General features: G+C 46.6%; 6 protein-coding genes across 11 annotated transcripts; 4 read left to right on the top strand and 2 right to left on the bottom strand.

The window, feature by feature from the left end:
* The first annotated feature begins 1,117 nt into the window (after nt 1-1,117).
* On the top strand, nt 1,118-27,185 carry TM9SF4 (transmembrane 9 superfamily member 4). Its single transcript, XM_077832510.1, has 18 exons — nt 1,118-1,175; nt 11,688-11,801; nt 14,030-14,129; nt 14,735-14,903; nt 14,995-15,121; nt 16,951-17,074; nt 18,068-18,186; nt 18,399-18,510; nt 19,141-19,211; nt 19,706-19,838; nt 20,491-20,572; nt 20,662-20,737; nt 21,257-21,340; nt 22,226-22,401; nt 22,804-22,867; nt 23,648-23,767; nt 24,369-24,458; nt 24,992-27,185. Exons 1-18 carry the CDS (start codon nt 1,155-1,157, stop codon nt 25,139-25,141), a joined length of 1,932 nt encoding a protein of 643 aa, XP_077688636.1. The 5' UTR covers nt 1,118-1,154; the 3' UTR covers nt 25,142-27,185.
* Nucleotides 16,629-42,726, bottom strand: PLAGL2 (PLAG1 like zinc finger 2). 2 transcript variants are annotated; one of them, XM_077832512.1, is made up of 5 exons: nt 42,655-42,726; nt 38,861-39,248; nt 37,294-37,889; nt 21,742-21,818; nt 16,629-16,712 (listed from the first exon to the last, which is right to left on the bottom strand). In XM_077832512.1, exons 2-5 carry the CDS (start codon nt 39,121-39,123, stop codon nt 16,689-16,691), a joined length of 960 nt encoding a protein of 319 aa, XP_077688638.1. In that variant the 5' UTR covers nt 39,124-39,248; nt 42,655-42,726; the 3' UTR covers nt 16,629-16,688. The 2 variants fall into 2 exon arrangements, with proteins under 2 accessions (XP_077688638.1, XP_077688637.1); XM_077832511.1 differs by lacking the exons at nt 16,629-16,712; nt 21,742-21,818 and having other exon boundaries at nt 29,333-37,889.
* Nucleotides 42,727-42,832: 106 nt separating this feature from the next.
* POFUT1 (protein O-fucosyltransferase 1) lies at nt 42,833-57,275 on the top strand. Of its 2 annotated transcripts, XM_077832105.1 has the most exons (7): nt 42,833-42,961; nt 45,272-45,393; nt 49,249-49,431; nt 50,190-50,302; nt 51,763-51,955; nt 52,234-52,476; nt 55,392-57,275. In XM_077832105.1, the coding sequence occupies exons 1-7, from the start codon at nt 42,859-42,861 to the stop codon at nt 55,578-55,580; spliced, it is 1,146 nt and encodes a 381-aa protein (XP_077688231.1). In that variant the 5' UTR covers nt 42,833-42,858; the 3' UTR covers nt 55,581-57,275. The 2 variants fall into 2 exon arrangements, with proteins under 2 accessions (XP_077688231.1, XP_077688232.1); XM_077832106.1 differs by lacking the exon at nt 50,190-50,302 and having other exon boundaries at nt 51,763-51,849.
* Nucleotides 57,276-66,004: 8,729 nt separating this feature from the next.
* Nucleotides 66,005-82,366, top strand: KIF3B (kinesin family member 3B). Of its 3 annotated transcripts, XR_013347758.1 has the most exons (10): nt 66,005-66,057; nt 72,981-74,431; nt 75,067-75,168; nt 75,888-76,010; nt 76,122-76,240; nt 76,446-76,559; nt 77,320-77,425; nt 77,913-78,091; nt 78,364-80,203; nt 81,415-82,366. XR_013347758.1 is itself a non-coding variant. In XM_077831990.1 (9 exons), the coding sequence occupies exons 2-9, from the start codon at nt 73,049-73,051 to the stop codon at nt 78,455-78,457; spliced, it is 2,220 nt and encodes a 739-aa protein (XP_077688116.1). In that variant the 5' UTR covers nt 66,005-66,057; nt 72,981-73,048; the 3' UTR covers nt 78,458-82,366. The 3 variants fall into 3 exon arrangements, 1 of the variants encoding a protein (XP_077688116.1); XM_077831990.1 differs by having other exon boundaries at nt 78,364-82,366; XR_013347759.1 differs by lacking the exons at nt 77,913-78,091; nt 78,364-80,203; nt 81,415-82,366 and having other exon boundaries at nt 76,367-76,559.
* A 1,771-nt stretch (nt 82,367-84,137) lies between these two features.
* ASXL1 (ASXL transcriptional regulator 1) lies at nt 84,138-114,149 on the top strand. Of its 2 annotated transcripts, XM_077832093.1 has the most exons (12): nt 84,138-84,401; nt 92,694-92,776; nt 95,849-95,957; nt 101,115-101,226; nt 101,646-101,743; nt 102,183-102,276; nt 102,633-102,785; nt 103,834-103,997; nt 104,111-104,207; nt 106,322-106,427; nt 107,804-108,428; nt 109,236-114,149. In XM_077832093.1, the coding sequence occupies exons 1-12, from the start codon at nt 84,342-84,344 to the stop codon at nt 112,200-112,202; spliced, it is 4,668 nt and encodes a 1,555-aa protein (XP_077688219.1). In that variant the 5' UTR covers nt 84,138-84,341; the 3' UTR covers nt 112,203-114,149. The 2 variants fall into 2 exon arrangements, with proteins under 2 accessions (XP_077688219.1, XP_077688220.1); XM_077832094.1 differs by lacking the exons at nt 84,138-84,401; nt 92,694-92,776 and adding an exon at nt 93,699-93,728.
* A 4,008-nt stretch (nt 114,150-118,157) lies between these two features.
* Nucleotides 118,158-221,309, bottom strand: NOL4L (nucleolar protein 4 like). The gene is given in 12 exon segments (XM_077832103.1): nt 118,158-123,261; nt 127,795-127,996; nt 128,777-128,899; nt 129,379-129,570; nt 129,661-129,846; nt 132,078-132,346; nt 149,585-149,726; nt 183,436-183,545; nt 195,281-195,392; nt 199,115-199,270; nt 221,003-221,122; nt 221,124-221,309. Coding segments are annotated over 12 exon segments (1,998 nt in total). The 3' UTR covers nt 118,158-123,061.
* Nucleotides 221,310-235,642: the final 14,333 nt, after the last annotated feature.

Below are 235,642 nucleotides of genomic sequence, written 5' to 3'. Positions count from 1 at the left end.
ACGTCCAGTGGAGGGCAACAAAAATGATTAGGGGACTGGAATGCATGACTTATGAGGAGAGGCTGAGGGAACTGGGATTATTTTGTCTGCGGAAGAGAAGAATGAGGGGGGATTTGATATCTGCTTTCAACTACCTGAAAGGGGTCTCCAAAGAGGATGGCTCTAGACTGTTCTCAGTGGTAGCAGATGGCAGAACAAGGAGCAATGGTCTCAAGTTGCAATGGGGGAGGTTTAGGTTGGATATTAGAAAAAACTTTTTCACAAGGAGGGTGGTGAACCACTGGAATGCGTTACCTAGGGAGGTGGTGGAATCTCCTTCCGTAGAGGTTTTTAAGGCCGGGCTTGACAAAGCCCTGGCTGGGATGATTTAGTTGGGGATTGGTCCTGCTTTGAGCAGGGGGTTGGACTAGATGGCCTCCTGAGGTCCCTTCCAACCCTACTATTCAATGAAAGAAGGCCTGGTATTACCTGTTTCTAGCTACTGGTACGTACCCTGTCCTCCCTTGGCTAATAGAGGGAGAGACCTCGGGTTTCAGGGCACGGTCTCTTCCTTCTAGGATTTACCCCAACAGAGGTATCCAGTATTGCCAATGCCCACTGGTGCGGCTACCACCTCTCTGTCCAGCTGGGGGCCCATCAACCAGTGTAACAAGGGTGACAGATTGCTATCATTACGCTCCAGGGTTAACCACACAGGGCCGCGAACGGGAATATGTCACACTGGGCTCCCTGTACCCTCTGCTGCCCTCAGTATAGATGGCGCCGAGTGTTACAGACCCGCTCGCCGGGCCTGAGGCTGAGCCCTGCTGCCCTCAGTAAAGATGGCGCCGAGTGTTACACACCCGCTCGCCGGGCCTGAGGCCGAGCCCTGGTGCCCTCAGTAAAGATGGCGCCGCAGGCAGTCCTGTCCCCGGAGCTGGGCCCGCTGTCGGTAGCTAGGGCATGGGGCGAGGGAGCGTAGCCCCGCGGAGGCAGTGCCTATGCTCGGCCGGGGCCCGGCCTCGGTCTTTCTTCGCTCCGCCTGGAGGGTCCGGCCCAGATCCCGGCTGCCCGGAACCGGCTTCCTCCGCCCGTCGCCGTCTCCATGGTGATAAACTTTCCCAACCAACCACTAACTACTTCCGCTTACGTCTATCCCGACACGTGGATCCAAGATGGCGGCATCGGGGGCCACGGTAAGCGGAGCGGCGCGGACGGTGCCTGTCAGGGCTCGGTACCAGCCTCCCCGGGGCGTCAGCGGCCCCCGGCGGGCCCGAGCTCCGGGCCCGACCGCCCTGCCCCGCCCCGCGGCTTGTCCCGGCCTCTCCCTCCGGGGCCTGAGCTGGGCGGGGGCCGGGGCCCCGGGACAGCTGTGGCGGGGCGAGGGGGGAGTTTCGAGCCCTGGCTGGGGGGCAGGTGGGCGCCGGAGGCTCGGCGGGGGCGGGTCTTTCGCCGCCCGGGTGGGGCCTGAGGCTGCGGGGAGCCTGGGACCGGGCTGGCTGCTGGGCTCGGTACTGCCGGGGGCGGGGGGCCCATTGAGGCCCCGAGCTGAGTGGTGGTCGCGGGGGGGGGAGTATGCTGAGTTTCGAGACTTTGGGGGTTGCTTTGAGGGCCCGGGCAGGGCGTTGCTGAAGGAGAGAAGGTGCGGGCGCTGGGGCCCCGGGCTTGATCGGGGCACTGCTTTAATTCTGCGGCGCAACCCGGCTGCTTGCTGGGGAGTCACCGCTTCAGCAGCTCCCAGAACACTCCTCTCTCACAAGCGTCTCCTGAAATGAACCTAGCTGTCCGTGGGATTTGTCCCCTGAGTTGATCACACAGAGCAAGAGGCTCTAGCCCGAAATAACTGTTTTCCCTTGAATTCTGCTTCCTCTGAACTGTGGGGAAATAAACACCCTTCGCATGTGACACTGACTTGACCGATGCAAACTCTGCACAGGCCAGGCTTTAACTCAGGAAAGCCTGAAAAGCGTTAGGCCTTTTATGCTAGTTGGTAGCAGCACTTTCTCTAGCCCTCTTAGCTCTGTGGTTCCTGTTACAAGGAATAATCCTGAGTTTAGTAGAATCACAGAAGTTGTAGGTGGGATCAAACTCGTTACTTTGACTTGACTAGGAACAGTGGTCGTGTTCAGGTTGAGCTTAGTTAATAAGTGTTAGAGCCCAGCCTTGGGTCGGGCATTTGACTGGTCCAAAAATAATGACCAAGTATTGTCAAAAACAATCAAATATTTTAAAGCACTAAGTTATTAGAACAATAAAACAGAAAAAATAAGATTGTATGGTCTCCAACAGGCTTAGCCTTCATTAAATACTTATGACTAATTACAAAAAACAAGTTAGTTAACTGAATTATTTTAACTCAAAAATGCAGAACACAGTGAAATGAAGTCCTAAACAAAATGAAGGAATGGCATTGTAGTGCAATCAAAGAGGTAGGTAGGCCGGCAGGCAGGCTGCTGCCTGCATCCAGGCATTCTTTTTGGAATAGTTGACAGTATTTGATTATGGTCAAATAGGCGGTCAGTTGATCTATGACCAGTCAGTTGATTGGCTTGCTAAGCCTAACCCAACCTAAACTTTTCCTAGTCAGGACAAACCTTAAAGTTTAAGAGTAGCAGCCATGTTAGCCACAAGTCCTCCTTTTCTTAAAGTTTAAATCATCCTATCTTCCTACCCCTGCATGAGAGGGAGATGGGTGTGTTATGTTAAACAGGAAAGTTAGCATGGCTGTTGATGTCCTTATCACCTCCATTCACTAGCAGACTGCTTTGTGGAATGATTTCTCTGCTGCCCTGTTATTTTACATTTTATGCAAAAAGATTAGATTGTTGCTGTAAACATATTTCACAAAGGTGGCTTGTAGTTAAGAATTTTTGACCAAACATCCTTTTGTGTTTGTTTTTTCCCCGTTCTAAGACAGTGGTTCTCATATTTACTCTGCGGAGCTGCTTCTTTCTTAGTGATGAACTGTCACAGTCTTCAAGGAGTCTTCCTGCTTTTGTAATCCAGTCTGAGACCTTGTTTATTCTTTATGCATTAGACATGCATCTGATGAAGTGGGCTTTAGCCCATGAAAGCGTATGCTCTAAGGTGCCACAAGTACTCCTTGTTCTTCTGGTTTATTCTGCACTTCAAAAAATACATAAACCTCCCACTGTTCCACCACTACCAGCAGAGCTCCACAATTGATAGGAACAATTACAGAGCTAATGTAGGCAAGGCTCCTGTGTCTCTTTCCACTGTGGTGTCTAAACCTGCCCAGTGCAGATCTAGATGGCATAGTGGTAAAATGCTGATGCCCTGTCTACACGAGCATTACCACTGGCAGTAGTGAATTGGAGATTTCCCCCCAAAAGCTAATACAGATACAGGTTTCTAGTTATGGTTTCTAGAGCGGTTTTTGACCAATACATCTTTTTTTGAAGCCCCTCTTTGCCTTTCCTACTTTGTGTCGTAAGTGGTGCAGGCTGACACGAACATTGGAGGGGGTAATAAATACACTGGAGAACAAATCAAAAACACAAAGTAACTTGGAGACAATAGAGCAGTGTGGACAATTCCTAATTATTAGCTGTATAACTAACTTCCAGAGCTTCTAATCAGGTCAGGGTCCCATTGTACTGGGTGTTGTGCAAATATAAGACAGTCCCTGCCCAAAAGAACTTGCAAGCTAAAGCCCTGTACCTATGGACAGGAAATAAACAGATCAGCAATAAGACAGGAGGTGTGAGGATTGAGCCAACCAGCTATATGCATCACAAAGCAAAACTATTTTCATGTGTCCTCTAATACTCTTAATATTTTGTATGGAACCAAACATTTTAGCCGACTCAGGTCGGATTGGGAGGGAAGTGTCCATCAGACCAGGTGGTCCACAATATGAAAAGGTTGAACTGTTCTCGGTAATGGCAAAATTGAGAGTAGGACTCTTTTATGTAATCCACTTAACAGGAACATGAACTTAGGCCAAACACTTAGTGCCAGGTTTAATGGGGGATTATATTTGTGTGTCAAATATTAGTGCAAGTTGTAGTAATAAAACTAGATATGTATAGCCACCTTCCCTCCTTGGTTCCTGGAGGTCTTCATGAGCATTAGTTTATTACACCTCACAAAACATCCCAGGGATGTAGGCAGGTATGACAGATGTGGGAAAAGAAGTCCTTGAGAAATCCGGTGACCTGCCTGAGGTGTCACCGTCAGTCAGTGGCGGTGCTTTTTTCTATCACTTAGCGTCCTTTTGTGGAAGGATGCTCATACCGGTTCGGAGATATATATATATATATTGTGTGTGTGTGTGGCTTATACATGAACGACATCAACATACTTTGTGGATACAAGTGTTGGGGCAGTGATAGCTGGGAAGGGATGTGTGACGTGTTCTATGTCATGTTAGGGCCAGAGGATGCTATGGGAGATTGTTTAAAGATTCTTTGCATGGAAGTACTGGAATTTTCATCTATTTTGCTTCAGAAATCTATATTACCCTGTTTGTTCTTTCGCTGTGGAATTGTTCCTTTGCCCATTTAGAAGGCTGAGGCCTCTGGGCTCTTTCTTCGGTGTAACTTAAGTTGCTCAGAGGTGTGGAAAAGCCACCCCCCGGAGCGATATAAGTTACACCGGCCTAAGCACCTGTGTGGACAGCGCTGTGTTGGCGGGAGGAGCTCTTCTTCTACCGCAGCTCAGGGAGGTGGAGTAATTATGCCGACGACGGGAGAGTGCATAGAGCGTCTGCCCTAGCAGCAGAGCAGCTGTGTCACTGTAGCTATTCTAGTGTAGACTAGCCCTCTGTTTTGTGTAGAGGTGAGAGCACAGGAGGCTGTTCACAGCTCCCCAAGTGTCAAAGGGACAGTCTGCAAGCAGCGTGAATACAGCATTTGTCTCCTTGCCAAAGGCTTTCAGTGGCTCTACTGAGTGCATGTGAAAGCTGGTCAGAAATGTAATAAAGATGAGCTTGTCCACACAATTGCCAAGAATATCTAACAAGACTGCTTTAAAAACACTGGGACACACTACATAGGTTTCTCTTCTCTATTTTGCTGGCTTTTCTTCCAAACGTGGCTTTATGTGAGTTAAAAGGGGCCTGGCACTGCCCCTAGCATAGAGGCCGGAAAGATGCACACTAACTGAAAGAGCAGATCACACTGATGTTTTTCCCTTTTGTTGTGTATATGGTGTCAGTCACCACTGAGCTCCCCTCCCCCTCCATTTCCACCCTTTGAGTACACCTGTAATATTGTCACTGGGTTTGCAAGTGAACTTCGAAACTGTGGTCAGAAGGAAGTCCCAAAGCAAGCCCTGTGTAGAGCCTGTGATACGACTAATGTTACTGCCGTCTGAGGTTAGCCTGTGTGAATTATGGTCCTGGTCTTGGTGCTGTCCCCAGTAGACGCTGCTTGCTGGCAGTCTTGGCAGAGAGGCCACTGCTTTGAATGGGCTTTGAGACTGGCTTTTTCACCCCCCTGGAGATAGTCCCTCCAGATTAGGTTTGAGGCATGTTGGCAGACAGGCATGGAGAGAAGTTTGCAGTGTATTTGTTCTGTAGATAAACTGTGGAACTCAGTCTCTTGTGCTGGCATCTTCAGTGGCTGTAAATTCTCTCACACTGTGTGCATGCACTTTTTAAAATATAATAAAGACATCTAGTAAGCCCCTGTCTAGCCAAGACACAGGCGGGGGGCTCAGCTATAGACAAGTGTCTGTTTTGGAAAGCACTAACAGATTCACAGATTAACTGGTGGCTGTTCTTAATGACTTCATAAATTAGATTCATAACCGTCAGTGGAACTTCCTGCTGGAATTGTTTGCTCCATGTTAAGTTTGGTGATTATTCAGAAGGAACTTCTTGGAGAGAATTTGGTATGTGACTCTGCCTGATGCCGTTCAGTGCTGAGTTTCACACCTGGAAGAACGTCACTTGTCTGGTGGTATATTATTACATTGTGTAGTTGGGAGGACCTTGTTGACACACATCAGGAATTCCTGGTGGTGATGGGTTCACTTAGCCTCACAGCAATAAGGGAGTTCTCTCTCTGGTCTCTCTCAGTGAGATTTAACTTCCAGGTCTGCAGAAAAGCATAGAATTCCTGTGCAGCTCTCTGCTTGTGGAGAGATCTTAGAAGTAGCCTTGTTTGAAAGAAAGTGCTGTTGCTTTTTCTGTGCTTTCCTCTCCTCCAGATTTTGTTGTGCCTGTCCCTTTGATGGGTTTATCACAATGGAACGGGGACAGTCGTTCTTGTCTGGCTATCCAACTTCAGAGTGAATACTGCTGCTCTAGCTGCTTGTTTTCTCTCTCATTTGCGGCTTAGTGGTTTTGTGAGAAACTAAATAATGAAACTTAGGGCTTGTTTATACTACCACCCAGGATCGATCTAAGAGATGCAACTTCAGCTACATGAATAGTGTAGATGAAGTCATCGTGCTTAGATATACGTACCGCGGTGTCTTCACTGTGGTAAGTCAACAGCTGACACTCTCCCGTCGACTCTGCTTGCGCTTCTTGTTCTGGTGGAGTACCAGAGTTGACGGGAGAGTGCTCAATGGTTGATTTATCGTGTCTATACCAGATACAATAAATCGACCTCCGCTGGATCGATCGCTGCCCGCCAATCCACCGGGTAGGGTAGACAAGCCCTTCGTCAATTATGACTCTCGTGCTTAAAGGTTTTCTGTTGGGATCTGGAATTATGTAACTCCCTGGTACCACTTGTTGCCACATGGTGCAACTTCCCAGTACACCAATGGGATTTTCCATCACTAGAGTGATTTTTCTTTTTGAAATATACAATGGAGGTCTACTTTGATGTATCAATCAGAATGTCATGCAGATGTTTTAAGGCTCCTTTACATTGCCAAATTGGTGTAAAGGACAGTATGGCCTTATAAATGCTTACAGTGCTTTAATGATTAGAACTGGTCTAAATTTCCTATCAAAGTGCGCTCCATGAACTGTTTGCTACTGACTTTTCTGGTCAGTAGCCAATATAAATCGTGAGTTTGATTCCCCAGCCCTCGCTTGCTTTTCTGTTGCCTGTGATGTAACACTGAGCATATGGCTGCATATATTTGTTGACTAATAACTAGAAATAAAGAGTCAAACCTAGCTACATTACTATAATGCAAGGTGGTTTGGGGATTTCCTCCAATGCTCTCTACTCCCATTGTATTGTAGTTTAAATAAATTACCAAAATAATTGAAACCAGAGTGATTATATTGCATTATTTTTACAAAATATGCAGAATTTTAAAATATCGTGTACAGAATTTTAATTTTTTTTAGTGCAGAATTCCCCCAGGAGTAAAGTAAGCAGAGTTGTTTTTTTAAGGAGGCAGGACACAGTCCTACAACCTTTTACTCATTTAGCTTCCGAAGAAACCTAAAGGAGTCTCACATGTGGAGGAACTGCTGGGCTAGGCCTTGGAGTTGAGCAAATCGGTTGGCACATGTCCATATTGTTGCAGCTATGTTTCTTTTTTGTCTCAAAACAAGGAAGCAGACCTGCAAATGTGAAAGCAAAGGTCCTGATACCAGCATTAACTCCTTCCATTGTACATGCTGCATGTTGTTGTTCATTGGACAGCTATGCCAGGAATCTAAACTGGAGAATTCCGTAAAACCCCACCTGTCTCCCTCCTCCTCTTTGTCCTCTCGGCTTTACCTTCAAGGCCTTGCACAATCTCATCTCTGCCTGTTCTGTACCTTTGCTCTTGTTCTCGCCTCCCAATCCTCTCTCCTTAAGGTTCTCTGTATCTGCAGCTCTCAGCTTCACACCACCTTTCTGGCTGGCCCTTGCACCTGGAACAGTCTCCTTCTGTCAAATGTCCACTGAAGACCTGCTGCTTCCTCAAATCCTTTCTGTCATGCCTCCAGGCCTGCTCATTTCCTGAGCCACACCCTTGTTTTATCCAATTGCATTGTAAGCTCCTCAGGGCAAGGTTTGCACCTTACTCTGTTTTGTAAAGTGCAGGGTACGTTTCTGACACTATATAAACGTTAAGTGCAGTGGCTGTGACAGAGCTGGCAGCTGTGTGATGTAGAGCAAGGGTGATTTCTCCTCTTAGCGTTTTATCCACCTATGAGACCTTTTTCATCTTAATGGCACCAAACCAGGGTTCATGCAGAGGCTTACATTATAAAGCGTTTATACTCTAGATTATTGGATTTGGGGAATATTAGTAAAGCTGTAATCTTGTGTTGCAGTTGAATGAATATGGGAAATCGGAGAACACCCCTGTATTTATTTGTTGTTGTGACAGGGTGTCTGTCCATTGCTTTGCTGTGCATCTCTGTTCAAGGTCCTTTCTGTTGACTCATGCTGGCAGCCAGAGCAGGTGGGGCCTATTAGCTCCAAGGGTACAGAAGGCAGAGGGGAAATAGAGCCAGGTACAGAGGGGCTCTGTAGTGGAACATAGGAATAGCTAATTTCAGGAGGAAGCTTAGCCTGAGGTTTGTTACTTAAACTAATTATAAAGAAAACTCTGGGAAGGGGTAAGTATTTAGAGTGTGCTTACAGATATTGTAGTGCTTTATCATAGACTCACAGTTTGGGATAGATGTCCTCACTCGTCCTCCTTGTTGTGGGACTGTGCTTTGTCATGGTTGATGGGCAGTTGTGAATTTCCAGAGGCGAGCATCTTCTCCTCACTGCTCTGCACTGTGTCCACTGCCTCTGGCCAAAGAGGTCTGACTTGCATTAGTTTCCTCGAGCCTGCCAATACAGCTTTTGTTGGACAGAGGCGGTGCGTAGCCTCTACAAGATACTCCATCTTCAGAAGCAGGCGTGTCCTTCCTCCACATACTCCCAGACCCTACTCACCCACCCCAGCAGCTAAACTCTGTCCCAGACTGTGATCCACCAGTGCAGCTTCTTCCCCTTTTCCTCGTCTAGCCCCATGTCATTTGGCCAGCCTGTTCCCTCTTTTTTCTATTTTCTCCGCTCTCTTCCTGTTCTCTCTTGTGCTTCCTTTCACCACTTTCCCCTAGCCTCTGCCTATAGACATCGTGACCCCAGCAGAGTGACATGGACTTTGCTGCTTCTATAGGGAAACTGCACAGGAAAGTGTTGACCATAGATTTGTCTTCACTGCACTGTTAGCTCGAGGTATAACTTGAATGTTGCCCCAAACCTGACCCCATCCCTACACAAATCTCTAGCTTGAGTTAAGTGGTGCTTTAAACTCCAGGTAGTGGACCCATTAAGAGGCATGGGTTGATGCTTGAGTTTGCAATGTAGGGGAGGATGCAGCTACAGGTTATTCTCCTGAGGGCATTCTGTGAAGAAGAAAAAATTCTGCACCAAAAAAATAAAAATTTTGCGCACAGTATTTTAAAATTCTGCAAAATTTTATTTGCCAAACAGCATGGCATTGGGGAGCACAAGCCATGGGCTGCACAGAGGTGGGAGATCACTGTGTAGCTCCTCCCCGGGACACGGACTCAGTGGTGAGGCTGCACCCAACCCAGACATCGCGCAAGGACCGGGCTGCCCCAGAAATACTTCAGGGCCATGCCAGGTGCACCAGGTGTGAGCAGGCAGGCTCAGCAAGGCAGGATCCATGTGTGGAGGGACGTAGTGTGGGGGTGATCCAGGTGCGGGATGAGACTGTCCTGTGTGTGGGGCAGTCTGGGTGCAGGCAGCTTAATGGGGGATCTGGGTATAGGGGGGATCTGGATGCACAGGGGCTTGATGGGGGGGGTTCTGGGTGCAACAGTAATAGGACTCTGCAGGGGGGTCCAGGTGAAGATGGTTGGGGCTCAGTGCGGAGGAGGTCTGGGTGTGTGGGGATAGAGCTTGGCAGGGGGGTCGGGGTATGGAGGGTTCAGTGGGGGGGGTCCAGGTGCTGGGTTAGTGGGCTCAGTGGGGTGGGGATCCAGGTGCAGCTGGTTGGGGCTCAGTGGGGGTGGGGATCCAAGCACAGGTGACTCATTGGGGTGGTCTAGGTGCAGGGGGATTGGGGCTCATCGAGGGGTTCTGAGTGCGGGGGCGGGAACTGAAGCTTGGTGGGAGGGTCTGTGTAGAGGGGGTCTGGATGCACAGGAGTTGGGCAGATGGGGGAGCAGCTCCCTGTACAGCGATTTTTTTCCCCCTCCCCTGCAGCTGAGGAGCAATGGGTAAAGGAAGCTTGGGGGGAGGGAGTTTGCAGAACTTCCTGCAGCTGGGGGAGAAATCTGTGGGTGGATCTGACCTGGCCCTGGATGCTGTGCAGGAGAAGAGGAAGTCCAATCAGACTAGCAGCTGAGCCCAGCTCTGGGTAGGAGCCACCCCCCGGGTTTTACCCTGTCCTGCCCCATAGCAATTTACCTCTCTGCCAACTGCCCTGGGCACCTGAAACTGTAGGCGCTGACTTCCCTTCTGCCCGATGGGTGCTCGACCCCCACCTCTTCCTGCCCATGCACTGCCCTCGCCCCACCCCCATTCCACCCCTTCCCCAAAGTCCCTGCCCCACCCCGCCTTTTCCCACCCCAGTCCCGCCCCTGCCCTGCCTCTTTGCCTCCTTCCCTGAGTGTGCCACGTCCCCGCTCCTCCCTCTCCCTCCTGGAAAGTCCTAAGCGCTGCCAAACAGCTGTTAGGCGCCGGGGAGGCAGGCAGTGCTGGGAGGAGCGGGGACGCGGCATGCTCGGGGCGGGGGGGTGGAGAAGGAGGTGAGAAAGGGGGAGCTTGGCTGCCGGTCGGTGCAGAGCACCCGCTAATTTTTCCCTGTGGGTGCCCCAGCCCCAGAGCACCCACAGAGTCAGTGCCTATGCCTGAAACATACTGCTGGGGAGGGTCACATGACCACTGTTGTGGCTTCCCTTTGCTTCCCCATCAGAAAGTCATTTTTCTGCGGGGAAGCAAAGAAATCTGCAGGGGACATGCATTCTGTGCATGCGCAGTGGTGCAGAATTCTCCCAGGAGTAAGGTTACAGCTGGAGTTAGCACCATTCATGAGCTGCTAATCAAATTGCTGTGTGCAATTCTCACGTGTTGAGTGAGAATGATGTTTTGGAGTGTGGCTGCTCTTATTTGAGCTAATTGTTGCAGGGAAGATAAGTCCTGTGAACAGCAGCCCAGAGGTTGCTGCTGGAGAATTACTGAAGTGCAGTCCTGGCTAGTGCCGGGTCTAATATCCTGCTCTATAGCGAAACATGGAGTTACCAGGGTGAAGAATAATGTGTATTGTACTTGTATCAGCCTGGGGATTGTTACACACCTATCAGATTATGTAGTGTGCAGCAAGAATGTAAAAGTGGGGGGAGGTTTCAGATACAGCATGCCATGGAAAGACGTCTTTGTTGGGAGTGGAATGAGAAAAATGGTGATGAGATCATCAAGTGTCCATGGTCAACTGCTTCAGAGTTCTTGTTATCCTAGATCTGTAGCACTTTGCAGTTCTGGTCTATAGTGTATTCCACCTAAGAAATTTGAAGCACTTCATGAATATTAATTGAGCTTCACAACATGCGCCTGAGGTAGGTAGACAGGCAAATATTATCCCTATTTTAAAGATGGAAAAACAGAGGTGGAAAGTGATTTGCCAAGAGTCACAAAGTCAGGAATAGAACCCAGTTCTTCTGACTTGGTTGTACTTGAATTGCTAGACCATGCAGCCTTTATAAATGTCATTAGCGGACTGGGGATTTCTTGTCCACTATGTCACCTTTCTTCCATCGGGTTTTGCTCTGATCTGTGTCCCCCAGGTGGTGCAGCCGTGATATCTCTTTTCCTTTTCAGGAAAGGCCGATATGTTTGCTGATGCTGCTTGCACTCTTTCATGAGACAAGCTCCTTCTATGTACCAGGTGTAGCTCCAATCAACTTCCACCAGAAGGATCCCGTAGAAATCAAGGTAGGATGGATTTCACAGGAACAAAAATGGCAAGAGGGAACACATTTATTTATAGCACAGTAGCCAAGTTGGACTACCAAAGTCAAGCTTTGGAATCTTGCCTCTAAAATTCAGTGCTCATGTAAAATGTCAGTAAAAAGGGGCTTCTGGACCATACCTGTCGTCGTCCTCCTCCTCCTCCTCATCCCCCCCTCAAAGTCCCAACTTATTTTTTTATTCTCTTCAGTTTCTCTCTTGGCCACCCATTTCTTCTCTCAGGTATTTCTTTGAACCATGCAAACAGCTGCACCAGAAACCCTGCAGACGTCGCTCTGCTTGGCACAAGAGATTTCCCAGCAGCATTGGTTACAAAGTGAAAGTAATCAAAACTTCTCTGTCTCCAATATTGTGCATGATATATTCATGAGGTAACTGAGTGAAACTGTCTTCAGGGCAGTACTTGGGCTATAAGCAAAGCGTGAAGTGGCTGTGTCCTGAAGATGATGGGATAAAGCCAAGGATAGAACGAAACACTTTCAAGTTGTTGGTTCAAGTCAGTTCTCACGAGCTCTCTCCCCATGCCAGGAATAAACTGAAATCCACAATATGCCCCCACATCCTTCCTCCAGACTTCAAACGCCCACGAAGATGGCAAAGGTTGCCGACACTCCCACACAATGTTATTAATATCCAACTCTGGAACTGCGTCTATCCTGCTGGGAGAGAGTTCAGACTTGCTTTCTAGACAGAAACAGTCCTAAAGCCATTTATTTATTTATTCTAAAGCTGTGGGCTAAATTGCTTACAAGGCATCCAGAAAAGTAGATGTCTGTGGGGATGTTGGGGTTGTCTAATCATATACCAAGCACAGTGCAACTCACTTTCTGGTCACAAATCCCCTGACCCAAGCTATTTTAAGCGAACAAGGCTAGCTCGGGGCTACAGTAAAATCACAAAGTAGCCTCAGGAGGAATTGGATTGGAATAGCAACTCTCAAAAGGATTTCAAAAGCTACATGTGTCCTCCAGCAGTGAGACCGGTTGGCAAATCCTCCTGTACGTTTCCATAAGTGAGGTTGGCTTCAGTTACAAACAGCTCCTGTTTGTCAGAACAGATGTGCCCTTTATACTGGATCTCTGCACCTCAGTTGTGCCCTACATTTTTGTGGATGCCTACCAGCAGTATTCAGTTTTGTCAGTATCTGTTGTCTTCAGAAGCAGCTTCTGCTCAACTCTTCATATAGGATTGAGGACGTGACTAGGGCCTGGTCTATATTACAAACTTTTGTCAGCACAACTGTGTTGGTCAGGTGCACAGAGGGTGATCTCTGACCACAACTGTGAGTAAAAGCATCCACTGTAGAAACAGTTATTCCCGCAAAAGTGCAATTTTGCTTGGATGAGCTTCCTCCACCCTGGGAGTGCTCTGCCAGGATAGTTATACTGGCAAAGCGCACCTTGTGTAGAGCTGGCCTAGGATTTTTCCAAAGGCAACGACAGTGGTCACACCAAACCATTTTCACAAACTTGTGACCCATTCATGTGCTTCAGAAAATAGGCATGGGAGAGATTCAAGAGGACTGTAGTTATAGGGGAGTGACATATTGGGCACATCTGCGTCAGGTATTTCTTTGCTACTTAAAGATGGGGCTGCTGCAGCAGGTACGGCACATAGAACTATTAATAGGCTGCAGAGGTGAAGAAGTCTGGACTTAACCATAACTTCCATTTCCCCTTTCCTAGAACAGGGCTCCAAATAAAGACTTGGAACTAATGTATCTGGGTATCTGCGTGTCTTGTGAAGAAGACAGTTGCATGGTAAAATTTGAGAGGGATACCTTTCTATTATACACAGTGGAGTTCACTCCCCCACTGCTGCCCAACCAGCCCCTTACAAAATTTCATACTCAGTTCTGGCTCTCTGGTGCCCTAGTTAACTTTGTGATCGTTCCTATGCTTAAGAGAATTGCTCCACTAAGCCTGATGTAGCTGGTGGAGTTGGTAACCTTACAGACTTCAGTTACTGGAGCAGGTTTTTCCTACGCTTAGTGGATTAGTTGTGTGGTGGTGGTGGGAAGGGCAGTTCAGATTGGCTTTCCCCCCACTGAGACTATCTTAGAAAGTGTGTTTCCCTTTGAAATTGGTCTTCTGAATGAGACTTCAACTTCCAACTGATGTAGGGAGCATAGGAAATGGTCTGAGTTTTTAGCGGGTCACAGAGGGGAAGATAACAGCTGCTTCTTTCTTCAGGCTGTGAAGCTCACCAGTTCACGAACCCAGCTGCCATATGAGTACTATTCATTGCCTTTCTGCCAACCCAACAAGATAACGTACAAGGCTGAGAATCTGGGTACGTACCCATCACACAGCATGCTCTCTGTATGTAAATATGTTGCTGTCTAGGCCCGTGCAATCTCATAGGTTGAGCAATAGCAGCACCTGTACTTGGAACGCAGTAATATTTGCAGCCCTACCTCTTGCATGGTCTGGGTGTGAGTGACTCCAATGTGTGCATTTTAAGTGGGAGAAATAATTGCAAATGCAGCCTGTGATAACCTGTGAATTAAAAGAGGGGAGGCGCTCTCCAGTGTACCATGCTCTTCTTGCTAGTTGATTAGAGGCAGCAGCAGGAAGCTGGAATTCCCAGTTAGCCAAGAAGTGATGGGAAACGCTTCTTTGATGGACCTACAGAAATAAGAACCCGCCAATGTACTTGGTGCTTCAGACAAACAAGACAAGATCCTTGCTCCAAACTGTTCTTTCGCATCTCTTTCCATACAGTTGGCATCTGCTGTAACCTCTCCAGCTTCCATAAGACTCTGCTGTTCACACTGTAACTCACTGAAGTTGCCCTCATTGCTCCATGATAAACAGCATGCTAGAAACCCGATGGCAGAATCAGTGTTGCTTGATAATGGTATCCCTCACTCCTCCCATTGTGTCTCTGTTTCCCAGGTGAGGTTCTGCGGGGGGACCGGATAGTAAACACGCCATTCCAGGTCTTCATGAACATAGAGAAGAAATGTGAGGTTCTGTGCAACTTTCCCAACAAGCCAGTCACCCTGACAATGGAACAGAGCAAGCTGATTGCAGAGCGTATCCGGGAGGATTACTATATCCATCTGTGAGTTGCCACCGAATCTCGCTATGACAGGGTTGGGTTGGAATCGCTGCGCTGTGGGCTGGTTTGATTTGAAAATGTTGTGTATTTTCAGTATTGCTGATAACTTGCCTGTGGCCACACGGCTGGAGTTCTATTCGAATCGTGAGGAGGAGGAGAAGAAGGAAAAAGATGTGCAGTTTGAGCATGGATACAGGCTTGGTTTCATGGACAGTAATAAGGTAACCTATGCTTGAAGCTTCCTGTATAAAGCCTCTGTGGGATCCCTGAAAAAGCCTGTTCTGGAGAACCTTGTGGGCCTCCTTCAAAAAGTATAAAGTGCACCATGATGTTAGATGCTGCCACCAGCTGCGAGGTCTGGAACTGCTGCTGAATGGCCGTATGCAGGACGGAAATATGGTATTTTAGATCCTCAGGCCTAGGCGATGTCTTCACTTAAACCACTACAGCAGCATAGTTGCCATGCCGCTGGAGCGCTTCAAGGTAGACACTCACCACAGGGATGGGAGGGTTTCTCCTGTCGCTGGAGTTAATCCACCTCCCAAAGAGGCAGTAGCTAGGTCGATGGAAGAATTGTTCTGTCAACCTAGCGCTGTCTACACTGTCAGCTTCGGTACATCCCTCGGGGATGTGGATTTTTCACACCCCAGAGCAAAGTAGCTGAATCAGTCTAATTTTCTAGTGTAGACCGGCCCTGAGGGAATGGAAAAAGGAGTTAGAGAAATGGTGTGGCCTATTGATTAGGGGACTGGGAGCCAGGGCTCCTGGGATTCATACGTAGCTCTGCCACTGATTCACCAGATGACTGTGAGAATGCTTTGGGTGTCAGTGTCCCCCTCTGTAAAGTGGTGGTAGTTACTTCCCAGGAGTGCTGTGAGGATTATCTAACGCTTGTAACTTGCTTTGAGCTCCTTGTATAAATGCCACTGAGTATTTCTCACAGTATTTTTATTAACAAAAGGAACTGGCTGGAATACAATCATGGAGAGTGTATTAATTCAGTTTAGAGAGCAAAAATCAGAATTCACTTGAGTAAAATCCAGTGTGACGCAAACAAATATGCTTAAGGAGGTGGGTAAAGGGCATATAATAGTAGGGAAAATAAAAAGACATTGGTCAAGTTATAAGAACAGCCACCTGGCTACTTTGTGGAGATTTCAGACTTGTGTGCGGTTGTAGGTGTAGTTTGCAAGCACAGTTACCATTATTGCATTGCATTTGCAGTGATTGCATGTGCCAATAGCCAGCTATGTGCCTGACTCGTCGTTTGTTCGTGCGCATGCTGTAATTGTGTGTGCAGTTGCACATGCGCTTCTGATCACTGGGAACCTTTAAGCTCTTGTGGATGAGGGAAGCCTTCTGTGCTTTTATGGAGCTGCTGTGCTTTGCCCATATACGATCGGGGATGCAGTTGCCTTGAAGAAGCATGTGACAGCCAGGACCCCTTGCAGTATATGTATTTGGTGTACTACAGAAACATTTCAGAGTAACAGCCGTGTTAGTCTGTATTCGCAAAAAGAAAAGGAGTACTTGAGGCACCTTAGAGACTAACCAATATTCTCTGTGTATATATAAAGTCTGCTGCAGTTTCCACGGTATGTATCTGATGAAGTGAGCTGTAGCTCACGAAAGCTCATGCTCAAATAAATTGGTTAGTCTCTAAGGTGCCACAAGTACTCCTTTTCTTTTTACAGAAACATTGTAGAGCAGTAAGTTCAAAGGAGCACCTCTTGCTAGTGGAGTCGTACCATGCAAAATGCTGTTGAATGGTTGGCTGGGTTCTGCCCCTTAGAAGATCGCTGGTCGCCTGATCTGAAATGGAGTGAAACATGGTCGTTCTTATTCTGATCAAAAGCCTGAGATAGTTACTGAGAAGAGAGATCCTGTTCCTTCTCTCTGAGAGTGCAGCCTTGCTGCGTAGCCCAGATTATCTGAAGCTGTTGGAGTCCTTAACCTTCTGGGGAATGTGCAGCTGTTGCCCCAGGTGTTGTCCATTTCTCCCTTGGGCCACTAACACTTCTTTTTTTTTTTTAATGTCAATCTGTTTTAGTTCTACCTGCACAACCACCTCTCCTTCATCCTTTACTACCACAGAGAGGAGGTGGAGGAGAATCAGGAGCCCACCTACAGGGTTGTGCGGTTTGAAGTGATTCCCCAGAGCATTAAACTTGAAGGTAAATTATGTAGTCTACCCTGGCCTGTAAGGATGGCAGCAGAGCTCCCTACAGTCACTGCCACCTGCATTGCAGGTCCAAAAAGGAACCTAAATCCCAGGTGGCAAGTTCCAGTTGAAAAGCAGACTTGGACATTGGACTGAGGGATTTTGAAATATGCCCCAGTAAATAAAAGCACCTGCTCTGATACAAAAGCAGTGGGACATGTGCTTGAAACTGAAATGAACCACATGAGAAAACTGATCAAAGGAAATATAATTTTGCATAATTAACCTGTGCAACTCATTGCCATCAGCTTTCACTGAGGCTAACAAGGTTCAAAAAGACAGCAGACATAGACATTTATATGGATAAGGAGAACGTCCATGGCTACACTGGATGGAATTTTAAAAAATTTCTTAGATGGTATATAAGTCCACCTTTTTCAGGGCACGAGCAACCTCTTGCTGTTGGGGGTTGGAATGAAACTCTATGGGTTCTGTTATCCTATGCACCTTCCGAAGCAGCGTCAGATATCAGACCCTGTTGGAGACAGGGGATGGAAGTAAATGGACCTTGGTCTGATCTAGTATGCTAATTCTTATGATCCTGCTACCTCCCTGGGCATGGGAGGAGGTGGGGGGTTGATGGGTCTTCAGTGTTTCTGGTGGAGCTGAGGATCCACCTGCTTATTTCTCTTCCAAATGCCTGTCTTATGAGGCTCTGTCTCTATAGCCTCCATCCCTCCAGCTAAGGAGGGGCCTAGCCAGGGTTCCTTTCAGGGTGTATGAATGCTGGTCATTTATTGGGTGAAAGGATAGCTTTTGAACAATGCAGAGCTGCGCTCAGCCACCAAGGAAGGGAACTTGCTGTCCCCTCAGTGCATTCTGCTCTCTTTGGTAAGAACAAGACTGTGCCTTAGATGTCTGGGGGAAGCTTGATTGCCCTTCCCTTTGTGTTGCGGAGGGAAATGCTAATGTGGTACATACAATGTGTGGATGTTTTCTCCTGTAGATCTGAAGGCAGATGAGAAGGGCACTTGTATACTGCCTGAAGCTGCAGGCTCAGCCCCTCAGGAGATAGATCCCACTAAGAAGAACCAGCTGCTCTTCACCTACTCTGTCCACTGGGAGGTGAGGGAGTAAGGAGGGACGTGGCTGACCTGTACCCTGGGATGAGGGAGGACCATGTGCTGGGCTCCAGAAAGAAAAGTGCCATGGGTGTCCGTGTTGCAGACAGGGGAGTAATGAATGGTGCGCGGGTACAGTGTGATGAGTGAGTAGGGGGAGCTGATGGCTTTTGGGGTGTCTTATCAGTTTCCGAACATGCTGTTCTGTTCCTCCAGGAGAGTGACATTAAATGGGCTTCTCGCTGGGACACCTACCTGACCATGAGTGATGTGCAGATCCACTGGTTTTCCATCATTAATTCAGTCGTGGTTGTCTTTTTCCTTTCAGGTGAGTGAGACCTTGGGGTGGGGGGTTAATCTCCCCATTGCTAGCCACTGGGGGTCAGGAACTTGTTTTAAACATCAGGGCAGGTCTGAATTCCCAAATAGGAGCAGTAAATAAAAAGTATTGCCAAGGGTCAGTTTGTGTAAAACTCCCACCCCAGGCAGCTCCTTTTGGAGTCAGCCCTTGGCTCTTGTTTCTTGTATGGTCCAACTGGACTTTGTGGTGGAGGAGTCCATTCACGCTTTGACTTCTGCCACGCACCGTGCTCACGAGTATTGGTGTGCAACTTTCTCTGCCCCTTTGAGTTCCACAGCTTAGTAGGGAGACTGGGAACAAACCTGGAAAGACAACATGGCCTTGTTTGTGCATCAATACTATTCTTTGCCCTGAGGGCTTGATCCTGTGCTCACTAAAGGGCAATGGCAAAGCTCCAGTTGACAGTGGTGCAGGAGTAGGCTCTGGGAGAGCAGCTGCGTTGCCTAAGTCATGTCGCTTGGGACCACGCATAGAAGGAATGAGCCAAGGAACTATGAGTCTGAGTTGTGCTTCTGTAGCATCTGGGAGAGTAGCAAGGCAGGGTTACTTGGGAGCCTTATAACAATGTCTCATTCACTCTGGGTTTGTGTGTTTTAGGTATTCTCAGCATGATCATTATCCGCACTCTCAGGAAGGACATTGCCAACTACAACAAGGAAGATGACATTGTATGAAATGTATCTGTTCTCCTGGGGGGGGAGCTGTGTAAAACCAGAACATGTGGGAAGGGGCCCTTCTCTGAAGACTCGATGCATTTCCCCCACCCCCACTTTGTTAGAAGCACTATTGAAGGTGGGAGGGGCCTCTCTGTAATAAACTGATGGGGAGGATCGGATGGTTAGGTGAGCTACTGGTGCATTCAGCAGCTGAGCTGCTCAGCCAAGCTGCTGGGGGATCACTACCACTGACTTGATTAAACTCTTCCAGACTTACTGAGTAAGTAATTAGCTCAGTAAACACATGTCCTGGTATGTGACAGTCCAGATCTAAAGCTGTGTTTAGAGACCTTCAGTTTAAAACCCAAAAAGAATGCAGGATCTCTTGTCAGAATGATGGACTTCCTGAAAGGGAATTGGTGTTGGGAGAGTGTGACATCCCGAAGGAGCCTGTGTTTCCATTTGGGTGATAAAATCTTAATGCCCCTTTTCTGGTTTTGCTACAGGAAGATACAATGGAGGAATCTGGTTGGAAACTTGTGCATGGAGATGTCTTCAGGCCTCCACAATATCCCATGATTCTCAGCTCGCTACTGGGCTCTGGAATTCAACTCTTTTGCATGATCTTGATAGTTATCTGTGAGTATCACCACTGGGTTTGAGCAGCCTTAACAGGAGGGGAAAGAGAATTATCTGACTTATATAGGCCTGATCACCGGCAGAGTTTCAGCAGCTGGTGGTACTTGCCCTTGTCTTGGTTTGAGCCTCTTCATTTGCTGGCGCTGTCCTGTTTCAGGACAGATTCAGACTACAGAGCCATACTCAGTAGTTCCAGGTTTCTAGGTGCCTTTCCCTAAGGAAAGAACCCATATTTTTCTATGTAGTGTCAGCTGGTTTTGAGTGGTTTGGACACTGGGGTCCACCTGTGATCTGAGAGCTCTGTGTTGGGCTGGCTGGTGGGGTTGTGGGCAGACTCTAAAAGGTAAAGCACACACTGTCTTCCTGAGCTGCACCTGTTAACGTAGTTAGAAACACTAAGAGGTTTGACATGTATTGCTCCTATTTGAGACCAAAGCCTTGGTGCTGCTTGGAAGGGTCTTAACTCCCTCCTTGTCTCTGGTCACCAGAGGCTGTTGGTCTCAGGTATGACCTGAGAAAACAAGTTCTGTGTGGGAGGTGAAGCGATCCCAGGCTGCTGGATTCTCCATGGTGCGAACCGGGGCTCCTCTAGTTAGTGTTCGCTAGAGCACGTCCATCGGTTGCCACCTTTCTCTTGTGTTTTGCTTTGCAGTTGTTGCCATGTTGGGGATGCTGTCACCTTCTAGCCGGGGCGCCCTGATGACTACAGCCTGCTTTCTCTTCATGTTCATGGGGTAGGTGTGTCTCCTGCCCTTATGCTGGGATGCTGTTGCCTGTCAGGTAATGGGAGATAAACTGGCTTCTCTCCTGTTTTCCATCCCAGGGTTTTTGGTGGGTTCTCCGCTGGCCGTCTTTATCGGACGCTGAAAGGCCACAGATGGAAGAAAGGGGCCTTCTGTGTAAGTGACTCTTGGAGTCTCTTTGCCATGTTTTCCTAAGGCAGAATACACTTGTTGCTTTTGGTAGCTGTTAAGAATCCTGCTGTAGGCATTGCTGGGCAGGTGGGCATTGGCCAGCTGTATCATATAGAGAGAAGCTGGGTATGGGGCTGGGGTCCTGGCAGCTCTGTGCGGGTAAATCCTGGCAAGAAAGAGGTCTTTTGGGTATGGATCACAATAAAGCAGAAGGGCATGGGGGTAGGATCTCAGGCATGCGTGAAGCAGAGGGGTGTTTTTTCTGCACCTAATTTACCCCAGTGATGGGCGCATTAAGATCACCTGGGGCAGTGATGACCAAACTTTTTGTCTTGTGCTCATGCCCCCGCCCCCTTTTATTGGTAATGGAATGTGTCCACACACACCCAGGCCAGGAGGGGTAGGAGGATGCCTCCGGGAGGGCATGCCCCACAGTTTGGGGACCAGTGACCTGGGGGATAATGAGCTCCGACTCTCTCTTTTAACATGTGCTCTTTCCCACAGACGGCAACCCTGTACCCTGGTGTAGTCTTCGGTATCTGCTTTGTCCTGAACTGTTTCATATGGGGGAAGCACTCCTCTGGAGCGGTATGTACCCACTTCTCCTTGCAAACCTGGCTGGGTAGGGTGCTCATAGGGTTCCTGGGAGGGCACTTAATCTCTGGGTTCCTCTAGTTTATGGAGGTGTCTGCAGTCAAGAGCTGGGCCTGTAATGGTGAGTGTTTAAAGCAGGTTTAGGCTGGTGGGGTCTGGAATGCTGTTTAAGGGAAGTGTTCCAGCTGCAAATGCCCTGGTGAAGGGACTCCCCTTGGCTGTGCCCGTTGGGAGAGCGACAGTCTGACAAGCAAACACACAAAGGCAGGAACAGTTTAAAAAAGCAAATAAGTGCATGTTGAAAAGGACCTTCCTGCACACCCTGAGGTGTTTTGAAGCTGTCCCTGGACACAGGTGGGATGTGAAGAGGACTCCAGGGAGAGGTAAAAGAATACCTGAACCTCAGGCAGGGTGGAGCCCAGACCAGCTGCATTTCCAGCTGTAGCTAAGATGCTGCAGGGGAGGTTGTTACCTGTGGGAAGATGAGAGAATGAGAGATTAGATAAAACTGGCTGCTGTGGGACACAGCCTCTTGGATTTAGGTTCTAATTGCTCTGTCCTGTATGGTCAGTACTGAGTTGCTGTCTAAAAATGGCCAGAGCCTGAGTTCCTCCAGGATTCAGAGGGACTGGGGGTATCAGGATCTTCAGTTGTGGGGGAATCCATGCTCCCAGAAACAGAGCTAATTTAAAGCCAGAGTGAATGGTGGAACCTAAAGCATTCCCAGGATGTGACAAGGAGCCACCTCTGGTCCCTCACTGACATCCTGTGGTTGGTTGGTGAGCTGGACTTTGAAAAGCCTCATCTGATTGTTGGCACTGGTGAATTTAGTGGGTAGAATTGCTAGGACCCTAGTGGTGATGCTTGCTATGGTTCCAGGTTCCTTTCCCCACCATGCTGGCCCTGCTCTGCATGTGGTTCGGTATCTCCTTGCCCTTGGTCTACCTGGGATACTATTTTGGATTTCGCAAACAGCCATATGATAATCCTGTGCGGACCAATCAGATTCCAAGGCAGATCCCGGAGCAGAGGTGGTACATGAACAGATTCGTTGGGTGAGTTGCAAATGTGTAGTAAATCTGGTAGTTTATTAGACTCCAAGTCCCTCTGCCCACTGTACAAGGCAGCCATCTGGTGGTCTCTGGACATCACAGGTGAATTGTAGGTGTGTGGGCTGCCCCTCCCACTGCACCCCACTTTACTCATTGAAACATTGTGCTGCTTAGAGAAATAGTAAATGTACCCTGGTCTGTAGCTTAGTACCTCCTAACCACCTACCTAATGAGATTTATGAAGGCCAAGAAAGCAGGGATTGCTCATTTTAATTAATTGTGAGAGACTTATTCCAGCAGTATCCTTTGACCCTAAGTGTATCTGGGTTTGGGTGGTGGTTTTTTTAATCTTTGAGTAAAGACAGTCATGTTTTGGTGGTAACAGAATTTCTCCCTCACTCATAGGATTCTTATGGCTGGCATTCTCCCTTTTGGAGCCATGTTCATTGAACTGTTCTTCATCTTCAGTGTAAGCACCAAATCCACCTCTTTTTGAAATAAGAATCTTACCACTGCTGCATTGTGCCTTTAAGGAGAGAGGGGTTATCCACCTGGAGTAGACCTATCTTGGTGTGTGCATGCAGGGAGTGGGTAACTGCTTTGCTGCCCCTCTGGGGCCCTGTGAATGGGAAGCACTGGAGCGTAGATCTTCAGGCTGTTTTCTTGCTGGGACTCTTGGAAGATGTCGTGGGTTAGATTTGATCCTACAGAATCTTCTTGGTTATTCTTGGCTAAGGACAGCCAGGGTGAAGGGATGCCTCACAGTTGCTACAAAAATTAGAAACCACAGGTGTGAAGCTTTTCAGAGGAGACCATTGTAGTTCCTTCCCATTTCTCACCTTCACATGGAAGTGACCAGAAGAAACTACAGGGGTCTTGTTACTGTGGAGAACAAAGACCTGCCCCATGAGCAAGAACCCTTATCTTGGGAAGGAAGGTGTCACCATGGTGGCTCTTCCCACCTCATACTGTGTCCCTGCGATTGTTTGGCCCCTTTCCCTCGACTTTTCAGAGTCCAGGCAGCTATTTTTTGCCTAGCTTTGTGAATTTGCTCTTCTAGCCTAACGCCTTTCAAGGCATGTTGTAAAGTATACCAGGCTTCGTGTATCTGCTAGACCCACCCTAGCAGTGAGCAAACCACTTACTGTTGCTTGGGTCAGCTGCTGTGAAAAGTTAGATTGTCTATTGATTTGCACCAGCGTCTTCTGGTGCAGTGTTGTGTGAGGAACTTATGCTGTCTTTGTTTCAGGCGATCTGGGAGAACCAGTTCTATTACCTCTTTGGCTTTCTCTTCCTGGTTTTTATAATCCTGGTGGTATCCTGCTCCCAAATCAGCATTGTCATGGTATATTTCCAGCTCTGTGCTGAGGTGAGACATACCCCGTTGCAGTTTCAGTAGCGATCTGTGAACAGACCTTGTGTCTTTCAAGAAGCGCTATTACTTGATTGTTACATCAGCGCAGAAGTCTAGTCTGCTGATGTGAGGCCCAAGCTTATAAGGTGCTGAATGCCCTCAACTCCCACAGACTTCAGGGGGTGTGAGGTTGCTGAGCACCTTGCAGGATGGGGCCCAGACTCTTCCTCAAAGGAAGCTGCAAAGGAGAGGTTCAGGGAGACTCGTTTCAAGTAAAATTTGTTTCTGGAGAAATACCTCCAATCTGCAGATATTTGTGGGAGAACTCTGTCTTGTTTCCCATGGCATATGCCACAACAGGGGCCTGGCAAGGGGCTGGATTTCTGTTTCATTGTTCATTATTTGTTCTTTGATATACTTAAGACAATTTGGGAATGATTCATAGTAGTTTCTTCTTTGTAAGATGAATCCCCAAATGGTGGTAACCTGCCTGCCTCGGGGGATAATCCCTACCCCATCTGGACCAAGGAGGCACTGTGGGTCATGTGTACCTAGGAGCCCAAGAGGGAAATGAAGTCCTTGAAATAATGCAGTCTCTCTCTTCTATCTGTGTCAGGATTATCGCTGGTGGTGGAGGACCTTCTTGGTGTCTGGAGGATCTGCCTTCTATGTACTGATTTATGCCATCTTTTACTTCGTGAATAAGGTATTGTCAGTCCCCGCTGTGTAAAAGCTCTATCTTCCCTGAGGGCATAGTAGAATTTGAAGAGAGAATACTTATTTGGTCATCTGGTTCTAGTCCATCCCACCTGCCAGTGCATGGCTGTTCTCTGCAGTATCATTTTTCGTTCATTGTCTAGTGCTCTTTTTTGTGTCTCCTAGAGATGATTCTGTTAATTACACTATTCAAGTTCAAGAAGGTTTAGGTACTTGGAGACTCCGGTCTGTCCTCCATCCACCTGTGGGGAATAACATTTGCTTAATGTTCTCAAACCCTGCCTTTGGGGGATCATCCCCAGCTGGAGTGAAAATCCCAGCTATGACTTGGAGGGAGCTCCATCTTCTAAGGGGGGAGGAATTTAGCTTCCATGTCCAACTTATCCAGTGCTTTCTTTTCTCACTCTGCTTCCCCCGACCATCCTCTTTTGGAAAAGGAATAGGCCATTGACTGAGCTGGGGAGTTGACTCTTAACATCACTTTGTATTAAGGCTCACTTTGCTTTTTCTCATCTATTCTAGCTGGATATCGTTGAGTTCATTCCCTCCTTACTCTATTTTGGCTACACTGCTCTCATGGTCCTGTCTTTCTGGCTCCTCACTGGCACCATTGGCTTCTACGCAGCCTACATGTTTGTCCGTAAGATCTATGCTGCGGTGAAAATAGACTGAAGATGCACAGACTCAGCACAAAGCAGACATCTCTGTGTGCATTTCCTCCTGGAAAGGAAGAGGGGATCCTTTCCCAGTTCTTTAAGGAAACAAAACCCAATGGAGGAGTGACAAGAGAAATAAATAACTCCTACTCATTTTGGAATGTAACTTTTGGCACAGCGTACATGGATTCTGGGGCTACTTCTGGGGGGAGGGGTGTGTAGATACCTTGCATTTTAACTTTATTATTTTATTCCAGTTTTGAGGGATTTTTAGCAGAAAAATACCCCTCTATGTAAGTAAGCCCCTTTTTTGCTCATTCATTCTTTTGTTTGTTGAATAACGAATGGACTTGAGACAGCAATGGAAACATTTGTGAAACTTTTTTTTTTCAGCCCTTATGGCACTTGGGTTCAGGGAGAGTCTTCAGACCAATAACACACAGGGTTTGTCTCCTGCTTTGGTTCTGCTTGGAAGAGGTGGAGGGTGCTTCAGTCCATAGTGAGCTAGGAGGATCTCAAAAGCTTCCCCTGCATGAATGCGTCTGGCATGCTTTGACTACAGTGATTTCAGTTCCAACTGGTTTACAGTTCCATGGAGGTGCCATTCAGAATCCGGCAAGTGCAATTTCACTCTGAGAGGGCTTGGGAACCGTAACCCTCTGCATCATTTCTCCCTCCCCCTACTTTTGGACAGCGTATAACATCCCAGATGCATAAACTGGAGGGGCTCAGAGGAGGGCAGGAGTGCTTCTCTTCTGGAATAGCTGAGTCACCTTTCCTGGCAGCATGAAGAAGCAGAACATGGGAGTTGTACCAGAGCAGCGTAAATAATTGTTGATTCTAGAGCACAAGGCCCTGTACCCTGGAGAACATTTATGAGATTGCCACATGGTTTTGTTCCATTAATTTCTTTGGCCATCTGAGGAAATGGGACAGCCCTACTAATTAGGAGAGGCCTCTGAGGTTAGATAAAGCCCTGTGTAGAGAAACTCATTACTGTGTTGCTTTAGTGCCAAGAAATCTCTGCTTCATTTTGGGGACGTCTACTACAAAGTGCATAATGGCCAGAAGGAGATGGAGTGAGTGGTTCCTGAGGATTTCCTCCCACTTCTATTTCTTAAAGGGGAGGTATACATCCCACTTACTCTGTCTCTTGGCTGGTCCCGCTCTCCATTCCTGTCTCCTGTTCTCAGACACTGCCTCCTGGGAGCAGGGAAGATTCACACCTCAGTAACCTGTATTCCGCTCTTCGCTACCAAATGTGATGAGCCCTCAGGAATAGCCCAGGAGTGCTATCTTATAGGGGGTTCCTCCTTTCCCATATCTGGATGCCTGGCTCTGGCCATGGGAGGCGCTTTTAAAAATACATTTGAATTTTTATTTGACTCATTTAAAACAAAACTATGGCCGCTGGCAAATCTAGGCCCAAATTGCAGTGAAGCCTTCCTCCATCCCCAGATCTATGGGGTGACTTTAATCAGAGCTATAAGAATTCTTTTTATTTCTTCAACAGGACAGGGTAAAAAAATCTCCAAATATTCTGCTCTGTCACAGGCGACAGTGATACGATTTAGACAGAACAGACATGACTCCAAACAAAACCTCTCTCTGTTGCTAAGTGAGTCTCACACATTTGAGGCTTTCTATACCGTGGGTATCACCTTAACAGTCTGCATTGGGGCTGTGTAAATGGTTCTTACTTTTAATGGTGACCTTTTGTTCCGCAAGCAGGAAGAATGGAGAACTAGAATCCCAAACCATTCAACTTCTTCTCTGCATTGCTTCTCACCTAATAATCTTCAGTTACCCAGCCCGGAATCAAGGATGAAAAGGGGGCAGGGGGTATGGGATACACTAGTTGTGTGGGATCCTTAGTAATCTCTAATTTGAAATATCTCTCTCTCTCAGATTCTGGTTGATTTCCTAGTGGAGAGTTTCAGCCTGCATTAATTTCTCTCCCCTCCTTCCCTCCCTCCTGTTTTTTTCTGTATTCTACTTTGTATTTTTAATTAATGTATGTATTCTGTGTCCTATTGTAAATAAATATTCCATCGTCCTGTTGTCCTAGTGTCCTGTGTAAGCAGCCTTTCATGGTCTTCTCTCCCATAACATCTGTTTTGACCCAATCTTTTGTTCTTAAAAGACAATAAAGCTTGTTGTGTAATTGCAATAGGAAGTACAATGTAAATCTACTTAGGGAGAAAACCTCACTTTATTACTCCAGCAAACTTCACGGTAATGTTTAGGCTCTTCCCAGTGCAGCATGTTCTTCGTACTGAGGGGAACTGAGGCACAATCCTGTGTCTAAAACGTGAGTTGGGGTTCTGTTCTTGGCTATAGTACTGACTTCCTGTGTGATGTTAGTCATATCACTTAACCTCTCTCTGCCAGTTTTGTCAGCTGTACAATGGAGAGGATACTCCTCTGCCTCCTATGGTTGGGGTTAAGGAATTAGGCATCGCATTTGTAAAGTGAATGAAGATTTGATGGAAGAGCTGTTTGAGTTCAGAAATATTGTGGCAGCATGGTGCAGGCATGTGAATTTATTAAAGCAGCAATTTCACCCTAAATCTCAGTGCCTGGCTAGGCAGGGGCTGTCTTTTCACTCTTTGGCCAAGTCTCCCAAAAGTATCCGTTCCCAAAAGAGGAGAGCTGGATCTCCATCTTTAGCTCTGATTACTATGGTGGTGATGTACAGACCCTACAGGGCTCACCACAGACTGACTTGTGGTTAGGAAGTGACAATTTGTTGTTGTCTATACAATGAACCTGGGCTGGGCTGAGCTGTACAACATAAGACATGAAACTTTGTTAGGGAGAAAGGAATGTCAAGCTAAGAAATTAGATCTGCACCTGCCTTCCTGCATAGATCAATTAATGGTTTGCTTCGATGGTAGTGTGTAAATAAGTGGCAATCTGACTCTTCTGTTGGGGTTTCGGCAACATTGTTTAGCCTGGAAAACAGCAATTTGAAGTCTAGGAAGTGACTAACCCAGGTTTTAGGTTCATGAAGAGAAATTTCTGAGAGGATGCATGGTTCCTCCCACCATTCCCAGTTATTTTGTCTGGATCTAGGCACAGTTGTTGGGCTAGTGAAGCTTTTAAGAAATGCAGACTACTTTAGAAGTCTCTGGAGAGGAAAGGTGCTGGATTCTTCACTTCCATGGAAATCATGGTTCATTTGTAGAGCTCTTAGCTTCTGCTGAGGGAGGACTGTGTAGGGTTTAAAGCAGAACTAGTTCCAGGCTTGTAGGATCTATTCCTGGCTCTACCAATGAGTTGCTGTGTGTGGCTGTGCAAGTTACTTAGGTGAGACCAGTGACCCAGGGAAGCTGTGTAAAATGGAGATGACACCCAACATGGGTACTGTGAAATGTTCGTGTTTGAAGTGCTCTTAATAGTGCCTTACATGTAAAGTATTATTTATGATACCATAGCTGTTTAACTTGGTGCTTAAGGGATTGCCCTCTGGTAACTTCTGATTCCTGATTTAAAAGCTTCAGCAGAACCTATCCGTTTCTGTTGCCATATCAGTTTATTGCGTTACCAACAAACTGTCAAAACGAGGTTGTCGCTAGTACTTTTAACAGGGATTTTTTTTGAGAAGCGTTACAGGTTCTATCTACACTACAAAGTCAAGCAGGCTGTGGACACCAATGTGAAAATTGCCTGCTGTGGTTTAGTGTTGCAGTGTGGCTGTATGACCTAAGCGTATTTTAATCTCATTCAGTACTTGAGTACAATTCCAGCCTACACTACAAGTTGATACTGCATTGATAACAGTGTTATAAACAGGTTCCTGCTCTGACTGATTTTGTATAGTATAGATGGGGGAATTAGCTAGCCTGCTTCCTTGAAAGTAAACAAAAGTTTTGTTCACTCTGGTCACGAAAATGGTGCTAAAACCTTAATAGCAGCAACAGTCATGTTTCAACACTGCTGGTAGCTATAGCTTTAATCAAGTGGCCAGGGTGTTTAAATGTAAGCCTCCAAAATACTGTATTCTTGTCCCTTCATTGATACGAGATAAACAGAACCAGCCCCATAAAGACACACACAAGAGAACGGCCTTTTTATCCATTTGCTCAGACATACTCCATATATGTGAAGGCAGAAATTAAAAGTACATTCAGATCCATGTTGAGAATTGGAGCTTTGTGATCTACTGGGCTTCAGCCTCTGAGGGAAAAAGTGCAAGTTCAAGGCAGACAGTTCAAACGTTTTTAATAAACTTCATTATAAAAAAGCCCTTTCATCTTGGACTTAATTCTGTAAGACAGTGGAAAAGCTAATTTAACAGAGATGAGCTGTACATTTCCTAATGGCACTTGATATTTTACAATTTAAAACCTTGTTTTATATAAAGCACAAAAATACTCCTATAAAAAGAGGTTATTCACTGTGTGTAAAAAAAAAAAAAAAAAAAGTGCTAGAAAGTTTCTTTAAAAAAATAATCCAGCTGTAAGGAGGGGAAGCTGCTGGCCTTGACAGCTGTGGCTGTAGGAATGGAAGTTGGGAACTTGTGCTCTAAAAGTGCAGCATGGAAAAGGTTGAGTTGCATCCCTGGAAAAAGAAAAAAGATGCTGACTCCCTTCCACCCCAGCTACAGTAGAAGAGAAATTCCAAGTTGCTGCTTTCGGAAAGGGGTGCTCCCAGCCTTTGGACCAAATACTGCCCTCGGAGGTCCCACTCCTGTGTACTGGAACCTGAGGGCAGAATTTGTTCCACTGGTGACAAAGTTCACCCTGTCTTGAAGAGGATCCTCAGCCTGACTTTGCCATAGCTGTGAAGGCTACTGTAGCTTTTCCTCCAGCTGCAGGTTCAGAGCTTGAATACTTCGAGGGGTGAATCTGGGTGGCTTCCAGAAGTTCCCTGCACTCTCCCTCTTGTCACCACCCAGTTTTTGAACCTACACTAAGGCAAATTTCATTTTTTTTTAGTTAAATATCCTTGTTAAAGTAAAATATTGATACAAATGTTACAAAAACTTTCTAAAACAGCTCCTAGTTATTAGGGAAAACTACAAAAAAAAATCAAGAACTTAATGAGGCACTAAAAAGGGGGTGGGGAGAACTCATAAGCTCAAGACATGAGGCTTCCAGCATAAGCAATCGAATCTGCTATGCAGACTTCAACATTCAGAAAGAACCTGAATTTCAACTCTTTCTCCAAACTTGCCAAAGGCTACATCTCTCAGCAGGATGTGCTGGTGAAATCCACAAGTGGAAACCTTAATGGTACATTACCTTGAAAAGGAACAACAAAATGCAGAAAGAAACTGGGTTTGCTGGTGCAGATGCCAAATGTGAACTGGTCTTTTCAACTGGATATTTAATTTAACTGGGACCCATTCTCTGAGTGACATGTTGTGGTATTCCTGTACTGCAGAAATTGTTTCACACAGAGCTTTTTCCCTTTATCATCTCAGCATATCCTATGCAATAGACCTGTTCTGATTTTATAGCATTTTCAGAATAAGATGCAGTGCCTGTGCTAATCATTAAGAATACAGCAATGGAGTGGAAGAATTTGTTAAAATATGCTTGTCTTAAAAAATAAGGAAGTTCAGATGCTTTCACTTTGAGGGTTGTGCAACTGCCCTGTTTAATAAATGAAAATAAAATCCCAAATTCTCTTAAGTTTTCTTCTGTCAGGCTTTATGTTTCCTGCTCACTTCCACTGGTTTCTCCTGCTGCATGTTGTGAGAACATAATTTAAAATGATTTCCATGTTTTCCAAGTTTTGTGTTCACTCTGTAAATGTGGCTGGTGGGAAGCAAGATTGCATGGGTGGGAGAGGGACATATACAGCATACAAAAGAACTGAGCACCTGCTGTCATGTATGAGGAGATACGGCTCAGATTTTTTTCTTAAGACTGTACATATAGTTTCAAGTACCCTATTAGTAACATAGGAAGCAAAATGTACTTTCAGTTAGAAAACTAAAAAAATCCCAAGTAGTAAATTCTTGTGTGTTCTCCATTTTGAAGGTCTAATATCCTTGGTGATCAACTCAAAGGGTTTTGCTGAACCTGCCTTTATAGAGAGGAGAGGAAGTGTATAGTAAGAAGCAGTCTATGCAAGTGTGGGGAAGAGATGGCTCTGGGTATTTAGATCGGATGGTTGTACATTAACAAACTGCTGTGGTAGGTAAGAGCTCTCGCCTTTGCTGAGGCTGATGGAATGAGAATCGTGCCAAAACAGTGTGACTCAGAGCACAGCTGGATTCTAAACAAAAGTTCTGGTTTGCAATCTGTTGGCATCCTCAAAGAATAAAGCAAGCCCAAAACAAGATGAGGAAATGAAAGTCACTCTACAGATTTAAGGTAGACAAACACAAACTCATTATTGGGCAGTATAGTGAGAACCTGGGACAGATCCAATAACATTGGAAAAACAGGTCCAGGACTGGAAACAAGGGTGTCCTGTGAAAGGAAAGAACGCTTAGGTATTATTACTGACATATGTCTTACCTAGTGCTTTTTCAGCTATTGATTTCAAAGCACTTTACAAAGGAGGGAAGTATCCTCATTATACCCATTTTACAGATAAGGAAACTAAGAAAAAGAGAGAAGTGATTTGCTTGTGGTCACCCAGCAGGCCAGTGGTAGATCTGCAAACAACTCAGGTCTCCAGAGTCCTAATTCAGTGCTCTATCCACTAGGCAACACTGCCTCTCAGCACAGTATAAAAATCAAGTGAGCCGTATTCAGAATCCCAGGTATCAGCCTTCTCAGTGCAGAGATTAAAATATACATCAGAGGGGATTAAAATGATGCAAGTGGCTGTAGGAGCAGAGATGAAGAAATATTGACCAGCTAGGATGGAAAGACCTTTTTAATGAAACAGTCCTGTGCAAACCATTTCACTATAAGCAGGTTCCACTCTGTTTTGTGGGAGAAGTGCATTTATAGTGTGTTAGGGAGATTAATCAATTTGTACAGTAATCTGTTTCCAGGATAGAGCATTCTGGATACTAGGCGCCTGATTGGTGCAGGATTTGTGTATGCAAGCCCAGTAAGTCTAATAACTGTTGTAATTTAAAGAGACTTGGGGTGACAATGTTGGACTATGGGCATAATTACTGAGATCATTACGGAGAAGAAAACCACCTACAATCTGGGTCAACTGAAAATTATTATCAAAATGTGGTTAAGGGGGAACCTGAAGAGCAATTAACTACCAAGAGTCAGCCCATAAGAGAATCAGTGGGTCTGGAAGGGAGTAAAAGGGATGACCAGAGTGTAGGAAGACTGGGAAAGCATCTTAAATGATTTTTTTGCACCAGTCTTCATCACAGAAAACAATGGGAAATGCCTTCTGCAGGATTTTATTTTTCCAGGAAGTGAAGGTGAAGAAGCAATGTCAGAAAGGAGTGATGGGGAAACTCCAGAATGAATTACAGTAAGTCACCTAGAGAGCTGCTGTTCACCTGTCAGTGCTGAAGGAATTAAAAGAACAAAGAGCTGTTTCCAAACAGAAGTAATCAAATCTATCATCTACTTAACCTGGAAAAAAGGATGAACAGGGAGGTGATTTTCCAACATTATTCAGGTTAAAGAGCAGGCCCTATTATGAGGCACTCAAGAAAGACCTAGCAAAACTAGGTAAGTCACTAACATAGTGGGAGATGAAATTCAGCATAGACAAATGCAAAGTAATGGACATTTTCTTCCTATTTACACTTCCTGCACACAGAAGGGTTCTTGAACCAGCTGTAACCCCTCAGGAAAAAGATCTAGGTGAGTGACATTCTCCCAGTTCTAGAAATCTGAGCCTGGGGAAGATTAGGAAGCCCACCTCCCTGGCAGTGCAGGGTTATTCCTTACTGTATGTGTACTAAAATTGAGCCAGTTTGGTCTGAAACATCTTAACTTCCATTGGGAGACTGACGTCCTTCCTGCTATTCAACCAAAACTTTCCCTTTTATTTATTTAACCTTATTTTCCCCTGTGTACTATCCTCAGTAATTCCTCTCTCTCTCTCCTAGGTCTTTTAAATTTGAGGGTCATTACATGGTGTCTATTTCTATTAATTTCTTTTTTAAAATGAACCCCTCCAGCCACTTTCCCATTTTAATTGCTTTCCTCTGAAACTCAATTTGTCTATGCCCTTCTGGTATACAGTGGTGTCCATAAACATACAGTATTCTAGGACACAGCATGATCAGACATGGTGCAGGGCTGAAGTCAAGAAGTTCATTCATGGGTTCTATCACTGAGCAAGCCCAATGTAGATTCTTAAAAAGCACTTCTGAACTTTTGATGTTGACTTTAACCTCTGTCTCATTATCCCTATTTTATATACGGAGCAAATGATATTCAGTTGTAAGTGGCAGGAGACATACAGATGTAAACTACTACATACATGCCAGTATAATTATTACAGATGAGGTCTTCCCAGTTATAGATATTTATTCCTCTTATGAACTGATGCTTTGCTTTATCCAGTCTAAAATCCCACAGTTTTTTTGTTGTCACATTTCTTTGTAAACATACATCTAACTTGCTGTCCTCTATCACCCCTTTAGTCTTTCACAATATTGCTTTCCAAATATCTCCTCTCCAATTTATTTCCCCCAAGATGTTTTAACTTGCATTTGTCCTGCATGAATCTCATTTAGCTATTTCCCATCTCTTTAGATCTTTTGCATTATTTCTGTGTCTGCAATGGTATTTGCAACACTTGGCATTTTAATCTTATCTGCATACTTAGTGTCTGATCCTATATCCATTGAACTCAATAGGACCTGTTATGGGTCAGGATGAATCTTTGCATCAAGTTCCCAATGTAAACCGTTGGTTTGAGTTCCAGACTTGCTTTTCCATTAATATATTCCCTAATGTTGGTTAATCATTTTATATATGAACATGCTTGTAAACCTGCTTGCTAGAATAGCCATGGAAAGCAAACCAAGTGGTGCAAAAACTAGTTAAATGAATTCCATTGATTCTTTGAGAGAGTATTTGTAGAAAATGGAGGCATTTGCCTGGCTGTAAACTTGGCTACCCCTGAAGATATTTCAGTGAAAACCTCTTCTCAAAGTACAATGAAGGCAAAAAAACCCCAAAAGAGAATCAGATGTTAAAAATATAGAGATGAGGAAAAATTATGGCGGCACTGCATAAATCCAAATAACGCTTTCCGTTTTGATCACCTCTCAAGTTTTTTCCCATTTTTGCTTTTGTTTTAAAAAATATATATATATAAAAAAAGACAGGAATCGGACTTAAAGTGAAATTGTGAAACTAATTTGGAAAGAGAAAAATAGGAGACATGACTGAGGTATTTAAAAATAATGAATGGTTAAGAGAAGACCAGCTGAGATCCCCCTATTTACTGTTTCAAATTAAAAGAAGGCACTTGCTGAAATTTGAAAGGCAACATTTGAAAATGGATAAAAGAAAGTACTACTTTTAATCCATGGAAACTCATTTTCACAGGATATTGCTGAGGTAAAAACTTACACTGATATGAACGAAAGTAGCATTTGCAGTTTCACTGGCTAAACTTTAAATGACAAGGTCTATCACTCCTTATGTTTCAAGGTTTAGCTGGTTCACCAGCTGGGGTTAGGAAGACATTACTAAAAACTTATAGGAAATCCTTGAGTAAAGTGGAGGAAGAGCCAGGCCTATGAGCAATTAAAACAGAACTAATTGTGCGCTTTGGGTTTGAGACAAATGGCTGAAGATAAAAGCAAAAACTGTGTCAGCTGAAGTGAAGAGGGAAAGAAGAGAATGCAGGGGGACAGTAACTGACTTCATTTATGGAGTTACGATAACAGGACAGAGGTAGGTCTCTATTTTGGGGGGTTTGTAAAGAGAGATGTTGGTAAACTCCCTTGGTTATCTTAGCCTGTTATGCTCCTACATGCTGAGGTACGAAAAGCTGCATGTCTGTGTTCATAGATGTGCATTAAAATATAGCTGGATTTAACATACCCAAGATTATGGGCTACTGAGCATGATGTGAACAGGAGACTATGCGGAGCTGATCAGACTAGGAGTCCACTGACCCTTAAAAGTTTAACCTTTTTGCTATCAGTAGGTGGAGATCCCACAAAGGAGAACTCAAAGGCTGTAGATGATGGGTAGCAAGGGAAGTGGAACCCAGGGTTCAGGGGGTATGGCAGGAGAAAGGAGGAATAAAAAAGGCCCACAACTCCAGGCTGGAGGAGAGGAAGGGGGACTGTAATCCCAGAGACCTCAGCTATTGTTAGGACAATTAGTGTTGGGGAAACAGTTCAAATACAGTGACTAAGTGTAAACAAAACTAGGGCCAGTTTTGTTTTCTCCTGACTCCTGCATGCTATCACCCCACTGTGGAGGTCAAAATATGTCTCCTGATGCCGTTTTGTGGATCAGCCAGGAGGGCACTGACCCTGGCAAATGGTGGCAGAAAAGATGTCAGCTCATACACTGTCCTTCATCTCCATGCCTAACCTATGGAGCAGAAGCCCAGAGATCACTCCTAAACCTGGGTCTCCTGTATGACAGCACTTGATGCTGCCAGCTACTAGCTCTAAACCTTGCTTTTTTGCGTGCTTTGGTTTCCAATATAGAGGCAAGATCTGTGTGGTTGTGGTGTTTTTAAAAGGGCTCACTTCATACACCATGAAAGTGAGCCAGATGTCTAAGTTGCTCCATCCCCCTCTGACACATATGGGAAGTCAAAGGGAATGTGCAAAGAACTACCATTTAAAATGGCAGAGACTGAAGTAGTCCAAGTCAGTTTATTTTCCCCATGGGGGAAAAAGGTGACAAGTGAAGAGAAATCAGTGCAACCTGACTTCATTGTGTAAACAGTATTCTAGCTACACCAGATACAAAACCGATGTACACTGGTGTGTCCTATGTTTGTAATGACTGAAAGAGACTCATGTGTTTTTAAAAAAAAATTCACTGGAATGAGTCTAATCTGATGGCTCTGCAAAAAGAAATGAGGTGCTCTGCATCCATCGTGTTGATGCTATCATTATCGCTTAACACTGATGCAAAATGGCATGAGCTGTGTAGGTGATGGGATGGGGGTAACGGGGAAGGACAGCTCTTCTCCTGTCTGTTCCAAATGGGATAGGTCTCTGGACTTGCCCCTCCTCTTGATTCACTTGCAGGTACTGGCTGTAATGCCAGGATTGCAATGTGGTAACACAAAATGGAAGTTGGACTCTTCAAAAGGTTAGTCCAAGTCTGCCCAAGCTGAAACAGCCCCAACTCCTCAGATTCAATCCCTTCCCAAAGAGGAACAAGGCTCCAAAACCTCAGGGAAGGTCAGTGCTAAGTGTGGCTCCCGATTCACAGATTAAAAATTAGAAAAAAAAAAATACAGCTGAAACCTTTTCACTCTAGAGGACTGGGACATGCACAGGGATATCTGCTGTTCCAGTCTACAAGTGCTCCCTCCAGACACCAGAATCGTTCTGTCTGGAACAGCTTTCAAAAGCTTTCACATCCCAGCAGAGAAGTACAAGAGTTGTGCATTTTTAGGGCTCTCCGAGCAAGTATTAGCGGAAGACCCGCTAACCAGTGCCACAGTCACCTTATTGGAATGCCTGGTGGAAACGTGGCAGGGTGGTTGTGCTCAAGCTGGAGGTGAAGACAGGGGGTAATGAATGAAGGGGACCAAAGTTCAGGGAGCCTCCAGCTCCAGGAGATTCTTGAGGTTGAGGTTGCAAAGTGGTAAGCAATGGCTGGGTTTCCCCCTGTGAGTAGCCCATGACCAGCCCCCCTGATGACACAGGTGGGTTACATGGAGGAAGATTCAGGGGGAGGAAGCCCAGAAGATGAGAAAAATCCATGTTAGCAGCACAGAGAGCCTCTGAAAGGTTAGCAGGGCTCTTGGAAAGCAGAGTCTCGTCCAGAGTTACTGGCTGAGGTGAGGAGGACTGAGGCTCACCAGATGAGAGAGACAGACTGCCAGGAAGCTCTGACAGAAAGCTCTCCACCTCTGCTTTGGGTAGTTTCTCAGGTAAATATGAGGTAGATCCGAGCTGGTACTTCGGAGGAGGTTGTGGTGGGGAGGAGATAGGAGAAGAAGATTCCAGAGGATAACTCATTCCCATTGGAAGAGAGTTGGGAACCAAAGAATGGGGCATCCCTGAACTTGGCATAGCTTGGAGGTGTGTACTGTACATGCCCATAGGCAGCATGCCAGGAAAGCTCTTACCACTCATCATGTCTCTGGATGCCATACATAAAACTGGACTCAACTCTTCTTTCACTGCTACAGCTGAGCTGCAGCTTAGGAGACCCAACATGTCAACTGGCTCGGTCTTGATCTTCAGCAATTCTTGGGAGTGGCTCTTCTTCATGTGCCTGGTCAGGTGGTCCTTCCGCCCAAACCTCTGAGCACAATACTGGCACAGGAAGTCCTTCCGCCCTGTGTGCACCACAAGGTGTCTCCGCACATCTTTACGTGTGTAGAAGCGTCTGTCACAGTGATCACACGAGTGCTTCTTTTCCTTTGCTCCACCAGATGCCCTCCTGGAATGAGCCTTGAGGTGTTCCAGGAGGACCTGAGTGTTCTCAAAGGTCTGCAGGCACACTTTGCAGCTCAGATCACCACTGGCAGCTGCATGCATAGCCAGGTGTCGCCTGAAGCCTAGTTTGGTGTTGTAGTTCTTCCCACACTCAGGGCAGTGGAGGGCTTCCTTGTTGGGGTCATGAGTCTGCAGGTGATTGCGGAGATGGTCCTTCCGGTGGAACATTTTCTCGCAGTACATACACTGGTGAGGTTTCTGGGCAGAGTGTGTGGCCATGTGCCTTGTGTGAGGAAAACAGAGAAGGAAAGTTAGGATAGTGTTCAACCCACAGCACAGTAAGTGCTGCTTTTGCAAGCTCTCCCCCTGCTCCCTCCAAAATTTCTTTGTTTAAAATCTCATGTGAAATTTTAGCTTTTTAAAGGGGTTGCATTGACAGCACTAGAAGCACAAGTCCTCCATCCACAAAACCAGTAAAGGATCATGGGCAATAGCATTTCAAACTTCCCTCACAATGCCCTTTAAGTTGTTTCAGTCCTAACTGAAGGCATCACATCTACACAAGTATACTTTAGTCTTCCATTCAGTTCTTGCCTTCTCTACTAAGCCTGCCAACCAGGGTAACTAGCTAGGGCCAACTTTGGTAGTTTTTGTGTTGGACACTTGTCTACTGGGGACTGGAGTGAGACCAGCAGTGCATTTCAGAAGCAGCCAGCAGAGAGTGGTAACCTGTTGTCACTACCAATTTGGGTTGAATTCTTACTTGAAGCTCAGATGGATTTTCTTTACCGTCTCAAACCTTGATCCATCCAGCCTATCTTCACAGTGAACTTATTTAGCAAATTTAATGATCCCATCCCATTCTTCAGCACCAAAGTCTGGCTCTTCATGGCTGACTACTAAGTGGGAGAGAAATGGTCTTTGTGATTAAAGCACTAGACAAGGATTTGAGACCTGAATGCTATTCTTGGCCTTCCACTGTTTGCTTTGTAAGATTAACTTGTGTGCCTCAATATCCTCATCAATAAAACAGAAGATACTTATCCTGGGCCTTAAATTTTAAAGTAATGTGAGGTCTTCAGATGGAAGGGGCTAAAGAAATTCTGTAACACCTGCACTTTACTTGCAAGGTAACAAAGATTTTCCCTCCTCCACCCTGTCACTAGATATGACAAATCCCCAGTGTAGTGGGATTCTCCCTGTCCTATGAGGGGAGAGAACTGTTAATTAGAGGCACTGAGCATAGTCACCTACCTATAGAGCTTGTACTTGGATGCAAAGGCCTTCCCACAGTGCAGCTGAGGGCAGTTGTAAGGTCTCTGCTCCGTATGAGTGAACGTGTGAGTTCTCAGCTTGTCCACATTGGTAAAGGAGGTCCCAGAAATTTCACACTGGCACTTGCCTTGAGTTTCAGCCTCTCGACCCCTTTGCCTGGGGACTAATTTCCAGCCTGTCTCCTCCTCCTCCTGCTTTGCATCTTGAATCCAGGTAGGAACACTGGTAAAAAATGCCGTCATGGCAGGCCTAGTAGAACAGGGCCATGTTAAGCAGAACTCGTACCTGTTGGTGACTTGCTGTTACACTGTCCCAGTATAGCTGGAACCTTTGCAATGATATGACTTTAACAGCAAGAAATCTTCATCTGAAACAACAGAACAGGCGGGGTGAGGGTATTGCATCGTTCTAGCTGCGCACCCAAATGAGTACAAATATGCCTTAGCAACAGCCTGCATGAAGCCACTCATATTATGCTGGTCCACTGACATAAGAAATTCTCCTCTGTTTCTCTTGATTACATTTTGTTCTGAATAAACACAATACAACATGGCCTGGTACAAGGGATTGGTTTGAGAGTGCTTCCACTCTGGTAAAATCTGGATGGAAGATTCACCCTGCTAGCCAATCATCCACTCTGTGAGGAGAAATGTTCCTAACAGGCTCGAGCATTCTTAGCACAGAGGGCTACCAAGGAGAGAGAGAAAGTTATTCTCCAGTCTCAGGTCACCTTCTCACCAGTCCTCTTCCTCCCTTAATCTCATGGGGGTCCTAAAGGCACTTGTACTAATCTTTTATGAATAAAATGAGGTGAGGGTTAGAACTTTCCCACGTAACAACCATTATCTGATCACATAACTTAAACTACTGTATTAAAAGTCATCATTGCTGCCTGGTGAATTCATTTCCTCTGAACATAGTGGCTGGTCATGCCTCTACAGCTGTAAGCTTGTCATCTTTTTCTCATCTGCTTCTTCAAGCTAACATCGCCTCATCATCCTAGTCCCTTTCTTCATACATTTCACTCTTTTGATTTGCTCTTGGGCTTTGCTGGGCTTCCCTTCTTGCATCATCTGTTGCAGAAATTCCACAATTCAATTATTTATTATTTTTGGTATTCTACAGCTCCCTAGCAGTTGGGTGAGCTGACAAAAGCAGCTCCCGTGGAGCAAATATGTGTTTCTCTAAGTGGGTCAATAAGACAAGCACATATGACTCTCTGAGGGAGGCTGATATAGGCTGCCTCTGTTTCAGAGTTTGACTAGTCTTAGAATTTTCTTTCTACCATACATGGAATTGTTCCCGGCTATCTGGATCAACAAGCCTGCTGTAATGACAGACAGCCCCCCTTTTATAGTCTGACCTGATCTTATACATCATCATGGGCAGTCAAAACATCTGCTTTTCAGCAAAACTACACATTTGACAGTATTCTTATGGATTTTCTGATTCCTCTTGGAGGGTTTCTGCTAGTAGATTAAAACTCTCATGGATTTCTCACTACAGCTCTAATAGGAGATTTGTCTTCAATCTGTCCCCTCTTTTGCCTTCACACTGTTGCCTGTACATCTCCACAACCTCATGTGGCAGGGAAGGGTTAACTTGAATGGCTGTTTTTACCAAAGTCACAGTGGAGTATATCCTCCTCCTTTAAATTTAGCAACATGAGAAACTCTTCTTAAAATAGCATCAAACTCTCTAACCCCTTCTCAATGATTGCATATGAGGGAGGAACTTTGTACCCACACATCAACAGCAGTGCCAGATGTGGGCCAGATCTGCAGCCAGGAAGGGAAAGATCCAGTCCTTCTGTTAAGACAGAGCCCCAGTGAACATTATAAATAGATGAGACAAGAATTGGCCCTGGATACAGGATGAAACCATGACACTACAAATAGTTCCCTCAGACAGGATGGAAAATAGTAGGGATGGGAGGACTCCAGGAGAATTAGTATCTATAAGCATGTTTTGAAGTCATACTAAGAAAGAAAATTTGTTTTTATATAGCTTGAAAACTTTACCAGACACCTATTAGACAGACAGAATACAAAAGAAGCTAAGGTACCCCAATTCTAAAATCCAGTAGCAATGTGCTGGTCCCCCCTCCTCTTTCCCAGTGTGTTCAGGAATCCCACATTTCAGGTCAGCTACTGGTTGGCAGGTGTCCCATTATTTTATCTTCATGAAGATATTTATACACTATAATTGTCATCTTTCAACCTTCTTTTTCACAAACTAAACAGACTGAGCTCTTTAAATCCCTCACAAAAGCATTTTCTCCAGCTCTTGAATAATTTTGTGCTCTTTTCTGCACCCTCTCATTCTTAAACATCCTTTTTAAAATATGCACAACAGAATTGCCTGCAGTGTTCTAGTATCTGTCTCACTAATGCTGTATACAGAGGTAAAATAGCATCCCCTTACTCCTAGTCATTATACCTTGTTTATACATCAAAAGAATGCATTAGCCCTTTTTACCACAGTATCACAGCAGGGCTAATGTTGTTTGCTTGTCCACTCTCGACCCTGAATCCTTTTCAGAGTCACTGCTTTCCAGGACACAGTTCCCCACCATTCTGTAGGTATGACCTGCATTCCTCGTTCTTAAATGTACACTTTACTCTGGCTGTATTAAAAAACACAGTTTATTGAAATGGGGCCAGTTTACCAACCAATCCATACTGCATTGTGTAGCAGCCGTGTCTTCCTCCGGATCTACCACTCCACCAATTTGGGTGTCATTAGAAAATTTTATCAGTAATTTAGAAGTCACTTCCACATCATAGATGAAAATGTTGAACAGCATCGGACCTAGAACCGATTGCTACAGAACCCCATTTAAAACACCTCCAGCTGATGATGATTCCTCACCAACAAATACCATGAAGCTATCAGTTCTTAATCTATTCAACATGTGATTTACTGATCTTGTATAGTGCTTTATTTTAAAAATGAAATGCCACGCAGTTATAAGTTAAATACCTCACAAAACTGCATATATTACATCTTTATTAATAACTACTACCTCCCTCACCATGCCTATCTAGTTACCTTCATCAACTCAACTCCTTCCTCCCTTCTCCCAAAGAATGGAATCAAATCTGACAAGGCCCATGTCCCATAAAACCATGTTGAACGTTGGCTGGCGTTTAATTATATTCCTGTTCTTCATCATTTACACCGCCGACCCCATGACCAGTGTCCCGGACTGGTGGCCGGCTAACCAGCCCCTCCGTTACCACCTGCTCCTTTTGCACAGCGGGCACAACGTTTGGGAGAGGCCAAAGGGCAGAACTGAAGCGCGGGCTGCGGGGCCGGAGATCCGACAGGCAGCCGGCGCTGGCGCGGAAGAACGGACCCAGGGGCGAGCGGGCCGTGAAGGCCGGCCATGGGGGCGGGGGGCCGAGGCCGTCCGCCGAGCCGCGGGGCTGGGGCCAAGGTCGGGCTCCGGCGAGCCACGAGCTCTCTGCGCCCCCCGCAACCCCGGAGTCCAGGCCCACCCCGGGCGGAGCGGGACCAGGGCAGCGGCGTGGAGGCGGATTCCCGGGCCCGGGCTCGCCGCAGGCCGGCGGGGCTCTCGCGCCGCCCAGGGAAGGGCTCGGGGCTCCACGGCCCGGGCTCGGGGGCAGGAGGCGGCACCGGCTCCGCGCGCGGGGCTCCCCGTCCGCCACAGCCCCGCGCGGGGGGGGTCCGGGCTGGCCCCGGCGGCGCGGAGAGACGCCCGCTGGCGGGGGGCGTGGCTTGGCAGGCTCCTCCCCGGTCCCCGCACTCACCCCGTTCCCCCGGGCCCCGCCAGGCTCGGCTCCGGCTCAGGCCCCGGCGGCCCCATTGTGCGGGGCATTGTGGGAGTGACGCCGCGCTCGCTCGCGCTCCTTCCGCCTCTATGGTGCCCTCCCCTCCCCCGGCCTAGAGCGCCCCTTCCGTCCCGGAGCCCGGTGCATGCCGGGATAGGCCTCCCGCCCCGCTGGTTCCGCGCGATGGTGGGGGCTCTCGGGCTCCGGCTCCTGCTGCTGCTGGCGAGCGCCGCGGCGGCGCCCGCCTGGGACCCCGCCGGTTACCTGCTCTATTGCCCCTGCATGGGTGAGACCTTCTCTGCGGGGCCCCCCGTGCGTCCCCCTCCCCGGGCCCCTGCCCCCAGAGCCGCCGCCGCCGCCCTCCCCCGTGCGTCCCCCTCCCCGGGCCCCTGCCCCCAGAGCCGCCGCCCTCCCCCGTGCGTCCCCCTCCCCGGGCCCCTGCCCCCAGAGCCGCCGCCCTCCCCCGTGCGTCCCCCTCCCCGGGCCCCTGCCCCCAGAGCCGCCGCCGCCGCCCTCCCCCGTGCGTCCCCCTCCCCGGGCCCCTGCCCCCAGAGGAGCCGCCGCCGCCCTCCCCCGTGCGTCCCCCTCCCCGGGCCCCTGCCCCCAGAGCCGCCGCCGCCCTCCCCCGTGCGTCCCCCTCCCCGGGCCCCTGCCCCCAGAGCCGCCGCCTGCCCCCAGAGCCGCCGCCCTCCCCCGTGCGTCCCCCTCCCCGGGCCCCTGCCCCCAGAGCCGCCGCCGCCGCCCTCCCCCGTGCGTCCCCCTCCCCGGGCCCCTGCCCCCAGAGGAGCCGCCGCCGCCCTCCCCCGTGCGTCCCCCTCCCCGGGCCCCTGCCCCCAGAGCCGCCGCCCCGCCCCCCCCCGTGCGTCCCCCTCCCCGGGCCCCTGCCCCCAGAGCCGCCGCCGCCCCCCCCCGTGCGTCCCCCTCCCCGGGCCCCTGCCCCCAGAGCCGCCGCCGCCCCCCCCCGTGCGTCCCCCTCCCCGGGCCCCTGCCCCCAGAGCCGCCGCCCCCCCCCTCGTGCGTCCCCCTCTCCGGACCCCTCCCCCCGGAGCCGCCGCCGGGCCCCTGCCCCCAGAGCCGCCGCCCCCCCCCCGTGCGTCCCCCTCCCCGGGCCCCTGCCCCCAGAGCCGCCGCCGCCCCCCCCCGTGCGTCCCCCTCCCCAGGCCCCTGCCCCTAGAGCCGCCGCCGCCCCCCCCGTGCGTCCCCCTCCCCAGGCCCCTGCCCCCAGAGCCGCCGCCGCCGCCCCCCCCCGTGCGTCCCCCTCCCCGGGCCCCTGCCCCCAGAGCCGCTGCGTCCCCCTCCCCGGGCCCCTGCCCCCAGAGCCGCTGCGTCCCCCTCCCCGGGCCCCTGCCCCCAGAGCCGCCGCCGCCCCCCCCCCCGTGCGTCCCCCTCTCCGGACCCCTCCCCCCGGAGCCGCCGCCGGGCCCCTGCCCCCAGAGCCGCCGCCCCCCCCCCGTGCGTCCCCCTCCCCGGGCCCCTGCCCCCAGAGCCGCCGCCGCCCCCCCCCGTGCGTCCCCCTCCCCAGGCCCCTGCCCCTAGAGCCGCCGCCGCCCCCCCCCGTGCGTCCCCCTCCCCAGGCCCCTGCCCCCAGAGCCGCCGCCGCCGCCCCCCCCCGTGCGTCCCCCTCCCCGGGCCCCTGCCCCCAGAGCCGCTGCGTCCCCCTCCCCGGGCCCCTGCCCCCAGAGCCGCTGCGTCCCCCTCCCCGGGCCCCTGCCCCCAGAGCCGCCGCCGCCCCCCCCCCCCCCCGTGCGTCCCCCTCTCCGGACCCCTCCCCCCGGAGCCGCCGCCGGGCCCCTGCCCCCAGAGCCGCCGCCCCCCCCCCCCCGTGCGTCCCCCTCCACGGGCCCCTGCCCCCAGAGCCGCCGCCGCCCCCCCCCGTGCGTCCCCCTCCCCAGGCCCCTGCCCCTAGAGCCGCCGCCGCCCCCCCCGTGCGTCCCCCTCTCCAGGCCCCTGCCCCCAGAGCCGCCGCCGCCGCCCCCCCCCGTGCGTCCCCCTCCCCGGGCCCCTGCCCCCAGAGCCGCTGCGTCCCCCTCCCCGGGCCCCTGCCCCCAGAGCCGCCGCCGCCCCCCCCCCCCCCGTGCGTCCCCCTCCCCAGGCCCCTGCCCCCAGAGCCGCCGCGCCCCCCCCCCCCTCGGGCCCCTGCCCCCCTGGGCCCCTGCCCCCCCAGACCCCTCTTGTGTCCCCACTCCTGGATCCTGCCCCCCACCCCCTCCGCGATTTCCCCCTTTCCAGGTTCCAGCCCCTTCGGAGCTCCCCCAGTGTCCGTCTCCCACTGGGGGCATTCTTTTCTCTTGCAATCAGACTTTCAGCCCCAGGGACTCAACTCCCCACATCCACTCTTCCTTCCTCCCTTCTCCCACCCCAACAGCCCCTCCTTGCATCACCCTTCACCCCTGCCCCTTTCCCACCTGGGCCTTCCCTCATCCCATCCTCAGCCTGCCGTGGGTCCCAGATCTCCCCCAGATCCCTGTAATTCCTGAAAACCGTCACTTTTTTGATGACCCAGAGATGGGGGAGGGCATGGAGTTGTAGTGAGTCTTTGTGGCAACATGGGCATCTCTGATTTGGCCAATAAATCCAGATCTTGACACTTTTTTAGGGAGATTTGGGAATCAGGCGGATCATTTCCTGGGCTCCTTGGCGTTTGCCAAGACTCTGAATCGTACCCTGGCTGTGCCTCCCTGGATTGAGTACCGACACCACAGGCCTCCCTATACTAATGTAAGTCCTGATCAGCCCATCAATACTTTGATGTTGAAACCATGAAAACGTGTCCCTCTCGCTGCTGGTGTGGTGCCATGTACGTTTGTAGTGCTACATGCATGTTCCTGATAAATACATTCAGCACAACTTAATATAACAACTGGGGCCAAACATGCTGAATGCTATACAGGCATAGAGGAAAAAATACCCTCTGCTCCAAATAATCTAATATGCTAGGGAGACAGGCTTCTACATAGCTATTTGTATATTTACATAATGGCTCTGGTTCTTGGCTTTGAACTGTGTGCTCCATGATGTACAAGACACAAAATAAAGACAGTCTCTGCTGCAGAGAGCTTGTGTTCTGGAAGAGAGAGGATGTGCTGGTGCACAATATATAAAGGGACTCCTGAGTTTGGTGATCTCAGACTAGCTCCCATTCCACAGATGTTGCATGACTCCGCTGGCACTAACTGACCCCATTATCGCCCGATTCAGCAGAGGGGCCAAGATTTGAATGGACTGTGGGGACTGAATTTCCATCATGCTGGTAGAAATGGTCCCTCCAGCTAAGGCACATTGCCAGGGCAATGTGGGGATTCTTGCCCTGTTGTTTGCATGCACCGAACCTGTTCTATGGATACCCGGAGGATTTTAGACTTTGGGGCTATTAAGTTAGCTCCTTTCACCACCAGTACGCTCTCTTGCACCAAAGATACTGAATGTGAATAAAAACATGGCATCTCACGGGTTGTTTTTTTAAAAGTCCCACGTGTCCTAGTTAACATAGGCAGTGTTCTCATGGGAAAACGTTATTAATGAGGGGTTTGTATCAGCTGCTGAACTCTGCATCCTTGTAACAGGGACCCAGTGCTACTTTTTATATAAGTATCACCCTGTTGTAAATGGGGTATAAAAGTCAAGATCATAACTAGTGATCACAGGGGTGCCTCTCACAAACCAACCTGGATGTTGATGCTGCATTTGATGATTCCATTAGTTGATGTTAAGGATACACACTGGTTATTTTCTCTTTATAGTAGCTTTGCCTTTATATAGTCCATTTCATCTGAACATGTCAAAGCACATTATAAACATTGAGCCACATAAATTACATAATAACTTTACACAGCTTTCCTATCTGTAAAATAGGGATAATACTGACGTGCTATACAAGGTTTAATCAGATACTGTTTGTAAGGGGCATTGGGGAAAAATGTAAGTGCCTATTCTTTATGTCTCTAGGTCTCAGCATGCCAGTGGTGGAGCTGGGAACCCAGGAGTCCTGACTTAAAGTCCCCTCTTCTAATCTCTAGATTAAAACTTTTTAAAACATAGTAAGAAAACTCAAAAAGTGCCTTAAAAACAGAGAACCAAAAAAGTGTCACTGTGGTTAATCAACAAAGTAGAAGAAGTGGAGAGAGGCAAAAAGGCACCCTTTAAAAAGTAGAAGTTAAATCCTAGCGAGGAAAATAGAAAGGAGCGTAAACTCTGGCAAGTGAAGTGTAAAAATACAATGAGGAGGCCAAAAAAGAATTTGAGGAACAGCTGGCCAAAGACTCAAAAAGTAATAGCAACATTTTTTTAAAGTATATCAGAAGCGGGAAGCCTGGTAAGCCACCCGTGGGGCCACTGGACGATCAAGATGCTAAAGGAGCCCTCAAGGATGATCGGGCCATTGCGGAGAAACTAAATGAATTCTTTGCATCAGTCTTCATGGCTGAGGATATGAGGGAAATTTCCAAACCTGAGTCATTTTTTTTAGGTGACAAATCTGAGGAACTGTCCCAGATTGAGATATCATTAGAGGAGGTTTCAGAACAAATTGATAAACTAAATGGTAATAAGTCACCAGGACCAGAGGGTATTTACCCAAGAGTTCTGAAGGAACTCAAAGGTGAAATTGCAGAGCCACTAACTGTCGTCTGTAACCTATCATTTAAATCAGCTTCTGTACCCAATGACTGGAGCATAGCTAATGTGATGCCAATTTTTAAAAAGGGCTCCAGAGGTGATCCCGGCAATTACAGGCCAGTAAGCCTGACTTCAGTACCAGGCAAACTGGTTGAAACTACAGTAAAGAACAAAATTGTCAGACACATAGATGAACATAATTTGTTGGGGAAGAGTCAACTTGGTTTTTGTAAAGGGAAATCATGCCTCACCAATCTACTAGAATCTACTAGTAGAATCTGCTCTTTTTTTGAGGGGGGTTAACAAGCATGTGGACAAGGTGGATCCAGTGGATATAGTGTACTTAAATTTTCAGAAAGCCTTTGACAAGGTCCCTCACCAAAGGCTCTTAAGCAAAGTAAGCTGTCATGGGATAAGAGGGAAGGTCCTCTCATGGATTGGTAACTCGTTAAAAGATAGGAAACAAAGGGTAGGAATAAATGGTCAGTTTTCAGAATGGAGAGAGGTAAATAGTGATGTCCCCCAGGAGTCTCCACTGGGACCAGTCCTATTCAACATATTCATAAATGATCTTGAAAAAGGGGTAAACAGTGAGGTGGCAAAATTTGCAGATGATACAAAACTACTCAAGATAGTTAAGTCCCAAACAGACTGCGAAGAGCTACAAAAGGATCTCACAAAACTGGGTGACTGGGCAACAAAATGGCAGATGAAACTCACCGTTGATAAATGCAAAGTAATACACATTGGAAAACATAATCCCAACTATACATATAAAATGATGGGGTCTAAAGTAGCTGTTACTAATCAAGAAAGAGATCTTGCAGTCATTGTGGATAGTTCTCTGAAAACGTCTACTCAATGTGCAGTGGCAGTCAAAAAAGTGAACAGAATGTTGGGAATCATTAAGAAAGGGATAGATAAAAAGACAGAAAATGATGTTGCCTCTCTATAAATCCATGGGACGCTCACATCTTGAATACTGTGTGCAGACGTGGTCGCACCATCTCAAAAAATATGTATTGGAATTGGACAAGGTTCAGAAAAGGGCAACAAAAACGATTAGGGGTATGGAATGGCTTCCATATGAGGAGAGATTAATAAGACTTGGACTTTTCAGCTTGGAGAAGAGATGACTAAGGGGGGCTATGACAGAGGTCTATAAATTCATGACTGGTGTGGAGAAAGTAAATAAGGAAGTGTTATTTACTCCTTGTAACACAAGAACTAGGGGCCACCCAATGAAATTAATAGGCAGCAGGTTTAAAACAAACAAAAGGAGATATGTCTTCACACAACGCATTCTCAACATGTGGAACTTGTTACCAGAGAATTTTGTGAAGGCCAAGACTATAACAGAGTTCAAAAAAGAACTAGATAAGTTCATGAAGGATAGGTCCATCAATGGCTATTACCCAGGATGGAGAGGGATGGTGTGCCTAGCCTCTGTTTGCTAGAAGCTGGGAATGGGCGACAAGGGATGGATCACTTGATGATTACCTGTTCTGTTCATTCCCTCTGGGGCATCTGGCATTGGCCACTGTTGGAAGACAGGATACTGGGCTAGATGGACCTTTGGTCTGACCCAGTATGGCCGTTCTTATGTAGGTAGCCATGTTTCCCCCCATCAAATTCTATAGAGTTGTGGATTCTAAAGCATTTGTTTACTTGGATCATAAGATGTCCTGAAAAAAGAAAAGGAGTACTTGTGGCACCTTAGAGACTAACCAATTTATTTGAGCATGAGCTTTCGTGAGCTACAGCTCACTTCATCAGATGCATACCGTGGAAACTGCAGCAGACTTTATATATACACAGAGAATATGAGCTATTCATCCTGCCATTACTGAATGAGTAAAAGCATACAGACGGCAGTGTTTTCTATTGATTTGAGTAGAGATTTAGCTGGAACTGACTTCCAATTGCACTATGAGTAGATCTAATTTCTCTCATTCACAGATGCATGTTTCCTACAAGGAATACTTCAAGCTGGAACCTCTCTTAGAATATCACCGGGTTATCAGCTTGGAGGACTTCATGAAGCAATTAGCACCCATTCACTGGCCCCCTGACAAGCGAGTGGCTTACTGCTTTGAAGTAGCAGCTCAGAGAAGCAGTGACAAAAGGACTTGTCCCATGAAGGTAATTGTCTCACTCCTGTTTTGCTAGCTTAGGTCAGAGGAATGATTGAGTCTGAGACTGGTATTTATTTGCTATTCTGGGACCTTCCTAAGGCTTGGTGTCCTAGATCACTGTACAGGGCACTTCTTCCCCTGCCTATCCCTTTGGGCATTGCATTCCAGATTATTCACTCTCCCGAGCATTTCAGGCACTCCATCCATGTGCTGCTTTTCCACTAGAACCCATCTGTGAGGTACTTACATTCAGGTCTGGTGGTGACAGTGAAGGGTTGGGAGTCAATAGGATTGTATGTTTAAGTGTGTATTTATCATATTCACAGTAACTATAATTTTAGGTAAAAACAAGACCTTAACCAAAAAAAGCAGGTATTCCACTGGCCTTTTACCCAGATATCACATCCACACAGCAATTATCCCCAACTGATTTTAAAAGTCCGGCTCCTTCAGGACAAACGGTCACTGGGCACCAGACCCCTGTTACTTGATATATTTTAGGACAGCTTTTGGAATAGTCTTTTATTTTAATACAGGGGTCTCCTCAGTTTATCTGCTCCTTCCCAGCAAGTTGTTAGATGGTAAGCATACCAGACTGCCATCAACCCCCTGGTAAGCTTGTCTTTCTGTTGCAGAATTCTGGCTGCAGACCTCTCCAGGTCCTCCACTTTTTAGATTCCAGCTCTAAGGGCAGGTATCCTGTTAACTGCACGTGCCCAGGGCTCCATGTGCTGTGGTGAATGAGCAGCTATCTTTGTTTTGCAGGATGGAAATCCCTTTGGTCCATTTTGGGATCAATTCAACGTGGACTTCAATAGGTCTGAGCTCTTCGGGGGCATTTCCTTCAGTCTGTCTTACAAGGACCACTGGATCCAAAGGTAGCAAGAGCCTGGGGAAGCCGTGCACCATGGTGGAGTAGCGATGCCAATAGCTGAACTTGTGTAGGCACTTGGAGTGGCTCTCTCAGGGACACGCTCGCTCTGGTCACACCATAGAGCCCTGATGTCATTTGGGACGGCTTGAAGTGATAGTTTAACATTTCAGTTAGGAGTGTGTAACCTTGAGACAAAAACCTTGAAGCCGTTGCCATGGTCAGTTGGCCCAACGCTGTGTTCCTATTCACAGTATTAGGTGTGAAGTATGTAAGGCTGAGCGACTTGCCAGCCTGTAAGTGATAACGTTTAACTACCGTGTTTATTGGCTGAGTCTTTAGTTGCTCTTCAGAAGTAAATCAGAAATAATTCAGGTCTCAGCTGATGAACAAAGATCACACTACACTAAACTTCTGTCCAATGTCTTCCTGTTATCAGAGCCACAAGTGGCCTAATATTTATTACTGCAGTGGGCCTGTGCATCAGAACTACTTTAACTTGGAGTGAGAAACACTAAAGAGTACTTATAACTGATCCACTGCCATGAATGTCAAGGCTGTCTTATCATTGTTCTGTCCCTCAAATTGCATTAATTCACTTCTGATTTACTGTTGAGTCTGAGGTAAAAAGCAGTGTCTTGACACTATGAGTTGTGAAAAATTCATATGCTGAAATGGTGAAGATTCATTTTTTCTGACAGCAAGAGTGATAGGCACTGTTATATTTCAGTTTGCATGATGATTTCCATTCTAATCCACTGTATAAAAAAGTACTTTTTATACCAAGCTCATAAAGTGCACAGCTAAGGATGGCTACACTGTCGATGTAGGGCTAACTAGCTATGCACTGAAACTTGTAGTGCAGGAGTGGAGGCTAGGGTTCAGTTCCTACATCTCTCATGTGGTTGTTCTAAGGTGCACACAGGCTAGACTCCTCCTTGCACCTCTGAAGCCCACAAGATGGGAAGAGTAGGAATTTCTCTAGGGAGAGCTGGCCAGAGCTTGCAAGGGCAATGAATGGGGATGAGGTATGGAGAGACCCAAGGACAAGTGAGAGAACTGCAAGGATGGTGAGGGTGAGAAGGCATTTTGTTCTTGAGAATGTCAGTGATCATGTAATTAACAACTGAATCCTAATGCATGTACCCAAAGGGGTGGAGTTAAAATCATTCAGGCAGCTCTAATTTTGGAAATTCTTGATTATGAGTGGCTATCCATGTAATCTCTTCATAGTTTTTAGTCTGGAATTACACCTACTGCTTGAACAACTTGTTTGGTTGTTGGTTCACTGGACTTCTATAATGCAGGATTGCTCAGTTCTTTCCATTCCATGGAGTAACTGTCTTTTCTGATTTACCCTGGCACTCTGACAAGGCCAAAAGATTTCCTGCATACCTGTTTCTTTTTCCTTCTCTTTCCCAGATATGCTGAAAACATATGGAGCTCCTGTCTTGTTTCTCCTTCCAGGTTTCCACCATCAGAGCACCCTGTTCTTGCCCTACCTGGAGCTCCAGCCCAGTTTCCAGTCTTAGAGGAGCATCGGCCTCTGCACAAGTATGTTGTGTGGTCTGATGAGATGGTGCAGAAGGGAGAGGCCTATATTCATTCTCTCCTGGTTAGACCCTATGTAGGAATTCATCTGCGGATCGGCTCTGACTGGGTATGACTCTTATGCTCTTACATAGATTTCAGTGGGTCTGGTGCAGGCAGCCAGTGTCATCACCACACAACTGGACTGGCAGCCACCATCCCTATAGAAAGTATACTAAAAGAGAAACAGAGGAGCACTGATGTGGTCAGTCATTCTGAGATGAGTCTAAACCTAGTTTGCACTCAATAACTGGCTGTGTTTATATACTAGAAATGCTGGCTGTGTTGGAGTCAGTTCTTAGCTGTTGTCGTTCACATATGGCATTCTCTCTTTTTGTCCCCTAATAGAAGAATGCATGTAAAATGCTGAAGGATGGGACAGCTGGATCACACTTCATGGCTTCGCCACAGTGCGTGGGCTATGACCGAAACAATGCTGTGCCTCTCACAATGGACATGTGCCTGCCAGACCTGAAGGAGATCAAGCGTGCACTCAAGCTCTGGGTGAAGACTGTGGAAGCTATGTCTGTCTACATTGCCACTGATTCTGAGCCCTACACTACAGAAATACAGCAGCTTTTCAAAGGAAAGGTAAGTCTTTCAGACTCTCAGACTGACAGGACTGCTCTATCACAGAATCATAGAATATCAGGGTTGGAAGGGACCTCAGGAGGTCATCTAGTCCAACCCCCCACTCAAAGCAGGACCAATCCCTAATTTTTTCTCCAGATCCCTAAATGGCCCCCTCAAGGATTGAACTCACAACCCTGGGGTTAGCAGGCCAGTGCTCAAACCACTGAGCTATCCTTCCTCCCCTCCCCCCGATACCAGGGTTGGAAGGGACCTGAGGAGGTCATCTAGCCTAACCCCCTGCTCAGAGCAGGACCAATCCCCAATTTTTGCCCCAGATCCCAAATGGCCCTCTCAAGGATTGAACTCACAACCCTGGGTTTATCAGGCCAATGCTCAAACCACTGAGCTATCCCCTCTGGCTAGTGCAACACCTGCTGCTGCTGCAGCATGCTCTGGACATTTGATTGTCTCGTGTGTGTTCAGTGAAATTAAGACTGACTGATTAACAGATGTCAGGAAATACTTTGTGCCCTGGTGCTGCACTAAAATTGAGGTAGATAGTTTAGTGAGTGTCAAAGGATTGGATGTTTATTGGCTTGATCCTTTGAGGTTCTGAGTGTCATAAGAATTTGAACGCTCAGAACCTTGCAGACTTGGGTCCTATATAAATAACCCTAACATTTTAACAATCCCAGCACTCTCCCCTTTCCCATCAGTTGGGGTGGGGTACATCAGTTTTCACCCAGGCATTGTCCCTGGGCAGTGGAGCCCTAGCCCACATCTTAATGTAGTGGGAGAAATTGATGAGATATATTAGAAAAAAGACGTTTGGGAGGAACAGAAAATATGGTAGCACAGATATTTTCCACCCTGGCTAGTAGGTTTACTACTTGGGCTAATAAGTGTCAGGTAAAATTTCCAAGTCCTTCTAGTTTAGATCAGTGTGAACTTCAGGGACTGCTAACCTTCATATTAGGAAAGTTAATTACTGGTACATGGAATGAGAAGTGGGCTTTACCCACAGCAACAATATTAAAGTACTAAGGGTCCTTTGAAGAATTCAGCTTCCTCCAGAACTAAAAGATCCAGTCCTGTGTGTTGGCAAGGACTTGAGCTGAATTGAGATGCCTATGTAATAACAAAAAGAATGAGGAGTACTTGTGGCACCTTAGAGACTAACAAATTTATTTGAGCATAAGCTTTCATGGGCTAAAACCCACTTCATCGGATGCACGCAGTGGAAAATACAGTAGGGAGATATATATTGTGACAGGGTCGGGCCAGATGGCTACAAGAGAGTAATAGAAGACAGATATATTAGCCCCAGGTTAAGTAGGTCCCTTTTCCCTGGGTAAGGTAACAGGGAAGGTTTTTTTGAACAATCAGGAACCTTCTGGAGACAATTAAGACAGAGAGGCTGATTAGAACACCTGCAGCCAATCAAGAAGCTGTTAGAATCAATTAAGGCAGGCTAATCAGGGCACCTGGGTTTAAAAAGGAGCTCACTTCAGTTTGTGGTGCACATGTGAGGGGCTGGGAGCGAGAACACGGACTGTTGGAAGACTGAGGAGTACAAGCATTATCAGACACCAGGAGGAAGGACCTATGGTGAGAATAAAGAAGGTGTTGGAAGGAGGCCATGGGGAAGTAGCCCAGGGAGTTGTAGCTGTCGCACAGCTGTTCCAGGAGGCACTCTAGATAGCTGCATTCCACAGGGCCCAGGGCTGGAACCCGGAGTAGAGGGCGGGCCCGGGTTCCCCCCAAACCTCCCAACTCCTGGTCAGACACAGGAGGAGTCGACCTGGACTGTGGGTTCAGAAAAACGGCCAAGCTGAGGGCTGCTGTGAAGCTCCAAGGCGAGCAAATCCGCCAGTAAGCGCAAGACCCACCAAGGTAGAGGAGGAACTTTGTCACAACACACACACACACACACACACCCCCGAAGCAAATACTCACCAGCAACCACACACCAAAAACACTAACCCAGGAACCTGTCCTTGCAACAAAGCCCGTTGCCAACTCTGTCCACATATCTATACAGGGGACACCATCATAGGACCTAATCACATCAGCCACACTATCAGAGGCTCGTTCACCTGCACATCTACCAATGTGATATATGGCATCATGTGCCAGCAATGCCCCTCTGCCATGTACATTGGCCAAACTGGACAGTCTCTATGTAAAAGAATAAATGGACGCAAATCAGACGTCAAGAATTATAACATTCAAAAACCAGTCGGAGAACACTTCGATCTCTCTGGTCACTCGATTACAGACCGAAAAGTGGTAATACCACAACAAAAAGACTTCAAAAACAGACTCTGAGAGACTGCTGAATTGGAATTAATTTGCAAACTGGACACCATTAAATTAGGCTTGAATAAAGACTGGGAGTTGATGGGTCATTACACAAAGTTAAAATTATTTCCCCATGCTTATTTTTCCCCCGACTGTTACTCACACCTTCTTGTCAACTGTTGGAAACGGGCCATCCTGATTATCACTACAAAAGGTTTTTTTCTCCTGCTGATAATAGCCCACCTTAACTGATCACTCTTGTTATAGTGGGTATGGCAATATCCATTTTTTCATGTTCACTCGTGTGTATATCTTCCTACTGTATTTTCCACTGCATGCATCCAATGAAGTGGGTTTCAGCCCACAAAAGCTTGTGCTCAGATAAATGTGTTAGTCTCTAAGGTGCCACAAGTCCCCCTGTTCTTTTTGCGGATACAGACCAACGCGGCTCCCACTCTGAAACCTGTCACTATGTAATACTAGTACTTGCTGGAGCCTTTGAAAGGGGAAGTTTAGATTGATTCCAGTTTGTATCCATTTGCTATGTTACGGCCAGGACTCTTCTGCTCTGGGACTATCTATTCTGTACAGTGATGTCTGGATTAACTTGTTCTTCCCCTTTCACTTTGCAGATCAAAGTGGTGAATTTGCAGCCCGAAGTGGCCCAGTTAGACTTGTATGTCCTTGGCCAATCTGACCATTTTATTGGGAACTGTGTCTCTTCATTTACTGCCTTTGTGAAACGAGAACGTGATGTGCATGGGCAGTCCTCCTCATTTTTTGGCATGGACCACCCTCCAAGGCTGCGGGATGAATTCTGATCAGGAGAGGAAGAGGCAGATTTTGATTGTTCTTGTAGCTCTGAACACTAGTGCACTGTCAGCAGACGCACCATGATAAAAATGTCATCTTAGGACATTTAGTTCCACTATGACAGGCCTGTCCCCAGTAATTCCATGATGCCAGCATAAGATTAGAAATAGAAAGTGAATTTTAAACCATGGGGTGACCTCTTGTAGGAAACCTTCCATTTTCATTATTTGGGATTTATCAGCCATCACAATCTGATCACGGCTCATATTCCCCTCTCTTCATTTCCCATATCTTATTGTTTCTCCTGCAAGTGCTGGGAAGCATCTTGTGATGCACCTTGGATGACAGTTGCTCAAGAAGTGCGAACTAGTATTACAAGGGAGCATGGTCCATGAAAAGGAATGTTGCCTAAAGCTGAGAACTGAGCATCAGAAGATCTGAGTTTTATTTCGAGGACTGCTGCTGTCTGATATGGGCAAGTCACCTCTGTGCCTCAGTTTCCCATCTGTAAAATGGGTTTAATACTTCTACCTCCCCAGAGTGTTGAGACCAAATTTAATAATGTCTGTAAATTACTTTGAGATCTCCAAAGGGTGCTGCAGAAGTATGGCGATGTTATATTATAATGACGCAGTTGTCTGTTTAGTACCTGCACTGACCAGGGCACACAGAACACTGATGGAGGCAATCTCCTTTAGCTTGTCATGGGCTGGTGTTTTATGATTTCATAGCTGTTCTCTCTTGCTCTGAGAGGGGGATTATGATATTCAGTCACAGGGACCTGTGGAGATCAGTAAATATTAGAAGCTAATATTTTTAAATGAAACTGAAATTTTAAAATAACCTCAATAAAGCATTAGGAGGCGGTATGGTGGGCTTTTATGCCATGTAGGTTTGTGATAAGGGTTTTTCTGCATTTTCTCACAAAGGGCCCTCTCCATTGACAGCAAAATCTGGTCCACAGTGATTGTTCCCATTAAATTGATTAGGGACATTGTTCCTTTGCAGTGAGATGCTAACAGAAACCTGGATTAAGACTTTTGACCAGTTCAGTTTAATTTTGCATGGGTGACTGTGATGATCCACATCACTATGTCTGCATGTAACAGCCTTGATTGGACTAAGGCCTCTTGTTACTCCTGTGGCTGTTTGTAAATGATTGAGTTTTGGCACTCACTCCCTTTTCGATACTGATTAGTTGTATAGCTAGGGCTTGCATCTGGGGAACTCTCTCATATCTGAGCATTTTTCTTTGGTTTAATACTCTGTCTCCCCTTATTTGTGTTCCTGTGGCTTATAGTGAATGTCAGAGGAGTTGAGGCCCATGTTAAATTGGCTAACGAAGGTGTTGTGTCAATATACACTAGCCTCGTGCTTTTCAGTGCTAACTTTCAAAAATGTGTCCGATTTGGTCACTTCAGTGGTGCTAACTGTGAGCAGGTTTTAGGCTAGCTGGGGATTTATGTAACTTTGGAAGCTCATAAACCTAAGCAGTTTAGATCCATCAGTATTTTCCTCCAATTTATGGTGGTATTGAAAGATGCAATAAAAGGCTGCATTGATTAGGAATGGCGAATGATTGAGACTGATTACTGAGATTTGAAAAATATCATGGTTTAGAAGATGTATTTTGACTTAAGGAGCATTGAAAAGAAAATATTTTTTTGTATTTTTTTTCATAATAAAAAACACTATGAAATTTATCTTTGTCTTGAGTGTTTCAAAGCTTACCGATTCCCCTTCTCCACAGTTCGGATTAACATTTGGCTGTAGTTCTGCCCAGATCAATTTACTCTAAGGCTGTCAAATCTTTTTTAAAAATATAAATACAAATCGCTACAAAGGTCAATCAGTACTGTCATCTCACTTCAGTTAGGAATATCCAAAAATATAAGAACAGCCTTATTGGGTCAGACCATGGTCCATCTAGCCCAGTATCCTGTGCCTGACAGTGGTCCATATCTGAGCTTCAGGGGGAGTGTACAGAACAGGGCAATTCTGGAGTTATCTACCCCTGGCTTCTGGCATTCAGAGGTTTAGGGTTGCCCCAAGCTTGGGGTTGTCCCCCTGACCATCTTGGCTAATAGCCAGTGATGGACCTATCCTCCATGAACTTATCCAGTTATTTTTTGAACCCAGTTATGCTTTTGGCTATCAGAACATCCTATGGCACTGAGTTCCATGGGAGTTGTGCTTTGTGTGAAAAAGTACGTCCTCTTGTTTGTATTAAACCTGATGCCTATTCATTTAAGAGTGTTACCCGTTTTTTGTATTGGGTGAAAGGGTAAATAACACTTCTCTATTCACTTTTTCCACACCATTCATGATTTTATAGCCCTTAATCAGATTCTCCCTTAGTCATCTCTTTTCTAAAATGAACAGCCCTAATCTTCTGTTGTAGCTGCACTTTAGGGGGTCAGATGTTAATATAACAGTGCTACCCCCGTCACTTGGTATAATGGTTCAGTCCAGTCAGAAGGACGATGCTACACTGCTTTTGGAGTTTCAGAGTAGCAGCCGTGTTAGTCTGTATCCACAAAAGAACAGGAGGACTTGTGGCACCTTAGAGACTAACAAATTTAATTGAGCATAAGCTTTTGTGAGCTACAGCTCACTTCATCGGATGCGTTCAGTGGAAAATACAGTGGGGAGACTTATATACACAGAGAACTTGAAACAATGGGTGTTACCCTCCACACTGTAACCAGAGTGATCAGATAAGGTGAGCTATTACCATCGGGGGGCGGGGGACCTTTTCTAGTGATAATCAAGGTGGGCCATTTCCAGCAGTTGACAAGAACATGTGAGGAATGGGGGTGGGGGGAATAAGTATGGGGCAGTCGTTTTACTTTGTGTAATGACACATCCACTCTCAGTCTTTATTCAAGCCTAATTTAAATGTATCCAGTTTGCAAATTAATTCCAATTCAGCAGTCTCTCGGAGTCTGTTTTTGAAGTTTTTTTGTTGAAGAATTGGCACTTTTAGGTCTGTAATTGATGACCAGAGAGATTGAAGTGTTCTCCGACTGGTTTTTGAATGTTATAATTCTTGACGTTTGATTTGTGTCCATTTATTCTTTTACGTAGAGACTGTCCGGTTTGGCCAATGTACATGGCCGAGGGGCAGTGCTGGCACATGATGCCATGTATCACATTGGTAGATGTGCAGGTGAACAAGCCTCTGATAGTGTGGCTGATGTGATTAGGTCCTATGATGGTGTCCCCTGAATAGATATGTGGACACAGTTAACAACGGGCTTTGTTGCAAGGATAGGTTCCTGGGTTAGTGGTTCTGTTGTGTGGTGTGTGGTTGCCGGTGAGTATTTGCATCAGGTTGGGGAGCTGTCTGTAAGCAAGGACTGGCCTGTCTCCCAAGATCTGTGAGAGTGATGGATCGTCCTTCAGGATAGGTTGTAGATCCTTGATGATGCATTGGAGAGGTTTTAGTTGGGGGCTGAAGGTGATGGCTAGTGGCGTTTTGTTACTTTCTTTGTTGGGCCTGTCCTGGAGTAGGTGACTTCTGGGTACTCTTCTGGCTCTGTCAATCCGTTTCTTCACTTCAGCAGGTGGGTACTGTAGTTGTAAGAACTCTTGATAGAGATCTTGTAGGTGTCTGTCTCTGTCTGAGGGGTTGGAGCAAATGCAGTTGTATTGTAGAGCTTGGCTGTAGACAGTGGATTGTGTGGTGTGGTCTGGATGAAAGCTGGAGGCATGTAGGTAGGCATAGTGGGGAGTGATCATTAGTTAAAACACACAAGTTGATGGAACCTTATAAATTAACTTCAGTCAAATATCTTATAATTCCAAACCGCAACCTTTACATTATTTTTTTGAGAATAGTACCGGGGGTAGCCGTGTTAGTCTGTGGACTTCTTGTTGTTTTTTTGAGAATGAATACTTCTGCCCATATTTGTATTTCCATAACTGCCTACAATGCAGAGGGGTTTTTTAAATTATTTTTCTATAGTATGTGGTACTGTCCATATTTGGATAGAGCACACTGGACCAAATGGACTTCTGGTCTGATCTAGTATGGTAATTCTGGTGTCTACTCCAGAATTTGTTCTGGTATTTGTTTGGTATTTGTTCTGCAGCAGACTGCAACAGAGAACAATTTGCTTCTCAAATATAAATTACAAAACAAAAATGAAAAAAATAGTATCTGGCTAGCAAATTTGATTTGTAGGGAAGATTTTACAAAATAAAAAATGGCCTGCTGTACTACTAATATACACAACTGGGGCTTGATTTGTCTGGATAGTAATAAACTCACATTTGTTCTAAAACACGGGTTAATTTGCACAAATTCAGAACTCTCTCCTTCCTCACATACATGCTCACTATTTCTCCTATAGAAACTAAGCTGGAAAATTATAGAAGAGCTGAAGTTAAAAGAATGTATTTCTCTTCTTGGGACCAGGAAACTATCCTTTACCCTTGAAACTCTCAACTAGACAAATCTGTATTGTGTACACACACAGATACTGCTGCCCAACATTTATCACACAACCATCTAAGGAATGCAAAAACAGTAACATAAGAAAATAAAGAGAATCTAAACCAAATTTTCTAGAGCCATTACACAGCAATAAAAGACATTTGGCTAGTCAACCAGTGAGCCCTTAAACCAGGGGTGGGCAAACTTTTTGGCCCGAGGGCCACATCTGGAAATAGAAGTTGTATGGTGGGCTATGAATGCTCAGAAAATTGGGGTTGGGGTGCAGGAGGGGGTGAGGCCTGTTAGGATATAGATATTCAGGCCTGTCGGTAAAGGCCTGTACTCAAAGAATTTAGGTGTATTCTTATCACTTGGCTAGTTATAGAGGTATAAAAGAAAGAATCAAAATCACTGTCTGCCGGTGTAAGGTCCTTCTCTTACTGTGACAGTCTGAGGCCCTGTTCTTAGGCTAAGGCCTTTGGCTAAGCAGCAGAGACAGCCATAAACTGGGAAGCCAAGGGTCACATCCTTACATTCCAAACTAGTCACATTGAAAGAAGGTGCTATTGGGCTGTTAGGAATACAATCCTGTCCTGATAATGCCTATCGCCTCCAGAGAAAGGGAAGTGCCTAGAAGATGTAAAAGGAAACTTAATTTGATAGCATCCTGTCTGGCAAGAACTCACTTATCAATAGCTGGGATGTGAAATCCTCACTTCTGTATTGTTTTGTCATTATAGTTCCCACTTTGCTATTGTTTGTCTGTATAATCTCTGTCTGGTTCTGTGATTGTTCCTGTCTGCTGTATAATTAATTTTGCTGGGTGTAAACTAATTAAGGTGGTGGGATATAATTGTTACATAATCATGTTACAATATGTTAGGATTGGTTAGTTAAATTTCAGGAAAATGATTGGTTAAGGTATAGCTAAGCAGAACTCAAGTTTTATTATATAGTCTGCAGTCAATCAGGAAGTGAGAGGGTGGGGGGGGAAATGGGAACAGGGAATGGGGGTAAGGAAATTGGAATCATGTTTTGCTAAAGGGGGAAATGGGAACAGGGAATGGGAGTGGGGAAATTGGAATCATGTTTTGCTAAGGGCAGGAATGGGAACAGGGACACAGGTGTAAGGCTCTGTGGTGTCAGAGCTGGGAAGGAGGATACTAAGGAAGGAAACTGGAATCATGCTTCGTGGAAGTTCACCCCAATAAACATCAAATTGTTTGCACCTTTGGACTTCGGGTATTGTTGCTCTCTGTTCATGCAAGAAGGACCAGGGAAGTAAGTGGGTGAAGGAATAAGCCCCCTAACAAGGCCTTCAGGGTGGGGCCAGAAATTATGAGTTCAGGATGAGGGAGGGGCTCCAGGCTGGGACGCGGGAGTAGGGTGCAGGCTCTGGATTGGGGATGAGGACTTTAGGGTATAGGAGGGTGCTCTGGGCTGGGACCAAGGGGTTCGGCGTGTGGGAGGGGGATCAGGGCTGAAGCAGGGTGTTGGAGCGTGGGGAGAGGCTCAGGGGTGCAGGCTCCGGGCGGCACTTACCTCAAGCAGCTCCTGGAAGCAGCGGCCATGTCCACACTCCAGCTCCTACATGGAGCCACGCCGAGGTGGCTCTGCATGCTGCCCTGTCCGCAGGCGCCACCCCTGCAGCTCCCATTGGCCGCAGTTCCCAGCCAATGGGAGCTGTGGGGGCGGCGCTTGGGGTGGGGGAAGCATGCAGAGCAGCACCCCCTGGCTGCCCCTACACGTAGAAGTTGGAGTGGGGCCATGCTGCTGCTTCCGGAAGCAGCACGGAGCAGCCCCCGACCCTACTTCCCGGCTAGAGCGCAGCAAGCCCCAGACCCTGCTCCCCAGCGGGAGCTCGAGGGCCAGATTAAAATGGCAGGTGGGCCAGATCCAGCCCATGGGCCATAGTTTACCTACCCCTGCCTTAAACTAAGGATGTATCTTCATTTTAAAAAGAGCGTGACCTGCTGATCAAGAAAAGATTGAAAGGATAAGCTGGAATTTCCTGTCATCATTTCTTAAAAAATCATCAGACACTTGAGAATGGAAACCATTAACATCTTAAAACACACTGGAGTGTAAATTAGAGCTGCCACCTTTCTGAAAATGGAATGCTGAACAGTTACAGAAAACTTGCAAAGGGCTGTGGGTAGCAGCCCAAGCTCCAGAAACCTGAGGGGTTTAGAGCCTGAGATGCAATTTCCTTTATCTCTTACAAAATCCTTTAAAATGTCAACAACCCCCAAGGCTGAGATATGCCCCAATTTAAGTTTATACAGTCTTTCAGCTCGATTCTGTGTTCTGCTATATGCAGCTTGTGTCAAAACTCAAGAAGCATGGCAAATGGAATATAAAGTTCAGAGGGCAAGCTGCCTATGCATGGATTTATTCCTGTGAAATTCCAGAGCTCAGGAATGTATATGCTACTGGGCATGCAGTATGGGAGGTAGACACACTGCTCCAACCATAAGACTCTCTCTTTCCTGCCTCTAAGCATGTAGTAATTACCTAACTAAGGACAATGGTTGTCCCCTCATCTCCACCAAAGACCTGTGGGCTTGGCCCCAAATTCTTCAGTGATCTTTGCGACAGGCTGCTACCCCTACACATACCCGTGACCAGTGCTCCCCATCCCCAGACATCTTGCATTCCCCCTCCACCACACATCCATTCCCTCCCACCTTCATCCTGCATTCCATCCTCTGCAACCCCATACAGATCCATAGCAATGCATGGCTGGAAAGGACCTCAAAAGGTCATCAAATCCACCCCTCTGTGCTGGGTCAGGATCAAGTAAACCTAGACCATCCCTGACAGGTGCTTGTTCAACATGTTCTTAAAAACCTCCAACAATGAGGATTTAACAACCTCCCTTGGAAGCCTAGTCCAGAACTACCCTTAAAATTAGGACATTTTTCCTAACATCTAACCTAAATTTCACTTGCTGCAGATTAAGCCAATTACTTCTTGTCCTACCTTCATAGAATCATAGAATACCAGGGTTGGAAGGGACCTCAGGAGGTCATCTAGTCCAATCCCCTGCTCAAAGCAGGACCGATCCCTAATTTTGCCCCAGATCCCAAACGGCCCCCTCAAGGATTGAACTCACAACCCTGGATTTAGCAGGCCAATGCTCAAACCACTGAGCTATCACTCCCCCAGTGGACATGGAGAACAATGATCACCATCCTCTTTATAACAGCCCTTAACATATAGTCAGACTTATCAGATCCCCCCTCAGTTGTCTTTTCTGAACACTAAACATGCCCATTGTTTTTTTTTAACTTTTCCTCATAGGTCAGGTTTTCTAAACTTTTTATCATTTTTGTCAGGTTTCAGAGTAGCAACCGTGTTAGTCTGTATCCACAAAAAGAACAGGAGGACTTGTGGCACCTTAGAGACTAACAAATTTATTAGAGCATAAGCTTTCGTGGGCTACAGCCCACTTCATCAGATGCATAGAATGGAACATATAGTAAGTATTATATATATATATATATATATATATATATATATATATGTATACACACACAGATAAGTTGGAAGTTGCCATACAAACTGTGAGAGGCTAATTAGTTAAGATGAGCTATTATCAGCAGGAGAAAAAACTATTGTTGTGATACTCAAGATGGCCCATTTAGACAGTTGACACGAAGGCGTGAGGATACTTAACTTTATGGAAATGGATTCAATATGTGTAATGACCCAGGCACTCCCAGTCTCTATTCAAACCCAAGTTAATGGTATCTAGTTTGCATATTAATTCAAGCTCAGTTTCTATTTCCCTAAAGTTAAGTAATTTCATTTTATTTCAGACCAATTCTCTAATTTGTCAAGGTAATTTTGAATTCTAATCCTGTCCTCCAAAGTGCTTGTAAGCCCACCCAGCATAGTGTCATCTGCAAATTTTATAAGCATATTTTCCATTCACTTATCCAAGTCATTAATGAAAATATTGCATAGTACCGGACCCAGGGGTGACCTTAGTGGAACCCTACTAGAGAAACCCTCCCAATTTGACAGCGAACCATTGGTACCTACTTTTTGAGTAAGTCTTTCAACCAGCTGTGTACCCACCTTATAGTAATTTGCTCTAAACCACATTTCCCTGTGAGACTGTCAAAAGCCTTACTAAAATCAAGATATAGCACATCTCCTATTTCCCCCTATCCACTAGTATCTTAACAGGAATCAAAGTTAGGCTGATTGGTCTAGAATTCCCCGAGTCATCTTTGTTCCCTTTTTTAAACATAGGTACTATGTTTGCCCTTTTCCAGTCTTCTGGGACCTCACCTGTTGTTCATGAGTTCTTGAAAATACTTGCTAACGATTCTGAGATTGCTTCAGCTATTTCCTAAAGTACCCTATGATGAATTTCATCCAGCTCTGCCAAATTGAATACATCTAACTTAACTAAATATTCTTTAGCCGTTCTTCCCCTATTTTGGCTTGTGTTCCTTCCCCCTTGTTAATATTAATTGTGTTGAGTCTCTGGTCACCATTAACCTTTTTAGTAAGATTGAAGCAAAACTGGCATTAAACGTCTCAGCCTTCTTGATGTCACCCATTATTAGCTCTCCTTCCAGAGGACCTAGGGTTTCCTTTGTCTTTCTGTAGCTCCTAATGTATTTTAAAACCTCTTATTTCCTTTTATGTCCCTTGCTAGGTGCAACTCATTTCGTGCTTTAGCTTTTCTGATTTTGTCCCTGCATGCTTGTGGTATTCTTTTGTACTCTTCCTTATCAATTCATCCATGTTTCCACATTCCATAGAATTCCTTTTTGATTTTAAAGATTGCCTGATGGAGCCATATTGACCTCATGCTATTCTTCCAATATTTTCTTCACATTGGGATAGTTTGTGTTGCACCTTGAAGACTGAAACTTCCAGCTCTCCTGAACTCCTTTTTCCCTTAGATTTTCTTCTTACTTGTGATTTTTTTTAATTGGTTAAAGTCTGTGGGTTTTTTGTTTTGTTTTTTAAATTCCATTGTTTTTATTCTGATACTCTCACTCCTTCCCTTCATTAGAATCATGAACTCTATCATTTTTTGTTTCAGAGTAGCAGCCATGTTAGTCTTTCTATCATTTCTTGACCACTTTCACCCAAATTGCCCTCAACCTTCAGATTTGCATCTTCCTGTTGGTCAGAATCAAGTCAAGAATGGCTGCCCCCAGTTACATCCTTGACTTTCTGAAATAAAAAGTTGTCCCTAATATGTTCCAAGAACTTATCGGAAATATGGTTTTGCCATCTTACTTTTCCAACAGCTGTCTGTCTAGTTAAAGTCCCCCATTACTACCACTCCCTCCCACCCCCGTCCTGCATGTCTCCCCCTGGCCCCACACGTCCACTCCCTCCCACCCCTGTCCTGCATGTCTCCCCCTGGCCCCACACGTCCACTCCCTCCCACCCCGTCCTGCATGTCTCCCCCTGGCCCCACACGTCCAATCCCTCCCACCCCCCTCCTGCATGTCTCCCCCTGGCCCCACACGTCCACTCCCTCCCACCCCCGTCCTGCATGTCTCCCCCTGGCCCCACACGTCCAATCCCTCCCACCCCCGTCCTGTATGTCTCCCCCTGGCCCCACACGTCCACTCCCTCCCACCCCCGTCCTGCATGTCTCCCCCTGGCCCCACACGTCCACTCCCTCCCACCCCAGCCCTGCACTCCTCCCCTATTGTCTATGGTCCCCACCCTGCATGTCTCCCCCGACATCCGCTCCCAAGCCACTTCCTTTCCTCCCCCCCGGGGCTCCTTTATCTGCCCTTCGGTTCCCCCCTCCCGCCAGGTGCACCCAGGTGCCCGGATGGAGCTCGCCGTGGTCGGGCGGGGCTCGTTGCTAGGGAAGCGAAGGCGCCTCGTCTCTGTCCGGTCGCCAAGGAAGTGAGACCGGTTGCCAAGGCGGCCTGTGGGGCCGGTTGCTAAGGAAGTGATGGCGTGGGGGCGGGCGCGCGGGTTGCCAAGGAAGTGAGCGGCGGTCGATCCCCCCGTTTCCGGTGCAGCGGGAGTGGCGGCGGGGCTCCATGGTGACAGCGCAGGTGAGTCCCGCACTGACCCCCCCCCCTCCGCCTCCCATTCACAGGGTCCGAACCGGGCCTGAAAGGGCCCCAGCGGGGGGATGCGCTGCGGGGGTGGGGGGCTTCGTAGCGACCGGCAGGGAGCCCCCTCCCCATCAGAGGGGCGAGCAAAGGAGGGGCGGCAGTGCTGTTGCACACGCCTATCCGCGTCGGGGCGTGAAAAGGAGAGATGGCAGCCGTGTCGTGCACGTGTGTGCGCAAAGGAGGACCGGCAGTCCCTGTTGCACATGCGTGTGTGCACCTGGGTGTGCAAAGGTGGGACGCCACCCCGTTGCACGCGCGTGTGCGTGCCTGGGTGTGCCAAGGTAGGACGGCACCCCCTGTTGCACGCGTGTGGGCGCACCTGGACATACAAAGGTGGGACGGCAGTCCCTGTCACATATGCGTGTGCATATCTGGGCGTGCAAAGCAGGGACGGCAGCCCCTGTCATGCATGGGTGTGTGTATCTGTATGCAAAGGGGGCATGGCAGCCCCTGTCATGCATGCATGTATACACCTGGGCATGCAAAGGAGGGAGTGTTTCCACCCAGATGAGCATGTGAAGGAGGAACCAATTCCATGAGTATAGAAAGGAAGAAATCTCTCCTGTGGACATGTAAACGGGTACTTTTCTTTCCCCCATCCCTTTCCTATGCATGTGTCAACCTCTTAATCGGATTGCTGTGTATTTTCAGAATGATTTCTGTGGAGTTACAGGCTGTTGGTGATCTCATAACCCACTGCAATAGCTTTGAGTTCTCTCCACCACAAAGTTCACTATTGCTCAGCTGCATTTATTGTGTGTTATCATGACATTTAATGTCATATCTGAGATCTAATGTGTCACAGTACCTACAGTATAGGATTGTTAGTCTGTATAGTGTGGTTCTCGTGTTGGTTTGAAGCTGAAAGCGGACACTCAGAAACTTTGTGATCTCATAACCAGAGATGAAGTTACAGCCTTAAATGTTCATGTAGCTTGGGGTTTACATAGCTCTCTGTAAGCTCTGGTGGGAGGAAGGTATCTGGGAAGTAATAATGCCCAAACAGTGTTGGGATTGTAATGGGCAGCAGATTAAACATGGGTTTGCATTATCATATGGCAACAAAAAAGGAGCAAAGGGGTGATGGTCCCTTTCTGTGGTATGATCACACCTGGGATAATCTGTTCAATTCTGGGCACTTCTTTAGCAGAGAGTGAGAGAGAAAAAATTAGTGGGAAAGACCAACAGAGTGGGGGTAGAAGGTATTGGGTTCTGAGAAAATATTAAAAGAACTAAATGCAGTTAAGTGAGTACATAAGTCTACAAATATCTGAAGACCGTACACAGCAAGAAGGGAATGTAGTTATTTAGGATGATGCTTGGCGGTATAACCAAAGTACGGAGATGCGATTTTGAAAAGTAAGAATTAGGCTGCATATTAACAAAGTCTTCCTGACAGAAAGACCTGTTAAGTTTTTCAGATATAGCTGCTCCTTTGCTTGGGAGTATTAAAAATAGAGAGGTTAAAGCACACTAGCATATGTTCAGTATGGTATCAGTCCTGTATTGGCCCATGGACTGTTCACTACCATCTCTGATTTCTAAAATTCTAATGATTAAATGTGACAATTTGTGAGATCACTTATTTTTTTTCCGGGTATGACTTCATAGTGTAGTAAAAGAGAATAGGGCTTAAAATTCTTCCTGCAATCATTCAGGGCAAAATTTAAAATACACTAATCTCAGTCTTGAAGTCTAATGGATTAGAGGCCATTTGGGATTTTATCCAGATCTCTTTAGATTTACTGGTTTCATGACGAACAACTGTTAATCATAGCATACAAATAAATGGTGCTGTGACGCAAAGCAAGTGATAGTTTACAAGCCCCTCTATCTCCAGCTGTTTCTTGTAATGCAAATTTTGCAATATAATTTTTGGTGACTATAAAATATGCAGTATAAATTGTCCTTTAATTTTTAGGTGAGACAAATTTCTGTTCAGATTCCCTAGAATAATTTATAATGCTTTCACGGGGAAGAAGAGTTCAACGAATTAATACACAAGTAACTGTTAACAACAGCAACCAGCAGCAATGGAAATGAATCATGATGAGTTAGCATGACAATAGTGCAAATCAGGGATGAGATGAGATGAAGGAACTGACTTGTTTGTGGCAAAAGTAGATCTGAGATGTGCATTTGAGCAAAGGCAGTCCTAGGTGACTGACAAATAGACAACATAATTCTCACTAAATATATATAGGATACCAAACTGAGAGAGTGAGTGGTTGATTCCTCTGCTGTTATGTGTATTTTCTCTTACATTCAAGATGGCCACATGTGAATAGCAATATGCCCTCGTACTGAAAAAAAATCTACCAGAAGATTAAATGAACCTAGGATCACATAATCCTAGTCAATATCTCTTGCGGAAGGTGCCAGAGATAGAGGCAAGAGGATAACATTAAAAATAAAACACACCTCTGGTTCTGCTGCTGAATGAATTTCACTTGTGAATAAAAAGTTAGTCTGTTGTTGATAAGGTACATCCCCAGCAGTATTAATTATTGTGTTGTTTTTGTTTTTCATAAACTTTTTGGCCCAAGAAGAATCTGGAGAATATGTCTTGTATATAGTTTTGATTAACAGAGTCTGCTTCAAAGAATCCTATACGACAGTTTGCTGCTACAAACGTTAGTTTAATTTGTTTGACAGAAGAGTGTTACCGAAGCAGTCGGAGATGGTCTTATTCAAAGATTATCCACATTGATTAGAGGTGGCATTTCTGTAACAGATCATAGCCCATGCTTTCAGAATCTCATGAACATTTCCATGCCTAATTTGAACGTACGTATGGTGGTAAAGGTGCAAACAGATGCACATTCATTTTTGTCCATGCGGTTCTGAGATATTTTCAGTTGCAGGAATTCTGCATGCCAGGGCAGAGGTGGAGGGAGAATCATATGTGTAGGTGACATTCACAAGTTTATCAGCAAAGAAGGAGGGTATGCTTTGTGTGCTTTTACAAGTCTTCAATCTGACTTTCATATTTTCTCTAGACTGGCATTTTAAAATATGTATTCCTTTCTGTCCAGGTAGTGAGCCTATCCTTATTGGAGTTGTGAATCAGGAGGGAAAAGATCACTGTATTTTAGTCAGTAGCATCTGGAGACTCATTGGCTATACACTGTATTGAATCCTTTGTGCAAGTCTATAAAGCACTGCAGATACTTAGCCACTTTGGTTAACTCGATGCACGGTCCGGATCATCTACTTTGAGTTCTAAGTGTCTTCATATGGCATACCTTCTCCATGCAGGGAGGCAAGCAGTTTCCATTAAGGCATTGAGATAATTTTAAAGGTCTTACTGAAATTTCAGTAAATATTATTACATGTGTTTCTTCGGTGCTCTAAGATTACCTCCTGTTCTTATAAATGCCTTGTTCCCAGCATGGGCATTGGGATAGAAAATGTTGCTGGTCCTTTAGGTCTACACCTGAACTTCTCAGGAGGTACCCTCAAGGACAGAGACAAGATGCAATTACAGAATCAAAAATGTAGTCCTCAAGTGTGGTATTTTTGCTACAGATCCAGCTAGCATTAGAATAGAGGGAAAGCCCTGAGGGACCCAAACAAATTGACTTTGAAATGTTTCCAACAGCTGGACCTAAGTATAAAGCAAGTTCAGAAAAGCCCATCTAGGATTTAAACAGGCATCCTTCTTAGAGGGTTCATTTTTTAAAAATTGGTTTGTCTGAAACCTTTCAGTTGCGTTCTATGAGCTATGCAGTCACATACTTTTGGTGGCAGCCCATTGATGAATGGCTGCACATTTTCTTTTAAAGGGAAGCTCAATGTGCTAATGACTGGGGATGGATGAGCATGTTTCACCATCTCCAGGTGTCTCCTCATTACAGAACCCATAAACTGCGGGGCTTTGTGAATCAAATTGTTATGTAGCATGAGTTTTGTCTAATGCAGAACCTTGTAAAACTAGATGGCATTCGATCACTTAGTACTTTAGATCTTGGTTGTGGAATATATTCCATCATTTCTGGGTTCTGGAGCAGAGCTGGCCTAGACAAAGAATCCAAATAAAGGTATATTGGGACGAGAATAATTATGCCATAGATCTGTTGACCCCGTGACATCTAGAGTACGTATGGCTATCTTCAGCTTAAGATGTATGAGTTGAAGCTGGGGGAAACTGGTGTTACTTTGCAAGCCCCAACCCTAAAGTAGTAGTTACACTAGAAGAAGGTGGAGTATGATCAAAGACCCATGTACTTTTTGCTCGTGTTATTTATTTTGATATTAAGTTTAATTTATTTTATTCTTTTCTCTAATTTTTAAGGACAGGGTCCTCGGCCTCTCATAACAAGTGGTGCAAACGGGCCTTAAACCAGCCTTAGGAGGGAGGAATGTCAGGCTGATGTAAATCTGGTATCCTGAGTCTCCCATTCTCCATCTCTCAGCTCCATGCAGAATATGTATTGGGGCTGGCTACGAGGGGATAGGGGCATGATGGGAGTTGGAGGATGAAGATCCAGGACCAGACTCAGTGCACTTCGCTGATCCCTTGTCAGCTTAGTTGTCCCAGGTCATATAAGTTATAATAGCCTATGGCTGCTCTAACTTGCACTAGGGGCTGGTTCAGGACCAGAGAGTTATAAACATAACCTAGAGCCATCTTTATGGCTTCTTCCTACCCACTCCCCTATGCTAATTGTGAATTGGGACCTGCGTCCTCTATTTTTAACATGCTACAGATGTTTGTATTGCAAATGCATAACTGCACCATAGATGTTGGTAGGGAGGAACCTGAAGGCTTTGGCAACGATCGGGAAGGGAAGCTGAGTTTTACAGCTTTTAATACTGTATGGGAATACTCCTTCCACCCACCTTATGAGCATAGTTGGTGGTGACTTGAAAGTTTGTCATAACCAGCAATGCAATCCTTAACAGCAAAAAGCTGTCTGATTGCGCCTGCCTCAGCATCATCCACTATCTCTAACATCCACAACAAGCACAGTAGTTAAATTAAGTGTTGATATTTAATTGCCATTTGGTTTCAGAGTTAACACACCATTAAGATGAATAGGGATGGTTTACTCTGCTTTCCTAAGTGTGCAGACAACTCTGCCTTGGTTTGTGCCAATTCACATTGAAGGTTTTCTTTGCAATGTTAAGGACTACAAATACATTTGTGTGTGTGTGAGAGAGAGAGAGAGACTGTTTAGCCCTGGTACACACTACAAATTTCTATCAGTATAACTACATCTCTCAGGGGTGTGGAAAAACCACACTCCTGAGTGATGTAGTTATACAAACCGAACTCCTGGTGTAGACAGTGTTATGTCAACGGGAGGGCTTCTGTCGACATAGCTACAGCCTCTTGGGGAGGTGGAGTTACCTATGCCAATGGGAGAAGATTTCCTGTTGTTGTAGGCAGCATCTTCATGAAGCGCTACAGTGGCAGAGCTGCACCAGTGCAACTGCGGCACTGCAGTGCTGTAAGTGGGGACAAGCCCTTCGATTCTGCCACATGTTTATATCACAGACAGTCGATTCTGCATCAAATTCCAGGGCTCTGGAAACACAGACCACGCTAGGTATAATAGTTGAAAGGTGAAAATAAAGCTTTATGGGTTTCTCTTGAATCCTGGCAGCTACGGCAGTTCCATTAAAGATTTATTATGCTGTAATTAGACCTACAAAAGGTGACTTAAAATGTAGCAAAGAAAAGGAAAAAGCATCCATGGTACTTTTCCAGGCAATATCTTTCCTTTAAGAGATCCTAGAGATGAGTTTTAAACTTGTGGCCAGAAACTGAAGCACTGCATCTTTCTGATGACATAACATGTAAATAACATAGGACTAATTAAATCTGAATCCTGACCCTGAAGTGCCAGAACCCAAATGTGACTCCCTCCAGAATCCAGTGTATTTATATAGAATCTCACAGTCTGTCAGGTGCTGCTGCAGTAAAAACAATCAAGGACAATTTTTAGGCAACTAAAAATGCAGGCAGTTAAAGCTGGTAGTGTATAAGAGGCTGCACAAAGGCTGCTGTTCACCAGTTCCTTTTTGTCCTGTGATGGTGCTCTGTGACCTTCCATTTCTCTGCAGTATAAGGGCAGCTGAAGAGGGGGAGGCAGCAGCATTAGGTTAATGTAACTGTTTGATGCCCTTTCCCTGAAATTAAATGTGCTGTGCCAGGAAGGGTTTTGGCAGGGGAGTGGCTGCTCTAAGCTCTTCATTATGAAATGAAAATGTTTAGTAACAGCAGGTAGTTTTAATAAGAGGCATCTTTCTAAATTTATGTATAAGTTCTTCAGATGTGTCCTGAATTTATAATTTTGCTGGATGAGTTGAGGCTCTTGATCTAAACACTGATATGGTTCCTCGCAAGAACCTCTAAACAGCATCTTTAATGCAGTAGGCAGCAGCATAAGCACCAGATAAAGTGACTCAAAAGTCATGTGTATGTTAGATTGATAAGGGCTGTGGTTTGAACCTGAAGCTAATGCTTTTAATTGACTATTCCAAACCAGAATGTAGAAGAAGTTGATTGCAATGGGTTTAACTAATAAAAAAAAGTGTTAAACAGCATTTCTAATTTTTTTTAAAGGGAAGGGAAAGGGGTAAATTGACCAACTATAGTGATTTTATTTCATGAAGATTCTTTGCAACGTTTCTTTATGTAACAAAATATTAATCCATATGTAAGATTTTGAGAGATTGTTTCAAATAGATGAAGGCTTTTAAAAATGTTTACCTGAACTGTTATTTTTGTGCTTCAGAATCCATCACAGGTCAGGTGACCCAAAGCCTGCAGAATTAAATGAGTTGAATCTGTGCCTTTGCCCAAAAAATGACTGAAAGCTGTAGTCACACGCCCTTCCTTTGTTTATTTCTAGGTTTTCAGCGCTCCTGGCCTTCCTGGATCACCTGTCTGTCAAATCTCCCCTGCCACCGTCCTGTCATCATGTCAAAGTTAAAGAGTTCTGAATCCGTCAGAGTGGTGGTGCGGTGCCGGCCAATGAATGGGAAAGAAAAGGCAGCTTCATATGACAAAGTTGTTGATGTGGATGTCCAGTTAGGGCAGGTATCAGTGAAGAATCCCAGGGGAACATCTCATGAGCTGCCTAAAACTTTCACCTTTGATGCTGTCTATGACTGGAATTCCAAGCAGTTTGAACTTTATGATGAGACCTTTAGACCTCTGGTGGATTCTGTCCTGCAAGGGTTCAATGGGACTATCTTTGCCTATGGGCAGACTGGGACAGGGAAAACATATACAATGGAAGGAGTGCGTGGTGACCCTGAAAAAAGAGGGGTCATCCCCAATTCGTTTGACCACATCTTCACCCACATCTCTCGATCTCAGAACCAGCAGTATTTGGTTAGAGCTTCTTATCTGGAAATATACCAAGAAGAAATCAGAGATTTGCTATCAAAGGATCAGTCCAAGAGGCTGGAGCTGAAAGAGAGACCAGACACTGGTGTGTATGTGAAGGACTTGTCATCTTTTGTCACAAAGAGTGTCAAAGAGATCGAGCATGTCATGAATGTGGGGAACCAAAACCGCTCAGTTGGTGCTACCAACATGAATGAGCATAGCTCCCGTTCCCATGCCATTTTTGTGATCACCATTGAGTGCAGCCAGGTGGGACTTGATGGGGAGAATCACATCCGTGTAGGAAAACTCAACCTAGTGGACCTTGCAGGCAGTGAACGCCAGGCCAAGACTGGAGCACAGGGGGAAAGGCTGAAGGAAGCTACCAAGATTAACCTCTCCCTTTCAGCTTTGGGCAATGTTATATCTGCCCTAGTAGATGGTAAAAGCACTCACATTCCATACCGGGACTCAAAACTAACTAGGCTACTTCAGGACTCACTAGGTGGCAATGCTAAGACTGTGATGGTGGCCAATATAGGCCCTGCCTCTTACAATGTAGAAGAAACTCTTACTACCCTGCGATATGCCAACCGTGCCAAAAACATCAAGAACAAACCAAGAGTTAATGAGGATCCTAAGGATGCGCTGCTACGAGAATTCCAGGAAGAAATCGCTCGGCTCAAGGCACAATTGGAAAAACGGTCTGTTGGTAAAAGAAAGAGGAGAGAAAGGAGAAGAGATGGTGGGGAAGAGGAAGAGGAGGATGGAGAAGAGGGTGACGAAGGGGATGACAAAGATGACTACTGGAAGGAGCAGCAGGAAAAGCTGGAAATTGAGAAGAAAGCTATTGTAGAGGATCACAGCTTAGTGGCAGAAGAAAAGATGAGGCTGCTAAAGGAGAAGGAGAAGAAGATGGAGGATCTCAAGCGAGAGAAGGAAGCAGCAGAAATGCTGGGTGCCAAAATCAAGGTAGAGTGCTTGTTGGACTCCTTGAAGGGAATGTTCTCTGCGTTTAAGGAAGGATGGCAGTTCATCAAATTGGGACAATAACCTTGTAGAGAAAGTTTCAGAGTAATGGTGAGAGGAGGTGCCTGGGTCAGAAGTTTTAAAAATCAACTTTATGTAGACAGAGGTGGGAATTCCTTTAAAAATTGAATTTAGAATTAGTGGTTCACATTTGTAAGATGTTTTATATAATTTATAAACTGTGGTTGTAGAACCTACTTGTAGGACCTTGGGAAGTCAATACAAGAGATTAAATGTGATATACACACTTCTTATAGTGCTGTAACTTCTAAGTAACAAGCTTCATTCTGTTACTGATTATTATGTGTGAAAGCCTCCATCTCAACCTCTCAAAATGTGGGACAGATTGCCACAATGGAGAACACAAGACAAATTACTAGTGCATTAACCTTACAATTATGTAGGATTTGACCGAGAGAACAATTTCCATAACAACAGGTTTAAATTTGGCTGTTCAGTCAGTGACACCCGTTATAAAGGAGAGTTCAGTGGTAAGTATGTAAGGAATTGTTTTTTTTAAAAGGATGGGTTACATGGCTGCTTGAGAGGTTAACCTCTCGGTATATTTTTTCTTTCAGGCAATGGAAAGTAAGCTCCTTGTTGGAGGGAAAAACATTGTGGATCACACAAATGAACAGCAGAAAATCTTGGAGCAGAAACGTCAGGAAATTGCAGAACAGGTAAGAGGTGGGAAACAGTTTGTTATTTTGTGGCAAAGAGCTGCTATTCTAGACCTTTCAGAAAACATGAAGGTAAGAGAAACTATAAACTAGTGTTCTTGAGATTAATGATTGATCCCTAGCCCTAGTTTAATGATTACTGGCAAAAGAGAGATAAAAAGGGCTTGTGTCCTTCTTACTGCTTTATGATGTATAGAGAAGGCCTGTAATCTTTTTTTTTTCCTCATTGTTTTTTACATTAGAGACTCTGGTCCTGTCTTGGTTAGAAATTTCTGTGGTGGAGGACTAATGAAATGATATCCTCATAAGACGCTAGAGGGTGAAAGCTGCAGCAGTTAAATGAGGGGAGGGATATTTAGTCAGACTATTTACAACTTTTTCTATTTTGTGTTTTTGTTGGTGCATATTTAACTACAATGACTAATTAAGATTTTGGAGAAAGAAAGTCCTTGCTACGGTTTCAACACTCCCACTCCTTTAACTGAGTTTATTCATAATAAATATCCTATGCGGCGCCCAACAAACCCTTCAAAGTCAAATAAACACAGGGTTGATGTTCCTGATATTTCTAAGGTAAAAAACAACTTGAAATTGGAATCTAAATCAAGAATCCTGGATCCCAGGCAAAAGGGATGCCTTGGATGTGGCTTTCATGTATGCAGGCACCGAAAGCAGCAATATGACAGTGTTGATCTAATCTTGTTTGTGGTATTCCTTAGAAACGTCGGGAGCGAGAAATCCAGCAACAGATGGAAAGTCGGGATGAGGAAACACTGGAGCTAAAAGAGACCTATAGTTCCCTACAGCAAGAGGTGGACATTAAAACCAAAAAACTCAAAAAGGTAAAAAGTAAATAATGCTAGATCGGATGGATTAGAAACTGAATGGCACTGCATGTGAAGGTGATAACAACATTGCACAGTCATTGCTCTGGTTCTTCTCACCTGTTCCAGCTTTTTTCCAAGCTGCAAGCTGTGAAGGCAGAGATCCATGATCTCCAGGAGGAGCACATCAAGGAGCGGCAAGAACTGGAACAGACCCAGAATGAGCTTACCAGGGAGTTAAAGCTAAAGTAGGTCCCATTGCTCCATATGCTGCCCTTAACTCTTGCTAAAGGTATTTTATTCTTGGGAGTGGATTGCAAACCAACTGCTTACAGAACAAGAGACAGAACTAGAAATTCCTTCTCTTTTTCTAGGGCTGTGTTGGAGAGATGGTGGGATGTTAATTCTCCTATTTGCATATGTCCCATTTTTGTTCTTGCCTGTTATCTACAGGCACCTGATTATTGAAAACTTTATTCCACTGGAGGAAAAGAACAAGATCATGAACAGATCTTTCTTTGATGAAGAGGAAGACCAGTGGAAACTGCATCCCATAACTCGGCTGGAGTGAGTTTACCCCCTAACCTTTCTTTAAAACTGGGTCACATGAAGACTTCAAGCTGGCCAAAGCAAGATTCTCCATATAGTTTTAGCCTCATCCAGTAAGAGTTCTTAAAGTCAGAATGAAGTTCTAGCCAAACTGTAACCTGAGTATAATAAAGGTGAAAGCAAAGTTAGGAAAACTCTAACCTGTGAGGAGAGGAAGGAAGTTCTACTGATAGTCTTACATATATATATATATATATATATATATATATAGCATCTTTCTTCCAAAGGATTGTGAATTGCTTTGCAAACTACATATAGTACTGTGTTCGTGATTTAAAAAGTCAACAGATTCAACATATCTACTACCATAGTTATTTCCTATTTTAAATATAAGCTATCTCAGAGGCCAGTGTATAGGAACTGTTGACAAATCCTGACTCTATATATATGAGGTTCCAAAGAGCAAATGTAGAATGAAAGGGCCAGAGGAATGTACATCATCCTATGGTTTGTACTATAGGAATGTGTAGGAATCCCACAGTAAGCACAAAACAACAAATTGTAGAGGCTAACTTGTGAAGGACTGTATCTAATACCACTTGCTTGGGTTTTTACTGTTCAGTTGGAGCACATTCCCAGGTGCCTGTAGCAATCTTCTTTTTCCAAATAGATACACTGGATTGCCTCAGGGCATTGCAGATATTTTGATTTATTCAAATAATGAGAAATCTTTTTAGTTTTTGGCATGTGAAAGATTCCGTACTCATCTCCTTTTCAGTAACCAGCAGATGATGAAAAGGCCAGTGTCAGCAGTGGGATACAAGAGGCCTTTGAGTCAGCATGCCAGGATGTCCATGATGATTCGTCCAGAGGCCCGGTACAGGGTAAGCCCAAACATGGATGCAGCCTGCATCTGTTTACCTCTTGTATTCAGAGGAGTATGAATTTCTGAGAATATATAGTTGTCCTACATAAACTGTGTGACAGATGCAGAAGACTGTGGAGAGGAAGCTTCCCTCCTGACATATTAAAAATGTGTCTTAAACCCAGCGGTCTGGTGTTGCTCAAGAAGAGTTTTTGACCTTCATGCTGCTGCTAAGTTACCTTCACCTAGTGTTGATCAGAAGTGATAAAGTAAAAGCTTAAGCAGGGTGATAGGAAAGTCACAAGCCAGAGAGAATGCAGTGGCCCGAGAACAGTCTTTGTGACAAGGGTAATGTGACCACGAGCACAAGGGAAATATATGCTTCCAATAAATCTAGGAGTTCTGGTAACAATCCTTATCAAAGTGTGGAATACGTCAGTACAGTGAGTGGAAAGTATGAGTATGTGTGGACATTGATGGTTCCGGTTCTGCTTCCACTTTCTCAGGCAGAAAATATTGTGTTACTGGAGCTAGATATGCCTAGCCGAACAACCAGAGACTACGAGGGCCCAGCCATTGCTCCTAAAGTGCAGGCTGCTCTAGAAGCAGCTCTGCAGGATGAAGATGAGATACAGGTGGATGCCTCCACTTTTGAGAGCATGTCAAATAAAAAATCGAAATCCAGGTGAGTCAAGTTGTAGAAAGTAGGTTATATCCACCTCTGTCCATTGGACCCCAGTCAGCAATGTATGCATGCATAGGGTCACTGTCCGTCTGCAGGACTGGTCAGTGAGATGAAAACTAAATTAGCCCTGAGGTAGGTGGAGAGAGATGGGTAAACAGGGCAGAGGAGCAAGCTGAGATTGTTAGAGAATTATATCCAGTCAAACTCATTCAGCTTTTGGGAGATTCGTTTTGATGTGTAACAGGCAACTTTCTTTGTTTTTACTTCTTCAGGCCTAAAACTGGAAGGAAATCGGGGGGATCCTCTTCCTCAGGCACCTCTGGGTCTCAGCTCTACCCACAGTCCCGGGGGCTGGTTCCTAAGTAAAAACAACAATTCCTCTCCAGGGCGTGAACAGCATTTACCTTCTGAGAGCAAAGACAAGTAAAAATCTGCAGAGAGGACTCTCAGCCAGACTCCAAGCCCTTTCCTTTGGGGAATAGCAATTGGCTTTTTGCAGTTTAACTGACTTGTGTCAAAATGTGCCAGTCCCAGGTGTGCTGAACCTTGCAGGAAAAGATTTGCTCACAATCTAGCAATCAGCCCCTATTGGGAACAGATTTTAGTTAGGAAATCAGAAATGCATGAGGTACGTTAAAGTGTGTTAGAAGCAATGGGAAGCATGAGGATCACCTCACAGCATCGCCCTCTCTCCTTCTGTTCCAGCCCCCCTGTACTGGGCTCTCTTGCTGTTGGGCAACAGGAAAGAGTTGAAAGTCATCTCAACAGAATCAACTCTCCAGAACCTCAGAATGAAAACTTAGGGAGGTTAAAAAGTGGAGGGTATATCCAAGCTTGACTAGGTGCACTGTTTTCCTCTTTCTGTTGAAAGAATGGCATCTTCATTTGGGGTTAGAGTTGGGTTGAACAATCCTGAGAAGGGCAGGATTGGAGATCTGTTTCCATGCACTTCACAGCTAGACCTTTCCACTTCCCTTTAGAAAAGTAGAACAAGGGAGGATCTTGGAAGTATATTTTGCTCCTATAGAATGGAAGCAATAGAAACTGAAGTTCTCTATCTGTTTACAGACATCAGTAAGAGCTCTTCTAAACTGACCTGCTAAAGACTCAACCCCTACTGGCAGGAACCACCTTGTCAAAGAATAAGTCTGCATACCAGTGCCAGATCCATACTAGCTCTCTTCCTCTCTCTTCTCCATCCCACACCTGGCTTTTTAGACCAGTTTCCATACTGAATATCTAAACCCCAGAGCTTGTATGGCCATTTTCTCAGATCTTCCACCATTTGTAGGAAATGTAGATCTAGCTTGGTGCTAGGTCTCTGCCAGGAGGCACACGTGGCCGGTTCTGCCATTCCCTATGACGTGGATGGAATCTGGAGCACTATGAGGCAAAGCCATATTAGACTTCACTTTTCTGATAAGTATGCAACCTTTCCCTTGATGTTATGAGGAGCTTCACTGCAGGAGCTTCCTTTTGTGTCTCATCCTGCTCCAAGTTAAGAACATTCCCTTTTCAGTCTTAAGCTTCCCTGAATATAGTGAGGCTAGGTGGGAATGAGGGCCATGTGTAATCACCAGTCTGGGGGTGCAAGGAAATCCGATATAAATCCCAAGGATGGTACACTGAAATTGAAAGGGGAAGAACTCCTGCTTTAAATGGTCTCTTTTGAAAGTTTGCCCTATGACTAATATCACAGGCCTGCATGGTCCAGTGGGGAGAGGGGAGCTGCTGTATTGGATGGGCTCAGAAGGCAGAGTAAGGTGTTCCTGTCTTGCGTCTCACTGTTCAGCTTGTAACTTTTAGTTCCTTGTATATTGAGAGTTGAGCTATTTTTTTCTTGATTGTTGTCAACTGTTGTCCTGTGATTGTTTTTTACCCATTACCTCTCCCTCGCAGATGACCTCTCACTAGACCGACCAGTGTATGAGAACTTGCCTGTTTTTAGAAATACTCTAATGTAGGGACTCTACTTTGTGTTCTTGTTAAGTATCCATTGACTGACTCTGTCCAGTCTGGAACAACTCCATTGTATCTGACCGCCATGAGCAGAAGGAACACAACACTTCTGGCATAAAGCTCTCCTCTGCATCTTGCTGGCATGGTGCCTTGGTGAGTCAGCTGCTCAGGCCTTTTGTCCTTTCTGCTTAACTTGGGTTAAGTTCTAACTCAGCTGCTTTGATTCAAGGAGTATATTTCTGGATGAGAACCAGATTAATATTTTTTTAAATTTTGATGGGCGGGGGGAGGAGAGTTTTGCCTATGGGTGAGGGAGGAGCCATCTGCTCATTTTCTGCTAACCTAATAATGGAAGCCTAACATAACTTTCTTTTTTGTAAACCACTGTTTCTGTACAAAAAGCCTTGTGATGGTCTCTTGTGGTATAAAACAGAGTGTCAACGTCCCATCCCCCCCCCCCCCCGGGTATATAATCTTGTTTACTTCATAATTGAAAAAGAGGATTGTATGGTTTAAGTATTCAGAGAATTGAAATGAGACAAAGTGACTGTACAGACTGCGATGGTACTATATACATCTATGCCTCTTCACTCACTACTATTCCATTGGGTTTCTGTATGAAATTTTGTAGTATTTCCCATGTGGCAGGAATAAGTGCATTGGAAATCACAGCCCAAACCCAGACTGTTCTGCTTTTACTCTTAATATGCTAGAACGGCTGATACCTCAGAAAGCCCTGTTTATAAATGCATATAAGTGAGGGTGAGAGAAAGAGAATGGGGTAAGCAAAGTATAAAATTGACTTTTAGTTAGCTTTACCCACAGCTCCATTTTAAACAGTATGTCCAGTGAATAAGAGATAATAAGCAAATCTCAGGGCAACAGCAGCTTTCAGCTTCTCACTCTGATTACCTACCCCTTGAGTAGATCCATAGGGTACGTCTACGCTGCAATTAAAAAATTGTGGCTGGCCTGGGACAACCAACCTGGGCTTGTGGGGCTCAGGCTAAGGGGCTATTTAATTGCAGGGTAGACAATCGGGCTCAGGCTGGAGTCTGGGCTCCAGGACCCTGCAAGGTCCCAGAGCTCAAGCTGGAGTCCAAGCCCGAACATCTACACCACAATTAAACAGCGCCTGAGCCCTGTGGGCCCAAGTCAGCTGGCACAGGCCAGCCACGAGTATCTAATTGCAGTGAGGACATACATTTTGTGGGGCAGCGATATTGGGATGAAGTGAATGCATGTGTCTTAAATTGTACAATGTTAGTGAAGTTCTGGATTGACATGTCTAAAAAGTTATCCTGCCAGGCTTGTCTCTCTCTGCTGCATGTGGGTATGATCTGAACCATCTGGGCTTCCTGCAGGTTAACAGCCAAAGAAGACAGGAAATCCACCAAGTTCCTGGAAGAGACCCTGGGAGAGTGTACACAATCAGTCTCTTCAGAGGACTGTTTAAAATCCTCCTCCTCTTTGCTCTGCTCTGTATAATTGGATACAATTTTATTTTTCAAGTTACATGCAGTAAAGGTAGCTTTTCTGTTCCAGAGTCAATTCCCACATGAAACCGAACACATAGGAATTACAGCACTTAACATTCTTAATATAGGTCTGATAGCCCCTTGTTGAAAGGTTTGCATGCTGCTTGAATCTTATAGAACATATACCTCTGTGATGACCTTTTGAACTGTAATGATGCAATATACAGACTTTTGGTTTGATACAGAACTCTCTAGCTGTAGTACTTCCTCACTGTGTCTAGATTCATTGCCAAGTTTCAGAGAAGCACTGATTCCTGTAAATCTGGATATTTTATCTGACCTGTCTTTTAATTTCTGATATCTGACCATACAACCAGGCCTTAAAAGGGGAAGAAGTGATTCTTGTGGCTTTCTTTCTACAGTGTTAAACACATAGACAAATGAGAAGAACATATGTGCACAATGCAAAAGCCATAATCAGATGCTCAGCTGGAACTGAACAAGAACAGTGGTGCCTGGCTGCTTTGCACCGTGCAGTGGTCATTTAGCTCCCTATGATCTAGGCACTTAATACCTTACCCTCCTCAACCCAATTTCTCTAGTTTCTGGAATGAAATGCCCAAGGATACTTGTGGGCACAACTGTCTTTGTGAGATTTCACTCCTTGGTCTTACACTGATCTTGACCTTTTCTTTGGCGACCTGTAGACAATGAACGTCCCTAGTTCTGTCAATAGGTTTTACAACTTATATTTATTTGTATCATCTCTTTTGGCTAGGAATGTAAAAGTGATCCTAAAGTAAGATATGTAATAAAATCAATCAGATTTATTGTATCTACCAAAACGTGTCCTTTCTTCATTCTTAAATGAATTTATAAATCATTGCAATGTTCACAAATCCTTAGGTGGCTGTAAAACACCAGGCCCTCATTCTATTAGAAAGTGTCTGCAGAAGCTAGCCTGTTATAACAATGGAATGTAAATGTCATTGTGACAGGTAGCCCCAGAGAATAGCATACTCTTGTTATTAACAGAATATGTATAGTTCAAGCCATAGCAGCACAAACGTCCTCGTTCCCCTCCCCGCAAATGTGGCTCACCTCTACCTTGGAGAGACCACTTGTGGGGCTGAAAGGGTAGGTTAGTCCTTTTGTCCTTTCTGCTGAATGACAAAAAGGGATCCAGTTAGTGGTAATTATGGTGGAGGTTTTTGTGATGTAAACATCTGGAAAATGGAGTGAGACCAGTAAGCTCATTTCATATAAGTCACTATATGGTCTCTAATGAAAGTTGAGTATTTTGGTTGGGAAAAAACCACTGTCTTTCTATTTTTTTAATTTATTACATGAAGCCTGGTGTTCTGTTCCTCAGGTATTTTATGACATGGCATGGTGAGGGACCTGTGTCCAAAAAAAAAAAAAAAAAAGCTCCAACGGAAAAACCCTAAGCATTCATTCTCTTCGAGCCTCTCTCACTACACACGCTCAGCAGTAAGACCCAGCTCTACAAAGGTATTTAGGCTCCTAACTTATATTGATATAAACAGAAGTTAGAAGCATAAAAAGGGGGAAGGTGTTCATACGGGGGTTTATGGCCCTGGGTCGGGGGGGGGGTTCACACAGGGGTGAATGGCTCTGAGTGGGGGGAGGTGTATGGCTCCAGGGGGGGTGGTCACACGGGGGTGAATGGCTCTGAGTGGGGGGAGGTGTATGGCTCCAGGGGGGGTGGTCACACGGGGGTGAATGGCTCTGAGTGGGGGGGGTCTATGGCTCTGGGGGGGTGGTCACACGGGGGTGAATGGCTCTGAGTGGGGGGGGTGGTCACACGGGGGTCAATGGCTCTGAGTGGGGGGGTCTATGGCTCTGGGGGGGTGGTCACACGGGGGTGAATGGCTCTGAGGGGGGGGGGTCACACGGGGGTGAATGGCTCTGAGTGGGGGGGGTCTATGGCTCTGGGGGGGTGGTCACACGGGGGTGAATGGCTCTGAGTGGGGGGGGTGGTCACACGGGGGTCAATGGCTCTGAGTGGGGGGGTCTATGGCTCTGGGGGGGTGGTCACACGGGGGTGAATGGCTCTGAGGGGGGGGGGTCACACGGGGGTCAATGGCTCTGAGTGGGGGGAGGGTGTCGGTAATGAGGCCTGGGGTGGCTCCTACGAGATCCCGGGGTCAGGGCAGGGAGCGGCTGGAGAAGGGGCCTGCGGGGCTGCCGGAGCCCCCCACCGGCGTGTGGGGACAATGGCCGCCTCCGGGCAGGGAAGCCGGGCCCGGCGGGGCCCTGTCAGCTAACGTGGGCAGGGCAATCACGGCTCAAGCCCAGCGTGCTTCCGTCACCGGCACGCCGGCCCTCGGCGGCCTGGTGCCGGAGAGCCTGCTGGGAGGTGTAGTCTCGGGGCTGGAGCGGCCCGTTTGCCGTTCGCGCCGGGCAGCGGTGGGACTACAATTCCCATCAGACCCTGCGGGTTGTTTTCCTTCAAACGGAAAAGCTCCCCGCCTCTTCCCCCCGCCAGAGCCGAGCGCGGGGGTTGGATTGTCCTGCCGAGGCCACCGTTGAGGAGGTCCCTCCCCCTCCACCTCGGAGCCCTTTGACCCCGTTGTTATGTCGGGCCTGAGCCGCCACTGCTGCTGCATTCCATAGCGCCCGGGAGCTACCCCTCCCCTTGCCTCGCGCCCTCCCTGCCCGCCGGCCGCGCCAGCCCCGCCCCCCGGCTAACGGTCCGCACCCGCAGCGCGCGCTCCCGCCTCCGAACCCCGGCCCGCGTGCCCGCGCCCCGGCCCCCCACACCTCTCCCCTCACCCCGGAGCAGGAGGAAGATGAAGGAGATGAAGCAGCGGAGGAAGAAGGAGCGCACGTGGGCTGAGGCCGCCCGCCTGGTGAGGGGGAGATCCCCCCAGGAAGCGGGGCGGGGAGGCCCCGCGGTGGCAGGGGCTGGGGAAACACCCTGCCCCCGTGACTAGTGGGGCCCGTGCTGGGCAGGGAGGGGCCCTGCGGGAAGGGTTGTGAGGAGACGGACCCCGGTGTACAATGGGGAGAGGGCGGAGATCGCCTTCCCTCGGGGCGAGGTGAACCCCCTCCCCCCGGAGGGAAGATGGGATGTCTCCCAGAGAGGGGCCCGGGCACGCTGGGGGGCTCCCCAGTGCAGCCAGGGCAGTGGTCGCTCCAGGGGGGTTGGGCGCAGGGGGGGACACCCCACCCTGTGAGTAGAAGGGGCCTGGCTCCCAGGGAGCTGAGAGACACCTCCTGAGGCTGCTTAGCATTATCTGTGTTGCTGTCGTGCCTAGGAGTCCCCATCCTGGACCAGGACCCCTTTGTGCATGCTAGGTGCTGTGCAAACAAAATAAAGAGCTGGTCCCTGCGCCAAGGATCCTGCAGAGAGGCCAACATCCCCCTCCCACCCAATCTGGACATTACTTTTCCCATACAAGAAAAGAGAGAGAGAGAGAGCAACCTCCTCCCCCCCACATCCAGCCCAACATAATCACAGCATGACTTCTTCTGTAGAAAGGTGGAGAGTCACAGCTCCCACCATTACAACTCTGCCCGCTCCTTTTTTCACCTCCATCCCTCAAGAGAAAGAGATAAATTACTAGCCTCTTTTCTCTGTATATTACTGGTAGGAAGAAAGGGAATGGTTCTAGTCCTAACACATGCACACTCTGTACTGCCAGCAGGGTCTTCATTGCAAACTACAGGAGTGCTTCCAGAAACACTACCTCTATAGTTGCAAAGAGTCCTGTGGCACCTTCTAGACTAACAAATGTATTGGAGCATAAGCTTTTGTGGGCAAATACCCACTTCGTCGGATGCATGCATGACTACATGCATCCGACAAAGTGGGTATTCACCCACGAAAGCTTATGCTCCAGTACGTCTGTTAGTCTATAAGGTGCCACTCTTAGTCTGGATCTGTAAAAGTGGCAAACATGTCTACCTCTCTGATACTTTACCTCGACAGTATCCTCTTGAGAGACTGTCATATTACATGGGGGAAGGGTCTACTGTCAGATATTTCTCCCTTCCAGATTGCCAGGTTTGTGGGGGCTTCTCTCAGAGAGGGTGAGAAACAGGTCCTTTCACATGCTCTCACACATATTACCAAGGGGAGGGAATGGGTCTTCTAGAAAGAGATTCTCCTTTAACCATGGAAAGAGGAGGATTTTCTCTTTTAGAAAGGTGTGACCACACACCCCATTTATGGTGGTTGGATAAGGCATTTTTCTGGAGAGGCCTTCAGCAGTTTGTAAGCATTGCTTAGATTTCTCAGTATCTGTCTTACAGTATCTTCTCAAATGGTATGAATAGATAGTCTGACGAGGCATTGACAAGGTCTGAGGTGATTTCTTCACCGTAGAAAATGGTACTGTTTGTTAGAGAGCCTTTAATTTTTCTGCTTGGTTCAATTTTACTTACAGGTCAGCAAAGTCCGGGCGGTAGTATAGTAACCATTCTCAGTTTTGTCAGGTCCTACTTCTTATTCTGCTTTCCCTTCTTAGATTTATTTAAACCTCCTTGGAAGGGATCATAGCTTGAGGTCCAGAAAATATTACTGTCAGGAATTTCCTTCATGGCAACAAGCTTCTCCCTGACACCACTAGTATGGGGAAACTAGGTATTGTAAAGGCTATGGTGTTCAAGCGTACATGAAAACATAAATATCCCTCCTGTCTACCAAAGGGCTTTACTTGTTTAGTGTCTTCATGGTCAACATTTTCATTTGGTCATAAGCATGTTCTTGGTAACAAATCTGGTATGTGTGTGGTTAATTTTGTGGCATGTATTTTCATCAGTTTTTTAAAAATTCCATTCATTCAAGCGGCAGATTTCTAGAATAAATACCTGCTTTGGTTATAAGAACATAACGGCCATACTGGGTCAGATCAAAGGTCCATCTAGCCCAGTATCCTGTCTTCCTACAGTGACCAATGCTGGGTGCCACAGAGGGAATGAACAGAACAGGTAATCATCAAGCAATCCATCCCGTCACCCATTCCCAGCTTCTGATAAACAGAGGCTAGGAACACCATTAATTATGTCCATTAATACCATCCTATTGGAGCCTTGCTGTACAGGCAAGTCTCATCTTAAGCTGGGGTTACGTTCCACAGTCAGTGTGTAAAGCGAAAATTGCGTATAGTCAAAATTACATTGAATGTAAGGGTGGGCGGAATCGCCCACACTACAGGTACAGTATTTAAATTGTTATTTTTCTCTTTTTTGTTTGTTTATTTTTGCCAACCGTGCAAAGCTGAATTCATGTGTGTTAAATGAACGTAAGATGAGACTCACCTGTATTCTGTTGCCTATCACCATGTGGGACAAACCTGTCTTTTATAAAAGAACTAAAGCCAGATCTTAATCTGGAATCCAGAGGTCAACTGTAAAATCTAAAATGGAAACAAATTTTTAAAAAGTCTGTAGCAAATAAGAAAATATAAACCCACCAAGAAACTAGAATCAAACTAAAATTTTTAAAAGAGGAGGAAAAGACGGGAATATGGGCCAGTTGATCCAAGTGGAAATTGAACTCCTCAACTGTTGTCTGAACAGTTGGTGCCTTTAATACCCAGCCCCTTAATTCAGTTCATAACGCTCTCCATTTCAACTCTGTTGGAGTGGGAGAATAGTCACGTTGCAAATGGCACACTCAGCTTTTTGCATGCTTTATTGTGCTGATTGTTGCTGCTATCTACTTTTAATGCTGATTGGAAAAAGTTTGCTTTGTTTTGTTTTTTCCTCCAGGAACCAAAATGTCTTCACAATAAACTTTTAAAAAATAAAATCCATGAATGTAAGTGACTAGGGGAGGCACAGTGATCCTGCTATCTCCATGTGGATACTAGTGGATTAGATAGTTTTTCTTCTAAGCTCTGTTTGGGCCAAAGGCACTTGATCATTGATTTACTGGCACAAGATACTTTGTGTGTAGTATGTTGGCATCTATATAAATAATAATAAATGCGTCTTGGGGTTTTTTGTTATGTATTTTATGTATCAAGGTTATGTACCAGATCATGTAGACATTTAATAAGAGCTGGACAATTGTCTTGGGTCCATCCGATTTGGCTTTGCATCCAGTGGATTCTAGTAGTTATTCTAGCTTTTTCTGAATAGGACTTGCTTGCACGCAAGAGGAGATTCCCAGGGCTGACCAACAAAGAAAACATAAGAATGTTCTGACGCAGTATGGCCAGTGGTCCATTTAGCCCTATATCCTGGCTTTTGATAGTGGCCAATGCCATATGCTTCAGAGGGAAAGAACAGGACAGGGCAGTTATTGCGTGATCTATCCCCTGTTGTCCAGTCCCAGCCTCTGGCCGTCGGAGTCTTAGGGACACTCAGAGCATGGGGTTGTATCCATGACCATCTTGGCTAATAGGCATTGATGGATCTTTCCTCCATGAATTTACCTAAATCTTTTTGGAACCCAGTTATAATTTTGGCCTTCATAACGTCCCTTTGCAACGAATTCCACAGGTTAGCTGTGTGTAGTGTGAAGAAGTACTTCGCTATATAACCTATTCAGACTAGAATGTCTGCCTTCTGGTAGCTTGTATTGTCCTTTGTGTGAAGATTATTATTTTTGAGCTCACTTGACTTTGACTTTCGCTCTTCTCCTGCTCTTCAAGCTAAAAGTTGCAGCTGGAAAAAAACTAGTGCCAGGTTCATGCTCAGAAGTGCTTCAGCCCGCAGCTCCTGTGTGGGTCCTAGTCTTGTGGGTGGAATACTTGAATGTAGGCACTTGGGGTCACCTGCCAGCAGAGCAGCCCCAGTGTGGGGAAAAGACTAAGGTTATATGTTCACTAGAAATGCTACAGCTGTGCCACTGTAGTGTAGACACTTATTATAGTGAAGGAAGGGGTTCTTCCATCACTGTAGTAAATCCACCTCTCTGAGAGGAGGTATCTAGGTTGAAGGAAAAATTCTTCCATTGACCTAGCACTGTCTACATTGGGGCTTAGGTCAGCTTAATTTACATTTCTTGGGGGAGTGTGTGAATTTTTCACACCCTCTGAGTAATGTAGCTAGATCAACTTAACTTTCTAGTGTAGACCAGTGCTAAGTCTGCTTGCATAATTTTTCTTGCCACCCAACACACTAAACTCTGTGGTAACTCACTGCTTATTGGCTGTCCAAAAAGTAAGTCTGCAACTCATCTACTTTGGCAACTCATCAGTAGTAATATAATGGCATAGCACCCATGTTAGTTAATCCTCACTGGTATCTGGTCTACCAGTGAATCTCTTCATGGATGTCATTTGTTACCTTCCTCATGGTTGGGGCCTCTCCCTATGTGCATTAAGTGTATGAGGTCTCTAAACCCCAGCTTCATCTTTGTTCTATTTCTGGTTTGTCATTGGCTCAACCTCATACCAGATTATCCTCTTAGGGAGACCAAGCCTTTCCTAGCTGTTCTGGGTTGTGGGGCTCCTTTCAAGCTGATCTTAAATCCATTAAAAATAGATGTTTGTTTAGTACTAGGCTTTACCATACCCCTGTCAAAGTGTTTTTAATTTGACTCTGTTACATTTTTTATTCTGTTAGATGCCTCCATGGATGGGAAGGAAAAGAACTTTTTGCAGCTTCTAGTCCTGTGGAGTGAATTCTTTGCACATACTTTTTTTTTTTTTTAAACAGAATTTTGAGATTCAGTGTAGTACATATAGCCACAGGGAATATTGAACAGGTGTGTTCAGGTATATATACCTGTTCATAGAATCATAGATATATGTTCATATATATACAGGTATATATACCTGTTCATTATAAACCTGAGGATTATATTGCTAGTCTAGTAGCAGGGTAATTGGAAGAGTACCATAAAGGTTCACAGTTAGGGTCTTTGGGAAGGCAGGAAATGGAAATATTACAAACAACACATTCAGTTTCTGTGGTAAGTGTTGTCTTATCCCAGTGGTACTCAAACTTTTGTGCTGGTGACCCCTTTCACATAGGAAGCCTCTGAGTGCGACCCCCTTTATAAATTAAAAACACTTTAAAATATATTTAACACCATTATAAATGCTGGAGGCAAAGTGGGTTTGGGGTGGAGCCTGACACCTCGCGATCCCCCATGTAATAACCTTGTGACCCCCTGAGGGGTGCTGCCCCCCAGTTTGAGAACCCCCAAGATATTCCTTCTGGCCAGTGCTCAATACTGCATTAATAGGTTCCTAATGGAGCCACGATATCCTGCCATAATCAGCCAGAGGAGGCCTTGCTTCAGTGCATGCAGGGCCTTTCAGGGTAGGTGAAGGAATGAGAGAGAATCTTGTTGGATGCTTTCTCTTCCAGCTCTAACACTTAAAAGTAGTCATACATCTGATACAGTTCGGGGTAGGAGCTGTTCTGAGCAGGGCTTTTTGTTTCTGGCAGTAAGTATTCACTCATTCTCCATTGTGGGCTGTGTTTTATTTGGTTGTCATTGAGTTCAGTGTTTTCCAGATGCATTATGGGCCGTGAAGGTTTTTCTTGATTTGGGAAACATGAATGTTCCATTTCGTGCCTCTCACATTTGACTGTTGAGTGATGTGTTGTCCACATCAGATGCCCATTTCATTTGGGTGATGAAGGGTGACAGTGTCTGATGATGGCACTGAATTATTGTACCCCAAAGAAAACTTGATCAGTGCAGGAGACTGTAGTAGAGCTGTACTGCCTCCAAATAAAAATGGTTTATTCCATTTAAATATAGGTTATCATACTGCTTGCAGTTCTGGCCGTCCCATCTCAAAAATATATTAGAATTGGAAAAGGTGCAGAGAAGGGCAACAAAACTGTTTAAGGGTATGGAACGACTTCCATACGAAGAGAGATTAAAAAGACTGGGACTGTTGCGCTTAGAGTAGAGACAGCTAAGGGGGGATATGACAGAGGTCTACAAAGTGATGAATAGTGTGGAGAAAGTGAATAAGGAAGTGTTGTTTGCCCCTTCATATAACACAAAACCTAGGGTCACTCAATGAAATTCATAGGCAACAGGTTTAGAACAAACATAAGGAAGTACTTTTTCACACAGCACACATTCAACCTGTGGAACTCATTGCCAGGGAATTTGGGAAGGCAAAAATTAGAACTGAGTTCAAAAAAGAAGTAGAAAAATTCATGGGGGATAGGTACATCAATGGCTGTTAGCCAAAAAGGCCAAGGATACAACCCCATACCCTGGGTGTCCCTAAACCTGTAACTGCCCCAAGCTGAGACTGGATGACCAGGGGTGGATCGCTTGAAAATTGCCTTGTTTTCCCTCTGAAGCTTCTGACACTGGCCACTGTCGGAAGACAGGATACTGGGCTATAGGTGGACCATTGGTCTGACCCAGTATGGCCATTCTTATGTTCTTATTTCTTGGGCTTTCATTGCATTTAACCATGGCTTTCACAATTCCAAACTTCCAGTCCCCTGGCAGGCTAATGCTATAGTGCTTTGTGTATTATTTTCAGATACTTAAATGTGACATGGTGGATATGATTTGGTTTTGCTTTTCTTGAGAAGTGTAGGTAGACTTTTAATTGCAGTACAACACTGGAGTGTGTCATTCAGTTTGGACTTTTTCTTTCCTTTAGGAGGCTGGGAAGTGGGGGTGATAGAGATGGTGACCTGCACTGTTTTCTTGCAGACAGTCCTGCTACTGTACCTTTCAAATGGAGACTTCAGTCATTGGTCCCTGACATGATGCTGCAGTGACTCAGTTCTAGACATTGCGGACATAAAAAGGGCGTTCATTTTCTTCGCTCACTACTTGTACTAGTTGAATTGAAAGACAAAATTGCATTGCCAACTTGTATGAAGTACTGTCCCTCATAAAATCAGAATTGCATGTCATTGTGGCCATTGAGTTAGGGGAATTTATTAAATTATTACTAGCAGAATATCCCAGACTGAATATCTGTTGCCTCTTCTCTCAGGTACTTTAGGCTATATAGTGAAACATATTTTTACATTGGAGTTGCTATACTGGATCAGACTAGTGGTCCATGTAGGCCAGTATTCTGTCTCTGACAGTACCCAGTATAAGTTGCTTCAGAGAAAGGTGCAAGAACTCCTGCAGAGCAGGCAGTTATGGAGTAACCTGCCCCTAGGGAAAGTTTCCTCTTAAATCTGAATAATTAAAGGTTGGCTTCAGCTCTGAAACGCTATGGTTTACATCTCTTCTGAAGCTTTGTTATTTTTAATATTTACGATTATAATTCTGGTTATTCTTGTTATCCATATAAATGCCCAATTCTTTTTTGAATTCTGCTAAGTTGTTGGCTTCAATGATATTTTGTGGCAGAGAGTTCCACAGGCTTATTCAGCATTGTGTAAGGAAATATTTTATTTTGTCACTTTGAATTTGTCATCTTTCAGCTTAATTAGATGTCCCTTTGTTCTTGTACTATGAGACAGATGAAGAGAAGCTCCTCATCTACATTCTTTAGACCATTCATTACTTTATACCTTTGTCATATCCTCTCTTACTCATCTCTTTCTGAGACAAACAGTTCCAATTGTTTAAATCTTTCCATGCAAAAAATGTTTCCATGCCCCTAATCATTCTTATTACCAGTCTCTGAAACCCCTCTGATTCTTCTGTATTCTTCTTGAGATGGGATGATCAGAACTGAATTCAGTGTTCCAGCTGAGTTTGTACTATTGATTTATGTAATGACATTATTATTTGTAACTCCAACATGATAGATGCTTAACAGATAGGTATGAAGAGAAAGTCTCTGCCCCAAAGAGCAAACAGTCTATATCTACTATGTTAATGTCTATTTCAGTGGAAGCCTTTGATTCTTTTATATATTTTAAAGGTTGTGTGCAGTAAGGACTTTGTCTGATGTTTACGAAAGTCTGTGGGAAAGCATCCATTAACTTTAATGGTGCGGGATCAGTGCCTAATTCCCCAGCTCTCCCCTTCTCCCCATACTTGCACAATTGTACACTTAATTAGAGACCTGATGACAAAACAGGGCAAGCCATTTGTAGCCCTAGAAAAAGTGCAGGGATCATGCATATATACCGTAGTCTGCTCTTGGGTTAACCTGAATTTTGTAGCAGGTTTTCTTGTGGAGATATTAAGTTTTAGCAGACATATTCCTATATTTGAATCCCAACCCAGGAAACAATTCAGCGAATGAGAATAGAAAATGTTGAATGAAACTTTAGTATTTATATCTCTTCAGGTGTTGGAAAACTACTCTGATGCTCCTATGACCCCGAAACAGATTCTGCAGGTCATAGAGGCTGAGGGACTAAAGGAAATGAGGTCAGTATTGATCTTCTTGTTTATAATGAAGTGTGTGGAGTGTGGGGGAAGGTGGATAAAAAGGGCTGGATTACTTAGTAGAGTTCGCCGTCCTTTCTCTAATCCACCTTTCTTTTCTCTCTCTCTCTGTAGCCCAATAATTTGGGGTAAGAATATACTAGCTGTTTTTTCTTTAACTATTGCTACTGGAGGATTTCCAGTTTCTTGTAAACACAGAGTGAACATCTCTGCCTTTCAGTGGAGTTGTAGGATTTTTGTAAAATATTTTAAATGCCAACCACGTGTCTGGCTCTGATATAAATGCTTCTCCTTTGTGTGTTTCTTCTACAAATAAATTACTACTACTGGTCTTCCAGTGTTGGGCCTGTGTTTATGTAATGAGTCAAACTCAGTCCTCTGTAGAGCTTCACCTCTAGAGCAGAGACTCCTCTTTTTTGTGGGGTCAAGTAAGAAGCTTCCCTTATATACGCAAGTATACTGCTCTTTCTACATATTCTACCATACCACAGTGTTAATTCTGCTGTATTTTTTGTGGCCCTTGATATGGATCTCAGAACATATATCACCTGAAGAAGAGCCTGCACAGGAATGTAGGAAACTACAGGGATGGATGGAACCCCAGGTGTTGTCTTAAATTAATTTCCTGGAATTTCCATCTGCTTTTGTTGAATCTAGGAGAAAGGAGATACAAAATACCTTGTAGGTCAAAGGAAGTAGATGTTTGCTAGCCATCATGCTGCAAACTCCTTAACTTGGGTTACAAGATGAAAGTTCCCAAGTTTGACTGCACAGAGTAAATCAAGCTATCTTTGGCAGTTCAGCATTCATTGACTCCCATGTGGGATGTTAACTCTGTGCTGTTCTAACTATGCTCTGTTTTTCTTTTTGGTTTATGAACTGTCTTCCACCATGTTGCCTGCATCACGGTTGAACTGCTGTATAACTATAGAAGGTAAATGAATCCCTTTGGGGCTGAAGCAATTCAGACTGTTAACTTGTTTCTCATCTCACTATCCCTGAAATTAGGAAACAATCATGATGGTTTGAGTAGCGAACAGCTTCGTAATTAACAGACAGAGGTATAAGGTGTAGGAGTTACCATTGTTCAGAGAGGCACTGTGCCAGCATGCTTTGTTCTCTTGATAGCAGAGCTGTTAGAACACCACTCGATACTCAGGGTTCCTCACAACTAGGTTTATAGTGGGAATGGACTTGGGTGATGGTTTCACAGCATGGTATGTAGAGAGTGGAATAAGGATGGGCTTATAGTGAAAAGCTTCATATTCCTTCTCTTTTAATCAGATATTCACTCTGCACTGACCTACTTTCTTTGATCAGTCCTTTTACCTAGAGAGGTAGCTGCACTATTTGAGGGTCTGTGAGCACTATGCTGTCTTTACTAATGGCAATAACAGGGTGTCTTTTCACTAGTGCAGATTTTCTTGCTGTCTTCCAAGCTTTGACTGGTAACTTATCAAAATGGGTATTTAAAACCAGGCTTCTCTGCGTGTGTGAAGTTAAATCCTTCAGAGCTAAATCATTTTTCTAGAAATTGGTATTTCCCTCCAGGTATATCTGCTTCCCTTCACCCAATTGTTAATTTTCTGCTTTGGGGAAAGATGGCTTTCTTTCTTTATCGTATAACTGAAAGGATCAAGTATTGTTCATAGACCCAGTGTCAAAATACCAACTGCCCACCAAGGCTGTGATCTTGTGTAGCTAAATAGCATTGAACGTTTTCAATATTTACATGAGGTGCTTGCAAAGAAAACCTAAGTTCTGAAAGAAGTAGCATGATGACTCAAGGGACACTCTGAACTAATGCACCCTGATTCTACGAAACACTCAGTAGTTGGAGTGCTGCCTTCCTGAAGAAGTGCAAAATAGCGATCCCCTGTGGTTTATGCAAGAGCAGAGATGTTGGGTCCAGTCTCATGGCTAAATTGTAGCTCCAATGAATGTTTTGACATCTCTTTTGTCTACTGTTTCAATTAGGGAAGTTAATCTTTTCCTTTCCTAAAACTTGTCCTGTGGCAGGTAATTTACTTGCAGCATTCTGCTCAGTGCAGAGGGGGAAAAGATGTGTAATTTACAGGAGAGCGAGTTGGGATTTCTCGTATAAAATATAAAATATAAAACGTATAAATATAAAATATAAAACGTATAAAATGACACATGGTAACTTTGGCTACCTCCAAGGCTTGCAAATAAATGCCAAAAAGCAAACCAGCAGAAAAACAAACTCAATCAAGATTAACTGAGAAGTTGTTCTAAACCCAGTTTTCGGTTTGAGAAGTTGAGACTCAATAGTTTAAGCTTTTGAGACTGAAACATTTCAATTAGACCAGTTTTCAGTTTCATTTTTAGTAATAGTGAACTCTTCCATTGCTTTAATAACGTCCCTTGCAGGCTCTAGAGGTAATGTTTTATATGTGCATGTGTGATTATGTGGAAAATCTGATGATGTGGTGTGTCACAAAGGTTTCATTAGCATGAGTGTGGGTTGAATGGTTTACTTACAAATGACAAACAACCACTAAGTTATGAGGGCCATCCAAAAAGAGTGCCGTTAAATCCTTTCTGTTACACTATGCTAACATGTATTCTCTTTGTGTTACGTATATTGAAAGAAAACTATTTCAGAAATACTTGATTTTATAAACATTTTATTGATAGGATTTTTTTGAGGTTCTCCATCTATAAAGTAAGGCTTCCTTAGTACCATGAATCCAGCTACAAAGAATTCAGAGAGAGAGCGAGAAAAATATCTCAAGTGATAAACCTCTAAAAATGACCTAGAATGGCTTGAACATTAGTATAATGTGCTGCTTTCCTATTATCTGAGACTTATCTCACTATGATGTGCCTTAGTGGTAAGCAGCTCAGATAGGAAAGCTATAATAGTGTTCAGACTTGTTGAGATCCTGTACCTTAAATCTCATCACCGTCCCTTCTGCTACCTGCCTTTGATTTAAAAAAAAAGAAAAAAAATGCTGTAGGGTTTTGTGTATTATTTAAAAATTGGCAATTAGATACTCTAATCCTCATCTCCCTTTTTCTCTCTGGTTTCAGTGGCACTTCGCCCCTGGCCTGCCTCAATGCCATGCTACATTCCAATTCAAGGGGAGGTGATGGACTCTTTTACAAATTGCCTGGACGTATCAGCCTTTTCACACTCAAGGTGAATTGTGAACTCCTGTCTTCCAGGCTGGGGACAGAGTGTGAGGTCAACTTGTTACGTATTGCTGTTATTGTTAATCCATCACTGGTGATCGCTGTATGAGTTTAGCATACTGCCCTTGGTAACATCATGCGAAACAGAGGCTCTGGGATTCATAATTCTATACATGATGGTTCTTGTGCCTATAAGCTATATGTAATACATTTGTTTTTTAAATTTTATAATTCTTAAATTACACAAGCAAGATAAACTCTCTTCTTCCAGGACATGGAATGTCAGAATTTAGTTCATGCAGTCATAAAGGATAGAGCATCATCAAAATAATGAAACCTGTACGTTTCCCTTATACAGTATACTCCCGTTCATCCAAAATCCCATTACCCGAACCTTTGCATTATCCAAATCTCTTTCTTGTCCCCCATGTATCTCATGCTGGAAGACAAGAAAGGGATTTGAATAATGTGGAGGTTTGTATAATAGAGTAGATACTCCTGGTCAGGACCTCAAGGAGGAGAAAGACAAGCCCCTGGCTGTGGGAGAGGTCACTCTGCTGCTTAATGGATCCTGCAGCAGTGCAGGGAGGCCTGTTCAGCCCTGCTGTCATGAAAGTGAGTGAACAGGGCCATGGCAGTGGAGCTGCAGAGGCCTCCCTGCACTGCCGCAGGCGCAAGGAAGACAGCAGTCATCTGGCAGAGCAGAGTCCTGGCTGTGGGGTCTGTGCTTTGTCCTGCACCTTGCACCTGCAGGGATCAGGTTTCACTGGCAGGGAACCCTCTGCAGCCCCACTGTGAAGAGAGTAAGTGGGGAAGAGCAGATTTCCCCTTCCTCCCCCCGGCCAGGACTGTAAGGAAGATGAGACGGTTGAGTCCCTGACTGCAAGGGAGGCCACCTTGCTGCTGAATGGCTCCTGTTCCCTCCATTTTCTGAACTCCCAGTTATCTGAATAAAATCCATGTACCCGTTGCTTTTCGGGTAGTCGGGAACTTATTGGATACCAATCTCAAAGGGATGCAGTCAGCTTACAGATAACATTTGTCTGAAAGTTTTGTACGGACAATAGTTACAAGTAACACCTAATATTACTATAATTAAAAAGTTAACCAAAAATCATTTTTCAGTTTGTTTACTCTGTGTTTGACAGCAATCTGCATAGTTCATTCTCTCCTCCATATTGTCTGTCTTTGTGCTGAAAAGACCCTTAAAAACATCAACCAAGAAAAAGGAAAAAAATATCAATTTTTTGTTTAAGGAATTTTTTTTAAAAGTCAAGACATGCTGTTTAAAGAGGCTTTACCTAACGTAGGTTTTTTAGTACAAGTTGACAGTCCCTTTAATTTGAAATATAGAAAAATATGCTTCTGCTCCTATATTTTTTTAGTGTCTCAGAGATGTTCCTCCTCTCCCACCCCACCTCCTCAAATGCACCTTTGAACCTCTCTCTTCCCCCAAAAGATGCCTTATGTTAATGTTTCATTCTGTGTTTGAAAATAGACTGAATTCCAAAATATTTTAATTTGCCATTTGTATAATCAATGAACATCACAAGTTTGGCATCTCTGCAGCTGTTTGCTGTTTGACACTGTTGTCTCTTTATCTCTAGGAATAAAAAGTGGCTAAATATTGTCACACAGTTTCTCAGCCCAAGAAAGAATAATTTTTCTGAATATTAAAAAAAATACCCTCAGTAGTTACGAATGGACAAATATGAGCAAACTGTTTTATTTTTCTCAAGTGTGTTTGAGTTACACATCTGAAAAGGGTCCACAGAGCATGCCAGTAATTCAGTTCTACTATTTGAGAAGATGGTGTGCGAGTTAATTTAATTAAAATGAACTGTGCTGACTTCTGTTCTATTAGGAGCTTGAATCTATTGAAGTTCCAGGGGATTAAAATATGGAGGTGAAAAAATCAAGTAAAAGCTGAAAGTCTGCACTGCTGCTGTATGTGTTGGCAGCATGGTATGAGATCAGAATAAAACCAATGGATTCTGCCAGGAAGTGGTGGGACAGTGGGCCCACAGTTAGGCAAAGGCAAGGGCAGTAATGACAGCAGAAAGTAAAACTGCCTGCTAACACAGAAACGGAAGAGCAGTTATTCCTCCCACTGCTTACATTTGTGTGCTCACACACATTGCTGCTTTGCAAATTTAACTCTGGGACACTGGATTTTAGACCTTAATATACATATGAAATGTTATATCAATGCATGAGTTTTTCTCTCTTTGCAAGCGTTATCTCATACAGCTCTCGAGTTCTAGCTCCATAATTCTTGCACACGCACATTGTGCAATGCATCATAGTTGGACTGTTAAAAGATATGGGGGCACTTATATGATTATGAATTCTTTAAGTTAATTCTTGCTTGAAATTTTTGATCGTTTATAATTAGGGCTGTCAAGTGATTAAAAAAATTGCATGATTAAGCGCACTGTTAATAATAGAATACCGTTTAAATATTTTCGGATGTTTTCTACATTTTCAAATATATTGATTTCAATTACTACACAGAATACAAAGTGTACAGTGCTCACTTTATATTTATTTTTGATTACAAATATTTGCACTGTAAAAACCAAAAGAAATAGTATATTTCAATTCACCTAATACAAGTACCGTAGTGCAATCTCTCTGTCATGAAAGTTGAACTTACAAATGTAGAATTTATGTACAAAAATAACTGCACGCAAAACTAAAACAATATAAAACTTTAGAACCTACAAGTTCACTCAGTCCTACTTCAACCAAACAAGTTTGGTTACAATTTGCAGGAGATAATGCTGCCTACGTCTGTTTACAATGTCACCTGAAAACAAGAACAGGTGTTCGCATGGCACTGTTGTAGCTGGCATTACAAGATATTTACGTACCAGATGCGCTAAAGATTCATATGTCCCTTCATGCTTCAACCACCATTCCAGAAGACATGCGTCCATGCTGATGATAGGTTCTGTTCAATAACGATCCAAAACGGAGCAGACCGACGCATGTTCATTTTCATCATCTGAGTCAGATGCTACCAGCAGAAGGTTGATTTTTTTTTTGGTGGTTCGGGTTCTGTAGTTTCCACATCAGAGTGTTGCTCTTTTTAAGACTTCTGAAAGCATGATCCACACCTTGTCCCTCTCAGATTTTGGAAGGCACTTCAGATTCTTAAACCTTGGGTCAAGTGCTGTATCTATCCTTAGAAATCTCACACTGGTACCTTCTTTGCATTTTGTCAAATCTGTAGTGAAAATGTTCTTAAAACAAACGTGCTGGGTCATCATTAGAGAATGCTATAACGTGAAATACAGCAGAATTTGGGTAAAACAGAACAGGAGACATACAATTCTCCCCCAAGGAGTTCAGTCACAAATTTAATTAATACGTTATTTTTTTAACGAGCATCATCAGCATGGAAGCAAGTCCTCTGGAATGGTGGCCGAAGCATGAAGGGGCATATGAATCTTTAGCGCATCTGGTACGTAAATATCTTGCAATGCCAGCTACAACAGTGCCACGCGAACACCTGTTCTCGGTTTCAGATGCCATTGTAAACAAGACGTGGGCAGCATTATCTCCTGCAAATTGTAACCAAACTTGTTTGTCTGAGAGATTGGCTGAAGTAGGACTGAGTGGACTTGTAGGTTGTAAAGTTTTACATTGTTTTATTTTTGAACGCAGTTATTTTTGTACATAATTCTACATTTGTAAGTTCAACTTTCATGACAGAGAGATTGCTCTACAGTACTAGTATTAGGTGAATTGAAATGAATGTTTAACATTGGGACATAAATACCTTGCAATGCCGGCTACAAAAGTGCCATGCGAATGCCTGTTCTCTCTTTCAGGTGACATTGTAAATAAGAAGTAGTCAGCAGTATCTCCTGTAAATGTAAACAAACTGGTTTGTCTTAGCAATTGGCTGAACAAGAAATAGGACTGAGTGGGCTTGTAGGCTCTAAAGCAGGGATGGGCAAACTTTTTGGCCTGAGGACCACATCGGGGTTCCGAAACTGTATGGAGGGCCAAGTAGCGAAGGCTGTGCCTCCCTAAACAACCTGGCCCCCACCCCCTATCCGCTCCCTTCCACTTCCCACCCCCTGACTGCCCCCCTCAGAACCCCTGACCCATCCACACACACCTCCTCCTTGTCCCCTGACCACCCCCCCCCGGAACCCCACCCCTTATCCAACACCCCCCGTCCCCTGACTGCCCTGACCCCTATCCACACCCCCAACCCCACCCGCTGACAGGCCCCCTGGGACTCCCACGCCTATCCAACTGCTCCCTGACCCCTTACCATGCCGCTCAGAGCACCAGGACTGGCAGCCGTGCTGCCCAGCTGGAGCCAGCCACACCGCTGCACAGTCTAGAGCACCGGGGCAGGCCGGCGGCTCTCGCAGCTGCGCTGCCCGGCAAGCTTGCAGCCATGCTACCCAGAGTGCTGGCGGCATGACGAGCTGAGGTTGCGAGGGAGGGGGGACAGCAGGGGAGGGGCCCGGGGGCTAGCCTCCATGGCCGGGAGCTCAACCACCGGGCAGGACGGTCCCGCGGGCTGCAGTTTGCCCACCTCTGCTCTAAAGTTTTACTTTGTTTAATTTTTTGAGTGCAGTTATGTAACAAAAAAAAATTCTAATTTGTAATTATGCTTTCAGGATAAAGAGATTGCACTACAGTACTTGTATGAGGTGAACTGAAAAATACTATTTCTTTTGTTTATCATTTTTACAGTGCAAATATTTGTAATACAAAATAATATAAAGTGAGCACTACACTTTGTATTCTGTGTTTGTAATAAAAATCAATATATTTGAAAATGTAGATAAACATCCAAAATATTTAATAAATTTCAATTGGTATTCTATTGTTTAACAGTGCGATTAATCGCGATTAATCTTTTTAATCACAGTTAATTTTTTTGAGTTAATCGCGTGAGTTAACTGCAATTAATCGACAGCCCTATTTATAATTATTGTGAACATAGTCAGGATTAGTGATTGGATTAATAAAAACAAGATTCTATGACCCAGTGTCATAATTTGGTTACGTTATATTCGAGAGTTTCTTCCTGAGGAAGTGTAACTGTAGCCATGATTACGTATGTTCCTGTCAGTCTAGCTCATAAAGCTGCAGAGGTAAGGACTCTAATCACTCATGTTCTGTTTGGCCTTTCTAGAAGGATGCCTTGCAGTGGTCTCGGAACCTATCTGTGGCAGAGGGAGAGGAGCTGGATGATGCAGAAAGCTGTGGGTCCAATGAAGCCAGCACTGTGAGTGGTGATAATGATGGTAAGTGTCAAATAATATTAATATTAGACCAGGGTTCTCAAACTTCATTGCACCACGACCCCGTTCTGACAACAAAAATTACTACCTGACCTCAGGAGGGGGGACCAAAGCCTGAGCCCACTCGAGCCCCACTGCCCTGTGGGGGGCAGGGGCAAAGCCAAAGCCCGAGTCCCACCGGCCCAGGGAGCCAAAGCACAAAGGTTTCAGCCCCAGGCTTTGGGGCTTGGGCTTCACCTTCAGCCCAGGGTGGTGGGGCTTGGGCTTTGGCCACAGGTCCCAGCAAGTCTAATGCCAGCACTGGCAACCCCATTAAAACAGGCTCGCGACCCACTTTGGGGTCCCAACCCACAATTTGAGAACCGCTGTATTAGACTATAAGCATCTTCCTCAGGGTCTGATCATGTGTTATTTTCTTCCAGTGTCTCTTGATGAAACCTCTTCTAATGCGTCCTGTTCCACTGAATCTCAGAGTAAGAGTCTCTCCACTTCCAGAGAGAGCTGCAGAGCAGCCTCACAGGTAGGGGTGAGTGTGGGGTTAATGTCAAGGGGCAAAGCCAGGAGTGTTTATTCTTGAGGAGAGATCTCAGAGCCACATGAAGGCTGGGTGGTAGGGAGAGGGATTAGACACACATCAAGGTCGTCTCCTCAAGCAGGGGCAGAATTATAGAGCCACCTCATGGAGTTGAAATGAGTGTGAGTGAAAGCTGCAGCAAAGGTAGATCTATTATATAAGGCCTTGATTCCAGGGTGGGTGGGTATGTGGCGGTGGTGCAGGATTCTCTGCTGTTAAAGATAAGTTTAATCAGTGAGTGACACTTGAATACTTGGCTGGTGGTTCATTTGTGGCCAGGTGGAGCGATGTGTCTGAATTCAGCTAGGAAGAGGTGCAGTTTAGGTGACCTACATGTACTTTAGCACCCTAAATAGTTTGTATCTTGTTTTTCTCTGGAACACAGACAAGCAAACAAAAGAAAAAGACTGGTGTGATGTTGCCCCGAGTTGTCCTGACTCCACTGAAAGTAAATGGGGCACATATGGAGTCAGCCTCAGGTGAGCATTTGTTGCACCTTGACTGTTTTCAGCCAGTTGCATGGCATGGCCCTTCAGCACTGGTTCTATACAGCTATCCCCATAAGCTCTTCCTAGGCCAGGACAGGAGAGAGATTTATTTAGTGCTCACTAAACATACAAGTGATTCTAATTAATTTGTGCAATGCTGCCTTATTGGATAAAATTTGTATTAACAGTCACCCACTCAGAACTGTCAGTGATGGAGCAATGACCTAATTTTGTCTGTCTAAAAATGGGTCTGTTGTAAGCAGATCGTTGTCATGTGCTAAGACCTCTCCTCCCGTGGAGCTTCTGCTACTCGTCCATGAATCTGTGACAAATGGCTTTGCCTTTAGGTTTCACAGGAAGGCATGCTGACGGAGAAAGCAGCAGCACTTCCAGCAGCAGCCGCTCCTCTTTGGCCCTGTGTAGTGCCACGATGCGCAGTAGGACAGAAATCACCAGGGATACTCCACAGCTGCTGAGAGGTATCCGGAAGCCAGCTGCTGGTACGTGCTTCTGAATAAAGTTGTAAGAACTGGCCATAAAAACTGAAGCAACTATCAGTTGTGTCCAAGTCTGTCCCCTTCTTATGGAAGAATTCCAAGACTTTTATCCTTCTGAGTGTCTCTTCCAATGTTAAGGCTCCTCACTATCAAACAACTTCTCCTCACCCTCAGTGAGGAGGCAGGGAACTCCTAGATGCTATTTGCTTAATCTGAAATGGAGCATCCGGACCCTTGATGGTGTGTTCATGAGAGCATGTGTACGCGATGTGGAGTTCCAGAGACGTACTTTCCAAGTCTTTGGGAACAAATGGTTTTTATAAAAACCATTGTGATTGAAGCTTAGTTTTTATCATCAGTTATCTTGTGCATGTTCCGCTATGCTGCACGTTTTTGTCCATGTAATAATTCATAAGACACATTGGATTCAGTGACGTGATGCATCCAGAAATAGTGCAAGTCCCTCACCTCTATAAATGGTCTAGCCAGGTGAACTGGAGAGTGATCCTTTTGGAAACTCCTTAGTCCCATCCTTTGACTCTATCACAAAGATACAGGAGTAGAGAAGCGTTACCTCTTTAATGCTATTGGCCCCATGAGCACAGAAGGTGCTGGCTGGGATCACTAGCCTCCTATATATTAGTCCAAAAGTGCTCTGACTGCAGGAACCCTGGAAAGGATGGTTCTGAAACATACCAGAGGGTTGTGCTTGTATGCTGTGATTAAGGTATTCAGGGAACTGGTCTCGGAGCCACAGTGGGGTAGTGCCTTAAAAAGCAGCTCATTTATGGTGTTTGAAATCAAGTTGTCTAAGAAGGGCACTCTTATGTCCAAACAACAGCCATCTCCTTTCTCAATTAAATATGCTACCTAGTAATGTAGTAAAATATGAATTACTTGTTTAAAGGTGTTTGAGAGATCCTTCCTTTGTACTGGCGTGCCACAGCCTCTTCTCTTGTAATTTGCTCATTTGCAGCAGCAGGTTCGTTTATGAAATGTTGTCATAAATAGTTTTGATTTTATTTTTTATTTGGTTTTCTGAAAACTACAGGGCAAATGAAACGAAACAGAGGTGAGGATATAGATTTTGAGACACCTGGTTCCATTCTCGTCAACACAAATCTCCGGGCACTGATAAACTCCAGAACCTTCAATGTACTCCCCCAACACTTCCAACAGCAACTCCTCTTCCTCTTGCCAGAAGTTGACAGACAGGTACAGGCACACAACAATCACTGTGCATCTTGTGGCTTGTTATGTTGTATCACCCCTGTCCCCAAAGAGCTGATGCATGTGCTTTCCAACTCTTATACTTTTGTCCTCCATAGATGGGGGCAGATGGGCTGATGCGTCTCAGTGGCAGTGCTCTCAATAACGAGTTCTTCACCCATGCTGCTCAGAGCTGGAGAGAGCGACTGGCTGATGGTGGGTAGAGTGCTGTTTTGAATGATTGGGAGAAGCCTGCTGTGTACCTTATTTGGTAGAAGAGAAATAAACTGTGGAGTTTGATTCTGTACCAGCTTTGGAGCCTGTTTGGCTACATTGCCTTTTTTTAAGATTTTACCTTACGCTTTTTTTTAGATGCCCAGAGGCCTTAAAAACAAAGTGCCAGCTAGATTTGTGTGGTCTCTCTCATACTGCCTCTATTGGGTGGAATATGACTCTCAGACCTGTTCAGGTGTGTATGGTCATGTTGCCCTTTAGTGGCTGCAGTGTGCAGAAGCTGTAATCCCTAAGGTAGAGGGAGGACAGATGACAAGGCGGGGAATCTACCTCTAAACTATATTCAGGTCCTAGCTACCATTAACTTATTTTTTAAATGTTGTTTTGGGGTTTTTTTTGTTATGGCACTTTCAAGATGTCTTTTTATTTATTTATTTATTTATTTACCTACTCAACCTTACTGTATTAAGTTGGGCTTCAGTTATTCTAAATTGAAAGAAAAATAAACAATAAAGAAACTTAATTGGGTGCTTTTTTTCTCACATTTTCTCTCTGGTAGTTAATGTATAAACTGAACACTGACCTCCTTATTGTGTGGCACATACAAGTTGCTTATTAATCCCATGGGTCCTCAGGCTTTTCCAGATAATGGGCTCATGTTACAACAGAGCAAAATGTTGGGGCCCTTTCCCCTATCTAGTCATAAAGAAAGGGAGGGTGATCAGGACCTCCCTGGCTGTTTGTGACTCAGTTGGAAACCCATGCTCTAATCGATGCATCTTTACTATGTTCATCTCTGTGGTATGTGAGCACTTACCCTTTTTTCCCTTCCTCGCTCCCCCCAATCTTCCCATCACAAATAGTTACAGTAATTGCCCCTAGGAAGGGAGAATGCATATCCATTGGTGGTAATATCCCAGTCCAACTCCCTGTGTACTCTGTGGCAAACTGGACACCAGTTTTGTAGTAAGCTCCCTGGTTTCTGTGATATGGATGTAAATTGTGTGGCAGCTTCTAATAAATTTCAAAATGGAAACTTATTGAGTTAAGTATAAACATGAATAATACATGCAATACAGTATCCCTGCTACTGTTTTTTTATATTTAATGTAATTAACATTTCTTGTACATTTTCAATGTCAGAATTCATCTCTAATATAATGAGTGCGAGAATTTCACACCGCTCACAGCTATTGTTTCATGCTGTCTGAATTCTCTGGGAGAGAGACATCCCTGCATTGGTTATACTCATTTTACATTTTGAAGGATTTCTGTACAACTCTGAGAGCTAGAAACTTTTTTTTAAAGGAATGAAAGATTTAGAATTTCTAGCACAAGTACAAGGGAGGATTCTGTGGCTGAGTCTACACTGCACTTCAGGGGACTACAGGGTCACGAATAACTGAGCGCCAAAGCGCTGCGCTGTAACTCCCCCGTGTGGACCATGAGGGCATGAACGAAATGGTTCCTAGTTTGCATTAATGCAGTTCTGTTAGCGAGGACTACATTAATGTGAACTGGGAAATTTTTAGTTCATGTCCTCACTGTCCACAGAGGGGAGTTACAGAATAGCACTTTGGTGTGCACTGCTATTTACACCCTTGTTGTCTGAATGGGATAATGTACACGCCCTGTGACAACTTCTGTGGCCCCTGAATCACCAAGTTTTCTTTTGGTTTTTGATGTTACTTAATACAGTTAGGAGAGTCATTTCTTGCAATATAGTTTATCTCAAGGGGTGAAATCCTGACTCCATGGAAGTCAGTGGGAATTTTGCCATTGACTTGAGGCCAGAGTTTCACAATAGGGGTGAGGACACTTGCTGTCAGTTGCATAAGTGTTTGGTCACAGCTGAGTATTGCTCTGGAGAAGACCGAGAGGCCTGCTTTTTTTCCCCCTAAATAAGTGATTTGGTGCTTTGACCATTAGCAATATTTCAACATGCCAGACTATCCCATCAGGATATCGAAAATTTCAAAGGGTAGAAAATGTCTATATACTGGCAGGATACTCTCTGGCAAGCACAGAATGTGTACTATGCATGCTCTGAGTGCTATGGATAGTAATGAAACTTGCACTTGCTTGTCTCTCTGCAGGTGAATTCACTCATGAGATGCAGGTTAGAATACGCCAGGAAATGGAGAAAGAGAAGAGGGTGGAGCAGTGGAAAGAGAAGTTCTTTGAAGACTACTATGGACAAAAGTAAGGAATGCTACCTCGTTGGTCTTGTTTTATTCAAGTCGGGCGGATGGGGAACTTCCCTTTTGGTAGCTAGCTGTTCTCTGAGAAGAAGCAACTCCATAATTACCACTCCTTTTGGGATGCTAGTTACCGAGTGAATCATTCAGATTATCACTGCAAGGGAATACCTACCTAGTAGAATCCTAGAATCATAGAACTGGAGGGGAGCTCGAGTGGTCATCTAGTCAAGTCCCCTACGCTCATGGCAGGACTGAGTATTATCTAGACCACCCCTGACGGGTGCTTGTCTAACCTACTCTTAAAAATCTCCAATGATGGAGATTCCACAGCCTCCCTAGGCAATTTATTCCAGTGCTTAACTTCCTAACCGTCAGAGTAGCTTTTCCTAATGTCCAACCTAAACTGCCCTTGCTGCAATTTAAGCCCGTTGCTTCTTGTCCTAGCCTCAGAGGTTAAGAAGAACAATTTTTCTCCCTCTTCCTTGTAACAACCTGTACTTGAAAACTGTTATCATGTCCCCTCTCAGCCTTCTCTTTTCCAGATTAAACAAACCCAGTTTTTTCAATCTTCCCTCATAGGTCATGTTTTCTAGACCTTGAATCATTTTTGTTGCTCTTCTCTGGACTTTCTCCAAATTGTCCACATCCTTCCTGAAATGTGGTGCCCAGAACTGGACACAATACTGCAGCTGTGGACTAATCAGTGCGGGGTAGAGCGGAAGAATTACTTCTCGTGTCTTGCTTATAACATCCCAGAATTATGTTTGCTTTTTTTTTGCAACAGTGTTACACTGTTGACTCATATTTAGCTTGTGGTCCACTGTAACCCCCAGATCCCTTTCTGCAGTACTCCTTCTTAGGCAGTCATTTCCCATTTTGTATCTGTGCAGCTGGTTGTTCCTTCCTAAGTGGAGTACTTTGCATTTGTCCTTATTGAATTTCATCCTGTTGACTTCAGACCATTTCTCCAGTTTGTCTAGATCATTTTGAATTATAATCCTGTTCTCCAAAGCACTTGCAACCCCTTCCAGTTTGGTATTGTCTGCAAACTTTATAAGTGTACTCTCTATGCCAGATTAGTTTTAGATTGTATTCTATTGTAATCTATTACAGATTAGTTTTAGATTGTAAATCCTGACATCATTTAATCGTTCTCCTTGTTCCCCATGACAGTTACCAGGAGTAGTGAATACATAATATATTTCTTTGTAGATTGATTGAGTGCGATGAGCGACTGCTTTGTAATCTGTAATGCACCATGTACTGCTCTGGTAGTACATACTGTAAATAATAAACAATTTACATCCTTCCCAGGAGATGAAATCGGACCTAACAAGCTTGCTCTGGGCTTTAAATAATTCTGTGGTTGCTTTGCAGGTTGGGTTTGACTAGAGAAGAATCACAACAGCAGAATTCAGTACAAGATGATGCTGAGAACAGGACGGGATTGTCTGTTCAGGGAGAAGCAGCAAAGCCACAGCATGGTCCTGCCACACGTCAGCGAGATGGACACTTCAAGAAACGCTCTCGGCCAGATCTGCGATGCAGAGCAAGGAGGAGCCTGTACAAAATACGTGAGCCCGACCAGTCTGAAACCCCCAAAGAGACTGCGTCTGTGGGACCAGATTCCTCCTTCCATAAAGAAACTAAAGCTGAGGTGGATTTGGGAGGAGATGATCTGACAGGCTCTTCGTCTGCATCTTTGAAGCCAGAGAGTTCAGAATTGCTGTTTTCTCCAGAGGCTTCCAGACTGCACAGTAAAATGGAAGATCTGTCATTTGCAGCTGCATCTGTAAACCGAATTCCCAGTTTGCCCCAAGAAAACTTAGATCAGGAGTCAAAGGACCAGAAAAGGAAATGCTTTGAGGAGGCTGCCTCTACCTCCTTCCCCGAAAAGAAGCCCCGGCTTGAAGATCGTCAGTCCTTTCGTAACACAATTGAAAGTGTTCACCCAGAAAAGCCACAGCCTACTAAAGAGGAACCAAAAGTCCCACCCATCCGGGTAGGAGAGACACTTATACCTGATTATTACATTAGGGACTTTGTGCCCAGTAGCACCAAAGTAATATGAAAATGTCATGTCATGTCATTTTCTTCAAAGAGGGGAATGGAAGAGTCTTTCATTAATAGCGCTGGCTAAGATCTAATTACTGCAGTGTGTTGTCTTGTTTAGACAGCCAGAGAGTAGAATGGAAAATTATTCCAAGGTCTCCTGTACAAGAATGCAGAGTAGCCTCTTTTATTATACAGCTCATTTGTAGTTTTGTGAGTACAGAGATGGCTTTTCCTGAAATGGGCTGATTTAATGCAGTGAAGATTTTCAAACCTTCTCATTGTAACCTTGTAGACTCCTCACCTACCTCCATGTGGGATGGAATCCTCTTGTCTCCAGCTTATACTCCTCTGTAGGTGCAATTGCGGCTGTGTCCTTTTTGGCAGCAGGAGGCCATCCTACTAATTTCAGTGCGAATGGATTATGCTTGACAGAAATCAAAACTCTCTCTCTTCTCAAGAGTCCAGATTCAGCTAGTGTTTAAGCCATCAGTTTAATACTTGTCTGGTGGGTAATGACATAGATGATCTCACTATAAAGTGGGTTTTAAAAGATACCATGATATGGAGCCTGAGTAGAAACCTCTTGAGGACCTCATCAAGAGGCCAAGAGTAGCAGCACTACCAAATGCCAAAAATTACTTCCTCTAGGAATCTTAACTAAATATACTGAATTTCAATGAACCGATTTAAAGGTTTTTGCTCTCTGAGAATATCAAGTGTTAGTTTAACATCTTCTCCTCTGATTCTTTTTCAGATTCAACTTTCACGTATCAAACCACCCTGGGTGGTTAAGGGTCAGCCCGCTTACCAGATATGCCCCAGGATCATCCCCAACACGGAGTCCTCTGGTCGGGGCAGAACTGGTGCCAGAACACTCGCAGACATTAAAGCTCGTGCTCTGCAAGCCCGAGCCCAGCGAGAGGCCGCTACAGCTGCCATTGGAGGTGGGGGTGGGCCAGGAGGAGGAGGGAACAGCACCGATAAAGGAGGTGGTGGAGGAGACTTCAGTAGCCATACAGAGTGCAGGAGATCAAAGAGAACTCATGGAAGGTGTGCGTCAGATCTACAACGAACACAATTACTGCCGCCTCTCCATCTAGATGGAGAAAAGACTAACTTTGCTGAGGTAGCTGTACAGGTAGCTAAAATAAATGTATGTGAACCTGCAAAACAGGACCCCTATACTCCTAATGGTATGGGAGTCTTCATTCTTGAACATGCTGCAGATGTTGTCTCAGGTGGAACAGAAGATGTTGCTCAACATGCTGACGGTTTAGCTAACAGCCAGCTTGGTGATGCTTTGACTGGACCATCTTTTGACACTGCAGCTTCTCTGGGGCAGGAGGAGAACTTTGAGCAGTGCCTCCATGACGTAAGAACTGAAAATGCACCGCATATTGCCTCTCAGGAAGGGCAGAGTAATAAGCAAGAATGCAGCGTTCCTCCTGAGAATGATCTGTTTTGTTCTCAGGTACAGGGGTCTGCAGTTTATCTCATAGATGATATCAATGTTGTACCAAGAATTGAAGATGTTGGCACTCCGGTAGAGTTGAATTGTAGTTCTCCTATGAAGGAAACTTTCTCCAATAATTCTAGCCTTACCCCAGAATTCTCATCAGATGGTAAAGAACAACATGAGCCAGAAATTGAAGCTAGATTTAATGGATCAAAGCCACCCACGGGAAAATGTGTAGCTGATCATGATGATTCAAAAACGAATACTGTTGGAATGGAGAACATGGGCTCAGAGTTACTTGCCTTTACACACCTACAGACAGGAAAACAGCATGAAAGTGAACTACAGAATGGAGAACAGTATAAAGGGTCTTTGGTGAAACCTTTTTCACTTGGTGGTTTAACTGTTCAGAATGGAATAGGTACCTCTGAGAAGCTTCCACAGCTGTGGGAGAGGCCATCAGGAGCAAACACAGAAAATGTATGTCAACACATGAGAGAGACACAAGGATTTAAGACAAATGGAGATGATGAAATCCAGAGTACGCATAGCGAAACAACAGATACTGCTTCAGATTTTGAAGCTGACCTAACTGATGAGAATGTGGAGGTGGATATATACTTCAGGAATATCCACCTTAAGGAGGCTACAGGAAAAGGAAATGCCAGCCATAAGCGCAACACTGAGAGAGATGAAGGGATTAGATTGAACTCTTCTGTGAACACTGAGAGTCTCCCATACATGGTGGACTTGCCATCAGTAACAATGGTGAGCAACGTGTCTCAGCCTCAGAGATGGGCACCACATACGCCTCTTCCTCAAAAACCTTCTGAGAGTCAGAAAAAGCCACCAGGCTCCACTCGGCCCATATCTTCTATTGAAGCCAACAACCCTCTGGTGATGCAGTTACTTAAGGGGAACCTTTCTTTGGAAAAGGTTCTACCAGTATCACATGCCAACATCAAGTTGGAAATTACGGAGTCACTTCTGGACAGAACATCAGAAAACCACTCATTACAAGTGGAGAGAAGTAGCAATTGCTGCTTTGGCCAAGAGTCTTCCCAAGATGTGGGAATAAATACAAGTAACCTAAGCAGAAGTGATGATTTCCACTCTCCAAGTGCTTTAAGAGATCCTCAGAAAAAACAGTGCAACTCTGGGACGGTACTGCCCAAAACAGAAAGCATGGAGAACCAGCCTGATGTTCCAGACAAGCATTCCAAAGTTGGCCGTAACTTGAGCTCTCCAGACCAACTGGCAGGTATGGTGAGTGGCTCTCAGAAACCTAAAGAGTTGGGCCCTAGAGAAAGAACATCATCTTCCTGTAGCTTTGAAGATCAAAAAGAGCTGCCCCTGGTCCATGGTGTCCCACAGCACAGTCCACTAACAAATACTATTACAAGTGAAAGCCCTGAAAAGTTAAACCCACCTGCAGCACCTAGATTTTTATCTCCAAATGTAACCTCTCTTGGTCCAAATCGGATCGGTGGAACCTCAATTAATAAAAGTTGTGTTGGCGTCCAGGGCAAAAAGCTCTTTGGTTCTGGTTTTCCTTGCAACGCTGCTGCTAGATTGCATCATCCAAGAGCTTTGGAGCACATTGCAACCATGGGAACCGCATCCCCCAGCAAGCAGATTTCACTAAATAAGAGCTCTGCATCTGGAGAAGGAGCACCAACTGTCAGGGAAGACTGGCCTTCGAAGCAACATGCAAACACTCTAGGAGGAATAAAAAATGAGAACGTACTGGCCTGTGGAGGCCCAACCAAGGGTAGTATCATGAAGAACAGGAAGGATGTTACACGCAACCCAGTGGAACTGATGGAGCATTTGCAGAGTGTTCCCTTTGTTATGGACTTGCCATTTTTCAAGTTACCAAGAGAACCGGGAAAAGGACTCAATCAGCCCTTGGAGCCTTCTTCCATCCCCTCTCAGCTCAATATCAAACAAGCATTTTATGGGAAGCTTTCTAAGCTGCAGCTTCATTCCACCAGCTTTAATTATTCATCCAACGCAACTCCAGCTTTTCCCAGAAGCCTTGCTGGAAGCGTGATGCAGCTAAGCCACAAAGCGAACTTTGCTGCAAACCATAATACTTCCCTTTCTGTGCAGATGTTTGCTGATAGCAGCAGTGTTGAAGAAATATCACTCAAATGTTCCTGCAGCCTTAAAGCCATGATTATGTGTAAAGGATGTGGGGCATTTTGTCACGATGACTGTATAGGACCCTCGAAGCTTTGTGTATTGTGCCTTGTGGTGAGATAATAAATTATGGCCATCGGGAAAATTGTATATTTAGTGTGTGTATTTTGATAACTGACCCTAAAACCTGTACACAAAATATTATTCTGTTTATAATAGACACAATATTACACTTTAAGTTTTGGTGAGAGAGTTGATTTGCCTTTCCACTAAAATTCACAGTGCAAAACCTGTTGTTCTTACTCACAGTTACACTCCCCCATCTGTGGGTTGTGCCCTACTGGAGCAATCTTCTGCTTAACGCCATCATGGAAATGTTGATTTGTGCTCTGGGCACACGTGCTGAGGCTACTACCTGACTGAGAGGCAGTTTGCTCTGGAAATCCATGGACCTTTTCTAAAGGAAACGTTTACATCCAAAGGAACTGGAACAGAGTGCTGTCTGTTTTTAAGGGCTGAGCTAGGTTAGTCCCAGCCATGCCTTAGCAGAGCAGAATACAGTCTTCCACTCTCCGTTCCCTGTCTGTGTGGAAAAAGTACTACTGTACAATAAATGTGGACATGAAGCTTCTCTATAGGTGGTGGCTGTGCAGTACTTTGAATGCTACAGCAGAATCAAGTAACTAGTAAAACACTCTGCAGGTGGCTGAAGAGCCATATATGGGTGATTGCATATTGGATGGAGCCAGTTAAGGGAATGAAAGAAGCAAATAGTAGTGGCTGCCAGCTTCAATGCCTTCTGCTGGACTGAATAAGATGTGTAGTCTGTGGAACTGTTGGACCAGGCTGCCTCTTCTGGCCAAATGTTGCTACAGACTTGTATGAAAAGCCAAGGAGTTCATTAGTGTGGCCGGTAACCTCCCCATATTACAGCCCTACAATGAGAACCTTGCCATGCCAGCATCTGACCACCTGTAAGTGTCTGGCTGTGCATCTGTGTGTGATGGTCATTTTACATTCTAAGCGGTGTTTCCTTTTTTTTTTTTATATTTTAACTTTTCATTCTTGGATGTATAAAGTGAATTATTTGATTCTTGTAAGTATCCTCTATGCATCTGTTTGATCATGTATTTATATGTTGTACACAGTACTGGCCAATTCTGTAAATGGATGTAATGTACATAGAACATAAAGGGGTTTTTTTTTTGTTTCTTTATTTTCAGGCTCTACAGCAGTATTACATTAAAGTGGTGTTAGTTCTTAATCTACATCTGTAGTCAAAGCCACTGTATTCTGTGCTGCCTAATGTGAGGCTGAACATGCAAAGGGGTCACTCTTGGTTCAGATTGCCTCCCTCTGGCCTCCGTGGCTTTGCTGTGGGCAGATAGACTGCAACATGCAATCTCAAGGATGCCTGCCCTGATTTGCTGAGCTGGATGTAATTTGCTCCTCGCTCTTCTAAAAAATATTTCTATAACAGTTACTGGTCCTTGTCAGAACTGGTGAGTCTCCATGGACAGCTTGTGTGAAAGCCCGTACGTATCCAGAATTGATGCGAGCAGAAAAAGTGACCGACCCTCCTTTGAGTGTTTGCCTCTCGGGAATGGGTTGCTCTAAGTGGGGAAGAAGCAAACCTACCATTTCATTTACCAGCTTTCTCCCACCCCTTTCCTAGCTCCTACCTACCTCTTTCTTGACTATGCTTTTTTTTTTTTAATTGTAGACCTCCCTGTTTGAGAGCTGTAGAGAGTGTAAAATCTGTGGGCTGCAGAAACCTTCTTCGTCTCTGAAATGGTTTACCCATAACCCAGGTGGCAGTTTGATATTGTGAAATGGGAGAAAGAGAGACAGGGGTGAATTGAAATGCAGTATTAGTGAAGTCTTGAGGGGATGGTGTGAAAACCTGCTTACCAAAGATAGGGAGCAGAGCTGGGGCAGTCTGGCTCTGTATCCTTTGGGGCCACTGTAGGGTACAGATTGAAGCTGGTCTGGTCTGCAGAGCTCCCCAGCAGGGCCCTGCTCTTGTATGTCCCTTGTGGTATTGGAAAAATAAACATTCTGTAAAACCTGCATGTGTGGTTTCAATCCTCTTCTTCTGAAATGGGCTTGGTGTTCTGGGCTCGGGAACTTACCGGTTTGCTGTTGTCTTGCCATAGCCAGGCTCAGAGGGAAAACACTTGTTTTTTTCAGGCAGAGTTTCTCATTTTTGCCTTGGCAGTGTCCTCACAAGCTTTTAAACTGAGCTGATCAGAAGGGGACTGTCATTCTTGTCTGAACTTCGGTATGTCATTTTTATATACTAACATAATTGAAGACACTGCATCAACTGCCAGTAGTGTATATGAGCCAAGTGAAGTTAAAAGTACTTACGGCACAAAACAAGTAGTTTGGGTTGTTGGACTTCTTGCCAGAGCGAAGTTCACTGCTGTACAAGCCCTTCTGCAATGGTATTGCTCCCGGATAGTCACCTTATTGGTGGTAATGCACTACACACAGTACAACCTACCTAGGGAATTCCTTAAGTATTCCTAAACAAGTATTTGGTCTCTGCTATTGTATGGCATTTTCTTCTGATGTCTGGTTAAATTGTTGGGTTAATGGGATTTTAAATGCTGATTTCAAATCAATGCAATGGTTTGGTACCAATTACAACACTTGAAACTAGCTGTAAGCTCAGATTGTCAATAAATTTGTTTCTCTTCCAGGCAGTGATGGTTTGTAGGGGATGGAGTGGAGGGAAAGTTAGTAAGACACTGACACTGCGGTCAGCTGTTGCATCACACGCCTCTATTCAGTAGATCCAGCTTTCACTGTAGTGGAATTTCAACAAGGCAAATGATCTGATAACTCATCTAATGCCACATTTGGAATATATAGATATACTACGGTATGGAAGCTAACTATAATGGTTTATATTCTACAGTGCTGCTGTTACAGTAGCACCCGGTGCTGTTGTCTTCTAGTGGCTCCTGAACCTAGGTGACTGCATATGTTAGTTTAGCAGGAGTGGATTCATTCTTGCCTGTAGCTTCTTTAGTTTGCTTGTTAGAAAAAATTAATACCAGCCATAGAATCATAGAATATCAGGGTTGAAAGGGACCTCAGGAGGTCATCTAGTCCAACCCCCTGCTCAAAGCAGGACCAATCCCCAACTAAATCAACCCAGCCAGGGCTTTGTCAAGCGTGACCTTAAAAACTTCTAAGGAAGGAGATTCCACCACCTCCCTAGGTAACGCATTCCAGTGTTTCACCACCCTCCTAGTGAAAAAGTTTTTCCTAATATCCAACCTAAACCTTCCCCACTGCAACTTGAGACCATTACTCCTTGTTCTGTCATCTGCTACCACTGAGAACAATCTAGATCCATCCTCTTTGGAACCCCCTTTCAGGTAGTTGAAAGCTGCTATCAAATTCCCCCTCATTCTTCTCTTCCGCAGACTAAACAATCCCAGTTCCCTCAACCTCTCCTCATAAGTCGTGTTCCAGCCCCCTAATCATTTTTGTTGCTGTCCGCTGGACATTTTCCAATTTTTCCACATCCTTCTTGTAGAGTGGGGCCGAAAACTGGACACAGTACTCTAGATGAGGCCTCATCAGTGTCGAATAGAAGGGAACGATCATGTCCTTTGATCTGCTGGCAATGCCCCTACTTATACATCCCAAAATGCCATTGGCCTTCTTGGCAGCAAGGGCACACTGTTGACTCATATCCAGCTTCTCGTCCACTGTAACCCCTCGGTCCTTTTCTGCAGAACTGCTGCCGAGCCATTCGGTCCCTAATTTGTAGCGGTGCATGGGATTCTTCCGTCCTAAGTGCAGGATTCTGCACTTGTCCTTGTTGATTTCTTTTGGCCCAATCCTCCAATTTGTCTAGGTCCCTCTGTATCCTATCCCTACCGTCCAGCATATCTACCTCTCCTCACAGTTTAGTGTCATCTGCAAACTTGCTGAGGGTGCAATCCATATCATCCTCCAGATCATTTATGAAGATATTGAACAAAACCGGCCCGAGGACCGACCCCTGGGGCACTCCACTTGATGCTGGCTGCCAACTAGACATGGAGCCATTGATCACTACCTGTTGAGCCCGACAATCTAGCCAACTTTCTGTCCGCCTTATAGTCCATTCATCCAGCCCATACTTGGAGGGTATGGAGGAAAAGAGGAGGAAAGAGAAACATAGCTGAGCTTTGCTGCTATTGCCTAATACAAGGACACATGTTCTACGTGTGGAACAAGGTTCATGTTTTAAATTCTAGATTAGTCTCTCAGCACATTGTGTTGAATTTTATCTATATGTAAGCATCAGTTCTAACGACAAAGCAATCCCTCCAGTAATATGAGTGGAAGTCAGATAGGAACTCATTGGCCTTAAATATCGTCTAAACGCTGATGCTTTGGTAATGTATTGTTCTTAAAAGTCAAGTGGTTGCTTATGGCAAGTTTTGTTGTTTTGTTTTTGCCATCAGTTGAAGCTCTTTGACTGTAGCTGAGTAGGCCTAGAAGCATGCGTGCGGTTAGATGAGCCATCCATTAAAAGAAAACTTGATCTAATTGTGAAAAATACATGAACTCACCATTTAGAAATGTTAAATATAATTTTAAAATGGCTGAAAACCTGAGACGTCAATAGCTTGTCTTTCTGATGGTGCAGTGTCTGACAGTAGCAGAGTTAGCTGTCTCTGGAGTAGCAGGGATCTGGGAGATCTCATAGTTGGTTTTAAGGTAAGCCCTAATATTTTTTTGCTTGAGTCTCACATTGGTCCAATATGAAGAATACTTAAAAATTTTCTCCATACTGTTTTTCTAGTAAGTAATAGAATTTACTTTTTAAAAAAACCTGAACACCTCCAACTTGCCTTTTGCATTTAGCTGAGCAATGCTCTGGTATGTGATCCTGTCGTAATGGAATGACTAACTAGCTGGGAAGTAACAGCAAAATCCATCACTTCCTTGAGTCAACAGAACCATTTGCAGGTGTGGAGTTACTGAAACAATGACAGGTATTTCTAACTGTTCTCAAAACTCACTGTAGACATGCACAGTAATCGCCACACCCCATAATTAGAATGGTTCTTCACTACTCAATGTAGATTTAAGAGTAGAGGTCTAGTATTACTAAGACTTCATTATGCTTTCAAAACACACAATAGAACACATTTACTAGTGTATATATTATGAAATATCATGAATAATTACGACTAATATAGAATTGTTAGATAAAGTACAATTTAGGATGCCCTCTCCTTGCTATTTCTTATTGACTGCTTACTAATGTATAATATTCAGCCATTCACAGCGGGTCTCCTGGTCACTCCCTTGCAAGGGTCCGTCAGCCAACTTCTTGTCTGTCGCTGGGGAAGCCCTGCCCATTCTGGAATCAAAGGTAGGGCAATGGAAACTTGTTTTAGCATACAGTCTGGCTCTTTAAAACCTGTCATACCTGTCTTTCCTAGGCCTTCTGCCTCTGTCACCAGATCACTGACGTGAATTAGTGAGGTTTAACTGTGTTGTGGTTTGAGATCCTTTAGTACAGAGGCACCATGTAAGTGCCACGTAGTTATTTATTTTATTATATGTAATTAACAGAGTTGGTCAGGAAACTATATTTTTTATGGACAATACTGAATTTCATTTAAAAAAACAGAGTTTTTTACTGGGAAAAGCAAATAAAATTTCCATGAAAGCAGACACTTTTTTAGCAAAAAATTTCATTTTGTCAAAAAAACAGCTTTGCCAGTCCCAGAAGTGACTATTGAGGTAGCTATCTAAAATATAAGAATAGCAGCAGCTGATTGTTAAGGAAGAGACAGCACAGCTTGTTTTAAGGTACTTGAGTGATGAAGGTGTTTGTTTATTTTAAAACACCTAAATTTGAAAGCTGTTCTTGGTACCAGTAACAAACAAACTGACTTTCCATGTGTTAGGTCACAGACTGACACTGGGTTGCAAATCCGAGATCTCTAATGGGAACTCGGGAGACAGCTGATGACATATGTCTCAGTTGGTGGAAAAAGCCTTATAAGCAAGAGGTAAAAGTGACCCTAGCTATGTTTGACACTAGAGATCTGAGTCCTGTTTGTTATACAGTGTTTATTAAGTAGATTCAGTCTTATATATGATATACAGATTCAAAAGAAAAAAAGGATTCCACATACTTATGAAATCAGTGCATTTAGCAAGTAATACCATGGAAATAACAGCTTGATTAACAGCTCATTGGTCTTTGTTAAGTGAGGGGGACAGGGAGTTGGCCTGTGCTAATCATTCCACAAACAGAACAGAATTAAGTTGCATCACATATAATAGACACACATTCTAAGAATTAAAATATTAAGCCACACTTACTGGAAAAATCCACAGTATATAACACAAATTTTTATACAGCTTATTGAGGAGGAAGTGCTCATCTGCTTAAAAGAGCCACATTAAGTTGCATAGGTGCCTATCTGCAAAAATATCATTTAGAAATTAATCAATTGATTAAGCAATAAAGTGTCACCTTCGAAGCTGGATTCTCTTTCCATGGTGATTTAAGTGCCATATGCTCAGTTTCTGAGCGTGTCGTGTCGTCGTCCGTGTCCCCCCTCCCCCCCCAAAATGTACTAACTTTCTAAACGAACTGCCTCCTACTCCATTTGGGAGCTCCGGTGTCTCCAGAGAGAATACTCTCCTATCATTTTTATTTGAAATTAACATCTAAGATCATTTAATTGTGAATCAGTAACTGTTCAATTGTGCTGAAGGAAAGAGGGGTTTCGCCCTTCTCCCTGGCCTCCACTAGGCTTGAGCATTGTTCTAGACTCAACTGGAACCCTAAAATCAGCTAGGTAGCGTTCACCTTCATGCCTGGGATGTCAGGGAGGAGAGGCAGGGAAATACACCATCATATGGTTCTACTTCTGTTTGGGGTCCTGGCTGTTTATGGTCACCTCACCCCCTCAGATCAGCTCTCAAATTTTAAGCTACAGCTATTTTTTAAATTGATCACTTAAAAGTGTGTTCGGCTGTGCAAACGCTGACATCTCTTGCAGCACATCCCAGTTTTGTTTCTTTTAAGGTGGTTGATTATGTGTCAAGTGTGTCTGTGGCTTTGCTAAGCAGATGAACTGGGTGAGGTGCATCTTCCTCTTCAACAGCAGGTTTGCAGAACACACAGGGGCTGGGAGTTCTGTACATGTAAACAGTACACTTTCACTGAGTCCAAAATTAGGAGCAAAAATACAAAGGTTCACATTGGTCTTAGGTAGATACAGGCGAAGAACTGAGCTGTACAGCTCTGAAACAACCAAACAAAAGTTTCTAAAGCACCACTAAATTATATAAAAATCAGACCATGGACGGATTGTAGTTGGTATTCTGGTGAAATACTATGCTACCTTGTAAAAAGTGTTACAAAAAATTACAAATCAAAAGTATATTAACCCTCTGAGTTCAAAGCAGCATTTTGTAAATGACTGGTACTAAATCCTATGGTCACCTGTGGGAAGAAGGTGGCCCTTTGGAGTGGGGAGGTTCAGGTCACGTCTGCTGGGAATCCTGTGAACACTTCCCCTTGCTGAAACACTGTCGTTGGGAACTGAACATTCCCTGTGTACAAGTGGTGGTGATTAAGACGAGAGGTTTATCATCTTCTTCACTGGTTTTCCAGACCATCTGCTAGCCCAGTGCTCCCCTTTTGCCCCTCACAAAGCCTCTGGAAAGCCAGGGTATTTTGCTCCTGTTCGTTCCTTATCATTGAGAATCGTAAATTGAGATTCCTAACCCTTTAATATCTAGTGAAAACTTACAAAGATGGCTATGAAACAGCCTCTGAGTAGAGTCGGACCACTGTTGAGTAAGGATCAGTTAGAGCACTGAGATGTTCTCTGGAGATAGCGCCAAAGAGACTAAAGATGCAGTTTACATAAAACTTTCCCTGACACCAATACGCAGTGGATCCCATTTGTTTCACAACTTGTCACAGGTACTACTGTCACCAGGGCTTCAGAAATCTGAGTTTGTGCCAGCCAGCTGCAGGTTATGAACATGAGTTGATGTTACACAGTAGGCTGTCAGTTCTTCTTCCTATGCAATCATAAGTCTCAACTGTGTTCTACCAGTGGTTTAAATATTAAGAGCTACTAAACATGAAGTTCCAGGGTGATCTGGTAAAAACAGCTAGATGTTGCATAAATACAATTTTAAACAAACTGTAGCTGATGTTGATCTGTTGTAATAAGCCCCTGGGCAATGTTTTTGTTGGCTAATTGGCTGGCAAATTTATGGCTGCGTGTTCTTGATGGCCTCTTAAAAGGAGCGGAGGCAACCATTAAGTAATGTCTATAGAGAATTCTGGGACAGCGATTGTCTCTGCCTCTCTTTAACATTAAGACTTTCACAAATGACTGTAGTTAACATTTTGTAAAAGGTTTGCTACTTCATGGTATTGTACACATAAAAATAAATATTTACATAAATTCAAAGTATGGGAGGATGCAGTGGACAAATCAAGCAGGCTTGTGAAGTGTGGACCTGAAATTTGGGCTTGTGTGTGGTCATTCTGTTCTCGGATACCTTAGCTCTGATACTGACCCACACTCCCTGGAGGTTGGTCAGATTTTGTCTATTGTCCACATATGCTAAGAACCAAAATGTTAGAATGTTCCCAAAGAACCACCCTGCTGGCTCATGTTGAAATGAGGGGAATCAACTCTGATTTACAACAAAACCACTGCCTTCTCCCTGCAAGGGCTGTCTGAGTGTAGAAAATGCTCAGGAATTAAATCCCTTTTCTCCAGCAGCTGGGGAGAGTTCAGGGTTTGGGGAAAGTGGTCAATGCACTAGTTAATCCCTTTTAGGGCCAGGCTGGGCAGTCCTGTTCTAGAGAGCCAGAAGCCTGGTCTACTTTACAGCTAAGGAAAGGGATAGGGCCTTGTTTTTTAGCCAGCAGTTTTCCCACTAGCATGAATGGAAACTAATTTGGTTAAAAAGGTTCTTGAAAAACCATTTCAGGCTCAGTCCCTGCTGGTGCCCAACCTGTGCTGCCTGAAAGTGTAAAACCCATGTGTTAGTATGGTTATTTCTGCAGTATGGGGGATGGGGACGGAGGGGGGGAAGGACGGGGGACAAAGTGGACCACCACTGCAGAGCAGAAACCTTCATCACTGAAGTGAGTTCTCAATAAATTGGTCTAAAAGGAGCTAACTTCAGAGAAGGAAACCACCTGCATTTAAAATGATCAAAATTATTTTAATATTCTTCAAGTCTATCTGGTGCTGCTGCTTGTGGTCCTGGCCCTGGAAAGGAGGACAGGAGACGAATTCTGCCAGCACTGACAAGGGAGAGGGTGAGGAGAATTCTCACAGGTTCTTAGGCAGCAATTTACTGCTGCTTTTTATGGCTACAGACTATGTTGCATTGCTTGGCCCTGCTCAGCATCTTGATGCTCGAGCAAAGTCCCTGGTTTTAGCAGCACTGGTAGTAGGTATTGCACTGAGCAAAGGGAAGTGCATTGGTTTTGTTTCTTGGGAGGGTGGGAGTTGGGGAGAAACAGCAATGGTGATCAGGCCAGATTTTTCCCCACACTTTAGGAATTGTGAGCTTTTACCAGGACTGTTACTGGGGGGATGAGGGGCGGAACCTGGGCTCTGGGGAGAATTTACACCCTTTCTGCTGCTGAGAGTCTCCTAATTCTTTCCTTTTGAGTAGGAATGAACTGATTGTTTAACTGAAGTAGTTTACTTTTCTCCCTAAAAGTCTGCACTGGTCTTTATTATTCACGTGAGTTTCTCTAAACAGGTCTCTTGCTGCTGCCCCCAGCGCTGGTTTCCCGTACACTTGTGGAGACAGCCTGGGATTCCTCACTGAGGAGAGGTCAGACGTCATCCATTGTGACAGGGAGCTGCTGTCCATCAGCAGTGCATGTCCTTCCTTCTCTTCTGAACAAAAAGGGAGCCAGCTGGGGTCAGCTGTCTATCTGCTGGTTTAGTTTTGACTCCTCAGTGTTATCTACTTGTCTGCTCCCCAGTCTTGGATGCACATCATAGTGATATACATTATGGAGTGAACTTTCAGAACCCCAATGAGTCCTGGAAAAAGCCCACAATAGAGTGTGAGGTAGAATATGGATGGTGAATGCATGACAGTGGTTCTCAGATATTTCCTGTTTTGCTCTGCAATGAGCTAAATGAGTGTAAGAGGTCCTTCCAGTTGGAGGTCTACTGAGCTTGCTGAGTCTCTCTGCAGGAGATATCGGACCCCATTGCTACTGCTACAGGACCGCTTAGAGTAAAGGTCTAACAAGACACTCTTTCCTCATTGTTCAGGTTCTGCCTAAGCTTGCTGGAGGCTGAGCAGCCTAGAAGTTCTAGGGCTAGATGGCAAACTTGCATCCTGTGGAAAGGGGTCTCTCCCAGGAGAAGTCGGTGGAGTTACTCAGCCATTAGTAGTGTAGTGATATGGAATGTGTTATTTCACAGGAATAAATTCCTTCTGATCAGACGGACACAAAACTGGCAATCTGTACAAACTCAAAAGAATCCATTTTCAGAAAAATAAATTACTAAAGGGAGAGGAAGAGGGACCATTTCTCAATAAATATGCAATTCTGCTCACCTAAGACCTTGAAAGGTAATTATCTGGGGATGGGATTCTAATGTTGGGGTCCACAAAGGTTATTCTAAATACATCTGCAGCCCCAAGCCTCCCCAAGCTCCCTTCCACCCTAAAAAAATCCCACACCCATCCAAGCTGTAGGTTTGGCTGCTTCTGCTCATCTAGGCGCACCTGTGTTGAGAGAGTCAAAAATATGTCCTTGTGCCCCAAGTCCCAGGTGCTTGGAGTGTGAAAGAAAACAGTTCTAGGGTTCCACCTTTAAAAACTAAATGTACCAGCTACTGGGTGGGAGGACGATGGTTAGTCCTGAGCGGGATACCAGTGGGAGCCTGTTTCCAAAGGGTGTAAATTGTCTTCTGCCACAGGAGCTACACAGACACCAGGAGTCAGTTCTGCTGTAAAATGAGGTTTTCCAGTTCATCTGCAGACCGAAGAAGAAAAGCCGCTGACTCTCGGTAGCCGGCAATCAATTGCCGCACGGCACTGATCTCTGTGGGGCTTAGCTGGGCAGCTGGCATCCCCCTGCTGGTGCTGTTAGAAGGGGCTGTGCTTGAGGCCCCACCTTTCATGCTGAGATCAGTAGGACCTGCAATGGAAAAGTAAGAGGGAGGTTCAGGAAAAGACACTAGCACAGTTGCTGCCCCAAAGTGGCGCATCCAATTTAGAGGCGAAAACTCCACCAGCACCTGCTGTTTTGATTCAGAGCCCCGTGTACAGCACTCTCCATGCAGTCCTGAGCCCTACAGAACAGACTGTCAACTTGTAGGCACCTTCCAACTGCTGCTGTGTCACAGAGGCGCCGCCATGGCTCTCGGTTCCCCTTGTCGAAGAGAGCAGGGGTGTGTGTGTATTTTGTGAACATACTGTACGAACAGTCAGACTAACCCTCTGCTCGGCTAGGAGTCAGATCAGGCACAATTCAGACACCTCCGTTTTAACACTGTAATAAAACCGGCAAGGAGGGAGGGGGTTTTCACCTACAATACGAAGATATATTCACTGCAGTTTGTAATGGGCTGGGATCGCAATGAAACACTTGGGAGCTTGGCTGAATGAGCATAAAATGTAAAGGCTCAGTCAACTCAGAGAAAATATTGTACCTACAGTTGTTCCAACCGACTCCTCAGAGTACTGAAGTGAGCTGTAGCTCACGAAAGCTCATGCTCAAATAAATTCGTTAGTCTCTAAGGTGCCACAAGTACTCCTTTTCTTTCTGCGAATACAGACTAACACGGCTGTTACTCTGAAACCTAAGGGTGAGGGGAAACAGTGTTCTCCGTTTCTGGTTCTTCTCTGCATTTGACAGCATGTTGCATGGAGTGGTTTCATTGTTTATGGTCAGTTGTGTAATTTTCATGCTCCTGGCATAGGTTCTGGAACTAGGAGGAGCCCCCCTCCCCCAGTGGTTTCCATCAAATACAGGGTTTAGTTTGGTTCAATGGCTCTCAGCACCCCCACTACACAAATTGTTCCAGCACCTGGTTCCAGCAGGGGCGCCCAAGCATACTCTGCAAGAGGGTGTTTCCCAGTGCCAGCAACACATAGGTGTGACAGGAGGAGCAGTAGCCTTGAGCATGTTTGGGGATGTTGCTCTTTGGCTCATCCAAAAAACCTCTTCAACACACAAAATGCCTTCATTTAAAAAAAAAAAAAAAAATCAAATGACGGGGACTAAAATATTGTTCTAGGACTGTGCGTTTGCATGATGTGCTCCACCAATGAGAGACAATCCCCGGAGCATATGAGTTAATTCCAACCCCGCAAACACAACCGTAACCTGATGCAAGTGAGTAACTTTTTCTCTCTCTGAGGTACTTTTCTAGTCCTGGTCCCTGGTATCTGAGCACCTCACAATCTTGCTTGTTCTCTCAGCACCCCTGTGGGGCAGGGCAGGGCTGTTCTCTTCAGCTTAAAACTGGAGAAAAGAGCCACTGAGAGGCCAGCTGATTTGTGCAAGCCTACCCAGGAAGTCTGTGCTGAACCCATGTCTCCTCAGTCCCAGGCTAGTGCCCTGCACACTGGGCCCTCCATCCACGCAAGGAGACCCAGCGAGTTCGGTGGCAGCTGCGGGGTGCTCTTTACTACTGAATGAATTTGGGGCTGCTTAAGCAATTAGGAGCCTACTTTCTGAGCAGGCTTAATCCCCCTGCTGTCTGAAGATCCTGGTGTGATTTGGGTTACAGATGAAGAGCAGACAGCACTTGAGAGGAGGCTGGTCGTGGCGAAATGAGGCCTAGTCAGTGGATCTGGGTCGGGGAGGACAATGAAAGAAGGCACAAAGGTGCTGGTGGGAGGAGGAGGGGATAGGGAGCAGTAAAGCAAGAACTGTGGGCAGGGTGCAAGGTGGGAGGAGGTGCAGACCGTGGCAGTGCTTTAAAAGCAGGGACAGTGAGTTTGACAGGAGAGCTGGTGAGCTCCTTGAGGAGAGGTGGTTAAGGAGGAAAATGACTTCAGTTGTTGTGTGTTAAATAGACTGAAAGGAAAGGGAGGCCAGCCGAGGCAGACAGCCACAGCGTGAAGCACAATTCTGGCAGTGGGGAAGGGTGGTGACAGTGGGAGGGAGGGAGGAGGCTGGATGCAATGAGAGAAGGAAATGGAAGAATCGAAGCTAACTCTGTGATTGTGAGTCTGAGTGATGGGGAGGGATGGAGCTGTCGGGTGATGGAGAAGTTGGGCTTTTCACTGTGTTCAGGCTGAGGAAGTGTTGGGACATGTAGGAAGAGAGAGCAGAGATGGGAAAGCTGAGAGTCTAGGCAGGGGTAGATTGAGAGCCATCAGTACAATGGAAATAAGGGACACCCCAGGAGGAGGTGAGGTCACCCAGAAGGTAAGTGGCAGGGAGAAGGGAGAGTACGAACCCAACAGTGGGGGTAACAGGAGGAGAAGGAAAGGGTCCCCCAAGAGGCAACATTAAAGCAGCAATCAACGAAGTAGGAGTAGAACAAACAGTGGACAGTCAAGGGATGGGCTTGAGGAGAAGTAGGCAGTCGAAGACAGCAGAGGTCATGGAGGGGAAAGGAGTGGGGTTAGTGACTTGAGGGGAGTTTCAGTGGAGAGGGAAAGGCAACAAACAGCCGAGAAGGGAGCTGCACTGGGAGCATAAAGCTTGCTCAAGAGGAGGAAGGAAATGGGGTAACAGGGAAGTGGGTAGGCTGGGGAAAACGGCCTGTTTCTATGCAGAGTGATAGATAAGAGAGAGATGGCGCTGCAGCACAAACTCCAGGAGCTCGGGTGGGAGGGCGGGGGGACACAGAATAGTGCAGACTTCATTCAAACAGGGGTGAAAAAGGGACACAGATGGGGATGAGGGAAGGAATTATGAGAGGATCTGGCAGGAGCTCTCTTGGCTTTAAAGGAGTTGGCAAGAGCCTGGGCAGAGGAGGGTTTGGGGCAGAGGCCAAAATGGAGAGAAGCACGATTTCAGCTTTGTGCTTCCTGTGCATGCCTGGAATAGGCCCTGGTTGGTCAATTTGCGGTAAGGTGTCATGAGAACAGCTGTGTGGGTGGGCAGCTCCTCAAGGAAACTGCACAGTGGAAACTGCCACCTAACCCTAATCCTGCTTCCCCTCCTGCACTGGGAGCCCCGGAATGCCTGTGCTAGTCTAGAAAGGAAGTGTAACATCCTCTACTCTAGCTGTAAGGATTAGGTCTCAGCAGCTGGAGACTAGGGTGGGCTCTTTACTCAGGGTTAAGAGGCATTAGGAAGGGATGATAACAGTTAATCCCAGACAGGCATCTTTCAGGACTCTGGAAATCACATCCTTTCAAATCCTTACTCCATGCAGCTAGGGAGGGGTGGGGGGGCGAGGCCCCAGGAAAGGCACTGAGGCCTGGAGCAAACAGGAGCGAGGGGTTCAGTGGCAAAGACTGCTGAGGGGAATGTCTCAGGGAGGAAAGAAGTCTTGTGCTATTGGTTGCGTGCTAATGGAGATGGGCAAGGTGACTTGCATATACCGTTCTAAAGGGGTTCTTAGAAGAACCCAGATAGATCCAGAAGCAAAAGCCCTGTTCCTCTCTGCACACTACTCCTGGCCAGGCTCTCCAATCAGGGTTTCCAGGCATGCACCTGGGTGCGAGGCTGTGGAAGCAGGTCAGGTGATTGCCTGACAGGTCTGGCTAGAGGGGCTCCAGCCACTACTGCTCAGGAGTGGCACAAGAACAAACCCAAGAGGCTACTGCTGAGATGTGTGAGATCCTCTGATGCAAGATCACTCAATTCCATAATTTACAGAGAGAGGCTTCTGGTCAGGGCATGTCTATGCCAGGCAGGGCTGGCCCTCAGTGTGGTCCTATGCTTCCCCAGCCCAGACTAATCATTCTGTTTACTGGATCATTCACTGTCACGTTATTAAATCTAACTGATCAGGCTTGTTCTCTCCCTCTCCTCAGGTTCTTTCTTTCCCTACGCCTTGCAACACAGACCCCCCATCCCACGCTCCCTTTGCCTAGCCTCCTCCCCCCGACGCTCCTGCTAGCAAGAGGGTTATTATTTATTATCTTTTAGATTGTGGCAGCACCCACAGCATGATCAGTGCTTTCCTAACTCACAGGCAGACAGGACCCCTGGCCCAACCAGCGTCCTATAAAAAGACACATGAAGGGTGGCGGAAGGGTTGTCTCATATCAGCAAGGCAATCAGGGTGGTGACAGGTGCCTGCCTTGGTTAATTATTAATAGGTGGTACCTGTGGGTTTTTTTTTTTTAAGTTAAACTAAATTCCCTTCCCCCACAGTTCAGCCCTTGTCTTTCTCCCATGCTGTCTTCCAGCCTCAGTCATCTAGTTTATTGTGGGAGTAGGGGGTCCTCAGGAGCAACTGAGGGGTGGCTCTGCAGACCAGAGGAAGGGGGCTGGTGTGAGCCCCTTGCATCGGCAGTGCTTGGAGAGCAGGAGCAGCCTCAGCCTCCCCTCATTCAGCCAGAGTTGGAGGCATGGCCTAGCAAAGCATCATCTTTCTAGTTGCAGAGCAAGGAGAGCAGTAAGGAACCTCCAACTCCCTGCTTGTATTCTATAGCACACTCCTCTCAAGCAGTCTTCAAACCCCATTTGAATGGAGCGAGTGGAGACAGAGGAGACCCAATTCTGTGTCACTCCCAAGTGCCACTCCTCTGCCTTTCTTACCATTACTGTGGTTCCCTGTTTGCAGTGAAGTGGGTGGCTGCAGGCTGCCTCCAAGGGTCCCATAGCCACGGTAACTGTAGTTCAAGCTTCCGTTGATGTAGACCGGATCCTGGGAGTAAGATGAAGCTGGCAGTGAATAGGAGGAGTGCGTGATGGCTGTGGAATCTCTGGAGTGCTGCTTATCCAAGGGGATCGGCTCATCCTACAGCAAGGAAAGCAAACCGATTTATTCCAGTGAGGAGACTTTCCTGCCCTTCACTTCCAATGGAAGGGCTGCACCAAGCACAGTTGGCTTTTCTACTCTCTGATTCCCTGGAATGACCTCTTGGGCCAGCCCACGCCAGCATCCTGGTATCCCAGCCAATCAGAGCATAGAAAGAGCAAGGATGGCTTCAAACCTAGTTACAGATATGTGAAGCTCCCGTGTTCCACAGCTTTCCCAGAAAATTGTGAGGAAGGTGTTTAAATACACACAGCCAAAGCATGCCTGACCCTTTCCCCCTGGGCAGAGCAGGCATGCGTAGCTGCTGCTCTCTCCTTGTGTTAGGAATGAACTACTGCTCACACGTCCTTGTCAATTAAAGGGAGCATCCCTCACCCACCTCCTGCACAACAGTCCCTCCACTGCTAGTTTGCTTGTCCCTGTCCTCATCTCTCTTCAGTCTGGGCTCTCTCAGCCTCCCCTGCGCACACTCACTACCATATAAATTGTTTCTTCCTGTTCTCCAGACTGTCTTCCCCCGTCACATGTGCTCTGCCTACGTTCTCCCTCTACAACATACATGCACAGCCTGGTCTTTCCCTTTCTAGGCAAACTGTAAGCAGACCAAACTTGCATGGCTTGAACCAGGTATTGTGCACATCACCAGTGAGCAAGATCTCTGATGACATCATCTGTCAATTCTGGTTCATCTTCTGCCTCTGACTGGGGACAGAGCAGATGAAATTGTGCCTAGCATGCAAAGGATTACTGGGATCGTACCTGGGATGTCTGATATATCTCCAGCCGCATTCTCTTGGCTGCTTTCCGTGTTTCACTCTCGCATGCAGCTGCAAGGATATTTTCTGCCATGGCTGAGGTCAGATGTGGTGGGGTGGGTCTGGTCTGTGGAGACATAGAACCAGGTAGGTCATCTTTTGGGAAACATGGATACTGATGGAAACAATCATTTTATGTGTCTTGACCATTCAGATTGTGCATTGTACATGTGCCAGGAGCATGGCAAGAGCACAGAATACTCGCAAGCTCTTAAAAGTTAATATTTAAAATCAAGATATATAAGGCCTCAACTTTTTAACCCGCCAGTGCTTGCATCTGTTTCTCCATCCGCCAGTGTCAGTGTGTCTCTGCCATGCACACCCTTCGGGTGGCAGAGAACATGTAGTGACATTTCAAAAAAAACTAGCATTGGAAGCAGGGGCACAGACAATATCCGAAATGGATCATGATCTGGTTCCTCTCTTCCACACATCTGGAAGGAGGACAAGTCTGCAGGCACTAGGGAGGCCTTTCGAGCAGGAGGAATGTGAGGAAGGGAGAGCAGTAGGGCAACAAGGGCACGGAAGGCAGGGGAAGCAGCTCACCATCTCCATGCCGTTCTTCTTCATACGGCGGCAGGATTTGAGGTAAGTGCGAATGCGTTTGCGAGCTCTCTCCTGGAACTCAGGGAACTGTCGGCTGCAGGACTCGATGATCGCCTGGATTTTCTCTTTGGGCTGCTTGGAGATGGGAACCATTCGGTCCAGATTCTCATCCACAAAAAGGCGCACAAACATCTGCAAAGAGAATGGAGAAGGGTTGGGGAGATGGACGCAGCAGAGACCTAGGACAGCTAGACCCACTCGTCCCTAGCCTGTTACTCTTACATTGAAGGCCTTTAATCGCTCTGGATCCATCCCCTCTGAGTCATTTATCTTATCGTTATCCTCATGGTCGTCATGGTCGTCATCATCTTCATCTGCTGTGGGCGCTCTGCCAACGGTCAGGTCCTCCGGACAGCCACTGACCTCGGTCTTGATGGAGTCATAACTGCCAGAACTGTATGGAGGGGACTGAGAGAGAACAGGGGGAGTCATGAGCACCCAGACCTCAACTCACCCTCCAGTCTTTGCCAAAGGCCAGGAGCCTGATTTCAAACAGGCCAAGGAACAGGGGAAGCAGAATCTCTTTGTCTTTGCCAGTTTACTCTGGCTACTGTGCTCCTTTTACAGGTCTGTCTAAAAGAAAGCTTTCTCCCTCACCACATAGCCTTTCCTGCTGCCTGATCCTGCTATGAAGTCATATCCTTATGACATCACAATCTGCTGCCCTGGAAATGATGGAGCTGTCACAAATTCAGCGTTAGGGTCACTGCAGGATCACACAGGAGCAGATGGGCTAGGAGAGAAAATTAGCAAAAGAGAGACTCGGGCAAACTGTGATAAATAAGAGCATCAGAAGATGGAAGCAGCAAAGAGGCAAAGTCCCATGGAGCCACTCCCTCTTACGCGGAGTTTGTTTAAAGGGCAGGTGTGGGGTCCTTCTATTACCATCTGTGATGAATTACACTGTGGCCAACAGGCCATAAATTGTACAGGGATCTGTTCTCTAGAAAACCCTGCAGTTGGGTTGTGAGACCTCTCATCTTGTTCCTGTGTGAGACCTCTCATCTTGTTCCTGTCAGGGAGAGGAATGGCATACGGTAGCCCTGTGGCTGAAGTCATGGATTCAGACTCTGCAGCCCTGGATTCAGTTCTCACCCTGCAACAGATGTTGCCTGTGTGATTTTGGCCAGGTCACTTAGAGCCAGATTTTCCAAGGTACTTAAAGACGAAGATGGGATGTGGTGCAATTTTCAAAATGGCCAAAGGAGATTAGGCACCTCGCCCCCATTTACATTTTCAAAGGACTGAAGTAGCGGCACCTAGCTGGCTTTTGGGCCTTTTGAAAATCCCACAGAGCCACTGTCTGCATCTTTAAGCACCTAAATACTCTGGAAATCTGGTACTTTGTGTGTCTAGCCTAGTTTCCTATCTGTAAAATGGGTATGATTGAGAGGCGCTCCTTATGGGCCCTTCATCCCCGTAGTGCAGATAAAGCAGGCCAAAGTCCGGAGCACAAAACAGGAAAGATTCAAGCCATCTGTCCTTGCCCACAGTTCTGTCAAGATCGGTGGATGCTCTGGACTTGTCACTCTGATCGTGGGCACAGGAGCTGTAGGGGGCGCGGCTTACGCATGTGTACACCAGGTGCTGTCTTCTGAAAGTTTTGTCACTGTTTCGACGTGTACACGCACACACAGAGCTTCACTGTGTTCCCAAGAACACTCAGTTGGGTACTCCTGGGAACGCTAACAGGCCCACTGGTGAACCTGTTCCTACAACAGCAGAGATTCACTTACTCCACCAGGCAACGGGCACAATGTGCATTCTGCCACCCAAACTTAGCTTTAAAAAGCTGGTTTCTGTGAGAGGGGATTGCTGAGGCATTACAGGTGGCTGATCCTGGATTTATGGTTCTGCAGTGAGATTGGGAGATCCACCACAGCAGAGACAGCATCTGCTGAAGCCTCCTGGGAAGACACTATGCTTGCGCTGACTGTTGGCTTTGCATCTGTTATGGCTAGGGTGTGTTGGGAGAGGAGGCTGGGGGAATGACTTTCACAGGGAATGCCTAAGGGGATTTTCTTCTGTGAAACAGAACTGAAAGAGTTGGGGCTGAGATGAAAGGGCGGGAGATGCTTCTGTCTCCACTGAGGAGTGTTAAAAGCCCATTCCATAGTAATGTCTTTTATAGGCCATGCGAAAATAAACATGCTCAGCAGCAGGGTCTTTGTGGAGCTGTCTGGGGGCAGGGCTATGGCTGCATGCCATGGGCCCTGGGGTTCCTGGTACAATACTTCCTCTCTCCTTACCTCTGCTAACCACACTGTCTCTAGTTGGGCCTTGTTTTTACTGAACAGCAAGAGCCCCAAGCCTGGAGCAAGGCCAGGCACAGCTGCTCTCTAGCAGTTCCTCAGAACCAGCAGAGCACAGCTAGATGCTTTCCCCTTCCCTCCCTAGAAGGGAATGCATTCAGCTCCCTGAGCAGACTCCACCCCTCTCCCAACCAGCCCCCAGGCTGAGCAGTGCTCTCTCCTCTCCATGGAGAGGAGCAAAGTCCTCTGCTGCCCTCGGACATCTCGTGTGCAGTTTCCTCCATTTTACTATCAGGCTGTGGAAGGCTGTAAATGAGGCTGCTCATTTTGCCCCTGCTTATGCAGTCTGTGCACCCTCCGAAGCCCCGCAGTCTTGGCCAGACCAACCTCTGCTGTAGTCTTTGCTGTGTACTTCACCCGGCTCCGCAGCCCGTCGGCACAGCTGTCTGACTGGTAGGAAGGAGTGACATGGGCAGGCGGGAGCTTGTCACACAGGTTGATGGGCTGGTCCTCGGCCGAAGCAGTGAAGTCCATGGGGGCAGCAGTTCCATTCCCGTTCATTTCCGGGAAGGTGCTGTCTCCCTGAGTGCTGCTGGAGGTGGAGGGGTTCAGGGTGGAGGAACCATTCCCACTGCAGCTCTCTGATGAGGAATCATCTGCAATGAGAGGGACACGTTATCTCAAATCCCTCAGACCCCTTCCCTTAAAGCACCCATCGGCCCTAGACCCCTTGGGCACCTGCAGACAAGCCAGGAGAGCAGCTTCTGTGCCCTCCCAAAGGGAGGAGGTGGCATCCTGCTCCAGACAGCCAGCGGGCACACTGGCTGAGAGAGAAATGAGTTGTTTATGACCCTTCGCTCTGCTGAACCTGGGTTCCCAGAATCCCATGTGCTCCGTGTGCCTGGCTTGCACACCAGTCAGCATGGGCACTGCCAGGAACAGATACTCATAACACATAGGCCTAGGCTCCAGGCCATTACCCCTGGGCATGACCCCCCTGCTGAACGATGGATGGCAGCTTACGGGATCAGAACATTCCTGTTCCTGGGAGGCAGCTTGACTGTGTCAAGTCCAGCAGTTTACAGAGCCCCTCGCCGCTGGGGGCTTTCCTGCTGAACAATCCCCGAAGTGAAAGAATGGCAGACACCTTCCTTCCCTCCCTCCCCACCATGGGAAGAGTAGTCCTTTTCTTACTCACTCCCCTGAAGTCAATGGGAGTTTTCCTTGCTGTGGAATTTCCATTTTACCAACGCTGTAGGAAAGGGGCCCTTCCCCTCCCTGTGCACTCTCTCTTAGGCTATTTCGGAAGTGATGTTCTTCCCCCCGCAGGAAAAAATGAACTTCAGGCCCTCAAGCTTCCCAGGTACTGCCCGCTGCAGAGAGATTTCAGAGTCAGTAGTGACCCCAGAGGACAGACCTCACTGGGCCTTTTGGCAGAAATGCATATTAGTGCAAAATGGAAGAAGCTTTATGGGACCTAGGGGAGCCCTGTCATTAAAAACACAGGCACCCATCCCATCCCAGGGACTTCTTGCATAGGTCCTGTTGTAGCAATGGCTTCTGCAGATAGAACTACCTGCTCCTCTGCACGAACCACACAGATATATGGACACAGAAGAGGGATGGTACCCAGGAGAGAGGTAGGGAGTCAGTCAGTATGTCTGTCTTTCTATCGCTGTGGTATCGGAGCATCTGAATGTAGACCCCAGGTCTGTGCGTTGCAAAGAAACGCCATCCATTCGTCCTCCATGCACAATCCAACTTGCTTCCCACTGCAGCTCCCCCCAACTTCTCCCAGAGCTCCCTCCAATTCACAGTCACAGCTCACTCCCTTTACCTTCTCTCCTTTCTTTGGCTCACTGACATATACTGTCTTTCCCTGCACCTTTGTTATACAGACCATCCAGCTCCCCATTTCACAGGCACAGACACCCTCCCTTCGACCCTGTGCCTACACAGTTCTCCCCCAGCTTCCCGGCACACTTTCTTATGCATATGTCTGCTCCCAGCCATGGTGCCCTGCACATGCTTCCCAGTCTCCTCCCTATGCACAAGCCTCTAAATATCTTGGACACAAGCTACCCCGTTATCACATACCCCTTTCCTTTCATGGACATGGACTGTGTCTTACACTTACACACACACACGCCTTCACTCCTCCTCCTCATTTACACACACATCTCCACAGCTTCTCACACCATCGGTATGTGGCATTAGTGCTGCTCTTGAAAACAGTCTGATCTTGCGCAGAAATAGCTTTCCCCTCCTGCACACACCTCCTAGGCAAAGCAGCAGGGAGAGCCTGGCTCTAGAACGCCCAGGAGCCAGTCTCCTGGGTCAGATGTCACATGTTTAAACTCCGCTCTGTCTATTTCCCCTTCCCTTCCCCGCTGCAGAAAAACCTTTATTTCATTAGGTGCCGCTTGGAGAGGGAATGGGAGCTGCTTCCTGTGTACTCTGAGCTGTGCTTCAAACAAAGAAGCTGCACCGACTGACAAGCAGATGGCGGTCCCTGGCTTCCTGTTCCCTGTATCCTTGCTCATGCAGCAGGACAATAGGGGTCAGACTGCAAGAGAACAGATGGGATTCTAGCGCATGTGCAGTGAGTCCAAAGGTGTGTGTGAAAGGAGGGGGGAAGGAAGGTGTTCTAGCTGCTGCTATCAGTCTGTCCCTCTCCTCCCCCACTCTTTGCTCTACAGGGAAACTTTAATGAGTGAACTTTCCTGTGACCCCTGTGGAGGCTGCAGCAGCAAGGACTTTGTATCCTTTAGAATAAACAGATTCAAGTACAATTAGGCATCTGAATGAAGTGTAAGGGGCCAAGCAGGACTTGGAATCACAGCAACGTAGGGCTGGAAGGGACCTTGAGAAACCATCTCATCCAGACCCCTGTGCTGATGCAGGACCAAGTAAACCTGCACTACTGGCTTTCAACCTTTCCAGACTCCTGTACCCCTTTCCGGAGGCTGATTTGTCTTGCGCAGCCCTCACTTAAAAACGACTTGCTTACAAAAGCAGACATAAAAATACGAAAGGGTCACCGCACACTAGTACTGAAAAAGTGCTGACTTTCTCACTTGTACCATAGAATTATAAAATAAATCAACTGGAATATAAATACTATTCGTACATTTCAGTGTGTAGTATGTATAAACAATAGAGCTGTATAAACAAGTCAGTGTCCCTATGAAATTTTAGCTTGTTCTGACTTAGCTAGTGCTTCTTCTGGAGCCTGATGTAAAACTAGGCAAACCTCTAGATGAGGGGATGTATACTCTCTGGAAGAGCTCTGCGCCCCCCCGGGGATGCATGTACCCTTGGTTGAGAACGACTGACCTAGACCATCCCTGACTTATGCTCCACACACTGCCCTTCTGCTGATACCAGCTGTTCAATGAAACCCTTTTACTTACTTGTGCACCAGCTTCTAAACCGTTCCCTTCTTCTTTCCTCCTCCTCCCAAAACTGCCTGGTTTGTACCAGCCACCAGACTCTCGCTCCTGCCCTTCCTGTCACACAGTTGTTCTGATCCACTTATTTGTCTGAGCGATGACCAGAGCTGACCTAATCCTCAGTGTGGTATTTAAGTTCCTCTGTGTGGCTCCCTCCTGAATGGGCTGCAGTCCTAGGGTTGCTGTTCCTGAAACAGGGGCACAATTGAGCTGCAATATGTGGAATGCCGGGCTGTGTCCAGACAGGGCTGGGAGCTAATGGATGGGATTTGGCTGAGGAATGTGTCCGAGGCAGGAGAAGCAGGTGCGCCCCTGGTGCCCGGATACGAGTGGAAGAGCGTGCTTCCCTGGAGCATCCCTGACCCGTGTCTGTGTGCCCCTTGCCTGGGCATCTCTGTAGGTGCATTGTGCTTCAGCAGAGTTTGCTGTGTGGTCTGTTCATGCTGTGAACCTGCATGCGCTCAGTCCAATGACTCCTTGCTGGCGAACGTTCATACTCCATGTCGCTGTGCTTCCTGGGCCTGTGTGTTACGGCTGCCTGCCTGCACGAAGAGCGAGCCCTGGGCCTGTGTGTTACGGCTGCCTGCCTGCACGAAGAGCGAGCCCTGGGCCTGTGTGTTACGGCTGCCTGCCTGCACGAAGAGCGAGCCCTGGGCCTGTGTGTTACGGCTGCCTGCCTGCACGAAGAGCGAGCCCTGGGCCTGTGTGTTACGGCTGCCTGCCTGCACGAAGAGCGAGCCCTGGGCCTGTGTGTTACGGCTGCCTGCCTGCACGAAGAGCGAGCCCTGGGCCTGTGTGTTACGGCTGCCTGCCTGCACGAAGAGCGAGCCCTGGGCCTGTGTGGATGTTGTGAGGGCAGAAGCCCCTTGTTTATTCAGCCTCTGCCATGAGGCAGGAGCACAGAAATCAGGCAGGTTGCTCTTGGAGAGCTGGGAAGGGCTCGGGATCTTTCTCCCCCTCTGCCTGGCTGACAGTTTGAGACCTGGCCCTCCCCTGCTCTGCTTCTTCGGGGCTAGACAGGGCTCCCAGAGGGAGGCTGTGGCCTTATCCAGTGATGCCTCTCAGAAGGATTAAGAAGAATTATTCCTCTGCGCAGAGGCACCAGCCGCACGACAGGCCCTGCTGTAAGCCTGGGCATCGCCACAGCAACAGAGCTGCTCCTCTCAGGGTGGCCAATCACAGACCTCCCTCTAGGCCAATGGGAGAAAATCTCAGCTGCCTTGGGACCTCTCCTGGCTGATCATTTTCTCCCTAGCTTAGAGGCAGCTCCTTGCCCCAGGCTGCAGCTGGAGCTGGAGTGCAGCACGCTTGCTGGCTGTGCTCAATCTACCTGCCCTCCTTCCTGCAGAGACCAGGCCTAGCCGAGAGCTCACGCTCTCTGCATCGTGACTGCACAACTGGCCAAAAGCACAGACCCAACCATTGCTACTTGCACTGGGGTGGAGAAGGCCTGGTTTCCAGGATCTATTCTGCCTCCAACCACACCACACCCCCCAGCACTTGAGGCGGTAGTTAGCATTATTCTGGCTGAGTAATAATTTGAGGACATGTTACAAAGGTGTCAAAACTCTAACTGAGGCAGATGCATTGCAGCCTTTCTCCTTACATGCAGGTATCCACGCCAGCCTCAATCCCCAGGCTGGAATTACCCTGGCTGATGGTCAACCTTCCATGAATGCCCACTCTCCTCCCAGCCACCCTGTTGACAGAATGCCCAGGGTCCATCCCCCCAAGAGCTCACAATTCCAATCCATGTCAAAACCCACCAGAACCTCTACTGCCCAGCTACTCAAACACCTATCCACCTCAGCACAGAATTCCCACTGCTGTCTACAACCAAAGCAGAAGGTCTAAGAGGCCATCTCTAGGACAGCTGTCCACACCAAGTACCCTCCTAGAGAATAAAGTTTTGAGTCCATCTTCCCCAGGGTCTTGCACTTGCTTTTGCACACCATTTCAAGCATGCAGAAGACACGCACTATCTGAAGATTAAATTTATATCCAATTTCAGCGTAACAATCTTGGGTTTGTTACAGACAAAAAATATGAAGGACATTCCAGAAAACTTGTTAGCAACCTAACAGATGTACAGATGTAATAAAATGCAATGGCGGTCTGAAACAAATGCCCAGTAGCTTCTGCAGGGAGAATGTATTTGATTTCAATCTAGAATGAACGAAAGTACTTACCAAAGAAATCTGCAAACAAATTAGCCACAGTTTATACATTTTTATAGGCTATGCTGCTCGCAGCACCTCTCTATATTAACAGTGTCCAATTCATTCCAACAGGAATAAGAAACTCTAAGGAAGTTATGGAGAAGCTATTTCAAATACAGATATAGACATCTTTGGATCAGGGTAAGAAGAGCTTTAGCAAACTTATGAATGCAGAACTTCACTGAAATCCCGGCTTCCTTCTGTTCAGGACCTACACATGAGGTTCTCTCAATAATTGTCACCAACCCAGGGGTCAACAAGACTGACTTGCCTTACACTGCAAAGGGACAAAACACAGAGCAAGGAGTCCCTAAGGCCTGAGGGTTGAATATGGAGATTTTGTGAACAAAAGCAAGGGGCTCTGCTGGCAGGGCAGAGGTCTCCCTCCCAGGTACAGGTGGAGGGTTCTCTAAACAGAGCATGAATGATACCTAGTGCACTGGAATATAGCAACAGAACTCCCTGGGTTAGAGCACATTGAACATAGAGATTTCACCAGTGCCAGCCCATCACGCTCTCACCATGACGCTGTGCTAAGAGCAGGACTGAGCATCGGTGAGATGTAAGTAGCTGTACAAAGCCTGAGCTGCCCCACAGCAAGGGGGTCGAGGGACCATTTAGCCTTTTTTCCTGTTCATAAACCAATCCCAATTTTGTTATTTGTAACCATTTGCCAGATCATTTGGCTGGGAAAATTCCAGCCCTGTGGGGTGTTTGAGTTCTTTGCTTCAACCAAGCTATTTTGTGTTGCGATTGGTCGCTTTGTCCACATGGGCCTGCTGCTGCTTTCTGACTGGATGACCAACCTTTGGAGAATAGCTAGTAGTGAGGGATGCGTTGCCAGTTTGAATTCTCAGACAAATAATTGTTAGTGTTAAAAAGTGTGAAACTTTGCGGATTTGTACACGTTTCCACAAACAGTTGGCGAGTGCCGGAACACACACATACACCAAACAGTACAACTCTGTGAACAGCAGGGGAGCAAAGCCGGGCTATGCAGCCATGAATATATTAATTATCCCAACAGCACAAGCCTCATGAGCAATGTTCCCTCTAATTTCTGACAGGCCGTGTGCGTAAAAAAATTCTTCTGTGCAAATTGTGCTTCTGCGCAAATTTTTGTGTGCGCGGTGTTTCGCCGTGTGTGTGGGCTTTAAGATCTGTGTGCGTGCGCACATGTGCACAGCTTAGAGGGAATGGTGCTCATGATCTCTCTGCTCTCAGCTGGAGTTTGGTTAAGTGAGAAGCCCCTCCAATGAGGATAACTGGAAGTCCCCATGCACCCCGAAGCCCTAATTGAGGCAGATGGAACTGTAAAAACAATGTAACTTTTAACTGTTCTGATCTTTCATTCAGAAAATAAAATATTTAAATTTCACATGTAATCTTTGGCAGCTGGAATTCCGATGGCAGAAGTTCTGATCCTGAGAGACACTGAAACCCATGAACTGGAATTTAACAGGTCCAAGTTGGCAATGCAGGCCTGAAACAAGACTGAAAATCAAAACTGTCTTATGAATCCAGGCTTGTGCAGAAAACCAGCTTGTCCACCGGCCACAGTTGCACAGGCCTTGTTTTAACGTGCTCTAGGCAGGAGTATTGTTCTCTGGTGCAGGGGCTGATTGAACACATGCTTGGCTGCAAACTCAAAGCTCCTCCGCCATAGTTATGAACATCCAAGGGAGCACTGTCTGGCTTCTGGAGCGAGGAAGCTGACAGCAGCATCTCCAGTCTCTCTTCAGCTTCACCAATCCTAGGAAAGTGTCGAGGGAGGGACAGGCAAATGGCTCGTGGCTCTTCAGGAAGGCTCGAGTGGGGGGATCAGTCATTTACTAAACACATTAATCAGGGCTCAGCATTTTCATTTGAAGGAGGCGCCTGGATTATCCTTGATTTCTGTGACACTGGATTTGCAGAGATCAGGAAGGGAAGGGGAGATTTCCAACACCTGCTCCCTAGGCGGTTTTATGGCCGGGAAGTGGTTGGGTTTAACGTCTATTTTAACGTAGGGCAATGTGCTGCCGACCAAAGAGGGAATTAGAGATGAATGGGGCAAATTGTTCCTCCGCCTGTCACATCTCCAGCCTGGAGACAAAACCCTCTTTTGACTCAGAAAACAGTGAGCTTATGTAAGAGCCAGCAGCCCACGGGAACCTCCCAGCAATACAACAGCACCACTCAGTCACAGTTCTGTCACAGCCCACCCAATCGCCACCCAGGACTTTGAAGGACTCTGGAATAATTGACCAATTGCTGTGCAGGACTTTCAAGGGCTCTGCCATCCTCCACCAGTCAACCTGCAGGACTTTCGATGGCTTTGTGATTATCTACCAGAACTAGAAGCAGTTTGGGTCAGTACCGCCAGCTCCTGTTCTCACAGGATCACACATGATCCTGTCATATAATAAGCCAACCGCCCATCCGGAGTCTCCGTGTCAAGGCCATTGTCTCTGGCACAGATTCTCCCCTTCACTACAAAAGGAAATACACAGTTTCCACACTGAAATGTCACCAGCACCGAACTTTACATCTAGCTTTAAAAAGACTGTCAAAACTGTTCAAAGCACCTCACCGACGTCTCACTGTAACAACAGCCAGGAAGATGAAAAGTGCCATCAATTATTCACTCACAAAAGAGATGAGAAGGGGGAGGAGGAGAAAGAGGAGAGGCTGCAAAGGAGAGAGACTCAATACAAATTAGAGAGACAGAGTGAGAATGGGGGGCCTCGTGCGGGGGCCATTGCTGAGAGGGAGACCAATGTTAATTAAAGGCAAAAGAGCAGCCTTGAAGGACTCCTCCTCACCCAATGACCAGAGGGGCCAGTCAGCACCAATCTGCTTCGATCCAGCCCCAGCTCCCACTAAGAGGCAGGGATGAAGACCCATTACCAGGAAGCCCATCTTCTCTAGTGCCTGCCTGGCTGATTTCCTTTGAGATGATTAAAAAAATTGTTCAGGGGAGCAGAGCAGGTGAGGCTGGCCAATATCCAGTTAAGGCGTCCTATTTCCTGTCTTTTTGCATTAATGCAAACCTCGTGATGCCCAGACAAAGTGTCCATCCTCCACCCCCGTGACTGTATTCTGCCAGTGTCTTCACTGAGCCAGACATCTGGTAATGCTGGACACAATGTGTCTCTACTGACAAGTTCAGCTGACAAGGGAGTGCTGTTTGCTCTCTCCTGCATTGTGTAGGAAAGGTGTCTCCTCGTGCTATCTCCCAGCGCATTTCCCCCCTCTCCCTCACCCCCCCTGCCAGCGTAATGGCATGAGGCCAGCTTTGCTGTACAGGCAGAAGGAGTGGCTGACTAGAGCACTCCTCAGGATCTGGGAGGGATGGAAGTTTTCCAGTTTGCCTACGGGAGCCAAAGCCCAGAAGCCAACACAGCAGAACAGCAACATCTCGACAAGCACTCTCCTTGGCCTGGTCTTCCTCTTCCTAATGTGATGGCCTGTGCCATCCCCTCATGATCCATATTGTGGCTCTCCCAGCACTATGCTTCCTTTGCCACTGTGCAGCCAAGTTTTGCCCTTAGGTCTTTTATTAAGAAGGATTTTCTCTTTCCTTTTCTAACAGGTTTTAGGCTTGGTTTGTTCTAAAAAAGAGTCTACGTTTGTCTCTGGGAAATGAGGGCAGGGCTCTAGGGTGGGTCAGGGATTAGGAATGGGAGACGGAGCCTTTCATCTCTCCATTGCTGGCAAGCCGATTCAAACCCAGCCAATGGGGACCGAAGGTGGTTACTGCCTGAGAACCAGTCAGTGCTGCCACCCATGGCAAATGCATTTGGTGGGTCTAAGCACAGTTCCTAGTGGGCAGATGTACATCATCACCACTGACACCAGCTGCTCCCCTCTTTGGCTGTCAATGGCTCAATGGGCTATGGAGACAGAGATGCCCTCTCAACCCCACAGGTGGGTACTTCTTAGGTCAGGGGGAGTCATAAAGGCTGGGTGGCATGGGAAAAACTCACCAGGCTGGAGTCTGTGTTGTGGTTAAGTTGGGGACTTCTGTAATTGGTGAATTTGGTCAATAAAATCCAAAATAGCTAAACTAAACAGTAACAGGGAAAGGGGTGAAATTTGCCATCAATTAACTGGCTTAATCTGCATCCCTGCTTAGGCACTGGGAGGGCAATTTAGGGAAAGCTCTGCTTGATTTACATGCAGAAAGCGTTACCATCTGGCAGAAGATGTTTTTTAGTTAGAAGCAAAGGCAGGCAGAAGCCAGGCAGGAAGGAAAGCCTGGACAGAGAGCGTGCACAGGCTAGCAAGGATGTTTCGGGAGCAGCTTTGGATTTCCCAAACCTGCAGCAGCAGCAAGAGAAAAGGCTTCAAAAGCCTCGTATTCCTCAAAGAAGCTGACCTAAGGTGTCTGTGACTAGTCTGGAAAGGGCCTAGGAAAGAGAACAGCTGCCCTGAGAGACCTCTAGCAGGGTGGGCAGGATTTACTGATCCCTGCTGCAAGGGCTGTAGCTCTTCTACACTGATGACAGATCCAGGAGGGCTGGAAGAACACAGAGTCAGGGAGCCTCAAGAGATGATGATGGGCCACTAGGTGAAATCTGCAGGAAGCCAGCCAATGGCCCAAGGCAGTACTCACTGGACTGTGATTTGAGAGGAAGCTATTTGGTGGTTACCTGCATGGGAAATCAGACATGTGTGCTCAGAGTGTCATAGAAATGCCAGTTTGGCTGTCAATGTTCTATGTTCAAATTCAGCCCTCAGTTACACCCCTGCCTGAAACCCCACTAAGTCCCTGGGGTTGCGTACATGTGACTGAGAACAGAACTTGCCCCTTCTCCGGAGGTGAGCTGGACCTTTAAGAGGAGCTCAGGCCCAGTCTCCACATCTGTGCCAGGGTTCTCTCCCCAGTCATGTGACCGAGAGGCAGGTGTGCTGGGAACTATAAAGTGCAGCCTCTCCATTAAGTGGGGGGAGTAGTAGTTTGCTGGGTAAGCCAGGTTGGGGGGTGTTCACTTAAGTGAGCTTGGGAAGCACTCAGCCCAACAGGGGCTGTGCAAAAGGCCTGTGAGAAGACAGGATAAAAAAACTAGGAGGGGTGTCTCCAGAGGCGGAAAAGGTCTGAGGCAAGGCCTGGTGTGGGTATAGGTCCTTGTTTAGGGGCCCAAGCCAGGCCTTGTTGAGAGGATGAGAGGCACCCTACCCACTTCTGCCCTGTATTAACATGGGGGAGACTGGGGCAGACCCTGAGAAGGGTGCAGGATTATGGAGCCCAGAGAGAGCCCAGGAAAGAAGTATGCTGTCTGGGGGTGGTGAAGGAGTGTCACAAAGGCCCTGTGTCAATGGAGATGAAGATTGTGGGCGGCCAAGGATGCATTTTCATTCCTTACCCTGGAAGGGGTGGGCTCTTGCTTTGACTGGAGGGCCCGAAAGCACCAAAATGACCACCGATGGACACTTCAGCCTGGAAGGGAAACTGAGGAATGGATATGCTACTGGATGTGGTAAGTGACCCTGTTACAGCCCTATATGTATAAGCAGAAAAGTGTGCAGCAGCTCTGAGGGGCTGGGAGTGAAGCTTTTGTCATGTCTGAGGGGAACATGTAGCATCATGCTGGAGGCTAGTACCAGGTGTGACCTGGGCACCTGAGAAGCCTGTAAGCTGAGGGTGTAGCAATGCTGATAGATAATGGTGAACTTGCTGCATGAATGTAAACCCCAGTTCCTGGTACGTGCTGACCTAGACCCATGCTCTCCTGGGAGGCTCCTCTCCAAGCAGAACGTCCAGCAATAAATTGCTTAGGAAGTCTAAAGCCTTGTGACACACCAAGGTAACCATGCACCACAGTGCACAAACTGCACCAGAAAGGAGGTGAGTGTCTGGGGATGTCCTGGGTACTGCCTTCACCCCTCACCCAATCCACAGTGGTTGGTCCAAGGAATCTCTGTGATACCCCTCCAAGGCCCCACTCGAGGAGCATGTCCAAGGAATACCCCCAGTATCTGCCCCATAGCTGCCTCCTTAAAACATTCTCAAGGGAAATGCTTCCTTCCCCCAGCCTTGAGGAGCATCTCCAGGGGACATCCCTGACAGCCTGTTTAGCACTAAGCAGGTTAATCATGTCCTTCCTCTTAGGGTGGGGATTAGTGACCACTCCCCGACGCAGAACAGATTCTGCAGTGGCCCTGCCAATCAAACACTGGATCAGTACCAAGGCATGCCTTGGCTGAAAGGGGATCTGTCCCAGCAGTGACACAGGAGAATGCTGTGCTGCCCACTCCCTGCGGTAGGGAAATGAGTCTACGCTCAAGGGCTGGTTTTCCTTAGACTGTTTTTTTTGTTTTGTTTTTTGTTAAACTGATGTGGGGATGGGTTAAGATCCCTTCTCCCTCCCCCATGCTTTGTGCTGAGAGCACCTGCAGCCTGATCCCTGACTAAGGTAGCTGAGTGGTGACAGTTCTTTGTGGCAATGTCACAGATTGCAATGTATTATCCATTTTGGGGAGAACTCCTAGAAAATCTGGTGGGACTTCGCTGCTCCATACTAGCCCCAGAGAGACCATCAGGAACCAGTTAGCAAGTAAAAAACCACCATAAATACACATGATCCAGGGACCTGCCTCCCTAAATGCTTGGTATTTAGTCTGAATGATTTGTAATCTGTAATCTACTAGTAAATGCACCATAATGCAGTATGTAGAAATACAATGTCCTAGTGCCATGATTCACTGCGGCATTGGGTATTACTCTCTGGCTGAGATGGGGACAGACCTCCAGGCTGCATGCGCAATGGATAGACTTCACTATACTTCTCTATGGTTGACAAGTTCGGCTAGATGGAGAAGGGCAGAACCAAAACTAGTAAGAAAATGGTTCACCCCTTGCAGTGAGGTAAAGCTCCCTGTAACCTCCTGGGCATGAGAAAGCCATAAGGCCCATTTGCCTAGCAAGTTTCTGTAACTTGTGTTCTGTTGGACTGGATGATTGCATGGGATGCCTAGAGAGGAAAAGGCAAATTCTGCACTGTATACTGACACTGTACCAGGTGGTGATACCGTGATCATCTCTTTGACCCCAGCAAATTAATCCCTCCAGGCTGCCCTGGAAAATGGCTCTCGCAGTTGGTAGTAAAAAGTTCCCATTCATCTTTGCTCAGGCTTTGGGCATCCAGTCACTTCCTTTTGGGCAACTTAAGATATGAGTAACATTCAAGTTGGGCAGGAGATGTGCAAGAACCTCACATTTCCCATTGCGGGAGCAGCAGAGTCATAGAATCATAGAATATCAAGTTTGGAAGGGACCTCAGGAGGTCATCTAGTCCAACCCCCTGCTCAAAGCAGGACCAATCCCCAATTAAATCATCCCAGCCAGGGCTTTGTCAAGCCTGACCTTAAAAACTTCTAAGGAAGGAGATTCCACCACCTCCCTGGGTAATGCATTCCAGTGTTTCACCACCCTCCTAGTGAAAAAGTTTTTCCTAATATCCAACCTAAACTTCCCCCACTGCAACTTGAGACCATTACTCCTTGTCCTGTCCTCTTCTACCACTGAGAATAGTCTAGAACCATCCTCTCTGGAACCACCTCTCAGGTAGTTGAAAGCAGCTATCAAATCCCCCCTCATTCTTCTCTTCTGCAGACAAAACAATCCCAGTTCCCTCAGCCTCTCCTCATAAGTCATGTGTTCCAGACCCCTAATCATTTTTGTTGCCCTCCGCTGGACTCTTTCTAATTTTCCCACATCCTTCTTGTAGTGTGGGGCCCAAAACTGGACACAGTACTCCAGATGAGGCCTCACCAATGTTGAATAGAGGGGAACGATCACGTCCCTCGATCTGCTCGCTATGCCCCTACTTATACATCCCAAAATGCCATTGGCCTTCTTGGCAACAAGGGCACACTGCTGACTCATATCCAGCTTCTCGTCCACTGTCACCTCTAGGTCCTTTTCCGCAGAACTGCTGCCTAGCCATTCGGTCCCTAGTCTGTAGCTGTGCATTGGGTTCTTCCGTCCTAAGTGCAGGACCCTGCACTTATCCTTATTGAACCTCATCAGATTTCTTTTGGCCCAATCCTCCAATTTGTCTAGGTCCCTCTGTATCCTATCCCTGCCCTCCAGCGTATCTACCACTCTAGAGTAACACACAAGAAAACGGAAGCAGCTGGTTCTTGCACTATTACTGTGCTGTAGAGTGAGTCTGTGCACTGTGGGACCCCATGGCTCACTCTGTGTACTTTTATGCAGTTAGCAGTGTCAATCGTATGTGAACCCCACCTCTGCTGCTGATACAGGGCCTCTGAAATTCTCCCAGACAGTGTCTTTTACTATCCCTGTTGGTATGTACCAAAGTCATTAGCTCTAATTGGGTCCCTTTGCTGTTTCAAAGGTTAACACACAGTTTGCAGCAGGATAATAGCAGGCCAAGGTTTCTGAGCACTGAGACAGAATAAGGTGGTTTTTGTCTGAGTTGCTTATTGCTCCCTAAAGATTTAGCAGACACCAACACCCCAAGGCAAGACAAACTTGCCTCTTGTGCACCCTCCCACCACACCCACTATCGCACTCAGAACAGGCTGTCAAACCAATCGGAAGGTTCTGTATAGCATTTCCTTGTAGGGCTCTTCAAATCATGGAACTTGCTGCTTTGTCCTTAAAATAAAGTTTTTGAAATCTATCTACAGTTCATGATCTTAGCACTGGGTCCCTCTGATTAGATGGCAACTGTGCATTACAACTTTCTTTTGTAAACAGTCTTTCATGGAATGTGTATTGCAAATGCCTTTACAGCTAAACAATAGCAGGACAGAGATTTTCAGACACAGAAGAGGAAGGATAGGAATGTCTTCTAATGAGATGTAGCGAAAAGATGAAATGTGCCTGTTCCCATGGACAGGAACTGCAGAGGAGACGGTGCTCACGCACCACTGGCATTGGGACTGTGGGAGCAACAGAGAGAACTGAAACAGACACGGCTCATGAGGCAAGTCCAAGGAGGGTTTAAAAGACAAGGAAGGAAACTGGACTCTGCTCCATGTTGTGAGATACTTGACAGTGCGGGTACCTCTTTTTCTATTTGTCAAACCAAATATCTGACACCCACATCCCTTCCTGCCAACTGCTCCAGCTGTGCATCCTGCCCTGTTACTGACCCAGCCAATGACTTGTTTCTTGTGCTTGCTGGAGTAATCCATGGCCACAGTTTTGGAGCCATTATCAGGTCTTGAAAACAACAGCCCTCACTAGTCAATGCGAAGACCAAAGCACTCAGACTCCTACAAGACCTGGCACTTAAATGCAAAGTGTGTTTACGCTGTCCAGTTGCAACTCCTGCTGTAGTGCAGTGTTTGTTCAGGGAGTTGCCCCTTCACCTGCTGGCTGCTGAAATCCAACCCAGGGCTGTTGTGACAAAGCTGTTAGCAGATGGCCTCAATCCAGTTCCTAGTGGACAGATGTCCATCCCCAAACCCCTTACAAAATGGGGACTAACTGGTCCCTTTGTTGGCCGTCTCAGCAGAGAGGGTAAAGGACTGAATGGTCCTGGCCATCCACCCAGCTGGGGAGGGAGGGGGCATGGCCCCTTCAGGTCAGGGGCAGGGTGTTTGCATTGCTACTCTCTGGACTATCCCTGTCCTATGGACAAATAGACAAATTTGGGCAATAAAAAAATCGCCATATCCACTCGATAGCTGTAAGGGGACAGACCCTTGACCCAGGACTCCAAGGAAATGGGCATGGTTTAAAAACTGTGGCTCATTAAATTCTCTCTCCCTTTAAGCCCCATTTGCCTCTCCATTTCCCCAACTCTCAGTAGCTGTCCTGGACTATCCCTCCCACCATCACATTTTCCTCACTTCTGTTTTGTCTCCTGTTCCTGAAGCATCACTTCATTCCTCCCCTTTCAGCCCTTCCCATCACACCCTCTGGCTGATTCCGTTCTTGATGTTGCTGGCAACTGGACTGGCCAAGGCCTTCCATCCCAGTGGCACCAGTCCACATCCTAGAACTCACTCCAGCACGTGATATGGGCCATTGGTATTCACTGGAAATACAAAATCATCCCTAGCTCTTAGTCAGTCCTGTAAAATTCCATAGTATCTGCCAGTCTAATGGAGACCCCAATAATCTGGTTTCAATTAAAGTGTCCTCCACAGCCAGCATGCTTATTCTTTGTCTCTATCACCTCTGATCAGTATATTCCATCGCTCTCCTGCCCCTGACCCATATGAGAGAGACCCTAAGGCATGTGCACAGACTCGACAGGGGAGAAGAAATCACATGTACAGTTTAAACTCTACTCGGCCCCTGAATTGAATGAAAGGAGCTACAGAAGAGGGTTTCCCTAAGCAGAAACCATAGGTATGGAGCCTGATTGAAACGGAATGCTTAACGTTTAATGAGTGATTATAAACCTTCTGTGCCAAAGATCTGCAGCCCTTCCTCCCCTTGTCCTACACTGACACCTGCACCATGACAGCCCCACAAAAATAAGGAGCACTCGCCATCCGGGGTGTAGAGCTTTTGTAGGCTGTGCATCCTTGAGAAAGAAGTGTTGTTCCCATTATACTCACACTGCAATTCCCAAAGTGGGTGGGGAGACAAAACTTTAGTCTCAGTGAAGAAATCTTAAGCTTCTGCCTAAACCATTGTCCTTTAGCACACTGCAGTGCTGGGGAAATGGATCCAAAGCATTTCATTCTAGAGCATTCATGAACGACAGGCATTGGAATGCAATGCTGCATCACAAACCATGGGCTGGGAAATGTTCTGTCACCAGAGCTGCAAAGTACAGTGGAGTAGAGAAATACGAGCCTAGAACCAGAGGTGTGGAGGGTAGTACGTGCTGAAGAACAGAGTGCTGAGTGCAATAGATGATGGCACAGCCTGATGCCAAGCCCGTCTAAGCATCACTTCTGCGGCACTTGAAGTGGTGTGACAACAAGCTGTGTTAACCTCAACAGGTCCCTCCACCTACCGTGCTGCAATTGGACTGTACCGGGCTTAGCGATGTATTCATGAGGGGGGAGAAAGGCTAGACTGTCTTCTACCACTGACACCGGGACACCCTGCAGAGCAGGCAAGTTTCACATCCTTACTGCTGCCTGTGTGAGCCTACTGGGCAGGCGCTGCTAGCTTTAACGACAGCAGTTTCTCAAAACAGCAGCTTTGCAACATAAACCAAACTTGCCCGTTGTATCTGAGTGGACAACGCACCAGGGCACCAACACTCTGCCTCTGGCCATGAGTGGCTAAAACCCACGCCAGGCAGATATGCTGGCCCAAAAGCCCTTTCTCACAGTACAGGGTGGTTTTCCAGTCCCTCCTCTTAAAGCACCACTAACTTGATCTGAGTTGCCCCAAGATGTATCCACTTCCTATCAGCTCTCAAACTGCCTCTGCACAGAGCCCTCTGGAGACAATGAGGGATTCAGCCACTTGAGAATGGGGCAGAGTCAGTAGTCTGACTCTCATTCTAATACCATGGAGATGAACTTTGACCTGAACTCAGACTTCCACCCCTTATTTACTTTTTTAAAGCCAACATGTTTCATGGAGCTAGCACAACACCCCTCCTTACCAGCCTGCCTCCCCCCACCCATTCCATGCTGCTCAACTTTGACCCTTCTTAATTACCTGCACTACCCAGGCAGATACCCCCGCTTCTCATCTATGCATCCCATTCCCACTGCTGAGCATCCAGCTTCTTCTTGGGGATCAAAACCACTCCGAAACGTGTAACTCAACTGAATGCTTCCGGCTGCGAAGCCCATATCTCAGGGCCTTGCCATGCTCCTTCATCCCTCCCTCTGCACCTCCTGCATCACAGTGCTCAGACCTGATTCTAGCCCTGCCAATGTGTTCAGCTCTAGGAACAAGTGTGTCCAGTGCATGTCACGGTAACTCCATTGCCTCTTGTCGCAGGAAGTGTCTCTTATCCACTATCTGGATTCATGAAAAACTTAGAACCATGTTGCGATGCCCCAACCCACAGAGACCTTATCACAACCAGCACCTGCAACAGAGTATCGCCAGACAGGTGCCAGCAGCACTGAGAGAGATGGAAAGTACACTAGTTCCACGTGGTACCAACAAGAGGGGTCTGACTCCAGTGCAGTCCCTGGGCACGTACTGCTATGAAATCCATCCCTCAGGTAAGACATCTGATTGAAATGGAGCAGTTAAAGTTTAATGAGTGACTAAAAACCGCCTATGCCAAAGACGTGCAGCCCTCCCTTCCCCTGCCCCATGGACATCAGGAGCACTCACCATCCTCCTGGCTGTGGAGATTCTGGGGGCTGCGCATGCTTTCGTCCTGACTGGGGCTCAAACTGGAGTTAAGATGCTGGTCAGCTGAGATCCATGTGGAGTCGTTCATATCAAAATCCTCGCTGCTCACCGATGTCTCATCCTGAAAGCGAACGGCAAAAGGGTTAAATCTGCTTTGGTTTTGAAGCTCCTGACCACATCCCTTTGGGGGTGCAGCAGCTCCTGCATCCCCAAAGAAACGTGTTCACCTCTTGGCATTCAGGGACTCTGAAAATAGCCCTTCCCATCATGCTCTGGGCTAGGTAGCATTTCCCCTGCGGAGAGCACCAGTGCTCTGCTTCCTGTTTGAAGACGTGCCTGAGGAATGGCACAGTCTGTAATTGAGGACAATTAGAAAGAGCTTGCATCCTGTAGGAGCGGATGGCTGAGCCCTGCAGTTTACCCTTTAATCTCCATCGACACTACAGTGTGTCCGTGGCAGATAAATGGCTCTGCAAGTGGCGCAGACAGGGTGTGACTTTCTTCAAATGGTTTCGAAAAGTATTAGACTGAACATTGTGTTTAAAAACCAAAAACGCACACCCAAACACCACCACCACCATTTTTCTAACCAAGCAGGAAGGGTCAGGCCAAATCAGCCACTAGTGAAAATCTATGACCGTATGCATCCGATGAAGTGAGCTGTAGCTCACGAAAGCTCATGCTCAAATAAACTGGTTAGTCTCTAAGGTGCCACAAGTACTCCTGTTCTTTTAGTGAAAATCTGCAGACCAGCTCTGATTTCCATGGAGATATGCCCATACACAGCAGCAGGGGATATGCCTGTAGTGTGGACAGGGCCTAAGAACCTGCAGCCTAATGCTTAACCTCTGGTTTTCAGCATGAGACTAAGATCTTCAAAGGCTTCACAGGCCCTTGGATCTGCCTGCAGATTCCTGGGACTTTTCAGCAGGGCCAGGGCCAGAGATGCCAAAGAAGCCACAGTAACACCATGAAAGTGATGCAAATGGGACCTGAGGGGGAATAGCGAGCCCAGACACGATCCAGAAACATCTGTAGAACCCCAATTTTCTGGGTTCCCCTGCAGAAAGGGATGTCTAACCGCAGAGAGAAACCCATGGAGTTGGGTAAGCCAAGATGTGACCCGGAGGCTCTTCCACTCTCCGGAACAAGCATGTATGAACCACACGCAACACCACAATAGTGTGAAATGCACCCTTGCAATCTGTAGCAGGAGTGAGGCCTGCATTTTTTTTAAATTATAAATAATGCTCTACTCACTAGTCCTGCTGCTCTGAAAACTGCCAGCACTGAGGAGGGAACATGCCATTTCAGAAGTCATGGACACCCTTACTCGGCAATCCCACTGACTTTCCTATGGCATAGATTAAATTCCTCTCTCCCACTCCCACAGCTGCAAGGACATTCTTTCTCTTCCTCCTTTCTAACCTTTACTGTGCTTCAAGACACAGCCCTTGGATAGCTTCCAGAGCCAAAAGGTCATCCACTGGATTTCAAAATCATCATCATTATAAAAGCAGCAGTGAGATTCTGAATGAAAGGAGGAGCTAAGGAACCACAGAGCTGGGCCTTCCAAGCAGAGGCCACAGCAACACACTGTAATGAAGGAAGCACTGATAACATGGGGATATGCAACACATGTGCTGTAATGGTTCCTCTATCTGCCTTTTCTCTTGTTCCCCCCCAAAATAAGACCGAGACCCCATCAAAAGCTGTGGAGACACAGAACACGTGCCCAGAGTCACTTTCTGCTTTAGCTACTATTGCCTTGTATTTAAAACAACCTTTCACGGGCTTGTAGCCTCTCCATTTCCCTCCAGCGTTTTGAGCACTGGACAAAATACCAATCCCCACTCCTCTTCCTTGCACCAAGTAAGTGCCCCTCCAACCAGCACCTGCACCTTGTAAAGCTGCTCTGCCTCCGGCAGACTTTTTTTTTTTTTTTTTTTTAAATTGTGAACAAAATTCTGCAAGAACAGGTTTGACCTTTCTTCCTTCCTTGTCCCTGAAGAGCCATCTGCGCACTCAGGGCAGGAATTGCTGGGTTTAGCCTGCTCCCTCCCCCAACCCCCTCCTCACTGAGTTGTGCCTCAGAGGGAGTTTCCTGGAATTTACAGCTTCTGTACAGCCTCAGCTTGAACATTTGTAAAATCATACACTGGGCACAGCTACACGGGGAGGCTTCTACTAACCACACATGCATTCTTGCACTAGAAGGACACGGGCACACTCATGCTCACAGGACAGGGCTAAAACATGCCGCTTCCAACCAAGTATGGACATACACGACTAGAACCCAGGCAGAAGCACACACATGCTGCCAAACCCATGGCAGCTTGGCCCAACAGGACACACTCAGGGTAAACAGCACTTTTTCTTGGCATTTTGGTTAAGATCCATACAACTTTTCTCTGTGTCTTCATTTGCAATTCATGGTTATAACATTTTTGACAAACGTGAACTGACATGGCTGGGGACAATAATGCCTATTCGATATGTGTCTATGACCTTAAATATTCTCTAAAAGTTTTAATCTGATACCCTTAGTTTCATAATAGGTAATGTATGTTGACACTGCAAAAAAAGAAATACAACACCAACAACCCTTGGGCAGTGAGTGTCAGAGCCTGGGTCTACAGACCTAGATAGGCAGGGCTCTCACTCCAGCATTAAAAATAGCAGTGTAGATGTTCCTGGTTGGGCTCTGAGACCCACTCCCCTCCCTGGGCTTCAGAGCCTGGCTCCAGCCACAGCAGGAATGCCTACTCTGCTACCTTGAATGCTCTGAGAACTGCTGAGGCTCTGAGAACTGCTGCCGTGTTTGTTTGTGTTGTGTGGTTTTTTGTTTTTGTTTGTTTTGGTTTTTTTTCTCTTCTTACACATAGACTGAACTGGAAGGGGATCTTCCACTGCTAACATTATATATAGATATAGAGAGAGACACCAACCGACCATCACCATGGTATCTGGGCATCCTTACAAAGCTTAACCTGGAACAATGATCTTAAGTGGACAGACTAAATGCCAAGGTCTCCTGCTGCTCACAGCTTTCCATCGGACCAGTCCACATCAAGAGAAGGACTGGGCCCCAGAGTGCATCTTGCAGGGCTGAATGAAAATGGTCAGGCCCATGCTTAAGAAAATATCTTTAAGGTGCAAATTCTAGAGGAGACTGCCCTGTCTCAGCACCCACAAGCTCACCCATCGGATACTGGATTCTAGTACATATGTACAGATGTATGTTTATGCACACATGTACATATAGCATCTTTCCTATCAGTGTATTGTGAAACGCTGGGTTACATATAAAATCCCCCTCAGTACAATATATTGGCCTGTTATCCAACGCATTAATTTATCCGAGAGATATCGAGAAAGAAACTGACCCCGCTGTAAATGACTGAAGTCCAATAAGACTCAGGGCATGACTAGCAGTCTCTAACATGACCTATCAGCAAAAAGACCATGCTATTGAGGTGGAACCTTACAGAGGCAGGCGTCCTCCGCACCTTTTCAGCCTGGACTCCAACTGGGAGAACAAGAGCATTTACATTTAAAGACTCCAGAAGGATTAAGTTCCTGGCAGCGGTGCCCCGTTTTTGCAGCATGCAGATCTAGCAGTGTGACCAGCAGCATGGCAGTACCCCATCAATACCACACATAAAGCCAGCAGTGGGAACTGCCTCTTGGTAGTGTCCAATCAATACATCACCCAAAGCTAACTCGTAACAGTGTCCTATCACAACCACACACAATGGCTCCTGAAGTTCCTTGCAGCAGCACCCAAATAATGCTGCCCTGGGAGCTGCTTAGCCCTTGGTGCTCTTCCAGTCTCTCTAAACTGCAACACAGCCCAGAGTCATGGATGTGAGAGGTAGCATCTTCCTTCGCTGCCTTGCTAACACAAGTTCTGGATTTAGCCATTTAAGATGCCCTTAGCAGTGTCCTGTCACTACTAGCTAGTACTACACTGGTGGCAGTTGCAAACTTCCTCATCAGAGTATCCTGTCAAAGCAAATAAGGCCCTGAGCTCTGTGACTTCCTTGCAATGCCCTATCAATGCCAGCAATGACTCCTGGCAGTGCCCTCCTTATGCCAGCGAAGATTCCAGTGATGCGAGACCCATCCAAACAATAACCTACAGCTTTTTTCCCCAGCTAGGACTCCAGTAATAACTTACATTTCAGCTTGTATGAGAGGGATAATTTTTCTGGCTGCAGCACAAAAAGGCTCGTGCACCCGAATACAGCATGGTGTCAAAACTAATGAAACAAGCCAGTTCAAAACATCTGATGGAAAAATCCCCTCTTAATTTTGCTCTGAAATACCAATCCTGTGACTGGACAGTGGAGACGCTTATTGAAGCCTCATCAGATTAAGTGAAATTTTTAAACAGTAGCACCAGCTACAATTCAGAGCAATACGGTAAATATAATCTGCCCTTCCCCTCCCTTTCAGCCTGTGAGTCAGGCAGCTCATTCTTTTCCTCTCTGGATTCTCAGGAGAATTCTCTCTGCTAATTTCTTCTTTCCTGTAAACAAACTTCAAATGAAACTTTCATTAAAAAAAGAACACAGTCCATTACCACAGCCTGGCTCCAGATTTGCCTTCTCTTCACCCGTACCATGCCAGTCATGACACAGATGAAAGCGACAGCAGCTGCCCTAATCAGCTAGCACAATCTCTTTTTCTTTCTCTTGCTCCCTCCTTCCTAACCTAACCTTCCTTCCTCCCTCCCACTCCCTTATCCCTCCCCTTTCCAGCTCTCAGGAGAGATCTTCTCACACTGCAGTAAAGTTCTGTTGCTTCATTTCTAGTGTTCATGGGATTGAATGATTAGGGGTCATGAAATACTCGTGCAGCTCCTTTTCTGAAAGGCAAAGCAAGTGCCTGTCAAGTATATTCACAGGGCCACACCCAAATATCTGAACGAGGACTCCAGGTACAGCAAGGGACTTGGAAAAACATCACTGCCACTCTCCTTCTCTCCAGTCCAATATTCACATCTGCTCTACAGATGGATTTGATCTAAACAGGTATTCTAGTTAGCAAAAGAAAATGCATGTGCAATATTAATAATACTTTGCACCTCTATAGTACCTTCCATTCAAGAATCTTCAAGCACTTTATAAACATTTGTAAATTTTAAGCCCCACCATTTCTCTTTGAATTAGAGCAATAGTATTCCTATTTCAGAACTGAAGAAACTGAGTCACCAATAGCTGCAGTGATTAGCTGAAAGCCTCAGAGTGAGTTGGTGGCAGACCCAGGAACAGAACCTAGATTGCAGAACTCCATCTTGTGCTTTAATCACCAGACAATGATTCCCTTTTTCATGAATAATCTTTTCTCTTCAGAACTTCTTAAAGAACAACCTTTCACACCACAGGCTGAAACTGAGTAGGGTAGGAAAGCTCTTCTTATAACCATGCCTTGTAAATATATGCAGGCGATATCAGTAACCGGCTTATTTTACAGGTAGGCTCAGTTTCTCTGGAACTGGTTTGCAAATGCCTCCAAAGTCAGTTACACCCTCTATCACAATTTATTTTCCAGGATCTGAGAACTGTTGTTGCTGTGTTGCTTATTTTCTTTTTGAGGTTATCTGGTTTTATTTAGAAGTATATCTCTCTACTTTTTTGCATGACACGCTACCCTGGCCTGTTTTTTCTGTGGACTCCAGAAACCAAAATCTAGGGTGGTGATTTCAGAGTAGCAGCCGTCTTCGTCTGTATTCGCAAAAAGAAAATTTCAATGGAAATACCAATTGCTCCACGTCACTCAGACAGGTGACAAGCATAGTCACCATTTGCCAGTGTTAGTTTTACAGTGGAGTCAGCCACCTTTTTTAGAACCAACTCCATGTGGCATAGTTGCCTGCCCTTGTAGCTGCTTTACCTGTACGCAGCAGCAACTTGGGAGAATGCTACCAGAATGTTGTCTTGAAGGACGGCACCTCCCGCTGGCCCCCTTGACGGTAGTATCAGTCTGGGGGAATACCCTACCAAAAGGGTAGCCTCATCTCCATGTCAGCATGCGTTAAACACAGTCTTCTGAGCATGCCAAGAAGGTACTGAACCACATCTGACCTTAACTTAACCACTTCAGTTCACAGAAAGGCTTAATAATGGAGGATAAAACTCCTCAGGTCAAAGGCACTGGATATTGTAGCAGCCAAATAATGCACCACAGAGCCCAACAAAGCTAAAGCATTGCTGATTCAATTCAGTTTTAGAGTTAGGAATCCATAAGATCTGGTACCTATTTCTATACATTACAAACCAACACTATATTATGAATGCCCTTCCTATCAGGTTGACTAGAGTTCTTACTTATAGTAAATCCTGTTACACCCTAGAAGAGAATGATCTTGTGTGATAGAGTAAGGGGAAAGAAGCTGCTTAGCCCGTGCTAGGACATGAAAAAATAAGAATTTATTCTTACTAGTTCCCCAAATCAGGTGAGATGAGACCTAGCTGAATATTTTACATGAAAAGGGAATATTCATGAGCTCTGTTGTCTTATGTTTTCCCTCCTTCCTAAGATCTTTCTTTTCTTCTGGGAAAAAGACCCCAAAAGAGACTGTTACTAAACAGCACATGCACATTCCAGATGTCATTACCCAAGGCAAGGAGGAGCAGGCATTCTTCCAACAGATTCTGAATGTCTGCCCTCCGGGCTGGGTGGAATCTTCAGGTGCTCTTGCTGTTCATTTGGGAGGTGCTGAACAAAGGGTATAGGACAGTGGTTGTCAATCTGAGGTCCGCAAGCCCCTGTGGATCCGCAGACTATGTCTAAGATTTCCAAAGAAGTCTGCATCTCCATTTGAAAATGTTTAGGGATCCGCAAATGAAAACAGGTTGAAAAAACGCTACTGTAAGATACTGAGGGGGAAAGTGTGAATTTTCCAAGCAACTACAGCTACGGCCAGGTACTATTAACATTATATATGTTTGAATACTCTGTTTAAGGTGCAAGTCTTCAATCCACCTTCATGCAAACAGATCTTGGTCAAAATTAAACAAGTATTTGATTTTATATGAAAGGACATGATTAAACCTCCTAGCCCATAAATCGCTCAGAATGAAAGGATACTTTAGTCTTCCATGGACACAGTAAAAAATGATCAAAAATGTGATGGTCTGAGTATATAGATATTAAGAGATGTTGCCAGGTCCAATCTAGACCCAAATTGAAAGTTTTGTGAAAACATATTTTTGCACGACATATAATCAATAGGAACATTTTGGTCAATATATTTTCATAGCAGTGGCAAACAGTGCAAGAACAGACTCTAACAATCCGTTTCCCACCAAACCCAAGGGACTATTGGGTTAATGCCTGAAAATGTAGAAATGAAACTGGCTAGAAACTATGAACAGGTGAAACTGACTAGCCTGTTTCCATTGTATACTATGAGCTAAATACAGAAAAATAACCAAACTGCCTAAAGACTGAAAAGGCTGTTTATTTGTTTGTAAGATTATTTCCAATGTAGTGTCTACACACACAGGTGGGGCTGAGATCTATGCAGTGTGAAATGTGAACTCTGAAAGGAAGGAAGTTTCATTCTTTCCATTTATACTCATCCAAATATATGTAAATAAATAGATCAGTAAGGCAAATCCGTCTGAGCATGTGTGTAAATAGCTCCAGCCCTGGTAGGCAGGGGTTTCAGCATGAAGCAGGGATTGACCCATAAGTAGGGCTTTACCTCTAGGAAGAAAGCTATTTCCAGCACAATCCCTCACCAGAAATGGGAGGAAAATAAGGCGCAGAGACAGCGAAATGTTAAAGCCCTGAGCCCCTTCTAGGTGCAGCGTGATATTATTCTCGTGCCCTGTGCACCAGGGAAAGGGAAAATCGATGCTTCAGGGAGGGAGAAAGGTTCCCTGTGAATTAATGGGTCTGTAGCTTCCCCCATTGATCTGCCTCCTCCCACTTTCTTTCTGCGCTTTTGTGCTCTTCCGGGGAAGGGGGAGGCAGCTCTCCCGATAAGGGAAGGACGCTCTAACCTTAACCTTTCTCCAGGAATAATGCTAATTAGAGACGCTAATGAGAACTTCCCGGGAAAGCGGAGCAGGGAGGGAGGAGCAGCCACCGCCAGCCGGGTTCGGTTTGAAACCGGGGGAGATGGAATCAGAACGCAGAGGGGGAGTTTAAAAAACGGCGAAATCTCTTCCCTTCCCCCCCCCAGGCACAAACGGGACCACGCTCTCTGCACGCCCCTGTACCGAGCGGTGCACGCGGAACCCCGCACCCGGCACAGGACACTCGCCCCGCAACCACAACCGTCCTCCGCAATCCCCCCTTGCACCCCGCTAGGCAACCCTCCCCCCAGCAATGCATTACGGTGCAGGGTGAACCCCCACAAAACAGCCCTTCCCATGCAACCCCCTCAACACATAGCACCCGCCATGAAATCCTTGATCCCCAACATCCAACCCTTCCTGCTAAGCCCTGGCCACCACCTAACCAGAGCTCACCCCCCTCACCATCAGCCCGGTCCAGCCCTAGCCCCGTCCAACCCCCAGCGAATGCACCCAAACAACCCCAGTGACCTGAGCTTAGGCCCCCAACAGACCCCAACAAACTTCCTCATTAATCCAACCCCAGTGACCTGTGCAAACAAGCCCCCAACACCATGCGCGCACCCCAACAAACTCGCTGCAACTCACGCTAATGAGCTGCGTCCCCCTCCACTCAAACACCATCCACCCCACTGACCTGCGTGCACCTCCAACCCCACAGAGCAGTGGGCAACCTTCAACTAGCGCCATCCAACCCCCCCAATGATCCGTGTGCGCCTCCCAACAAACCTCTCCAGCTCCCAGTGATCCCTGCCCCCCAACAAACTCCAACTCCCAGTGCACCCCAAACTAACCCCTCCAACGCCTAGTGACCCCTGTGCCCTCCCAACAAACCTCTCCAACTCCCGGTGACCCCTGCCCCCCAACAAACTCCAACTCCCAGTGCCCCTGTGCACCCCAAACTAACCCCTCCAACTCCCGGTGACCCCTGCCCCCCAAACTCCCAGTGATCCCTGCCCCCCAATAAACTCCAACTCCCAGTGCCCCTGTGCACCCCAAACTAACCCCTCCAGCTCCCGGTGACCCCTGTGCCCTCCCAACAAACCCCTCCAACTCCCGGTGACCCCTGCCCCCCAATAAACTCCAACTCCCAGTGCCCCTGTGCACCCCAAACTAGCCCCTCCAGCTCCCGGTGACCCCTGTGCCCTCCCAACAAACCCCTCCAATTTCTAGTGACTCCTGCACCCCAAACTCCCAGTGATCCTGCCCCCCACAATCTCCAACTCCCAGTGCCCCTGTGCACCCCAAACTAACCCCTCCAGATCCCGGTGACCCCTGTGCCCTCCCAACAAACCCCTCCAATTTCCAGTGACCCCTGCCCCCCAAACTCCCAGTGATCCCTGCTCCCCAACAAACTCCAACTCCCAGTGCCCCTGTGCACCCCAAACTAACCCCTCCAGCTCCCAGTGACCCCTGTGCACCTCCCAACAAACCCCTCCAACTCCCCGTGCCCTGTGTGCACCCCAAACTCCCAGTGACCCCCTGCACCCCCAACAAACTCGCTCCAACCCACCCCTAGCGCCCCCAACACCCCCCCGCGCCCGCTGTGCCCCCCAACCCCCCAAGCCCCGCGGGCCAGGTGGCCCGGAACACCGCCTGCCCCCCAGCCGGCGGGCCGCCCCCCGCGGGCCCGGGCAGGGGGCAGTTGTCCCCCGCCCAGCCCGAGGGTACCGAGATAAACACCCCGGCCCCGCACGGGGACGCGGCGGCCGCCGGAGCCCCGCACAGCCCGGCCCCCTCTCCCCGGCCCCGCAGCTCAACGGCCCCCGCCGGCCGCCCGGCCGCCCGCCGCGGGGAGCCGGGCCCGGTGCCTACCTGCTGCGGGGCCGGGGCCGCGCCTGGGGCCTGCCGGCCTGCGCCAGCCCGGCGGCTCGGTGCGGGGACGGGAGGGGACGCTGGCCCGGCCGCGCTCCGGAGCGGCTGACAACCAGCTGCTGCCCGCCGAGAGGGGCTGGCGCTGCGGAGCGCGTCACTCCCGGCCCGGGGGGAGCGGGGGGCGCGGGGGGAGTGACACGCGGCGGGGGGGCGCTGGGGTGAAGAGAGGGAAGCGCTGCAGGGACAGACGGACACGGGGGGGGTGACCCAGGGCGGGGGGGGCACTGGGGTGAAGAGAGGGAAGCGCTGCAGGGACAGACGGACACGGGGGGGGGTGACCCAGGGCGGGGGGGGCGCTGGGGTGAAGAGAGGGAAGCGCTGCAGGGACAGTCGGACACGAGGGGGGTGACCCATGGTGGGGGGGGCACTGGGGTGAAGAGAGGGAAGCGCTGCAGGGACAGACGGACACGGGGGGGGGTGACCCCTGGTGGGGGGGGCACTGGGGTGAAGAGAGGGAAGCGCTGCAGGGACAGACGGACACGGGGGGTGGTGACCCAGGGCGGGGGGGGCACTGGGGTGAAGAGAGGGAAGCGCTGCAGGGACAGTCGGACACGAGGGGGGTGACACAGGGCGGGGGGGGCTCTGGGGTGAAGAGAGGGAAGCGCTGCAGGGACAGACGGACACGGGGGGGGCGACCCATGGTGGGGGGGGGCACTGGGGTGAAGAGAGGGAAGGGCTGCAGGGACAGACGGACGGACACAGGGGGGTGACCCATGGCGGGGGGGGCACTGGGGTGAAGAGAGGGAAGCGCTGCAGGGACAGTCGGACACGGGGGGGGCAGTGACCCAGGGTGGGGGGGGCACTGGGGTGAAGAGAGGGAAGCGCTGCAGGGACAGTCGGACACGGGGGGGGTGACCCAGGGCGGGGGGGGCGCTGGGGTGAAGAGAGGGAAGCGCTGCAGGGACAGACGGACACGGGGGGGGGTGACCCAGGGCGGGGGGGGCACTGGGGTGAAGAGAGGGAAGCGCTGCAGGGACAGACGGACACGGGGGGGGTGACCCCTGGTGGGGGGGGCACTGGGGTGAAGAGAGGGAAGCGCTGCAGGGACAGTCGGACACGAGGGGGGTGACACAGGGCGGGGGGGGCTCTGGGGTGAAGAGAGGGAAGCGCTGCAGGGACAGACGGACACGGGGGGGGCGACCCATGGTGGGGGGGGCACTGGGGTGAAGAGAGGGAAGGGCTGCAGGGACAGACGGACGGACACAGGGGGGTGACCCATGGCGGGGGGGGGCACTGGGGTGAAGAGAGGGAAGCGCTGCAGGGACAGTCGGACACGGGGGGGGCAGTGACCCAGGGTGGGGGGGGCACTGGGGTGAAGAGAGGGAAGCGCTGCAGGGACAGTCGGACACGGGGGGGTGACCCAGGGCGGGGGGGGGCACTGGGGTGAAGAGAGGGAAGCGCTGCAGGGACAGACGGACGGACACGGGGGGTGACCCAGGGCGGGGGGGGCTCTGGGGTGAAGAGAGGGAAGCGCTGCAGGGACAGACGGACACGGGGGGAGGGGGTGACCCAGGGCGGTGGGGGGGCTCTGGGGTGAAGAGAGGGAAGCGCTGCAGGGACAGACGGACACGGGGGGAGGGGGTGACCCAGGGCGGTGGGGGGGCTCTGGGGTGAAGAGAGGGAAGCGCTGCAGGGACAGACGGACACGGGGGGTGACACGCAGCGGGGGGGCACTGGGGTGAAGAGAGGGAAGCGCTGCAGGGACAGACGGACGGACACGGGGGTGACACGCAGCGGGGGGGCACTGGGGTGAAGAGAGGGAAGCGTTGCAGGGACAGACGGACGGACACGGGGGGTGACCCAGGGCGGGGGGGGCACTGGGGTGAAGAGAGGGAAGCGCTGCAGGGACAGTCGGACACGGGGGGGTGACCCAGGGCGGGGGGGGCACTGGGGTGAAGAGAGGGAAGCGCTGCAGGGACGGACAGACGGACACGGGGGGGGGGTTACACACACTGCTGAGGAGGAAGCACGGGCGGGCTGGACGGGGTGAGCCCCACTGTGCATGTGGGGCCGTGGGGGGGGGGCTGGCCCACACCGCGCGTGGGGGGCAGGGAGTGACACGGGGGGTGGGACAGACGCACATCGCCGGGGGCGGGACAGCGCTCACACTGTGGGGGGACGCAGAGAGACAGGCGCGGGGTGGAGAGTGGGTGTGGGGAGGAGCAGACAGAGCCCATCCATTTTCTAACGAGAGAGACAGTCAGCCTGGGCACGGTAGGCTGTGAGAGCCTAGGACTGTCATCCTAGAGGACAGGCAGTGGCCAGAGAGAAATGCTGTAGTTTGGGGGGAACACACCTCCTGAACAGGCAGCGTAAGACACACACAGCGTGAGACTGTGCCGAGAGAGCTACAATAACCGGGGAGAGGCTGTGTGCGGAGAGAGAGACAGCAATAGTCGGGGGAGGGCACAGCTGCCCAGACTTGGACAATAACACTGGGAAAGGGCCGGAGGGAGGGGGCTGGCCAGTGAGAAACAGTAACACTGAAATACCTGCTACCTGTTAAGTATTGTCATTCAGGAGAAAATACAGGAGTACAGTCGGGAAGAGTGTGCTACACAGAGAGACTGTAACCATGGAAAAATACAAAGCAGCAATGAGAGACATTCCAACAGCCATCCTACACAGAGGGGGGTGTGCTCAGGGCAACGTCATTCTATAGAAAATTACGTGGTATAATCTTATGAACCAACCATGCTCCACTCTCCCAGTCTCTTTGGTACCCAACCTTCCCCACTGCAATCTCCATCTCTTCTGGTTGCCCTGCAAACCACCAGAAAGGGCTCCCCCAGTTACTGGGGTCCATGGATCCAGTCGGATAAACACTGACCAAACTAACATATTACATCAGGGGAGTTTGAAAACTTGTAGGTGAAGTGAGAAATCTAGGGTTCGATAAAGAACTTAACAATGGCCATACTGGGTCAGACCAAAGGTCCATCTAGCCCAGTATCCTCTCTTCCGACAGTGGCCAGTGCCAGGTGCCCCAGAGGGAATGAATAGAACAGGGAATCATCAAGCGATCCATCCCCTATTGCCCATTCCCAGCTTCTGGCAAACAGAGGCTAGGGACACCATTCACTGCCTATGTTCTGCAAGCTAAGTAATCCTGGGGACAAAATCAGCCATGAGCAATGGTACACCAGGGCAAGCTATCATTGCAATGGAGGAACCTGGAGCAGGCAGTCACAGCCCTGTAAGTGGGCAGGACCAGGGAATCCATCCAGGGGATGCAATGATCCAGTGTATCTCCCATGCTGCCTCTACCTATTAGGTCCCTGCTGGAATTTAAAGCTGCCCTCCCTTTGTGGAGGGCAATGGGGATACTACCACTTGTATGTCCCCTACTGAGTCCCCTCTGGGATACTGCTGCCCCCACATGCGCAGCAATGTTGGGGGGAGGGGGAGAAGGGAGGATGTGGATGTAGCAACCCCTTAGTTTGCAAGGAACAGAATGATTCACATCACTTTTTAAATGTACAATCTCAATTGTAGCAGTTCCTCAGGGAAGAGACCTTGATGCAGAAACAGCCTGTCACTTGCGGGTCTCAATTGTACTTCACGGGTCTTGCACTGGGTGCATGTACCCACAGTGCCCCACCATGCCTTAGGGTGCTGAAGTGTGTCCTTCTCCCCACCTACAGTCTCCCTTTACCCCTTCACATAACAAAAGAACCAGGCGTCACCCAATGAAATGAACAGGCAGCAGATTTAAAACAAAAGGAAGCACTTCTTCTCACAGTGCACAGTCAACCTCTGGAACTGGTTGCCAGGGGATGTTGTGAAACCCAAAAATATGACTGGGTTGAAAAATTAATTAGATAAGTTCCATGGCTATTAGACAAGATGGTCAGGGATGCAACCCCATGTTCTGGGTGACCCTAACCCTCCAACTGCCAGACGCTGGGACTGGACGATGGGATGGATCACTCGATAATTGCTTGTTCTGTTCATTCCCTCTGAAGCACCTGGCTTTGGCCACTATCAGAAGACAGGATACTGGACTAGATGGACCATAGGTTGAACCCAGTATGGCCGTTCTTATGTTTGTTGCCCTCCAGGCAGGATTCTAATTGGCCCAGGCCAGGGATCCATTAGTTATTTTGAGACTGGCGCCTTGTGCTCCAGAATCTCAGCTTTCCTTTTTTATTTTTTGAAGTCTTCAGCTGTTACGGTTGAGAAGAAATCCTTAAAAACTTGACCCAAGTGTGGTGATGTCTGGCTGAGTCTGCAGACAACCCATAGCATACTGAGAGGTCTGAATGGCTACATTATTCTCAGTGGAGTGTTAACACCGATGCCCAGGTATGATGATTTATATTTCAACATTAACTATTTCACTGCTGAGCAAAGCATGTCAGAAAGGAGAGTGACGAGCTTATTATGAAGATCTCCACAATCTACTGACGACTCTTTTTGGCCCCCATTTCCAAGGGTGGGTAAAATGGGTGAATTTGGTAAAATGAATACCCACCCTTTGCATGTGCAAAACCCTGCATTTGTGCATACCAATGGTGTGTCCACGCACACAAAGGGTAGATGCATGTACAGTTCCCCATTGTTGCATTCTGCAGGTACAATGATCTCAAATTAGGGCTGTTGATTAATCGCAGTTAACTCACGCGATTAACTAAAAAAAATTAATCATGATTAAAAAAATTAATGGTAATTAATTGCACTTTTAATTACACTGTTAAACAATAGAATACCAATTTAAATTTATTAAATATTTAAATAAATGGCATTCTATTATTGTTTAACAGTGTGATTAATCACGATTAATTTTTTTAATCACTTGACAGCCCTAGTTCACACGCATCTCACATGGTCCTCAAACAAATATTTGAGATTGTCTCTGGTCATATGAGAACTCCTCTTTCATACCCAACCTTAATCTGGGGCCTAAACTAGCTGAAAATGGGTAAAACTTTCAAAACACCTATGTGATTTAGGAGTTCAAATCCCCATGAGATTTAGGCTCCTAAGTGAATTAGGCATTTATTAACTTTTATCTAATGTATCTTTATGTAGCTATTTCTGGATCCAGGGGGAAGGGGCAGGCAGTTTGATACAGGTTCAGTAACAATAATCCCTGTAGTAGTAAGGACCAGGAGTTAGTTTTTAAAGGATTTTTTAAAAAGGAAATAAGTAAAATTGTAATAATTAAAAATATTATTTCACATTCCTTCCTTCTCCCACTCCTTTGTGACTTGTTCATTCAGGCCTAGCAGCTGAAAGCTATTTCACATGGGTACAAGAAGCTACCCGTGCAGAAACCCTGGGGCTCCCCACTGGGGTTCTCTTGCCTGGAACAGCCTGTAGCATGGGAGCTTTAGCAAAAGTTCTTCCCAACAGGAGCTGTGTTGTGCTTTTTGTCTGTAAAGCACCTAGCACACTTGTGGGTGTATATGTGCATACTAAATAATACACTAACTACATCTTTCATAGTTTCCCATGGAAAAGTTCCACAAGAACTTCCACGGCAGCTCTCAAATGAAGGTACAAACTACACAGCAGCTTCATTTAACAGATATGTTTGTTGATTAATATCAGTCCTGCATCTAGTGACTAGTGCAAAAGACTGAGACCTAGGAGGATCTTAATTCTCATCCCAGAGCAGTCACTGACTCACTGAGCAATCTTGTGCAAGTCACTTGATGCCCTTGTGCCTCTGGCTAAGCAGGCTAAATGAAAAGATGGGCCTTACTGCATTAGATTCTACATCACTACCGAACCCTCCTAGAGAATTAGCTTTAAAAAATGCAAACCTTTTATGAATGAAGCCAGTAAGGAAAAAGGGGTGAGAGTGTCACTAGAAAGCAAGTTGCTGAGAGACAGCCATAGTCAAAGAATACTTCACTTCTATTTTCACATCATCCTTTTGGCAGTCCATAGCTTAGGGAAGTCAGGAAATAGAGAGAGAGAAAATCTGTGAAACTTTTCTGTGGGCTGCATCATGTACTTTAGCTTGTTCACCCTTAGTTATAATTCCATCTTTCTTTAAAAATAAGAGTTATTAATCAGTGGCATAGGCATAAATAAAATCCTCAGTTCTAGGAGCTAAAATAAAGAGACAAAGGAAATGCAGCTTCATCCTCTAGGGCGTAAACTGATCATCATCATCTGAAAGAGGAGAGAAAGGATTGTTTTGGGGTGAGGTTGCCTTCTTTGGAAGTATCAGGTATTGGGCACTTCCAAAGTCTCAGCACTAGGGTCTGAGTAAATATGGAAATTCCAAGTCCCTCTGTCTCCTATCAATTTCACTCTGAATATTAATGCACACCACCTGGTGGTATGTTTACATTGTGATAAGGACTGACATGGATAGAAGGACTCTTAAATGCTGCCGCATATTTCTTGGCCACAGAAAATAGAATCAAGTAGTTTCAACACAGTAGCTATTAGAAGGTACGGAACTGAATCATTTAAGGCCAAAATTTTAGCCAGTCCAAAGCCACGTTCTGGTTTTGAATATTCCCATTTGTAAGCACAACTTATTACACAAAAGTGGCTGCACAGTTGTTTTGTACATGTATATGAGATCATTTGGTGCTGTGACAGGATCAGGCCAGATGGCTACAGAAGACAAAGAGAAGGCAGATATATTAGCCCCAGGTTAAGTAGGTCACTTTTCCCTGGGTAAGGTAACAGGGAAGGTTCCAGAACAATCAGGAACCTTCTGGAGACAATTAAGACAGGCTGATTAGAACACCTGCAGCCAATCAAGAAGCTGCTACAATCAATTAAGGCAGGCTAATCAGGGCACCTGGGTTTTAAAAAGGAGCTCACTTCACTTTGTGGTGTGCGTGTGAGGAGCTGGGAGCAAGAGGCACTAGGAGCTGACAGTGAGAACTCGGACTGTTGGAGGACTGAGGTGTACAAGCATTATCAGACACCAGGAGGAAGATCCTATGGTGAGGATAAAGAAGGTGTTGGGAGGAGGCCATGGGGAAGTAGCCCAGGGAGTTGTAGCTGTCGCATAGCTGTTCCAGGAGGCACTCTAGACAGCTGCATTCCACAGGGCCCTGGGCTGGAACCCGGAGTAGAGGGCGGGCCCGGGTTCCCCCCAAATCCTCACAACTCCTGGTCAGACACAGGAGGAGTCGGCCTGGACTGTGGGTTCAGAAAAATGGCCAAACTGAGGGCTGCTGTGAAGCTCCAAGGCAAGCAAATCCGCCAATAAGCACAAGACCCACCAAGGTAGAGCAGGAACTTTGTCACAGTGCTTAAATTTCATGGTGTGTGCAACTGAACCTGGTGCAAGCCTACTTTAGTGGGTTTAATAGATGCACATGCAAAAGTGAGTGTGAAAATTCAAAGATCAGGGTTAAACAGCAGAACATTAGAGTCTCGTCTTCTTTAATACTTTGCACTTTTAAACCACTTCCATGCAAGGCTCTCAAAGAGCTTTACAAGCGTTAGTGAATTTGGCTTCACAATCCCTCTCTGAGGTTTTGTTATCTGCATTTTAGATATGGTGAAACTGAAATATACAGAATTTATCTGACTTTACCAAGATCACATTGCAAGTCTATGACTGAGCTGGATACAGAGCCTACATAGATTTATTGGCTATGAAGCATTTTGCATGTATTGGACACACTGCATTAGATACATTAAGTCCATTGTATGGAAAAAATACCATATAATAAAAAATAAGCTGTGTTGTAATTTTGCAGCACCACATCTTTACAGATTTGTTGATTCTTGTGGAAGGCTTTTTTATATACTCACTAAACAGGTTGATATCTGAACTTGTTTAGGATTTTATTGGAGGGAGAAGTTACATGACGCTTGTCATTCTACTGGGAAGAGTCACTATCCAGACGACAGCAGACTGAACACATTCAGTCATTTGATTAACACGTGGTTCACAATGGTCAGGAAGAAATGTAAATTAATAAAGACAGAAGTATATTAATTTTGGAGGAATACTGACACCACTTATTCAGTATGCTCAGTTCCAGGCTAAAGCAAGCGGGCCATATTCGCGGTGTGCCAGTAGTTAATATGCACCAGAAACTAGGAGTGTGTTCACTAGCACTGACAATAGTTTGCACTTCTGCATATCTCCGAGCACTTTACCAAAAACAATTAAGAAAGCTGCACAACATTACAGTGAGGAAGGGAGCTGCCAAAATCTTAACAACCGGTTCCCTCCTCACCCCATGAGGGGGTCGTGGCCCGCCCCCCAGGACTCCTGCCCCATCCAACCTCCCGTGTACCTTGACACCCCCCCCGGTACCCCTGCCCCATCCGCCCCCCTCCCCTGTCTGCCCCCAGAATCGGGCAGGAGGGTCTCGTGGGCCACCGTAGTGGGTGCTCACCGCACCCCGCCCCTAAGAGCCAGAGGGACCTGCTGGGGGGCGAGGTGGGGAGTCCCGGCGGTGCTTACCTGGGGCAGCTCCCAGGAAGCATCCGGCAGATCCCTCTGGCTCCTAGAGGTGGGGTAGCGTAGCTGGGGGGGAGCAGGGGAGCAGCCACTCCCCCCACCAATCACATCATAAGTGGCGCCTTAGGCACCGATCCCCTGGGTGCTCCGGGACTGGAGCACCCACGGGGAGAATTTGGTGGGGGCAGAGCACCCACCGGCAGCTCCCCGCCTCGCGCCCGGCCCCAGCTCACCTCCGCTCCTCCTCCGCCTCCTCCCCTGAACATGCTGCCCTGCTCTGCTTCTCCGCCTCTCCCCCAGTTTCCCGTGAATCAGCTGTTTGCGCGGGAAGCCTGGGAGGGCTGAGAGGCAGGCAGTGGCTTTGCGCTCAGGCCCAGGAAGGTGGAGGTGAGCTGGGGTGGGGAGCAGTTCCCCTGCGGCGCCCCACTCCACCCCACTCCCGGGTTACCTGCTGAGGCGTGGGCGGCCCTCCTTGCCCCCCCCCGCCCCCGCTCCCCTCTGCTCCGCCTCCACCTCCCTGGGCCTGAGCGCAAAGCTGCCACTTGCTTCTCACCCTCCCAGGCTTCCCGGCAAAGAGCTGATTCATGGGAAGCTGGGGGGGCGGAGAAGCAGAGTGGGGCGGTGCGTTCAGGGGAGGAGGCGGAGGTGAGGTGAGCTGGGACCGGGCAAGGAGCTGCCGGTGGGTGCTCTGCACCCACCAAATTTTCCCCATGGGTGCTCCAGCCCTGGAGCACCCACGGAGGTGGCGCCTAAGGCGCCACTTTTGGCCAGTTGTTAAATCTAGAAGACCTTTTAGAACCGGTTGTCCCTCTAAAAGGGCTTCTAAATTTAACAACTGGTTCCAGTGAACCAGTGCGAACCAGCTCCAGCTCACCACTGGGTACCAGATAGCTCAGGACCGGCCTCTCTTGGCACCGCAGCTGCCTCTCAGGGAACACAGAGCTGTTTAGCAGCACACAGCAACACTACACAATAGTTTGGGACAGGAAATAAAGACTATTATGTTCAACTAAAAACAGAGGAGTTTAGGGAGGTGGACTGTAATTTGGCCAAGGCACCAGGGTTAATACCTTTATTCTTACATAAAGTGCCATGTGATCCTCAATAACAACAAAGGGTTAGGGCCTCGTTTCACATCTCATCTGGAATATGGAAGCTTCAGCAGCCTGGTTTGTCTCACCCAGCCCAAGTTTTGCATCAAATTGTTTTGTTTGTACTTGGACAAGTGCACTGAGCACACAATGCTATCTTACAAAGTCTGGGAAATCTACTCTGGGAAAAAATGTTTGTAATGACCTACACAGTCTAAAAGCTTTTAAGATTCAGTCTAGTTTTTACTATCCTCAGTGTTATGGTTAATTATAATAATTAAAAAATTACATTCATTCAAAGCAAGCCGTTCATACAGTCATCATCTAGCCTGACTCCTGATATAGCACAGGCCATTAAATTTCACCGTTACCCCTGCATTGAGCCCAATAACTTGTGTTTGCCTAAAGCAGGGGTGGCCACCCTGTGGCTCAGGAGCCACATGTGGCTCTTCAGAAGTTAATATGCGGCTCCTTGTACAGGCACCAACTTTCCAATGTGCCAGGAGGTGCTCACTGCTCAACCCCTGGCTCTGCCACAGGCCCTTTTTCCAGCCCTCGAATAATTTTTATGGCTCTTTTCTGCACCCTCTCCAGTTTCTCAACAGCCCTTTAAGAATGTGGACACCAGAACTGGACACAGTATTCCAGTATCTGTCTCACCAGTGCCATTTACAGAGGTAAAATCATCTCCTTATTCCTACTCCCCTCTTTACATATCTAGGGATCACATTTGCCTTTTTGTCCTAGCATCACATTGGGAGCTCATGTTGACTGCTTGTCCACTCTGACCCCTAAACCTTTTTCAGAGTCCCTGCTTTCCTGGATACATTCTGTAGGTATGACCTGCATTCCTTGTAATTAGATGCATTACTTTACTTTGGCTGTTAAAACACCATTTGTTTGAATGGGCCCGGCTTACCAAAGGACGCAGATTGTTCTACCTGCCTTGTCTTCATGATTATTTACTACTCCACCAACCTTTTTCATTTCCAGATTTTATCAACAGGGATTCTATATTTCCACCTGATTTGATGAAAATGTTGAATAGCAACGGGCCTAGTACTGATCCCTGTGGAACCCCAGTAGATACACCCCCATTTGACGAACAATGATGAATTAAAGGAGAGGAATATAATTAATGCCAGTCAACATAATTTTAATGGAAAATAGGGCTTGTCAAACAAACCTGATTTCATCCTTTAAGGAGATCTGTCAGTTTGCTGATTCTTAATCCATTTAAGGTGTGCTTTATTGATACTGAATAGTGCTAATTTTTTAGCTGAACCGCCTTACAAAAGTCTATTACACCCATGCAGCTACCTTTATCAACTACACCTGTAATCTCCTTAAAGAATGAAATCAGGTTTGTTTGACAAGATCTATTTCCCATAAAAATTATGTTGAGTGGCATTAATTATATTCCTATCCTTTAATTCTTTATCAACTGAATCCCTTATAATCTTTTTCTTTATTTTGCCCAGGACTGGCCTATCTTTCTTGCCCTTTTTGAATATTGGCACAACATTAGAACTCTTCTAGTCTTTTGGAATTTCCCCAGCATTCCAAGATTTGTTAAAAATTAACATCAGTGAGCCAGAACTCTCCTCCACCAACTCTTTTAGGACTCTTGGATTCAAGTTATTTGGACCTGATGATTTAATCCTTTTATCCTCAGTAAAAGTTGTTTAACAACCTCATTAGTTACTAATGGACTGGAAAGTACTTCATTATCTTCATGTGATATGAGTATATCAACCTGCTTCATTCCAGATACAGAACAGAAATTTTTACTGAACACTTCTGCCTTTTCTGAATCACGATTAACAATTTTACCATCTCCACTGAATAATGAGCCTATACCATTGTTAGGATTTCTTTTGTTCCTAATATACTTTTTAAAAAACCTCTTTATTGTCCTTAGCTCTGCCAGCCATGGATTTTTCCCTGATACCTTTGCTTTCCTTATCAATTTTCTACACTTCACAACTTCTAAGTTATATCAGTTGTTAGTCACTTCCCCCTTTTTCCATTTGTTATGTGTGGCTTTTTTATTTTTAATTGCTGCCTGCACTTTGCCACTTAACATGGATGGTCTGTTAACCAAAGTTGTCCTCTTTCTTGATGGTGGAATCATGGCTTTTTGGCCTTCTAATAAGCTCTTCTTAAAGAACTCCCAGTTTTCATTCACATTTTCCTGTCTAAATTTTTCCTCCCAATCAATTTTTCTCATAATTTTCTTCAGATTTGGGAAATTAGCCTACTTGAGGTACCAAATCTATATAAGGTTGGTTGGGACTGTCCTCTGTTTGCCCATGTTGAACGTAATCAGGTTAGATCATTGCTCCTAAGCAACCACCAACTTCCAATTCAGTGATTAATTTATCTTTATGCATCAGAATGAGATCCAAAACAGTTACCTCATGTTGGGTGCAATACCCTTTGTGTTAGAAAATTTATCATCTGTAATTTTTAGAAACTCTAATGATGATTAACTACTGGCAGCATGAGACTTCCAGCATATGTCTCCCAACTTGAAGTCCCCCATAAAATGCCAGGAAAGTTACAGGTGACAGGATGGGTATAAACTGGTATGAGAGTACAGGCTGAACGCAGAATATAGATATGGCTGTAAATTTTAAAGGGCAATATAGTTTAAACCACACAAATACAATCCTGAACACTGCTCTAATACAGCTTTCACCAAAACAACAAGGCAACAGAGATTGTGACAATGAACTTATCTTGAGTGGTTTACACAAAATAATTCGCAAGAGAAGGGGGAAAAACAATACATGAAAGTAGTGAAATTCTTAAATTTAGAACCATTTTGTCCCCAAATATTATTCACTGGATAATTTTTATCATCGTTAAGAGTTTCAAGCCAATATTCAGAGTTGAATCAAAAGGCTAATATACATACTAACTTGCACCAATTCAATGTAATTGATTTCCTGAAACCAATTTAGTTATTTTGCTGAAAGTCTATGTGTTGATAATTACTAACTTTAGCTAAACTGACTTCAGCCTTATTCTGAAATAAGCCTGTCAACACAGAGAATTGCACTGAAATAACTAAATCGGTTTTAATTCACAGCTATTATTATTTCATTGTAAGTCTGTGTGTAGCCCAGTCTTAAGTGAGGCTAGAGAAGAGCTAAGTTGTGGAATTTATATCTTTTTCTGATTCCCTTGCTACTTGTACCAGCTACTTAAGACTCCTTCGGCTCCCTTTGACTTACACCCATTTGCCAATACATAATTTGTACTTGTCTCTCACTGCAACCTCTGTTTTTCTTCTTGGCATTGTATTTATCAGTATTTAATTTAGGAACCAAAGGAGATTCTTCTTCAGGGCAGAAGAGGGCAAAAAATATCTCTGCAAAATAACATTTATTTTCAAGTGACTGAGTGAATGCAGTGCTCATGAGAGGAAGGGATAAAAGTCCTGGCTACAGCCAAGCAGCACGATATGTTTCCCTGTACAATTTTGCCAAATACAACTTCCTCCAGTACTGTAACACTCTCTGTTGTCCCAGCTATGGGTCCCCGCAGACAGCTCGGTCCAGGCACCTTAATCCTGACCTGTGACACCTTAGCCCAGAGCAGCAGCTGCCAATCATGGCAAATTTGATGTTGGTTCTGTGAGCTGCACAAAGGGATGAGACTACCAAACTCACTCTCACGTGACACAAGTCAGTTCTGAACTAAAGATCCTGAAGAGGAAAACCTTGTGTGCTACATAGAGCCAGTCCCAATATTGCCAAGACTGCCGCAGATTTTAGAAACCCTGTCCCAAGAATTTGCATTGCTGACAAAAGACCCTAGGCTATACCTTTTTCCTGCTACCTGGGGCTGCTCTGAACTGTGGGGCAGGCAAACGGAGAGGTTAGCAGCTGACAAACTTCTTTCCCAGCCAACCTAACTTAGCTCTCTCTGTGCCTCTGCCTTCCCCCAGCTCCAGCTCTGCTTGTCTCATTGCAAGCCTAGAGTTAAGAATGGGGGTGAATCCCAAGCAGGCTGGCTTGATAGAAACTCTCCGAGGATGTCTGAGAACTTGATTAATGAGTACAGCATGGAGAAGGCAGAGGAGAGGGAGCCAGGAGGACTCAATATTGCATACAAACTATTGTAGACACAGGGATCCTTTCATCCCTTAGTCCCCCAGCTGGCGCTTGATCCTGAAGGGTGTTTAGCAACCTCCACTCCCCTTGACTTGAGTTGGACTGGAAGGTGCTCACTACCTTTCACGATTATGCCTCTGATATGGAGAAAATGTTTCCTGAAAACCTGTTCTGCATACACCTCATCCTGCCCTCCTAGCACATCTCAAACTCCCACTGAAATCAGTGGGAGCTTGGGATGTGTAAGGAATGCAGGACTGGGCCAGGCCCTACCATTCCTCCCAATCTCTTAATATAGCACAAGTTAGTGTGGGAAACCTACAGCCACCAGTAGAAAGCTTATGCTAGTTCAGCTCCAACAGCAGCTCCTGCCATTTGCTCATTATATAATCTCCTGGCCTGTTTCTGTATCATTTATACCTGGTTACCAAACCCCAGATTGGACTGTATTGAAACTGCCAAAACAGCAGCATGTCCAGATCAGAGGGAGTCAATCTGGCATTTCAATTTAAAGATTTGTTCCTTTTAAAGTCTTTAGAGTCTGCCAGGCATTGTGTAAGATAGAAGGTCTTAATGGAAGTCATGCTGAATGGCTTAGTATGAATACTGAAAAAATAAATTCAGGACTGAGCTGGAATAAAACCAGAAGGAACAACTGCCCCAAACTTGGACTACCCAAGCATTTAAAAAATGATAGTAATTCATCATTTAAAAATTAGGTGGCAAGGCTAAACATTAGGGCTAAACAGCAAACATTTTCTTTTTGCTCTTTTTAATTACTAGCTTGTAACAGTCAGGAGTTCAGCAGATACTGTAGTGCACCAGCAGTCATCCTACAGTGAGTTACTTCTGCACAATGTAGAAAGTGTAAGGGGCTGAGTCTCCTCTCACACCTGTGCGAATTTGTTTAAAACCAGTGTGAGAGGAGACTCAGGCCCCAGGAGCCTCTGCATGTTCTTGTGATCTTAAACTAAGTGGTCTGAGTCATAATTCTGCTCTGAGTTATGCCAGAGTAAATCTATTGACTCCAATGGAGGTATTCCAGATTTTCTTAGGAGTGAGAATAGAATTTGGTCTGTGGTTTTCAGAGTAACCTCATTACTCATGGGGAGCTATTTTGTAATGTTGCTTTCCAAGGTCTGTACTCTCTGCAGGAGCCCCTTCTTGTCATTTATGAAGGCTCAAGTAGACACTCCTGATTTTACTATCTTCTTTGTTCCTCAGCACAGATAAAACATTCTAATATTCTTCCAGTCTGTGCTTCCTTTTGAAGACACTGCTATTTTAATATTCGCGTGTCTAGCAGCACCCGTAAATCATAGACATGGCACACAATTTTTCCTGGATAATGAAGTTAAAAGGCCATCTTGACATCCATTCATTTAATGGTTTCAGTAGATCAGTTACCCCAAGAAAAGTGAGTTCCCCATGGTGCTGCTGGGCACAATTAATCATTTATGGCAGAAGCCAAGAGGAACACAAGTCAGTTATTTACTTTACTTCTATTAGTGCCACCAAATGCTAGTTGATTGCATGGCAATAAGGTGACATTGCTTTAAAGATGAACTAGAAAGCAATAAATAATTATTTAAAACTGTGTTTGTGATGTACAAAAAGAACCTCAAAATGTGTTCGCTTCCACTTCTTCTTAGAAACAGGTCCTGATTCTTGGAGGACTTTTGCAGTCCTTGGGGCATTTGGAACATCATAGCTGGAGATCGAAACCAGAGCTGCAGCTTTCTAATCCTAAAACTCCACATCCTCTCTGCCTCAACTGGGGACTGGGAGAGCAGCAACCTCTAGCTGTGTTTCACATTTCATGTCTTCCAAAGACTGCCCAAGTCCTCCAGAAAAAAGAGCAACATCATTACCTGATGTTTCTAATGTAGAATACAAACAGGGGGAAAATGGGAGGGGGGGAACGAGGCCTTTTTATTATTATTCATCACACACAGCAAGATCACCTTTACACTTATTTTCTACACAGTTCTAGGGATAGTGGGGAAGAGAAAACATGGGTTTCTTGAGCTCTAGCTGGCAAGCCAGGCACCTGACATTGGTGAAAATTGTAAGGATTTGCCCATCAGCTCTCCTGTCCTTCAGTCCCCAGTCTTTCCAAGCTAAAGTTGCCATGAGACTGCTTCCTTGAGGAGATCACCCACCCATCTGTATTCTGCATTCAGTGTTCCAGGATGCAAATCAGCCTCTTTTTCCTTAGTCTTTGGATTCTCCTGTAAATGTCAACTCAAGTAGAAATTCCAGTTGAAAACTTTCAACTGGTTCCAGTTGGCCAGCTAGGTTTTGGAACAAACAATGGCTCTGTTGGTTGTGGGGGCCACTAGTCCTTGACAAACCAGTACAAAGCAACAGAATCCAAAGGAAAACATTAGAAATTAACAGAGACCAGCCAAAGGACTCTAATAAAGATGACCTGAATGTCAGCTAGAGAGGGCTTCAACATGATTCAATAATGTGGTCCAGGCTCCTCCATCCAGGCAATCCTGAGCACAGCACCGCTGAGGGGCCGCTGCACTGTAATATAGTTCCCCACGCAGTCAGTCAGTCTCTATGGACAGGCCCTAAAACTACCCTGGAAAATTTAACTTTAGGTAATGTGTCCCTTTGCTCACAGACTTGGAGACCTTTGGGCAGATTTTCAAAAGAGCTCAGCTCCCATTTAGATGGCTAAAGAAATTGGCCAGATTTTCACAAGTGCGAAACAGCTCGCGCTCAGAACCATGGGAGATGCTGTATGCTGAGCATGTTCAGAAATCTGGTCCATTGTGAATTAACCCTCTTAGGCCATGTCTACACTAGAGAGCTTACACAGGCACAACTGTATCAATGCAGCTACCCAGCTGTAAGATTGCTTGTGTAGCCACTCTATGCTGATGGGAGAGAGCTCTCCCGTCAGCATTATAAAACCACCTCCATGAGCGGCGGTAGCTATGTCAGCGGGAGATGCTCTCTCACCAACATAACACTGTCCACGCCAGGACTCTGTTAGTGTAATTTATGTGGCTTAGGGTTTGTTTTTTTTCAAATCCTGGAGCAACATAAGTTATATTGACAAAAGTGGTAGTGTAGACGTGGCCTTAATTCTTACTCCTTTCGTAGCTGTTTTGCCCATAATAATTGGCATTAAGATGCCTTCATAGATTATAAGCCAGAAGAGACATTCTGATCATTTTAGTCTCACCTCTTGTGTAACCCAGGCCATAAGACCTTCCTGAATTAATTTTTACTTTAAACTAGAGCAGATCTTTTAGAAAAACACCCAGTCTTGATTTAAACATTTCCAATGATGAAGAATCCACCACAATCCTTGGTAAATTGTTCCAATGGTTAATTACCCTCACTGTTAAAATTATGCAGCTTCCTTCTAGTCTGAATTTGTCTAGCTTCAACTTCTGGCCATTGGATCTTGTTGTCTTTTTCTGCTAAACTACGGCGCCCTCTGTTATCACATTTCTGTTCCTCATGTAGGTACTTATAGACTGTGCTCATCACTTCTTAACCTTCTCTTTGTTAAACTAAGCAGAGTGAGTTCCCTGAGTCATTCACTATAGGGTATTTTTTCAATCCTTTAAGTATTCTTGTGATTCTTCTGTAAACCTTCTCAAGTTCATCAGCATCCTTCTTGACTTGTATAAACTGGAGAGGGTTTGGAGAAGAGGCATAAGAATGATTAAAAGTTTGGAAACCATGCCTTGTAGTAAAACACTCAAAAAACCTTGAATTATCGTATGTGCAACTCCTGTGTCCACTTCACTTTTCCTTCACTAATACCGTAACCCTGTCAGGGTCCAATGCATTAGTGACTGTTCTAGGCACTCGGTCACCCAGAAGAAGTCAGAAAATGTCCTTAAGGCTCAAGGTTGAGGGCACCCAGGACACACTGGCTCTCCCAAATATCCCCTCAGGATTAGGTCATGCAGCTAAATCTGATGGAAAGTCCTTTTCCTGTGGAAATTTGAACAGCAGCACTCATCTCTGGCTGCTCTTCTGCTCCCAGGAATCTCACTGGAGTTTAAGCAGCAGACTGAAGGGCAAACTATCAACATTGAATAATTTCCTCCCTCAGTTGTTATATCTTGGAAAGCCTTATGGAGCAGTGTACTCACCTAACCAAGAAACGCTGGTGACAAGAGGAAGAGTTCACAGGATGATATGCCTGATAAACTGAGGGTGAGAAAATATCGGCATTGTGAAGAACAGCTGCAACCCAGGCGACATGTACTGGTTGATGAAGGTAGAGCTGATTATATGCAGAGTGGAAGCAGCTCGAGACGGTAGCCAGTGTATCTGCTTTCTAATTCAATGGGCATTTGGTGAAGCAAAGGGAAAAAGAAACAACAAACTAAAAATCCATGAAATTGCATACTGAGGGACAAGAATGTGACCAATTCAGATTTCTTTTTTCAAAACTAGAAGATCTAAGAGAGGCCAGAGTGAATTAGGTAAACAATGTGATACTTTTCCTTGAGCTAAGAAATCATTTAGGGCCTGAATCCTATTGTTCCAAGTGGGGCATAACTCCTGTTGACATTAATGGGAATTTTTTTCTGAATAAGTATTTCAGGATTGGGTCCTTTAAATATCCTAATCCTCAGGCCACATAGGTCGGTCTTCTTCAAGGATTCTGGGATCTTCATATTTTGCAGAAAGCATGGTTTTTCATGTTGCAGAGTTGGCACTGGATGTGGAAGATTACAGTCAAATCCATGGTGCAGAGTAACATTTGCAGAGCTATTGGGCTAACTGAAGGCCCAGCCCTGCAGAATTTACTCATGCTAAACTCCTATTGAAGAAATCAGTGAAGGTGGTGGTACTGGGCCCATACTTATGAGTTTTTGTCATGTGATATGGGGCCATTTCTTGCAACAGTAACTCCAAGTAGACATAGAAATGCCCACTGCTTAAACAGATGTTTAATATGGAAGAATTAATAGTGTTACAGCATCCAAGGGTCAGTCTGGCAAAAACGCTTTCCTCCCTTTATAAATATTTTATATTGATTTTTACGTAGTTACATAATTTATCTAAAGAGGGAAACACTTCACATCATAGTCACAAGGCTCAAATCCCATGAAATTCATGACACTCCTAGGCCTTATAAAGAACAAAATGGTCTGCTCTGGCACCCACAACATCACTGCGAACTTTGTCATTGACTTCAGTGGAAACAGGTCAAAGCCTTAGACTGCAGGCTCTTTGGAGCAGGGAACAGGTTTTATTTATACAGAGCCCAGACTTGCAAGGCGCTGAATAACCTTCAATTCCCACTAAATGTGGTGGGCGTTGAGGACACCCAGCTAGGGCTGCCAACTTTCTAAGTGCACAAAAATGAACACCCTTGCTCTGCTCCTTGCCCCACCCCTCCTGCTCTGGCTGCGGGTGCAGGCGCTGGGGATGAGGGGTTTGGGGTGCAGGAGGGGGCTCGGGCTGAGGGGTTCAGAGTGTAGGAGAGGGCTCTGGGCTGGTGCAGGGGGTTTGGGTACGGAGGGGTGTGAGGGCTCCAGCTGGGGGTGCAGGAGGGGGCTCTGGGCTGGGACCAAGGGTTCGAAGGGTGGAAGGGGGATCAGTGCTGGGGCAAGGGGTTGGGGTCAGGGGTGGAGGCTCAGGGTGGTGCTTATCTCAAGCAGCTCCCAGAAGCAGCATCATGCCCTGCTCCTGCTCTTACGCAGCCAACTGGTTCCCAGCCAATGGGAGCTATGGAGCTGGCGCTTGGGACAGAGGCAGTGAGTGGAGCCCCCGGCTGCCCCTATGCCTAGGAACAGGAGGGGGGACATGCTGCCACTTCCAGGAGCCGCACAGAGACACGGCAGGCAGGAAGCCTGCCTCAGCCCCGCTGCACCGCCGACCCGACTTTTAATGGCTCAGTTGGTGGTTCTGACCGAGCCACCAGGGTCCCATTTTGATTGGGCGTTCTGACTGAAAATCGGACACCTGGCAACCCTACACCCAGCAGGATCAAGCTCATGAGTTTGCAAAGTGTTGTGTAAATATACAGAACTACAGAAAAGCTTTATACAAAGAAGCATGAAACAGAGCCTCAGAATAACTATGTGCTCTATGAAACTTTATTTGCATAAACTTAAAACCCAAAAGCCACATCAGGAGTTGCAGTTGCTCAGCATTGCTCAGAATTTAGTCCTGAGGCTGTATAGCCTGATCAAAATCTCCAAGTAATTTAAATAAATGCCTTTAGCACCAGTGAAATAAAGAGCATCCATTTGGGGGAAGGAGTGAGCCAGCTAAGCGGATGTGAAACATTAGGATTTCCTTTTAACATTAAGCATGAAGATTTAAGTCACAGCAGCCTCTCAAATTAGCCACCACATCCTTGGGCAGAAATTGGTCGTCGCAGGACCCACTACCTTCACACAGCAGAAATGGCATGGATAAGTTACAAATGTAAGATTAGAATGGATAATACACAAACATTTGGTTCAGCCCCAGGCAGGAGGGATCCAGGGAGATTAGTCCATTTTAACAGATTGCCCCTCTGTCACTTTTTCCACTCTTTCCATCCTGAGCAAAATGATCCTCTTTAATCTTTGTCTGGCTGATTCCATATCCGGAAAAGATGAAAGTTCTATTATAAACAATATGACGCTTTTTGGGAAACTGAGGTGTAGCATCAGTTCCATAAGGTCTAACCTAATACTGGTTAACACCTTTCTCCTGTTCTGAACCACTGGGATAAGGTCAGGCAGAGGAGAACATTACTGTATTGGTACCTGATTTCCTGTTTGTTTCCTTTAATATGTGCTCTTGATCCATCACGTCCAGATGCATCACAGCTAAAGTAGAGTAACATTCATGTCTTCTTTCCACTACGGCACGCTCCCTCAAGCCCCATCCTCCCTACCCCGAGTGGTGCGCTCCTTCCTATCACCCAACCTCTCCCGACCCCTGCCTTGACACACTACCCTCTGCCCCACACCTCCTCGACTCCCACCCCCAGGTACAGCAGGCTCTCCTTTGCCCCACCCTGCCCCCCAGCTACGGCCACAATCGCCTCAAGCTTTCAGAGGTGTAGGTTATATTTCCAAATATTGTAGATCCTATTTACAGTGGGCCCTGCCTGGCCTGACTTCAGGGGGACTGCATGGCTGCAAGTGACGGCAGGATTTGGCTAGTATGTCCTGGTTTAAAAAGAACCTAGTACATTATCCATGACTGGAACCAGGCTTGAGGACTCTTTACTGACAGATATTCAGTATAATCATTTGGATGTATCTTTCTACTAACAAAGGAATTTTTTGAAGTGGTTTTAACCATGATCGGAGAGCCAGGATTCCTGGAATCTGTTCCCAGTTCTGTCACTGACTTGATGAGTGACCTTGGGCAAGTCACTTAGGGCCATTTTCAGAGGTGCTGAGTACCTCCAGCTTCCATTGACATCAGCTGTCTACCTGTCTGTCTTAGGAGTTCATATGGCAGCCCGTCAAAGTACTCTTGGAGTGTCTTCCACAGAAGATTAAATTGGCAATAGCGAAGTCCCTTGTGAACTTCAACTGGAGATGCAGGTGCTCAGTAACTCTGAAATTCAGACCCTTAACATCTCTATGCATCATTTCACCCATCTGTAAAACAGAGATAATAATACTTACCTATGTTACGGCGGTGTTGTAAGGTTTAATGAATGTAATCCTTGTATAGCGCTGTGAGAGCCTCAGATAACAATAGCTTCCGAAGTGCACAGCATACATTACAATGTTCTTCTTGTTATGCCTGTGTTGCTGTTCCCTGTTTCCTGGGCACTGCTGAGAGAATCTTGCCTCTTTTCTCTCATGAACTAGTAACTTATCAGGCTCCTCTCCACCTGCCCGTGTCCTCATGGTGATAACTCCTAATCTCCCCTCCAGTGAAGTCTCTGATGTATTTGACTTTGTATGTTTATGAACATAATTATTCTAATAGTTTCCTTATGGTGCTGTGGTTTCAAGGTACCTCTGTTTGCAAGTCCGAGCTCAAGACCAGGATAATGGAATACGGCACCTGAGAACCTTCTGCTGTTATCAGCTAATTAGTTTATTTTTTTGTTCTTATCTCCAGTCACCTTCTACTCCTGAGCTGGGGAGCCAGGGAGAGGGTTAGTTTCAGAAAGGGAAATAGATTCAGTTAGTAAAATCAAATAGCTCTGGGTATTGGTCTGCCCCAGCAGCAGCCACCTTGTTTGCAGCTTTCTACTCCCCACATTGGACTGTTTTCTAGGCTCAGTTAACCAGATGCAAAAGCATTTCTTGGTAGCAGTACATTTCCTATACATCTTTTTACTGACAGGTTCAAGAAGAGAACTTTGAGGACACACACTTGCTATTGCTGTAATTTATTGAGAAAAAATTCCAGACACAAACACTCCTGAACTCCAGAGTTCAAAACTCAGGTCCTACCCCAAATTCTACTGACTTCCAGGGTATTTAGGTTTGGCTCATTGTAGAGGTAAATTCAATCTGGAAATTCAAATCCATATTTATGAATTGGATCTGGGATTTTGGTTAAGATTCATCTCATATTTTTAGTGAATTGAGTTTTAGAGACCAGGGTAAGTCATCTCTTTCACAGAACAGGTAAAGCACAAGCAGTGATTAGGCAAACCTCCCACACAACCCTGCTAATATGCCTCGCCCCTGACGTGAAAGGACCTCTTCCTGTGTTGAGATAGGAGCTCAGTCTCCATGACCCATTTGGTCCATAGCCTTGCAGTAAAAAATGCCGATTATGGTGGGAGTTTTTGTGGACTGAGACCCACCAAACCCATTTCACAAAAGCCACTGAACAGTCAGCAAGTGTTAACAACTTTTGGTCACCCCATCCAAGGATGGACATAAAACCAGTGATCAGATTCTTTGTTTTGCTACTGATCCCGTGAGCCATCTAGCCTCTTGAACTGATCCAGTTTAGAATCCAATTTTCTCATGATGTTCAGAGCCAGTTTCTGAGGAAAAGAGGTTTTAGGCTGGTGAAGATGTAGAGCTGTCCATAATTTTACAGCATCAGACTCCACAGCTGATGGCAAAATCATTAGAACCCCCCAGTTTTTCACAGTTCTAAAACTCTAATATTACCCACTGCACAGAGGCTGTTAAACTCGGGTGTCCAGCATATGCAAGGAAAAGCTATGCCGAAGTGCACCCTCCAACATGTAACTTAGCCCCAGGGGAAGGTGTTTTTTCCACTGACCCAATGAAAAGATTCAACATCTATTTCCTCAGTCCCTGCAAATAACTGCAATCTGGCACTTTACATCCCTGCACTGAATTCTCTCTTTAGGCTGCCATCAGACAACAATCATCCATGGACTTCAACTTCACCGTTCAGGTTAACAATTTACCAATGCCTCCTGCTTGCTACAACACACACACACACCCCTCCTCAGCTCCTGGTGGTAACGGGGAGGTAGAGAGAAAAACAAAAGGGGATCAGACTCCAACCTCTATTTGCTGGGAAGAAAATCTGACACTTGATTTCTGAAGTGCCAGCAATGGAACTTTGTGGGGAGTCAGTAAAGTGTATTCTTTTTATAGTCTGTTTCCATGGTGCATTGAGGATCCCCTGGCAAATTCTGCAGCTGCAGAACGTTGGAAAATTCCATGGTCTAGGTATAATCATGTGGCAGTCTGCCCCCTCCATTCCCAAATCAAAATCCAGAGGCATAATATTGTCACCAAACAGCTGAGCCTCTTCCCAGCTGGAGACAAGAAGGAAGTGACTGGAGTTGACTCTCCAGCAAGATGCCGAACAACTCATGAAAAGAGAACACCTGAGCAACAGAAGCAAAGCCTAGGGATCAGTCCCGATCTGCTAAAGCCCTTCAGCAGTTTGGAAGATGGCAGAGAAATACATTCCTCTTCATCATGGATATTTTTATATTAATTTCACTTAAAACCACCATATGTCTAAAGAACATGCAGATAGTAATGAACAATAACTGCACTGAATACATTTCTGTTCCTCTCCTCCGTGCCCTTTTGGCAAAAACCTTGCATGGATTTTTAGAGACAGACTTTCAAAAACAAAATGTTGTGTGCATACAACCTACACACAGCAACACTGTCTGCAACCTGCATGTGCACACAAGCTAGACGTGCAAAACTGTTCCTGTGAAAATCTGGCCATCACTACTTTGAGCTGCCAAGCATCAGCCATTCACCCTACCCCTTCAGTCTGGACAGAAATCTGCTCTGCACCTGGTGCCTCTCAGCACCTCTTGGAGTAAGACACTCTGTTAGTCAGGAAGAGAGCAACTCACCTGCTCCTGTGAATTCATGACCCGCAGCTTCATTTGCTTCAGATAGGTGGAGGTGAGAGGCATGTTGTAGTCAATGATTCCAGAGACCAAAGAGGAGGGTGGCTCATTTTCTGAAGTGAAAAACAAAAGGAAAGCTGCTTTTAGATGTGGGAGCATTGCAGCACGGACCTGACACTGTACTACCATCAGCATTATTTAATATCTGAATTGCAGTCACCCCCCAAAGCCCCCATTCCGTATTTAGGCCCACAGTGCTACACGCTGCATAAATGCCCCACCCTGACAGGAATTCCCTTTCATTGCAATGAACCATCCTATGTGGAAATGGTTACACACAATGTAACATTTTTAGTTTGGGTGACTAAACATTAAACGCAGAATGAAACATCGAACCCTGCCAGAAGGCTCAAAACCACTTCTGTCCAAATGGAACACAGAGAGAGTTTCACAAACAACCAGCTTTTTCCAGCCAGTTGTAGTGCTGCAAAGTCACTAAACTGGGAGGAGAGGTAGATACGCTGGAGGGTAGGGATAAGATACAGAGGGCCCTAGACAAATTAGAGGATTGGGCCAAAAGAAATCTGATGAGGTTCAACAAGGACAAGTGCAGAGTCCTGCATTTAGGACGGAAGAACCCAATGCACAGCTACAGACTAGGGACCGAATGGCTCGGCAGCAGTTCTGCGGAAAAGGACCTAGGGGTGACAGTGGACGAGAAGCTGGATATGAGTCAGCAGTGTGCCCTTGTTGCCAAGAAGGCCAATGGCATTTTGGGATGTATAGGTAGGGGCATTGCGAGCAGATTGAGGCACGTGATCATCCCCCTCTATTCGACATTGGTGAGGCCTCATCTGGAGTACTGTGTCCAGTTTTGGGCCCCACACTACAAGAAGGATGTGGGAAAATTAGAAAGAGTCCAGCGGAGGGCAACAAAAATGATTAGGGGTCTGGAACACATGACTTATGAGGAGAGGCTGAGGGAACTGGGATTGTTTAGTCTGCGGAAGAGAAGAATGAGGGGGGATTTGATAGCTGCTTTCAACTACCTGAATGGGAGTTCCAAAGAGGATGGATCTAGACTGTTCTCAGTGGTAGCTGATGACAGAACAAGGAGTAATGGTCTCAAGTTGCAGTGGGGGAGGTTTAGGTTGGGTATTAGGAAAAACTTTTTCACTAGGAGGGTGGTGAAACACTGGAATGCATTACCTAGGGAGGTGGTGGAATCTCCTTCCTTAGATATCTTTAAGGTCAGGCTTGACAAAACCCTGGCTGGGTTGATTTAGTTGGGGATTGGTCCTGCTTTGAGCAGGGGGTTGGACTAGTTGACCTCCTGAGGTCCCTTCCAACCCTGATATTCTATGAAAGTCGCACCCATTGTCATGGATACTCCTTCATTTTGGGGTGAATGTTAAGGCAGTTTTGGAAGTATCTCCCTCTTGTGAGGGAGATTGTGTTTCAATGAGATAATTAAATAATCTTTTTATTTATTTATTTGCTTAAACTGTCCCTACTGACAGCTTTCTATACATCCACATGAAGACTTAGTGATCATCAGGAAGACAGATTCAGACCACTCAAGCAAACAGTATTTCCAGCCAGTCAAGTAGAGTCCACCGTAAAGCAAACTCTTAATTATTTTCTAGACCTTATGTCATCTCTCCCTTGTCCGCTAGGCCATAGGCATCGACTTCCTGAGTTCCCAGGGGGATGCTTGACCCCTGCTCCGTCCCAGGCCCCGCCCCCACTCCCACTCCACCGCTTCCCGCCCCTGCTCCTTCCCCTCTGGGGAACTAGCCCCAAATGAGAGAAATAGACAAAACTTCAAGAATGCATTCAGGGCAGCAGCCAACTGACCCGAGAGCAGCCAGTGGGCCATAGTGGAATAGCCATTGTCCCAAAGTCCATTGTTAATAAAATACTGTATCTTAATTTTCTTTCTTTTGGATGGCTGGATGTTGCCCTTCTCTTTCCCTGGCTTTGGTCAATAGATTAATTAACACTTCCTTGCCTGCATGTCACAAGCACACAAAATAACCCACTATCCTATGGGGGATAATGTTAACTAGTGAAACAAAAACTGCTAACAACCCAGAGCAGAAGGCACTCCTACAAACTGGTTGCAGGAAAGGGGAGAAAGCTCCCAGGGACACATATCATGTCTTTGCCAAATGGGACTAAAACTAATTCAGAGCATCGTAAGATTCAAATAAATAAATCTGCAGGCTAAAAGCTGTGCTGAGATCAGGCAGTCTCAAGCAGCATTAATGAAATGAAAACTATGATCATAGTAGGGTCTATGCGGTAATATGATCAGGCACCTGACTGGAGTTCCTGCAAAATACTATTTCCTAGCACTTGGTGACAGAACTTGGAAGCTGACACTTGCTCCAGAGCATGAGCTGGACCTGGCAAAGGACATTTAGAAAGAGCACCCAGCAAGTCTGAGCCTGTAGCCTCTCAATATCATGGCAAGACCTGATTGTAGAAGAAAAGAAAGAATCTAAGAGGACGGGTGGAAAAGAGCAGTGACTTCTTCAGGGAAGAAGGAAACACTGCACTTTCATCTGTGTATGTGGCCATAGTATCTTGGTGTACCCTATGGCTAGTGGTTTTTGTCTTCCCAAGAGCAGTCCCGTGTTATGAATCCAGTTTTAAGAAAAGAAGACTCATGCACAGAGTGAGAGAAGCATGCATTATGGGTTTGCAGCAGCTATAGAGCTAGTGTGATGGGGTACAGTCCCCACACCGTTGAATGAGGTCAGGTAGGCCCAATCAGCCAATTAAGCTGCAAACACAGGAGATGCAGGCTGAGTGGAGGCCGCTAATTAGAAGGAAGCTTACCTGTGAGGGAACAGGGAGTGTCTATAAAGCCATGAGGCTGGAAACAGTGTGAGAGGCAGCCTTCAGTCTCTCTCCCTGAGGCAAGGGAGAAGGAAGGGAAGCAAAGCTTAGAGGAGAGGAGAGGAAAGGAAAGTGATCAGGAACAGTCAGCATGGATTCACCAAGGGCAAGTCATGCCTGACTAATCTAATTGCCTTCTATGATGAGATAACTGGCTCTGTGGATGAAGGGAAAGCAGTGGACGTGTTGTTCCTTGACTTTAGCAAAGCTTTTGACATGGTCTCCCACCGTATTCTTGCCAGCAAGTTAAAGAAGTATGGGCTGGATGAATGGACTATAAGGTGGAGAGAAAGCTGGCTAGATTGTCGGGCTCAACGGGTAGTGACCAATGGCTCCATGTCTAGTTGGCAGGCGGTATCAAGTGGAGCGCCCCAGGGGTTGGTTCTGGGGCCGGTTTTGTTCAATATCTTCATAAATGATCTGGAGGATGGTGTGGATTGCACCCTCAGCAAGTTTGCAGATGACACTAAACTGGGAGGAGTGGTAGATACGCTGGAGGGCAGGGATAGGATACAGAGGGACCTAGATAAATTGGAGGATTGGGCCAAAAGAAATCTGATGAGGTTCAACAAGGACAAGTGCAGAGCCCTGCACTTAGGACGGAAGAATCCAATGCACCGCTACAGACTAGGGACCGAATGGCTCAGCAGCAGTTCTGCAGAAAAGGACCTAGGGGTTACAGTGGACGAGAAGCTGGATATGAGTCAGCAGTGTGCCCTTGTTGCCAAGAAGGCCAGTGGCATTTTGGGATGTATAAGTAGGGGCATTGCGAGCAGATTGAGGCACGTGATCGTCCCCCTCTATTCGACATTGGTGAGGCCTCATCTGGAGTACTGTGTCCAGCTTTGGGCCCCACACTACAAGAAGGATGTGGAAAAATTAGAAAGAGTCCAGCGGAGGCCATCAAAAATGATTAGGGGACTGGAACACATGACTTATGAGGAGAGGCTGAGGGAACTGGGGATGTTTAGTCTGTGGAAGAGAAGAATGAGGGGGGATTTGATAGCTGCTTTCAACTACCTGAAAGGGGGTTCCAAAGAGGATGGCTCTAGACTGTTCTCAGTGGTAGCAGATGACAGAACAAGGAGTAATGGTTTCAAGTTGCAGTAGAGGAGATTTAGGTTGGATATTAGGAAAAACTTTTTCACTACGAGGGTGGTGAAACACTGGAATGTGTTACCTAGGGAGGTGGTGGAATCTCCTTTCCTAGAAGTTTTTAAGCTCAGGCTTGACAAAGCCCTGGCTGGGATGATTTAATTGGGGATTGGTCCTGCTTTGAGGAGGGAGTTGGACTAGATGACCTCCTGAGGTCCTTTCCAACCCTGACATTCTATGATTCTATGATTCTAAAGCTAGGAAGGGTTTACTTAGTAGGCCTAAGGGAGAGGGGGCTGACGAAAAAGAAGCTTCAAGGAGCATGGTAGGCAGTCATCCAGGGGCAAGAGCAGTAAGATTGGTGAAGTCCCTGACCAGCTGCTTGCTATAGGGCCCTGGACTGGAACCCAGAGCAGATGGCAGGCCTGGGTTCTCCTACCATCCACTGCAGAGTGGTATTGCTAGGGGCAGTGAATAGGAAGACTGCTGGAGTCACTGTGGGCATGACACAGGGCAGCCGCATGCTGCTGGTGCAGAAGGACTTTGAAAGACTCCCTGGGAAGGGGAAATCATGGTGTAACCCAGCCAGAGGGCGGAGTCATGAAGCAGCTGTATTGCGACTCCGTGAGCGAGAGGAGAGCTGCAAGGGTGGAAGACCAGAAAGGGGGCACTGAACCGGGTGGAGCTAATCCCAGAACTGCCAGAAGGGGGCACCACCCAACAGTGAGTAGAGCACCCTGTGACAGAGGGTTGTCATATTTGGGCATATCCTCTTTTTCCCACTGCCCCAAGCATGAGCAAGGGTGGGTCTGTGTGAGATGAAAAGAGAAAAATCTCTCCCTCTAGGATGCTTCATATCCACTGCTGAAGCCCTGAGGCTGAAGTAGCCTTTGCCGCTCTTGCATTTCTGCTTTGCAGGGATCAAATGGTTAGTGGATCTGAACATACCTGGGCTTGTTTTCCACTCCTCCTCCTATCCCATCCTATGTGGCGATGCGCAAGGTGTAGTGCCCAGAGGTGGGGACTCACTATGCTTTGGCAGAATCCCAGCTATGATGGCATGAGTAAGAGCAATGGGATGAAATTCTTACTAACAGAAAATGGAGGCGATCAGGAGGAGACAAAGGTCTATTAGTCTCCAGGAGATGTGGTGCAAGCGCCATCACCCTGGGACCTTTAAAACTAGTCTGGACAAAGCACTCCTGCATTGTAAGGGGGATGGACTAAGTGGCCTTAAGGGTCTTTTCATCGTCTAGTGTCTATGATTATACCTTCCATAGCAGTACTACTATATGGTGGGGTTGTTTTTTTTTTCAGTATGTTGCTTTGCTTTGGTTGTCTTCTACCATCTCTCTGTTAAAATATTAAAACAAAAAATAATAGCTTTAACTTTCTGTAAAAAGTCACCATACAAATACTGGGGTGTTTCTGTCATTATGACACTCTTTCTGCCTTTGTTTCACTGGAATCAAAAGTAGCTGAACCTCAACTGTTGGGAATGGGCCACATCCACCCTGATTGAATTGGCCTTGTTAGCACTGACCACCCCCCGCTTGGCAAGGCAACTCACATCTTTTCATGTGCTGTATATTTATACCTGCTTCCTGTATTTTTCACTCCATGCATCTGATAAAGTGGGTTTTAGCCCATGAAAGCTTATGCCCAAACAAATTTGTTAGTCTCTAAGGTGCCACAAGAACTCCTTGTTTTTGCTGATACAGACTAACACGGCTACCCCTCTGAAACTCAGTTGCTTTAGATATTCAGATAAATGAATATAGCCCTTCATTAATAAGGAGTGAGCATAGAGTGCTTATAACATGTCAGCAGCAGTCTAGGATTAATCTGTTCTTCGTTCTCAGAGGGCTGGTTTCGGGGGTTCCCCCAAGGACTGTACGTGCAGAAGGTTTATTGGTATTCTAGGGATCTCTCTCCCCTAACTAATGTATACAGAGGACGTGAGCTGATAATGACAAACACTCTGCCCTCCAAAGACCTCTGCCGCTGGCAAGAGGAAGTGGCCTGAAAGCAGCTGGACCTTGAAGACCTCTGCTGTCTGACCAGGTGGGGTAGCAGTTTGAGGAGCACAAAGTGATATCCTCAGAATATCTCAGTAGCGTGAGTTGGAGAAGGTGGAGGGTGTGTCTGCAGTGGCTTTTATCCAAGAACCTATGCGATCAGAGTGGGAGAAGAGATTAACAGTAGCCTCCTTCCAAAGATTCTTGCTATTCGGGGCTTAAGGCGAGCAAGGTGACATCAGCTGACCCTCAAGGATCCCTGCTTTGATGACCAGTAGTGGCTTCTCATGAGGCTCTCTGCCCCTGCAGAGCCTGGTGGCAAACACTACTTCTCATAGCTTGTTCCCTGCTTCCCGCCAGGCTTCCATCTTTCACATCACAATTGGGTGCTGAAGTAATTAATGCAGTTCCACAAATGGGGGATGATGTCATCAAATAGCAAATAAGGAGCAGGAGCAGATGAACTCTGACAGTCAGATTCTGCCTTCAGTTACACTGGTGTGAATCTGGAATCATGCCATTAACTTCAACACATTTACTGTGCATTTACTTCACTGTGAGTCAGATAAGAATCTGGCCCTATGAAAACAAAGATTTTTCTTTTTCCCCCAAGCCAAAGTATCTAGTAATAAAAGCTAAGGGAAACCTTTTTTTAACAAGCCCTGCAGGGACTCCACATTTTATAGTCCTGCATACTGAATCCTACTAGGGGGCTGCTGCACTGGTTTATGCCGTTATTGTAAAATACTGTCTTAATATTTTTATAAAGAGAAAAATACACTAACTCCCTGCCATGTCCGGAAACTATATATAACACAGGCAGAATTGTTTAGACTGGAACTGGACTGATCCTAATTCCACATCGGTGTAGCTCCAGCGGAGTTACTTTTTACACCAGCATCACTGAGATTATGATGAGGCCCAGCATTGTTCTAAGTTTCCTATAAGCAAGACAATTTGTTTTCATGCATCACATTGGTGCCCTGCAGAGTTCAGCACAAGACCCATTTACTTAGGGATTTTTCTGATCTGGAATGCAGCGAGGTGAGATTTGTTTGATAAATGATGGAGATGAGGTCTGGAAGGGAGGGTTCAGATTTTTTCACCCTACTGAGTTACATTTTATATGTGGGTGTGTGATCTTTCACCAAATGCCAATGTGATCGTTTCCAAATAAATTTCCACATAAATAAATATCAGTGGAATTAGCCAACGTTCTTGATAAGAGTTAATCTATTCCATCTGTCTTTTATAGGTTTCTAGGTAGGCTCTGTGCACTGCACAAAATTAAAGAGGAGAAAAGCTCAGAACAGAAAGGCATTTGTCTCTTTCTGCCCCTCCTGACTGAGGAGCAGTGTGAAAGATTTTTTTGTCTGCTTGGTTTATTTTTGAAGAGCATTGATTTTGAGGGAAGGCTTTATTGAAAAGGTCTCTATGACACTTTGATCAAGACAGTCAGGCTTTGGCTCAGTCTAGTCTCTTCTGACCATGAGTTCCATAGCTGGGTTCAGTTACTGAGGGTGTGTAGCACCCAGTGCTGTCTGGCCAGAATCTGAGCCTGTACAGCTGCACTGCCTGTGGGAAACACAGCTGTTTCAGGAGATCAGGAACAATAACGCAGTATCTGAAATAGCCAAGTCCCATTCCATTAAGGGCTTGGAAGAACAGGGTCATGGCCTATCTCAGTGGTGGGACAGACAGCTCTGTTGGTGCTAGATGTTATTCAAGTGCTGTGAATTGGGTCTAGGGGACCCCTTATCAGACTATCCTATAGCCCAATGGTCAGAGCACTCTCCTGAGAGCTGGCAGATCCCTGTTCAAATCCCTGTTCCCCCTTGGGTGGAGAGGGAATTTGAACTGGGGGTCTTCCGCATCCTAGGTGAATACCCTACCACTGGGCTAAAAGTGATGAGGGAGCTCTTCCCTCCCCCAAACCCTGACCTCTAGCAAAAGCACCTAACTCCAAAGAGGATTTCCAGTTGACAATTGCTAGCAGAGATAAGTGCATCCCTGAAGTCAAGACTTAGGTGCCTATCTCTGAAAGAGGGGTGGTGTTTAGTGTACACTGCTAAGTTGTATCTCCCCTTGTCTAGCTTAGGCAGCTTCCTGACTAGCATACTGGCTTTTATGAACGACAGTCGAAAGCACCTCTCTCCCCACTCATTGTATAGGGAGCCTAGGTGCCTAACTCAGGCTTTGTGAATAGCAGTGTGTTTCTGTGATTTTTTTTCTAGGCACCTAAGAACCTTTGTGTATCCAGGCCTGATTCTTTAATCAGCAACATGGGAATACGCTGTAGTAATGAAGCATAGGCTAATAAATCCAGGAGAGCTGGCTGTATTTCAAGGAATCCCTGTTGAGGTTACAGGGACAAACCATCCCGATGTGTCGAAAGAATAGTAAATATGGCAGGCGACCAGCTTGGCTTAATGGTGAAATCCTAGCGGATCTTAAACATAAAAAAGAAGCTTACAAGAAGTGGAAGGTTGGACATATGACCAGGGAAGAGTATAAGAATATTGCTCGGGCATGTAGGAATGAAATCAGGAGGGCCAAATCGCACCTGGAGCTGCAGCTAGCGAGAGATGTCAAGAGTAACAAGAAGGGTTTCTTCAGGTATGTTGGCAACAAGAAGAAAGCCAAGGAAAGTGTGGGCCCCTTAATGAATGAGGGAGGCAACCTAGTGACAGAGGATGTGGAAAAAGCTAATGTACTCAATGCTTTTTTTGCCTCTGTCTTCACTAACAAGGTCAGCTCCCAGACTGCTGCGCTGGGCATCACAACATGGGGAATAGATGGCCAGCCCTCTGCGGAGAAAGAGGTGGTTAGGGACTATTTAGAAAAGCTGGACGTGCACAAGTCCATGGGGCCGGACGAGTTGCATCCGAGAGTGCTAAAGGAATTGGCGGCTGAAATTGCAGAGCCATTGGCCATTATCTTTGAAAACTCGTGGCGAACGGGGGAAGTCCCGGATGACTGGAAAAAGGCTAATGTAGTGCCAATCTTTAAAAAAGGGAAGAAGGAGGATCCTGGGAACTACAGGCCAGTCAGCCTCACCTCAGTCCCCGGAAAAATCATGGAGCAGGTCCTCAAAGAATCAATCCTGAAGCACTTACATGAGAGGAAAGTGATCAGGAACAGTCAGCATGGATTCACCAAGGGAAGGTCATGCCTGACTAATCTAATCTCCTTCTATGATGAGATTACTGGTTCTGTGGATAAAGGGAAAGCAGTGGATGTATTGTTTCTTGACTTTAGCAAAGCTTTTGACACGGTCTCCCACAGTATTCTTGTTAGCAAGTTAAAGAAGTATGGGCTGGATGAATGCACTATAAGGTGGGTAGAAAGTTGGCTAGATTGTCGGGCTCAACGGGTAGTGATCAACGGCTCCATGTCTAGTTGGCAGCCGGTGTCAAGTGGAGTGCCCCAGGGGTCGGTCCTGGGGCCGGTTTTGTTCAATATCTTCATAAATGATCTGGAGGATGGTGTGGATTGCACTCTCAGCAAATTTGCGGATGATACTAAACTGGGAGGAGTGGTAGATACGCTGGAGGGCAGGGATAGGATACAGAGGGACCTAGACAAATTGGAGGATTGGGCCAAAAGAAATCTGATGAGGTTCAACAAGGACAAGTGCAGAGTCCTGCATTTAGGACGGAAGAACCCAATGCACAGCTACAGACTAGGGACCGAATGGCTAGGCAGCAGTTCTGCGGAAAAGGACCTAGGGGTGACAGTGGACGAGAAGCTGGATATGAGTCAGCAGTGTGCCCTTGTTGCCAAGAAGGCCAATGGCATTTTGGGATGTATAAGTAAGGGCATAGCGAGCAGATCGAGGGACGTGATCGTCCCCCTCTATTCAACATTGGTGAGGCCTCATCTGGAGTACTGTGTCCAGTTTTGGGCCCCACACTACAAGAAGGATGTGGATAAATTGGAGAGAGTCCAGCGAAGGGCAACAAAAATGATTAGGGGTCTGGAACACATGACTTATGAGGAGAGGCTGAGGGAACTGGGATTGTTTAGTCTGCAGAAGAGAAGAATGAGGGGGGATTTGATAGCTGCTTTCAACTACCTGAGAGGTGGTTCCAGAGAGGATGGTTCTAGACTATTCTCAGTGGTAGAAGAGGACAGGACAAGGAGTAATGGTCTCAAGTTGCAGTGGGGGAGGTTTTATTAGGAATATTAGGATATTAGGTGGATATTAGGAAAAACTTTTCACTACAAGGGTGGTGAAACACTGAAATGCGTTACCTAGGGAGGTGGTAGAATCTCCTTCCTTAGAAGTTTTTAAGGTCAGGCTTGACAAAGCCCTGGCTGGGATGATTTAATTGGGGATTGGTCCTGCTTTGAGCAGGGGTTTGGACTAGATGACCTCCTGAGGTCCCTTCCAACCCTGATATTCTATGATTCTATGATTCTATGAAATGTCACATGCTTAATTGGGACAATTTCTAAAAAATATACTCACCGCAATGACTTTCAATAACTAGCTATGAATAAATGGCACACATAATCCATTTAATTGGAACCTCTAAGGCTGTCCATAAGTCTGCTCACAGGAGTTAACTGGTGGGAGTTGGTATTTAATAGGAGAAATTTCCTGGTGTAGGGCACTCTGTTCATTTTATTTTGCTTCTCTGCTTGATGAGAGTTGCCAAAAGCATCACATTTGCCTTAATATTTTAAAAATGTTTTAATTCTCTGTATTATGGGTTGTGTTTAATTATTTTAACTGAGACAGTTTTGTTTTGTACTTGGTAACACAAAATACAAGTTTACAACTCACTATAACAAATATTATAAACACTGACTTCAGTGGCATTTTTTCCTTTTACACCAGCAGAGAATTTTGCCCAGTGGTATGCACTGTTTCTGTCTTTAAACTCCAAGAACTGATAGGTTTACAAAGGAAGGATAATGAAACTAAATACCAGAGTTGTGGTGATAATTTGGTGTATACTCTGATGTAGCATAATCTTGATTATCCAAACACTCTGTTATCCCAAATAGGGTCACAACCTGCATGTCTATTAAGTACTGCAAATTACTTCATTATCAGAAACTTCAATTATTCAAACTTATTCATTATCTTTCATTATGTAACTAATAGTTTAAAGGGGAAATTTAAGACCAAACTTGCTCAGAAATATAAGTTTTGAGGCGGGGAGGAGAAGGCCTTTGCAAAATCTAAAACCAACAGAAATATCTGCAGTGTCTTTGACCAAACATTAGGGCATGGTGCTAGTACAGGAGAATTAGAAAGTGAAACTGACCAGAAAAAAAAATGAAACTGACTAGTCTATTGTCCTTGTCCAATTTGAGAAAAGGCAAAAAACAAAACCAAACAGCATAAAAAGTGAAAGAATTGTGCAAAAACAATTTACTGTTCAGTTTTAATATATTAATGTATTATCAATAATATAGGTAATGACATTCTTTTGGAAAAGAAATACCATTGCTAACCACACCACGTCCCGATATCCAGTCAACGACAGCATTTCAATGTGAAATGCCTAGAGTGGCGGTTTTCAAACTGTGGATTGGGATCCCAAAGTTGAGTCCCTTTTTAATGCGGTCGTCAGGGCTGACGTTAGACTTCCTGGGGCCTGTGGTCAAAGCCAAAGCCCAATCCCCACTACCTGGGGCCCAAGATGAAGCCTGAGGGCTTTGGCTTTGCTCAACCCCCATGGGGCATCAGGGTTCAGGCTTCGGTCCTCCCCCTGTGGTCATGTAGTAACTTTAGTTGTCAGAAGGGGCTCACGGTGCAGTGAAGCTTGAGAACCCCTGGCCTAGAGTTGCCTGTACTAGCAGAACTCATTTGCGTTTACCTTTGGGCTCCAGTCCGTTGGAGTTAAAATGCATCCTCTTCTGGCACTCAGTGCAACTCATCAGGAACCTGGTCACAGCTTCTCTTGGAAGGAAAGCATAGGTCTCTGCAATCTGGGAAAACAATGAGATGTCTGTGTATCCTCGATAAGAGAGACTGCTTAACGCACAGAACCTGAGTGATCACAGGCCTTGTCCCACTTCACCTTGCTCAGCATAGGAAAGAACAGTATTAACTCAGAGTGAGATACTCCTTTAAAGCCCTAGCCTGTGAAGTGCACAGTGTGTCCTTATCGCTATAATGGTTACTGGTGGAGCACAGCACCTCTCAGGAGGTGCTCTGCATATCACAGGATAAGGCCAATAGTGACCTCAGATGACAAAAACAGACCTCTGGACTTCCCATACAGCTGACACTCCTATGCCATCTCCTATAATTACGCCTACAGGAAAGGCTGAGAACAGTGTAGCTGTAAGTTCTTAAACTCAGCGAGAGTGAGGTCTCTGAGGTTCTTGTTCAGTTAGCATTGTTAATTACCATTATACCGGTAATTGGAAGAATCCATTACTCTTTTTAGGGGAAGTTCTGTCTTTTCCACACTGAAAATCTTCTATTAACATTTTGTATTTCAATGACACATTTTATTGAGGAAACAGAAGACACTTACAAATATTAATGAATTAAATTTCTCAATACCTCTGAGGTAGGTATGAGTTACCCCTGTTTTACAGATAAGGAAACAAGGGTACAGAAAAGCTAAGGTCAAACTTTGGTGCCTAAAGTTAAGCACCTATATCCATATTTAGGCACCCAAATATGCAGCCTGATTGTGAAGCTGGGCACCCACTACTCTGAGCTGCAGCAGGTGGCTCAGCACCTCTGAAAATCTATATTTGAACCTTTTGATAGATTTTTAAGGCCAGAAGAAACCATTAGATTATCTAGTCTGACCTTCTGGATAACACAGGCCAAAGAGTTTCACCAAGTTACCCCTGTATTGAGCCCAATAACTTCTGTTTGACTAGAGCATCTTTTCCATAAAGGCATCCAATCTTGATGTGAAGGTAGCAAGAGATGGAGAATCCACCACCTCCCTGGGGACTTTGTTCAAAGGATTAATGACCTTCACTGTTTGGTCCAAATGATGTATCCTAGCAAGGGAGTAGAGGAGTCCGGAAGAGAACCCAGGAAGTCCTGGCTCCTGGTCTCATGCTCTAATCAATGGAAACGCTCCTTCTATTTTGTTTTGCTAAGGAAAATGGAAAACACTTAAAAAGCCATAGAGACAAGATAGATGAGGTGATCTCTTTTACTGGACCAACTTCTGTTGGTGAAAGACAAGGTCCGACCTGAAGAGCTCTGTGTAAGCTCGAAAGTGTGTCTCTTCCACCAACAGAAGTTGGTTCAATAAAAGATAATATTCTGGGACCAACACGGCTCCAACAACACTGCAAATACCTTAAAAATCCAAAAATCCCTTAGGTAAGGTGAGAGGGGTGAAGTGTGAACATGTTGAAAAAGAGAAAAAAGTCTCTTAGAGCAAAGGGGGCAGTATTTTGGTTGATATTTTGGATTTCTGCAAGCTAAAGTTATCATGGGGAAGAGAGACATTTATCTCCACTAAGTGGCAGCATAACCCCAGTTTTGGACGCATGCTAATAGCAGATGGATGGAAAGTTCAGACAGGGATCTTGTCCCAAAGCTTCAAACTGGGGACACAGAGCCTGGATCGCATGGGATTTGCCTTCAGTCTCTCTAGACAAAGACCAATCTCACCATATCTTTTATGGCTGAATAAGTGTCTTTGGTTTTCAAGGAGTCTGTTAGACATTCAGTCATCAGGAACTCTCCACAAAAGGACTAAAATTCAGGCATATGAAGAATGCTGCTGGAAAACATGAGTATCTGTGAACTGCCCCTTAGCCATGCCTGTAGGACTATGACCAGTTCCCACCTCTCATGGTGTCTGCTGCAAATTTCAGCTAATTTTAGTGATACAATTGTTATTTCTCAGCTGATTTGATGCTCTGCAGAGCAGACAGCTTTCTTGATGAGTTATCTCCCATCCAAATTCCCTTTCTGATTGCCTCTCTCTGGAGGTCACGGACAAGGGCAAACTCTCCAGTGACTCTCTCTGATTAGAGATGGTGGAGAGAGAGAAATAGCAGGGGACACACTGAGTCTTCTGGAGTTGCCCATCCAGACAGAACCCCTTTGTGCATCAAGCCACCAGGATCTGAAGCTATATTTAATATAAAGTATTTCACATTCCAAACCTGGCAGCAAATGAATTCTAGGGCAGCGTGAGGGGGTACAAGAGAGGACAGACAGTCGAGTCCTGCCAGGTCAGAAGGGGATACACACTGTTAATGTGATGATCTCAGCTCAGGAGGGAATCTGAGGGGTGGAGCATGGAGCTATCTGACTGCTGTTAGCAGGCCTGGGAAAACAGACGTATTCAGCCTGGTCCCCTGAGGCTGTGCAGTGCACAGATTAGTACTCCAGAGAGCTGAATTGAAGGAATTAGGGGAGGGTCAGAGCGGTCTGCTGTGGAAATGAGCAGAAAGTTTCTGAATTACAATCATGCTGGTGGAGCTGCCCTCCTTAATGACAGAGAGGTCATCTGTCTCCAGCCAGAGAGCATCACTGCATACAATCACACTGCAGGCCCTGCTCTACTGCAGGGACACAAGCAATGGGGACATGAGATGTACACAGAGCTCTCTGCTCCTCAGTAGGGGCTCCAGCAGCACACAGGTCCTGTAGAGGGACTGGGCTCCACCATAGGCACTCAAGGGGTGTGCAGAGCCCTGTGGAGCCTGCAGTCTGGAGCAGGGGACAAGAGCATACTCAGCAGCCTGTATCCCTGTGGGGACTCAAGTAGCATGCAGAGCCCTGCATGATCCCAAGCAGAAGGCAAGCTCATTGCAGGGACCAGGGCAGCATGTACAGCCTAGTGGAGTCTCAAGCATGAGCCTGAAGGGTGCATACAGCAGAGAACAAGCTGCTGCTGCATGGCCAGTCCTAACAAAGAAGGAATTTTCCAAGTGGCCAGGTCCTCAGGCCTCCAGGATTCAACACACCAGCAGGAACTTGGAGAGTGAATTCCATGCTCCATGTAAAAGAAACAGGACACACATACTTGTGTTAAAAGAATATGGAGAGGAAGGAGAAATATTAACGTTTGCTAAACACACTTCTGGACAAATTCATTCCTGGTCTAAGCCTTCAGGCTGCATAGACAGAAACGTGGCGCTCTGTTCTCTAGGCAGCACTTTACGAAATGTCCCACTTGTAGGTGACTGTCACTGCCTCAGTTTTGCAGATGAGGAAACTGAGACAGAGTTAACATGGTTTACCCAAGGCCACTCAGCAAATCAGAGCTGGGAGAAAAACAGCAAACTCCCAAGATCTAGCTATACCCTTTTCTTCAGCGATGCTTCTCTGCAACTGAGGGGGGAAGAGAGGCAGATGGCACAGAGCAGGAGACGCAGGGGTGGATAAACATCCCCTCTCACCTGAGTAGTGCTCCAAGGTCAGTAAGGGTCAAAGCCTTTCTGATTATGTGTGGAGTTGCGTTTGTGTGTTGTTTAGCTGTGCCCTTCCCTGCCACTGTATGCTTGTGCCTCTACCCCCCACACCTTTCCTGTGTCCTCAACACAGCTGCTGTGCCGTTATACCATTCTTTCACACCACACACGAGTGCGCACACACAGCCCTTTCCCTTGTGCCCACTCTCCCCCACATCAGACCCATTCCTCATTCGCACGCAGGAGGCCTTTCCCCTTTGCGTCCGTGCCCCCAGCTGTCTGAGAAATGCCGGAGGAAGTCTCACCGCTCGATAGGTTTTCTTCTGCCCAGCATGTTTGGGTGCTTTGCCTGGCTCTGCTGAGCTCTCCACATGCATCGAGTAGATGATGTCAAAGAAATCTTCCACCACAGCAACGCGTTTCAGAGAGATGCCCTCAGGCTCCGACAGTCCATCTGCCCCCTACAACAGCACAGGCACGTTGAGTTAGTATCAGTGAGGGGTGATGAGATGGGCCTCGGGCTAATGTGGTTGGAGGGGGGGACAGGCACAATGTTCCAACCCTGAGCTGCCTTGAGCACATAGGATATGGGGGGATAAATTAAACAGCGCTCCAGGGAGGTTCCTATCGGAGCCAGGGCAGTGGCGGCTGCTGCTGCTGTTGTGCTACTAAAGCTTCCAGTGAAAATGGACCAAGAACAAAAACAAGGGAAGAGTCCGGAGTGGAATTTTAAACAACTGAAAATTTCCATTTTCATAATTTAGAGCAATCTCACTAGGCTGGGAATAGGCAGAAGAAGCTCTTTGGATTTGCACATGATACCCACCCTTCTGGGGCCGGGGGATACTAAACAGATGCAACCCCCCCAGACTCAGACCAATTAGCAGGGCCAGCTTTTACTGTGATGCCAGGATGAGGTCCCTGAAGAACAAAACTGAATCACCTTCCTACCCTGCGCTGACCTTTCCAAGATCACTCTCACACACACAGCAGCTGAGCACTAGCAGGACCATCACGGCTCTTTGTGTGTTAGGATGTGCTGAAGAACATGAGGCTGTAATCCTGCCACATGGCAATGGCGAGAGACTGGTGAGGGTGGAAAACGTGGTGAGCACTGTACCTCTTATCTGGCTGGCACGAATGGTGTCAACTCACAGTGGCAAGGTTTGCCAAGAAAAGAAGCAGCATCCTTCAGTACCCAGCAGCTGCTAATGTCGCTCCATCAAACAGAACCAGAGCCAGGCGCATTGATGGGAGATGGTAGGGATATCTAGTCTAGTGTAAAAGTAAGGCTAGTTTATTCTAGGAGTCAGGCTCCTGGAGAGAACATTCAGCCTGCTGCTTAAGAAAATAGAATTATTGTATATATGTGTGTGTATATATACACATGCACTTAGGTGGTATTATGGGCCTGATTTCCAAAAGGTTAAGCATGTAAGCCCAATTTGCATATGAAAAGATTGTCAATGCACATGCAAGTTGGGCACTTGTGCACGTAAATGACCCACAGCTCCTCTTTTGGATACCCGTTTTGCATGTGCAGTCACAGTAATTACACATGCAAATTATGCATAGAGTTGCACATCTATTTTTTATCTTGTGTACACATTTACTATATTCAAAAAATGAGCCCTGTTCTTAAGCAGCCACTCAAGGGACTGTCAAAAATCACTTGTTCAATGGAGATGGCCTTCTAATAAAGGTTATATTCAATATGGATTTGTAGATTCCAGGACCTGAATGGACCATAGTGATCATCTAGTCCAGGGGCAGTCAATAGGCGGACCGCAGGCTAAATCCAGACAGCCAGAATCTTTTGAAAGGACCCTGAAATCTTTTTATTTACTTATTATCATTATTTCTTTAATTATTATTTTCTCTGGAGTCTGGACCTGGACTATTGCTTGACCAAGAAATTTGGACCTTGACAAAAAAATAGATTATCCCTGATCTAGTCTGACCTCCTGTAAAACACAGGCCATAACACTTCCTCAAAATAATACCTAGAGCCAGATCTTTTAGAAAAACATCCAATCTTGATCTAAAAATTGTCAGAGATGGAGAATCCTTTCAACTCTTAGTAAGTTGTCCCAATGGTTATTTACTCTGTTAAAAATGTATACTGTCCTTATTTTCAGTCTGAATTTGTCTAGCTTCAACTTCCAGCCATTGGATAGTGTTATAATTCTCTCTGTTAGACTGAAGAGCCCATTATTAAATATTTGTTCCCCAGGTAGGTACTCATAGGCTGTAATCAGTTATCCCTTAACCTTCTCTTTGTTAAACTAAATAGATTGAGCTCCTTGACTCTATCACTATAAAGGCAAGTTTTCTAATCCTTTGATCATTTTTGTGGCTCTTTTCTGAACCCTCTCCAATTGATCAACATTCTTCTTGTGTTATGGACACCAAAACCGCACACAGGATTTCAGCAGTGGTCATACCAGTGCCAAATACAGAGGTAAAATATCTCTATTTCTACTAGAGATTCCCTTGTTTATGCCTCCAAAGCTCACATTAGCCATTTTGGCCACAGGGATGCACAGGGAGCTCGTGTTCAGCTGATTATCCACCACGACCCCCAAATCTTTTTCAGAGTCACTGCTTCCCAGGATAGAGTCCCATCATTCTTTGTTCCTAGATGTGTACATTTACATTTAGCCATATTAAAATGCATATGGTTTGCTTGCGTCCAGCTTACCAAGCCATCTGGATTTTAGTATCAGCACCTGTCCTCTGCATTATTCAGGCACCCCCCAATTTTGATTTTGAGACCTGTCCCTTAGCCACCTTTTAATCTATTTAATGTGTGCCATTGTAATTTTGTATCACTCTAGTTTTTTCATCAAAATGTCATGTGGTACCAAGTCAAATGCTTTACAAAAGTTTGACATGTATATTATATCAACATTATTACCTTTGTCAACCAAACTTGTAATCTCATCAAAAAAATATCAAGTTAGTTTGACAGGATCTATTTTCCATAAACCCAAGTTGACTGGCATTAATAAAAAATAAAAGCAGGGTAATATAATTAATTGAGTTCTGTATCAGTCACTCCATTATCTTGCCCAGGATTGATGGCAGGCTAACAAGCCTATAATTCCCCAGGTCATCTTGTTTATCCTTTGTAAATATTGGCACAACATCATCTTTCTTATAGTCTCCTGAAACTTCCCCAGTGTTCCAAGACTTACTGAAAACCAACATTCTATGACTCTAATGGTCCAGTGAGCTCCTCAGCCAGCTCTTTTAAAACTCTTGGATGCACGTTGTGGACCTGCTGATTTTAAAACGTCTTAACTTTCAGTAGCTGGAAAGAATGTTGTTATATGATATTATGACATTTGTTTTCTCCCCAGATCAGAACAGAAATATGTATTGAACACTTCTGCCTTTTCTGTATTATTATTATTGATAATTCTACCCTTTCCATCTAGTAATGCACCAATACCGTTTTGTTCCTAATATACTTAAAAACTGAGGCTGTGTGCAGACCAGCAATCCTCAGTGCAGGGTCAAAATGGGGATAATTACAGCAACGGGACAAAGAAACTGCACAATGTGAAAAGCACAAACAGACATGACATACAAGGTTCTTACCAGGTTCAAGGGGAGGTGTGCCCTACAAACACCTCAATAAACCACCCCTGACAGGGCCTGCAGCCACTTCCTCTCTTCCCTTCACCCCCCATTACTGCTCGCCACAAGTGTTCAAAACCATGAGCCAGGCCCCCACAATAGCATGACACTGACTTAAAAATCATGAGGAAGGTGGGGACCATGAGGGCAGTTTGGCTTCAGCCCCCTTGACAGGGTTCCCAGTTTTGGTTGGACATATTCCTGGATGTTTTTTCCATGACATAATCTTTAATTCCTGGAGACTCCAGGCTAATCCTGGAGGGTTGGCAACCCTACTCCTTGAAAGTAACAGGAAGTGGCAGCCATTTTGAATAAGGGGAAATTCATAAGTTTTACGTCAGGAATGATGCAATCGTGTGAAACTTTAGAAAACACCAAATATTGCAAAACTCGAAATAAAATCATGAAAGTTGGCAACCCTTATCTTCCCTCACACAGGGTCTGTGATCTTGCATCCTTATCCTCTCTCCCATTCATGGGGCCCGTGCTCTCTTCTAACACATTCTCCACACAAGGCCCCTGCCATTGCACCCATATCTTCTCTCCCCCCACTTAGGGCCCAGGGCCCATCTTCCCCCTCATGGGACCTGTGTGCTCTTTCTCCCTGTCCTTCTCGCAGGGCCCATGCCTTTGCCCCCAAGCTTCCCTCTCCCCTCCTGAGGCCCACCCTTTCTCCCTCCCTCTCCCCTTCATAGGGCCAGTGCCCCCTTCCCTTCACAGGGCTGTGCCCTTCCCCTTCTCAACCCTCTCACCAGGCCCAGGCCCCTTCTCGCTCTTCACAGGGCCTGTACATTTGCACCCAAGCCCTCTCCTGCCCCTCCTGAGGCCCATGCCCTTTCTCCCACTCTCTCCCACTCCGGGGACCAGGGCTTAGGGTTGCCACCGCTGAGGTACAAAAAAATGGGACATCCGGGATGATCCTGAGCCCATAAAACTGGCCAGCTGGCAGCATGCACTGAGCACTCTTAAAGATTTCCCAGGACAGCTACCTCATAAAAGGACTGATCCTTGGAGAACCTGGACCGGTGGCAGCCCTTTCGGTGCCCCCTCTTCTCTTCTAGACCTATGCTCCTTTCCCCTTCACGGGGCCATGCCTCCGCTCCCTCTCTCTTCACTCACTGGGCCCATGTCTGTTCCTGCTCTCCCCGCATGGGGACCATGTACTTTTTCTCCTGTGCCTTTGCACCCAAGCCCTCTCTTCCCTTTCTTGAGCCCCGGGCCCTTTCTCCTTCTCTCACCCTTATGGAGCTAGAGCTCCTTCTCCCGTCTTTCAGGACCTGTGCTCCTCTCCTTCTCCCCCGGCTCATGAGGCCTGTGCCCTCTCTACCTCTCAGGGGGCCATGTCCCGCTCCTCTCCCCACTCATGAGCCCCACGCCTCCTCTCCCTCTTCCCCTCACGGGACCCATGCCCTCGCCCCTCTGGGCAGGGATTTTCTCTGTGCACCATGCGAACTGCAGCCAACTCTGCAGCCTGCCTGGCGCAGCAGTTCCCAGGCTGGGGGAGGGGTGAATCACTGCCCACATAGGCTTGGGGCACGGTGCTAGAACCCTGCTGCCGAGGACCCTGCGCCCCGGGTGGGGCTGGCAACCTGGCTTCGGGATCTACATAATAGCGGCAGAGCATCTGAGTCAGGCTCCATCCCACCCCGGCCCTTGTTCCTCTCTAATAACCACACCACGCTCCCCGCCCTCCCTCTGCAGGCAGCCAGAGTGGCCTGCTGCCAGGGCTTGGTGCCTGAACCGCCCAGCTCAAGGCTGGGCGCCTTCCCTCGCGAGTGTTAATGACTGTTGACAGAATACAGAGGCTGCTTCGGTGACATCTGCTCAGTTGGCTGCGTGCAGCAGGGTATGACCCGGACTCCTCTCAGCACTAAGGTTGCACAGAAAGGAAAGGACCCTCCCTTCACCCCCCAGCCCTGGCCTCTCACCCCCTGGCCTCCCCAGGCCCGAGTTTAAAAGCCCTGTTGGAACCACCAGCGCCTCTTCCTCAGGCAGGTAATGAGGGTAACCATGGTAACCCGGCAGAGGAAGTGTATTCTGCAGGAGACGTTAATCCGCGCTCCCTCGAGCTGGGACAGCCTGACTTTTCATTCTCACACAGTAATTAGATACCAGCTGTCAGTGCAGGGGGAAAGCTCAGCAACTAGGGGCTGGCAGCGAGGGGGCAGGGAGGAGGGTGTTAAAGACACAGGGGTCCTTTCCATGGGACAGGGAGGGACCTGGCCCCTGTGCCTCCGCATTGGGTGGGGGATGAGAATGAGTGGCTGCCACAGCGTTTGCTCTGCCTCGTGTCCGGCTCCTATTACACATTCAAAATCCCTCCCATCCCATGCACACCTGCCGCAACCGTACATTTATCCCACCTGTCTTTATCCCCTCCCTAGACACACACGCCATCATGCACAAGCCTGGTGCCACCCACTCACTCCTTACAAGGGATGTGACTTCTCCTGTTTGTTGCCCACCTGTCTATCATCCCTCCTTTATTATAGCTCCAAACACCCCACTCCATCCTACAAAGGCCTGGTGCCACCCAGCTCACTGCCTGTCATATCTCTCACATGCCTCTCAATTCAGATCTGAATCCTCCTCTGTCAAACAGACGTCTGCTGCCTCTCGCTGACCATTAAACCTCAGGTCTACTCCTCATTATGGTTGGAATCTTCATCCTCTTGTCCAGCACTCTCTCCCACCTATTACAGTGTTTCTATCAATATAGCCCATTAAACCCACTCTTTTCATTCACCAGGCCACATCCTCACATGTGCCTATGTCCCCTTCCAACACACTAATCCCCATTATGACTTGGGTCATCACTGGAGGGCTCTGCAACCATTGATGGTCCATCAGTGGTCTGCTGTGTGATGACCACTGTAATCAGAGATATGTGTAGCATAAACTTTAGAGCAGTGGTTCCCAAACTTTAACAGCCCGCGAACCCCTTTCACTAAATTATGAAATCTCGTGAACCTGCTCCTAAAAATGAGTATTTCCAGGGATTTAAGTATAAATTTCCTCTGCACTCTGTGGGGCTCCTGCTGCTGGACCCCATTGACCGCCCCAACTGCCTGGCCCCGCTCTCCCTGGGGCTCAGGCTCCCAGCCCCACGCAGAGCGCTGGGGTTTGGGCGGCCAGCTCCCCCGCTGACGGGGGGCAGGGCTTGGGCTGCCAACCCCAGCTGCCCAGCCCCGCTCTCCCTGGGGCTCGGCCTGTCTGCCCTGCAACCGGGTCCCACCTGCTGCCTCCAGTGCCCAGGGTCCTCTGGCTGCCATGAGTGAAATTTTTCCGGAGAAGCCCCTGTAATGTTCTGCGAACCCCCGTTTGGGAACCATTGCTTTAGAGGAAGGAGCAGCATTGAAAAGTAAAGCTTGTTGTCTTTCCTCAAAGTGATGTGTCTAATGCAGCCAGCTGCCATCTGAGCCCCTCTATGCTGCCATGCCAGTGACCTCTACCCTGACCCAGTGCAAGTTACCACCCCCTCCAGAAGTAACCGGACACTCCCTTCTCCATGCTGAATGAATCCAGTCTCAGAGCATCTCTGAAAGAGACCAAATTATGAGTGGTGGGCTTTGTGTTGTGGACCACAAACGATCCATCAGCAAGTGCATCCAGCCCAACTCCACCCCTGACTCCAGTTAATCTGAGTTGCAAGCAAAGGACCCAGTCCTGCAAGGTACCACGTACTCTCAACTCCCTTTAAAGTCAATGGGTTGAGGATACTTGGCACCTCTCTGATGTGGCTCAAAAGCAGTACTGGGACCTGAAGCTGTGAACCCCACATAGGCCAGAAGGAAGAATCCCTGCCTGTTAGGAAGAGCTGCCTGCTCCATTCTGAGGACATGGAAGTGAACTCTCCCCCAGCTCTCCATGGAAAAGTAGCAAATTTTGGGAAGGGACAACATTAGCCCAAATGTACAAGAGGCTTATCCTGGTGTGTGGCGGGGGGGACGGGACTTGGTGCTTCCCTGTTTGCTCTGTTTGACTAAAGATAAATGCTCTCCTGGCCTTCAGACTAAGGACTGATACCAGCTGAATTCAACTTCCTGTCAATAAAAAGCCACTTCCTGCCAATGAAACGCTGCCTGATAATGGCAGAACTCTTATTTTCTGTCCATACAGCGGACCCTCTGCCAACGTTCATTAGTTTCCATCTCTCCTGTCTCTGTGTCTTCCTCACATACTGCAAAAGGGCTTGTCTCTGTCCCTCTCGCTCTAAGCACTCCCTTTGCCCCATACTGGGAGGGGGCCAGCTCTGTCATTCTAACTGCTTGAGTTCCTGCTGTCTCATAGTGGGGTGGGGTATTGCCAGTGTGGTGTGTCACATGTCACTGACCTTCTGTCTTTTGGTTACATTTGTATAACTTTCTAATTAAGTGCTATTGAATTGACCTGAAATTGAGTTCCCTGAGTTGAGTCCTGACCCCATAGTGAGAAATGCTGTTTCCATACTCCTTACCCTCCCCCATCCCACACGTGGAGGTGCTCTGTGTCTACCAGTCAACAGTCTGTCACTCCTTACTGCAAACTCCCAGTGGTTCTGTCTGGCCCATGTAAAGGGATTCTGTCAAACACCTGTTTTGGAGTTATTAAGCATGATGTTATACACTTAATCTCAGGAAGTTTTGCTTCTCTCTTAGTTGGTTTTTTTATTATTATTCCTTACAAGTTTTATTTTATTTTATTTTTGAATCACTGTCTTGTAGAGAAAAACTGCCTGTCAGCACCTGGAATTGGGAATTTATTGAGAAACATTTACAAGCCAAGCTACCACCCAGAGAAGGAGCTGCAATTTATGGTGCAGAATCCAGTCCTGTCAAATCTGGACAGCAGAATTAACTCCGCAAAGCCTGCCTGGTGTGCCCTCAGTGTTCTACACCTTGAATGCAAACTGCTCCACCTGACTTCAAACTCAGATCCCCGAATCTGTTATTTGCATCCTGACACTGGGGAGGTATGTGACTAGCTGAAATGTAGAGTGCAAGGGTGAACAAGTCCCGCTTGACAATTATTACTTCTTCACACCCTCCTCTCATAATGACAGGTTTCAGAGTAATGAAAGGGATACCGTTTCAATATGAACTCTTGGAACTTTTGACAAAGAAACTGTTCCTGGTACTTGTGCATTTATGGGAAGCTGGTCCTTGATTGACTTCTATATTTAGGTTTCAGAGTAGTAGCCCTGTTAGTCTGTATTCGCACAAAGAAAAGGAGTACAAAAGCTTATGCTCAAAATGGAATGCATCCGATGAAGTGAGCTGTAGCTCACGAAAGCTTATGCTCAAATAAATTTGTTAGTCTCTAAGATGCCACAAGTACTCCTTTTCTTTCTATATTTAGACTTTTCTGGAGCTTTAGGAAGTTCACTCCTTGTGGTATTTAGGTGTAGGATAAAAGCAGCTTTTGCAGGGGATATGCTAAATCACAGCAGGCTCCCTCTACTGATGCTGCTATGAGCGAGAAGTTCTAGCTCCCTAGAACTTCACTCTTCCTTCTAGTCTACAGCGCATTGGACACAGTGTGTGCTTGAGGCATACGGGCCAACATTAAGGTGAGAGAGAGAGAAAGAAGATCATTTGGCATCAGCCATACAGCAATAATCAGAGATCATCAAAAATGTGAAAAAATGTTCACGACATTTTTGTTCTTTTCCCGTTTTTCCCTGAAAATATTTTTTCTAAGAATATTTTCTGATCATCTCTAGAGCTGGTTGGAAAACAGAAAAAATTTGTTGCTAAAATTTTCATCGTATTTCCCCCCCTACTGCACCTAATAAGCACTTGTATATCACTTTGTATTTTCAAACCACTATACAAACACTGAGCCCAATCCTGCACTTATCGCTAGCCCCCACTGATTTCAGTGGGAACAGACTGGGTGTATTAACCAACTAATCCTCACAGCCAGATGAGAAAGGCAAGTATTTTATACCCGGGGGAAACTGAGGCAGAGAGAACAGGCAACTTTCTCAAAGCCACACAGTGATTCAGTGACAGAGCTGCAGGATTAGCAGTCAAGAGTTCCTAGGTCCCAGCCCCATTCTCAGTGCTGACTAGACCACATTGCTGCTCTAAGTAGAGTTTTACACTACTTTTTTCTAAGGTAAATACTTATTTGTGAGAAAGAGATGGCTACAATATTTGGAATACGAAGTTGCAGAGATACATTCCTTCTATGGGAGCACAAGGGTGAAATCCCAGCTACTGGGAGAGATCCACTGTTTTTAAACTGTCACAGGGCAAGCAACTCCTTTAAGGGAAATTCAGGCCTTAGCTCTGAGTTTGGCCTATTTTCCTCCCAGATCCTGAGTCTGAGCTGCAGTCTGTAGGCTGAAAGCAAGGATTGCTGAGAAGGGGGAAACAGGAAATTAAAGGCAAGTCCTTTTCTCCAAGCTGGAGAGAGAGATTTAGGGACAGTAGTGTAGGGAGAGCTTTACAGGGTTCAGGACTGAGGTCTGTGCTAGGGTTCTTGGCTGAAAGGCAGCTGAGAAAGCAGATGAACAGGATAGGAAGTAGCCTGGGGGAGGGGTGAAGCAGAATACTGAGGCTGGAGTAGATAGTTGTGTGGCTCCACAAGGCCCTGGGCCTGCAACTAGAGGTAGAGGGACTAGGCTGCCCTTTACTTCTGTTCTGCTACCTGGAGGTGGTGGGCAGAAACCACTGCAGCAAAAGGCCTTGTTTGTTTGGATTCCTGTTTGCTTTCAGAGCGGGAGGATTTTTGGAAAGGCTGGAGGGCTAAGCCGCCTCTCCATGAGGAGACTGTGAATTGGTGGAGGGAAACTGAGGCTGAAGACACACCTAACAGCAGAGAGGTAAGTGTCACACTCACTAAATCAACATGCTTTTATATATTTGGGGCTAGAAACAACTGGGCATCTGGCTCTCCTGCACCAGAGCTGGTGTCCTGAGTTAGGAGAGGTGAGCGTAAGATCATAGAGCAGACTATTTCAGAGGTAATCAAATGCCAGTCCGTCTGGGCTTTGGAATGGCCTAAGCTGCTGCCAGAGGGCTAGTCTGGTTGTATTCAGGGAGAAAGCTGGAGCTAAAGAGCACTGTGTTCACAGCAACTGCACATCAGTAATGGCACCCTGATGTCAAAGTGAAACTACAGAGAAGGGGTAACACCGCTACAGCAGTTCAACAGTTCAGGCACAAGGACAAGCAAAACTCTATGTAAAATAAGTTACCACCCATACTAAAGCTAATACACACTGACCAAGGTCAAGAAACTGTGAACTAAGACTATAAAACATCCTTAACTCAGCCCACAGTTCCCCGGTAATGCAACATACATGGGCCATTATTGGAGTCTCCATGGGAATGGCAAGATGTACCTCTAGGAAAAGGCAGACTTCATCAACTTGCATTAACCAGACTGTGAAAACTTTAGCCAACACCTACTATCACAAGGTTTACAGCTTCTCATCAGCCTTGTTATCTACTTGCTGATCAAGCAACCCCCAGCTGCTTAGGCCTGAAATCACCAGTCTCCCACCAAATTAATCTATGCTGGCCCCACACGAACTCCCCTGATGGGGTGGTGGTGATGTCTGTGGGGTGTGGGGGGTGTTAGACTTGGGCTGCCCTTGCTCCAGGGGCTGGAGTGCAGTTCTCTCTCTGCTGACTCAGAAAACATGTATTGTTACACTAGGTTCATGTCTGCAAGGCTTCACAAACATAAGAGATGAACTTAAAAGTCATATTGTGTGTGAATGAAAGCTTAGATTCTGCAGAAGTTGATGGCATTCTCCAGGGATAGATTCCTAACCAATGTGGTCAAGTTTGTGTTTCAAGTTAAAGGAGGGTTATGTAATTAATGCAAATCAACATAGGCTTATGGAAAATAGATCCTATCAAACTAACTTGATATTTTTTTTATGAGATTACAAGTTTGGTAGATAAAGGTAATTATGTTGACATAATATACTTAGACTTCTTGAAGGCATTTGACTTGGTACTGCACAACATTTTGATTAAAAAAATAGAATGATATAAAATTAACATGGCACACATTAAATGGATTAAAAACTCAGGGACGGATAGGTCTCAAAATGCAATTGTTCACTGAAGAGGTGTGGCCAGTGGGATCCTGTGGGGATTGTTTCTTGGTCCTAAGCTTTTTAACATTTTTATCAATGACCTAGAAGAAAACATAAAATCCTCACTGGTAAAGTTTGCAGATGACTCAAAAATTGGGGGAGTGATAAATAATGAAGAGGACAGGTCACTGATTCAGAGCAATCTTGACTGCTTGACAAACTGGTCACAACCAAATAATATGCATTTTAATATGGTTAAATTTGAATATAGATATCTGGGAATAAAGAATGCAGGCCATACTTACAGGATGGGAGGACTCTATCCTGGGAAGCAGTTACTCTGAAAAACATTTGGGGTTGGGGTGGATAACCAGCTGAGCATGAGCTACCATTGTGATGCTGTGGCCAAAACAGCTAATGCAATCCTTGAATGCATAAACAGGGAAGAATCTCAAGTAGGAGTAGAGAGGTTATATCACCTCTGTATTTGGCACTGGTACAACCACTGCTGTATTTTTGTGTCCGGTTCTGGTGCCCACAATTCAAGGATGTTGATAAACTGGAGAGGGTTCAGAGAAGAGCCCCAAGAATGAGTAAAGGATTAGAAAACCTGCCTTACAGTGATAAATTGAGCTTTTTGAGTCTATTTAGCTTAACAGAGAGAAAGTTAAGGTGTGACTTATTAAAGCCAATAACTACCTACATGCAGAACAAATATTTAATAATGGGCTCTTCAGGCTAACAGAGAAAGTTGTAACACGATCCAGTGGCTGGAAGCTGAAGCGAGACAAATTCATGCTGGAAAGAAGGTTTAAATTTTTAACAGTGAAAGTAATTAACCATTGGAACAGTTTACCAAGGGTTGTGGTGATTCTTCATGACAGGAAAATTTTAAATCAAGACTGGATGTTTTTCTAAAAGATCTGCCCTAGGAATTATTTTGGGGAAATTGTATGGCCTGTGTTATATAGGAGGTTAGATCAGATAATCACCATGGTCCCTTCTGGCCCTGGAATCTATGAATATATACATGCTAGGCAAAGAAGATTGGGGAAAACAGAACTCTAGCATGCTATACAATATGATTGCTATAACCTGGTAATCCATCTATAAAGACCCCTTCCCCAAGATCTGACACAGTCCAGTGCTGTGGAACTATATTCATGCAATGACTGAGCCTCAACAGGGTAGTCACATGGGCAATATGGCAGACATAAAACTGGCTGTTCTTTAGCTTTTTGTGAGGTTTGTCTTTGAAACATGGCTGTTATTGAGAGCAGGAGGTAGAATATGAAGGAAGAAGGCAATCCAAATGGGGAAGAGAAGATAGACAATTACAATAATCTGCCCTCCCCATGGAAAATAAATTGGCAGCTGACAGGTTATACTTTGTACAAACAGAAGCTTTGCAGGAGAAGTGAAGACTCCAGAGGGGCCAATTGGCAGGTTAATTAGGATGAAGCAAGGGATTAATGAAAATGTTTAAGAAACAGGGTTTGAGATGCAAAAGACTCTGAGAGATACTTGCTAAAGAGGAATCACCTCTGGTTTGGGGGAGGAGATGGGAGGGTAAAATAGCAGAACAGAGAATGACCAATGCAGATGTCTCTGAGAACCAAGGAAGGGAGAGGGGATTCCCGAGGAAGAAGCAGGGAAGTTCAGGGAAGGACCCCATGACATCTTATTTTTCTAGAAATAAATGGGCTGTCCCCCTCCCCCAGTAAGACCAAAAAGGCATCAATAATGCAGAATAACCTCTCTCCAGGTAGCTGGCATACAGCCTCCCGCGGCCAGCCAGTAGGCTATCTGTTTACCTTGAAGACACGGGGCAGGAGGAAAGCAATTAAATTGGAGCTTTGATTAGGTCTTGCAGACAACGGCTTGCGTTAGAAATGCCCGAGCCTCTGTCACTGTGCTGGCTGTGGCTGAGGCAGGCCTCCTCCATCCCCTGCTCAGCGCTTTCCCGGTACAGCAGAAGCATGACTGATGCTCTCTGTCCCACACAAGCTCAGCGAGCTCAGAGGTAGGAACCAGTTGCTAAGAGACAGGACTGTACTTTCCAGCCCACATTCAGACCTTTGTCACCAGCTCAAGGGCTTTTGCTGGATCAAAACACACTATGCAGGTGAGAAAATGCAGGCAGCCTTTCTCCACAGCTAGTCAGATCTCATGAAAAATCACATGGTTCCAGTTAGGGAAGCCACTCCACAGGCATCAAAACTGATGATGGGAATAAAGAATCTTAAAGCGTTTGTAAGGAAAGGGGTGGGAGTGGAGGGGGGTGCAGAAACACACACAACCCTGCAGCAAAGCTGGCTGCTTATTCCTAATGCTGCAAGATTCAAAACAGCAATGCTCTGCTGCCCGCTGAAATCCAGGATCAAGGGGATGATACCCGCAGCACCAAAACCTAGAGGGCTTTAGATATCTAGACAAGACAGGTGACTGGATGACTCTAGGTAGTGGGGGTGGAGACTGGTATTAAGATACGGCGCTTTTTGTTTCTAGGTCACTCACTCAAATCCATCCCAGACTAGTAGAGTCACCAACAAGTTTGGGGGTTTGGTTTGCCTTATACTGGCTTGGGAGATGTGGGCTTGATGTCCACATTGTGAAACAACCACTACATCTAGCAGTCTCACCAGAGAGCCACAGACTGAATGGGCCGTGGAGACTGAACTACCCTCTTCCGCTCAGCAGTGGTCCCTCCAGATCAGGATTAAGGTCTGTAGGCAGCCAGTGTGGGGGAAGCTAGCATGACGGCTGTCCATGCTACTTCTAGTGTGTGAGCAGAAAACCTTGTCCTCCTGGACTGTCAAGCCAACACTGCACAATCACTGAAAGAAAATATTTATATTGCATCTATTCCTGAATCCTCCCTCTCTGAAGAGTCGTGCACCACGGTGGTAAAACTTAACCAACCTCCTTTCAACTCTGACAGGTTTCAGAGTAACAGCCGTGTTAGTCTGTATTCGCAAAAAGAACAGGAGGACTTGTGGCACCTCAGAGACTAACCCATTTATTTGAGCATAAGCTTTCGTGAGCTACATCGGATCCGATGAAGTGAGCTGTAGCTCACGAAAGCTCATGCTCAAATAAATGGGTTAGTCTCTAAGGTGCCACAAGTCCTCCTGTTCTTTCAACTCTGAGTGACTGATGGATGTTCCCATGCTACATAATAAAGGAAAATGCTATTCCATATCCCTAAAGCTAGTGACACTCCTCCCCACCCCCAGCGCACACATGCACAAACACACACACACACACTCTGCAGCTATTTTCTTTTTAAATAAATTGCTACCGTTTTGTTGGCAACCATGCTAAGAGTGGAAGTCAGCAGTGTTCCCATAAAGAAGCTGATTCTGGCCAATAGGTCTCCTCTGTACCACCCATGGCTACAATCAGCTAATTAGACTGACAGGACACTGAAACTCAGTGGTGGCTTTGGCCCATCCCTAGTGCAGTTCCTCAGAGAAGGGAACAGCTAATATGAGAGCAGGGAAAGGTAATTTCTAATTTTTGCTAGAGAAAGGATCCAAAGACAAAGAGAAATAAATATACGTTTTGCTGTCAAAGCAATGCAGACAAGTTTCTATGAAGCTAAAAAGTCAACACAGGTGGATAAACGGAACCTCCATTAATATCCCTCCATCCATCTTTTTGCCTTCTCAGACATTTGTTTGTCCACAAAGTAAATTTACACACTGTTCATGTCTGCTCTAATTTAACAACAAAAACAATATAATTTCTTTTGGTTTACCTGAGAGACTCATGTTGATAATGGTTTGGGCAAACAGACCCTGAAAGGGCTCCCAGTGAAACAAGTTTTAGTGGGCTCTGCTGGGCTTTGCCGCCATCCTTTACCAGTTACCTCAATCACCTTCCTGCTTAAAGTATGGGAAAGCTCCTTCGGGTCAGGCGACTGGAAAGACTTAGTGGAGAGGGAGGGCTGAATTATGCTTATATATGCAGGCTGTCTTCCTTCCTATTGCTTCCAGCATGCTCAGTCCCCTTTCTCCCTTCGCAAACACTGCCTGTAGCTTGCACAATTTAAACAATGGTGTTTCTGATTGGAGCTCGATTTTCTTTCTCTTCATTTTAACTTTATTGTAACAGGCCTTTACAAAAGTTTTGTGCTCAGTTGCTTTTTTTACTTCTTCTTTAAATTAATGCCAATCAAGAGCTGTAAATCTGAGAGCAATTTTGTTGCGTTAATTTCAAGTGATAGAACCAAATTATTTGACTAGTTTTGGGGGGCCTGGGAGGGAGCTCGTTATCTCAGATCCTGATCCTGCCTGTTATACCCTATGCAACACCAATGAAATCAATGGAATTGTGTAGGATGCACAATTTAGATAAGAGTCTGTATTTTTCTTTAAGAATTGTTCAGTCAGCCAGAGCTAGAGGACTGGATGGCTTAGTGAACTAACGATGGGCCACAGACCCTTTCACTTGTAGGTTGCAAGTTCACTTTTAGCCCAAGTTGGTGGTAGTGACCAAAAATTTTTACCACCTGATGACTGCTTTGTGGTCTCTGATGGGAACTGGACCATATGCATGTCACAAAACTACCCAACACAATTGCTACTAACAGGGAACCTGTTGGAAATCTTGGCAGAGAGGCCAAGGACCGAATGAGCCATGGAGATTGATCTCCTAGTGATTCAGCAGGTCAGGACCAAGGTCCAGTTGGCATTGCCACTAGTCATGGTCTCTCTCATTGACAGGGAACTTCATTCTCCAAGATTGCCAATTCTCTTTATACACACACAGAAAGCCAAGGCTGTGTAAATTCAGCCTGCAAATATATCAGAGACTATTGCTGCTCACCAGTGAACTTTAACCAAGAACCCTGAGAATCTCATCAAGAGTAAGCCCTTCGTTAATGTGACTCTTATTCCTGAAACTGCTCAGGGTAAAATTGCAATCGATCCTGTGCAGACACAAAGAGAGCTAAATCTGGAAGTGTTATAGGCTGTTATTTTGGGGTCACACTGGACTTGGTTTACAGGCTCATGCATTTTGTCAGTATTGTGCCAAACTGTCAAGTGCATTTCTAAATGTGAAGCTACTCATCAATTATTTGGGAAAAGTCAGACCCACAGTGCATCCTCACCCCCAGGCTTTTCATGCAGGGTGACGACTCTCTGTGTTGCAAGTAGGTTTGTGTCAAATAATAGGCCATTTCTCACCTTGGGATCCATTTGCACCACCTGCGTCTTTCATTTCAATAATCTTTGTTATTGTTTTCTAATCCAGACCAAATGAAGATCACAGAAAACCTGAGCTGTTAGCTATGACAGTGAAAACTTTTGTAGACTAAAGTTCTCAAAGGTTTTGCCACTGTGGTTTTTGGGGGGGGGGGGGCACCAAATGACAACATTAGGGAATACTTGTACTGGGAAAAAGTGTCCTCTATTAACCGTTAGGTCTGCCTTCTTTCTACCCGTCTGGCTTCCTAAATCTAGCTTGTTCCTACTATGCTATACCATCCTGAGATCTACTGTGTTTTAGTTTTCATGCAGAAACTAAGACTTTTTAGGCATATGTTGTAATGGTCAGATTTATACAGTGTCACAGTGATTTTTCTGCTGTTGATGAAAGGCCGCCATCCATTCCCCTCTTGGTCTCTCTCCTCTGTTTATTATGCTTCACTCTTAGTCTAATATCTTTCTTGAGGGATCTCCAAATGTGTCATTCTAAGATGATTTTAAAACACCTCTACTTTCTGGGGAGTCTGCCTTGAAATATCTAGAAAGGTTCTACATGTAAATCAATTAAACCCCACCATCAGAAATGGCCTCAGCCTTTTATTAGTGTCTGGAATGAACCCTGGAACCGTATATCAAGCTCTGCAGGGGTAAGAAGAGGCAAAGGAAGGCAAAAGCAAATGCACGTACTGCCACAGAGCCTCACAGATCCCTGAGCAGCGCCCAAAGGGTCAGTCTAATGTGAGGCTTTCCCATGTCTCATCTTGCAGTCCCATTTGACTCACTCTTGTTGCCCATATCACAGGCTGCCGGAATGAAGATATCCTGCTAGGTTGGCCAGTGTTCCATAGCTGTGACAAGCGCACACCATGCAGGGTGAAGTATAGCACTGATTTACAGAGTGTACATATCCACTCCTGCAGCTAATGCCCAAACCAAAGGCTGGGTCTAACCTTTCCCCTAACACCTGGTGCTACATGAAAACAAATCAACACCTCCAGCTGTCACTAAAAATGTCGTATTTTTCCTTACACAATATCTCCATCTCAACATACATCTATAGGAAAACTCTGTCCAAAGGACGCTAAATACTTGGGGCAAGAGAAACATGAGACGATAATAAAAGCCACATTTTAACTCCCCACCATGAACAGATACTCTCATGGTTTTGAGGCAAGATCAGAGATATACAAGGCCAGCTGGCTAATGGATGCTGGGGTTCAAGCACTGCTACACTGGTACTAACATACCAGCAACACATCAGCCTATTATAATTTATAATAGTTGAGCAGTGCGAGGGTACACTTAGGAATTGCAGGATACCTGTTGTTTGTATTTTGCAGTAGCACACAAAGGTCCCGTTGTGCTAGGCACTCTGTATGGATATTTTTTAAAGTCCCTGCCCAAAGAGCTTACAATCTAATTAATATCTGAACAGGCTTGTTATGCTGCCAGTAAGGTACCAAATTTCCTACACGGACTAGGACCTCATTTCTTTTTTTTTTTTGTTGTGTGTGTTAAATGACCTGAATCTTCAGGACACTCATCTGGGAAAGGGAAATCCAAACTCCCTGTGCCAGACCTCACTGCTGTCTCTATTCCCAACCCATTCGTCAACGAAAGACCACCATCTGCTGCGACCATCACCTAAGGCAGATGCCCCCTTCTCACTGTACAGTCCTATTTTTCAAACCACCCAAATCTGATTAGGCCTGCTCTGATAAGAGGCCTGAAGGAGGGCAAGGGAGAGTTACTCAAGAGAGAAAAGAACCACACGTTAATTGTGTTTTAGCCACAATTGCACAGAAAACACTTATGTCAATTAGGAATAAACAAGGTCAAAAGGGACACTAATAATCCCCCATCCCCACAAGAACAGGAGTGGCCCTGACTCCGTCATTAGAAGGAAAGACCTTAACCCCACTAGTGCCCTCCACACATTCTTTAGCTCTTCTCAACTTTTCACTCACGGTACAGTACTTCATATTTCCTGTGACAATCTGCAGATACTGAATAGCAACATGCAAAATCCCCTCCCCCTCTCACCCCAGCTGCCTTTTGGCTATGCTTATTCTTTCCCGAGGTCCCAAGCCTCAGGACAGTCCTGAGCACATTAAGTCTTTGACAAATACACTAGGAGAAGGAAGATGGGACAGAACAAGAGGTGTCAGATAGATGAGTAGCATGATGAGGGGAAAGCCAATTGAAGCACCAACCCAGAAGTGTTTGGAAAGAGCAACAGAATAACGATAAACCAGAACATGCACTTGATTGTTGAGCTGAATGCTAGTATCAGCTTCATAAATTATTTGACTGCACATATGTGAATAATGAAGTGCACCCATCTATACAAAACTAGGGAAGACCACTGAAAGATACAGAATCACTGAATTATCACCAACTAAAGAGAAACCCTGTCACATTATTTATAAATGTTCAGAGATGTTTCAAACAAAACAAAAAATAGCAAATGCATCAGCTCAAAATCTTTCACTGGATTTACAACATAATGGTTCCTCTTAAGTAACTGAGTCAAAAAGGGCAGGGGGGGGGACGGGGGACAAACAACTTCTACACACTTGACACCTTAAGATTTAAGGGGGAGCAGCAGTGATGGGTCTTTCCTGCAGTCAGTGTCTCTTTACAGTGCCCCCAGTTTTCACTTCTTACAGTATTACAGTCAGTCTCTGGCAAATGTGCTCTATGGTCCCGTTGAAAATTCATCTGTCTCCTGCGGGTCTGCCTATTTTTGGTTTGTTGATTTATGGAAGTCTAGGTGCGTCTAGTATTTGTAGCCTGCAGGGACTGTAATAGAAGAGTTGGGGGTCTAGATACTCTCCCTACTGAGACTTCATCAGGACATGAGGCTTTTAGGGAGCCTGGTGCCTGCACTGGTCTCGCTGAGCCATCAGGTGTAAGGACCTGGTTGTGCAGCACAAGGGGGGGGGGGGTGTCTCACTAATTAACAGCAGGGTCTCGGGAGTCTAGCATGGCCTCTCTGGGGTACCATGACTCTGCAGCATTGGAAAGATCAGGGCATGTACACTGAGTAGCTAGTGAGACTGAGAGGCTCTGGGGGAGATTATGATGTGCACTGTGTGGGAGGGGGTGTTTCTCACTACCTCAGCCAAAGCAGGGTTGGGTGGCTTTTGGGGGGGGGGGCTGTTGTGCGGAGCAGGCTGTCTCCCACAAATTCGAGAGACATTTGGGGTGGAGGGGCCAGAAAGACCCAAGAAGCCTCTCTGCCCTGCGGAGGGAAAAGAGAAGAAATACTGACCCTCCCCCCTCCCCCAGGAGGAAGGCAGGCCAGATGGGAGGTAAATAGTGCGTTTAGAAGCATTTGCCACAGATGGGCTGCCCTCAATGGCAGCATGCTCCAGCCCTCTCAATGCTGGAGCCTGTGTGCGTGTGCTCGGAAAACACTGCACCCTCAGAGCAGCAGCAGCAGCAGCAGCAGCGAGGGGAAGAAAAGAAAAAAAGGAAAAAAAAAAAAAAAACCCACCAAACCCAGCCCACCCCCGCGCCCAGCTCTGCCCACTTTCCCGGGGCGCAGGCTCCCCCCGGGCCGCAGCGTCTCCGTGCCGCGCGCCGGGGGACACCCGCCCCAGGGCACTTGAGGAGCCGCAGCCCCCTGGGCTGCCAGGCGCTGGGGCAGATGGTGCAGAGGCCGGGGAGGGAGTTCCCAGCCAGCGAGCCCCATGCTGTGCCCCCCCCCCCCGCCCCGCGGCGGAGCGGGAGCGCCCCCCCCGTGCACACAGGGGTCAGCGCCCGCCCCCCCCCCCCAGCTGGCAGGGAGCGGGTCCCCGGCGCGGGGGCGCGGCCGGGCAGGACAGGGAACAATGGCTCCAGCGGGGCCGACTCGTCCCCGGGACAGCAGCCTGCTGGGAGGCGGGGGGAGGGGGAGCGGCGCTGCAACCTCCAGCCGGGCTCTGCCCTGCGCCGTCGCCCCAGCCGGGCAGGGAACAATGAGGCTCCCGCAGGGGAGTTTCCCGGGACAGCAGCCCGCGGGCAGGCGGGGGGGGGGCACGGCCCCGCTCCAGGCTCTGCCCCCCCCCCCAGGATAACCAGCGGCGCCGCGGGACAGCAGCCTGCGGAGGGGGAGGGGCGCGCTCCCATGGCCCAGCGGGGCTGGGCTCCAGCCTGCGCCCGGGTCAGCGGGGGCGGGGGCACGCGGCCTGGCCGGGGGAGGCGATGGGGGGGGGGGGGCGGTGTGCCCGCCGCCCCCACTCTGCCCTTGGCTGCAAAGCGGCCTGCGGTCACGGGGTGGGTGGGAAATGCAGGGCGAGCGTCATGGGGCAGGACCTGCGCTGGGGTGGGTGTGGGGGGGGGGTGCAAGGGGGCTCCCTCCCCGCCGCGTGGGCTGCACGGGAGCCGCAGAGTCTGGGAGCCGGCCCCTGGGTTGCACCCGCCAGGGACTGACACCCAACCCGGAGCTCTCTGCGAGTCTGCACCCATCGCGGGGCGGGGGGGGGGGCAGGTGCAGTGGCCTGGGGTGGAGGGAAGGGATTTCCTCCCCCCACCCTAAAAGAGGGAGCTACCGCCCCTCTTCTTCGCCGCTCAGCCGCTGGGAGGGACCGGCTGGACCGGATGGGGCAGGAGGGGGGAGGGGAGGGTGCGTGTGAGGGGTTTTCCTCCCCTGGGCCGGGTGTCTAACCTAATCTGCATCCTCCCCCCGTTGCGAGGCCAGCTGCTGGGAGCCAGGCTGGCCCTGCCCAGCCCGGGCTGGAGGCTTGGCTGGCCCGCGCCGAACGCGCACCCCTCCCTAGCCACGCATGGGTGGGTGGCGGATGGGCAGCTCAGGTTGGACGTGATCGGACAGGGGTGGGGAGGGGTCCGCCCCAGCTGTGCCCGCCACCACCACCCCACTCAGCCCCCGCCCGGCGGCGGGGGGGGCGGGCAGCCCTTGCTCCGCAGGAGGCTCTGCCCCACGCCCCCCAACAAGGGGTCTGTCTGCAACTCAGCGCACTGGGGCGGGGGGGGGCTGGCTGGACCTGTCCAGACAGGGGCGTGGGGCGGCTGTTTTCTCATGGGGCGCAGGGGGTGGGTGTCTCGCCCCCCATGGGGCATGCGCGCTCATTTGCACCCTGCTGTGTGTCTGGGATGTGCCAGTTAGTGCTGATGGGACAGGGGCCGGGATGGCTGGCGGGGGGGGAAGGGGTGATGCGGGGGGGGGGGGGCTGCCCCACATTGGGTCTCTCCCCTGCTCTGGGCCCCAGCCCCTGGGGTGTCGGCGGCGGGAGGGAAGGACACACAGACACAAGACAGACAGACAGACACCGAGCCCCCGGGGCCCGGAGCGCACTAACCGTTCCCGTTTTCACCGGCACATACACCACTTGACCCATCTTCGCCGCCTCCCGGGTGCCGCTTCCCAGCCGGAAGCCCTTGGACCGGACCCAGAACTGGAACTTGCCTTTCTCCCCCCCCGCCGGCGCCGCTGCCCGAGCCGGCGCCCCCCTGCAGCACCTCGGCGATGCGCTGGTACTTGCTCCGGGTCACCGTCTTGGTTTTGGCCGAGTCCCCGTAGGTGCGGAGGCACCAGTCCCGGAACTGCCGCCCCAGCTCGCTGTCCCCGGGGCGGCTCCCCCGCAGCAGCAGCGGGGGCTTCGGCATATCCCGGCCGGAGGCAGCGCCCGACCCCCTGTCCCGGGCTGGAGACGGCGGCGAGCCCGGCCGGCCCCTGCGCTGCGCCCTGCCCGGCCCGGCCCGGCCGGCGGGGCTGGAGTCGGGACGGGCTGCGGGGGCGAGGCCCCGGGAGGGGCCGCTGCGGGGCGGGCGTGGAGGGAGCGCGGCAGCCGGACAGCGACCCAGCGAGCCGGGCAGAGGGAGGCACCGGCGGCGCCAGCAGCAGCAGCAGCCGCTCCTGTCACAGGATCACAGGCGGCTCCGGCTCGTCCCCCTCCCTCCCCCCGCCCGTCCCTGCCTCCTCCGCCCCCCTCCGGCCGCCTCCTCCTCTCCGCGGGATCCCACCTGTTAGAGCCGCGGCGCGGCCGCCCCGACCGCCCCCCCGGGCCGGGCGCGGGGGTCGGCGCTACCCGCCTGGGGCCGGGGCCGGGGCCGGGCAGAGGCGCGTGGGGGCTGGGCAAGGCGGCACATGGGGGAAGGGGGCGCCCGGGGGCGGGGGGGGAGACCCAGAGGGGCGCCCGGGGGCCGGGCAAGGCGGCACAGGGGGGAAGGGGGCGCCCGGGGGCGGGGGGAGGCGGCCGGGGGAGAGGGGAACGGGCCAGGGGACTCAATAAAGAGCCGCTTCCTCATTCGCAGGGGCGCACGTGTCCCTGCCCCAGGCGGGGCCGGGGAGAGCGCGGTCTCCTCGGGACAGGGGGCGACCGGGGAAGCAGGCACCTGTCGAGCTGCTCTGGCTGGGACCCTGAGCCCACAGGCAGACGCAGACCTCGGGATTATCAGGGTCCCTAATTTCTCTAAAATAATCCTCTCGAAACGACCGGTGACTTCCCTGAACCTTTGCGGGTCCTACCTCCAGAAACCACTGGGAGCCCCTTAGACTGGCCCAGGGCTTCCAAACTGCATCAGGAGACTCATGGACAAAATCCAATCGCTAAGATTTGCCTGCTCCTGCCCTAAATTGTGCCAGGGCTTGGACCCTTAAACACACCGGGGATTGACCAGCACACCCTGGCTTTGCAGCCATCCCCTGAAACAGTCCAGTTAATGCCCCCCCCAACTCAAGAGGCCTCCTCAAATTATGTAGTTCACTGAATCCAGTCTCCTTGGACCAATCACAATCCCCTAAAGCAAACTGGGACTGAAATGGTCAGTCTCTCGTTAGCTGGAATTAGCCTTTCTTGGTACATTCCGAGGGTGAGCTCAGCTCACCTAGTTTTTGTGATCAATTGATCAATGAAATTGCCAATATAATTAAGATCACCGCCATATTCTGCCTGATTTCTGGTTCCTGTGTCACCCGGATGGTCAAGAAACAAAGGTCTGTTGGAAACCTAGCCCTCTGCGACTTCATGCCATATTGCTCTAGGGAAGAAAGATGGTGGTGTGGTTAAACCACAGGACAGAGAGTCAGGAGCTTTGCTGTCTGTTCATAACTCTGCCACAGACTCAGTGAGTGGAAAAGTCACTTAATCTGTCTATGCCTCAGTTTCCCCATTGGTTATATGAGGATGAGTACAGGTATCTCAAGATTTGTAAAAGGCTTCAACTTGATGGAAAGTGCTGTATGTGTGTACTTTATTACTATATATCTGTATAATAGACTGCCCACAACTTTTTGATATATTGAGACAGGACCAGCCCTAGACCAAATGGTGCCCCAAGCGAGGAGTGTCATCTGCCCCCCCCACCCCATTTGTTAAGCTTTTGAATACCTTATTTTTCATTGTATTTGTAGCCCATCTCACAACTTGGATGAACGATTTGAGTGCATGATTTAACTCTGTCATACGACGATAAATTTGCATGCTAGGATCTGTACATCTGCGAGCCCGGCGCCCCCCAAGCCCAGCACCCCAGGCAGTCACCTGGGTTGCCTGTCCCTAAATCCAACCCTGCATTGAGATGCTGCCTGGGTAATTAATAAGATGGGTGAATCGATATAAAGTAGACCTGGCCCAAATGTAGCACAGAGTCAAATTATTATAAGTTTGGGTCTTTAGTCTTCTCCCTTCCCCAGTATTCAACAGGCCTCTTATGGCGCTTTTGCTGAAACCCAGATCTGAGTCTTGGCAGGTCTGTCTACCACTGACAGGCCACCTGCTGTTTGAAAACTTCATAAATTCTGGGGTTTCTCTGGGGAGAGAGGGAGCAACACATTACAGGGCATCTCTGACCCAGATAAATAGCTACCTGAAGCACTGCACAGACCTCAAAGACCCTTTTGTCCCTCTGTTATGACAGTATAACAGTCTGCAACCATAGCTGCCATGATGCGGCACACCATGGGCATTAGCAACTTTTCAGTCACAAAGAGGATAGAATTCAGACCGTTCTGGCTCCAGAAGCGCCGGCCTCCATCACTTGAACTAAAAGCCAGTGCTATTTGTTGGACCTATGACACATGTCTGAATTGTTCTAATTCTAGCCTGTGGAGGCCAGTGGTATACATACGCACTAACAAGTCATTATGTTGTTATCAAAGGTAGGGGTGGGCAAGGGAGATGGGAGCTTGTTTGGAATCTGGGAAATGAATTTGGGGTATCAGTGAACCATTTGGGGCACATAGAGATTGAGCTGGAGGTGAAGGGAACAGAAGGAGCTGGATGGATTGGGAGGAACGGGTGAGGAGAAAAGGGGAGAGGAAAGAAGAGTTTCGTGAAGGTTCAGATAAGCATTAAATATGGCTAGGAATTGGGAAATGCTAATCGGTCCATTCCAAATGTGGTGTGACAGAATAAAAAGCAAAAAGTAATTATAGGTGATATGTGTCCATGCTTACTAGGAGCTTCTTAAAGCACCTAGAGTCAGTTGTGAAATACATAATTACAAACATGGTTGATCTGCGCTGTGTGGGTCTCCATGCAGACCTGACTAAACTCCCAAAGTTCTGTCCCACCATCCACCAGGCTCAGCATCAAACCTGGAATGAATATTTGGAAGACAGCCTCGTTTATGGTTGTTCCAAAGATGCACAAGATGGGAAACCTGGAAGGGAAGTCCTCAATACACCACAATATTTTGATTGGTCACTACAAATAAAATGGACACCTTTTCAAGAATCAACGGACCATAGAAGTACTGCTTTGACCAAGTGACAGTGCTGCCAGGGAAAGCTGGGATGGCGGCGGGAAGGCATCATGGAAAAAAGTATCTGCATACTTATGACTCAACAACCAACCTCCCTGCAAAGAACGTCTTGCATCCCAAGTCAAATTCAGCCTGCGAGACACTGAGCAATGAAGCAGACCAGCTGAACTCCGTGTCAAGGAGTGGCAGGCACAAAAGAGAAAGATAAGCTAGAAAAGAAACCCTTTTTATAAATTGGCCAGGGGAGCAGGTATGGTAGTAGCTACAGGACAGGAACGTAGAGGAAATACTGGAGCACCATAGTCCAGCTGTTCAGCAGAAGGTGTTTAGTTGGAAGGGGAGAAAGGAGAAACTTTTATTAATACAATTAAGTGTATGTGTTTGCACTATCATGGTAACAGGAGGGGGTTTTCCATTCTCAGCAATGATCAAACCCCTTGATTGAGATAAATTGCTTAGTTTCCTATCTTGCAGTTTAACCACTTAGGAGCGGGACTGTTGCCAAGGAAAAAAGAAACCCCCCACTCCCACCTTTTATTCCCATAAATTATAAACTCTTGTCTGAATTACCTTTGGAGGAAGGGAGTGCCCAGAAGTCTTCTCCCACCCCTGTTCCCACCCAGTCCAAAGTGTGCTTAAGAGTTAGCATGGCCATAGAATCTGGTCATTTTCCAATCAACTGAACTAATTTGTAATTTATGACTGCCAGTTCATGGCAAGCATCAAACATATGGGCTCCATCACCAGGAAGTAGGCTAATATGCATTATTATTATTATTATTTATTATTATTACTTATTATTAATAGACACCTTTCTTACATCATAGACATAGATGGCACTTTGCAGAATATGGAATAAGGCTGAGGTTCTGCTCTGAAGATCTTAAGATCTAGCATAGACAGGACAGAACACAGGGCATCAGCTCAGGTAAAGGAAGGGTGGGGGAGACGAATAGCAAGGAGGATGGTGTCAGGGGCTAAGAAGGCGTGAAAGGGGGCTTCAGGAGGGGATTTGAAAGAAGAAAGGTCAGTGGGTGGACAGGAAGTGGGGCACCATGTCAAGTGTAGTGGGCAGCTTGAATAGAGGTGTGAAGCAAAGAGTGGGACAAGGGATGCTGTAAGGAGGAGGGTTGAGGGGGACTGGACACACATTATTATATTGTACTAATAATGTAATTATATTATTTGCATTAGTAATTATTACTACCGTTTTATTGTTTGTTCATTTATACAATGCTCGTGGTGTGCATGGCACTGCAGAGACAAATCAAATCGCATGTCCTGTGGAGCTCCTTGCCAGAGGATGTTGTGAAGGCCAAGACTATAACAGGGTTCAAAAAAGAACGAGATAAGTTCATGGAGGACAGGTCTATCAATGACTATTAGCCAGGATGGACAGGGATGGTGTCCCGAACCTCTGTTTGCCAGAAGCTGGGAATGAGTGACAGGGGATGGATCACTTGGTGATTCCCTGTTCTGTTCATTCCCACTGGCAACTGTCGGAAGATAGGATACTGGTCTAGATGGACCTTTGGTCTGACCCAGCATGGCTGTCTTATGTTCTTATGTCCTTACTCCCAAGGAATTTATAGTCAAAGGCCTCACTCCTGTAAAGTGTTATACAAGAAACTTTACTCGATTAGTAAACCCATGGAAATAATAATAGTCCCATGTGTAAATTTACTCCCCAGCATAAGACTTTGTAGGATTTACACTCACAAGTAACTTCACTTACATGAGAGTTCCTGTTGAGCTCAATGACATTATTTGTATGAGTAAAGTGGTTTGCATAACTCTTTGGAGGATTGAGCCCTAAGGGCTCTGTCCAGCGACCACTGACACACATGAGTAACATTACACACATGTGTATTCCCATTGGACACATAAGACTAGTCACCTGAACAAAGGTATTCCTGTGCATAAGTGTTTGCAGGATCAGGGCCTAAATGTATAGGTGATATTAGCAGGATGCAAGGACCAAGAGCAGAGATGAAGAGGGGGGGCTGAGATTATTTACAGCCTTAAAAGGTGAGGAGCTTAAATCTGACGTGGTGAAGAAATAGGAATCCAGTGAATGAATGATTTCAAGGAGGGAAGTGACATGTTCGATTTGCTAGCCAATCAGTCACAGATTCCTTTAGAGACCATTCGAAGCAGTTTGTTTGGGTAGGGTGTCGGCTTGAAATGTAGCGAAATGGCCCAGTCTCTGCACCAGGCACACCATGACAGTGGTTGATGGAAAGGAAATACTTAATGGTCTTCTCCCTGACAAAGATGGACCCCGAAATAATGGATCTTGAATGGGAAATTGCAGTATTTACAAGTGAATATCCGTGGATCTGATATGCAGAGCTGGCTGGGTTTGGGATGTTTTTTTAATTGTCTAGATTTTGAGAATCGTGTCCTGTTTGCCTTTTCATTTGACCAGATTTTTCTCCCTTCTTCCAGCTGGTTTGATTAATTGTTCCAACTAGCTGCTTTTGCCTGCTCTTCCATATGATGATCTGAATCTATCTATTGTTTCTAATGAGTGGGTTTGGGGCTTTACCCAGGAAACAATACAAAGGATCTTTCCCCTGAGAGTCCGGGGCTGAGTTGTTCTGATAAAACAGAGGCAACACATTAAACAAAAGGAAGGAATAGCATTTTCTGGATGAAGATTTCTGAAGGCCATTTCCATACAGGATCAGCATACAGATCAATATCTGAGGCCTCAGTCATAATAAACTCACACATAGGTTTAACTTTAAGCATGTGAGTAATCTCATTAGGATGACACGCTCGTCCATAATAATGCATGTCATTGGGACCACTCATATGCTTAAAGTTAAGAATGTGTGTAAGAGTTTGCAAGTGGTGGGCCTTAAACTGTGAGCTCTGGAGAGTAGAGATACTGATCGTTGTTTAGCACATTTTACTTCTTATAAATTGCTGCGTGCATTTCATTCTATCAAACTAGATGCATTATCGTTTACATTCGATAAATAATTATCATGCTTAGTAATGTTTAACAAATGTAGATGGGACATCAGTTCTTTTTATAATGGCATTCTACAAATTCATGGTACATTCTCATCTGGGATACTGTGTTTAGTTCTGGTCAGCCTCTATCAAAAAGGATAGTGCAGAACCAGAGGAAAAGCAGAGACAGGAGATGAAAATGCTTGAGTGGAAAGACTGGAATAGTTTAGTTTAGAGAGGAGATGAGTATGAGAGGACAAGACGGAAGTTTACAAAATAATGAACGGTAGAGAAAAGGTAAATCAAGCAACTTATTTACCTTTTTTCATAATGCAAGAATTAGGGGCCACCGATGAAACTGAAAGGGAACAAACCTGATAAAAGCAAAAAAAATTTGCACAATTTATGGAGTTAACCTGCAGAATTCAGTGCCACAAGATAATATCGAAGCCAAGAGCTTTGTAGGGTTCAAAATTCGGATAAGAAAAAGTTTTAGCATTCTAGGGGATTTTAAAAAAATCAGAGGGATATAAACCGTCACACTTCAGGGAATGCGTCATGGGTAGGGAAGGAATTTTCCTCTAGGTGAGATTGGGATTTGTTCCCCTTCCTCTGCAGTGTGGGGCACAAGTCACTTGCTAGGATCACCTGGGAATCTCTCACTGAACCAATTCCCTGCCATTGCAGAGGCCTCACACATTGGTGAGCTGGATCCCTCCGTTCTCTCCCTGTGGCACACAATAGTTTAGCATCCTGAGAGCTGTAATACTTTGTTCTAGTTCTGGTGGTTGGACTTGGTGTGCCAGTGGCTGGGTGGGGGCAGCCTGTGATATACACAAAATCAGACTTGATCAGGTGGTCCCTTCTGGCCTTTCATGCTCTCTAAGCCTAAAACTTGTTGCCTAGGGTTTGGAAGAAACTTTCCTTATGGATATTTCATTCCACAATCACCCACTAAGGGTTTCAGAGTAGCAGCCGTGTTAGTCTGTATTCGCAAAAAGAAAAGGAGGACTAGTGGCACCTTAGAGACTAACCAATTTATTTGAGCATAAGCTTTCGTGAGCTATAGCTCACTTCATCGGATGTATTCAGTGGAAAATACAGTGAGGAGATTTATATACACACAGAACATGAAAAAATGGGTGTTACCATACACACTGAAAGGAGAGTGATCACTTAAGATGAGCGATTACCAGCAGGAGAGCTGGGGGGAGAAAATCTTTTGTAGTGATAATCAAGGTGGGCCATTTCCAGCAGTTAACAGGAATGTCCGAGGAGCAGTGTGTGTGGGGGGGGAAATAAACATGGGGAAATAGTTTTACTTTGTGTAATGACTCAACCACTCCCAGTCTCTATTCAAGCCTAAGTTAATTGTATCCAGTTTGCAAATTAATTCCAATTCAGCAGTCTCTCGTTAGAGTCTGTTTTTGAAGTCTTTTTGTTGTAATATTGCGACATTTAGGTCTGTAATCGAGTGACCAGAGAGATTGAAGTGTTCTCCGACTGGTTTATGAATGTTATAATTCTTGACATCTGATTTGTGTCCATTTATCCTTTTGCGTAGAGACTGTCCAGTTTGACCAATGTACATGGCCGAGGAGCATTGCTGGCACATGATGCCATATATCACATTGGTAGATGTGCAGGTGAACGAGCCTCTGATAGTGTGGCTGATGTGATTAGGTCCTGTGATGGTGTCCCCTGAATAGATATGTGGACACAGTTGGCAACGGGCTTTGTTGCAAGGATAGGTTCCTGGGTTAGTGGTTCTGTTGTGTGGCGTGTGGTTGCTGGTGATTATTTACTTCAGGTTGGGGGGCTGTCTGTAGGCAAGGACTGGCCTGTCTCCCAAGATCTGTAAGAGTGATGGGTCGTCCTTCAGGATAAGTTGTAGATCCTTGATGTTGTATTGGAGAGGTTTTAGTTGGGGGCTGAAGGTGATGGCTAGTGGCGTTCTGTTATTTTCTTTGTTGGGTCTGTCCCAGAGTAGGTGACTTCTGGGTACTCTTCTGGCTCTGTCAATTTGTTTCTTCACTTCAGCAGGTGGGTACTGCAGTTGTAAGAATGCTTGATAGAGATCTTGTAGGTGTTTGTCTCTGTCTAAGGGTTGGGTTTTTTTTGGACCTTTCTTTAAAGTCCCTAGTATTTGCTCGTGGCAGACACCACATTCTGGCCTGGATGGGCTGACTGAGCATGGCAATACAGCTAGTCCAACATTTCCTACGAATTTATATCCACCTCTAACTCTGACAACAACTAAACCGTGTTACACTAACTGTTAATCCTTGTCAGTGTTGATGCAGTGAATCAGTGCTGGTCTAAGGGCTTAGCCCATCTCTTGAGTACTGAGAAGACTCAACTTCTAGGCACTGACTTCAGAGGAAGTAGCGGGCGCTCAGCTCCCCACTGGATCAGGCCCTTAGGAATGGGAGTGTTCCAAGCAGTGAGATTAGTTTAACTTTCCTTTGCTAACGAGTGTACAGGAAAAGGGAATCAGGTCAGTTCATTGAGGGAAAACAGCCTGTTTCAAGTTGCCACCTTCTACAAGCCCCTGGCTGATTGTCAGGAGCTGCTAAGTGAAAGCTGCTGCTCAGAGTCAATAGGAAGACAGAAAAGCTACAATTTCTCATTTGAGTGAGTATGTGTTTTTTAAAACGCTATGCTGATAAACAGTACCAGGGCTCTAAAACACTTCCCTAGCATGGACTGCATCTTAATGGAGAGATCATCCTCTGGACACGTCCCATCCCACACAAGATCCCTGGGACAACTACAACTATTGCTTACATGGAAAGGTGATATGAGGACGATACCTAATGTATTTGTAGCTGTTTTTAAACACAGTTTAGCAACTGGAAATAGGGATAGCCAGCATCATCTAAAAGTCCAGTCTCCACTGCCCACCAGCAAGTGTTTCACAGATCTTAGCTTGAGAACTACTGACTTATACCATAAAAACTAGGGCCCGAGGCTGCAGTGGGTTGTTTTGTTTTTATCGCTCACTATCTGGATTGCTATTCAGAGTTGGACCCAAACTGGAACCATTCATCTGAAGTTCCTGAACTTTGCTGGGTTTGGATAAAATAGGAATTCAGTTTCAGGTCACCCCTGGTTTTGGCAGACTGTGAATCCAAGCAATGAGGCTTTACAAAAGCAAAAGGAAAACTACTCCCAGGTTTTTCCCCAAATCTAATGCAAACCTCGGTCAAATAATGAGTCAGGATAGTTTTGGGTGGAGGGCCAAGAGGATGGTCTTATTCTTGACTCTACTGGATTTCTATCCACATCACAACACCAAAACCCAATTTGGTCTGGCATGCCTCAGGTGAGGCCTGGGACTACAACAGGCAGAGGTATTGCAGGGAAAAAGTGGAGCCCGAATGGCAGAACTAGCTTAGTAGCTGCTCATACGTTTCCTGGATCTAGCTTAGCTTATCATCTTCTTTGGTCCAGGACCTGAACAGCTCAAATGCTGGTTTGAGGTGCATTGGAAAAGCTGAGGGGGCTCAGGACTAGAATAGCTGAGATGCTTTGTCCTCTGGACTGCAACACCGTTACAAAGCCTGTGTTGTGATGTGGGAGCCTGGGATTGGAACAGCCAAGACGTTGTAGGTCAGGATTGAGTTACATTTGCAGAGCTGCGTGGGGGAGCCTGACAGCACCTGCCCACATCATGCCTGACTACGGCTTATGCCACCCATCCCTCATTTTCATGATCAGCAAATTCACCCCCTTTCTTTTCAAAGCAGCAAAGCCTTACAATCAAAGTCTGGGAGCTTCCAAGGCTAGGCTGTCGATGGGGTAAGAGCTGCCATCAGGAAACCTTGAACAGACAGAATGCCCGCTTGATAGATTTTTTCATAGTCTGAATGGCAGAGAGCAAAAAAGGAAGTCATATGGATCAAAATAGTTCTACGGTTTGGGAAGTGAAACCTTGATACCGAGACCTCTTGCGTTTGCACTGACTTGCAGGATGGCAGGTTGTCTCCCTGACCCCGTCCAGGCACAAGGTTTGCCTCCGTCTCTCCAAATGTAACTCATTCCTAGCGTTACAGACGTTTAGTTTTCTCCTTTCTAAAGATTCCCTCGTTTCCATCTTCCTCTTTTGAAATCCCTGCCATGGCCCTGCACTGCAGCCTTTGTAGCTGCAGACATGTTGGCAGGACTGTCTTTGGGAGCCCCTTAGTGCTGCTTCTCCTTTGGCCAGAGGGATGGCTGCAGAGTAGGTGATGAGCCCCTGTCTCCACTCTGTAGGGTCCACAGCTATTGCTGGCATGGGAATGAGAGGTCAGACCTTTTAAGGGCCAGTTTCTCAGTTGGTGGAGGTCTGTTCACTTCAGTGGAGCTTTGCTGATTTAGACCAGCTGAGGGATCTGGCCCTTAGTTTCAAAAGTTTAAACTCTGCTGCTTAACTTAATTTTTAGGGTGGGCGTAAAGGGCTAACAGGGCTGCCCTAGGCACCCGTGGACCTTGTGGCCACAGAGAGCTGCCCAATCCCTGGGGGCCTTCAGTGGATGCTCAGTTTAAAGTGGGTGTCATTTTCGTTGCTGTGGAGGGCATAAAAGCCCCTGTTTCAATATTTGTGGGTGGGCCTCACATCAAGCTGGGGCAGCCTTGAAAACCCTGCTTAGCCATGCAATGTCATTTTCATCCTGGTGAACCCACCCCCTAGTATCTCAAACGCTTTGGCACGGCTTTTAATGTCACACGGGTTGCTCCTTCAAGTGATTTCTCTGCCCTGTTTGGATGCACAATAGAATATCTTGTGAGACCACTATTTAGTTAGTGACCACATCACTGCCTAGCATGGAAACCTTCACATGTTATTAACAGATATCCCCAAATGGACACCTCTGAGTTCATCCACCTTCAGGTACTTGCTGCCATCAGCCTTCAAACCAGACCTCAAACTGCTTCCTGGCAAATGCTTTATCTCACTGGGGCTGCTCCTTACTCTACAGGTGTCCCATGGCCTGGGTCTGACTCCTCACTTCAGGCACAGCCCCTGCATTTCAATCATAGTTTTGCAGTGACTCGTTTGGCCTTTTCCCTATTTCTGGTTAGCAGCGCAGAGACCAAAATTGTCTCCTCCAAGTGATTTCTGCCCCCCCCCACAACCCACCGTGTGGGTGCACAGCAAAATATTGTTTGTGACCACTATGTAGAGAATAGAAACCTTCACATGTTATTAATACACATCCCCGAATGGACACCTCCTGTTTCCTACATAACCTCTAGAATTACACACTCAACACCTGATCCTGCAAGGGGCCAACCGCCCCCCTGGGAGATACTGAGCATCTGTCATTCTCACCGACTTTCGCAGGAGCTGGGGGTGCTCAAGTGGCTCACAGGTTCAGGCCCCTACTCACCTGGTAACCAGAGGTTGCCATAGGATATTAGCTTCCTCCTTGCCAACTTTTGATGAAGTATCATGACTGGGTGAATGTCGGGACTTTTTATTTTATTTATTTATTTATTTTATTGCTTTTTTGTTGTTGTGTCTGTTTTCCCAGGATACACCAGGAGATGTCAAAGTCCTCTCCAGTCCAGGAGTAAAATGGATTCCTTGAAGTCTTGGGCCTGAAGAGGTTAATTTTTGTGCTTCGCTCCCCAGCTCACTGCCGGGCTCTGGCTGGGACAGAACATCTGTCTGTTGCTATGGTTGCAGTATACTTGAAGGGGATGACTGGATAATTATTGCAAACATCCATCCTGCGATGCTGTTCCTGGACCCTCTCTCGCCAAAATTAAAGGCTGATGGACAAAAGGATCAGAGTGGAACTTCTGTTACGGGGATCCTATCGAGGGATGGTGTGTCTGCAACACCTTTCATTTGCATAATTAATGAAGCTGAGGCTGCAGGGTTCCTGGGAAATGTAACATGGACTAGCAACAATAAGATGGCAGTGAGGACTCCAGCTTCCTAGTTGGCTGGTTAGTGCTCTGCATTGTGCTAACACGCAGTGGTGCACCCCAGTTTGGAGCTAAATGGGGAAACAGCCTCCAATTTCCATTCAAAGTAACTGTGTGAGATAAACTCTCTGAACTGATGCCTTCGGGCCCAATCCTGCAAACACTTCCTACCAAGCAGCGGACTCAACCCTGCCGGCTGAGGAGATCCTGGGATGCATTTAGGCCTGTGGTTACCCTGAAGCACAGGGACAGTCACATTGTCTTCAGTGGGATTACTCACTTGCTCAAAATTAAGCATGTGTTTACATGCTTTACTAGATTGGGCCATAGGTGCTGCTCCTTTCCTTCCCCCAGAAATCCTGTCCTTACAGCAGCCTGTCAGGGGTGATGAGCAGCTATACTGGCAAGTGCATTTCCTGCATGAGGAATCCTTCCAGCACAAGGCAGGTTGTTGTGATGCAGTGAGAGACACTTTGCTGGTCCTCTGGGCAGGAGCGAATCCATGCCAGTCCTCTGCCAGCTCGTGCTTGCTTAGACACCAGGGTAGTAGGTGCTGTAAAATACCATAGATCAACAGCAAATGTGCTAGCCAGTGTGGGGCAAACATGCTCCTCTCTCAGCAGACTATGCCTCCTTGGGTTTGTGGCAAGGACCACATGTTGCCTCTTGGGCACTCCTCCCTGTGCTTTGGGGGATTATTCTGCCCAGCTGCTTGTATGGAGAGGGCTGAGTCACAACACCAAAACCATCCCAATCTAGAATTTGCAGCTGGCCTATTTTTCTGTGGGGCTTAAACTAAGACTCTTGATCCAACTCCCTGGGAACTTTGGGATGTTTGAAATCCAGATCTGGACCCCAAATTTGCAGCACAGCTCCCTATTGGCCAATTTCTGCTGTCATCTCCAGCACGCTAGTGCAAAGAATGGTGCAGAAGTTCCCCTTTTTACTTGCTACTGTTGTACCATTTGTTTCACTACATAACTTCAATACATCCATTGTACAATTTTTCTGTTTATCCACAAGTGGTAGGTTGGTGAGTCAGAGAATTGAGCTGGAATCACAATGAACACAGACCTTGTGCAGCCACTAGCCAATAAACAGAGTTTCACAGTGAAGGGCCCTCAGCCAAAGGCACGCATTATCTCCCAAGAAGTCTAGGTAGGCTACCGGGAACGAGACTGCTCCACGCTCTCCAAGCTACCTGTAACAGTAGGAATCAATAATAACACAGAGCATTTAACAGAGCGGTTTACATCTGCAAAGCCCTCTGCGGACGTTAACCAGTAGCTCTTCCCTACACCCCATTTTATAGGTTGGGAAGCAGAGAGACTGAGTCACTCGCCCAAAACTGGTCGCAGGTGTGGAATTAGACATGTTTGGCTTATTCCACAGGTAATGCTGCCTCCTTAAATAAGAATAAGTGGAGAGTATAGAGAAAACCCTGGGCTGCCAGTTGGGTTCTCCTTGAACATCATCATCCATCCACAGCATTTCATATATGCTAAGAGTGAGTCCTGCAGTCCTTGCACACCTTACTGATTGCAACAGAATGACTCAGGTGCATGAGGGCTACGCGCATGTGATTAGGGGTTGTCAGACTGGGCCCATGGCTGGAGAACCCTTTCTGGATTGGTGGGGGCAGAACCAAGTTCTTCCCTCCCAGTGGCTATTGCACAAGGAGAATGGGATAAACATGGGTGGAACTGCATGCCCGGCAGTAACGATACACAGGGATGTGGTAGACTTTCAGACAAGCTGGTATGTGAAGTACAGGTCTCCATTTGTAAAGCTGGCAGAATGTCTGTTTTGGTCTCTGGTGTGTCTGTTCAGTCACAACCTCCCACTAGGGTTGGTTCACTCCTTCAGGGCCCCGGGAGAGCTCTGGGAGGTATTGTCCTCGAGGCAGACTCAGTGCCTCCTGAAAGTACAGTAGGAGCTCAGCCATGCCTCCTAAAGATGCAGTGTCTACTCCCCCTGAGCTGGTTGCAGCAGGAACAGCAGGTGTTCAGCATCTCTCAAAGCCAGGCCATTTATATGTAGATGCCCAAATACGGCGTGAGATGCCTGACTTTAGTTTGGAAATAAGTGACTAGCCTGAGGGTCTCAGAGTGAGTCTGCAGTGGAACCAGGAACAGAATCCAGATTGCAGGCCTTCTGCCTGGTGCTTTAGCCACCAGAGTCAGCCCCGGCTGCATTCAAGCAAGTGATTGCATCTGAAAAGGGCACAGGTTCCTTTAAATGGTTTACAATAGACTGCCCTTTGTACTCTGGCACCACTATGGTTTGATCTGAATAAGTCACTGGAAACTCAGGATCCTTAACCTCTTCTGCTGGGGTTGCAGGCTGGAGGGCTGTGG

This window comes from Eretmochelys imbricata, chromosome 13 (genome assembly GCF_965152235.1).
Source record: "Eretmochelys imbricata isolate rEreImb1 chromosome 13, rEreImb1.hap1, whole genome shotgun sequence".
Classification (NCBI taxonomy): domain Eukaryota; kingdom Metazoa; phylum Chordata; order Testudines; family Cheloniidae; genus Eretmochelys; species Eretmochelys imbricata.
This window is presented reverse-complemented; position numbering and strand designations above follow the sequence as displayed.

Coding starts and splice junctions, on each gene's coding strand:
- POFUT1 (XM_077832105.1), top strand. CDS start 42,859: ATGGTGGGGGCTCTCGGGCTCCGGCTCCTGCTGCTGCTGGCGAGCGCC. Junction 42,962..45,271: donor GCTCTATTGCCCCTGCATGG/GTGAGACCTTCT, acceptor ACACTTTTTTAG/GGAGATTTGGGAATCAGGCG. Junction 50,303..51,762: donor AAGGACCACTGGATCCAAAG/GTAGCAAGAGCC, acceptor TTCTCCTTCCAG/GTTTCCACCATCAGAGCACC.
- ASXL1 (XM_077832093.1), top strand. CDS start 84,342: ATGAAGGAGATGAAGCAGCGGAGGAAGAAGGAGCGCACGTGGGCTGAG. Junction 102,786..103,833: donor TATCCGGAAGCCAGCTGCTG/GTACGTGCTTCT, acceptor TGAAAACTACAG/GGCAAATGAAACGAAACAGA. Junction 106,428..107,803: donor GAAGACTACTATGGACAAAA/GTAAGGAATGCT, acceptor GTTGCTTTGCAG/GTTGGGTTTGACTAGAGAAG.
- KIF3B (XM_077831990.1), top strand. CDS start 73,049: ATGTCAAAGTTAAAGAGTTCTGAATCCGTCAGAGTGGTGGTGCGGTGC. Junction 76,011..76,121: donor AAACCAAAAAACTCAAAAAG/GTAAAAAGTAAA, acceptor CACCTGTTCCAG/CTTTTTTCCAAGCTGCAAGC. Junction 77,426..77,912: donor GTCCAGAGGCCCGGTACAGG/GTAAGCCCAAAC, acceptor CCACTTTCTCAG/GCAGAAAATATTGTGTTACT.
- TM9SF4 (XM_077832510.1), top strand. CDS start 1,155: ATGGCGGCATCGGGGGCCACG. Junction 17,075..18,067: donor CCAGAGCATTAAACTTGAAG/GTAAATTATGTA, acceptor TTTCTCCTGTAG/ATCTGAAGGCAGATGAGAAG. Junction 20,738..21,256: donor GGAAGAAAGGGGCCTTCTGT/GTAAGTGACTCT, acceptor TCTTTCCCACAG/ACGGCAACCCTGTACCCTGG.
- PLAGL2 (XM_077832511.1), bottom strand. CDS start 39,123: ATGACGGCATTTTTTACCAGTGTTCCTACCTGGATTCAAGATGCAAAG. Junction 37,890..38,860: donor TCCAAGTACAAGCTCTATAG/GTAGGTGACTAT, acceptor TCCTCACACAAG/GCACATGGCCACACACTCTG.